The 288,358-nt window shown below is 44.6% G+C and overlaps 1 protein-coding gene and 1 pseudogene across 1 annotated transcript; both read right to left on the bottom strand.

Annotated features, from left to right (window-relative positions):
• Positions 1-75,866: 75,866 nt before the first annotated feature.
• LOC126204832 (5S ribosomal RNA) lies at positions 75,867-75,984 on the bottom strand (annotated as a pseudogene).
• Positions 75,985-157,217: 81,233 nt separating this feature from the next.
• LOC126204143 (uncharacterized) lies at positions 157,218-281,590 on the bottom strand (the record flags this gene model as incomplete). Its single annotated transcript, XM_049938553.1, has 4 exons — positions 280,877-281,590; positions 176,625-176,993; positions 165,703-165,877; positions 157,218-157,498 (listed from the first exon to the last, which is right to left on the bottom strand). Coding segments are annotated over exons 1-4 (966 nt in total), but the record flags the coding sequence as incomplete, so codon positions are not given.
• Between the last annotated feature and the right edge of the window lie 6,768 nt (positions 281,591-288,358).

The raw sequence follows: 288,358 nt of genomic DNA, 5'->3' as shown, positions 1-288,358 counted from the left end.
TTTTTCGTTTTATACTTATTTCGTGAGATATTTGGCCCGGTCACTATTAATGGACCACCCTGTATAGTAGAAGCCTAAATACTGATATATTAGAGAAAACACTGCCCTTCCAAATCCTCTTTGATAATAGAGCTACTGGTTACTGGAATTACGAGGTTTTCACACACAAACAGAGTTAGGAGAGTTTAATGGCTTACCATCGTTGTCACATTAAATTACTGATAACATTCTCGAAAAAATTGGGAATCTCTGAGACAGTTATCTTGCCAGTAACAATGTCGATAACCGGCCAAAATGGCAGAGATTCTCGATTCGCGGGAAGGATTAACAGTCTACATTGATCAACGAAGACATTATGAACACTGACCACCGCGCCGTTGGATGCCGCCTGGCGGCGTTGCGGGCACGTGACGTGGTAACAGAAGTATGTAAGCGAAACAAATGGTTCAAATGGCTCTGAGCACTATGGGACTTCACTGCTGAGGTCATCAGTCCCCTAGAACTTAGAACTACTTATACCTAACTAACCTAAGGACATCACACACATCCATGCCCGAGGCAGGATTCGAACCTGCGACCGTAGCGGTCGCGCGGTTCCAGACTGTAGCGCCTAGAACCGCTCGGCCACTCCGGACGGCGTAAGCGAAACAGACACTGACGGGGGATCACCCTAGCGAAGGTATGCGCTGCAAATTGGAAAATCCACTGAGATAAGCAACTTTGACAAAGGGCAGAGTGTTACTACTCAGAGCTTGAGAACAAGTACCTCGAAAGCGGGGAAGCTGATTGAATTTTCACGTGCTACTGTCGTGAGCATCTACAGAAAGGTAGAAGGACAGAGAAACTACCACTAGGCGCTAGGTGGTTGGACGTTCATGACTCTTCATAAAAAGTGGGGTTCGGAGGATTTTCTGTTGTGTTAAGCAGAATAGATGGTAAACTGCAGCATCTCTGTGGAAAGAGCGCAATGCTGGTGCCTGCACAAGTGTTTCGGAGCGCACCGTTCGTCGGTTCTCCGCAGCAGACCACCCCTACGTGTTCAGGTGTTGGCTAACGACATCACCTGTTACGACTGCAGTATGAACGGATCCATCGGGATTCGACCGTCGATCGATGGTAATGCGTCGGCTCTTCGAGTGAATCACGTTTTTGCTACAGTACGTGGATGGTCCTCTCCACAAACGCCATTATTGATGTGAACGGCGGCTTGAAACGTGCAGTCTGGTAGGAGCAGTATTATGTTATGGGAGACATTCTGCGCTTGCATGGGAACTGTCGTAGTAATCGAAAATACCATATTAGCTGAGGACCACCTGCATACCTCCATACTCGATATCTTTCAGCATTATAATTGTGCGGGTCTCGGAGCCAGAACCGTGCTACAGTGATCTCAGGAGCATTATAGTGAACTCACGTTGATGTCTCGGCTACCAAATTCGCCTGATGTAAATCCTATGGAACCCATCTGGGTCGCTATCGGGTCCCATCACCGCATACTCAAATCATCGGGCCCGTTATTTACGCGAATTACATGACCTGTGCATGGACATGTAATGCCACGTACCTCCACAAATCTACCAGCAACCTGTAGAATCCCTGCTACGCAGAATCCGTGATACATTTCGTTCCAAGGATAACAAACCAACTAACAAGCAGGTGGTCATAACGTTTTGGCTCTCATCATTGTAACACGATTAAGTTTGTACGAAACCCTCTGTGTGCGAGTCCTACTCGTACTTGGCTAATTTTTTATTCTAAAGAGTAAACTTGATTCCAAACGACTTTCTTAATAAAAGGAAGTGCTATAATAAAACTCTTTAGGTCACAGAGACAGCATTTAATAATAGGGATTTGTTGTGTTTACACTGTATCTTTACCTGAAGTTTTACGACGCCTGTAGATATTTAGTGCGTGATATGGTTTGGAATGTTGAAAGGTATGTGCTAAGGTCTGATCAGGGTAGCTCCAGAAAATAATCGGTAGTTGCCAACCGCAAGGTGGAACGAGTATTATATCTTTGAGACGCGCAGAAAAAAAAAAGAAAAAACCCAGAGAGTCGCAGGTAGGTGCCCGGAGGAAGCAGATGTGTGCAGACAGCTTTAAGGGAGGAGTCGCAGCTACGTGCCCGGAGGAAGCAGACGTGTGGTGACAGCGTTAAGGTAGGTTGCTGCCCCTTACCAAACTTTAGCACGTAAATGAGAGAAGATATATAATCATTTCAAATTGGTTTTTGTTAGATAATGTTCAGAGTTAGGATTTGTATGTCCAAGGTTTGACGCAGTAAGCGTTTTGTAAAATTTTTTGTAAGAGTGATTCGTGCTACGAAAATGTTTGAAATGGTAGGTTTTGTGTATGACTTAAAATTTTAACAATATATGTATTGAGAACAACATTGTGTTTAAACCTAACAGCCTGAATCATAATTCACATCCTTCGCTTGTATTGAATATGAAAATGAGTAGTAAACTAAAGTTACCCACCAATGAAAGAACGAAGCAAACATCAGCGCCAAAAGTTAATTTTCCAGTACCATCTTAATGCCATTGCACAAACGGCATTATTCTCTGAAACTTGATTGCTGAGTCAAATACATGTTGTATATCTGGCAAAATGGAGGAGTACAAGAAACAAGTTCACAGACACAGTCAGATGCACGTTTTCTGAATAATTAATTTAGAACAATCTTATCACTGATACTTTCACAGAATAAAAGGATACAATTTTGGTTAGATACTTTCACTTTTGTGTTTTCCCTCCGGGCACCTACCTGCGACTCTCCATTTTTTTTTATTTTTTATATATTTACTTTTTATGCGCGCGCCCGGCTCTCTTAACCATCAAAGATCCTCCTACTCAAAGATATTATACTCATTCCACCTTGCGGTTGGCAACTACCGATTATTTTCTGGAGCTACCCTGATCAGACCTTAGCACATACCTTTCAATGTCTTCTTTAAGGTGTGGTTATTTGACTATCACAAAACAGTGTTTGTGGCGTAGTGGAAATCCACATGCGAGTCGTGCACGGATATTTGCAGCATATTAATTAACCAGTTAAAATAACGTAACGTATGAAAACAGTACGTAGTGAACGCTTGGCGTGCAGGTATTGGACGCTGCTCTGCTGCATTTCTGCTGCCGCTCACGCGGAAAGACGTAAGGAGCAAGTCAGAATTTCCCATTCGTGAAAATATCCTTTGTTGAGACCGTAATTTGCAGCAGCGCAACACGATGTTCCTTAAGTGCTAGCACCAGGCCTCTAACTTTCTAGCGACGTATTGTCTGCCGGTAATCTGTTCATCCCAACGAGGAAGTCCCGTCCTAGCTGCACTCCGGAGAATGACGTGTAATTTCATGCTTGAAAACGGAAGTCAAACATTCGTAATGGCGCTGTTTATCCTCTGTGAGAGCACGCTGGTGCACTACTCTTTTAGCAAGCAACGGGTCGTTGTGCTGTAAAAGTGGTGCAACTGCGCAGTAGACCGGTACATACCTGTTCTCATTTGAAAATTATAACGTCTCTGGAAAGTTGAGCTTAGAAGACTCTATAGACAAGAGCTTTATACGTCTCCCCTCTGAGTTACTTTCTTTGCACGTTTTTCCTGCATCAAATGACAAAAAATAAAATGTTTTATTTGATGACCAATTACGATGCGCGTTTACAAATGGTTCAAATGGATCTAAGCACTATGGTACTTAACATCTGAGGTCATCAGTCCCCTAGAACTTAGAACTACTTAAACCTAACCAACCTCAGGACATCACACACATCCATGCCCGAGGCAGGATTCGAACCTGCGACCGTAGCAGTGGCGCTCTTCCGGACTGAAGCGCCTAGAACCGCTCGGCCGGCTGCGCATTTACGTCAACATCGGTGCTTAAAAAATTAAAAAAGATGTGCTACTGTGTGAAAAACCTTTTTGCAATTTTTTCTCATGCCTTTGGTTCCTACTGGAACACTGAAGCGTAAGTACTTAGTATTAGTGTTATATGTATCGATTGTATGTAATCGAAAGCGATCATGTCCCTTGTCTCCGGTGATATTCTTTCGTATTGTCAACTGACGTAGGTACGCCATTTATTTACTGTCAATGCATTCATGGCCACGCTCGCACTGTTTATTTATTTATTTTTTTTCCTGAAACAGTTATCATTATCTACCAGGCACCAGTGGTAAGAGCATTTTATGCCAAAGGCGAGGGCGCTAGTAGAGATAACATGTCCGGCACACAAATTTAATCTATCAGCGAGTTTCAGAACCGCGTACTCTCCGCTGCAAAGTCAAAGATTTTCTCTCCTAGGCTGCAGCTGCGTCATTTCTATGCAGTATACTTTTTTACACGAGTGCTATTCCAGCAAGACATGCAGATTTACTTTCCTCCTCGAAGACGTCTCAGTTTCTTCTTCGACTTTCTTTCAAGTCTGAACTGACTCAAGGTACCTATTCAGATCTATTTTAGTAATAGCAATCGCCTTACATGGTTGGTGGATTGATTTCCTTTTATAAATAATTTTTTTTATTAGAAGTATTGCGATGACAATCTTTCATCTCGTGCGTTCAAGCTTCCTATCGATCAAAATTGTTTTGTGAAAAATCATTACCTCACAGCGCAAAGTATAAAACTAATATCGTTCAACTACTGTTTTCAGATTCACATTTTTCTTTATCGATAATGCGGAGTATGTCACAATATATTTCATTATTTCGTCAAAAACTGATTACACGTGTTTCATGGCTTCATCGTCCAATGGAAATTTTCTTATCACTGCCTGAGATAATACGGTGTCGTATGGGTACTGGTTTCACATATCTTTTTATAACAATTCTTAAAGAAGAAAGTTTTCACCCTTGAGTCTCTCTGTGACAAATAAGATAGAACGCCTCCGTACCTTGGGCGCATCAGCGCAAGGTAAATGTAAATATCATGTGACTACGGCCTCCCGTCTGGTAGACCGACCGCCGGGTGCAAAGCGCAAGGTAATAACTTGACACACAATACGGAAGACGTCTATTCGTATCTATTCGTATCCTGACGACTGCCGAAGAACTTTGTATCACTGACATTTGCTCTTTACGGTGACAGGATGTGTCGCCTTACATATCCGCAGCATGTCACAGAGAGAATGTGTGTGGGAAACTGATGATGGAGACGCGTTGGTTGAATGGAAGCGTTAAGTGTTAAATCCCTCTATATCATTTGAAATGAAAGCAGTATTGGGGTGTCCCACCTTGTCGACGACGTCATTACAGATGGAACAGAAAGTCGGGTTGTACAAGCAGAGGGAAGTAAATCGGCTGTGTACTATTCGAAGGAATTTTCCCAGAATGTAAATGTGAATGACTGGTCTAAGATTTGAAACCTGCACCTTCTAGATGCATTGGCCATTTCACTCTGTCCGTATAAGGGCATGCTAAGCACTCGTAGCGAGTTTCATGCCCCCGTTATAATCAGTACAAAAACAATACTTTTTGCATGCATTCATCACTGTGATTGGGCGTGTTGAGTTGATGTTAGTCACGAATAGCTTTGAAGAGACAAAGGCGCCATTATCAACACCTCACTGTCCTTGAAAGAGATCGCATAACAGGGCTACGAGAAGCTGCATGTTCCTTCTGCGATACTGCAGAGAGACTTGGCAGGAATGTAGGCGGTTTACATGATTGCTGGCGGCGATGGTCACGGGAATATACGGTCGCAGGAAAACCGGGCTCAGGACTGCCACGTGGCACAACTGAGGGGGAACCATCGTGTCCGACGTATAACTCTGGCAAACCGTGCTGCATCTACAGCAGCAATGCGTGCAGCAATTGGCACCACAGTAACACAATGAAGTGTCACAAATCGGTTACTCGAAGGACAGCTCCGAGCCAGACACTCTGCAGCGTGCATTCCACCAAATCCAAACCACCGCCATTTGAGACTTCAGTCGTGTGAAGAAAGGACTCATTTGAGGGAAGAGTGTTTTCTGATGAAAGCTGATTCTGCCTCGGCGCCATTGATGGCCGTGTGTTGGTTAGAAGCAGGCCAGTCGAGGGCCTGCAAGAAACCTGTCTGCGAGCTAGACGCACTGGGTCTACATTTGGGGTTACAGCCTAGGGTGTGATTTCGCAGACAGTAGGAGCACTCTCGGGATTATCCCACGCAACCTGGCCGCAAAACTGTACGTTAGTCTAAAGAAAAGCCCTGCCAATGTGGAGGAAAACAAACCATGACACACCTGCTGACCTGTCCATCTTTGCTGGCCCCATGCACTTTCCAAGACCTGTGGTTGGCCAACGACGCTGCAGTGAAGTGTGCCGAACACTGGAGAGACATATGAGACTTGCTTTAGACAATAATGACGACTTACAATATGTGAAGATCATGAATGTATATATGAATGAATAACTATCATTTACTTGTATTTGTAATCTAGCATATATAGCGTATTAATTAATTACAGATGTAGCTCAGACACGATTAAATAAATAAATAAATAAATAAAAGTCTAATGATTCGACCTGTCACGGTGCCCTTCATAAACAACAATCTAGGAGAGGTTTTTCAACTGGATAAGGTTCGTCCACATACTGCTGTTGTAACCCAACATGCTCTACGGAGTGTCGACATGTTACTTGGTCTGCTAGATCATCAGATCTGTGTCCGGTCGAGGACATATGGAAAGACAACTCCAGCATCATCCACAAACACCAATAACCGTCTCTGTATCGAACGCCGGCCGGGGTGGCCGAGCGGTTCTAGGTGCTACAGTCTGGAACCGCACGACCACAACGGTCACAGGTTCGAATACTGCCTCGGGCATGGATGAGTGTGATGTCCTTAGGTTAGTTAGGTTTAAGTAGTTCTAAGCTCTAGGGGACTGATGACCTCAGAAGTTAAGTCCCATAGTGCTCAGAGCCATTTGAACCATTTTGTGTTGAACGACCATGTGCAACAGGCACGGATCTCCACGCGACCAACAAACATTCGGCACCTGTACAACATAATACATACTCGTCTGCATGCTTGCATTGAACATTCTGGCGGTTACACCTGTTATTGATGTACAGCATTTCACATTTGCAGTGACTTATCTGGCTCTTACATTAACCTGTGTTGTAGCAACCTTAATAACTTAAATATGCTACCTAGACAAATGTATTCCCGAAATTTCTTAATACATATTGCCATGCTTATATATTGCAGGAAAGCCGTTGCACTCAAGACAGTTTCCAATCGTCTGAAAATGGATAAATAAAGGTTCTACAGTATATTTGTTTTGTATATAAAATCACCTTTCCTTGCTGCACTGTAATTTATTTCTCGCAGACGCATTTCGCCGTTTTTTACTCTAAGGCATCTTTAGTGGTATCTAGAACAATACGATTTTGGTTTGGTGTGTGTTATTTTTAGATAATCAGGTAGTTCAAGTCTCGTTTTTTATGTAAATATCAAAACAAAACTAATCGTTCTAGAGTCAGCTGAAGATGACTTAGGGTAAAAAGTGGTGAAACGCGCCTGGAAAAAATAAATTACAGTGCAGCAAGGACAGGGGTTTTTATTTGCAAATCAAATATGTCTGTGCTTGCTGCGGAGGATGGCCATGCAAAAGAATTTGTTATACCCTTAACTCGCGAGGTGACTTTCTGTAACGTATACCACGAGGCGGGGTCTTTGGGAGTCCAATGTTTAAACTGAGATTTAAGGCGAACAATCATTTGAAATTTTCAATTTATGCTATATAACATTTATTTTTATAATTATTTAAGTATTGTTTAAATTCTTTTAGTTTATTTTATTGCTCTAAACAAAGCTTGCAGCAATTTACTATTTATCACACAAAAGCACATAATTTTGTGTGGTTCTTTTAAATAATACACATAAATAGACTGTTAGAGTTAGGAACTTTACGTTCTGAAAAATATTCAACCTCTGTAGCAAATAAATTTACAAAGAAAACTAAATTCAATGGTTTAAATTTGCGCATAAAAATACCACCCAATAGGTGTAAAAGAAAAGTCTGTCAACTGCTGGAAACTACATTTTTATCGCCACTGAGAACACATTCGATTTTAACTGACATTTTAAGTATTTCATTGAAGAAATCACAACTTCCTGAAGTTCTTCCTCTGAATGGTAACTCTTGTTCGATAGCAGAACTGTGATCACTGGCTAATGTAAAATTGTCGTCTTTTTAGTTTATTTCTTGATCTATGACAGTGACACCTTCCTCCATAGACCGACTAACAATTTCATCAAATTAGGGAAAGTTAAAAATGGCTCATTCAAAAAATGGTTCAAATGGCTCTGAGCACTATGGGACTCAACTGCTGTGGTCATAAGTCCCCTAGAACTTAGAACTACTTAAACCTAACTAACCTAAGGACAGCACACAATACACAGCCATCACCAGGCAGAGAAAATCCCTGACCCCGCCGGGAATCGAACCCGGGAACCCGGGCGTGGGAAGCGAGAACGCTACCGCACGACCACGAGATGCGGGCAATGGCTCATTCGTGCCAACACATTTTGAGCTTACGGTACTGTACTGAAGAAAACTGGTATGCAGTTCACAAGGCGCGGTCTAGGAGACTCCAACGCCTATCAATAACAATAAACACAGAAGGCGATAACGCAACCGACAACGAAACATCGTAGGCTTGGTAGTTTAAGGAGGGTAGCGGGAGTATAGAAGCATTCCACCACAACTGGTCATAGAGAGGGAGTTCGAAAATTTTCGCGTGGTCTGAAAGGCGACGCCTCGTGAGTTAAGGGTAAAAGATGTTATATTTTTTTCAGCGGAATGTTATACCATTCTAACGGCAAAATAGTGAGAAGTTTAGACAACGACGACGAGATGGGTAGCGGTCACGCGGCCTTCTCTCCAAAGTAGACAACGAAGACTCAATAATATTCAAACCTGGTGTCCGTGGCCGCCAGAGGAGATGAGAAAATTTTTCGTCGTGCTCACAAAACCAGTCCTGGACGATGTTTGCTGTGTGAATAGGACCCCTGTCTTCTTGGAACACAGCATCAATATTTGGGAACAAACATTGTACTATGAGATGAACCTGATTAGCCAGTACGGTCATGTAATCCTTCTCAGTAACACAACTATGCACGCTACCCTCGGAGCCCATGGAATACGACGATATGGCTGCCCAAATCATTATCGAAAGTCCGCCGTGTTTCACTCTTGAGACGTAAACTCCGCCAGAAGTTGGAAACATTATGAAACAAGACTCATTCTACCGAATTACTTTCTTCCATTGCTCGACAGATGAGGCTGTATGGTTTGGTTACCACGTTTCCCTGTTAAGAGCATTTACATCGTAGATGTGTGGTTTTGGGACTCCAGCTCGCCCTGCAATTTCCAGCTTATTTCCGTCGTGTAGTTTCACTGCTAACAAGGTTCACGGGTGCGACATTCAGTTTTGTAGTGACGTGCGCAGCTGCCGTTCTCTTATTTTTCGACACAATCCTCTTCAATGACCGCCGATCGTGGTCACTCAACACTTGCTTTTCTCCGTGTCGTGTCTTAGCGGGTGATGTTTTTCCTTCTTTTCTGTATGCGGTATATATCTTCGATACGGTGCCTCGAAAGAAACAGTTTTTCTTTGAGTGAAGGAGGAGCAAAAACTTCCTGCTTCATTGTATTGCCTTGCCGACAGATGTCCAGCCCAGCAGATGACTACCACCTGCTTCCTGCCATTTTTCCGGGAACTAAATTCCCCCGGAGCCCCACAAAATGGAATATCTGAGTCATCACTTCTCCTATGAGCTTTAAATTCGATGTCAACGACTATTTGACGAAGGAAGTTTAGAAATTTTACGACAAGTTCCAACTTCTTTTCTATTACACGTGATATAAGCCAGTACCATTTATTATTGTGCATGCCGAGTCTTCTTTTCGTAACTTGCTGTAATCTGTTGAAATGCCAACAGCAATCATTCTTGGACTGAACAAGTGGTGATACGAAACTGAGATGCCACATTTTAACCCGCTCAAACCCGAGAGCTATTTAAGGCGTAAAGGTTAACCTGGTAACATTACCTTCAGGAGAAATGTACTATGTTTCCACTTTACGTATTGATATGGTCATGCACTTCCAACGATATAGGACTGATTTGAAAAATCCGAGCTTCCTTTAGAAAGAACAGAAAAAATGATAGAAGGAAGTTAATGGTTGAACGTCCCATTGACAGTCAGACCGTCACAGAATATGCTTCCTTTAGGGTTATCGATAATTTCCTGAGCATAAGATTTCCAGCGCATAATTTTAGTAATAAACGTGATATCGATCCGTATGCCCAGTAAATGAATCTAGGTTGATAATTCGCTTACATGTATGACGTTTCTGGCTTTCCTTTCTTCTAACTTCGTCTTCTACCTCGACCATCCGCTTGCCAAAGTGTACAACGGTGGTTTGCTGCCATGTTTATCAGCTGCAATTATTTCGAACCCTGTACTGACAAAGAAAGGTTGACCACGCAATGAAAAAGCGGTTCCCAGTGTCCGAACCCGTAAAACAAAAGTTAAAATAATAGTGACGTATAACATCTAGATAAGAATAAGTATTATCATCTTCCGAGCCGAAATGTTATTACTATATTTACCAAACATGTTTCTTACAATCATATAAGAGATCATCAGTGGTCTAGAAAAAAATAAGAACGATAATTGTGTTCTTTAACTACAAATGTGTGAGGTATTTAGCCTTTCCCGGCAGCACATTTAGGTTATCTTAATACTTAACTATTTCCAATCATAGGACTGTAGTTTTCTTCTTACTGATATGACTCGTATGCCTTACGTGTGTCCACAGGCTCCTGTGTGAGCAATGAATGAAATACGCCATATTTCTTCAATCGACTGCAAGTCGCAATTTTTAATTTCATTGCACATAACCATGGTGGTACAACCTTCCTGCGCACCGAACTTACTCTTGCTGCTACGTAGGCGAGCTGAGACATTATGGGAAGGCACCATGGTGATATTCATGTATGTGTATGTGTGTATTTGTTCTCAATATTTTATTTATTTTTTCAACACAAAAGATTAACACCTATCCAGAGACCGCATTTTAAAAGAACATTGTATTAACCTTTCAATGACGACGTAGTTATTAACCAACACTTATTTCTGACAGCCATTGATGATCACGGAGAATCTTTATAATGCGTTTCTGCCGGCAGTTTTGGTCTCAGTCATCCATCAGTTGGCAATCCTTATATTTGCAGGGCGGTATTTTATCACCTGTTGGTGCAAATAAGGCCAGCTGATCGAGAACTGCGAGCTGCCACAAGGCAGGTACGTTTTATTTTTGATGGCTTGATGGTGGGTAAGAAACTATTTTGATGCAGACTTTGTCATTTTACATTTATAAAACATATTCAGTTACAATTACATTGAATTACACAAAAACAGTACAAAATTGGTTCCATTCCATCCTGGGCGCCTTGTACTGCAACCGTTTATGAATTTCTTGAAATAAGGCAGTACTGATTGCAAAATCTTTTTATTTACGGGAAATGACGCTTTTCGTCCTTTCGGGACATCATCAGACTGTACTAGGGATGAAAAATGACAATTATTTTTAACTCTGTCAGGCATCCAAGTTGGCTGCGCCAAGATTACGGAAATACAATTAAAATAAGTGTTACTTTTCATCTCTAGGCCAACCTGATGATGCATCAAAATGGAGAAAAGCGTCATTTCCTGTAAATAAAAAATGATTTTGCAACCGAGACTGCCTTATTTCAACAAAAACAATATGATAGTTTAGCCCCAGGAAGAGCTTAACTGCTCACCAGTAATACTTACTGTTCGTAAAGTTAACCATGCTATTTTGTATGAGTACTTCATTATCTTGAAGAGGCGGTAATCATGCAGAAAAAAACCACTGCAATAAGTTTCTTTAAAAATGTTAAGGCATTTCCAAATGAAATATCTTATTACGATAAAAATTCAAATTCTCAAAAGTCCAGGAAGTCTACAAGCAAGATGTCCTGAGACGGGCAATCCTAGTAAAACTGAATTGTGACTGAAGTTATATTATCAATGCGAAGAAAGGTAATGTAACCATTGTTGTATATGATGCACCTAACCTGTCTTGCAACTGAAGCACTCAAGTTAGGATAGCGTGTGTTGCCAAAAAACCTCAACATAATCACATAAATTCTTTGCTAAAGAGGGGCTAAATAAAAGACGAGCAATACACTATTGAACGTCAGTGCGTTACCTTCTGACCTACAGCGATAGGTCTCAACGAAATTTTTGAATTAATATTAACTAATAGAGAGTGAACGTTAAAAAAAACTGAGCATAATTCTATTCGAACCCGATGGTCTGATAAGAAATAACAACATATAAAGCAGCACGGTCACTCTAGGATACCAAAACTTCCGACTATGGAAGTGGTTGGTTTTGGGATAGAGAGAGAGAGAGAGAGAGACAGAGAGACAGAGAGAGGATGTAAGTGGAACAGAAACACAGGAGCCGCACAGGATTAGCCGTGCGGTCTAAGGCGCTGCAGTCATGGACTGTGCGGCTGGTCCCGGCGGAGGTTCGAGTCCTCCCTCGGGCATGGGCGTGTATGTTTGTCCTTAGGATAACGTAGGTTAAGTAGTTTGTAGGCTTAGGGGCTGATGACCTTAGCAGTTAAGTCCCATAAGATTTCACACACATTTGAACAGAAACACAGGAATCAGATGACAGGTGGGGAAGGAGAAGCATGTAGAAATTGATATCAGCGTTTACAATGCCATGACTGGTTACATTAATTTATCGTTTGAAAATGATACGTGATTTTAATGTTTCTTTCACGAGAATCGATAGTACTGGTTGTCATAAATGGATTACCGTAGCTCTTATTCGCTCAAAAAGTAATATTGCCATTGTTTGACTAATTTGGATATGTTTATTGAAGAAATATAGACTTTTAAATTAAATACAGATGCTGGTATTACAGCAGACAAACTTTTATCTGTTCATTCGTGCCATAGGTGCAACAGATCAAGACGCCTGCTGTACCGTATAAGCGTAACGATACGGTGTAATACAAATTTTATAAGATCCATATTTGGTACTAAGGGGCTAAAATAACAAGAGACTAACGAAAGAAGGTTATGAGACAGAGCTTTATATCTAAAAGAAATGAGAGGGGGAATTTTAGAGTCTGTAGTTCCGTTTGTGTTATTCTTTTTTAACTGCATTTACATTTTGATCATACCGCGAGTGTATCAGTGTTAGAATCACTCTCGTCTTACTGGTCATCTGGATTTCACGTCTGCAATAGACATATTTGCCAAAGGCCTTGCCGCAGTGGTAACACCGGTTCCCGCCAGATCACCGAAGTTAGTCGGGTTGGGCTAGCACTTGTATGGGTGATCATCCTGTCTGCCGAGCGCTGTTGGCAAGCGGGGTGCACTCAGCCCTTGTGAGGCAAACTGAGGAGCTACTTGATCGAGAAGTAGCGGCTCCGGTCTCGTAAGCTTGACATACGGCCGGGAGAGCGGTGTGCTGACCACGTGCCGCTCCATATCCGCATCCAGTGACGTCTGTGGGCCGAGGATGACACGGCGGCCGGTCAGTACGGTTGGGCCTTTGTGACCCGTTCGGACGGAGTTAAGTTTTTTTTTTTTTTTAATAGAAATATTTACACATTAACGTTTGTACGTTGTCCACATGGAGTAACGGAACGTTCAGAATCAATACCCGAGCAGGACACATGCCCACAAGCTCCACTTTATGAAGCACTGAGGCTGCACCGCAGGTCTTTCAGTTTAGCACCACATATTTGGGTCATAAGGCACTGGAGACGGCATTTCGAGGATGAAAAATCTGAAGAATAACACTGTAAGAGAAATTTCTGGAGCCAGCAACGCGATATTTCCTATAATAGAAGTAATACAGCTAGGAAGGTTGGATGACGACAGACGGTTTAAACTGTTGTGGGAATGGACTCTTGAAGGGAAAAGGAAAAGAGGAAGCCCACCTATAACGTGAGAGGAGGGGGCAATGAGGCGATGACCGCCAGTGGTCTCTGGAAGAGAGACTGGCTGAACAAAAAGAGGTAAAACCATAGGAAGTCTTGTCCAAGATGAGTTGATGGCACACTGCACTCTGCTATTTAGGAAACGAGTACCGTCTCGTAGCCACCGCATCACTTTGTTAAAGTGGAAACGTCACGTTGTCACTACAGCAAAAGTAGCACACAGTTAGGAGTTGCCCTTTGCTTTCATGTGTGCGAGAAAGCATTCGTACATCTCCGTCTAGAAAGCAGGCATGCAATGAATGCAACCAAGGAACTTCGCTGTTCCTTGAATACGAGGAAAGCGCGCACTCGGTGCTTGAAACAAAAACGATGCGTGGAAAAAAAATTAACGACCGTTGGGGGTAAACTGAATGGTGGAAGCACAGAGTATGGGAGACCTGAATACCAGCCAGGTGTTACACTGTCAAGCGCAAGAGGCTCTTGCTGCGGCGCGGTACACTGCAGAAGAATGGCCGATGCCCGGTGAAAACACGGAGGGCACGGGCTGAATGTGGGCTTCTAGGAGAGCGTAAATCAGAGGGGCCATCAGCGTCTGCTTACGAAACCGCCGCCCGGGGAACCGGTCTGCGCCGTCTGACCCACACTCATTCATTCCCTTCGGCAACCGACGGAATTCTGCAGGGAGAAAGGCTCGGTCAAAAACAGCTGTCCGGAGTTTAAGACACGTGGAAGTACTTCGTGGCTCCACTGAGGCAGATTACAGTCAGACGAGTGAAAACATTTGGGACAAATTTGACATAAAAGTTTTCTGCGTGTAGAGCTGCGTCATGTTGTAAAATAATTATCACTAAATGTTACAAAATCGATGTTTCTCCCACTATTACAGTGGTGTTCCCTGGATCTTCTAACAGTGAAACTGGTGCACATACCGTGTTTGCTAGGATTCGCCCTTATATTTCGCTCACGACCTTTCTACTGAGTAAGGTTCAAAATGGTTCAAATGGCTCGGAGCACTATGGGACTCAACTGCTGAGGTCATTAGTCCCCTAGAACTTAGAACTAGTTAAACCTAACTAACCTAAGGACATCACAAACATCCATGCCCGAGGCAGGATTCGAACCTGCGACCGTAGCGGTCTTGCGGTTCCAGACTGCAGCGCCTTTAACCGCACGGCCACTTCGGTCGGCTACTGAGTAAGGGATCACGTCGCATCTTCAAAAACGGTTGAATTTATTGGATTGCTGTGGGAGAACCGGAAAGCTTCATGTAATAGGTTATCTGTGGTGAAAGAGGTGCGGCATGAAGTTGCCTACTTATACTTTCAGTATGAGCGATGACTGACAGGCATCGGTCAATTCGAGAAGGAGGAGGAGATAGGTGTTTAACGCCCAGTCGACAACGAGGTCATTAGAGATGGAGTACAAGCTCAGATTAGGGAAGGATGGGGAAGCAAATCGGCCGTGCCCTTTGAAAGGAACGATCCCGGCGTTTGCCTGAAGCGATTTAGGGAAATCACGGAGAACCTAAATCGACATGGCCGGACTGTAAGTGATGAATCTGGGAATATACAGAGCGTCTAGAAATGATTCATTAGATGTATAAATGTGATTAATGCATGAACAGATCCATAAACTCTCCAAGTTTGGTGAGCAGAGGGACTCTCATAGCACACTTGTTTACAATTTCACTACTCATTTTTAACAAAAAATATTTTTATTTCTGTGTTATTAGTTATGATTTCAAATTGAAGTAATTACTGAATAAAATAAGTTTTTCTCATTGTTTAAGAGTTTCATTAATCTTCAAAATGAACAAAGGACCAGGATCCTCAAAGTGTTCCGTAAAAGGAATAGTTTGGGAACCCCCGAAGCAGATACTGAAGCGGACTGGGGAAGGGAGAAATTTGTGGCCGCACCTGACAGAAGAAAGGGATTAGTTGATAGGACGCATCCTCTGGCGCCAGGGAATCGTCAGTCTGGTAATGGTAGGAAGTGTGGGGGTAAAAGCTGTAGGCGGAGACCAAGGCTCGAAAACAGTATGAAGGTCCAAATGTCCAGTGTGGTTATAATTAAAGTGCAGTTACACCCAGAGTTCCAATGTGGGCCGTAAGTATCGTATGGCACTTGGTAGGTATGCTAATATGATAATGTGGAACCGATTTATGCTGGGAAAAAATTAGTTTTAATTTTGGCCAGCACGTGCAAACCTGTCGCTGTACAGCACCACATTCACGCCTCTGTTGCTAATATTGAACACTTTGTGTAAGCAGCAGTTAATAATAAAATCAGTATTAACAAGCCTTTCTCGCTTGTTTGAGCTTTTCTGCACACGTCCCGTTCCTAATCCATTGTACAGAGAGAAGCACATCAAAACCTACACCACAAGTATATCGGTAACGTAAGGTGCAACTGATATGCGGATTCCACAGATTGGAATGGTAGGCAGGGACCCGCCTGTGCAGCACAGACAGAGTCTTATGAGTTCCAAATGCGCACTTATTTAATAAAAAGGTGCAAATACACTCCTGGAAATTCAAATAAGAACACCGTGAATTCATTGTCCCAGGAAGGGGAAACTTTATTGACACATTCCCGGGGTCAGATACATCACATGATCACACTGACAGAACCACAGGCACATAGACACAGGCAACAGAGCATGCACAATGTCGGCACTAGTACAGTGTATATCCACGTTTCGCAGCAATGCAGGCTGCTATTCTCCCATGGAGACGATCGTAGAGATGCTGGATGTAGTCCTGTGGAACGGCTTGCCATGCCATTTCCACCTGGCGCCTCAGTTGGACCAGCGTTCGTGCTGGACGTGCAGACCGCGTGAGACGACGCTTCATCCAGTCCCAAACATGCTCAATGGGGGACAGATCCGGAGATCTTGCTGGCCAGGGTAGTTGACTTACACCTTCTAGAGCACGTTGGGTGGCACGGGATACATGCGGACGTGCATTGTCCTGTTGGAACAGCAAGTTCCCTTGCCGGTCTAGGAATGGTAGAACGATGGGTTCGATGACGGTTTGGATGTACCGTGCACTATTCAGTGTCCCCTCGACGATCACCAGTGGTGTACGGCCAGTGTAGGAGATCGCTCCCCACACCATGATGCCGGGTGTTGGCCCTGTGTGCCTCGGTCGTATGCAGTCCTGATTGTGGCGCTCACCTGCACGGCGCCAAACACGCATACGACCATCATTGGCACCAAGGCAGAAGCGACTCTCATCGCTGAAGACGACACGTCTCCATTCGTCCCTCCATTCACGCCTGTCGCGACACCACTGGAGGCGGGCTGCACGATGTTGGGGCGTGAGCGGAAGACGGCCTAACGGTGTGCGGGACCGTAGCCCAGCTTCAGGGAGACGGTTGCGAATGGTCCTCGCCGATACCCCAGGAGCAACAGTGTCCCTAATTTGCTGGGAAGTGGCGGTGCGGTCCCCTACGGCACTGCGTAGGATCCTACGGTCTTGGCGTGCATCCGTGCGTCGCTGCCGTCCGGTCCCAGGTCGACGGGCACGTGCACCTTCCGCCGACCACTGGCGACAACATCGATGTACTGTGGAGACCTCACGCCCCACGTGTTGAGCATTTCGGCGGTACGTCCACCCGACCTCCCGCATGCCCACTATACGCCCTCGCTCAAAGTCCGTCAACTGCACATATGGTTCACGTCCACGCTGTCGCGGCATGCTACCAGTGTTAAAGACTGCGATGGAGCTCCGTATGCCACGGCAAACTGGCTGACACTGACGGCGGCGGTGCACAAATGCTGCGCAGCTAGCGCCATTCGACGGCCAACACCGCGGTTCCTGGTGTGTCCGCTGTGCCGTGCGTGTGATCATTGCTTGTACAGCCCTCTCGCAGTGTCCGGAGCAAGTATGGTGGGTCTGACACACCGGTGTCAATGTGTTCTTTTTTCCATTTCCAGGAGTGTAGTTCAATGCAAGAATGTCTATTGACCGTATCACAATCCAAACAGACTCAATCAGAACGTCAGTGGTGTTTGTTACAGGAGTGTAGTGCAAGCAGTCCACGAGATATCGTAGTTTGAACATTGTAAACACTGACACTTGTTTCCTTCATGTTGTAGAAAAAACGAAGCTGAACTTCACATGGATATGTATGCACAGCCCTAAACGTATGTTAATAAGTTATTAAATGGAACATTGCTTAGGACAAAAGAAAGACAAAAAAAGGTCAATGCAGTATCTCTGTGGTGTCTGCCACGTAAAGAACCAATGTGTCCTCAATGCCTGTGCTCAGATTGACCACCACCAGCATCAGTTCAAGTTTACAGTCTGCCATGCAACGATTGCTGCACTTGTTCCAATATTTCAGCGCAAACTGCAGCTCAGACAGGAGTAATATGCCGTTTCGTTCATCGGTAATTGTATGGAGAGGTTGATGTCTGTTGGGACATCTTTCGGCGCACACGGCCCCCGAACGAGAGGCATACTACCCTTATTCACCACAAACCGTAAGCATATCCGCTTTTATCGCATTGGGAAATACCATCTTCCAAGCACGTCCGATTACGTCCACTATCATACAATAAGGGATAGGACCGTTGCATTGCAATTGCAATTTACACACAACACAACATAAACAAACATAACATCGTCGCCTAGCATCTAAGCAGTAGAATGGAAGAAACAATTGTAGGCGTTCTCAATGTTTACGATAACTCGTAAGCTACCTGCACTAGATTTCTGCAACGATCACAACTGACACTCTCATTCACGCTCCTTTTAGGATTTTACTGTCTATAGACGTTGTCTCATTCAAAAATTTCTAATCGTTGTAGAAAAAAACTCCACTTTCCTCACCGTCTCAAGATCTGTGTACCGCCTGAATATACGCACCCTTGCCTTCAATTCATTTCTGGGAAAATCGTGTATCGATACCACCTTCCATGTCCGAAATATCTGCGGAGAAAATGCTAGGTGATTCACACTGTACTTGGAAAAATTTCTTTACGTCTCTCTGCTTTCACAGAGCGAGATTTGCACCTGGTGGCCATTACTGGATTTTTTTTTCTTTTTCAAGCGTAGATCGGTTCCGTACATACGAATAGAATATCTAGCCACTAGACCACGAGCAGCCGAAATAGAGCGTTGAAAAGGAAGGAATCATTTATCGTAGCCCTGCTTTACAACACGCTACGCGTCGCTCCCATCGGGAAGACAGGCTTACAGTAATTACAGCATGGCTCTGAGCACTGTGGGACTTAACTTCCGAGGTCATCAGTCCCCTAGAACTTAGAACTACTTAAACCTAACTAACCTAAGGACATCACACACACCCATGCCCAAGGCAGGATTCGAACCCGCGACCGTAGCGGTCGCTCGGTTCCAGATTCTAGCGTCTAGAACCGCTCGGCCACAACGTCCGGCAATTACAGCATGCGAAGAGGTATTTAAGCAATGATTCATCCCGCGCTCTGTACTCGAATGGACTGGTAAAAAGCGCTAATAGCTGATACAATGGGACGTATCTTCTGATATGCAGTTCACGGTGGTTTGCTGAGTATCGATGTAGATCGGTGATCGATCGCGTGTCTGTCCCCCGTGGTCTGCCGCGCGACCTCCGGCAGGACAGCAGGCGTAGCAGCTCGGCTCAGCTCGGCTCGCGATGTTCCGATTACGGGAACCGGTTAGAGGATCGCCCGTGTCGCGAGGGGGGCAAGGGGGAGAGGGGAGGAGCAGCACGCAGAAACACGAAGGCCGACTGCGAGAGCGCGCCGGCAACCAGCCATCACCAGCGGCGCAGCGGCGGCTGCCTCAGATTACAGGACCCGAGCCGCCGCCGGGAATGCCTCTGCTCTGCTCTCCTGTCAGCGGCCTCTTCACAGACAGCGGACAATGTAATACTGCTGGCCTTGCAGCCCTCATATTCAGCTACGACAAGCCCTCCTTAGAGCAGCTGAGAAGGCAGAAGTGGGAAGATGACGTAATGTGGTGTGAGGTACCGCCGACAGGTGGTTATTTCGTTACGTTTACCGTGACAAAAACAGCTTAAATTAAAGTCCTCTGCAGTATGCTGCTATGTTCGGAAGTAGCACGCATAATTATAAACTTCTGTTACTGATCTTAGAAACACTATTGTTGTTGTGGTCTTCAGTCCAAAGACTGGTTTGATGCAACTCTCCATGCTACTCTATCCTCTGCAAGCCTCTTCATCTGCCGGCCGGTGTGGCCGTGCGGTTCTAGGCGCTTCAGTATGGAACCGCGTGACCGCTACGGTCGCAGGTTCGAATCCTGCCTCGGGCATCGGTGTGTGTGATGTCCTTAGGTTAGTTCTAAGTTCTAAGTTCTAGGGGACTGATGACCACAGATGTTAAGTCCCACAGTGCTCAGAGCCATTTGATCCTCTTCATCTCCGAGTAACTACTGTAACCTACATCCTTTGAATCTGCTTAGAGAATTCATCTCTTGGTCTCCCTCTACGATTTTTACCCTCCACGCCTCCCTCCAGTTCTAAATTGGTGATCCCTTGATGTATCAGGATACCTCCTGCCAACCGATCCCTTCTTCTAGTGAAGTTGTGCCACAAATTCCTCTTCTCCCCAATGCTATTCAGCACCTCCTCATTATGCGATCTACCCGTCCAATTTTCAGCATTCTTCTGTAGCACCACATTTCAAAAGTTTCTACTCTCTTCCTGTCGAAACTCTTTATCGTCCATGGTTCACTTTGATATATGTCGACACTCTATACAAATACTTTCAGGAAACTTTCTGACACTGAAATCTATGCTCGATGTTAACAGATTTTCTCCTCTTCAGAAACGCTTTTCTTGTCATTGCCAGTCTGCCTTTTATATCCTTTCTACTTCGACCATCATCAGTTATTTTTCTGCTTAAACAGCGAAACTCATATAATTGCGTAGGCTTCCGCGGCCTGAGTCAGTCGACATAAAATTTTTCTGGGAATGGTATCGCGTCATAATGTAAAAACTACTGCTGCTGGAGATAAACCAACGTTTCGGCCACGATTTCAGCAGCCTTCTTCTAATTTATTAGACCCAGAAGAAGGCCGCTGCAATCGTGGCCGCGTCATAATGAAAAAACTACTGCTGCTAGAGAAAAGCCAACGTTTCAGCCACGATTGCAGCAGCCTTCTTCTAGGTCTAATTTATTAGACGCAGAAGGAGACCGCTGCAATCGTGGCCGAAGCGTTGGTTTTTCTCCAGCAGCAGTAGTTTTTACATTATGACGCGCTACCATACCCAGAAAACTTTTATGTAGACCACCAAAACTCATCTATCACTTTAAGTGTCTCATTTCCTAAAATAGTTCCATCAGCATCACCGGATTTATCTCTACTACATTCCATTACCCTCGTTTTGCTTTTGTTATGTCCTCCTTTCAAGACACTGTCCATTCCGTTCAACTGCTCTTCCAAAACCTTTGCTGTTTCTGACAGAATTATAATGTCATCGGCAAACCTCAACCTTTTCATTTCTTCTCCTTGAATTTTAATTCCTCCTTCAAATTTTTCTTTTGTTTCCTTTATTGCTTGCTCAATATAACACGGATTGAATAACATTGGGGATAGGCTACAAACCTGTCTCACTCCCTTCTCAACCACTGTCTCCCTTTCATGCCCCTCGACTCTTATACCTGCCATCTGGTTTACGTGCAAATTGTAAATAGCTTTTTAAAAAAAAATGGTTCAAATGGCTCTAAGCACTATGGGACTTAACATCTGAGGTCATCAGTCCCTTAGACTTAGAACTACTTAAACCTAACTAACCTAAGGACATCACTTCAGTAACTTCTGAACTGTGTCACATTACTGTCACGAATCACAATACTATTTTGTTTCAGATCTGTTGCTATTACGTGGTAATTAGTTGTGTGAGCTGGTTCATTTTGCTGGCAATGGCAAGCATTCGATTTCTCGCCTGAAGGAAGTGGGCCCGGAGATCTCGGCGGTTCCGTCAGCCCAGCAAAAGGCTTCTCACGATTTCTCAATAACAGGGAACCAGCACCTCCGAGTTGGCAGCCAGTTTTTACGGAAACAGTGCTGTTTCCTGAAATGCTTATTGTGGACAGTTCCTGGCGCTACTCTGCTTGCCGCAGGCACGGTGCAGCAAGTCGCCACAGCTTTCCCCTGAGGGTCGCTGAGGGTGAAATTTGCTTTTCTGTAAACACATCAAAGATGAGTCCACCTATCTGTGCTCGCCTGGCGTTAGAAAGTTCGTAGCTTCCCTCCAAACATACGGACTGTCCAATTCAAAGTATCGCCCCTGCCATCTGACGTGGTGCCACAGCACCCACCAACTGAAGAGAGACTGTTCAAAACCAGTACCTACCTCATGAATCAAAATGATGCTTTCTGCAAGGTTTGACTGGGAAGTTTCTGTTGCTTTCCCGTATTTTTACTTAGGAAAGGGAATATGTTCATCGTCAGACTGGCATCAGCGTCCAGTCTCCCCTCCAAGTGGAGCTTCGGAATTGCCACACAACGTTCTAATGGTTAGGTGATCCTTAACTAAATATAACCAGCAGCATGTCCAGGGTGTTTGTTTCATTGTGACGAGTTTCCGTTGTCTGCAGTGGCCAAGCGCGTTTTCAAATGGTTCAAATGGCTCTGAGCACTATGGGACTCAACTGCTGAGGTCATTAGTCCCCTAGAACTTAGAACTAGTTAAACCTAACTAACCTAAGGACATCACAAACATCCATGCCCGAGGCAGGATTCGCATCTGCGACCGTAGCGGTCTTGCGGTTCCAGACTGCAGCGCCTTTAACCGCACGGCCACTTCGGCCGGCCGCGTTTTCTAAAGATGTAAGAGATGCAGAGGTGGTAACGAATGTCCAGTACTCACATGTTTTATCGCTACTGAACTCTGTGTCGACCTCTTCCAGGTCTGCTAATTGTGTCACTCTTCATGGTAACTGTGTCATGCATCGCGTTTAGAAACATTCTGCGTACTTTGCACTTAATTTCTGCAGTCACTAAAGACGCTAGTTCCCTAATTATACGTCTTCTTTATTACACAACACGGAAGTAATTTTCAACTGTTAGTCGTTCATGTTTCCGTTTCGTATAACGCTGTACGCCGGACAAATACCTTCGGGAAAGATCGTGTAACTGTTGAATTTAGATTCTATGTTAAAAAATTCCGGAAAATCTTTTCTTTCTGCTGGCAGTCTGCGTTTTATATCCTCTGTATTTCGGACATCATCATTTGTTTTCCTCCCCAATTAACATAACCCATCTGCTGCTTTATGTTTCTCGTTTCCAAATCTAATTATTTCAGCGTCTTCAAATTTAATTCTACAACATTCCATTACTCTCATTTTACTCTTGTTGACGTTCATCTTGTAATCTCTTTTCAAGACACTATTCATTCCGTTTAGCTATTCTTCAAAGTCTTTACCCGTCTCTGGCAGAATTACAATGTGATCAGCAAACTTGAAGTTTTTATTTTTGCTGCCTCAACCGTAATTCTTTCTCCAAATTTATCCCCGTCTTCCTTTAGTGTTGCTCAACGTACAGATAGAGTTAATCGCTGAGAAAAACGTTACTGATATACAGACACAAAAGGGAAAACTTTATTTTTTTTACATTTTTTTATAAACGTATTACCTGGTGCACTACCGTTGTGAACATTTCTCATTCATGTTCATGGGGTGTAATGAAATAATGCAGTAGGCTTCTTTCCTCACTCTAGAGTTTAAAATATGTTGTGCGTATATCGCTTTGGAAACGTATCGTGTTTATGTTATTATCCGTCATTATTGAAATGGAAATTTCAAAGAAGGTGAAGCCCTGTGTGCGATATCTCACTCTCTTTTTGGCCATTAGTCTTTTCCATATTTTATCAGTCTGCACACCTACTATGGTCATCATCCTTCACAAATTTGTTTGCGTGTTCTAGTCCTCCCTCGTCTATTCATGAAGTCCCACCTCACCCCCGCTCCCTCTCCTTCCGTTTCCGGTGTGACACACAAAATATTCCTGGATGGTTTGGTTATGGGCTCCTAACCTGCCATTTCTTCTGGAGAGGATCAATTACACACTTCTTTCCTCGTCTGTTTATTCTAGTAAATATTGATTTAATGCCTTCTTCAACTTTTTCTCTTCTTCTATTTCTTTTTCTTCTTCATTCTTTCAAATTCTTTCTCTTCTTTCTTTTTCGGATTTCCCATTATCCAAGTTAAGCTTTCATTTAATCCAGTTCTCCGGATTAACACTTTCAGGAATTTTTTCCGCAGTTCGATATCCATGTAATCACACTGTTTTCTGCAACAGTCTACTTTTTATATTTTTCTTACATAGGCCGTGGCGTATATACATATTCATACACAGAATTATTTTTAATTCTTCTAATGCTGTGTGTGATAGATACACTCTGCCTACTGTGCAGTGGGGCTAGTTGAAAAAAATGAATGAAATGCTGTCGCCAGACTAGCCTAACGTATTTCAACGATTCCTCTGAAACAGCAACCACTCGCATTAATCAAAACAGAAATTCACTGGATCGTTGAGCATGGCTTCTATCCTACTTGTAGGTTGGCTAGTAATAGGTTGACTATGGATCCATCCCATAGCTTAGCTGCAGTTCGGGTTGGGATAGCAACGCACAATTTATAAGTGGGCCAAGAATGAAACAAAAGGTATGAGCAGCACAATCTTCATGCAAACCGTATAAATCCTTGATGACTTTCGCTGCACAAGTTAAAATGTGAAGAGTGTACAGAATCCCACTGACCGTAGGATGAAATTGGAAGAGCAATTGCGCCAAAGTTTTGATAGGTACGAATAGTTGACCTACATACTACAACGTTGTTTCCTACAGCGACAGTGACCTTAGTGCTGCTTGGACTCGGTGTCGCAAACAACGGTACAAACTTCATGGAACCAGCTGTACGACACATCTCCTCTCTAATCGAAAAGCATTGGCCTTTATTGGGAGATTGTTTTCAGGGAATAAAACTGCACCGGCTAGTCCCAGGCCATCAACCCCGTTGCTGACCACGGTACGCTCGTCCCACAGAAACGACAGAAGAATGTATCTTTGATAAGTTCTCCGATAAAGTTGATTTTGCACGACTCCTGTAGCTGACCTTAGGCATAAATGTGTGCATAAATACCTAGTATTAAGACACAGAGGAATTAAAGATATTAGTTGCCAGTGGGCATTGATTTATATCAATGGGGAAGTTGAAAATTTGTGTCGTACCAGGATTCAAACCAGGGTCTACTGCTTACTAGGCAGCACGCGGTGACCACTACGCCATCCGGACACAGTGGTCTACGTAACTGCACGGACTACCCTAGCCCTCCTTCCGTTAGACCCAAATTCTCAAATAATTCACACACCACTGATGTAGTGCCCCTTGCCCATTATCCTCATTACTTGCGGCATTTCGCCGATTCCCGTGAGACACCACATAAAGACAATTAAGGCGAGGACGGCCGACAATCGCTTCAGTGCAGATGCACACCAATCTCAAAATTCTATGGAATCGACGAAATGCCAGGAGTAATGACGATAATGGGCATTACATTAATAGTGTGTGGATAAGTTGAGAATCTGGATCTGACGGGAAGCATGGTAGGATAGGCCATGCAGTTGTTATGACCTCTGTGACTGGATGGTTTGGTTGTCAGCGTATCTGCTTCGTAAGTTGCCGATCCGGGTTCGTATCCGGGTGCAACACAAATTTTCAACTTCCCCCATTGATACAAAGCAAGATCCAGTGGCACCTGAAGTATTTAATTCCTTTAGACCTTGATTCATATTAACTGCAAGATCAAAGAGGTGTCTGCTTTCTCGGACATGTCTAAAAGGATATCACACACACACACACACACACACACACACACACACATATATATATATATATATATATATATATATATATATATATATATATAGGGTGAGTCACCTAACATTACCGCTGGATATATTTCGTAAACCACATCAAATACTGACGAATCGATTCCACAGACCGAACGTGGGGAGAGGGGTTAGTGTAATTGGTTAATACAAACCATATAAAAATTCACGGAAGTATGTTTTTTAACACAAACCTACGTTTTTTTTTAAATAGAACCCCGTTAGTTTTGTTAGCACATCTGAACATACAAACAAATACGTAATCAGTGCCGTTTGTTGCATTGCAAAATGTTAATTACATCCGGAGATATTGTAACCTAAAGTTGACGCTTGAGTACCACTCCTCCGCTGTTCGATCGTGTGTATTGGAGAGCACCGAATTACGTAGGGATCCAAAGGGAACGGTGATGGACCTTAGGCACAGAAGAGACTGGAACAGCACATTACGTCCACATGCTAACACCTTTTTATTGGTGTTTTTCACTGACGCACATGTACATTACCATGAGGGGTGAGGTACACGTACACACGTGGTTTCCGTTTTCAATTACGGAGTGGAATAGAGTGTGTCCCGACATGTCAGGCCAATAGATGATCAATGTGGTGGCCATCATTTGCTACACACAATTGCAATCTCTGGCGTAATGAATGTCGTACACGCCGCAGTGCATCTGGCGTAATGTCGCCGCAGGCTGCCACAATACGTTGTTTCATATCCTCTGGGGTTGTAGGCACATCACGGTACACATTCTCATTTAACGTACCCCACAGAAAGAAGTCCAGGGGTGTAAGATCAGGAGAACGGGCTAGCCAGTTTATGCGTCCTCCACGTCCTATGAAACGCCCGTCGAACATCCTGTCAAGGGTCAGCCTAGTGTTAATTGCGGAATGTGCAGATGCACCATCATGCTGATACCACATACGTCGACGCGTTTCCAGTGGGACACTTTCGAGCAACGTTGGCAGATCATTCTGTAGAACCGCGATGTATGTTGCAGCTGTTTGGACCAATGAGGTGGTCGCCAATGATTCCGCACCATACATTTACAGTCCACGGTCGCTGTCGCTCTACCTGTCTGAGCCAGCGAGGATTGTCCACGGACCAGTAATGCATGTTCCGTAGGTTCACTGCCCCGTGGTTTGTGAAACCCGCTTCATCGGTAAACAGGTAGAACTGCAACGCATTCTCTGTTAATGCCCATTGACAGAATTGCACTCGATGATTAAAGTCATCACCATGTAATTGCTGATGTAGTGACACATGAAACGGGTGAAAGCGGTGACGATGCAGTATGCGCATGACACTACTTTGACTCAGTCCACCGGCTCTCGCAATGTCCCGTGTACTCATGTGTGGGTTCATGGCAACAGCAGCTAACACACAAACTGCACCCCTGTGACGGGCCTGTTACGGACCAGTTTGCGTGCTACGACCATACCTGTTGCATACAGTTGGCGGTAGATGTTTTGCAATGTGTGGCACGCTGGATGCTCTCTGTCCGGGTACCGTTCTGCATACATCCTGCAGGCTTCAGCTGCATTTCGTCGACACTCGCCATAGATGAGTATCATCTCCGCCTTTTCAGAGTTCGAATACACCATGGTCACAGTTCCTACAACACTACGCTATCACAGACGTCTGGTAACACGGTGTACTACAGTTGGTCTGCGTGCGGAGACGAATGCAGAGTAACAATAGCAGCAAGCGCGACATGCGGACACTGCGACAGCTAGACCAAAGCACAACAGTGCACTACAGCCACACTCGTAAACACGGTCGTCATCGTAAACATGTCCCTGCAGATGCTGCTCGCCGGCCGTGGCCCGTGTTTGTTACAACACGCAACTGAACGTCGGAGGTTTCAAGCGTCAACTTTAGGTTACAATATCTCCGGATGTAATTAACATTTTACAATGCAACAAACGGCACTGATTACGTATTTGTTTATATGTTCAGATGTGCTAACAAAATTAACGTGGTTCCATTTAAAAAAACGTAGGTTTGTGTTAAAAACATACTTCCGTGCATTTTTGTATGGTTTGTATTAAACAATTACACTAGTCCCTTTCCTCACGTTCGGTCTGTGGAATCGGTTCGTCAGTATTTGATGTGGTTTACGAAATATATCCAGCGGTAACGTTAGGTGACTCACCCTGTATATATCTGCATCGATGTGAAACATTCCTATTCGGTATCATTTATTGGCGGGCATGGATTAATTCTCTGCACTAGAATGCCTGTGAAAACACTCATAAAGGGTTGGCGTCCTCGCTTTGACCCGAAAAACAAGGTTGAGCTTCCACTTCTTGAAAGTCAAATTTCTTCTGCGTTTTTTTAGAAGAGAACAACAATATTAAATTCCTGAGAAATACTTCTTAGTGCTGACTTCTGTTTCTTACACAACTCCATTCTTGGGACCAAATGTTGCAAAGCTTACTGTAAAACTCCCTGTGCTGTTGAGGAAGAACTGGCAATATCTTCAACAGATCTTTCTATTTTGCAACTGATAAACGTTACTAGTCTTTCAGGTGAAGTACGGCATGGCATATGTCTGCCATGAACTTAACACTCTATACAGTTTTCAATTTTGCTGTCGCAGATAGGAATGATGAGTATGAGACACTTTGATCGAACTGCTTTCGGAGATCTTGTACTCCTGCATTGATACCAATGTTTCAGAAGCATTTTCAAACTAAATACGTCCGTTATATGCATTGGAATGCCATTAAGTGCTGCTGAAGGGAACACTGCTTGGGACGAAGACCACGCACTTTTCAGTAACGAAAGTTTGATATATTTTCTCAATGATTCAACAGTTGGAACAAGCTGAGGTTATAGCATCGTATATAAACAGGAGGAAGATAGCGCCTATTGGAAAATCAAAGAAGCTTTTGGAGGAAAGAGCAGCAGCCTTATAAATATCAAAAGCTCAGATGGTGGCCGTTCGGTTCTAGGCGCTACAGTCTGGAACCGCGTGACCGCTACGTTCGCAGGTTCGAATCCTGCCTCGGGCATGGATGTGTGTTATGTCCTTAGATTAGTTAGGTTTAAGTAGTTCTTAGTTCTAGGGGACTGATGACCTCAGATATTGAGTCCCATAGTGCTCAGAGCTATTTGAACCATTTGGTTAACCACCCCTTGGCAAAGAAGGGAAAGTTTGAAAGGTGGAAGGTATATTTAGAGGGGCTATACAAGGGAAACGAAGTTGCATGCAATATTATAGAACCAAAGGAAGATAAAGATGAGATGGGATATATGATACTGTGAGAAGAATCTGACAGAGTACTGAAAAACCTAAGTTGAAACAAAGCGTCTAGACTAGACGACGTTCCGTCAGAACTGCTGATAGTAAGGGGAGAGCCAATCAAGACAAAACTATTCCATTTGGTGTGCAAGACGTATGAGACTGGTGAAGTAACCTCAGACTTCAAGAACAATGTTATAATTGCAATTCCACAGAAATCAGTTGCTGACAAGTGTGAATATTGCCGGACTATCACTTTAATGAGTCATGGTTGCAAAATACTAACGCAATTTATTTAACGAAGAATGGAAAATCTGACTAAACCGACCTCGGGGAAGATCAATTTTGATTCCAGAGAAATGTAGGAACACGCGAGACAATACTGACCCTGGGATTTTTCTTTAAAGGTAGATTAACCAAGGGCAAATCTGCTTCTATAGGGTCTGTAGAGTTAGACAAAACTTTTGACAGCGTTAATTAAAATACACTCTTTGAATCACCGAAGGTAGGAGGGATGTAACACAGCGGTCGAAAGACTACCTACAACTTGTATTCATACCTGACTGCAGTAATAAGAGTAGAGGGGCATGAAAGAGAAGCAGTGGTTGAGAATGGAGTGTGATATGGTTATAGCCTTTTCACAACGATATTCGATCTGAACACGAAGCAAGCAGTAAAGGAAAACAAGCAAAATTTCTGAGAAATAATTAAATCTCAGGGCGAACAAATAAAAACTTTGAGGTTTGTCGATGACATTGTAATTCTATCAGAAAGAACAAAAGGTTTAGAAGAGTACTTGAACGTATTGGACAGTGTCTCGAAAGGAGGATATAAAATGGACGTTAATAAAAGCAAAACAAGGGTAATGGAATCTAGTCTAATCAAATTAGGTAGTGCTGAGTTAGTCGGATTAGGAAACGATACAATGACTTTCGCTATTTCTACGGTAAAATAACTGATGATGCTCGAAGTAGAGACAATAAAATGTAGATTGGCAACTGCAAGAAAGGCGTTTCTGAAGGAGAGAAATTTGTTGACACCGAATGTAGATTTCAGTGTTAGGAAGTATTCTACGCAGACGTTTCGTTTGGAGTGTAGCCTTGTAAGGAAATGAAACACAGACGTAACCAGTTCAGACAAGATGAGAATAAAAGGTTTTGAAATGTAGTGCTGCAGAAGAATGCTGAAGGTTAGATGGAAAGATCACATAACTAATGAGGAGGTACTGAACAGAAGTGGTCGGGAGGGGGAGGAGGGGGGGGGCAGGATAAGATTGTGTGACACATCTTGACTAAAATAAGGGATCAGCTGGCAGGACACATTCTCAGATATCAGGGGATCATTAATTTAGTACTTGAGTGAAGCATGGTGGGTAAGAATCATAGTCGGTGACCAAGAGATGAATTCAGTCAGCAGATTCAGAAGGATGTAGGTTACACTAGTTATTAGCAGAGGCTAGAGTAGCACGGAAAGCTGCTCCAAACCAGTCTTTCAACTGAAGACCACCACAACAACATAGTTTTGGTGGGTTGTTTTGGGGAGGAGGAGACCAAACAGCGAGGTCATCGGTTCATCGGATTAGGGAAGGGTAGGGAAGGAAGACTGCCATGCACTTTCGAAGGAACGATCCCAACATTTGCCCGGAGTGATTTAGGGAAACCTAAAGCAGGATGGCCGGACGCAGGATTGAACCGTCGTCCTCCCGAATGCGAGTCCAGTGTGCTAAACAACATAGTTTCCACTACTTATGTTACGATGTATCAATAAATAAATAAATAAAAGAAACTACACCTCAGCATAAAAATATGTTTTTACAGCACTACTTCCCAGCCTGTCCGGGACTGTTTCCTCTGTACCGCATTACATATAATCTTTCGGTGAACTGAAGAGCGAGTATGTGAGTCCCTACTCCCCTTTCATGTTGTTATGTCCATAGAGACGCTACACGCTGTTTTGCAACATTAAATGATCCTTCTATTCATCAGCGCTATTTTTAAATTAGTGGCAATACAATGCGCATATAAGCGCAAGGAGTTTTAACATTAAATGCTTTAATCCTATTGAGGTGGAGAATAAGATTACCTTTGTCAAATCATAATATTAGAGAGTAGTTACATAAGACTGAAAATCCGAAAACTGGCAGAAAATAAATAAGATTTATACCTGCACTATATACTTAACAGCGGTTGGACAAAAACACGGAGAAACTGCGAGATGTACGTGCTTGAACGTAAATGCAGATGCTAGCCAAGCCTGCTCGTTGCACTGCTATGCATGAGCAAGGAGGGAACCTGTACGGTAGCCTCAGTTACGTTGGAACTGTCAGTTGTGGCCAGAACAATGTTTAATAAAGTTGTTCAAAATGGTTCAAATGGCTCTAAGCACTATGGGACTTAACGTCTGAGGTCATCAGTACCCTAGAATTAGAACTACGTACACCTGACTAACCTAAGGACATCACACACATCCACGCCCGAGGCAGGATTCGAACCTGCGACCGTAGCAGCCGCGTAGTTCCGGACTGAAGCGCCTAGAACCGCTCGACCACAGCAACCGGCAGTGGAGATGTCAGTGGATTACTTCGGGGCTAAGTGTATACGAACGTGGGCAAATTTTTGGTGCTCGTATGGTGGGTTATTCCGTAAGCAAGGTAGCCGCAATGTTTGGAGTCTCAGTGTGGCCCGTTTCGAAGATTTATAGAGGATACACGGAAAGCAGAGAAAACGTGACTACATCACAACGCCGTCGAACGTGTTTACTGAGTGGCCGCGACGTTTTTGAAGAAAATGACACAGCATTTTTCATTTCCACGTTTCATATGAAGATGCAGTCCGCAGCTCGTGGTCTTGCGGTAGCGTTCTCGCTTCCGGCGCACGGGGTCCCTGATTCGATTCCCGGCGGGGTCGGGGATTTTCTCAGCCTCGTGATGACTGCGTGTTGTGTGTTCTTCATCATCATTGATTCGCAAGTCGTCGAAGTGGCGTCAACTAAAAAGGACTTGCAATACGGCGGCCGAACTCCCCCGCATGGGGCCTCCCGGCCAACAATGCCATAAAATCATTTCATTTTTCATATATAGATGTAGTAACAATAAGCCATCTTTTGTGAATAACAGTAAGTTGGGAGTACGACAGTAGGACGAGCCCAATTAAAGGCTGGCAGATAAACGTGCGGCAGGCTATATGACAGGCGCGGTCGCTGACCCCGGGTGTGTCCGCTTTCCATGGTCGGCAAGGCCAGCCCGGCACACCGGAAGGCCGGCCCACCTGCTGAGACGCGTGCCCGGCGGTGCCAGGGCGCGCACGTCGCCTCTCCGCTGGTTTCCGCATGTCTGCAGCGCCCCCGACTTCCTAAGAAGCCCCGGCCGTTTCCTCTGCAGGGACAGACGTGGCGGCACGCACATCGAGTACAGCTGTCTGCGAGGCACCTACGCGGCGCCTCTGGACGCCGTGTAAGTACTAAGAGTCCAACGATCGCAGGAGTGAGTCATAAGTGACATACGACGGAAACACAGAATTTGCACCAAGCGCGGACTTGGAACGTCAGAGACAAAAAAAAAAAAAAGTTCAAATGTGTGTGAAATCTTATGGGACTTACTGCTAAGCTCATCTGTCCCTAAGCTTACACACTACTTAACCTATATTATCTTGAGGGAGGACTCGAACCGCCGCCGGGATCAGCCGCGGAGGTTCGAGTCCTCCTTCGGGCATGGGTGTGTGTGATGTTCTTAGGTTAGTTAGGTTTAAGTACTTCTACGTCTAGAGGACTGATGACCTCAGATGTTAAGTCCCATAGTGCTCAGAGCCATTTGAACCATTTCGTGCCAAGCAGTGTTCCCTTCAGCAGCACTTAACTTTGAGATGACAAACGTATGGGACAGCGATATGCACATACACATATGACAGTAGTATCGCGTGCACAAGATATAAAAGGGCAGTGCCTTGGCGGAGCTGTCATTTTCGCTCAGATAATTCACGAGAAAAGGTTTCCGAAGTGACCACGGCCGCAAGACGGGAATTAATAGGCTTTTAAAGAGGGACGGCTGTTGTAACTAGACGCTCGGAACATTATATTACGGAAATCGTTGGGGAATTCAATATTCCGATATCCACAGTATCAAGAGTGTGCTGAGAATATCGTATTTCAGGCATTAACGCTCACCGCACGCAACGCAGTGGCGGAAAGCCTTCACTTAACGACCGACAGCAGCGGAGTTTACGTATAGTTGTCAACGTTAACAGGCAAGCAACACTGCGTGAAGTAACCGCAGAAATCAATGCGGGAAATACGACGAACCTAACCGTTAGGACAGTGCGGCGAAATTTGACGTTAGTGAGCTATGGCACCAGACGACCGACGCGAGTGATGTGTGTATTTCTAAGTCAGTGAAATCAAAAGACATGGCCATTTATATAATATATTTTGACACTCGCAAACTCACTCATCAAAATCTATAGTGTCCTTCCCGTTGTCGTAGAATCAGGAAATTTGGCAAGAAGCATGGTTTCGCAGTACAGATAAATGGAAAAAACAGAAAATTTTTAATTTGCCGTTGTATCACTGAAACAAATATTCCTTTTCTCGTGATGTTTAAAGCTTTCCCGTCGTACTGATTGTTCCATAATAACACGGGAGGATTGCCGGATGTCAGTAACGTCCTGCCACGATATTTCGGCGCAGAGTCTTCTGGCCATCTTCAGGTGAGTACCGCTGTAGTAGTACTGGTGAGCTCCGTAATTATAACTTTTATTAAATTAATTGGGTTAAATGTATTTTTTCTAATTTCTAATCCTTTGCCCCGTCGTTTTAATCATTATGTTAACTATTTCTTTTCCTTCAATTATATCTTCCAATCGTTGTTAGTGCATTTGGAACTTTGCACATGTTTTTAATTTTCTTTTTATGTATTAACTCCTTTTTAATTTCTTCCGTTTTATCACTCTGTATTTGCGTCCATGATTTCGAATTCATTATTTCTGTTCCTCATTTTATTTCAATAATACCTTCTTTCGTTTAAATTTTTGAATGAAGATTACGATCCGAAAATGTACATCTTCTAGCGAAAAGTACATTTTGACACCATTACACATTTAATATAAATAGATTATTACGACCTTTGCTTGCTAACCAATTAACTGAATAGAAACGTAATCAAAGTAATTACGGTAAAGATTAAAAAAATTAAAAAAATTTCACAACCTATGCACGCCAAGATCGTACCGAAACCTCAACGCCACAACACCGTTTCAAGTTAGGTGTAACCATTTTTCAGGCTCTAGAGTCTAAAGCGTCACGCAAAATTCCGTAATATTTTTTCCTCGATTACTCGTAAATGAGGGCCCACTAGGGAGACTCGCTTCAGGGTGTGATATCTGGGACTCTAACCTACTTCATAGTATAGATGGCTTCAAAAGGTCGATCTCACCCCTAGGGACTTATTCAGTTTCTTAACAATTGCGCAATTTAGCAGCAAGAAAGAAACCTGTGAAGGCAGGTTAGCTGTGGCCCTCGTCATCGGCGAATAATGGTTATTTACACCAGGCTCGTCCAAACTGCGCCCCTGGGGCGCCAGCGCCCGCGATCGCCCGCGCCCAGCGGCCAGCGCCCAGCGCCCCGGGCGAATTCGTACGTTGCTGCAGTGGCCGAGACGCGCCGCTTAGCTGGCCGTGCGGACCGCCCGAACGCCAGCCGATAGATACACTTGTTCGCCCGTTTTCCCTTCGGGCAGAGGACGTCTCACAAGTGCTTCAACTAGAGCTGATTGACCTACAGTGCCATTTCCGCCTGAAGGACCGCTTTCTTATGTGTAAAACTTTGGATGACTTTTACAGTTGTCTTCCACGAGAGAAACATCCTCTTTTGCACTAGCACGCGGCCAAAGTTCTCTCAATGTTTGGTTCCACGTATATTTGTGAGCGCTTTTTCTCTCTTTTAAAGGTTGCTAAGACTAAGAACCGTTCATTGCTTGGCGGTAAAAATTTGACCGATTCTTTGAGGTTAGCAGTCTCACAGAATATTGTACCAAGCCTAGACAAAATCGTTTCCTCGAAAAAGAAAAACGTGTAAAATGCTAACTGTCTTCTTTAACAATGTTGACTGTAAGAATTAAAGAGCTTTATAACCTTAATTCTATTTTAATAAGTTTTCAAACTTGGTCAATTAAAATTATTACGTACAAAACAGCAAACTAAGGATCCGATTTCTAAACTCTGAAAAGGGATACAAAAAATTGTAGCACGAAGTATAACAAAAAATACTTACTTGTAACTACTAACAGTAAGAATGAGACTCTATATCCCTTACATAAAATTAATTCTAAAATAGAATATTTTGTTACGTTAGATCTGACCGCGGGACAGCCCAGCGCAGAGCAGTGCTGTGCGGTCTCACTTGCTCTGCAGCTCTCTCTCTCTCTCTCTCTCTCGCTCCAATGGCGACCTACGGTCGTGGACGGGGCGCTGAACTACACTGTCTTGCGCCCACGGAGCGCGGGCGTGCCTTCCGGGCGCAATTCTTGGATGAGCCTGATTTACATCTACCGGCTTAGCGCCTAGCATCTTGCGGCCTTGGCAGCAAGTGCCTGCAGCAGTCTAGCGAAGTGCGGGCAGCCTAGCGAGCAGGCAGCGGGGCAAGACCAGTCTTGTGTACAACCGGCTCCGGGTAGCACGCCACGGCGCGAGCAACAGGCCCGCAGACAGCTTCCCACGCGGTGCTTTTCTCACGTTGCCTCTCAGCTGGCCGGCTGCCGCTCCGGCTCAGTCCGGAGTGGCCTCGTTACTGGCAAAGAAGTGGGAAACGCAGAGCCGGTACTATACTACGTACTGAAACAGCGTGCACGTCCGGTCTGGTGCACGCTTTTCGATTTTATGCTTGTCGGTGAGTTACGGATCGAACCTGTGACCTTCGTACCAGTAGTCAGAGACGCAAAGCACTTTTTTAAAAATGTTCTCATCCTTAATGTTCCCGCGAGACACTGTTACAGACCAGCTCACAGTTATAATCACACAACTGAGAGCGGTACCAGAGCGAGACACTAGATGATGCAGTACATGTCGCTCGTATCTCTTGGACTGACCATGTTTTATATATATAAGAACAGGTTTCAACCTAACATACAGATCATCTTCATATCTAGCACTCCAAAATGCAGTTAGACCATGATACAAGTTCAGTCGTACGCATGTAATTATAAACCTAAGTTCCGCACATTCGACTGCGATTTTTCCCTTGGACAAACTACTTCTTGTAAGACTTGATATGAAGATAATCTATCTCACAGATCGAAACCTGTTACAACTGCATCTATTGGTAATGCAGTGGGCGATTTTCTACAGTGAGTCTGTAGTGGTTACGCTTCAATAGCACAGCAAAATCTATAATTATATTGTGTTTATCGTGGATTTGTTTTGGAAATCGATGTTCCATAGCTACACTGTCTCTATTGTTTATCTGTCTTTTTCGTACTTGCTGCTAGTTTCGCTGGAGCAAACTTATCAGCTACCGACCAGCCTTTAGTAGCAATGCAGAACATCATGAATTATTATGAATGCTATTGGTACCGTCTCACAACCGCAGTATTTTGGATTATCGCTAAGGACTTCCCTACGCCTGGATTGCCCTTCGGCCTATTGGTGACTATGGTACAAGAAACGGTTCTACCGAGTGGTCCCGCTGGAACATTCCTAAGCTCGATTTCGCTTTGCTACTCTAGGCTTGTCTATAATCGTTCCTTCGGAGATACCATAAAGTTTTCATAAATTTGTGTCAGTACAAACTCAAAATCCTACTCCCTCACCTTACATTCTTCCTTGTATTTACCATCACCTTATTCATCCGTGTGGCTTCTTTTTCGTATGGATCGACCACTAGGCCATTCAGGATTGGTCAGTGGCAGCTCAATGGATATACTATCCAGTAGAAAACGCAAGCAATTATTTACTTTATAATACTCAAGAATGGAGCAGTTTTTTTCCATGTGCTAATTCTGCCACGTGTAACGAGCTTATCACAAGAATCGTGCATTTTTGAAGGTGAACTGAGGTAAGATAACAAGAAGAAAGATAAGGGTTTAACGTTCCATCGACGACGGTTTCATTACAGGACGGTGAAAAAAACGTGCCTACTGGGAAGTTCTGTTAGTTTCAATTCGTTTACAACATACGCGTCTTGCTTTATTTCAAAGCATACACCATAATATAATGTAACGACTGTTGTTGTTGTTGTCTTCAGTCCTGAGACTGGTTTGATGCAACTCTCCATGCTACTCTATCCTGTGCAAGCTTCTTCATCTCCCAGTACCTACTGCAACCTACATCCTTCTGAATCTGCTTAGTGTATTCATCTCTTGGTCTCCCTCTACGATTTTTACCCTCCACGCTGCCCTCCAATGCTAAATTTGTGATCCCTTGATACCTCAGAACATGCCTACCAACCGGTCCCTTCTTTTTGTCAAGTTGTGTCACAAACTCCTCTTCTCCCCACTTTTATTCAATACCTCCTCATTAGTTATGTGATCTACCCATCTAATCTTCAGCAATCTTCTGTAACACCTCATTTCGAAAGCTTCTATTCTCTTCTTGTCCAAACTATTTATCGTCCATGTTTCACTTCCATACATGGCTACACTCCATACAAATACTTTCAGAAACGACTTCCTGACACTAAATCTATACTTGATGTTAACAAATTTCTCTTCTTCAGAAACGCTTTCCTTGCCATTGCCAGCCTACATTTTATATCCTCTCTACTTCGACCATCATCAGTTATTTTGCTCCCCAAATAGCAAAACTCATTTACTACTTTAAGTGTCTCATTTCCTAATCTAATTCCCTCAGCATCACCCGACTTAATTCGACTACATTCCATTATCCTCGTTTTGCTTTTGTTGATGTTCATCTTATATCCTCCTTTCAAGACACTGTCCATTCCATTCAAGTGCTCTTCCAAGTCCTTTGCTGTCTCTGACAGAATTACAATGTCATCAGCGAACCTCAACGTTTTTATTTCTTCTCCATGGATTTTAATATCTACTCCGAATTTTTCTTTTGTTTGCTTTACTGCTTGCTCAATATACAGATTGAATAACATAGGGGACAGGCTACAACCCTGTCTCACTCCCTTCCCAACCACTGCTTCCCTTTCAGGCCCCTCGACTCTTATAACTGCCATCTGGTTTCTGTACAAATTGTAAATAACCTTTCGCTCCCTGTATTTTACCCCTGCCACCTTCAGAATTTGAAAGACAGTATTCCAGTCAACATTGTCAAAAGCTTTCTCTAAGTCTACAAATGCTAGAAATGTAGGTTTGCCTTTCCTTAATCTAGCTTCTAAGATAAGTCGTAAGGTCAGTATTGCCTCACGTGTTCCAACATTTCTGCGGAATCCAAACTGATCTTCCCCGAGGTCGGCTTCTACCAGTTTTTCCATTCGTCTGTAAAGAATTCGCGTTAGTATTTTGCAGCTGTGACTTATTAAACTGATAGTCCGGTGATTTTCACATCTGTCAACACCTGCTTTCTTTGGGATTGGAATTATTATATTCTTCTTGAAGTCCGAGGGTATTTCGCCTGTCTCATACATCTTGATCACCAGATGGTAGAGTTTTGTCAGGACTGGCTCTCCCAAGGCCGTCAGTAGTTCCAATGGAATGTTGTCTACTCCCGGGGCCTTGCTTCGACTCAGGTCTTTCAGTGCTCTGTCAAACTCTTCACGCAGTATCGTATCTCCGATTTCATCTTCATCTACACCCTCTTCCATTTCCATAATATTGTCCTCGAGAACATCGCCCCTGTATAGACCCTCTATATACTCCTTCAACCTTTCTGCTTTCCCTTCTTTGCTTAGAACTGGGTTTCCATCTGAGCTCTTGATATTCATGCAAGTGGTTCTCTTTTCTCCAAAGGTCTCTCTAATTTTCCTGTAGGCAGTATCTATCTTACCCCTCATGTGATAAGCCTCTACATCTTTACATTTGTCCTCTAGCTACTGTAGTAGCTAGTCCTGTAACTACTGAGTGGTTCCAATTGAAAAGCGTACGAAGTGGCGTAATATTACGCGTCTTCCTTTCTCGTAGGATATTACCAATGGTGTTCGAGGTCATCTAAATAACATTGTGTAGAGCATCAGATCAGACGGATAGGCAGATGTTTACAAAATAGATCAGGTACCTACATCTACGATATCAGCTGACGATTTAAAAAAAAATACTTTTTAGGAAAATGGTGTTCAGTTCAAATAAGTGTGAAAAACCTCGAAGAGGGACATTGTGCAAGATACAGAAATTCTATGAAAGGACTGTATTGGAACTTCGAATCACCAAGGGGTGACATGTGGAACTGAGTATTTCATCCGAAGAAGACGACGAAATGTGATTTGTTTATTGCTGCTATGAATGATCATTACGAATGCACTGTGAGACAACTGTTTCTTCAATATTGTAAACAGTACAAGCAACACCAAATTCGTAACTGCTCAACTTTCGAAGAAAGACTTTCGGGTTTCCCCCATGGCCACGTGTAATTCCGCAGAGCAACTTCGCAATGTTTTACAGAGGGTAGATGTAGAAGTAGGTGTAGATACAGAACGGAACTTTAACGCTACCGCCCGTACGGAAACTGAGAATTTATCATTCGTAGCTTCTGTGCGACAGAGCTGGGCCTTAAACGAAGTAAACAAGACCGAAAAACGTTTTTACGAGGACCATTCCTTTTTAAAGGTTAATACAAGAACTAAGTTACTACAGGGACGTACAACATACCAAGAAAACCAAAACACATAAACCATATTTGCAAAGGCCCCAATATGCTAATAATCCTTCCACATTTTCTAGGTGAAATTGTACACAATGAAGAGAAATATGTCAAAATAATAAAACCTATTAAATTTATTAATCAATGAAACACTTATCACACACGTGTAAATGTATACAAAGTGAAGTGCTTAAGGTAATTCCTAGTATATGCCAAGCATCGTACAAAGATAACAGTTGGCAAAGCTTAGAAGGAACCCTCTGAATGAGAGATCGCAAGTTCAATCTCTATTAAGGCTCATTTGGTTCGATGCAGCTCACCACGAATTCCTCTCTGCTGTGCCATCTCAGAGTAGCACTTGCAACCTATATCCTCATTTATTTTTTGGCGCCTAGTTGGTAGAATTCATTAACTTCACCTACTTTGTGACTATCAATCCTGATGTTAAATTCCTCGCTGCTTTCGTTTCTGCTACTTCTCGTTACTTTCGTCTTTCTTCAATTTATTCTCAGTCCATATTCTGTACTCATCAGGCAGTTCATTCCATTCAGCAAATCACGTAATTCTTCCTCACTTTCACTAAGGATAGTAACGTCACAGCGAATCGTATCGCTGATATCCTTTCACCTTGAATTTAAACTCCACATCTGAACCTTTCTTTTATTTCCATCATTGTTTCTTCGATGAACATTGAATATTGAAAAAACTACACACCTGTCTTACACCTTCTTTATTCCGAGCACTTGGTTCTTGGTCTTCTACGCTCATTATTCCCTCTTGGCTCTTGCACATGTATATTACCCGCCGCTCTGTATAGCTTACCCCTATTTTCCACAAAATTTCGAACACCTCGACCATTTTACATTGTCGAATGCTTTTTCGAGGTCGACTAATCCTGTGAACGTGTCTTGATTTTTCTTTAATCTTGATTATCAACCGCAACGTCAGAGTTGCCTCTCTGGTGCCTTTACCTTTCCTAAAGCCAAACTGATCGTCATCTAACACATCCTCAGTGTTCTTTCCCATTCTTCTGTATATTACTCTTGTCACTAGCTTGGATGCATGAGCTGTTGTTAACGTCGGGTGACTTTGGTGGCGAGCTGGAGCCACTCTGTAGCAATTCTGGACGTGTGGGGTGTCGCATTGTGGTGCAGGAATTGCCCCAGTCCGTCGGAATGCACAATGGACATGAATGGATGCAGGTAATCAGACAGGATGCTTACGTACGCGTCAGCAGTCAGTGTCGAATCTAGACGAATCAGGGTTCCAATATCACTCCAACTGCACACGCTCCACACCCATACAGTGCTTCCACCAGCTTGAACAGTTCCCTGCTGACATGCAAGGTCTATGGATTCATGAGTTTGTCTCCACACCCGTACACACCCATCCACTCGATACAATTTGAAACGAGGCTCGTCCGACCAGGCAGCATGTATCTAGCCATCAATAATCCAATGTCGGTGTTGCTGGGCCCAGGCGAGGCTCAAACGGCTCTGAGCACTATGCGACTTAACTTCTGAGGACATCAGTCGCCTAGAACTTAGAACTAATTAAACCTAACCAACCTAAGGACATCACACACATCCATGCCCGAGGCAGGATTCGAACCTGCGACCGTAGCGATCGCTCGGCTCCAGACTGTAGCGCCTAGAACCGCACGGCCACTCCGGCCGGCCGCCAGGCGAGGCGTAAAGCTTTGTTTCGTGCAGTCATCAAGGGTACACGAGTGGGCATTCGGCTCCAAAGGCCCATGTTGATGATGTTTAGTTGAATGGTTCGCACGCTGACACTTGTTGATGGCACAGTGTTGAAATCTGCAGCAATTTGCGGAAAGGATGAACTTCCGTCACGTTGAACGATTCCCTTCATTCGTCATTGGTCCCCTCCTTGCAGGATGTTTTTGCGGCCGCAGCGATGTTGAAGATTCATGATATTCACGCTACATTCGCGAAATGATCGTACGGAAAAATCCGCATTTCATGTCTACCTCGGAGGTGTTCTATCCCATTGCTAGTGCGCCGACTCTCACACCACTTTCAAACGTACTTAAATCTTAATAAGCTGCCGTTGTAGCAACAGTGACGGCTCTAACAATTGCGCCAGACAGTTTTTGTCTTATATAGGCGTTGCTGACCGCAGCGCCGTATTCTGACTGTTTACATGTCTCTGTATTTAAATACGCGTGCCTAAACCATGTTTCTTTGGAGCTTCAGTGTAGGTTTCACATTATATGCGAACTGCAAACAGAGGTGCCCAACTGGACTTGTATTATGAAAGGAAGCATCAGAGTCCAAGTGGCAAAGCGTTCCCTTAAATATGTGAATACACCTGTTGCACCGTCAAGTATGTCCTGTGGAAGGAACAATGTGCAGTCTTACTAGCAGACAACAGAGTAAATCAATGATCGATTCTTAAGCCTTCCTCGATGAATAAAAATACCATCAGTATCAAAAACAGAACGTATTTTCGAGAACCAATTTCAATCTGCCACACAGATCATCTTCATAACCGTACTTGTAAGAGCAGCTAGTCCAAGAAAGAAGTTCAGTCGTATTCCTGTAATGTTAAACACATACAACTGCATCTTTTTCCTTGGATGAACTTCTTCTTGTAAGAATAGATGCAAATATAATGTATGTGATAGACTGAAATCTGTCATCAGACGTAAAATCTGTTAGTGACAAAAACAGCCAATTCTAACACATTAAATGTTTAACTATCTTGCACTTTCCCCATATATCACCCAAACTGAAATCCATGTCTTGAAAACAATATACTGTATTCGCCGATCGGCTACCGCGTCTCCCTCACGGTTTAGAATAGATATGTCGTAATCGTTTACGATCGTAACATTACAGGAAATCGATGAAAATATTTAAAAGTGTTATAATTACTGCTGATAAATCCTTCGACAGATAATCAAATGTACTCAAGCGAAGAATCGTCCTTACCATTCACCACTGAATCTGTGGAAGTTAGCACCCCAGTTATAGATGACAAAGATTGTAAATTCTCGACAGAAAATAGTTACGTAGATTAAGCCAGCGAAACATGGTGACCTGCGCAGAAGCGAAATGCATCCTTTAGCAATCTGACAGCTACCTCAATGAAAGTTTACTCGAGTATCGGTTGACAGCGATACACCCGTAACTATCCCTCTCTTTCTCTCTCTGTCTCTCTTGTCATTCTGATGGAAAGAATTAGTTGCCTATGAGTAACGCAGTGTTCTTGGGCTTTGCATTTATTGCACTTGACTGTTTGTTATCCAAGTAGGACGTGTGAGGTGTGTTGTATGAGGTTATAATCCTTGTGAATAATACCACCGTATCTCTACTATTGGTCACCACAGAAACGAAGTGTTGTCAGCTAACGAGCATTCAAGTGTTTAACACAATTTTTGATGTAAATTCCTACATGAGGTGACAAAACTGAACAAGAAGACATCCTAATCTACTTGAAACTAGTACCAACGGAACATTCTATATTCGAAAGTATCAGCTTGATACTAATGTAGCTTAATGAACAAAACAGACCGAATAAATTTGTCATTCTCTCAAGCGGAAGTGAAAGACATCGTAAGAAATCACAGGTTTTTATTCCGACACTGTTTGTCAGACAAAGGATTTGGATCAGCTGATTTAAAAAAGTATGGATAGCTTCATTTACATGCATAGACAGAAGTTAATATGCAAGGACTCCAGAACAAGTGTTTTATGTTATGCCACTAACTTCTACAGTTTTAAACACTCAAGTGTTAAACTCTTTCTGATGTGTGAACACTTGGTGTTTGTATAACAGAGCGTTAGTTGTGCAAATCTGTTAGTGGCAACACGAACTGAGAGTTGCAACGTTACTAAACAATTATTTGTTACATTGTCCGTTTTATTTTCTGCGAAAAAGGAAGGTAAGAACTTTCAGAATGAGCATAATTAGTATCTTACTTGCAGTACAGCGGAATAGTTCTCTTGTGTAAGGAAAACAGAAAATATACTGTTTCAAGTAGTAAGCAGGGATGACGTTTCTTTGAAACTAAAATATTACTTACATCTCACTCCACGGAATCTAGAGAATGATGTCGGCAACTTACCTGAAACAAAAGGAAAGATCTTATTAGACTGAGAGTATGCATTTGAAAAAATAAACGCTATTGGAATCAATACTTTTCTCCAAACAAACCGATGTTGTTAACTCTGAATACTGCTACTGTTTTCAGAGCAGATATACGTGCTACCATGTGCAAACTCGCAGACATACGTTTGTACAAGCAATACTTCACCCAAGATCTGATTTACAATTTTTACGTGCAATAAATGACAACTATAGAAAAGTCTATTCCATTCAATAAAAAGTGTTACTGAATTTTATAGCATGCGTTACATGACAGGGATATTAGAGACAGAGATCTGATTTTAGTTAAACGAAACGAAAGCACTGAGGTTAACAAATTAAGACTGAAGGCAACTCGTGACTGCAAATGCAGGTTTTTCAAAAACTTTTCGGGTGCTGAACTGAATCTACGAATTAGTCAACCTCATAAGTAATTGTTATTGGAAATTTCGAAACCATATTGTACTTCAGAATATATTTCAATTACTCCCTTTGCAATGGTTATGAGAATTTTTTACGAATCTTATTTTCTTTTTTAGAGTGATATCTCTGGCGATGTTGAGGGTATTAGATTAGGAAATGAGACACTTAAAGTAGTAAAGGAGTTTTGCTATTTGGGGAGCAAAATAACTGATGATGGTCGAAGTAGAGAGGATATAAAATGTAGACTGGCAATGGCAAGGAAAGTGTTTCTGAAGAAGAGAAATTTGTTAACATCGAGTATAGATTTAAGTGTCAGGAAGTCGTTTCTGAAAGTATTTTTATGGAGTGTAGCCATGTATGGAAGTGAAACATGGACGGTAAATAGTTTGGACAAGAAGAGAATAGAAGCTTTCGAAATGTGGTGCTACAGAAGAATGCTGAAGATTAGATGGGTAGATCACATAACTAATGAGGAAGTATTGAATAGGATTGGGGAGAAGAGAAGTTTGTGGCACAACTTGACCAGAAGAAGGGATCGGTTGGTAGGACATGTTCTGAGGCATCAAGGGATCACCAATTTAGTATTGGAGGGCAGCGTGGAGGGTAAAAATCGTAGGGGGAGACCAAGAGATGAATACACTAAGCAGATTCAGAAGGATGTCGGTTGCAGTAGGTACTGGGAGATGAAGATGCTTGCACAGGATAGAGTAGCATGGAGAACTGCATCAAACCAGTCTCAGGACTGAAGACCGCCGGCCGCAGTGGTCTCGTGGTTCTAGGCGCGCAGTCCGGAACCGTGGGACTGCTACGGTCGCAGGTTCGAATCCTGCCCCGGGCATGGATGTGTGTGATGTCCTTAGGTTAGTTAGGTTTAAGTAGTTCTAAGTTCTAGGGCACTGATAACCACAGCAGTTGAGTCCCATAGTGCTCAGAGCCATTTGAACCATTTTTTGACTGAAGACCACAACAACAACAACATCTCTCACCTCTCTCAACGACAATCAGAACTCAAAACATCCACACTTTTATCATATGTGTTACAGACAACGGGGCCAGCTAGATAGCATGAAAAGGATGTAAGTTAAGCAACGAAAGATTCACTGGACACGAAGCCGATAGTGGTTTTCTACCAGACAGGAGTTATAAAAAGTAATTCTCATCTCTTTCCTCGTTTCAGATTTTTTTACTTGAAGAGACACCTTTTTAAGACTGAGGTACTGAATTCAAGCGTTTTAGCACATTGATATCTGGTTGCCATCAAACTAGTCACGCTGGTTTGGCTCTCCACGGAATACCGAAACAGTGAAGTGCGCTTTCGACAAGGCCACTCGGCGAGTTTCACCGCAATCTTGAGCTACTGAGCTAGTGCTCCGATTACAGCGACCTTGCTGGTCTGGCAGAAAAAAAGAAACAACAGAAAAAACAGCTGTGAAACTGCTTTACATTGGTGCAACAACTAGCCATACTCACAATTATTCTATCCACGAACTGAACTATTACCATCTCCTCTTGGGTTAAACATGTCTTAAATAAACATGTGACTTTTTTTTTCTTTCTTTGCTTAGGGAAATCGTAGCCTGACTCTACAGCTGTTACAGCATCTACTGAATGCAAACAAAATATGAGAACAGTAGAAAATGACAAACTGTTTAATGAGAAAAGCAGCCAACAGCACTAAGAGCTTGCCTGGCTTTCACAATGCCTTTTCTTCAAACCTTGAACCTACTCACCCAGTAAATTAGCACTGGCACAAAGAAAAAGCAATGCTAAACAACTGAAAAATCATAGAATCAAACAGACATTGGATCCAGAATCTGTATTTAACGTCGGGCTCTCATCAGCTGACACAGCAAATACTCCGTTCACCTCTATTATCTACAGCCTGTAGTGAACCGCACTTGCCTCGGCGCCGGTTTTAGATAGCACAGTTTTGCCGCGTTTTTTTTTTTTTTTTTTTTTTTTTTTTTTTTTTTTTTTTTTTGCATCAGTCTACTGACTGGTTTGATGCGGCCCGCCACGAATTCCTTTCCTGTGCTAACCTCTTCATCTCAAAGTAGCACTTCCAACCTATGTCCTCAATTATTTGCTTGACGTATTCCAATCTCTGTCTTCCTCTACAGTATTTGCCCTCTACAGCTCCCTCTAGTACCATGGAAGTCATTCCCTCATGTCTTAGCAGATGTCCTATCATCCTGTCCCTTCTCCTTATCAGTGTTTTCCACATATTCCTTTCCTCTCCGATTCTGCATAGAACCTCCTCATTCCTTACCTTATCAGTCCACCTAATTTTCAACATTCGTCTATAGCACCACATCTCAAATGCTTCGATTTTCTTCTGTTCCGGTTTTCCCACAGTCCATGTTTCACTACCATACAATGCTATACTCCAGACGTACATCCTCAGACATTTCTTCCTCAAATTAAAGCCGGTATTTGATATTAGTAGACTTCTCTTGGCCAGAAATGCCTTTTTTGCCATAGCGAGTCTGCTTTTGATGTCCTCCTTGCTCCGTCCGTCATTGGTTATTTTACTGCCTAGGTAGCAGAATTCCTTAACCTCATTGACTTCGTGACCATCAATCCTGATGTTAAATTTCTCGCTGTTCTCATTTCTACTACTTCTCATTACCTTCGTCTTTCTCCGATTTACTCTCAAACCATACTGTGTACTCATTAGACTGTTCATTCCGTTCAGCAGATCATTTAATTCTTCTTCACTTTCACTCAGGATACCAATGTCACAGCGAATCGTATCATTGATATCCTTTCACCTTGTATTTTAATTCCACTCCTGAACCTTTCTTTTATTTCCGTCATTGCTTCCTCGATGTACAGATTGAAGAGTAGGGGCGAAAGGCTACAGCCTTGTCTTACAACCTTCTTAATACGAGCACTTCGTTCTTGATCGTCCACTCTTATTATTCCCTCTTGGTTGTTGTACATATTGTATATGACCCGTCTCTCCCTATAGCTTACCCCTACTTTTTTCAGAATCTCGAACGCTTTTTCCAGGTCGACAAATCCTATGAAAGTGTCTTGATTTTTCTTTAGCCTTGCTTCCATTATTAGCCGTAACGTCAGAATTGCCTCTCTCGTCCCTTTACTTTTCCTAAAGCCAAACTGATCGTCACCTAGCGCATTCTCAATTTTCTTTTCCATTCTTTTGTATATTATTCTTGTAAGCAGCTTCGATGCATGAGCTGTTAAGCTGATTGTGCGATAATTCTCGCACTTGTCAGCTCTTGCCGTCTTCGGAATTGTGTGGATGATGCTTTTCCGAAATTCAGATGGTATGTCGCCAGACTCATATATTCTACACACCAACGTGAATAGTCGTTTTGTTGCCACTTCCCCCAATGATTTTAGAAATTCTGATGGAATGGTATCTATCCCTTCTGCCTTATTTGACCGTAAGTCCTCCAAAGCTCTTTTAAATTCCGATTCTAATACTAGATCCCCTATCTCTTCTAAATCGACTCCTGTTTCTTCTTCTATCACATCAGACAAATCTTCACGCTCATAGAGGCTTTCAATGTATTCTTTCCACCTATCTGCTCTCTCCTCTGCATTTAACAGTGGAATTCCTGTTGCACTCTTAATGTTACCACCGTTGCTTTTAATGTCACCAAAGGTTGTTTTGACTTTCCTGTCAGCTGAGTCTGTCCTTCCTACAATCATATCTTTTTCGATGTCTTCACATTTTTCCTGCAGCCATTTCGTCTTAGCTTCCCTGCACTTCCTACACTCCTGGAAATTGAAATAAGAACACCGTGAATTCATTGTCCCAGGAAGGGGAAACTTTATTGACACATTCCTGGGGTCAAATACATCACATGATCACACTGACAGAACCACAGGCACATAGACACAGGCAACAGAGCATGCACAATGTCGGCACTAGTACAGTGTATATTCACCTTTCGCAGCAATGCAGGCTGCTATTCTCCCATGGAGACGATCGTAGAGATGCTGGATGTAGTCCTGTGGAACGGCTTGCCATGCCATTTCCACCTGGCGCCTCAGTTGGACCAGCGTTCGTGCTGGACGTGCAGACCGCGTGAGACGACGCTTCATCCAGTCCCAAACATGCTCAATGGGGGCAGATCCGGAGATCTTGCTGGCCAGGGTAGTTGACTTACACCTTCTAGAGCACGTTGGGTGGCACGGGATACATGCGGACGTGCATTGTCCTGTTGGAACAGCAAGTTCCCTTGCCGGTCTAGGAATGGTAGAACGATGGGTTCGATGACGGTTTGGATGTACCGTGCACTATTCAGTGTCACCTCGACGATCACCAGTGGTGTACGGCCAGTGTAGGAGATCGCTCCCCACACCATGATGCCGGGTGTTGGCCCTGTGTGCCTCGGTCGTATGCAGTCCTGATTGTGGCGCTCACCTGCACGGCGCCAAACACGCATACGACCATCATTGGCACCAAGGCAGAAGCGACTCTCATCGCTGAAGACGACACGTCTCCATTCGTCCCTCCATTCACGCCTGTCGCGACACCACTGGAGGCGGGCTGCACGATGTTGGGGCGTGAGCGGAAGACGGCCTAACGGTGTGCGGGACCGTAGCCCAGCTTCATGGAGACGGTTGCGAATGGTCCTCGCCGATACCCCAGGAGCAACAGTGTCCCTAATTTGCTGGGAAGTGGCGGTGCGGTCCCCTACGGCACTGCGTAGGATCCTACGGTCTTGGCGTGCATCCGTGCGTCGCTGCGGTCCGGTCCCAGGTCGACAACACTGGACTCGCATTCGGGAGGACGACGGTTCAATCCCGCGTCCGGCCATCCTGATTTAGGTTTTCCGTGATTTCCCTAAATCGCTCCAGGCAAATGCCGGGATGGTTCCTCTCAAAGGGCACGGCCGACTTCCTTCCCCATCCTTCCCTAATCCGATGAGACCGATGACCTCGCTGTCTGGTCTCCTTCCCCAAACCAACCAACCAACCAGGTCGACGGGCACGTGCGCCTTCCGCCGACCACTGGCGACAACATCGATGTACTGTGGAGACCTCACGCCCCACGTGTTGAGCAATTCGGCGGTACGTCCACCCGGCCTCCCGCATGCCCACTATACGCCCTCGCTCAAAGTCCGTCAACTGCACATACGGTTCACGTCCACGCTGTCGCGGCATGCTACCAGTGTTAAAGACTGCGATGGAGCTCCGTATGCCACGGCAAACTGGCTGACACTGACGGCAGCGGTGCACAAATGCTGCGCAGCTAGCGCCATTCGACGGCCAACACCGCGGTTCCTGGTGTGTCCGCTGTGCCGTGCGTGTGATCATTGCTTGTACAGCCCTCTCGCAGTGTCCGGAGCAAGTATGGTGGGTCTGACACACCGGTGTCAATGTGTTCTTTTTTCCATTTCCAGGAGTGTATTTATTTCATTCCTGAGCGACTTGTGTTTCTGTATTCCTGATTTTCCCGGAACATGTTTGTACTTCCTCCTTTCATCAATCAACTGAAGTATTTCTTCTGTTACCCATGGTTTCTTCGCAGCTACCTACTTTGTACCTATGTTTTCCTTCCCAACTTCTGTGATGACCCTTTTTAGAGATGTCCATTCCTCTTCAATTGTACTGCCTACTGCGCTATTCCTTATTGCTGTATCTACAGCGTTAGAGAACTTCAAACGTATCTCGTCATTCCTTAGTACTTCCGCATCCCACTTCTTTGCGTATTGATTCTTCCTGACTAATGTCTTGAACTTCAGCCTACTCTTCATCACTACTATGTTGTGATCTGAGTCTATATCTGCTCCTGGGTACGCCTTACAGTCCAGTATCTGATTTCGGAATCTCTGTCTGACCATGATGTAATCTAATTGAAATCTTCCCGTATCTCCCGGCCTTTTCCAAGTATACCTCCTCCTCTTGTGAGTCTTGAACAGGGTATTCGCTATTACTAGCTGAAACTTGTTACAGAACTCAATTAGTGTTTCTCCTCTTTCATTCCTTGTCCCAAGCCCATATTCTCCTGTAACCTTTTCTCCTACTCCTTCCCCTACACAGCCGGCCGCGGTGGTCTCGCGGTTCTAGGCGCGCAGTCCGGAACCGTGCGACTGCTACGGTCGCAGGTTCGAATCCTGCCTCGGGCATGGATGTGTGTGATGTCCTTAGGTTAGTTAGGTTTAAGTAGTTCTTAGTTCTAGGGGACTGATGACCACAGCAGTTGAGTCCCATAGTGCTCATAGCCATTTGAACCATTTGAACCTTCCCCTACAACTGCATTCCAGTCGCCCATGACTATTAGATTTTCGTCGCCCTTTACATACTGCATTACCCTTTCAATATCCTCATACACTTTCTCTATCTGTTCATCTTCAGCTTGCGACGTCGGCATGTATACCTGAACTATCGTTGTCGGTGTTGGTCTGCTGTCGATTCTGATTAGAACAACCCGGTCACAGTAACACACCCTCTGCCCTACCTTCCTATTCATAACGAATCCTACACCTGTTATACCATTTTCTGCTGCTGTTGATATTACCCGATACTCATCTGACCAGAAATCCTTGTCTTCCTTACACTTCACTGACCCCCTACTATATCTAGATTGAGCCTTTGAATTTCCCTTTTCAGATTTTCTAGTTTCCCTACCACGTTCAAGCTTCTGACATTCCACGCCCCGACTCGTAGAACGTTATCCTTTCGTTGATTATTCAATCTTTTTCTCATGGTAACCTCCCCCTTGGCAGTCCCCTCCCGGAGATCCGAATGGGGGACTATTCCGGAATCTTTTGCCAATGGAGAGATCATCATGACAGTTCTTCAATTACAGGCCCCATGTCCTGTGGATACACGTTACGTGTCTTTAATGCAGTGGTTTCCATTGCCTTCTGCATTCTCATGTCGTTGATCATTGCTGATTCTTCCGCCGCGTGCGGTACTTTAACCAAGGCGGCTTGTGAACAGTTTGCAAACGAAGCCGTTTTGGGAATGCTTCTATCCTTGGTCCGAAAGCCAGTGACCATGCCCTTTTGGACGTCAGATAAATCACTCGGTTTCCGCATTACGACAACGACTGCATTGTTTACCATCCCCCCCCCCCCCCTCGTTCCATGCCCTCACCCGCGGACACGCTTTATGTCCTTCATTACTACAGCTGCCACCTGCAGTCTGTGAGCGGTTATTGAACATAGGCCGTGGTCGCTTTAATGTGACTAGACCGTGTATAATAGCATATTGGTCGAACTTTGCAACGCAATACACCAATGATTCTGCGTAGAATATTTTCGAAAAGTGGTTGGTAGTTTTCGGGAGGTGTGTGGCAACAGATGTCTACGCACCGGTCACGCAATATGCATACATTAGAGTGTAGTCGTTTGTGGGCACGGAACTGGTAACCGACAGCGTTCCATCGGGTAGAGATCTGACGAATCTGGTGGCAATGACATGAATATACTCCTATTTGCTGCCCTGCTCCTCGAACCACTAAAGCCTGATTCTAGCTCTGTGATATGGAATATTATCCTGCTGAAAGATGTTAATTGCTGTCGGGGAAGAAATCAGTCATTGAGTGGTGCAGGTGACCCGCAATAATGTCCATGTAATCCCCAGCGCTCATGGTGTCTTCGATTACTACCACAGGTTCCACGGAAGACCAGGGGAATGTCCCCCGTAGCATAGTACGGCCCCCAACGGCGTGCGTCCTTGGAGCAAAGCATGCTTTTAGCAGCTGTTTGCCTGAATGAAAGTGTATGTTCAAAAATGTTCAAATGTGTGTGGAATCTTATGGGACTTAACTGCTAAGGTCATCAGTCCCTAAGCTTACACACTACTTAACCTAAATTATCCTAAGGACAAACACCACACCCATGCCCGAGGGAGGACTCGAACCTCCGCCAGGACCAGCCCCACAGTCCATGACTGCAGCGCCTTGACAGTGTATCAAATGGTTCAAATGGCTCTGAGAACTATGGGACTTAACATCTGAGGTCATCACACACATCCATGCCCGAGGCAGGGACGGAGCGAGGTGGCGGAGTGGTTAGCACACTGGACTCGCATTCGGGAGGACGACGGTTCAATCCCGCGTCCGGCCATCCTGATTTAGGTTTTTCGTGAATTCCCTAGATCACTCCAGGCAAATGCCGGGATGGTTCCTTTGAAAGGGCACGGCCGACTTCCTTCCCCATCCTTCCCTAATCCGAGCTTGTGCTCCCTCGTTGTCGACGGGACGTTAAACACCAATATCCTCCTCCTCCCGAGGCAGGATTCGAACCTGGGACAGTAGCGGTCGCGCGGTTCCAGACTGTAGCGCCTAGAACCGCTCGGCCACCCTTGCCGGCGACAGTGCATCCAGAACATGGAACGTAATTCACCCGACCTGTCCCTATGTTTCGATGATTACGTGCCCTCTGCAGCTGTGATTGACGCTGTCATTGGGTCGACATGGGAACACGTAGAGTGGTCAGCTGCAAAGCCCCTTATTCAACAGAGTGCTGCGAAGCACTTTTGATTGCACCAACATTGAGCCTATTATCATATTTGGCACACATCGCAGCCTGTCCTGCTTTGGAGAGCGGGCAAGCCTCTGACCTCTACATTCTGTGATGTTTCGTGGAAATCCAACTCCTTGTCGCCTAGACGTGGTTTCAGCGTCCTTCAACTGCTCCCTACAGATGCCAACGCCAGGAGTACGCCAATACCCCACCAGAATCTTCTTTTGCGAGATCTTCGTTCCCTGTTGCTGAGCCACAACAACCTGCTGTTTGTCAAAGCCGCTTGTGTCTGAATGACGCTGCGCAGGAATTCAGTCAGACCTTTATAAGGTTTCAAACATAGTAAAACATTGGCAACTTGCTATAAATATTCATAAATGTAAAATTGTGCAAAAAAATGGTTCAAATGGCTCTGAGCACTATGGGACTCATCATCTGAGGTCATCGGTCCCCTATAACTTAGAACTTAGAACTACTTAAATCTAACTAACCTAAGCCACACACCGTTGGGTGGCTTGCGGAGTATGAATGTAGATGTAGATGAAGAAGGACATCACATACATCCATGCCCGAGGCAGGATTCTAACCTGCGACCGTAGCAGTCGCGCGGTTCTGGACTGAAGCGCCTAGAACCGTTCGGCCACCGTGGCCGGCCACAATTGTACACATTATAAAATGAAAAGTCTTAGAAGCCTGTTACTACAATATCAATTGGGCACAGTTAGAATCGGTAAGATTATGCAAATACTTGGTTGTAACAATCTACAGGGCTATGAAACGGAACGATGACGTAATCTCAATCGTGGGTAAAGCAGGTGTCGGACTGCGGTTCGTTGGTAGAATGCTACCAAGGAAACAGCTTACGAAACACTTGTGCGACCCATCCATGAATTTTGGTCAGTTGGGTGGGATTCATACCAAAGAGGACCAAAAGGGGACATTGAACAGATATATGGAAGATCAGCACGAATGGTCACAGGGATTTTAGACTCCGGCGAGAACGAAACGAAGATGCTGGAAGAGCTCAACTGGCAGATACTTGAAGATAGACGCGAAGTACATTGATGTCCAAAATTAAAGCAACAAACAGAAAGTTTGCAAAGTTGAGTTTATTTTGCCACACAGCAGTATAAAGAGGTGATATTGAATTAGAAACAACGTAAAGAATACGCAAGGTAAACAACTGCAACTTGCATAACGGTATACAAAAATGTTCTTCGTTTTTTTCCAACTTGACGGATTTGCACACAGATTCCGACAACTGGTTAATGTGCTCAATATGGGATGTCACCACCTCTGGCAGCAATACAGGCCTGACAACGACGGGGCATGCTGTGAATAACGTCATCAGTCTGACGTTGAGGCCATTCTTCCTGCAGAGCTGCTCGCAAGTCTTGGAGAGTGGTTGCTGGATGCTGATGTGATGCAAGCTGTCTCCCCAGTGCATCGCAGACATTCTCTGTGGGACTCAAATCGGGAGAGCGAGCAGACCACGCCATGCGTGCAATATCTTCCGTTTCCAGGAGAACATCAACCACATGTGCTCTATGAGGTAGAGCATTATCGCCCATCAGTATGGAGAGCGGGCCCACAGCATCTCGCAACAAACGCTAATGTCCCAAGATCCTGTTACGATTCCTGACAGCAGTTAAACCTTGCCGATTCACCCGTACGATTTCATGGGTACAGTAGAGAACCGTTAATCCAAGCTAATTGGGACCGGACTTCGTTCAGATTACCGATTTGTTCGGATTAGTCGGAATTACGCTGACAAGTTTCTAGATTGAAGTATACCAAAGAGGTAAGTAGGTACACTATGGTAACAAATGGGAACAAGTGTGGGAACAATGGCTCCCTCTCACTCCCTGCCCTTGTTGTTGTGCATTGTTCAGACCTTTTTAGTGTCTGAGGTCAGTGCACTGCCAGTTGGCTCGCAAAGCGCTTGTTATGTTAGTTATCAATCGCTGGCAAGCGTAACAGTTGTATTGTATTCGTTCAGGTGTAGTGGTGTACGTATTTTCGTCATGAGTAAACGGAAACACACAACATTAACTCTCAAAGAAAAACTGAATGCTTTTATTGGTTGTTGGTTGGGTTGTTTGGGGAAGGAGACGAGACAGCGAGGTCATCGGTCTCATCGGATTAGGGAAGGATGGGGAAGGAAGTCGGCCGTGCTCTTTCAGAGGAACCATCCCGGCATTTGCCTGGAGTGATTTAGGGAAATCACGGAAAACCTAAATCACGATGGCCGGACGCGGGATTGAACCGTCGTCCTCCCAAATGCGAGTCCAGTGTCTAACCACTGCGCCACCTCGCTCGGTGAATGCTTTGAAGCGGGTAGACAATGGTGAGAATGTATCTAAACTGGCAATGTAACTTGGTGTTGGTAAAGCAACTATTTGTGATTGGAAGAAGAACCGAGTGAAGCTTGAACAGTCCTGTGCAAAGTCTTCGGGAAAAACACTAGAAATTCGACAGACTTTGAAACAGTCCCAGTACGATAAAGTGGATGAAGCTCTTTCCCTTTGGTTTACGCAGGAAAGAGCAAGGAGAACTCCTTTGAGTGGAGCACTCGTTCAGGTGAAGGCTGCTTACCTGAACAAGTTAATGAGTCTTTTAGTGCCAGTACGGGTTGGTTGGACAATTCAAAAAACGTAACGGAATCTGTCAGCTAACAATTACTGGAGAGAAGCTTTCTTCTGACCGTGAGGCAGCGAAGGAATACTTGGGTGCGTTTGAAAAAATGATAAATTCCCCTCAACATATTTATAACGCTGAAGAGACTGGCCTTAATTTTAGGCCGTTACCAACAAAAAGCCTGGCATCAAAAGCAGAAGACCGTGCTGGTTTTAAAATGTGCAAAGACCGTGTGACTTTATTAGCGTGCAGCAACGCTGCTGGTAATCACAAGCTGCCTTCAATGCTGATCGACAGATCTGCTAGGCCCAGAGCTTTTAAAAACTGCAACATGAAGTCCCTGCCTGTATATTATCGCAACCAGGAAAAAGCATGGATGGATGGTAAGATGTTGAAAGAATGGTTTCACGGACAGTTTGTTCCCTCTGCTCGGCGGTTTTCTGAGGAAAATCATTTGTCTCCCCGTGCAATCCTTTTGGCTGATAACGCGCAATCTCACCCCGGCACTGAGGAATTACTGTATGTGATGGAGAAATTGTTGCGAAGTTTTTGCCGCCGACTGTTACACCACTTCTACAGCCGATGGACCAGGGAGTACTGCAAACATTAAAACTGATTTACAGAAAACAATTTTTAAGAATGGTGATCCAAGATGATAGCATTCCTTTAGTGGACAAAATAAATGTGAAGGATGTTGTTTATTGGGCCGCTGAGGCACGGCAGAAGATTTCAGAAAATACTCTGAGAAATTCGTGGAGAAAACCGTGGACATCTCTTGAACTTCAGGATAACCTAGTTGAAAATGAAGAGGAAAATCTACTACAAATGATACAGACAATCCCTGGATGTGAAGATGCTAGTGAAGGAGACGTAGATGGGTGGATGGCAGCGGAGGGGGAATGTGTGGAGAACCTTACCGTCGCTGATTTAGTTGCTATTGTGACTCAAGACCAGGAAGAAGTGGACTGATGTGACGGAAGTGGCAATGAGCCTGAAAGCAACACACAGTGACGCAGCGGGAGCCCTCGACCTCGCGCTACGTTATTTGGAGCAACAGCCCACTGCTACACCTGCTGATTTGACGTTTATAAGACGATGGCGCAACTGTGCGTCATATAACAGACTGCCTTCATTACGCCAATAAACAATGGCTGAGCTTCTGTCATCTAAAAAGTAGGGATAAAATGTCCGCTGTGTTTTAGTAAGTTTGACAGCTTTTCTTTCATTGTCATGCATTGTTTAAACCTAATGTTTTCTTGACAATTTTTCTAATACATGTTTACTGTACCGTGTTTAAACTAGTTTGTTTGCACAGCAGTTTACCGCACAATTTTCCATACTTAGACTATCTTTTTTCATGTTCGGATTAACCGAACGGGACTTTGCTGTAATGGTAAACATAATCCCTCCCCACACCTTTAAGGTTCCTCCTCGAAACTGGTCTCTTTCCACAGTATTTGGGTCCATAAATCGTGTTCCGCGTTCCCTCCAGATGTGAATCCATTGAGTATCACTCTCCAGATTAAATCGGGACTCATATGTGCATTGGCCAACTATTCGACCATCCAGGTGGAATGTTGATGACACAGCTCTAGATGTTTTCTTCTGTGAAGAAGCGTCAGAGGTGGACAGACAGTAGGTCTCGGACAGTAAAGGCCACTCTTCCGAAGCCTTCTGCACAGTTTGCCTCGATACAACTTGTCCAGTGGATGCTGCGAGTTCACATGTAAGTTGCCGTGCAGTACTAAAGCGGTAGCGTCGTGCCCTTATAGCCAAATAACAGTTCTCTCTTCTGAAGTCACACGCGGTCAGCGCTGCCCTGCTCTTCGGGATACAGTTTCGGTCTATATAAACAACTGAGAAACAACAGAACGATTACATAAGCCACCGGGCCAAATCAGTTTTCGAATGTTCTGCAAACTTTCTTTCTCTGCCTCCCCACCGCAGAGAGTCTGATAGGCATCTTCTCTGTGCCGTACTGCACCGCCTGTGACTATGTGCACAGTGATTGTGGATGTGGGACTACCCGGAAAACACTACCTCGTTTTATAGATACCCTGACGTCAGCGTTGGCATGGTTGTCCGTTGAGCGGAATGCCATATTTCGTGCAGGACACGATAGTTCGGACATCTGGTTGACATTTTGTATGATTACATCGTGAATTAGACACAGGAAAGATAAATAGAGGTTTGTTGCTTTAATTTTGGACACCAGTGTATGTCGCGAAAACATACTTAGAAAGTTTCTGGACCCAACTGTACGTGAAGAATTTAGGAATATATTAGAACGCCCTACTTATCACTCTCGGAGAGATAGCGAAGACTGAAGTAATTACAGAGTGTGCAGACGCATTTAAACAATCATTCTTCCCGCGCTCCATACGTGAATGGAACGGGAAAAAGGCTAAAATTGGTACAATGGGACGTACCCTCTGCCACGCACATCACAATAGTTTGCAGACTTTGGATGTAGATGTAGATGTGAGACGTCAGAGAAATTCCCCATTTGTGGCCTGTATGGTCGCTATAATGAGTCCCCATTAGTCTCTGCCCTGCTTACATACACTGGTGCGCAGAACTACAGGCCGGAATTGATGATTTGTGACGTGATACAGAGGGATGTTATAAGAAAAATAAAAAATCTTACAGATTTACCATATATCGCTAGAAAACGCAATTTTCTAAAAAAAGGTAAAATAAAAAACTGCAAAACAGAAAGATATCAAACATCGCTTGAAAACGTCGTCGAGCTTGCGTAAAACAAGTTTCTGTTATTCACAAAAGACTACTGCACTTATCAATAACAACAAGAAACTCCTGTCTTAGATTATGATGTAGAACGTTCCAGCTGGCCGATGTGGCCGAGCGGTTCTAGGAGCTTCAGTCGGGAACCGCTCTGCTGCTACGGTCGCAGGTTCGAATCCTGCCTCGAGCATGGATGTGTGTGATGTCCTTAGGTTAGTTAGGTTTAAGTAGTTCTAAGTCTGGGGGACTGATGACCTCAGATGTTAAGACCCATAGTGCTTAGAGCCATTTGAACCATTTTGAAGAACGTTCTATTCGGTACAAAATACAAATACCAACAATAACTATTTAGGTCTGTTTTTATTTATGTACGTAATCGTACTTGCATCAAAAGTAATTGTTTTGGTTACATAAAAAAGCAGACTTTACACTATCAACTAATTTCTATTCTTTATAAAATGCAATTTCTTCTTCTTCTTCGCGGATGGATCACTTAGGACCACGCGTAAGCAACATTTGTTGCCCTTCCTTTTCGCCCACTATTCCTTCATAAACAACGAATGGGCTAGCTTTCGTTGCGTAGACCACGTATGTCGGTTAGTTTTTCTCTCTTCTTCCTCAAAACTCCGTGTGTTTGTGATTTTTCTTATTTCATTTCTATCGTGTAGATCTGGAGACCCTAATTCTCTCAGGTCTTTTTCTGTCTGTTTGTACCAGTTCGGTCTTCTAGTTTTGTTCTTTAAAAATGTATGGATTTTGTGCGTTAACCTGTTTGAGTCCAGTCTTTCTAAATGCCCCATGAATTGGATTCTTCTCATGCGCATTGTCTGTTGTTTTGGAGATATTTTTATATATTTCTGCATTGGGCTTTGGATAATGCACACCATCTTTAGTTCTTGGTCCTAGGATATTCCTCATTATTTTACGTTCTTTCACTTCTGATGCCTCTTTTAGTGTTCTGTGTTGAAAGTTTAGTGTCTCAGATGCGTAGAGAGCTTCGGGTTTAATTACTGTTGTGTAGTGTCGTTCAAAAAATGGTTCAAATGGCTCTGAGCACTATGGGACTCAACATCTGTGGTCATCAGTCCCCGAGAACTTAAAACTACCTAAACCTAACTAAGGACATCACACACATCCATGCCCGAGGCAGGATTCGAACCTGCGACCGTAGCGGTCACGCGGTTCCAGACTGACGCGCCTAGAACCGCACGGCCACACTGGCCGGCTGTAGTGTCGTATTTTGCAGTTCCACGAGAGACTCTTTTTATTGTAAATGTTTTTTGTTAATTGAAACGCCGTCTCCATTTTCTGGACTCTTGATCTGACAGATTTCTTTTCATTACAATTTTCTGCAATCCATTCACCTAAATACTTAAATTCTTTTACCCGAGAGATGTCGTTATTACCAATTTTGAGATCAGAAGGTGCATCTTTGATGTCAGTCATAAATTTTGTTTTTTCAAATGAAATTTGTAATCCTATTTTTGCTGCCCGCTCTTGTAATAATACTAGCTGTTTCTGTGCATCGGTAATGTCTTGTGCGATCAGTGGCATGTCATCAGCAAATGCTAAACAGTCTAATTCTATGCCCTTACGTCTTGGTCCCAGTCTGTGTACTGGTGGACCTGCTTTTCTCCATTCTCTAACAATTTATATTTTGAATGGTACAAAATACTCAGTGGACTAACACTCACTATATGCGGTTCTAATTACATAAAAAACGAACAAACAATAAACAAAAAGAAATCGGTTTCTCACAGTTTCTGTTTCACACATTCATTTATGTTTCTTCCCTTACTAGCTATACTACCTGTAATCCTACCATCGTTTATACACGGTACCAAAACTACCGAACAGTAGTTCTGGTAGAACGCAACTCTTATGAACAGTAGTTTTGGTAGAATGCAACTCTTATCTATTAGAGGGGGGCAAGTTCCTTGTACGCTTTCATGTAGGTGTCCTACTAGATTCCGTTGCCTTCCCTTTAAAGGCGTTCGTTGGGAAAACTGAGGAGTGAGCATATAGGGTAGTGAAAGAGGAAGGACTGGTGGAACAGCTGCTGGGCGCCGGTGTTCCTCGAGCGGCGGCGCCTGTGGGCTGCGCGAGGCCAGGAAAGCGCGCGGGGAACCGGTCTGCCGGCGCCGCCATGTTGCAATATGGCCGGCGAGGGCGCGTGCGCCGAGCCGCCGCGCTCCTGTCGCAACGGCCGCAGCCTTGCGGAAAGCCGCGCCGTCCCAACAGCTGCGGGCCGGTCTCACATCTCTGCTCCACCGATCTCTGCCCCACTGTCTACCTATAGCCAACGTTTTCCACACCACTGGAGACGTATGCTTGTCTTTATTACTATGGCGTGGGGTTCTCATCCACTGTAGATGACGAACTGCGACATGAAACGTTTTTGACAGGTGACGGGTCAGTTCAGTAAGTAGTCCGGTCAGGTATCGAACACTGCATAACATGTTGCTCGGCATCGGATTTTTCAGTTGGTGTTTTCACGCTCTGTTTTCAGCGAATAATACTCGTAACTGAAATAACAAACATCTAAATACTATCTAAGATACCTACATTTAATACAAGACAATAATATTTGAGCCGGCCGCGGTGGCCGAGCGGTTCTAGGCGCTCAGTCCGGAACCGCGCGACTGCTACGGTCGCAGGTTCGAATCCTGCCTCGGGCATGGATGTGTGTGATGTCCTTAGGTTAGTTATAGGTTTAAGTAGTTCTAAGTTCTAGGGGACTGACGACCTCAGATGTTAAGTCCCATAGTGCTCAGAGCCATTTCAACCATTTTGAATAATATTTGACTTCTATTCTTACGGCTACCAATGATCTTTGTCAAGGCATGTTTATAACCGCGTCTGAAATTCATAAACATCGAAAACCAACAGACTGCGAAGTTAATTTAAATAACAGTAGCACTCAGTTTAACTTGATGGCTGCATTGTTTCCAAGAAACTAAAATGCCACGTGAATTATTATAGGATATTAACGAAACGTAAATTAATAATACACGTAATTGCAGATTTGCTTATTACAAAAGTAATTACCTTTTTAAGAATGTATAACTTATCTGGAAACTTAGGACATGAAGTGTCCGGAATGCAGTTCAAATCTTGTCAGTCATACCGGATTGAAGTTTTATCGAATAATGAAATACTGAAATTGCGTCTCAATTCAGAATAATTGGAAAACAGTTGATTTGTAGCTTTGTTTGCAGTTTTATACTTTTAATGTAATAAACAATACTTAAAAAGTCACGTCTTGAGGAAAATATACACCTGACGGGCAAGTTTCGAAACAACGAATAGGCCCTATATTAAGCCTACCTGTACTGTTACATGCAGAAACTAAAAAATGGTAATTCCACCAATAGGATTCACCACGTAAATACAAAATTTGTTAATGAAAATCATTAACATTTGATTGATTTTTATAGCTAATATTGTTCTCTGTCTATCGCTTGCGTTAGGAGGCCAAATGTAATCGATAACTTGAAACTGGAAGTAATTCCACGTTTTTCCCACGGTTTTGACAGGGAATGATAAACGATGTCTAGAAGTGATTGTATTTGTAAAGTATTCTTGTCTACCAAAGTCCTACGTAGTAGTTGCATCAATTGTGCAATGAGATGTTACGTTGTGTAGGAGTTAATCTACCACTGAAATAAACAGATCTCTGCTAATGAAATATACTGACAGTGTTTTTATTTCAGCTAGAATGGAGTCTGTTAGACACTGAAGGACCAAACAAACTGGTGAAGGCATGCGTATTCAAATACAGAGATATGTAAACGGGCAGAATACGGCGCTGCGATCGGAAACGCCTGTATAAGACAAGTGTCTGGCGCAGTTGTTAGATCCGTTACCGCTGCTACAGTGGCAGGTTATCAAGATTTAAGTGAGTTTGAACGTGATGTTATAGTCGACTCACGAGCAATGGGACACAGCATCTCCGAGGTAGCGATAAAGTGGGGATTTTCCCGTGCGACCATTTCACGAGTGTACCGTGAGTATCTGGAATCCGGTAAAATATCAAATCTCCGACACCGCTGCGGCTGGAAAAAGATCCTGCAAGACTGGGATCAATGTGACAGAAGTGCAGCCCTTCCGCAAATTGCTGCAGGTTTCAGTGTTGAGCTATCAGCAAGTGCCAGCGTGCGAGCCATTCAACGAAACATCATCGATATGGCCTTTCAGAGCCGAAGGCCCACTCGTGTACTCTTCATGATTGCACGACGAAAAGCCCGTCAGCACCGACATTGGACTGTTGATGACTGCAAACATGTTGCCTGGTCGGACGAGTCTCGTTTCACTTTGTATCGAGCGGATGGATGTCTACGGTTATGGAGACAACCTCTTGAACCCATCGAACCTGAAAGTCAGCAGGAGGCTGTTCAAGCTCAGTTCAAATAGCTCTGAGCACTGTGGGACTTAACATCTGAGGTCATCAGTCGCCTAGACTTAGACTTACGGAAACCTAACTAACCTAAGGACATAACACACATCCATGCCCGAGGCAGGATTCGAACCTGCGACCGTAGAAGCATCACGGTTCGATTGAAGCGCCTAGAACCGTTCGGCCGGCCGTTGTGGCCAGCGGTTCTATGCGTTTCAGTCTGGAACCGCGCGACCGCTACGGTCGCAGGTTAAAATCCTGCCTCGGGCATGGTGTGTGTGATGTCCTTAGGTTAGTTAGGTTTAAGTAGTTCTAAGTTCTAGGGGACTGATGACCTCAGTTGTTTAGTCCCATAGCGCTCAGAGCCATTTGAACCATTTGAAGAACCGCTCGCCCACAGCGGCCGGCGTTCAAGCTCGTGGAGGCTCTGTAATGGTGTAGGGCGTGTGCAGTTGGAGTGATATGGGACCCCTGATACGTCTAGATACGACTCTGGCAGGTGACACGTACGTAAGAATCCTATTTGATTATGTGCATCCATTGATGTCCATTGTTTGTTTCGAAGGACTTGGGCAATTCCAGCAGTCCAACACGACACCCCACACGTCCCGAATTGTTATAGAGTGTCACCAGGGACACTCTTCTGAATTTAAACACATCAGCTGGCCACCAAACTCCCTAGACATGAACATTATTGAGCAAATCTGGGATGCCTTGCAATGTGCTGTTCAGAAGAGATCTCCACCACCTCGCAGTCTTACAGACTTATGGGTAGCCCTACAGGATTCACGGTACCAATTCGCTCCAGCAATACTTCAGACATTAGTCGAGTCCATACCACGTCGTGTTGCGGCACTTCTGGGTGTTCGCGGGGGCCCTACACGATATTAGGCAGTTGTACCAGTTTCTTTGGCTCTTCAGTGTATAAGGACTGTACGCAAATGAAAATGATCCTGGGAGACTCAACAAAACATTTTCATCTCCTACGAAGTCGGTGTGATAGAAGATGAGTACATACTTCTTTGAAAGCACTTCGATTTTCTCACAGAGTTTTGAAGTTTGTTGTGCTAATATCACGTGATACATGATAGCAACTACGGATTCCAGTTGAGAACCGAGTGACATTTCAAACTGTGTTTCAGGCTGGCGGTTTATGTACACTCACCGGACAAAAAATTAGTCACGGCGGTGCACACGCAGATTAATTCTTAAGCGTTCATAAATAGAGCAGCGATCAAGTCATGTACTGAACCTCGCGGACGCTCTTTACGTGACAATAAGGCACTAGCGATCAGTCAGATTATTTCTGTTCCAAGCGGACATTGTACGTAAGCATGGGTACACGTAGAAAAGTGACAGAGTGGCAAAAAGGGGCAACCGTGTCTTGCAGTGCCCACGGCTATACTGTGTGTGAAGTTGGTGTTTCGCGCTGCGGACTCTTCATCGTGTCTACAAACAGTGCTGTAATACACGTGGCGAGGAAACACTATGTCAGAAGTGTTGTTGGAAAGAGATCCTGACTGAAAGGGGTCGCAGACGCGTTTCACAGTTTGTGAATCAAAACGGCTGGCAAATCTGACAGGAATTTCTGCAGGGAATGAATTAAGGTCCAGCACAACCTGATAGTGAGAGAAAATTGCGTCGAGAACTGCATGCAATGAACATTTTGAAGTCGGTCACCTCGCAATAGGCCATTGCTCATACAGGCACGTCAAGACGACAATAGCAAAGTCCATCAGGCTGGCAGAATATGTGACTGGTATTCTGAACCCTACTCCACCTTCTCACATGTCGATTGCCATGGAAAATCACCTGAATTGGACCCCATAGAAAATCTGCGGGACATTTTGGAATCGCGCGTAAAACGCCAGGCATCAGAATCCCCGCAGTTTAGTAGAAACGCGCGAACAGATCCTCAGAGTGGCTTTAACTTGTATGCGACGTACCAGCACAACCTTGTTGACAAACTTCCTAACCGAATCTAGGCGGTTATCAAGTCCAGGGGCGGAATTCTATGGTATTAAATGAAGTTTGTAATGGTTGGTCTAGGGGTGACTAGTTTTTTTGTCGGGTGAGCTCACGCTATGTTCGAAATCGATACATTTAATCTACCATTAAGTAGTTTTCGAGTCACTGCAGACTTATCATACTGAGGTGCTACAGAAACATTATTTTCTGGACCATGTGCACCTGGACGTAAGTTACGAAATAATTAAAATCTTTATGTTTTATGATGCGGTCGTGCATTATCCTGCTGAAATGTGGGGTTTCGCTGGGAAAGTAAAACGCAGGTTTCTCTACTACTGTGGGTAATTTTTCCTGTTTGCCACCCTTTGACCACTGATATGACAACTTTGAATTACTCATTCTAATGGCGAAGCAAACTGACAGAAATTCCATAAACATATCTGTTAGGATCAAGATATTATATTAAATTTTACGGCCGGTCCATGTGGCCGAGCGGTTCTAGGCGCTTCAGTCCGGAGCCGCGCTGCTGCTACGGTTGCAGGTCCGAATCCTGCCACGGGCCTGGATGTGTGTGATGTCCTGGGATCGAATGAAGAGTAGAGCCACGGGTCGTAACACATCTGAAATGTAACTTCCACTGTTCAAAGTGCCGTCAATGCGAACAAGAAGTGACCGAGACATGTAACCAATGGCACCCCATACCATCACGCCGGGTGATACGCCAGTATGGCGATGACGAACACACGCTTCCAACGTGCGATGTCGCCAAACACGGATGCGACGATCACGATGCTGTAAACAGAACCTGGATTCATCCGAAAAAATGAGTGTTGCCATTCGTGCACCCCATCTGTTGACTCAGGGATCGAGACGTGGTTGCACGATCCGTTACAGCCATGCAGATAAGATGCCTGCCATCTCGACTGGTAGTGATACGAGGCCGTTGGGATCCAGCACGGCGTTCCGTCTTACCCTCCTGAACCCACCGATTCCATATTCTGCTAACAGTCATTGGATCTCGACCAACGCGAGCAGCAACGTCACGATACGATAAACCGCAGTCGCGATAGGCTTCAATCCGACCTTTATCAAAGTCGGAAACGTGATGGTACGCATTTCTTCTCCTTACACGAGGCATCACAACGTTTCACCAGGCAACGCCGGTCAACTGCTGTTTGTGTATGAGAAATCGATTGGAAACTTTCCTCATGTCAGCACGTTGTAGGTGTCGCCAGCGGCGCCAACCTTGTGTGAATGATCTGAAAAGCTAATCATTTGCATATCACAGCATCTTCTTCCTGTCGGTTAAATTTCGCGTCATCTTCGTGGTGTAGCAATTTTAATGGCCGGTAGTGTATTACACGTGCAAACAAAGTTGACATTTGGCGCGGTGGCTGATGGGAGCGACCGTAAAGGTATTTCCCATTTACAGTCGCTCCCATCAGCCACCGCGCCTAGTGTCAACTTTCTTTGCGCGTTTAATAGTTTGGCGCTTCAGTGTAGATACGACATTTGTATGTTGCGTCGCTTCGGTTGGGAATCGCCGCAGAAAGTTTGCTGCCTATATCAGTGGAGCGGTGAACGACACAGTCACACAGTCAGTTGATACAGGGGACGCTGCGTGACTGAAACGCACGGGAAAGGTGTCTGGAATTGCTGGGCGCGGCCCGCGTGCCAGCAGGCAGCGTCAGGGAGGTTTCCGGCTGGGCGGCGGAGCGCGGCACCGAAACACACTTGCGGCTCCAGACACATGCAGGGGCCGATGCCGCGCCCGCTTTCCCTGCGGGCCCGGCCGGAACAGGTGTCACCCGCCACCTACCAGCTGCCAGCTCCCGGCTGCCTCCACCAACCCCAATGTCTTGTTGACACCGAGGGCGCCACGAGCCAAATGTTTCAATTCGGCTCAGGGGAAACGGACGAGGAGAAACTCGTAGGCCTGGCGAGGGAACAGCGTGGCTGTTTGAAACGACCAATTCAACCAGTGTGTGTCCAGTGACGAGAGCAGCCGAATGACAATAATCTATTCAGTTGGTTATTGCGCAGCAATAATCTCATTTGGTTGTAGTTTTAAAAATCGAATCAATCCTTCGATCATTCAGTTATTAATGGCTATCCGTCTTCAGCTGGTAGAAATTTAATTAAAGAGAATTACACCAGACGCGTTTCGCTTTTATTTATAAAGCATCTTCCGTGGTTATTCAAATGGTTCAAATGGCTCTGAGCACTACGGGACTTAACATCTGTGGTCATCAGTCCCCTAGAACTTAGAACTACTTAAACCTAACTAACCTAAGGACATCACACACATCCATGCCCGAGGCAGGATTCGAACCTGCGACCGTAGCAGTCGCGCGGTTCCGGACTGCGCGCCTAGAACCGCTAGACCACCGCGGCCGGCTCCGTGGTTATTCTGCAGATTGAATACGTAAGTTTATACATGTTTGGTTGTTTTGGGTTAATAACAGCATATTGTTTATAAAGTTGGTGTGCCAGTTGCTTATGCTGTTTCCTTATGTATTCTGCGTTTTCCCTCCTTGCTAGCAACGGTTGACGTCGAAAGACTTCGATTCTCATATGCACTTGGCAGTTTTTGCCATTTTGCAGTATTTCTTGCACTGCATTACTTACACATCACTTTTGTAAACTGTTTCTCGCTCTGCACAATAATAGTGTTTATGTCTGTTCGTTTATTTTCGTTCACGTTGTGAGTGTTGCCAGCCTTTGAAGCTACAGTTATTTGACATAGTGTAAATTACTGAAAATGTCTTGTATGCTAGGTAGAGATGTGAGAGGAGGGGGGGGGCGGTGTTGATTGGGGGGAGGAGGGGATGAGTCTCGATGGCGATTATACAGACAGGAGATGGTAGTGGTAAATGGAGCCTGTGGTTGCTTGTTTATAGTGTTATATTAAGTCGTCAGTCAGTTTAAAGACGGTGTGGTTTGCCAAGTTTGTCTGTTCATTTATGAGTTGCTTCTCTTTTGTTATGGTTTCTTGAATGAAGTAGGTTTCTTGTAAGATGAGCAGGTGTCTTTTGTTGTTGTTTATCCTACTGGTCTGCATCTTCTCCGAAATTTCAATATCAGTAACGACCAACAACGACATAAACACAGTTCCCTAAAGCGATTTATATACATTCTTCCACCCACATATTCAAATCTCTACGCTGAGGAAAGAGGACCGAAACCTAATTCATAATTTTATTATACCCTGTGAACGTCAATGAGAATGCTGATTAATTCATCTAGTGCCTGCATCCAGATGGCTGTGTCGGAATTTCACGACGTTTCGATACCGTTCTCATCATTTTCTGGCAACAAGGCACTCATTGCAGCGTCGCAAAATTTCGACGCAGCGATCCAGATGGAAGCCAGAGAGTGAAAGTCTGCATTCACATATCAGTTAGAATGGTTCACAATATTAGCATTCTAAGTAATACATTTGTCAAAAATGTAAATACAGCAGTCACCATCTGGTTTTGCAGCTCCTTCAGTAGCATTTTTGTAGACAAAATTACAGGGTTTCAGATCCACCTGTTATTCAGACACCTGAAACACATGTTTCAGCACTAGCTTTGTGACATCGTCAATGGGTTTTCTTTGTTCACTTCTTACGTTTCTCTATATTATTGGGCTACGTAGAACTCTCTGTATGTTAATGGATGTTAGTAGCTTGTCATTGTTAGTTTCGAAATATGCTTTTAAATCTGCATTCTCATCTGTTGTTGAAATGTACACACAAGCACTGTTCACACAGCAGCAACATTAACAATGTGTTTTGTATTTTGAAAAAGTATTATTTGCGAGTGAAATTAAGCAAAACATGTATTGTGTTTGTGTGTGCATTTCAAAAAAGAGTGAGAGTGCTGACGAGAGAGGATATCTCGAAATTAACTATGACAAGCTACCTATATCCAGTAATGTAGCCGGCCGCGGTGGTCTAGCGGTTCTGGCGCTGCAGTCCGGAACCGCGGGACTGCTACGGTCGCAGGTTCGAATCCTGCCTCGGGCATGGGTGTGTGTGATGTCATTAGGTTAGTTAGGTTTAAGTAGTTCTAAGTTCTAGGGGACTTATGACCTAAGATGTTGAGTCCCATAGTGCTCAGAGCCATTTGAGCCAAGCCAGTAATGTACAGAGGGTCTTACATAACCCAATAATGCAAAAAAAAAATAAGAATTGAACAAGAAATACCCTCTAACGGTGGCAAAAAGGTACTAAAACATGTTTTTGTTAGTTGTTTACATAACTACAATCGCGTCACGGTCTCACTCCTTCAGAGAATAACGTCTAATATCTTTCAACTACACATTTCATGCTTTTGACTGTCCATGAATTACCTTTTTGGAGGCGCAGTCTATCACCATAATTAGTTGTCGCCTTCCTTGAAGAAAAAGATGAAGGGCGAACGTTTAATCCTCTAGCCGCATCTAAGTACGCCAGCTTCTCATCTATTAGTGAATCCCAGGCATCAATGGCCACTCACCGCATTCATTGTCTGTGAGGTGAATAACAAAGTTGTCTCCAAATTTCCTCCAAATAATCTCGCAATTGGGGTCCCCCCACATGGCTTGATAAATATCAGCGTAGCAATAAACATGACCAATAAATAGCTGTAACCCTCTTGTTCATAAAGGGCATCCAGCATCCACACAAGCCCGAAAAGAGCCCTCCTTCCTTCCTAGCAGGAGATAATGAGGCGTTAAATAAAAGAAAACCAGCAGTCTCTTCTCATTCTCTCAACACCGTCGACCATTGTACCCCGTATGTCACATGCAGTTGTAGCGCAGGGTTGCTAGCTTACACTTAATAGTGAAAATTATTGTTGAAAAAATAAATTTAGCTGCGACGTTATTTGCTTTATGTTTACCAGAATTATTCTCAGGCTCTGTACTTCAGTCGGTGAAAACGGACCCTTTCGGATCACGTCGTTGTTCTTCTGTCTGTTCGTCTTAAAAAGGCGCTTTTTTTCTCAGAAACAGATAGAGGCATCACGATGAAATTTATGTCAATTACTAAGGACTATAGCTCCTTAGCAGAGTAAAAGAATTAAGCTTGTAAGTTAATGCAGTTAAAAGATATGGCCATTTATCTCACATATTTTCATACTTGCAAACTCATTCATCTAAACCTATAGATGCACGGAACCCGGAGAGATCGAGTCCTGTTTGCACTTTCCCGGTTTTTCTTGTTACTGCCTAATTTACGGATCGGGTGTTTGCAGAAGACGAAAATTTTGGGACGGTTATCGCTAGTTCCACATCATGGCGTGTCTTGTTTGTTTGAAGAGGGAAATGTCAGTAGGACATTCCGAGTGCCGCATTCCTAAGTCGGTGCTCTTGTAAACAGACGACTGTGAGTCCACACGCAAAAGTAGCCATGGAACAAGAATACACTCCATTTCTCTGGCAGTAAGCGTAACTGACGACTATACTGTACACAAATCGAAGATGTTCTAGATAGTGGCTCGGTTCCTCTGTTCTCGTCCTCAATTCCGGATTAAAATCACCATAAAATCGTCTTTACATGGAATCAGTCCAGCGCATGCTCTGTTGCACATATGCGGAATATCGATAAAGATGTCACACTGTTTGTACAGGGTTTATCAAACTAACACAAAAGAACTTCTAATCATTGTAGAGGGAGCCAGGAAAGGTAAATTCAGAATGGGAATACTTGTCAGAAATCTTCATTTAACGACGCTCTAGGTTATTGAAAATGTTCGGTGCAAGTTCTGTCTATACCGCATCAGAGAAGCAGTTTTCGTTGTCTTCACCTTTCCAAACTGCAGTTGTCATACAAGAAACATAAGCAATAACGCAGAATTAAGTAATCATTTTTTTCTTTAATGCAAAGGCAATGAAAAAATGAGAGCAAAACCAAATTACCTTTTCCAGTCGGTAATGCACAAAATTTCTTTTCGAAACTAGGCACTATTTATCAAGCTATCATTAAAAGCAAACGAAATTGTGGGAATTACTCCAAGTGCCCGCCTTAATGCATTGCTACGCTTTTGACATGACTGACGGCCATGGTCGAATAAGCGACCTTGTGTGAATTTCCTGTACGTGGTCCCTACTCTTAGTATTTTTATACAAGGCCTTCATTACACATGTTCCGCTATTTTCCTGAAACATTTATAATTCGAAATTTCGTGCAGAACGCAAGGATGAGCAGAAATAGTTACCAATACAGCTATGTATAGCGACATATGAGTAAAACACGTAACTGATTAAGACGCTCAAGAGGGGCGAACGAAAACAGTTTTGTTACAGCCATTCTATGTCGAACTTAAGAGGTCATGGAAATAAGACAAGTGCGATTAGGGAGTTTACCGACGAATGTAGACAAGTAGTCGCTAACATTGGTTATGAGTATTCTGTGCCAAGCACTGTACAGCTTATATCTACACTGCTGGCCACTAAAATACGAACACCAATCGACATATTGGCATAGAGTGTACTACATGCACGGATACGCAGATGACCGTATTTCACCGCAGCTGCGCACAGTGGGTGAGTTTAACAAACAGAGTTTGCATAGAGGGTTTCGCATTCAGAAATCACATTTAACTGTTCACTATTAGTGTGAAGATTGTGATATTCCTCGTGTAAGAAGGGAAATGGTCGACTAGCACGCGTCAGTTTCGACAATGGCGGGATAGACGCCTGTTGAAACTGTGCTTTATCATTTCTTGATACTGTTGCTCGTATTAATCTGGATCCCATGACTATCATGTGAATATGGTACTGCTGACTTCAGGAGGGCCAAACTTAACACGATACGGTCCCCTGTGTAAAGACCCCGAGAGGACAGACGTATTGTTCGCACTGCTGTGTCAAGGATCGTACAGCCACCTCACGTCCTTTATGTCAAGAAACGGATCGTTTGCAGCAAGACACGTATCCACATCGACAGTGCGTCGACATTTGGAGCGCTGTTGACTGTGAACGCGGAGACCATTGCTGCAGCATCCCTTGATGTGGCAGCTGAGAGAGGCGCCTTGACAGGGGTGTCCCCAGCAACAACACTCGTCCCTCGAGGGGCATCCCGTCGTCTTTCCACACTAGTCCCGGTTTTCGTTCCAGCTTCTCGATTGATACATCCTTGCGAGGAAGCTCTGTGGAGAACGAAAGTTGCCATCTGGCGTTCCTCGGCGTAATACGAGCCCATCATCTAGAATGGTGCTACAGTGGCGCAATGGTTTAAACAACAGATCACCTTTGGTTGACATAGCTGGTAATCTGAACAACAATCGTTACATTTCAGTCGTATTAAGGCTGGTATGTGTGCCTTATAGCCGGCCGCGGTGGCCGTGCGGTTCTAGGCGCTGCAGTCCGGAACCGCGGGACTGCTACGGTCGCAGGTTCGAATCCTGCCTCTGGCATGGATGTGTGTGATGTCCTTAGGTTAGTTAGGTTTAAGTAGTTCTAAGTTCTAGGGGACTGATGACCTAATTTGTTAAGTCCCATAGTGCTCAGAGCCATTTGAACCATTTTTTGTGCCTTATATTGGAGGTATCAGACACGTTACTTTTCACAAGATAACCGAAGACTGGCGGGTATCGTGTCAAATTCTATTCAACTGACACCTTAGGACGTCGAGAGTCCTGCCCATAATGCTCTAAAAACTTCCAACTGGGAAGAGATTCGACGTCCTTGCTGGGCAAGGCTGGATTTGACAAGCACGAAGACAAGCAGTAGAAATTCTCGCCAATGTGCGCACGGGCATTATCTTGCAGAAATGTCAGCCCAGGGTGGCCATTGTGACCGAGCGGTTCTAGCCGCTTCGGTCCGAAACCGCGCTGCTGCTACTGTCGCAGGTTCGAATCCTGCCTCGGGTAAGGAGGTGTGTGATGACCTTAGGTTAGTTATGTTTAAGTAGTTCTAAGTCTAGGGCACTGATGACCTCAGATGTTAAGTCTCATTGTGCTTAGAGCCATTTGAACCATTTGAACAAAATTCAGTCCAGCTTGAGCGTTCAGTTCTGTAAGTATGAATTTATGTATTTTCTTTCTACAATTATTTATTCTATGTAAACATGTATTTTAGCTGACTAAATAGAAAACAAACTCTGGAGGTCAATTAGAATAAACGAAGAAATCTTTGATGCACTGGAAATTTGCGGTCATGGACTGCCGGCAAACTGGCATTCCACTGGTCAACTGCCACTGAGTCGATGAACTTCGGCACAGCGGAAGTAATTTTTCGTCAGATGTACAGTCGTGTACATGATTAGGACGTGCACAACACTTGACTTGCAGGTCACTGGTTCCTATTTTCCTACATGGGCGTACAGTACGAGAGGACTCAGTGCCCTACTCTTACTTCCTGTCGGATTGTAATATAGAACACAAGGTGAAGTATCTATAAGATCGCTGTTCTCCATTCATGTTCATGTCAGGTATTACTAGAGCACAAAACTCAAGGTAGGCGCTTCCGAAAAAGCTGCAGAGTTCGCAACACAATTACAGAGTTCCCAACAGAGAGCACATTATACTGGATACGTTGATTTGTCTAGCTGCAAAATGCAGCACAAGAAGCCATTACATGAGGCTAAAGTGAGAGAGAGAGAGAGAGAGAGAGACGAAGTGGCCGTGCGGTTAATGGCGCTGCAGTCTGGAACCGCAAGACCGCTACGGTCGCAGGTTCGAATCCTGCCTCGGGCATGGATGTTTGTGATGTCCTTAGGTTAGTTCGGTTTAACTAGTTCTAAGTTCTAGGGGACTAATGACCTCAGCAGTTGAGTCCCATAGTGCTCAGAGCCATTTTGAACCTTTTTTTTTTTTTTTTTTTTTGGACAGAGAGGATAGAAAAAAAACTGAGACCAGGATTAAATAAAGTCCATGTCCGTACTTAACCCTACTATACTACTAGTAGTCGATCCGATGAACACATTCCCCTTCAACAAACTCCCCCCTCTCCCCACCCCTCCTCTTCTTCTCATGGACGGGAGAGGCGCGCTCTCCTCGCAGCAGCAACTTCGATCAGGTAAACCATATTTCGTCCCGGAATTACACCTTCGAATCCACCAAGTTATAGGTGTGCACGTCAATGCTGACTCGTCGAAACGAATAACGCATAGCACCAACGAACAAAATGGACTCGCCGATTCGACGAATATTTAGTAGTGAGTGACCAATTTGTTACAGGTATCTGATTGGATGTTTGTTGGAAAGAACATTTTGTTTTCAAGTGGGTTGAGGTAACTGTTACGTAACTTTCATTTTCTTTTCCAGATCATCATATGATGATTCTAACAAAGACCACAACGTCGAAGAAGAAGACATCGTTTCCAATGACAATATCCACTCTGTATCAGATTGGGATGAACAAACGGTGACCCAAATTGAGAAGGAAGCGTCTCTTGGGAAAAACAAGAAGAAGCCAAAACAGTCAACCATTCGCCCCAAAAATACGCGCGCGAAAACTTTGCAGAATGCAAGTAACGACAATGGTTCAAGGAAGAAGAGTTCCTCAGGAGCTTCCCAGGTGTCAGCCATAGCGCTGTCCTCTGGGCATGATTTCCATTACATCTTGGTGCCATCTGAAAGCGAGCTAATGTCTAAGACAGATGCGGCTGTAAAACGTAAGTTCAGCGTCAAACCACTGGCACAACACCAGCAGTGAACATAGTCCATATTCGCCAATGGATATACGTGTGACATTCTAAAAAGTTTTGAGTTACTCTTGTCACATGACTCTTTTTCTGTTATCTGAGTAACTATTGTTTGTAGTGTATACTCCTGGCCCGTGACGACATAAATTATCAGGTAAGAGTTGACGCAATTTTCTTCTGTGTGCTTCTTCCATACTATTCTCGGCGGGTGGAAAATACACTGAAGAGCCAAAGAAACTGGTACACCTGCCTAATATCGTGTAGGGCCCCCGCGAGCAGGCAGAAGTGTAGCAACACGACGTGACATGGACTCGACTAATGTCTGAAGTACTGCTGGAGAGAACTGATACCATGAGTACTGCAGGACTGTCCATAAATCCGCAAGGGTACAAGGAGTGGAGATCTCTCCTGAACAGCACGTTGCAAGGCATCTCAGATATGCTTTATAATGTTCGTATCTGGGGAGTTTGGTGGCCAGCGGAAGTGTTTCAATTCAGGAGTGTCTTCCTGCATTCACTCTGTAGCAATTCTGGACGTTTGGGGTGTCGCATTGTCCTGCTGGAATTGCCCTAGTCCGTCAGAGTGCACAATGGACATGAATGGATGCAGGCGATAAGACAGGATGCTTACGTCACCTATCAGAGTCGTACCTAGGCGTATCAGGGCTCCCATATCACTCCAACTGCATCACGCCCCACACCATTACAGAGCCTCCACCAGCTTGAACAGGCCTCTGCTGACATGCAGGGTCCAGGAATTCATAAGGTAGTCTCCATACCCGTACACGTCCATCGATACAATTTTAAGCGATAGATGTATGCAGTCATCAACAGTACAATGTCGATGTTGACGGGTCCAGGCGAGGTGTAAAGCTTTGTGTCGTGCAGTCATCAAGGGTACACGAGTTCGGCTTCGAAAGCCCATATCGATAACGTTTCGTTGAATGGTTCGCACGCTGACACTTTTTGATGGCAATAAAGGGTTTATAGTTGTACCGTTACATCGCTGTTACTCATTTTCCTGGTCGTCGAAACAATGAAGTGTTCGAAATGGGTATATTATTCTAGGGTTAATGTCGGTGTATGTTAAGCCCAAAGAGGCGACATTTAAGTAAAATTCGGAGAGCATTACTTTTGGACGTACCCGATAACTTCCGCTGCTCAGTCGGGTAACCAGTGTGCGCCCTGATCGGCTTTCACCCGGCATCTCGGCTGGGCTCCCCCTGACGGCCGGTAACTGTCAAGGCCCCGCCGCGTCGCTCGTGCGGCCACGGCTGACTTTCCCCTTTACGACAGCCGTTCTGGGCGACTCGTCGCCGAGCAGCGGAGCGTGCGCTGCGCGCTGCTCAGCTTCGACAGGCGCCCTGCATCCTGAGACCCCGCTACACAGGAGATTGGGCGAAAAACGCGCTCTTTGCCCGTCGGCGGCTACTTTTTGGTCTTCACAGCAGGCGCAGCTCACACGAAGACAATACGATGTACCATATGACATGCACTCCCACTCCAGGCCACAGGTGACCCATCGTGACCATCCGACCACCGTGTCATCATCAGCTGGATGCGGATAGGAGGGGCATTTGGTCAGGACACTGCTCTCCCGGTCGTTATGATGGTTTTCTTTGACCGGAGCCGCTACTGTTCGGTTGAGTAGCTCGTCAATTGGCACCACGAGGCTGAGTGCAACACGAATAATGGCAACAGCACATGTTGGCTCGGATGGTCACCCATTCAAGTGCCGACCACGCTTGACAATGCTTAACTTCGGTGATCTGACGGGAACCGGTGTATCCACTGCGGCAAGGCCGTCGCCAACCACACGACATCCTGCAACAGACGTCTCGCGACCCGCCGCTTATCAGTAGGATACTTGTGTTCCCACTGAAGCAACAAAGCACGAATCACGTTTCTGCCTCAGTTTCAAATGGTTCAAATGGCTCTGAGCTCTATGGGACTTAACATCTGAGGTCATCAGTCCCCGCCGTGCGGTTAAAGGCGCTGCAGTCTGGAACCGCAAGACCGCTACGGTCGCAGGTTCGAATCCTGCCTCGGGCATGGATGTTTGTGATGTCCTTAGGTTAGTTAGGTTTAACTAGTTCTCAGTTCTAGGGGACTAATAACCTCAGCAGTTGAGTCCCATAGTGCTCAGAGCCATTTGATCATCAGTCCTCTTGACTTAGAACTACTTAAACCTAACTAACCTAAGGACATCACACACATGCCCGAGGCAGGATTCGAACCTGCGACCTTAGTAGCAGCGTGGTTCCGGACTGGAGCGCCTAGAACCGCTCGGACACATCGGCCGGCACCTCACTTTCAATCATGAGCTGTTTTTTGAACAGGAATTTATTCTCGCTTATCTTAATTTAAAGCTCAGAAAACTGACATAGTAAATGACGTACTGGATGCTCTCGTACGATGCTATAAACATCAAACATACACTGAAGCGCCAAAGAAACTGGTATAGGCATGCGTATTCAAATACAGACACATGCTAACAGCCAGAATACGGGGCTGCGGTCGGCAATGCCTATATAAGACAACAAGTGTCTGGCGCAGTTGATAGATCGGTTACTGCTGCTACAGTGGCAGGTTATCAGTATTTAAATGGGTTTGAACGTGGTGTTACAGTCGGCGCACGAGCTGTGGGACACACCATCTCTGAGGTAGCGATAGAGTGAGAATTTTCCCTTACAGCCTTTCACTTGGATACGGTGAATATCAGGAATCCGATAAAACATCGAAGCTCCGACATCGCTGCAATTGGAAAAAGATCCAGCAAGAACGGGACCAACGACGACTGAAGAGAATAGTTCAATGTGACGGAAGTGCAACCCTTCTGCACATTCCTGCAGATTTCAATGCTGAGCCGTCAACAACTGTCAGCGTGGGAACAATTCAACGAAACATCATCGATATGGCCTTTCGGAGCCGAACGCCCACTGGTGTAGCCTTGATGACTGCACGACACAAAGCTTTGCGCCTCGCCTGGGCTTGTCAACAACGACATTGGACTGTCGATGACTGGAAACATGTTGCCTCGTCGTTCGAGTCTCGTTTCAAATTGTGTCTAGAAAAAAATGGTTCAAATGGCTCTGAGCACTATGGGACTCAACTGCTGTGGTTATCAGTCCCCTAGAACTTAGAACTACTTAAACCTAACTAACCTAAGGACATCACACACATCCATGCCCGAGGCAGGATTCGAACCTGCGACCGTAGCAGTCGCACGGCTCCGGACTGCGCGCCTAGAACCGCGAGACCACCGCGGCCGGCATGTGTCTAGAGGATGGAAGTGTACGGGTATGGCGACAACCTCATGAATCCATGGACCCTGCACGTCAGCACGGGACTGTTCACGCTGGTGGAGCCTCTATAATGGTGGGGGTCGTGTGCAGCTAGAGTGATAAGGGATCCCTCATACGTCTAGATACGACTCTGACAGTGGACACGTATGTAAGCATCATGCCTGGTCACCTGCATTCAATCATATCCATTGTGCATTCCGACGGACTTGGGCAGTTACAATAGGACAATGCGACACGCCACACGTTCAGAAAGATCCCCACCTCCTCGTACTCTTACGGATTTATGGACAGCCCCGCAGGATTCATGGTGTCAGATCCCTCCAGCACTACTTCTGACATTAGTCGAGGCTGTGCCACGTCGTGTTGCGGCACTCCTGCGTGCTCACGTGGGCTCTGTACGACATTAAGTAGGTGTTCCAGTTTCCTTGGCTCTTCAGTGTTGTTCGGCTATTGCTTCTCCTTAGTTCTCGCAACGTGAACATAAATTCCACGAATTCCACCAGACAATTTCTACCTTTTGGAGCAACTAGTAACAGCTACTCCGACAATGAAGGACAGAAAGATTCGGCTTGCTATTTCTGCTACTGAGAAAGTACTCTTTACATTAAGCGAAGATGGTGAAAGTGTTTGAGTGACGTGAAAAATGACACTATGAAAAAATTATTTGTAGTAAGACCACCTAGTATGATAGTTTATTCATTGTGGTACATGTATAAACAATGTTAGAAATTGATACAGATAGGATACAATTTCTGCATCGGTATGGTTTCGCGACGTGGTAGCCCTATGAGTTGCAGCCTGAGAAATTTTCAGAATACCGTTAACGTCCATATGCAGCAGTATTTTGGTACATATATAGTCTATTCGATCATTATGAATTACCTCAAAGAGAATGGTATATTGACACAGAGTCAACACGGATTTAGAAAACATCGTTCTTGTTGAACACGACTAGCTCTTTAATCACACGACGTGTTGAGTGCTATTTACGAGGGGTTTCATATTGATTCCGTACTTCTAGATTTCCAGAAGTCTTTTTGCACCACACAAGTGGCTTGTAGTGAAACTGCGTGCTTGAGGAATATCGTCTCAGTTACGTTGCTGGTTTCGTGATTTCCTGTCAGAGAGGCCACAGTTCGTAGTAATAGACGGAAAGTCATTGAGTGAAACAGAAGTGATTTCTGGTGTTCCCCGAGGTAGTGTTATAGGCCTTTTGCTGTTCCTTATCTATATAAACGATTTGGGAGACAATCTGAGCAGCCGTCTTCGGTTGTTTGCAGATGACGCTGCCGTTTATCGACTAATAAAGTCATGAGAAGATCAAAACAAGTTGCAAAACGATTTAGAAGAAATATCGGAATGGTGCGAAAAGTGGCATTTGACTCTGAATAACGAAAAGTGTGAGGCCATCCACATGAGTGCTAAAAGGAACTCGTTAAACTTCGGTTACACGATGAATCAATCTAATCTAAAAGCAGTAAATTCAACTAAATACCTAGGTATTACAGTTACGAATAACTTAAATTGGAAGGGACACACAGAAAATGTTGTGGGGAAGGCTAACCAAAGACTGCGTCTTATTGGCTGCACACTTAGAAAATGTAACAGACCTACTAAGGAGACTGCTGGTCGTTCTCTTTTAGAATACTTCAAAATGGTTCAAATGGCTCTGAGCACTATGGGACGTAACATCTACGGTCATCAGTCCCCTAGAACTTAGAACTACTTAAACCTAACTAACCTAAGGACAGCACACAACACCCAGCCATCACGAGGCAGAGAAAATCCCTGACCCCGCCGGGAATCGAACCCGGGAACCCGGGCGTGGGAAGCGAGAACGCTACCGCACGACCACGAGATGCGGGCTTTAGAATACTGCTGCGCGGTGTGGGATCCTTACCAAATAGGACTGACGGAGTGCATCGAAAAAAGTTCAAAGAAAGGCATCACATTTTGTATTATCGCGAAATATGGGAGAGAGAGTCACAGACATGTTACAGGATTTTGGCTGGAAATCATTAAAAGAAAGGCGATTTTCGTTGCGACGGAATCTTCTCACGAAATTCCAATCATCTACTTTCCTCTCAGAATGCGAGAATATTTTGTAGACACCGATCTACATAGGGAGGAACGATCACCATGATGAACTAAGGGAAATCAGAGCTCGTACGGAAAGACATAGGTGTTCATTCTTTCCGCGCGCTAAATGTGATTTGCAGAGTATCGATGTAGATGTAGATATAGATGTAGAGACTGTCTACGCTACTCTTGTCCGTCCTCTTCACAGCTGCGAGGTCTGGCATCCTTACCAGACAGGATTAACGGAATACTCGAGAAAGTTCAAAGAAGAGCAGCAAGTTGTATAACAGGGGAGAAAGTGTCAGTGATATGATACAGGATTTGGGGTGAACAAAGGCGTTTTTCCTGGTGGCGGAATCGTCTCACGAAATTTCAATCTCCAGCTTTTTCTACCGGATGCGAAAATATTTTGTTGACGCCGACCTGCATAGCGAGAAACGATCATCATAATAAAATAAGGAAAATCAGAATTCGCACGGAAGAACACAGGTGTTCGTTTTCTCCGCTCGCTCTTCGAGTTTGGAAATAGAGAATTATTGTGAAGGTGATGCGATGAACCCTCTGCCAGGCACTTAAATATGATTTGCAAAGTATCCACGTAGATGTAGATGTAGAAACGTTGCTGGATTTGAAGTCAAATGCACTCATGGTGCAGCAGTGAGTGGTTAACACAGGGCTAAGGAATACAATGATCTGCAGAAATAGAAGCAGCCCATGATCATAAGGAGAATCCCAACATGAACTCCTCGGCTTCGCGTAAGAGCTCATTCAAAAGTAACAGGAATTTAGTAGTAAGATCACTTTTGCCTCTTTCACGAAGTTTAATGAAATGAGGGAGTATAGACTGAAATACATGCAGATGGCATCATCGTCTGATGACTCTCGATGTATTATCATCTTAGTAAGTTGTTCACCTCCAGCTGTGGCTTGTATCGGCAGCAAACAAAAACGAGAAACACGAGGCAGCTCCGCAATCCGCGTAAAATGCAGTAGCAGGCGGCAGTAGCCTCGCGTTCGGCACGTATCTGCCAACCTCGTCTCGAAAAATCTCTGAAAAATTTCACGTATTTTCTCGAGAGCTAGAAAAACGTATGGCTCTCCTTCCATTGTTGAAAACAATTTCGATATGTTAGCTAAATTCTGTAGACATTAATGTAAGAACTTTTCAAAATAGGCTCGGTGTTTTCGAACTATGAAAATAGCTCTGAGCAATAGTGAGAAGAAAACCATTTCATTATTATGCTGTGATACGGGAGAATAAGATGCGAAAAGTCGTTTTTTTTTTCGATTAGCTTCTAAAGAAAAAGACGGTATAGCAGAGTCTACCTCATTCTCCACCGTTCTGTGAGGTGGGGTACAGGGTTGATGAAACGGAAGTGACTTAGTTGGAACTGTTAACAAAACCTTTTGTTACTGTGGTCAACCAAATTTGACATGGAATTAGTGTAATCCCATTTTAAATTTTATATATGGAAATAAAGAAAAACATGTTTTGGTCCAAATATTTGTGAAAACTTTATTAATAAACCTTGACAACATAATCAGTCGCAAGAAGGATTGCTTACTCCGTAACAATATTATTTCCTTTAAGTTTTGAAATGTTTTCAATCAGGATGCTTACATTGTCAAAACTGACAGAAATACTATGTAACCTTATATTGCCCAAATATGACTTGTGATGTATATAATGTGTAATTTGTTTATACGAAATATTTGGAGCATACAGTGTTGAATCAGTGTCTTCTTCGTTATCGAAACACATTTCACGCGTTGGAACAAAATGTTCTTAAAACAAAATTTTTAAAAAAATAGCATGTATGGCACCTATGTTTAGCTTTTCTCATCTTTGGATCTAGAACTACCATGCACCTGCTTCGTAATGGTGTTTTTAGAGCTAGTTCCATTCCCTTTTCAGTCTCAATTGAAGATTTTGATGAAGATTCTTTACGTCAGGTAATTTTCCTGCCACGGCTTTTCCGATATGTTAACGGTTAAAAACTAGTTACTGAACAAACGATATATAAATAATCAGCTCATAAACTACATATAACACAATTTCAAATTACCATATTTGTGAAAACAGAGATGCTCCACTACTATGGTGACGTTTGATAAACCTCAACGACGAAAAACGCGTCGTATTCCTCCACAGACGAGACTAAACTAACGTTAACTACAATAACTTCCAAAAGTAAGCTATCGAAGTGTTCCAAACACAAACTATGCGCCATCTCATGGCAACGTTGAAAAAAACATCCGCTGCGATTGAGTGAAGCCCCAGCGCAGTAACGAAGGGTTTAGGAAGCCGCAGATTTCAAAGGTGTGTCGCCGCATTATCTTACGTGCATACCAGAAACAGCGTACGTCCCTGTCTAACAGCAATCGAGGCCAGAATAGCAGCCAAAAGGGGATCCGGAGGGACCGGAACTGCCGAAATGTGTCGCACTTGTGACTAAACATTGTGCGTCAGTAAGAGTGATGTGGCTGGATTTGTGCAATTATCTGAGTACCAATTTCAGTGCTGTGTAAGGTCATGTTGACGCAGTAATTAGCTTTACCGAAACTTTGGAGGCTGATTACATCGTTGCTCTACATAACGCAAACAAGACCAAAATTTTGCGTTTACTCACCCTTATTAACTTCTTTGTAAGGTAATTAATTCTTATAATTATTAAATAGATGATTCTCAATTTTGACTACGTCATTTGACTTGTTTTCAGTATGGATGCTAACCATACTGAACTGACAGCTGTCTTCCTCTTCATCCTTTGACAACAAATGAAATCGCAACTGAATTCGTAACTTAACGCAAAATACGCGAAGGCGAAATGTTCAAACGCTGCTGTGAACTGCGGAAATAAATACATTAGTTTAGATCATAGATGGGGGGAGGTGTAATATGATAGCATATCTCCATAAACAGCTACGTTATAGATAGTAAGTGGTAGAAAGGTCTAGTGCAGATTGAATAAGTATAAATAAAAATAACGTAATGAATGCAGTGAGGCCTTCAAACTACCTATGCATATCTTTTGAAAAGAAAAAAAAAAGAAAGGAAGAGAGTACATGAAAGAGTGGAAGAAGGCTCCGAAATATATAGAAACTGATTTCGGAAGAATGAAAGACGTTACAAAACTTAAATATCTGGTTAAAACAACACAACCGAATTGTTTATGCGAAAAGGTTAACTTAGCAAGGCAAGGAAAATGAAAATGGCTTTTCAAGTAACGAAAAAAACTCTGCCGTTACGACACTGTTATTAGATCAGTATGACTTTCTTTACCACACAGCTAAACAGTTGAGTGAGGTAGAAGAGAAGGAAGGAAAATTACTCAGGAAAAATCTTGGGATCAAGATATTGCAACGGGAAATAGATATTAAGAAGTAATAAAGAAGTTTATGAAAGAACAGAACGGATATTAGACGCAATGAGTAAGAAAACAGTTACAGTCTTTGGAAACCTAAAAGGCTCGATGACAAAAGGAAACGAAAAGAATTTTTAACTTGTGATACAGTAAAGGCTTTCACGACCGGATGTTTAAGCTGCCGAGAATCCTTCCGTGTTGTATTTCCGTGGTCCATGGGACTCTCCTATCCCTGACGTTTCGTCCAAAGCTACGTTGGACATCTTCGACATCCGACTCATCAGTCGGCAAGACTCAGCACAACCAGGAGCACCTCCGAAGATGTCCAACGTAGGTTTGGACAAAACATCAGGGATAGAAGAGTTCCATGGACGACGGCCGTACAACCCGGAAGAAATCTCGGCAATTGGACAGAAACTGAAAAACACCAATGTCGTGGATGAAAAGAGTTAAAGCAGACCTAACGGAGAAAAAAATAGGAAAAAGAGAAAGTTCAGAGCCAAAGTAATGAGTTTCAAGAACTTCTAACAGAAAATAAGGAAAAAGGCAGGCACTATAGGGACGAAAGAAAGGACGTAGGGAAAGAATGAAAAAATACTGGAAAAAAACAAAGGAGAAAAGAAAGAAGTCATACAGTAAACTGCTTATGTGATCCTCAATAAGCCAATGCCGTCTTTAATAACTAAAATATAATTTAGACCAGACACGTTTCGCTTTATTTTAAAGCATCTTCAGTGGTCAGGTTTTTTGTTGTTTATTGCATTCTTCTTCGTCTTCCACGTGTATATGCTGAATTTCTGCACACAGCACGTTTCTCTCACTTAACACATTCCCATTTCTGTGCTGGGAAGTATCATTGTCCTCTCGCCATTTTCGCGTCTTTTGGCTTCCCCAAGTACCGTTTCTAGTTGACTGCACTCTGATGTTGATGGACGTATAGCTGCTGTCGGACCACGCCTGCTCCTCCGCGTGACAGGGTGGAAGTACCTTCTAAACCGGAGTCACAGCCGGCCGGTGCCTACCGTCCGTGTATGGGCGGCCATCGACCCACGTGGCAACGCCGCGGCAGCCCTGCCCCTGGCTCTGGCTGCGGTGGGGCCCGTTCTGCGGACGTCCACCTGCGCCTCGCCTTGCCTTGCCTCGCCACCACCACCACCTCACCTGTCGCTGCCGGACCAGACACCGCCGTTCCGCAGTGTCGCAGGCGGCCGCGCCCACACAGACGATGATCCAGAGGGAATGGCGGAATCGTGGGAACCAAGATCCCCTCCCACACACACACACATATATATATATATATATATATATATATATATATATATATATATATATATATATATATATATTTCACAGTTGACTTTCGAAAAATACGGTACCACGAGGGGGTCTAAATTGACAACGAATTCTATAAATTGCAAGGTACATGTAGCACTGGGTACTTTTCCATTACTCGTGTGAGGACGTGTTCATGCAATTCATCAGTAACAATCTAGTCAGGTACAGGTTTACATACTCAGACTGATCATAGCTGCTACCAGAAAACCTGACACGGTGCTTGAGTACAAAGGCAGAGCAAGCAAACCAATTGAGTAAGGAAAGACAGAAAAGGAGAGGCCTCCACTAACAAGGGAAACTCCGCATCGCACCCCCCTCAGATGTCGTGGTAAGTTGGCCCATTGGACAGTCCATCAAAAACTGAACACAGATCAGGCATGAAAAAACGCAGAAGGTGTACTGAACTGTGGAAGAAAGACGAAAAATAGGAACAGTACGGTCCATAGTTAATATATGCAATATCGAGTAATACGAACATTAGTTGTGTCGGTGTCGTGGGGTTTCCTACCGTGGGGTTTCCTACGAGCAGTGGCGCACTAAACCTGTCAGAGGCCCGGGCTGGCAAAACAAATTGAGGCTCCCCTTGCTGCCCCCTCCCAATCTCCTCACCACACAAGAGTTCTCCGAGAGTTTCAAATGCAAACGGAAGGAAGTGCCACATTACTTATCATCTTCATTTAATTTGGAATATATGCCAGTAATTCTAATCCTTTATCTTTCAAATCTTGAAATTCCTGCTTAAACATTTGGGCTACAGGAACTGTCTTTTCTTCACGAACTCCTGTTTTGTCAGGTGGACAAGAATGTTGCTGTTGAGCAACGATTTCACCATTTACAATTTTTAAACGGCTTTTGCACCTAATCCGTTCATAATTGACGCACATCCAGTTCGTATATTCTTCATTTTTCCTATAAATACGATAGCGATGACCATCCTTGATAAGACACGGCCTCCCTTTCGTTGTTGTTATCACTTCCATCATGTACACTGCGTAGAACAGAAGTCGTATAGGAAAACGCACGGAACTAAAGCTATAGACGACGACACTGTCTGAGAGACGGTGACAACACCTGCACTGAGGGAGAGCGACTGGGGTAGACAAGCAGTGGGGGAGGCTCAGTTCGCAATCACCTCGTTAGGGAACCGGTTGCTCGAGACAGCTTCGCTACCTGCTGCACCCTTGTAGGAAACCCCACGACAGGAAACCTCCACGTAGCCGTTGTGTCGTGGCTCTGTGGTCACGGTGTTATAATGCGACGCAGAAGATCCTGGTTCAAATCTCAAGTGGTGCCTTTTATTTTTCTTCACAAAATTACGAACTTTCCGTCTGGTCATTGACGTATCAGTTCGCTGTATTCAGATTTGTGTATGTGTCGTGGCTTTACGCCAGTTTGCAACAGCGACGTATAACGAAGGGACCTTCAGACGTACGTACCTCCTATTTATTCCACATCGGTACCACATGTTGTGCCTCTTGTGTTCTGTTTTGGAAGTTTTGACTCTTGAGTACTGTCGTTGTAACATAGTTCACACCCGTTTATTTGTTTTTTTTTCATTTCTTTGAGAAGTTTATGCGGCATCTCGTCTGCTATCACTAGTCAATCAGATCGCGGAGGATACCAGCTGTACCACCTACATCGCTCTCAAGAGGAAAGCTGAAGATGGAAATAAATGGCGAGCTGCTGCCGAACCGACTTGACTGCTGATGACCTAAGAAGAAGGAAAATATATACCTTAAGTCAATTTCGTGACCGGCCGCTGTGACCGAGCGGTTCTAGGCGCTTCAGTCCGGAACCGCGCTGCTACGTTCGCAGCTTCGAATCCTGCCTTGGGTATGGATGTGTGTGATGTCCTTAGGTTAGTTAGGTTTAAGTAGTTCTAAGTCTAGGGGACTGATGATCTCAGATGTTAAGTTCCATAGTGCTTAGAGCCACTTGAATCAATTTCGTAATACACGTATATTTCAGTTTTTCGAGTGAATGCTTTTCAAATCATACCGGTATATTTCTGTGAACTGCAATTTTATGGCAGCAATGTACTAAGCTCTTCAACTGATGAGACAGAACATTATTAACCCCGACCCACTAGCCATGTAAACCTGTCACCTGGCGAGGAATGACTGCTAGTCCGAAACACGGATGGTGCCTTTATTTACAGTGGGCGTGCTGTCTGTGTGTGGGGAAGCCTTGCAATCTATCCGAGTTTGACCCAGGGCAGATTGTGATGACCAGGAGGCTCGGCACGAGCATTTCGCAAACTGCATGACTCGTCGGATGTTCGAGGAGTGCTATAGTGAGTGTCTTCAACACGTAGCGAAACGAAACTAGGATGAAACCACGTCCAGACGTTTTGGGATTTGGCGGCCACCCCTCATTACAGACATCGGACGTAGTAGGCTGTGCAGACTTGTAAAAAGAGGACGGGTGGTGAACTGTGGCAGAACTATCATCAAACTGTAATGCTGGGAAGAGTACAAGTGTGTCTGAACACACAGTACACTGAACACACCTAGCGATGGGCCTCTGCAGCCGACGAATCATGCATGTGCCAATGTTAACACCACGACATCGGCAACTACGACTGAAATGTGCATGCGACCATCAGCTCTGGACGTTGGCGCAGTGGCAGTGTTGCATGGTCTGATGAATCCCGATACCCTCTTCACCATGCCAATGGGAGGACACGAATCCATCATCTTCCAGGAGAACAGCTCCTTGACACTGTACAGGTTGTCGGCTAGTTTATGCTATGGGAAACATTCACGTGGGCATCCATGGGTTCCGTCGAACTCGTGTAAGGCACCATCATGGCCAAGAAGTATCGTGCACTGGCTACAAACCACATCACCTCTTCACGGTGATCGTGTTTCCCGAAGCAGTGGCATTTTTCAACAAGATAATGTGCCTTGTCACAAGGCCAGAAGTGTGATGGAGTGGTTCAAGAAAAACAGAGTTCCAATTGATGTGCTGGCACCCTATCGCGCCAGATCTGAACCCGATCGACCTCATTTGGGATGTGACAACGTTGCGTCAGAGCTCATCGCCCCCTCCCCGGAATTTACGGGAATTACGTGACAGATGGGGCGCGAACTTCCTCAAACGGCATATCAAGACCTCATTGCTTCTATGCCACAATGTGTCACCACTGTTATCCGAGTCTATGGTGGAGATACCGCTATTAGGTAGGTGGTCGTAACGTTCTGACAGGTCAGTGTACACAGGTGGTCCCAGGACGAACGGTGAATATTCAGGAATTGACAGGAATGATCACTTGAAGGAAAGAATTTCATACGGGCGTATTCTCTATTCCAAATGGTTACCGAGATAAATGGTTCAAATGGCTCTGAGCACTATGGGACTTAACTTCTGAGGTCATCAGTCCCCTAGAACTTAGATCTACTTAAACTTAACTAACCTAAGGACATCACACACATCCAGGCCCGTGGCAGGATTCGAACCTGCAACCGTAGCAGCAGCGCGGCTCCGGACTGAAGCGCCTAGAACCGCTCGGCCACAGCGGCCGGCCGTAAAATTTAATATAACATCTTGATCCTAACAGATATGTTTATGGAATTTCTGTCAGTTTGCTACGCCATTAGAATGAGTAATTCAAAGTTGTCATATCAGTGGTCAAAGGGTGGCAAACAGGAAAAATTACGCACAGTAGTAGAGAAACCTGCGTTTTACTTTCTTAAAAATCTCGTCACATTCTTGAGAATCTTAAGATGTATCTAATCTTCGATATGAAGCGGAAAAGTTTTATGCGTGGCAACGTTACTGTCTAGTTTATGTAAGATGTTAAAGCATACTTGTTGACCTTGAGCGTGTACTTGTTCCGTTCATTATGTCTTAAAAGTTGAGCAGGATTCTAACCTGCGACCGTAGTGGTCGCGTGGTTTCAGACTGTAGCGCCTAGAACCGCTCGGCCACCCTGGCCGGCGGTTACCGAGATAAAATACGTTTAATGTACATTGTTATTATTTTCTGTATTATTTAATACCTCGTCAGGTTTACACATGTATAATAGCTAGCAAAAAACCTTAACAAGCAGTTTACAAGGTATCAATTGAAAAGTACTTATTTTTCAAACATTTACCTCTAAGCATTATCGTGTTGTAACATTACAGCTATTGTACAGTTAACAATAAGTGTCTGAATGTCCCAATGTCAACTTCATTGAACCTGTGCACTCTTGGGAGAACATGTTGTTTTGCTTGTGTGAGCGCATGTGCACATTGCACAACGAGGAGAGCAGCGTCCATGACGCTACAAAATATTTCATCTCTCGTATTCACTTTTCGTTTCCACAGGCTAGTTTAATGGCATAAAGACAGCACGAGCAAAGAGGCTGAAAGCGACGAGGTAGGTTGGGCTAGAATGACTCGTCAAAGAGGTTTGGGGGGGGGGGGGGCGTAAGCCACGTGCGTGTGCCACTGTGCCAAAAACAAATGTACATTAAATGTGTTCTAAATCGTAAAGCGTCCGGAGTAGAGGATACGTCCACATGAAGCATTTAGTTTGAAATGGATGTTCCTACCATGACCTAAACACTGACGATGCCTCAAGAGACACCCTTTACGAAAAAACTGTTATTATTATTTTAATTATAATTTTAATGAAGCACTATGTATATTTAACTGATATTATTATAAAAATCGTAAGGAAAGTGAATGTGATGGCAAGTTACATTTGCAGGGGAGAGGCGGGAGCAAGATGATCCCGACCCAAGAAAAGGAGCCTGAATCTGTGTCTGAAAGTGAATGTGATGGCAAGTTATATTTGCGGGGGAGAGGGGGGAGCAAGTTGATCCCGACCCAAGAAAACGAGTTTGGATCTGTGTCTGATACTAGAGCTGTCAAGGTGGTGGATTTGTGCTGTTGTCACGAGCAGCGGCAGCTCAGGACGTACAGTATACAAAGCCGCCAGCCAGCTCTCATTGCTTCCTTATGGTAGTATTTCGCCGGGGTACCCGCCCAGCCACTGCGCCGAGTGCTGGCAGACAACGTCGTGACTCGCCGTCCCGGCCGTGATCGCTTTCACACTTCCATTACTGCAGGGCGGCACCTACCTGCTGCCATCTATATTCATGTGAACCTCCGTAACACCTTGCAAACCGCTGCCGCCGCTGCAGTTTACCAACTCCAGCCGTCTCCCAAAATATTTCTCGTCCACAATGGAGTGAAAGCGTCTACCTCTGGGTACCAGGAAATAACAACCTTATTACGGAATAACGGACTGTGGGGCCGGTTCCGGCGGAGGTTCGAGTCCTCCTTCGGGCGTGGGCGAGAGTGTGTGTGTTTGGCCTTAGGATAATTTAGATTAAGTGTGTAAGCTTAGGGACTGATGACCTTAGCAGTTAAGTCCCATAAGATTTCACACACATTTGAACGTTTTTTGAACGGAATAGCGCATTAAATAAGTGATTAGACTAAATATTTCTTACAAAATTAAACTCTGTAGGTAATTCCGAATGCGAAAATATAGTAAGAAGCTATAGTGCAGTTGAGAATAACGCATGGAAATTTGATGGTACAGCTACAGCTCACTATAATGAAGTATTGTATGAACTCTGCACAAACATTCAGACGAATCTTGATAATATTTAAAAGGAGTGCAATTATTCGCAGCTTAATTTCAAATGTTCACAAACACAAAATTGTATACTTGTCCCTGGAATTGCAGGGTTGAATTTGTTAACAAAAAACTCATTGGTTCAGACTGGGGCGATTGCATTCAAAATTTTAAGTTCCAACGCAGCTCTGGTGAACAGACACCGACCGCATTACCGCTTCATCCTAGTCGGACGCGAAGTAGGTTTCGTTAAATGAAACGCCTCTTCTGCAAGATGCATTCTCTCCGCGTTCACTACCGTTGAGGTCTTCGCTGTCACCCTAGCAAGGAGACCCTGACAGGATTAATCGCCGGAATCAGGCGAACACAAAACACACTCAATTGCGACTCTACAACACAATCATCAAATAAGAGTGTCGTTATGGAGCTGAAACACTCATTTTAAACAGAAAGGGACATACGCAAGAAATACAACAGAGAGAATGATAATTAACCAAGAAAATTGTAGGTCTAAATTATACAGAAATAGGAACATAAATATGTACTGAGAGCAAATAAACAGAATGAAAAGTATACCAACATTTACTCGGATACGAAGAAGCACAGGCTAAAATTATTTGGGCATATTGAAAGAACGGAACCAACCAGATTAGCTAGAGGGGTGCTGGAGTTCTAAGAAGTTGCGTCAAAGGTGCAATTAAACAATAAAATGGAGCAGTTCAGTAACAGAAGACGTGAAGAAAGCAGAAACACTTTTAGGCACTATTGGCTTGGCAGAAAAATCCAAGAAGACCAAAAGGACTTGGCATTATCAGCGAAAAAGAGCTCATTCTGACAGAATGAAAGTAATGTGGGCACAAAGTAAAGCTAAAAGAAAACTCTGATAAAGTCCCTTGTTGTACATCGCGCTGCTCCGTAGGGCCCGAGCGTGAATAATAATAATTCTGTACTTGACGAAACGCGGTTGTAATCAACTCTAGCATACCAATACTAACGTGTGACAATTTGGGGCGGAGGGGGCGATATGAAACGGTATAATAACAGAGTCAGCCGCGCGGGATTAGCCGAGCGGTGTAAGGCGCTACAGTCATGGACTGTGCGCCTGGTCCCGGCGGAGGTTCGAGTCCTCCCTCGGGCATGGGTGTGTGTGTTTGTCCTTAGGATAATTTAGGTTAAGTAGTGTGTAAGCTTAGGGGCTGATGACCTTAGCAGTTAAGTCCCATAAGATTTCACACAAATTTATTAACAGAGTCACCCGTGGTGAAGCACGTGGCTGATTTCGGTTCATTAGAAGGATAGCCGGCCGCGGTGGTCTCGCGGTTCTAGGCGCTCAGTCCGGAACCGTGCGACTGCTACGGTCGCAGGTTCGAATCCTGCCTCGGGCATGGATATGTGTGATGTCCTTAGGTTAGTTAGGTTTAAGTAGTTCTAAGTTCTAGGGGACTGATGACCACAGATTTTAAGTCCCATAGTGCTCAGAGCCATTTGAACCATTAGAAGGATATTGGGGAAATGTAGTCAGTCTACAAAGCAGACTGCTTACAAAACATTCGTGTGGTGTATCCTAGAATACTACTCAAGTCAGTGCGATGCATACCAAACTAACACACAGCGCAAATGGTCTCATGGGTTTTTCTCCTTTTTTTTTTTTTTTTTTTTTTTTTTTCCTTGGAATAGTGTGACGGAGATGCAGAAAAGCCTGACGTGGTAGACGCTTGAAGATAGTCACCAGCTATCCCACGAAAACAAGGAACAAGGATTAAGTGAAGTATCTAGGAATACATTACAGCATTCTGCTTATCGCTTCAGTAGGGATCGCGAAGGCCATATTAAACTAATTATAGTGCGCTCAGACGCGTTTAAGCAATCATTCTCCGCGCGCTCCAGGTACCAGTGGAACGGGAAGAATCACAAATAACAGGTGCAGTGGGAAGTACCGTCTGCCATACCATTCATAGTGGTTAGTAGAGTAAACATTAGATATAATTTAATGAATTGGTTGACAACGTTTGGATCTCTCTGAAATTTTTCTCACAGAACTCGGCTAAATACCCTCTAAGACGAAAAATAAATAAATAAATAAAAATAAACGATGCACCACGAAGGAATTATCGGAACGGGACGGAAATCGGTAGATGTGATGTACATTTACAGTCAAACAAGTGATTACAATTTCAGGCAAATTGGATGATTTATTCAAGAAAAAGAGCTTCACAAACTGAGCAAGTCAGTATCGCGTGGGTCCACATCTGGCCCTTATGCTAGCAGTTCTTTGGCTTGGCGCTGATTTTCAGAGTCTCTGGATGTCCTCCGACGAATATCATGCCAAATTCTGTCCGATTGGCGTATTATATCGTCAGAATTTCAAGATGATTGGAAGGCCCTACCAGTGATCCTCCAAACGTTCTCAATTCGGTAGAGATCCGGCGACCTTCCAGACCAAGGTAGAACTTGGTAAGCACGAAGACAAACAGTAGTAACTCTCGCCGAGTGCGGGCGGACAATATCTTGCTCTAATGTAGGTCCAGGATGGCTTCCCATGAAAGGCAACAAAATGGGGCGTGGAATATCGTCGAGATGCCGCTGTAAGGGTTCCGCAGATGACAACCAAAGAAGTGCTGCTATGAAAAGGAACGGCATCCCTTATCATCACTCCTGATGTCGGGCTGTACGTTGGGTGACAGACAGGTCGGTAACCCACCGATGTCCGAGGCTCCTCCAAACACGTTCTCGGCCTGTAACGTTATTGATTGGAGTATGATTGTCTTCGTTGATGAGGCCCGCTTCTGACTGAGCCCCGATGACCAGCGAAAATGTGTCCGGAGACGCCCGGGACAGTGGTGGGATGCCAACCTTATTTTCCTACACCTTGTGTCGTGCTTGCCAAACCCTACTTCGGCCAGAAAACTCGCCAGATCTCTCCCAAACTGAGAATGTTTGGAGCATTATGGGTAGGGCTCTCCATCCATCTTGGTATTTTGACGATCTAACGCTCCCATTGGACAGATTTGGTACAATGTGCCTCAGGAGTACATCCTAAAACGCTGTCAATCAATGTCAAGCTGAATAACTGCATACACAAGAGCCAGAGGTGGGATACACGTTACTGACTTGCCCAATTTGCGAACGTGAACATTACCTCTACGATTTCCGTCCCATTCAGAAAATTGGTTGACAGTTCGTCTTTTTTTTCTTAGAGTGTTGTTCAAGGATTTCTCAGAGTAATAAATTTCAAGCAAAAATACAAGGAAATTTGCACATTTTGTAAGCAAGTTGATCCTCAACGTGATCATACTTTATTTAATGTACCTAGAGAGACGAAAAGGACCGATAATGTTTCGTTATACCATATTAAAGCAATCGCTGAAATCAGATACAATCGTGAAATACTCGTTTATATAACACTGACTCATCTGGAACGATTTAAGAAAGAACGATCACATAAATGGTTTTGCGGGTAAGGTAAGCGCTGGGCTGTCAGTTTATTTGAGTGTAATATACGAACGAGGTTGGCTGCAGATTATGTGTCTGAAAGCGTCTTGAGTGCTTTTCATCGAGCTGGGGGCCCTATCGGGTTGGATTAAAAGAAGAGACACAGAAAGCACAAGGAAGAAACATGCGATTCGTCACGGGTTTGTGTAGTGCTCAACGTAGACCGGATGGAAACGTCGGAAGAAAGAAGCTGTGGAGCAGGTAACATTGAACACTCCGCTCCAGATAAATTTCGCGTACGACTGTAAAATTAGACATTAGGGCTTACACGAAGACCTACCGACAATTGCTGTCTTTCTCAGCACCTACGACAGAAACAACGTGGTCAATGGTTCTCGAACCTTGCGTATCGCTCGACGAACGCTGTACAACTGCTCGTATAGGTCATATGTGGATGTACCGTCTAACACGTAGAACGCGAGCTCTAGAGACAGTGGAAGGGAAACAGGATCGGATAAAATCCGTGCGACATATCACCATCTATTTGTTTGGTACTTCTATCAACGTGAGAGTGGTACTTATCCGTTCTTCCCGCTCATAATGATAAATGCAGAGTTGGTTCCGCTTCTCACTCTCGGAAACGTAAAACACAAACTGAACACGAAACTACATCGAATAAACTTTAATTGATTTGAACATGACGGTTACGTCTTTTCTCTACATCGAAAGTAAAGCAAGAGCTGTGATGCAGCTTCACGAACCGCATCAGACTATAGAAATATAACAGAATTCTAAATCTGGGATATGACTTTCTCATGACATCCAGACTACAAAGGATGGGGAGCAATGCAAGAGAAAGGGAGGTAAAGAGAGGAAGGAGAAAATAGTATCAGTGTGCCTCACTAAGTATGCACCTAATGAACACAGCACTACTTATGCAGCTATGTTAACGACATGTAGCATTGTTTGTTCCTAGAGGCAGTAAATTCGCGACATCATTAGTCGCTAGACAACCCTGAATTGCATTTCACTGGAAGTTTTAATTCTGCCATCGTGTAGCTGCTCCGAAAGCGAGAGAAATCACGGTTTTGTTTGTGAGGAACGATATTACTGGGAACTATATAACTTGTTATCAAAATCGTTCCTGCCTTGTGCTCGGTATATTACTGCAGACACAAGAATCACAAGAACCACGCACAGATACTGAATTTAGGAATATAAATGTACACGTAAAGTTATTTTTCCAATTTTTAGGTCCATGTAATCAGCAAGTAAAGAACTGACCCACGAAAAACATATTTAAGATTGGTAGACAAAGTAGTGTCTTAGAACGACTTCAGGTAACTTACAATCAACTAAAAATTTCAGTTTGTATTGGACTGATCAGGCATTGTAAGTTGGAATGTAGCCGCCCCACGAATCCAACACTCCGATACTGATCTCTGCACCACGCACTATTTCTTCCACATTTTTTAAAAAAAATTATATGCACGTGAAACAAATATATTTCCACAGGGATTGATCTGTGAGAGGATATGGAAGAAAACTGGTCTACCGAACTTATGTCCCGAAATTCATGGTTTTCATGCTGGAGACCATTTATTCAGCCATACAATGTTACAGAGACTGCGGTCTAAAACGCGCTGTACCATGCAGCCACAGTTACAGTAAGTGTTGAAAATAGTTCCCATGTGCCTCAATGCACGCATGTACGCGCCGTAGCATATTCTGTTTCACACGTTCACAACGGCCAGCTTCATCCGAACAGTGTCAAAGGCAGCATGAGTACGCTGCGCCATTGTCTCACATCTGGAATGGGCTCTGCATATACGATACTTTTGAGATGCCCCCAGAACCAGAAATCGCACGGGTTGAGGTCCAGTGAACGAGCAGGCCACGCAACTGGACCTCCTCGTCTTTATTCATAGAGTAGGAAAGACACGATTGACATGCTTCCGAATGTTAACGGCGAAGTGGGCTGGAGCACCATCATGTAGCAGCCACATAACACTTCGAATCATCGATGGCACTTCTTCCAGCAGGCGAGGCAAAGTCACCCTCAAGAAACGCCAATAGTTCCGGCCTGTTAGGCAACTTGGAAGACAGACTGCTCCAAAAATACGGTCGCCAATTATCCTGGCCCACACATTCCGGCTTCACCGATGCTGGTGATTCACTATCGCCATACCACGAGGGTTCTGCATACTATCCCACAGATGACTGCTATGAAAGTTGAAGATACCACTCTGGTAAAGGTGGCCTCATCTGCGAATAGGATAGATGGCAGAAATCCCGGAATCGTGGTTGCCTGGTGAAGAAACCAGCGACAAAAGTGCTCCCAATATGGAAAGTCTGTCGCTAGTAAGCCTTGCACACGCTGTAAGTGATGAGGGTAGTAACAGTTGTCATGAAGAATGTCGTACACGGTCGTCCGGCTTATCCTGTACTGGCGGGTCAACTGCCTGACACGGCGGTCGCCTTCCACAGTGTTTCCCTCCAGGTCTGGTGTCCGAACATTTCGGTTATGCCCTATCCTGCTTGCTGAAACGATCCTGTCTCAGACCAACGGCGAAAAACTGTTCCAAACACTGAATGCTGTGGTTCTTGGTGGGATTACGTTTCCTGATACAACCGTGCTGCCCGCCGCCCGTTGCCATTTGCCTTTCCGTACGTAAACACCATATGGGCAAGCTCTCGATTCGAAGACGAAACCATTGTGTACAACGCTGGATCACATCCACTACAAGTTGAGCCAGCAAGAGCGATGAATCGGACATAACATGACGAATTACTACGGCATGAGAGGGCGCTATGGTGTCACGTATGAGGAACAGTACCACCCTCTAGGAGGTAACAATGCGTACTGTAACTGTGACTCCATGATACAGCACGTATTAGACCACAGTCTCTGTAACAAAGTATGACTGAATACGTGGTTTCTAGCATGGAACCCATACATTTCCGGACGTAAGTTCATTAGACCCTTTTTGTTTCATCTCCTCTCATCGATCAATCCCTAGAGTTTGTACACGATGGGGACAGGGTTTTATTAGTCTTCTGACTAGCTTGATGTGGCCCACGACGACCTGCTCTACTATGGTAACCTCTCCAGCATAGAGTAAAACTTGTTGCACCCTACGTCCTCAATTATTTGTTGCATATTTTCCTCTAGTGCCATAGAAGTGACTCCCAGACGCATTAGCACGCGTTCTACCATCCTTTCCCTCCTTCTTGTCCTTGTTCTCTATATGTTCCTTTCCTCGCCGATTCTGCGGAGAACCTCCTCATTTCTTAGCTTATCCGTCCACCTTGTCTTCACCGTTCTCCTACAGCATCACATCTCAAACGCTTCGGTTCTTTTCTTCTCCTGTTTGTCCACAGACCACTATAGACTTCCATATACTGCTGTGTTCCAAACGTACATTCATAGAAACTTATTCCTCAAATTATGATCGAAGTTTGATGCTAGTAGATTTCTTTTGATCAGCAAAGCCCTCTTCGCCTGTGCTAACCTATATTTTATTACCTCCTTGTTTTGTCCCTTGTATATTATTTTGCTTCCAAGGTAGGAATTTCTTTACGTCACCTATTTCTTATACAATTCGGTATTTCCTTACATTGGAAATACTGTACTTGACGAAAATACAGCCGTCAGTACAACTGTGTGCTCTTTACTTGCTCCGAAAGGAGAACGAGTGGAAACTAATTCACTTCATTACAAGAGATGTATGAAGATTTATTTAGCTTTGTATAATCCATGTCCACAGGAGTGTTCTGAGTATTTACAACTGTCTCTGAATATTAATAGAATCACTGGATACACACAGTTTTACAAGACTCTACACTTGAAGTATGTGGACATAACGCTCATAGTTAAAGCTTAGCGTAAGACTCAATATACTGTAGCTCTATCTGAGACGGTGCTGTCGTCTTAATCGTTGATCGTGACATGGACTGAGCCTCCCTTCCCACGGCTGTATATCGGCCTCCGTGCAGAGGCGCTGCGGTGCTGGAAGAGAGAGCGCTCGGCTTCGCCAGTGCCGCCCATTCGTCGTTGCAGAACCTCAGTGGAATCGAAGAGAGGTACCGACTTTGTTACTGCACTGCGATCTTTGGACAATATCACAGGAAATATATTGTGTAGAAAAGAGAACACTATTAAACTCGAAGATAGATCTAAAAATTAATTTTCGAGATCGTATCTTTCCCTTGCAAACTTGTAGCATCAGATCGCACGAGGCTGCGCTGCTTTTTACTGAAACGTCTGGGAGGTGAAGTGAGACAAGTGTTTGTTTACTACGGGATAATTTCTTTTCTTGCTGTGATTGCAAAAAATTAACTGTTGGGTGACAGATAGTCATCAATTTGCGCATTATTTCTTACAGTCGCCGACCAGGCCACATCGACTTGGCTAAATCAAATGCTTCATTCCCGCCACAATATAGCCTCTCAGTAGTATTCTATTTTGTACCAGTGGAAGAGTGGTTTAAAGTCCTGAGTACCAATGATGAAGGTTGCACGCCTGTTTATGCAAATGGTGAATAAGTGTTTGGACATAGTCTGCAAAATGTCATGTTATTTCTCGTATGAACAGTAGTATGCTGCACGAAAGACTTCAGAATTCTCGCAAGGAAATTACTTCTTGGCTCGTTGCGTTCGAGATGTTTTCAGTTTCTTCGTTAACTAGCTCCGTGAGAGAAGTGGGATCTGTAACTGGCGTGTAAGCGGCCCAAATAGCACTAATTGGGATTTCACTTACAGCGGAGAGTGATATGATAGCCGTGTTATTATTATTCAGCGTTATAACGAAGGTCATGTGAAAAGCCAGTTCCAACGAGATGTTGAGACTGATGCGCACAACATCAACACTGTTGTTCATTGTAAATGAGACAAGATCGATTTATAAATAAGAATATAAATTTGCCTCTGAACGTAAATTCGCAGCACGTCTCTTCACGTGAACAAGCCAATCAACTGACAACAGAAATGATAGCGCATGGAGGCCAAATTATATCTCGTCTCCTAACACCAAATTTGACTACAGGTTGATTAACTGATACATCTTATCTTCATTTCGCTTTCAGGACATACAGAAAATATTTCGTTGCCGTGAAAGATAGATGTCAAGATCAACAATCAATATAAAGTATGTACTTTTACATTTCATATTTTATGCGTCATAATCACATGTGCATTTCACAGCGCGGTAACCGGTTTCGGCTAGCCTGTGCTTATCTTCAGACTATTGATAGATAAAAAGAGGAGACAAATAATCAGCGTAGAATATATACAATCTCCCAAGTAACTGTTTACATACTGATGAAAAGAAAAGAAAAACGTAATACCTAAAGAACACAATGCGAGAGGTTCCAGTTGTGGATCAGTAACGTCAAAGCCAACAGCAGGTAGGGGTATAGGTATTGTATGCGGAGTGAAATCATATCTTTGTTCGCGAAACATTTTATAGTTACATCCATTTAATGTAACATTACCTTTTAATTGAAGAGTACTTGCCCGAGAAAGGCAAATGTTCCCAGTTCGAGTCTGTGTCCGGCACAGAGTTTCAATCTGCCAGGAACTTCCAAATCAGCACACACTCCGCTGCAGAGCGAAAATTTCATTCTGGAAACAATTCGCCCCCTCCCTCCTCCTCGTCCCCTCGCGGCTGTGGCTAAGCCATGTCTCCGCAATATCCTTTCTTCCAGGAGTCCTAGTTCTTCAAGGTTCGCAGGAGAGTTTCTGTGAAGTTTGGAAGGTAGGAGACGAGGTACTGGCAGAATTAAAGCTGTGACGACGGGTGCTGAATCGTACTTGGGTAGCTCAGTCGTCAGAGCACTTGTTTGCGAAAGGCAAAGGTCCCCATTGCGAATTTCGGTCCGACACACGATTGTAATCTACCAGGAAGTTTCATGACTTTTTTAGAAACTTACAGAACTTAAGACAATTTGTAAATTGCAGCATTTGAGCGAGGGGCAGGAGGGATGGTGGGATGAGAGGGGAGTAACAATCAAATACACTAAAAGAATATAGTAGTTATGTTTTGGCAGTCTACAAGACCGAACAGCAGGTTTCACTGTTAAACTAACCATCCCGCTGTGTTTAAACCATTCTCTCTGTTTATTTGTGCTAGTCATCGAGGATTAACAGCTGAGTGTTATAGAGTCCGCAACGGAAACTGAGAGACATTGAGGAGTCTTCTCTGATGCCTCAAATGGAAGAAACGTGTACTTGGGTTCGAGTACCGGTGCAGCTCTTCAGTGTTGCGTGCAGCGAGTACTGCTCTACATGTTACGGCTTTCAATCTAAAGCACACTGGCGTAACTTGGTGTATCTCTTTCTACTTTCTAGCTTGTGAGCTGTGTCACGCAGGTGTACTTCTGAAATACTACTGTGCTGGGATACCATTGTTTCATTTCTCGATATGATTGCCAAGGTTATTTTTATCGTAAAGCCAGCTTTTACTGCGTGACGGTAAAAAATTGAGTCATGATAAATAATTCAGTAGTTTTTCTTTTCAGTAATACATCTACGAAAACCAGCAGATGTTTATCCACTTTTAACTGTCACGTAAAATTACTCGTTTAGCGGATCTGGTCTATTTTTTGAGGTGTAGCAAATAAGTGCGTTCAATTTACTGTCATCTGTTCAAATTCGGCCTCCACCTAGAATATTAATATAATTCCGAAAATAAAGAAATATCCGTAGCCACGAAGTAAGAGGACACCGCATTTCGTGAAGCAAGGGTGTCTCAAGCTTATCCTTGAAAACATCAGCTTAGAAAGATGTGCTTATTACGTAGAAAATTACTAAAACGGACTTAATTTTCGACTTACTTACGTTGGAAATCTGGTGCAAAGTTCTATAATATTGTATTGTATTGTATGTTAACCGGGGACCTAGAAACGACGGAGCGGCTCCGTCTCCGCCGCAGCCGCAGTGGTCCACAACCCCACGACGACTGCCGCAGTCCACTTCACCCCTCCGCCGCCCCACACCGAACCCAGGGTTATTGTGCGGTTCGGCCCCCGGTGGACCCCCCAGGGAACGTCTCAAACCAGACGAGTGTAACTCCTATGTTCGCGTGGTAGAGTAATGGTGGTGTGCGCGTACGTGGAGAAGGTTCTATAATAACTTCACCGAGAAATGAAGAGACACTGTATTATCTAAGGTTTACATTGAGTTATTATCGTTATTTTATTATCAGGGAACTTCGAAGGCAGTGCGACCATACAACGAACAGCATGGTATATGGCTGAGAGTGCCTCTTACAGATTTCCATTTGATTCACCGTTATGAGCGAAAATCGGCTTTACGTATACCTTCCAACGATTATAAGCAGTGTGTTTTCAACGTGTCTCACACAGACAGGAATATTTTGTGTGCTCAATCAGTTTTTGTTTGTATTCTCACATGGTAAATGTCTTGGCGCAGTAAATGTTGGTGACCTGACGAAACTCAAATCTGATACCCGGAAACAGAGCAAACAAATTGTTGAGAGCTCTGATGTACACTACTGGCCATTAAAATTGCTACACCAAGAAGAAATGCAGATGATAAACGGGTATTCATTGGACGAATATATTATACCAGAACTGACATGTGATTACATTTTCACGCAATTTGGGTGCATAGATCCTGAGAAATCAGTACCCAGAACAACCAACACTGGCCGTAATAACGGTCGTAATACGCCTGGGCATTGAGTCAAACAGAGCTTGGATGGCGTATACGGGTACAGCTGCCCATGCAGCTTCAACACGATACCACGGTTCATCAAGAGTAGTGACTGGCGTATTGTGACGGGCCAGTTGTTCGGCCACCATTGACCAGACATTTTCAATTGGCGAGAGATCTGGAGAATTTGCTGGACACGGCAGCAGTCGAACATTTTCTGTATCCAGAAAGGCCCGTAGAGGACCTGCAACATGTGGCCGTGCATTATCCTGTTGAAATGTAGGGTTTCGCAGGGATCGAATGAAGGGTAGAGCCACGGGTCGTGACACATCTGAAATGTAACGTCCACTGTTCAAAGTGCCGTCAATGCGAACAAGAGGTGACCGAAACGTGTAACCAATGGCACCCCATACCATCACGCCGGGTGATACGCCAGTATGGCGATGACGAATACACGCTTCCAACGTGCGTTCACCGTGATGTCGCCAAACACGGATGCGACCATCGTGATGCTGTAAACAGAACCTGGATTCATCCGAAAAATGACATTTTGCCATTCGTCGTTGAATACACCATCGCAGGCTCTCCTGTCTGTGACGCAGTGTCAAGGGCAACCGCAGCCATGGTCTGCGAGCTGATAGTCCATGCTGCTGCAAACGTCGTCGAACTGTTCGTGCAGATGGTTGTTGTCTTGCAAACGTCCCCATCTGTTGACTCAAGGATCTAGACGTGGCTGCACGATCCGTTACAGCCATGCGGATAAGATGCCTGTCATCTCGACTGCTAGTGATACGAGGCTGTTGAAATCCAGCACGGCGTTCCGTATTACCCTCCTGAACCCACCGATTCCATATTCTGCTAACAGTCATTGGATCTCGACCAACGCGAGGAGCAATGTCGCGATACTATAAACCGCAATCGCGATAGGCTACAATCCGACCTTTATCAAAGTCGGAAACGTGATGGTACGCATTTCTCCACCTTACACGAGGCATCACAACAACGTTTCACCAGGCAACGCCGGTCAACTACTGTTTGTGTATGAGAAATCGGTTGGAAACTTTCCTCATGTCAGCGCGTTGCAGGTGTCGCCACCGGCGCCAACCTTGTATGAATGCTCTGAAAAGCTAATCATTTGCATATTACAGCATCTTCTTCCTGTCGGTTATATTTCGCGTCTGTAGCACGTCATCTTCGTGCTGTAGCAATTTTAATGGTCAGCAGTGTATGTTCGAGTCTTGTGTTAACGGATCTAATTTTGAGAGTATAAATCGAACATTTCGTGTGTGTTGAGATCGGCTGCACGAGGTTTGCTGCCGAAATTTAGTAGTGTCATACAGGGAGCACGAAATGCTGTGTCTCCACGTGCGCCTACCTTAACAAGCCACGTAGCCACACACAAAGTTTCTTGCGGCTCCGCTTTGATGCTTCCCTGCTCTTTTTCCACGGGGCACATTATGCCACACACAGTACGCACAGTGGCATCATCTGAAGAGAATTGCTAATGAGCGTCCTTCGCTGTCACGAAGAAATGACACGAACGTACGTTATGACCCGCGTGTGTGCCTTTCCCACCGGTGGTAATAAAAGAGCGTGACAAGGCGCTTCCATTAGCAGCTGAATTGCCGCGCATTATGACGTCAAGCTCCTAAAAACTGATGTTAGAAAGGGAGAGTGCGCTGTAGTTCTTTCACGAGAACGTAGCCAACCAAAGACACTAATGTCACTGCGGTAACGCGAAGCAGTCAGCTCAGTACGATGGCTAATATTTACAAGAATCTAAGCTAGTTCTGGGAGTGCAGCAGAAATTATTTAGGAGTGATAATAAAAAATCATTATAAAGAAGGACGATGACATAAAAACAGCGTTTTTCTTTATTTCAGAATCTGATCGATTCTAGGCCGCTCAGAACTGTGGTACGATCCTTTTCTTCTTATATTTCCATAACTTCTTCACGCGTTGGGTGAGGGCCTGCCTCTGTTCATTTGACATCATTCTCCTAGATCGTGGTTTTTGTTGCTGGATAGGAAATTTTGCAGTAGGGGAGAGTTTTGTGTCTTGGAACACTTATCTGACTTTCGCCTCTACCTTGGCTTCCAATATAAGTTTAAAACATTTTCTAATTCCCTTTTGAAAAAAATTGCATTTACTTTATGTGTGCTGCAATCTTTTTCTGTAATTGCAAAAATTCCTCCATAAAAGAAGATTTCTCCAAACTACAGATATTCCATTCAAATTTGAAAGTGTTTCAATAGAGAAAGTCCTTTCGGTACCGTATTTAGTCGTCTATCTGTTACATTACTACTGTACTACTCCAGTAATCAGTATGTTAATTAAAATTAAGAACAACTATTTTAAAATACTAGTTATAACTTAAAAATATTTTTGAACTCGGTACAAGCTGTTGGTAACCAACAAAAATTGTCTTTTCCAAGACAAGGGAAATTGTTAAGACATTAAAGAAACTCTGTCACCTTGTACTTTCCGTTTCAAGGTACAAGATGATGCACAGTTGATGAAGTATGGCTTATCTGTCCACAAGTTATGTAACTAGATTTACATCTATATCTACATGGATACTCTGCAAATCACATTTAAGTACCTGGTAGAGGGTTCATCGAACCACCTTCACAGTTCTCTATTATTCCAATCTCGATTTAAAAATTTATAGAATTTTACTCACTAAAAAACCCTGAACCAAAAGAATTAAGAGTATCCTCCAAATAGATTTAATGTATTATACCGCACCGAAATATGTACAACTTGTTATACTTAGAGACTGTGCACAAATCACAGCCTCATATTTCACAACAAGAAAAACAGTAAAAAATGCCAGAAACGGCTATTCTTCGTCTCTGGTGCGCGTTCCTTCTCGTGATTCTAAAATCAGTAAATAGATGGAAACATCGACCAGGGAACACCACGTGTCTTTGGGTACACTGTGCTGTAAGTACAACACTATCCGCTGTTGTAAGTAGCCTGAAATTTTTCTGGTCCTGCATCGTTTTTCCTGTCGCGTTCCCTCATTCTAAGGTGTTCCAGTTCGCCGTGTGGTTTCTTGAGTTGTCACAGCGGACAGGAAGAAAATGACAAATACAGACGGAAGGACATTTTTCTATCTTACACTGACGGAAATGGATAGTGTTACGCTAAAGACTACCGAACTGTTGCTTCAGGATTTCCAAGTCAGTGGGATATATTGACTAATATTTCATCCTTACGCTAATTTCTATTCAGTATTTTCAGAAAAAGTTATTCCTACAGATGAAGAATGCTGTGGGCTTCGAGAAAATTGGAATCATTGGCACGAGCGAGATGGAAGCTTCGCACCAACAGATCGCACACGCAGTTCGCTGTAGAACATAGATAGGAGAACGAGTGGTAGGACTGGAACCCCTGTCCTCCCGAATAAGATTCGTACAACTGCGCCACAACCCTCGGTGGCTGACGTATCAGCGACACTGATACCACAATGACACTTTGTTGGCATTTACTTGGCAGGAAATCTACTCTGAAAGAGAGTTATGTCCAACCAACACCTCTGGAAATGTATTAAATGTACTCACAGTTACGAATATGGACAACCATCAGCTGTAGAATGGCATGACGACAGTGAAAATTTGCACTGGACCGGGACTCGAACCCGGATCTCCCGCTTATCGCAAGAAGGCGCTATGCTATGTGGCTATCCGTGCACGACTCACGGCCACACCCAAACTCCCATATGTCGTCAAACCTGTGTCGACAACCCCGTACTCCTTCATCCATTATGTTTATTCCAGTACAAGCGAGGCATTTTACTTAGAAGTCGCTTGGATTAATACGGTGTTGCAGTGGCTGTGTTACTCCGAATTACGATGCCTCGCCCAGCACATGCATGTGCAAAGGAATAACGCATGCCGGCCGGAGTGGCCGAGCGGTTCTAGGCGCTACAGTCTGGAACCGCGCGACCGCTACCGCCGCAGGTTCGAATCCTGCCTGTGTGATATTCTTAGGTTAGTTATGCTTAAGTAGTTCTAAGTTCTAGGGGGCTGATGACCTCAGCAGTTAAGTCCCATAATGCTCAGAGCCATTTGAACCATTTTTTGAATAACGCAGGCACCGGAGTTTAGTATTTATCTGCCGGCACTGAGCAAGCGCTTTGAAGTAAAATGTCTCACATTTACGGGAATACTCATAATGGATGCGAGACTACAGGTTGTAGATTCGTGATTGACGACATACAGAAGTTTGGGTCTAGCCATGATAGCCAACTGGTAAGGCAACTGCTCCCGATGAACGAGACATTCCAGTTCGAGTCCCGGTCTGACATAAATTTTCATTGTCGTGATTCCATTCTACAAATGATGGTCGTTCATATTCACGATTATGAATACATTTAATGCATTTCATAACGGCTATAGTCGCCGAACTGTGTGATGACCTCAACCCACAGGAAAAATAATTATCAAAATCTGAACTGTGAAGTCATCCAAAATTCTAGTTGGAAAACCACACTCTTTGTTATACTTCTCAATTGGTCACGATCCCATCTTGTTTATGAACTGAAAACTCTAATATTCACGAGAAACTGCTCTGAAATTAACCTGAACCGACAAAATTGTGTATATATTCTCTGAAACTTCAAAGGAATTAGAAAAAGTGACAAAATTTCGTGAATCACACACAATACTGTTAACAATCGCATGAACACTGGGGGGTTTCACCATACATCTACCCACTTTTGAGTGTAACCAGTGTCTTAATACTACGACTCGTAGCAATACAATATCAATAAACTTTTATTACTGGGTAAAGAGTCACTACGTGATTTTACAGCTGACATTTATAATTCCCGCTCACGTCAGGAAAAGCACCAATACGGGAATAGCAGCTTTTACATTATTGGTCAGAACGCAAGCAATTATGGCAGTCGCCGTAATTTTCGCGCGAAGCCATATTTCGCGACAAAATACTCTTATTAGTTACTGTCATATATCTAGTCTCATAACAATACATAAAACCACATAAAATAACTACAATAATTTTGACATGCAAAGAGAATTAGTCCTAATGAGAGGAAGAAGTTTATATTTACTGGTGTTTCAACAATGACTACCAGGCAACTTTTAATTCACTGATTGTAATTTTATTTTCGTTAGCAGAAAGCAAACAAACTAAACAAAGAATTTAATTAAATAGAGTCTGTAATTCTTATACTTTTAATAGAGAAAGAAAGTTTCTAGGTCAGGGGATAGCGTTCAGCGAAATCCCTTAACTTTTTGTTGCATACGAAGCGTTGCGTTAGGCAGCACGATGTCGGCGGGTTACGATGATGAGAGCAGGATACAGACAGTTCCGCTGGTTAAACTTCTCCGGCGAAACGCAAATAAAGTTCCGGCACAGCTGTATCATTAACCCCGTGGTGATTAACAAACCACAAGACGCCAGTATACGAACGTTGTTGACATGGCCTCTCTTTCAAAGTGCATGACGTAGACATCGCTCGTTTTTACACTTATTGCACTGTCCGTGACGCTATCGTCCATAATTACACGATTCGTCACATTCATATACTCTTAGCCACAAATACACAGTTCATAGAATTGTTCATGTATGTGAAGCACACCGTAAACAATGTCCACTCTGTTCTCGCATTTCAAACTTCGACAACGTCACTGAAAGCCATTTATATTGCACAGTTAATTAGTCTTCAATTTCATGGCTTGATAGAATGTGATATACAACAGTTCCACCACCCAAAACCAATACCAGCAAAGTTCATTCGAATAAAGGCACAGTTCGTGTCGGCCACAACAAAGTAATGTTAGCGGCACTTTGACAGTCCGGTTTATTTGCTCTTAAAGCTCGCTGGCGATGGCATTACATACCGCAGTGGTAAAGAGAATTAACAATCTGATAGTTCGGTATCACTGTCCATACAATTACGTATGCTTTTCATGGAACACAATACTATTTTTCCCGCGCACGCTTCACAGACACGCCATCCACCATCCCCTCTACTACGCAAAAACCTTTCGACTCTCGATATCACTATCGCTGTCCCCTGTATATAGATGTTATATCGTTATCGTAAATTACATAAACCTTTATAAATGTTATTGACTGCATTTTTCACAATTAATAATATTCCAAAAGATAACTTCAGAAACTTTACCACAGGTACAAAGCAAGAAACATATTTATCCATTGGCAAACGAAATACTCACAATTACATCTTTACATTTAAAAACCACAGTAGAATGTTACATAATCACAATTAGAAATGCCCATATGAACAAAAGAAAAAGAATAGAAATCTAAAGAAAAGCCCGAAAAAAAATTTTATAGGCGTAATTAGCAATGCCTTCACAACTGCCTGTTCCTTTGGACTGCACGCATATCCAAAGGAACTTTGCATCGTAATTCGGAATAACACAGGCACTGCAATATAGCATCGTACCCACGGAAATGGGTCACATCTTTCGGGTTCGACTACGCTAGTACCACGCAGAACCTCAAGGAACACATGTGAATGAGGCACAGAGTCAGAGAACACAATAGATGGGTCTGACAAGCAACTGTATCGTTTGGTTGGCTGTAAGCGGCGGGTAGTCCCAGAAGGAGAGCGCCTCGCGTCAGCTGCGGCTGTTGACATGAGTCCCAGTGACCTGCGCCGCGGCCGTCGTGTTGACGTAGCGACGCGGAGCGGACAAAGACCGGCGCGGTACATAGAAGGCGGCGAAACGGGCCGGTCACGACTAGCAGGCGCTGTGGCGAAACCACCACTACCGACTGCGAAAGCCGGGCACAGCCTTATTACGCCCACGCTCCGAGAGGCCGCCTCCGTGACGCCGGGATAGCGTCGTCGCCTCGTACGAGGCGTGGGTTTGAGCTCGAACATGCAATTTCTGTTTACCCTACACAGATGAAGAACTTAATGGCTAGAGCAATGGACAAAAACTTTGTCAATCCCAGGAGACATCACGCTGATACCACCGCCCCTAGCCTTGCTAAAGCCGTCGGCACACGGACCGTGCTGTCGAACGTTAACGTTGAACGTGCCAAGTTCAACGTGCTGCTGAACGCTCAGGAACGATGCGACTTGTGCACACGGTACGTGGGCCCCAACGTGGTATACGCGATCGCAACGCACTCCGGTGGCTGTTGAGGGATGTTTCTAGTTCGTAAATCACACTGTTTACTCAAGGGGCGCGCGTAAAATTCCCACATTAGCTCTATTAAAACGCACGTTTCCTCCACCGTCCACGAAAAGGAAAGTATCAGGTCCAATCAATAAGGACACAGGCTTATAAAAGTTCCATTACAAACAGTGCGTTACAATCGATTAAATTTCGGGCATGCAGCCGAGCAAATAAAATTTCCTCCACTGATATTTCGGCCGCGTATCTTCCGGCCATCCTCAGAGTGAGTCACAAGCTTGTGACTCACTCTGAGGATGGCCGGACGATACGCGGCCGAAATGTCAGTCGAGGTAATTTTATTTTCTCGGCTGCATGCCCGAAATTTAACTAATTATCCAATACGCCGCGATAAGTTGAAAATGCACAGTGCGTTACAAATTTCGAATACTTCTGTGCATAAGATAAACATTATTTCATCATTCCCACATTGTAGTAAAACCCCAAAGTTTCTCAAGGTTACTTGATCACTGTTCCTGCCCAGTAGCAGAATCTTTGCAACATGTGAATTACGAAGCGTAAAAGAAAAAGGAGCAAAATATCTTTATACAAGTAGCGCAAGCTGTCCTGTAGATTAAGCCAATCGAACAAAGTCACCCCTCAAAAAAAGGTGAACTTATATTTTCATAACATCATATATTATATGGTATATACTTATATTAAACTAATAATAAAGTATCAGAACCTAATAAAAACGCGAATGTTAGGGAAAAAAAATTGAAAGTGTCAAGACACGAACCACCGCCCCCAACAAACAAGTCAGTACAGGAAAGTGACGCTAGTCATTACGCTAAACCAATATCAGACATTTCTCATGTAATCATACTATGTTACCCGTTGCTGGAAACCTTAATCGTAGATATATTACTAATTGAAATTTAATTATAACAAATTGTACCAAGAACAATGCGTTTTGGTTGGATCTTTAGTGTGTCGCTGCCTTCAAATAGCCTACTCTAGTAATACGCAAGTTACAATAATTCTTTTGCCACGAATATGATGTTACTCATTATTTTATTGGAATGAGTCACACAGTTTACAACAGTTTTTCCAGTGATTCTCAATTTGCTGGTGCTCAGAAACGGCATATATACATACAGGCTTGAAATGAATGCCAATATGGCGCCTCACAACTCCGTACTGAAGGGAGACGGCGTGCGTGTGACGTAGGTGGCGTTGTGCCATCTCATTGGTCAACGCCCAGACGCACGCTCAGAATATCTGACATGCCAGATATTGCTCTGCACGTTCGGAAAGACTCCCGAGCTTGCTATTCCACGCTATGACGTCAGAAACTCGGCACACTCAACGCTCAACGTTCGGATTCACGGTCCGTGTGCCGACGGCTTAATAGCATGGAACAGGGGCAACAACCTTCTTCCGGTACGCCATTTCCAGCTGAAACCACTCACTGATGAATATTAACTGTTCATTCTAACAAGGGGGCAGCGCCCACTCGTCATCACCTGTATCGTCCAAATTGGTGGCATAAGCAGGGCTGGCCAGAAATGAAAGTGGCTGAAGTGGAAGCTCCAGATGGCCAAGCTTATTTTTTTGGGGGGGAGGGGGGGGGGGGAGAAAACATTATTGACAAAGATCGAACGAGGCACGAGGCATTTACGTTATCGTAGTTCCGAGGCAGCGGTTGGCGTAGCGGAAACAGTATCGAACGGTAGTCAGAAGGTCGTGCGGTCAAGTTTTTATGTTACTTGCACCGCAAATAAACCTAAATAACGCCGCCTCAAAACACATTCCAAGGTACCCAGAATGAAATTTTCACTCTGCAGCGGAGTGTTCGCTGATTTTGAAACTTCCTGGAAGATTAAAACTGTGTGCCGGACCGAGACTCGAACTCGGCACCTATTGCCTTTCACCAGCAAGTGCTCTACCAACTGAGCTATCCAAGCTCAACTGACGACCTGTCCTCACAATTTTACTTCCACCAGTACCTCGTCTCCTACTTTCCAAACATCACAGAAGCTCTCCTGCGAAACTTGCAGGACTAGCACTACTGGAAGAAAGGATATTGCGAAAACTTGGCTTAGCCACAGCCTGGGGAATGTTTCCAGAGTGAAATTTTCGCTCTGCAGCGGAGTGTGAGCTGATTTTGAAACTTTCTGACAGATTAAAACTGTATGCCGGACCGAGACTCAAACTCGGGGCCTTTGCCTGTCGCGGGCGAGGTCCCGAGTTCGAGTCTCGGTCCGGCACACAGTTTCAATCTGCCAGGAGGTTTCACATCCCAAGGTACCTCACCAGTTATCTTTTTCATACATTTCCCGAAATGACGGGTTAGCGTGGTTTGCTGTCAAACTGCGAAATGGGAGAGAACCTTCCTTAAAGGTAAACTAAGTTTTTTTCTTTTTTTTTACAGAAACTTTAAAACAACTGTGTAATTATAAAAAAGCGGTGTTTATAACGTGTGCAAGACGCAGAGAAAATTACTGCTTCCTCCGTTCTTACAACGAATATACAAAGTTCTCGTCTACGCTTTGCTGATTGCAATCGCTACCTGCAAATTTATTTTCAGCCCAAATTTCCCTTGCCTTCCCTTTTTATGAAAACATTAATAAATGGAATATATTGAACACTATTTCGGTTTATTTACAATGAAAGCAACGTAAAAAACCGAAAGTAGCAGGTTCCCGCATATGGAGTCGACTTCACGATCCCCGTACCCCGTACCGCCTGGTTAGGACCTTTTTACGACCGGTCTAAATAAGCCGTGTTACATTGACTGTCAATGGTACTCTATTACTTCTTGACACATGTTGGACAGTCCGCACTGAGACACCAGCGGAAAAAGACGACTCCACTCATGGTGTTGCCACGAGCCGGCCGCTGGTGGCCGAGCGGTTCTGGCGCTACAGTCTGGAACCGCGCGACCGCTACGGTCGCAGGTTCGAATCCTGCCTCGGGCATGGATGTGTGTGTTGTCCTTAGGTTAGTTAGGTTTAAGTAGTTCTAAGTTCTAGGGGACTTATGACCTCGGCAGTTGAGTCCCATAGTGCTCAGAGCCATTTGAACCATTTTTTTGTTGCCATGAGCTTTCACAATAGCTCCTTTCTGCTAGTCATGTTTCCAAGTCGACCCATGTTACGTCGCTGATTCCACAAGACCGACTGCCACACAAATACCACTTCGCTGCCATGCCTGTCAGCAGCGGACGGTCACAACATGCCAGTTCTACATCCTTTACCACACTCTAAAGCGGCAACTGTGGTTTTTTAGTGGTGTATAATATTATATCCGCTGATATTACATCGAGTACATCTGCATGCGGTATTCAGTCTGGAACCGCGCGACCACTACGGTCGCAGGCTCGAATCCTGCCTCGGGCATAGATGTGTGTGATGTCCTTAGGTTAGTTAGGTTTAAGTAGTTCTAAGTTCTAGGAAACTGATGACCTCAGATGTTAAGTCCCACAGTGCTCAGAGTCATTTGCATGCGGTATTTCCCCAAAGGAAGAAAGTCTCTAAATTCTTTAGTACTGCATTTAATACGATACATTGGTAAAATGAAATGAATGACGTCCGGAGTTCTCTTTAAATGATAATTAATACTGTATATAAGGCAAGGATCGACACGACGAAACTGACATATCGCCATAACAATTTATCATTATCGATCAGTGTCATGGTCAAACATTACGACAGTGCCATTCGACCGGAAGTTCTGTTCGTTGTGTAATGACGAATAAGAAAAACCTGACAGACCAGCTTGAAACTAAAGGAAGGAAAATTCTGGGAAAGGTCTTGGGTTTGTTCAAAGAAAATGTCGAGAGCAGAACAACATGAGTATGAGTTTGATAGGTTGCATGTATAATTCTGGGATCTGAATTTTTGGTATCTAAATCGATTGTGAGCGAGCAACGATGTTGTAAAGTTGTATCGCAGAAGTCAAGTTAGTATCTCTGAGGTGCGCGAGAGCGCAGTGGAGCAGTCAAGGTTTAAGCTGTGTTAGAGTAAAGCAGATAATGTTAAGTAGTGTTGGAGTGAGGAAGCACGTGTAGACCATGTTTAGCCGTGCTAGAGTGAGGAAGCAATGACAATACTAGATTTCAAATTTAAAGTCTCAATTTATCAATGAATTTTTTTTTGTGAAGGAAGAAGTCTAACGAAATGTCAGGTAAATGTTATAATGATGTTAGTTTTTTCACTATCAAAAATGGTTCAAATGGCTCTGAGCACTATGGGACTCAACTGCTGAGGTCATTAGTCCCCTAGAACTTAGAACTAGTTAAACCTAACTAACCTAAGGACATCACAAACATCCATGCCCGAGGCAGGATTCGAACCTGCGACCGTAGCGGTCTTGCGGTTCCAGACTGCAGCGCCTTTAACCGCACGGCCACTTCGGCCGGCTTTTCACTATCGTTGCGCCATCGGACGAACTTGGTTAATGTACTGAGAGTTGCTAGATTTGAGAGGTAGAAAGTGTAGTGTTGGGATGTTAAGAAATTCATTAAATTTAAAATCTGCCTTGAGCATTTTTTCACAGTATATAAAAAAATTAGTATTGTCGTTTACGCGCATATTTCATTTTCTTACCAACCCTTCTCTTACATTTTTTAATGGATCATGCAACCAAGCTTGTTCGAAAAACAGTTCGATTTGTAATTAACAGAGAACTCAGTGCACCTCTCGAGTGTCTCTGTGTAGGTACAGTAATTTGCAGCTTTAGCAAAGCGGTGTGCAAGACAGAGCAGTACTGCAACGCGTTATCCCGATTTGCGCAGATTAGAGGAGGAGGAGGAGATTAGTGTTTAACGTCCCGTCGACAACGAGGTCATTAGAGACGGAGCACAAGCACGGGTGAGGGAAGGATGGGGAAGGAAATCGGCCGTGCCCTTTCAAAGGAACCATCCCGGCATTTGCCTGAAGCGATTTAGGGAAATCACGGAAAACCTAAATCAGGATGGCCGAAGACGGGATTGAACCGTCGTCCTCCCGAATGCGAGTCCAGTGTGCTAACCACTGCGCCACCTCGCTCGGTCGCAGATTAGAGGTAGGGAGAATTTTTTTTATTTATTTATTAAACCAGGGCCAACTTATGTTGTTCATAGAGAGTTTTTTGTGATAAATTTTGCAAAACCAGTTACTCTAGGTTTCATGGTTAAGTTTATACAGTTTATACAGTTAAAAATTCTTGCAGTCAGATTACTAACTTTTACAGTATGAAATACTTGCCTCTTCATTACGAAAATTGATCATTACTGTGAAGCTTTGCATTTTCATTACGACAGTGCTTGTTTCACATTACGACAGTTCATTTATTGTTACAGCTCAGAGCTTACAATCAGAAACAGAGTATTTCATACATATTTTTTATTATTTAAAGAAAACTTTCAAGTTCTTTTTGAATGGAGCAATCGGTCTAAACTCTAGGCCAGTTTCAAATTACAGAAGAATACTGAGAATGGTACTGCACGCTCTGATGTGCCAAAGACATTTAATTACTGATGCAAAATAATAAAGCAGATTGTAAAACAATGAATGCAGAAAAAGTCCATTCCTCCTCAAGAGCCGAAACCAGGTAAGATGGTGATGTTGTACTGTGGGGTCGACATTCTAACTCATTCCAAAAGTATTCCATTGGCATCAGGTGGGGACTCTGGGCAGGAGAGCCCTTTTGGGGAATGTTACTGCTCACAAACAATTCACTAAAATGTGTTGCTATCATTCTGCAATTAGCGACATTAAGAGGACGCACCCCAAGCACGAAAACACCCCCATATTGGAAGTTCATGACAGGTAAAAAGTTCTCCAGCCGTTCGCCAAACCCAGTCGATTCCATCCGTTTGAGCAGAGCGTAGTGTGAGCATCACTCCAGATCACTCGTTTCCCGTCAGCCAACGTTCAGTGGCATCGCTCTTTGACGCCACCTCAAGCGACACTTAGAACTGACTACAGAAATATGTGGATCAATAGGAGCTGCTACACCATCTTTTTTAACTCCCTATGCACAGTCACTGATAGAGCTTTGGAGTTCATGAGTGATTGCTTGCTCTTGTTTCATGCGAGTTTTAGAACCATCTTACACAATACCCGACGATCCCTGTCCGTCTGCCTGGTCTTGGTTTAGGGTTGTGGTTGTTGGTTTGCGTTTCCACTTCACAGTCGCAGCATTAGAAGACTTGAAATTTCGCTGATGGATTTGTTCCTCATATGGCATCCAATGACGATTCGAGGTTCTCTCACTGAGCGTTCCTGCCCGGCACATTTTGCTGTTACTACTTCTGTACTGTAGAAATTATGTGTCCTGTTTGGTTGGTTATTATTCAAATAGTCACACATTTACACTGTCTTTTACAACACTCGACATAGCTTTCTTAATTGTATAGTAACCTTTTGTTCTGGCGTAACCACAAGCGCCGGAACGAAGACGCGGAACGCAAGACCAGAGAAGGCGGTTGAGGAAACGTCAGCCAATGGTGTGCGGAATAGGACCGCGCCACGCCAAGAGCGACACCTGGAAGAAGTAAATACAAGCGCCGCTCCTTCAAGCCTCGGCCCAATACGACCACGTTTTTCGGTCCGTTTTTGTACAAACAGTGGCTTGTTATCGTCCAGCCACTTTTTTCTTTGACCATAGAGTTGTAGCATTACTGCACCCCTCCTCTGTACTTCCACCGTCGAAGGGCGGCACGACCAATCAGAAGCAAGTTCAGTACAACTGACAGGACTGGTACATACTGTACCATCTGCCGCTTGTATCTCACTACACATTTGTACTATATGATACTTCAGGTGTATCAAGCTGCATCAAGGCGAGCTTCTAGCAAAATAAAATACTGGCGGCCACAACCAGGAATATCACAACAGACAACACAATATTCCCCGCCCCTTCTATACTGTAGGGTCCATCTCTAGTGACATCTTTTGATGAATTCCACGTTACGTCCGGCGTATCATGATACCTTCGAGGCGATAAACTAGCTGCCTGAATGCAGCATCTAATATTGTAATTTGGTAACAACATGCTCACTTCAATTATGAGAAAATCTCCTTGAAGTTTTCTGGGAATGATATCTTGGATAAAATGTTATTCACTCAGGATTACCTGAGGAAAGATATTCTTGTGGGTGTAAATCTGAACCTCTTTCAGTAAGTCATTTGCGCTGCCCTTCTTTGTACGGTAGAAAATTTGGCGGCTGTTTCATACACCACTAACGCTTCGTTTATTCCCAGAGAGATGAACGGCAGTTACAGGTTTACTTGAGTTGTGAAGGCGTCGGTATTAGAATTTTGGTTACATCTCGTTTCAAAAGTTCTCTGTGTTTTGTATGAATGCATTGTTTCCCGGCGATATGAATTAATAAAATTTTCTCGGGCTTCCAGCCGCTTCATGTTAAAATCCCACGAGCTTTCGACCGAGCTCTACCCGGTCATTGTCATGTGGTACGAATGACTGCTGTGTCGCCATGGTCGCGTCGTTATATAGCCGAACTGCTGGCTGTGACGTCACTGGTGCTCTCTTCCCCGCCATATACGGCAATGTTTTCATGCCGCTTCCGTCGCGCCCGTTTTAACATCGAAATAGCCGGGTCCCAGGCTGTGCTGAGCTGCAAACCGCCGTCCTTGTTGATGGTGTTTTCAGAGGTTTTTATTTCAATAGCTTCTTTTATGACGCTATCCCAAAATCCCTTCGTCCTAATAACGACAGATGTTTCGTCGAATAGAATTCGGTATCCATTTTCTAAGGCGTGTTCTGCCACGGCTGTTTTTTTCTGGATAGCGTAGGCGTAAGCACCTCTTGTGTTCTGTCCGGCGTTGCCCCACAGTGCGTACTCTTTGGCCGATGTAGTAACAGCCACACTGACATGGTATCTTGTACTCTCCAGGCCTCATGAGCTGACTAATTTTTGCTGGTGGCCTGAACACCGATGAAATGTTATATCTCTTCAGGAGCCGGCTAATCTTTCCCGACACTGTACCACAGAAAGGCAAAAACACAAATTTCTTGCTTTCTTCTTCGGTTGTGTTCTCATGTCTGTTGGTGTGTTTTTTTTTTTTTTTTTTTTTTTTTTTGCGTGTCACACCAGATATAGCCTGTGACACCTGTCCGTGGCTGTACCTGTTTTCCCGGAAGACTTTTCGGAGGTGGCTCAGTTGTAGTGCAGACTTTCAGCGTCTGAAACGACTTTAGCACGATGGACGAGGGTATTCAGGACGCCACGTTTTTGTGCCGGATGGTGGGGGCTGAGAGCGTGCAGATACCGATCTGTAGACACTGTGGCTGAGGAGCCCATTGGTTTTCCGTCGAACGAGGAGTCAAGGAAGGGCAATACACCATCTGTCTGAACTTCCATCGTAAACTTGGACGTGGCCGTGAATGCTGTACAGGTGTTCTAAAAATTCTCCCAGTTTTTCACGACCGTGGGGCCAGATGATAAAAGTGTCATCGACGTAACGATAAAAGCAAGTTGGCTTAGCTGGAGCCGTGTCCAAGGCGACGTCTTCAAATTTTTCCATAAAAAGATTGGCTGTGGATGGAGCTAAAGGGCTTCACATAGTCGCGCCGTCCAAGTGGTCGAAATACTGGCCGGCATGTAGGAAGTGCGACGATGTCAACGTGTGATTAAACAGTCCCACAATTGTGCTATCAAATAACTGGGAGAGGAGATCTATACAGTCTTTGACCGGAACTCATGTAAATAGGGAGACCACATCAAAACTAACCATTATATCTCCTTGACTAAGACGCAGATTTTAACCACCTGAAGCGGCTAGAACCCCGAGAAAATTTTATTAATTCTCTGTGTTTGGTCAAAACATATAGGGCTCCACAGATCAAGATTTATTTCATATACTAAGATGGTACCATTGTGGTGTGCGTACTGTAAGACCTTCAGTACACACACCATCAGATTATTTGACTTGTCGCTCTAACGAAGTAGGCGAATGTCAGCAATATGTCTCGTGGTCTTATCGTGGAGTGTTTACCTTCTGCCGTTAGGTCAGACGATAGAAATGTCACTTGCACGCTTAGAGTAGCAGATTGACGGTGATCAACTTTAACCAGAACTTGATTAATTTTCACACACATTTATTAAAATAATAACAAGCATAAAAATTACTTAACTTGGTTCTGGATGCTATTTATAATTGACAATCTGAAGTTCCTTTGGTATTGGTACATTAATCTTATTCTCACATATATCTCTGATACTTGACAAAAGTGTCTATACATTTATCTTCATGGCTATGTACAGGAATAGGGTAATCTTATTAGGCACAGACTGAAACTTGACTATAGACCGGTACAGACTAATGCAGACTGGTACAGACTGGTTCAGACAAATGCAGACTGACTAATCGGAGGTCTGTACACTCGTTATAATACCTCGCGCGTTCATGTATCACTGCGTGAGTGTGATCCGCGAGGAGAAAAGGTTCTACGTTAGCAGCAATCTCATTGGCTGCGTTACATATTAATACGCGGATCGGCGGAATCAGAATCCGGTCCGTCTCTATGGCAGCGCCATCTCGTAGTGCGGAGACGGACGAGCGCTGTGCCTGCGCTGTTGTGCTTAGCGGAGCGCGCTCTAGTGGGAAAGTTGCGTACGCGCTGACTACGCGGAACTATGTACACAACAACCATCTTAGTATACATATATAGTTAAGGCTCACCGGCCACTTGACCTTCTTCTGTGCGAATGACCAACAGTGCCCGAACTCTTACGGGAATCGGCAACGCGCCGCGAGTAACGAGTATTATGGGCGGGGGCACTACGAATGTAGTGCGGGACAATACGTTGAGAATGTGGGTTTCGCGGGAGGCGTGCCAGAGATAAATCCCTGCAGTCGCGCTATCCTCTGTGTCCTCGGTGATTCAGATGGATAGCTGGCACGGTAGCTCAGCGTGTTCGGTCAGGGAGCCGATTAGCCTCAGTAATAAATAAACTGAGTGGAAGGATCAACAAACGAACTTGAACGGATGTCACTGTGACGTCCGCAACGATCAACAACGACACAAAAAAAATAAAAATAAAGATGGATAGAGCGTCTGCCATGTAAGCAGGAGATCCCGGGTTCGAGTCCCGGTCGGGGCACACATTTTCACCTGTCAGCGTTGACGTGTGTCAACGCCTGTAAGCAGCTAAGGGTGTTCATTTCATTGTAAGATTTATTTTGTCCGGTAAATCGTGGGGACATTGTAGCACAAGATCGTACCCTACTTTCTATCCGACAGTGGGTGCGAGGCTAAGGATTTCAATATGCAAGGCGGAGAGTCCACCTATTGGCCAGCAGCTGGTGCGCTGACTAAATTCTGGAATGTGCCGCTTCCAGCAGCACTCACGTCTGCCGGTGCATCAACTTTCTCGCGCCCGCGCGCCACCTGGCGGTGTGGCACCCCGGTGGACGTGCGAGACCCGCTGTCCGGTTATCTCGGTTTGTAGGGTGTGCGCGCGGCCAAGCGGGCTAGTGGCGCACGCGCTCAGCTCCGCCCGCGTCAGTTCCGGCCGCCGCGCCGCGCGACGCGACGCAGCGATCTGTCCGCGTAGAAAGCGGCGGCGGCCGCGGGTTGCTTTCTCCGGCTCACCTCTCCTCGGCGGGAAAGGTCGGATCAACTCGTCCTGCAGGGCGCAGACCGGCCGCTCTGCCAGGTCCAGGGAATGGCCGGCGGGCAGGTGCCGCCGCCACGCGCATGCGCGGCAGCTCTCTCGTCGTAATAGGCGTTTAGCGCTGAAGTCCACAACAAGTGTTCCCAGATCCTGGTGGCGAGTTCAGATAGCCGGCCGGAGTGACCGAGCGGTTCTAGGCGCTTCAGTCTGGAACCGCGCGACCGCTACGGTCGCAGGTTCGAATACTACTTCGGACATGGATGTGCGTGATATCCTTAGGTTTAAGTAGTTCTAAGTTGTAGGGGACTGATGACCTCCGATGTTAGGTCCCACAGTGCTCAGAGCCATTTGAACCATTTTTGAGTTCAGATACGGTAAAGATTAAGGTGACTGCTCACCGTAAGAAAAAGACCCAAGGTCGATTCCCAGTCTCACACAAATTAGCCTTTCTTAAGCTATCGAACGCATACTGCGATGTTGTATCTTGTCCTTGAAAAGACATCTTGAAAATGTATTCCGTAAAATAAGTTCGCGCTGTCAGGAAAATCTTGTAAACAAACCCACCGACAGCCGGACTAGAGACTCGCCGGACTGTGCCTCGGAAAGGAAGAACTACAAAGGCTAGGAACAGGTCTGAAGATGTAAAAACAAAAATATTATGAGAATTGGAACATGTAACATAAAACCCTTTAAAAAGAAAGATCAAGAGCCTATAGAAGAACTGAATGGTTCAAATGGCACTAAGCACTATGGGACTTAACATCTGAGGTCATCAGTCCCCTAGACTTAGAACTACTTAAACCTAACTAACCTACCGACATCACACACATCCATGCCGGAGGTAGGATTCGAACCTGCGACCGTAGCAGCAGCGCGATTCGAGACTGAAGCGCCTAGAACCGCTTGGCCACAGCGACCGGCAGAAGAACTAAAACATCATGAAATCTCGATACGTAGTTTTCAAGAGACAAAAAAAGGGCAAAGGGAGTAAGGAATATGATCAATACCTACCCATTTATAGCGGAGTTGGGAACGAAATAAGTAGGGATACTTATCCACAAGAAGTTCGATGATCTTATTGATGAATGCCAATATATCTACGAGAGAACAGTTTTATTAAAACTGAAACTGGCTCATCACAAATTTAAAATTATCTCCCTTCACAGCTCAGAGGATTGTAAACCTTGATCACAAGGAGAGTCCTTCTATGCGCAGTTACAAAAATTTATATCTGATATCTTCAAATGAACTTATAGTCATAACGGGGGATTTTAATGCTCGTATCTGAAACAGTGTCATACCTGGAGTTAAGCAACGATTTAATGAAGACTTTCTAACGACAGATTATGATCAACATATGTTCAGGCAACGAACTGAGAATAAATAATGGCTTATATGACCACAAAGAGCAGTACAAATACTCTTTTCACATCACAGGAAGTCATAAATCTTATGACAGATTACATTGTTACAAACAGGAACACCCATCCTCAGTCAGTGCTAGATGTTAGGACTTTAAACTCTGCCAACATATGGAGTCATCACAGTCAGCTCATGGCAAAAATCAGATTGCATGTAGGAAGGAACAAGACTGCTGAAGAATCAACCTTAATAGAAGAAAAATTTAATAGACAGTCATTATGGAATGAATGTACAGAAGTTTTATATCCGAAACGATCAGCAGAGAAAATAAAAAGAAATCCATTAATGCAGAGCATACCGTACATCAGGCTTGCGATTAAATCAAAGAAAGTATTGAATGAACAGCTCAGGAAGCATTAGGTACACGCGCTATAAGGCAAGAAAGGAAAACAAACGCAACACCAAGGTTTCGTGAAGAAGTTAAAGAAATGTGTAAAGATAGAGTTGTGTCTATTGGAAACATAATACACTCAAAACACAAGGGTTCTATGAAGATTACAAAAGCAGTCGTAATGAGACAAAACCACTAGTGAATCGTTTTAAACAGGAACTATGCGAAACCTTTTCTAAGTATTTAGAACATGACTCCACAGGACCGGCCGCTGTGGGCGAGCGGTTCTAGGCGCTTCAGTCTGGAACCGTGCTACTGCTACGGTCGCAGGTTCGAATCCTGCCTCGGTCATGGATGTGTGTGATGTCCTTAGGTTGGTTAGGTTTAAGTAGTTCTAAGTCTAGACGACTGATGACCTCAGATGTTAAGTCCCATAGTGCTTACAGCCATTTGAACCATTCGAATTTCCATAGGTTGCAGAAAGGAATCTGGAGAATGATGCGCCAGCAGAGGAAAGAATTAAACCAAATTTTGAAAATGACCGACATAAATGAGGAATCATGGGTTAAATATTTAACAAAGTTGTATAAAGGTAAAAAGTCACCAGCAAGCAAAGAGAGATCATATATCAGCATACCTTTAAATGATGATGTAACTATTTCACATGTAGAGGTAGAAGAACCGCAAGTCTGTTAAAAAATAGGAAGTCTCCAGGCAAAGATAGGATCCTCAATAGATTACTGAAGTGTGGAGGATGTCCACTAACTGAACAATTGACCATGTTGGTTAACAATATTACAACTGGTAATAAAATTCCAGACGAATGGAAAACTAGTGTTACAATCCTCATCCACAAGAAACGGAGTTAGAAAGATTCATCCAACTACAGAGGGATAAATCTACTGACTACAGTTCTTGAACTCATAAAAAAACAGGAAATAAAATTTAAAGCATTACAACCCCTAGAGAGGAGCAGTATGGTTTTAAATCTGGCGGGGGGGGGGGGGGGGGGCGCTCATGCACAGATGAAGTATACATTCTTAGACAGGTTGTGGTGAAGTCCACTGAAAACAAACCGGCTTATCTACGTTTTATTGATTTAGAGAAGTCTTTCGATATGATTCAATTAATAGATGTGGTAAACCTGCTCTAAAAATGGGAGGTTCCTTCCACGCAACAAAAACAACTGAAGACGTTTATTCCAACAGCTACATCTGGGCGGAAATTGGTTCCAGTTTAACTAGCTGCATAGCAAGTTCACAGTGGAATTAGACAAGGTGACTCTTCGAGGAGACTGATGACGTCAGATGTTAAGTTCCATAGTGCTCAGAGCCATTTTGACTCTTCGAGGCCACTACTTTTTACTATAGTTATGGACGATGCGATAAACAAGGTAATGGCTGATAGAACGGGGGACGAAGAAATAAAAATCATTTATTATGCTGACGATACAGTTCTGCTGATAAACTGTGAAGATAACCTGTAGAAACTTTTAGATATATTTAACGTGGCAGCCAAAAATCTAAATATGTTCATATCCGCTGAAAAATATTTATACATATATAAACCACAGCTGTAGAACCAATTAGATGCAAATTGGAAGAGGAGGGAAAAATTATTCAATGGATAATGACATTTAAATACCTTGCTATTGAAGTGTCCAACAGTGGAAATGTCGAAAAGGAAGTTAGAGAACAAGTAGCAAAATCAAATAGAGTGGCAGGGTGTTCAAATGATACTAACTGAAAAACAAGCATATAGGAAAGGCAAGAATATACAAAACAATACTGAGGGCAATTACGATATACACACCTGAGACAAGAGATAGAGGAGAAGTGAAAACATTAGAAGAGATGTAATGGGTACATAAGAGAAAACATGAATGGAACGAAATCATAGACAGGATGGAGAACAGAAGATTGCGCAAATCATAAGAAATAAATTACCAGCTGGTAAAATAAATGCTGGCCGTCCAAGGAAAAGATAGAGTGAAACCTCAGTGTAGACTGTATGGTAATGAAGGAAATAGGCTTTAGCCTAGGAAGAAAGGAGGAAGAAGAAGGGCATTATCAGCACTAACTGGGAAGTATCAGCCGATATACTAGGAACCTCTGTGCTCGCCTTAGTAGCAGCAGAGCACTGCGCACCAGTGTGGTTATCAGCAAGAATGTAAAGAAGGTGGATATCTAGCTCAAAGCTCCTATGAGGATTATAACTGGATGTATAAAGACTGTCCCATTACATTGGCTCCCAATACTTAGCCATACAGCCCCACCTTCCACGAGCAGACAGGAAGCTTTGGCGAGGCAACATACGAAGGTAACGTTCAAATATGTGTGAATTTCTAAGGACCAAACTGCTTAGGTCATCGGTCCCTAGACTTACCCACTGCTTAAACTAACTTAAGCTAAGAACAACTCGCACACCCGTGCCCGAGGGAGGACTCGAACCTCCGGCGGGAGGTGCCGCGCCGAAAGTAACGACCAATCGCCCACAGTGTCCCAACAACTGGTAGCTACTAACTGCAGCAGAACTACTAAACGACACGAGACGTGAAGTGATAGTCCCTGCCCCGAGGACAGTGACCATGTCAGTCCAATAGCAAAATCTGAGGGCTTGAAGAATTTGAACATCAACGGCAGTTATGAGAAAGCCTAAAGAGACTGCAAGCAGGACATGGAATACGTACACACAGTCTCCATAAGAAGGGAGAGCTACCCGGCCCTGGCTGTGATTGTGGGTCTGCAAATCAATCGCTACAACACATCGCCCAAGATTGTGAACTAAGAGCCTACCAGGGTAGCCTGCCTAATTTCTTCAACACCATCTGTTATGTTCTGTTTATTTCCTTATTGTGTTTTATATATCACCTCGTTTTATTACATTTTATATCCTCAACTGATGTATTTTATAGACGTTTTATCATTGACCATATACCCAGCTATATGATCAATGATGTTCGGCACTACCATGTGTGTAGTACCAAAAGCTAAGTAAATCAAAATATTTAATACAAAGACCTTGAAAAGAAATGAAACACTCCTAACATCCGTATAAAACCATAAACAAAAAAATCACACTGTCGAGTCACGTTACTATATCGTTCGCAGCACGCAGAGTGGCACCAGCTAGTCAATCATTCTCAAACTGCTAGCAACCGGCCACAACCTTGATTTAAATACTTATTTAAAAATATATATATATATACATTCTGCGTTTTACCCAACAGACTTGAAGTTGTACGCAGGACGTTATGTTTCTTGTGGGAACAACGTCTAAATTCCACACGCATTGACCGTGAAACCCTGGTGGTATTGGCACCAAATACGACAGCGCGCCGGAAAGCAACGCCTCCGGATTTTTTTTATGAAAAATCTTACAACTTTTTACATGAAACAAATATTATTAACATTCAACATCTTTATTTTTCGTGTCTACATGGTCGCAGCCCTCACCCGCTAGGAGGGTACCGAATTGCAGCTTGTAACATGGCGGTGTCTAACGTAACTATGTCGTTGCGTGAGAAGCAGTGTGCTGAAATAGCGTTTCGAATTCGAAGAGTTCGTTCACACATGGACCACACTCTTCTTCAGCATGACAATGCCAGACCACACACAGGAGTGCTGCAACCATCGATGTCTTGAGCTCACTGTTAGCCAACATTTTCATACACTGCCGACTTGGCACCATACGATTTTCATCTATTACCAAACCTTAAAGAGCACCTTCTAGGACTTCATTTCTTTGATAGGGATGAAGAGGAGCAAGCAGAGGTGATGTAGTGGCTCCGACAACAAAGTCAAACTTTCTGCAGCGACGGTGACAACAAACTGGTCTCTAGTTGGGAGAAAGGTGGTCGTCACCATGGCTACTACACACATCAAAAAAAGTTTTGCGTCACCTCTGCTCCGAGAGTTCCGGAACCTGTACGGAATCTTAGAATAGAGATCAACATAAACGTCATTTCCGCCCTTTTCTATTGCTCATCGAAACCACAAATTGCATGTTGTACCACCATACAGCGACACCTTCAGAGGTGGTGGCCCAGATTGCTGCACACTCTGGTACCTCTAATACCTAGTAACACGTCCTGTTGCATTGATGCATGCCTGTTCGTCGTAGCATACTATCCACAAAATCATCAAGCCACTATTGGCCCATATGTCCCACTCCTCAACGGCGATTCGGCGTAGATCGCTCAGAGTGGTTGGTGGGTCACGTCGTCCATAAACAGGACTTTTCCCTTCATCCCAGGCATGTTCGATAGGGTTCATGCCTGGAGAACATGCTGGCCATTCTAGTCGAGCGATGTCATTATCCTGAAGGAAGTCATTCACAAGATCTACACAATAGTGGCGCGAATTGTCGTCCATGAAGACTGATGCCTCGCCAATATGGTTGCGCTATCGGTAGCAGGATGGCATTCACGTATCATACAACCGTTACGGCGCCTTCCACGACCACCAGCACCGTATGTCAGCCCCACATAATGGCACCCCAAAACAGCAGGGTACCTCCACCTTGCTGCACTCGCTATACAGTTCAGCCTCTCCGAGTTGCCACCAAACATGTCTCCGACGATTGCTGGTTGAAGGTATATGCGTCACTCATCGGTGAAGAGAACGTGATGAAATCCTGAGCAGTCCATTCGCCATGTTGGTAGGGCCCATCTGTACCGCGCTGCATGGTGTCGTGGTAGCAAAGAAGGACATAGCCATGGACGTCGCGAGTGAAATTGCGCATCATGCAGCCTATTGAGCACAATTTGATTCGTAAAACGACGTCCTGTTGCTGCTAGAAGAGCACTATTCAACATGGCGGCGTTGCTGTCAGGGTTCCTCCGCGCCATAATCCGTAGGTAGCGGTCATCCACTGCAGTAGTAGCCCTTTGGCGTCCTGAGCGAGACATGTCATCGACAGTTCCTGTCTCCCTGTACCTCCTCCATCTCAACCTCGCTTTGGTTCACTCCGAGGCTCCTGGACACTTTCCTTGTGGAGAGCCCTTCCTGGCACAAAGTAACAATGCGGACGCGATCGAACCGCGGTACAGACCGTCTAGGCATTGTTGAATTACAGACAACACGAGCCGTGTAGTTCGGCTGTCTGACCCCCTTCGTCTAATAGACACTTCTCATGCGTGTTTGCTTACATTTTTGGACGGGTTTAGTGACATCTCTGAACAGTCAAAGGGACCGTGTCTGTGATACAATATCCACAGTCAACGTCTATCTTCAGGAATTCTGGGTACTGGGGTGATGCAAAATTTTTTTTTAATGTGTGTATATTAAGAAATAAATACGAAGACATGAAGAATGAAGATGCAGAATGTTATTAAAATTAGATTTTCGGAGGCACGCGCTCATACAGTGCCGTATCCTACCGCAGTGCCATGGCGCTAACAATGACGTGGGTGATGATAATCGGGAAGTCCACACCTTGCACCATGCGATTTCCGTCTTTACAGGAATCTGAAGCAATATCTTGGGGGAAATAGATTCTCCAATTCTCGAACGATGAGGACGATCACACAGAGGTTCTGGAATGGCTCCGTAACCAAGGTGAGAATATCTACCTTGGAGGAAATAAACGAACGTTAGTAATTTCCGACCGTTACTTACAGACACTTGGCGACTACTTTAAAAAAATAGTATCATTGATATATGTCACTCTGAAATATAGTGCAGCATTCAGTACATTTTGTGAATTCGCCTCTTATAGCTACCTACAGCGTCAACTCTCCCTCATACTTTCTAGTTTCAGAAGTTATCACACCTAAAAGAAATGTGACAAAACTGCCGTGACACTTCATATCCGCACATCGTATATTTACAAAGCTTTTTGGCCGAAACAATTGTATTCATATTCACGCATATGTGGTATATACCAAGACTGCTGTAGTTCGCAAAAAAAAAAAAAATAAATAAAATAAAATAAAATAAAATAAATAAAACAGGATTCTTCGTTATTATTTCTGTCTCGTCTACAAAAAATATATAAAAATGTCGTTCATTAAAGGGCTAAGTATGAAGAAACAAACACACAATACAGAATTACAAGGTTTGCGTTTCTTAAGAATACTAATGAAAGTCTGAAACGCAAGGTGGGCCGACGCTTAGGCTTGTTAGTGCAGTTACGTAATATACCTAAGTAGCATATATCTGCATTCAAATTGTTTGTATTTACCTGTGCGGTGTTTCGAAATGGATATGTTCGACAAATTACACCCTAAGACAAAAAAGCGAGGCATCACGAAGGAATTATCCTAACGGGACGGAAATCGGTTGATATGATGTACGTGTATACACGAACAAATTATTACAGTTACAGAAAATTGGATTATTTATCCAAAAAAAGATCTTCACGAACTGAGAAAGTCAATAACGCGCCGGCACGCCAGACGGAAACGAGAGACCAGAACAGGGCTGTGAAAAAGGCGTCAGCCAATTGCTCGCTGACCGATCCCTCTCCAGGACGACAACGCCACGGCCTCTGTGTGAAGAGAACATAAGCGCCGCGCCTCCTGGCCGTGGGCCAGTTCTACAGCAGCTTGAAGACTAGCAACTAGATAGAAGCGTCAAAGCTCATTACTTTCCTCGTGCATTCTATGTAGATCAAACTTGGAACTATTATTCTGAAGAATATTGACTCTTTGCATGTCGCCCATTGCTTGCGACATATTTGAATTTTTCAAAGTTGAGTATTGTCATTTATTTTTTTGTAATAAAAGTCATTAATACGATTTGTTTGAATTGTTTGTCCAACGATCCGAAAGCAGGTTTCCTAGACACCCCATATTTGGCGAGTAGACAGAATTCAATACTTATTCAGCATGGCCTTGATTGATAGAGTTGTTGGATGTCCTCCTGAGGGATATAGTGCCAAATATAGGATTTGGCAAGCACGACGACAAGCAGTTGACACCCTCGCTGAGTGTGGGCGGGTATTATCTTGCTGAAATGTAATGCCAAGATGGCTTACCATAAAGGCCATCAAAACGTGGGGTGGAATATAGTTTACGTACTTCGTGCTATAAAGGTAACACGGATGACAACCAAAGGGATCCTGCTATGAAATGAAATCGTGCCCAGACCCTGACTCCTGTTTGTCGGCCTGTATGGTGGTCGACAGTCAGGTTGTTAGAACACCGCTTTCCGGGGCTTTTCCGGACACATCTTCGCTGGTGATCGGGGCTCAGTTCGAAGCGGGACTCACCAACTTAGACAATTCTACTCCCAGTGAGATTACAGGCCGAAGACGTATTTCCATTAATCCACTGTCCAATCTCGATGAATCTCTGCGCATTGCAGTCGCAATTTTTTTGAAAACATACTGATTCTTAAGCATATTTTCTGTTTAGCAGTAAAACAGCAATAATGATGAACAACTATAGAATACATATAGTAATTTTAGAGCACCCATGCTGCTCACACTACAGCTAAAACGTATACGTACGTGAGCCTAAGCGGAAAGTTACTGCTTCATCAACTAATGCGGATGTCATTCTAGAACTAAAACTTCGCGAGCGTATTAAAGTCTTACTTACAAGCCCGTGAATCGTAAGAAAACTGCGTGTCTCCAACTTACCTGAAACAAAAGAAAAAAATTTATTAGCATGCAGCAACGTTCCCAAGAAAAAGAGGCAAAGGGTATCTAAGAAAATGAGAGTTGCGTCCTATCTTTTCCGCTGCAAATATTTTAACAGTTGCAAATATAAATATTTTTAAGTATGACGTCAACATGTTGTTACGATACCAAACAAAAAAAAAAAATGGTTCAAATGGCTCTCAGCACTGTGGGACTTAACTTCGGAGGTCATCAGTCCCCTATAACTTAGAAATACTTAAACCTAACTAACCTAAGGACATCACACACATCCATGCCCGAGGCAGGATTCGAACCTGCGACCGTAGCGGTCGCGCGCTTCCAGACTGAAGCGGCTAAAAACGCTCGGCCACAACGGCTGGCTGTGACGTTACCACTACACCTTACAAGTACAAAGCGCTGAAGATCTTTTTCAAATTTGATATTGTCAATTTAACAACATGATCTCCAGTAAGTTCTTTCCAGTGAAAAAATTTTTCCGATGGTGACATCACAGTGCAAGAGCATTACAGAACTTTAATTTTATTTAAGCAAAGCTCTAAATCTACGTTGAAAATTTTAGAAGTCAAGTTTGGGTATAACCATGTGTGCAGTAGAAGATATCTTCAGATATCTCTTGCGATGTTAAACACGGATCGTTACACAAATGAAGGTATTTACTAACCATTACCTCTTTTTGTCAAACATTTAACCTGCCTCAGTTCATGCTCAAATAGAGCATTACTTATCATCTCTCTCAATAAGAACTCAGTGAGTCAATTCTCATTGGACTCTTATAATCGCCTGTTACTAATCGAATGTCCCACCACTTTACCGAATTTGATACAAATAACAAGATTCACGCCCTTCACAAGGCAGCAAACGTGTATAGCGATGCTGAGGATTTCCTGAACACGATGTCCATTCAAGTATTATACGAGGGCTATCCACAAAGTACATTACGTTTTGGAATTAAAAATAAATAAAGTATTGGAAATTTTTTTAATTATATACAGATGAAAGCCACACTTAAATACTACTTTTCTACATAGTTGCCATTTAAATTAAGGCACTTATCGTAGCGATGGACGAGCTTGGAAATTCCTTCGTCGTAGAATTCAGCCGCCTGCGCCTTCAACCACGTGGTTAATCAGTAACCTGGTAGAAATACGATTTTTGTGGATTTCCTGGAAAGAGGCACTACAATAAACTCTCAAAGGTATTGCCAACCTCTGCACAACCTCAGAAGAGCAATACAAAACAAGCGCAGGGGAAAGTTGGGCTCAAAGATCTTGCTGATTCACGACAACGTCCGGGCCCACACGGCAAATGCCACTCGTGAACTTCTCGAATCTTTTAAGTGGGAGTTGTTTCCTCATCCGCCGTACAGTCCCGACCTGGCACCGAGCAACTTCCACTTATTCCCAGCAATGAAGAAGTGGTTGGCTATGCAGCGTTTTGATGACGACGCACAGCTTCAAGAAGAGGTAACCACGTGGCTGAAGGCGCAGGCGGCCGAATTTTACGACGAAGGAATTTCCAAGCTCGTCCATCGCTACGATAAGTGCCTTACTTTACATGGCAACTATGTAGAAAATTAGTATTGAAGTGTGGATTTCATCTGTATATAATAAAAAAAATTTCCAATACTTTATTTATTTTTAATTCCAAAACGTAATGTACTTTGTGGATAGCCCTTGTAGCACAGCGGTACCTAGCTGGTGCTAATCTAGCCGCAATGGTTAAATTTTCAGTGAATGCCTGCACAGTCAAATTAGCGCGAGAACGTTAGCTTCTTTCCCGCCACCCTATTGTGCAATTGGGAAAGTGCTCTGACTACAGAGCCTTTGTTGCTGTAACAGATTAAGTAAATGAATAATGTCACATTCAGCTAGGCTTATGGCAAGTGGAGATCCGTAGTTAATTTCTTTGGCAACGAATAAAGTAGAAACCTGGTTCAGATTTCTGCAAAAGCTTTGTAATTACTAATGAAACAGGCATCAGGCCTACAATACTGAAACGATAAGTTTGGTGCGAAATAGATCTTTGTAACTTTTGCGAAAAAAATAAAACGTGTTACCACCTTTGAAGGCAGATAAACGTATTTAATAGAATAATGTTTTGTAAATAGCTATTTTGAGAAAACAAACATTTGTTTCTACATACACTGTCCACTCAATTATTTTGAAAGCCATCTACGTTCGACGTCAACGTGCAATAACCACTCACAGACGGTATGTGCCAGTACTAGCAGTGAAGGGTATATAAAGCCTGTTGGCGAGGACACGGAAACAGTGCGGTAGTAATGCAGTGCAGTAACACGGAAACGAAGCGATTTATCTGACGTCCCAAAGGGCATGTTTACTGAATTTCGGGCCAAGGGTGAAAGCATTTCCGAATCGACTAAGTTTATAAACTGTTAGCGTGTCGTTGTGGTTAAAGTATACCGTGCATGGCAAAAAGGGGTCATTGAAAACTGGCGCTGAGGCAATTGTGGTGCACCACGGGCCGTAGATGACATGGGTGAACGACGGCTGAGGAGATGTGTGCGGGCAAATAGACGTACAACTTACCCGCCCAAATGAATGGGCCACCCACTTCTTCAGCATGACAGTGCCAGGCCAAACACACGAGTGCTGCGACGTCTGCAACAATCGATGTCTTGAGCTCACTGTCACCCGTCATTTTCATACACTGCCGACTTGGCACCATCCGATTTTCATCTATTACCAAACCTAAAAGGGCACCTTCGAGGACATCACTTTGATAGTGATTAAGAGGAGCAAGCAGAGGTGATGTAGTGGCTCCGACAACAAAGTCAAACTTTATGCAGCGACGGTGTCAACAAACTGGTCTCTGGTTGGGAGGAAGGTGGTCATCACCATGATTACTAGACACATCAAAAAAAGTTTTGCATCACCTCTGCTCCGAGAGTTCCGGAACCCGTACAGAAAATTGGAATAGAGATCAACATAAACATCATTTCAGCCCCTTTTACTGTTCATGAAAACCACACATTGCATGTTGTACCACCATACAACAAAACCTTCGAGAGGTGGTGGTCCAGACTGCTGTACACACCGCTACCTCCAATACCCAGTAGCATGTCCTCATGCGTTGATACATGCGTGTATTCTTCGTGGCATACTATCAACAAGTTCATCAAGGCATTGTTGGTCCAGATTCTCCCACTCCTCAATGGCGATTCGGTGTAGATCCCTCAGAGTGGTTGGTGGGTCATTCCATCTATAAACAGCCCTTTTCAATCAATCCCAGGCATGTTCGATACAGTTCATGTCTGGAGAACATGGTGGCCACTAGTCAAGCAATGTTGTTATTCTGAAGGAAGTCATTCACAAGATGTGCATGATGGGGATGCGGATTGTCATCCATGAAGACCAATGCCTCGCTATTATGCTGCTGACATGGTTGCACTATCGGTCGGAGGATGGAATTCACGTATCGTACAGCTGTTACGGTACCTTCCATGAACCCCAGTCTCATACATCGGCCACACATAATGCCACCCCAAAACAGCAGGGAACCTCCACCTTGCTGCACTCGCTGGACAGTGTGTCTAAGGCGTTCGGCCTGACCGCGTTGCCTCCAAACACGTCTACGACGATTGTCTGGTTGAAGGCATATGCGATACTCATCGGTGAAGAGAACGTGATGCCAATCCTGAGCGGTTCATTCGGCATGCTGTTAGGCCCATTTGAACCCCGTTGCATGGTGTCGTAGTTGCAAAGATGGACCTCACAGTGAAAGTCGGGAGTGAAGTTGCGCATCATGCAGCCTATTGTGCACAGTTTGAGTTGTAACACGACGTCCTGTGGATACACGAAAAACATTATTCAACATGGTGGCGTTGCTGTCAGGGTTCTTCCGAGCCATAATCCGTAGGTAGCGGTCATCAACTGCAGTAGTAGCCCTTGGGAGGCCTGAGCGAGACATGTCATCGACAGTTCCTGTCTCCCTGTATCTCCTCCATGTCCGAACAACATCGCTTTGGTTTACTCCGAGACGCCTGGACACTTCCCTTGTTGAGAGCCCTTCCTTGCACAAAGTAACAATGCGGACGTGATCGAACCGCGGTATTGGTTGAACTACAGACAACACGAGCCGTGTACCTCCTTCCTGGTGGAATGACTGGAACTGATCAGCTCTCGGACTCCCTCCGTCTAATAGGCGCTGCTCATGCATAGTTGTTTACACCTTTGGGCGGGTTTAGTGACGTCTCTGAACAGTCAAAGGCACTGTGTCTGTGATACAATATTCACAGCCATCATCTATCTTCAAGAGTTCTGGGAACCGGGGTGATGCAAAACTTTTTTTGGTGTGTGTAGAACCGACTGCTAAGCGAATAGGAACTGTCTGTGTAGTGATACCCTATTAAATCAATCGATGAAGGTCGTACGGCGTGGTGGGTGCAGATGTAAGTAGGAGAAGGTCGTACAGTGAAATAGGAAGAGAAAATTTTATAGTGGGTCCCACTTCAGATGTCGCGTCGATGAGAGATGCAATGAATGGCGCCAGCTGTAATGAACTGTGTGTCAGGAATACTGACAGTATATTATGCTTTGTTTTGCAATGAATTAAAGAGACATTACAGACGCAGGACAAAAATTTGGAAACACCATAAGCAAAATCATGCCCAATACGATGTAGGAAATCCGTTTGCGTTCAAAATAGCTTCCATTCGTCCCGGAATGGGTAAATATAGGCCCTTTCCGGTTTATAACGTAATCTTATACCATTATTCTTGCAAAACAGTGGCCAATTCAGATACGGATGAAGGAAGTGTATAGCGGTTACGCATCCTTATCCCCAAAGTAGGCCACAAAGGCACAGTAATACTGAAATCTGGTGACTGTGGTGCCAGGGGATGTGCGACAATTCATCCTCGTGCCCACGAAACCGGTTCTGGACGATACGAGTTGTGTGAACAGTGGTACTCTCGTCTTGGAACACAGCAAGACCATTGCTGAACAAACAGTGTACCATGGGATGAACCTTATCAGCTGAAATGGTCACATCGTCGTTGGAAGTAATATCAGCTTGCAGAGTAAACATGGGGCCCACGGAATACCATAATGTGTTTGTACAAATCATCGCCGAACACCCGCTTTGTTTCACCCTTGGCACGTAAACACGGCCAGAAGTTGAAAACAGCGTTGAACAAGACTCATTTGGCCAAACGAGTTTCTTCCATTGCTCCATACTCCAGGTTGTATGGCTTCGCCAACATGTTTTCCCGTTACGGGCATTTGCGTCACTGATGAGTTATTTTGAAATTCCAGTTTGTCATTCTCATGCACTTCCCTGCTTATGAAGCTCCCTTCACGTTATTTTCATGCTGAAAACGTTCGCGAGTGCGACATTCAGTTCTGCAGTGTCTTCTGCAGCTGTCGTCTTTCTCGTCACAATCCTCTTCAACGAGGATTGTGATGATCACTCAACACACACTTTCGTTAGCGTTGTGGCTTTGTGCATCATGTTTTCCAGTTTTCCCTGTATGTGGCGTAAATCTTCGACACGATACCACTTGAAACACCAAACAATTTGGCTCTCTTTGTTACGAAAGCACCCACGAGCGCCATCAATTAGCCCATGTTCAGAGTCTCTTAGCTCCGACGTAATGCTTTCACAACTAATATATCAAAAATTCGCCTCAGTTGCGAAATGTTACTGGTCTTTACCCAGGTTTCAGCTAGAGTACCCTAGCCTTCTTCAGAAGCATAAAATAAACCAATACGTGTCAGAAAAAGGCATAATCAAACATAAAAAGCTAAAGTACCATGATACCATGTAAAGCTACGTCACTTAGCTTAGTAACAGCCGCCGGCCGCGGTGGTCTAGCGGTTCTAGGCGCTCATTCCGGAATCGCGCGACTGCTACGGTCACAGGTTCGAATCCTGCCTCGGGCATGGGTGTGTGTGATGTCCTTAGGTTAGTTTGTTTTAAGTAGTTCTAAGTTCTAGGGGACTTATGACCGAAGATGTTGAGTCCCATAGTGCTCAGAGTCATTTGAACCATTTTGAGTAACAGCCCCGGCCCCACTTCGTGAAAAGTGGTCGGTTAGCCGCGGACGCTACTTTGGAACTCAAGTGGGGCCGGGGGCTGTTCCTCAGCTAAGTGACGTAGCTTTACATGGTACCATGGTACCATGGTACTTTAGCTTTTTATGTTTGACCGTGCCTTGTTGTGGCATGTAGTAGTTTATTTTATGTTTCTGAAGAAGGCTAGCTTACTCTAGCTGAAACCTGGGTAAAGACCAGTAACATTTCACAACTGAGGCGGGTTTTTGACATATTAATTTATTACAGCTGCTGACAGGGCTGCAAGACTTTAAAAATTCTTTCACAACTATACTGAATACTTTTCTTACCACGGCTGACACATGCAACGTACTGAGGACATTGCAAAGGTGCCATTCGAGGTCAAATACAACAGCGTAACCTGCTGGCTTAGCTAGCAAATGCATTTGTGTTCAAGCATGCAATGCCCTGCGGTGTTTCGATATTTTTGCCCAACACCTATAAGCATGTACGATTTAGCACTAGATTATAATTTGCCGATATCTTTTCCTCTTAAATCAAATTCTAAGAAAATGTAAATTGTTAAACGAAAAGCATCAGTTATAAATATCGTGTTTGGAGCTTAATACAAATATTAAGAATTATACTTTGCAAAGACAGACCCACATAAATATAATTTTTGAGTGGAGGGGCGCATCACGAAAATTTCAAGCAGATTTCAGCTTGTTGTGCAGCACAGTTTGAGTGTTCAAGGTAGTCGGGGTGCGTCCCGCTCAACGCCCGCCGAAGAAGGCGATACGTGACGGCGGTCCGCGAAACTCGAATCCGCTTGGCAGAGCCTGCAACAGCCCACTGGAGTACGTGACGCGGGAGAGATTTAGATCCGAATCTTTTCCTACAGGGTCGCAGGGAACGCAACCAGCCTGCGAAATCTTTCTGCTGATACCTTGGAGACATCCGATTACGTACCACAGTGTTACATCATGTGCTACTGGCGACACGACACCAGCTGTGTAATTACGTTCGAATACGATTGCGAAGTCATTGGTGTCTCCTTCTGCGCAGTAATGATGTTGCTTTTTGTGTCCTGACCATCCAAACGCTGTAAGAAACCGCAACTACGTCATACACGAGTTTTCCAGACCAATACTTTCGCTATAACCTTCGACTGCAAGAATTCGACGTGATGTTCGGAGATATTTCTAACATGATACTATGTAGGACAAGTATGTAGTAGCTCAAACTACATGCTGCCCGGACAGTGTATCTTTATTTCTTAGAATAATAACCTCTGCGATGTCTACTTTCACGCTCACCAGTCTCTCAGACCAGTGTTGGTTTGGGAAGGTGTTTTTATCCTGTCAGGTTGCAACTATCTCAATGTCTCCAGCGTCTGACATTGACATGGTGCACCTACGCGTCCCAGTTCCATTATTCCAAAACATCTGTATGTACTCGTATATTCACAACCATTACATTTAAATGACGATGTTCTCCGTTGATATTTATATACTCTCATACGGCCGACAGATGTGCATGTTCTGCGGCTTTTGTAAATTACTGAATAAACATCCAAATGACACACGAATCTGATAAGGGTGACTTTTTTCTTAACAGACCTTGGAATTATAATGTTGTTGGAGTAAAGTGCAACGCCCATTTTTATTCCACAAACAAGAGATGCAAATTCTCTGTAAATGTCCTGTCGTACAACGAAGAAGGTCTTCCTTTCCCAGTACAACAATGGCTACAGCAGTGACGATTGAACTATCCAGCGTCTCCAGTTGCCCTCCTGCTTCTCACCAAGCACGACCAACAATAACGACCCACGAATTGCTAGCGATTAAACGTTTTCGAAAAAAATGCGCTTTTTTTCTGAATACGAACGTTACAGAACAAGAATATCCGTAAGCTTCTATAACAACAGAAAACATAAATGTATAACGTCCGTTTTTCACCCTGCATTTCGGAATTAAATTCTTTATAGCATACTGTTTATGAAGTATCAAGCCACTAACCGACGCTTCGCGCCCTCTCAGTTATGTCTTCTTTTGACTCTTTCGTGCTCTCTATCTTTTCACACTTTTATTTACCACTTTCTGCTTCGTCTAATTTACTTTCACCCGTGTCAGATGTGTTACGTCACACGATGTATCCGATGACACTAAAAATACAAAAAAACAAAACAAGAAATCCCCTGTGCAATGGCATAGATTTCTCAGGCCGCAGGAAGACAGCCGGCCGCTGTGGCCGAGAGGTTCTAGGCGCTTCAGTCCGGAACCACGCGGCTGCTACGGTCGCAGGTTCGAATCTTGCCTCAGGCATGGATGTGTGTGCTATCCTAAGGTTAGTTAGGTTTAAGTAGTTCTAGGTCTATGGGACTGATGACCTCAGATGTTAAGTCCCATGGTGCTCAGAGCCATTTGAACCATTTGAACCAGGAAGACAACTAATAGTATGTCAACTGCGAAGGACTATAACTATTAAAGCACAACAGTCACGTTGAAGGCTGCTTTAACTCATGAAAAGGGTCATATCAGAGCACCTACGGCTCTTGCCCAGCTGTGTGTAAATGCATTTTCTATTATGTGGATGCATTGTAAGGTAAGCACCCATCTTCATATTAAAGGGAATACGAGAAATGCAAACGCTATTTGTAGCGCGACGAAGCAAGGGATGTGAGTGAGTTAGCAGAGGTATTCAAAAGTAATACAAATCTATAACCGAGTCCGAGTAGAGAGTTGCCCTCCCAACTGTTCGATTGTTCCATCGTCCACTAAATTTCGTTCGTACTTCAGTAGCTAGACCGTTTCATGTCAAGAGTGCCTTGTATAGCCGTTTATGGCTTCAAAAGAATTTTGCATTCGGTGAAGATCGCTGCATACTTCATAGCCGCATTTCCAGAAGCAGACACTGCTACAGAATACGATTATAAGATTAAGAATGAAATTCTGGAGCCCGCCACTTCGAGTAAACGTTTAGTAGGAAGATATAAAATGGAATGAGCGCATAAGGTCAGCAGTAAATTTATTAAGAGGGCGAAATGTAGTGTGTCACCCATTAAAACTGCATGCAGGAAGTTATTGAGCCTAATAATGGACTATCGGTCCAGCATTTGAAGCCCTTATCAAGAAGATCTGAAATCGGAGATCGAACCACTTCAGAGGGCATTTTTAAGATTGCAATAGCTCAGTATAGCGAAAACGACAGTGTAACAAAAAGCTATCAGAATTTAAATGGAAACGCCACGTTCATCTTTCTTCTGTACGATATCTAAGGATAAATATACAGAAGCGGCGTTCGAGGGGTCAATTCTGCTGCCAGCATCGCATATCTTGTGTATGGACTCTGAGAGAGATTTAGGGTACACTTATAACGGATTTCAGCAGCTAATATGCTTGTAAATAATGTAAAGGTATAATTGAAATGTCTAATTCCGTCAAGAGGTGTCTAGATCATCTGGTCAAAAACTTCCAGACACATGTTAGTGAGGATTAATATGGTACGTGCCCATACTTCGCCTGGTACACTTTCAGTGAGGGGTCTGATAATCCGTGGAGGAAACGTAGTCCATTCTTCCTCAAAAGCCGGAACGAGATATCATAGTGACAGCGGACGCAGGGGTCTGGAGCGAAGGCGATGTTATAAATTATCCCAAATGTGTTCCTTTAGGTTCAGCTCGGGGCTCTGGGAACGTCACTTCATTTCAGGAATGTTATTGTCCACAAGCTATTGTCTCACAGATACTGCTTAATAACTGGGTTAATTTCTCACGTTGATACATACAATTAACGTCTCCGATCTTTTCCTCTATTGTATGCAGTACAAAATGCAGTAAAATTTGTTAATACCTTTCTGCACTTTGCGTTTTCTTAAGCGCAGTAATGGCACGACAAACTAACCACGGTAAACGTTCCATACTGTGACACTGCCTCCTCCATTCTTCACTGTTGGCACCACACATGAGGTCAGGTGACGTTCTCTAGGCATCCCCAAACCCAAACACACCCATCAGATTGCCGCGGGGTGCAGCGTGATTCACCACTCTGAATGACTCGTTTCTACTCATTCACATTTCGGCGACGCCGTTCATTATCTCACGTCAAGCGTCGCTTAGCACTGAGTCCAGAGATGTGTAGCTCATGAGGAGCTGCTACATCGTTGTATCCCATTATTTTTAACTCCCTACTCACAGTCATTGTGTAGCTGGGCTACGGTAACCCTTCGGAACTCACTACTGATTCCTTCCGCTGGTTTCATGCGATTTTTTACAACCACTTTGCGCAATGCTCGACGGTCCCTGTCTATCAGTACATCAGATCTGACTGGTCTCGGTTTAGCTGTTGTTGCTCCTTCGCGTTTCCATTTCACAATCACTCCAACAGTCGCCCTGGGTAGCTTTAGAAGCACTGCAATGTTCCTGGAGGACTTTTTGATTGTGTGACGTCCAATGACAGATCCACGTTTGGTCATTGTGCCCTGATGACCTACCCATCCTGCTGTCACTGCTTCTCCACGGAAGACACAATACTCTACATCTCCTTTTATACTGATGGGTCCTTCTCTCGTGACGTCTAGTGGTCAATTCCGCGTTACACAAGGGCGTTCGGATACTTTTGGTCCGATAGTGTACAAGATGACTGCGTGTGAACACCAGATGTCATTCTTACTTCCTGCTGTTGTGGACTCAATACTTTCTTTTTAAGTGATGAGTTACGCCCAGACGACGACTACGCGATTAATCTGGCCTTGAAGAAGAAAAGAGCTGCCTGAGTGAAAGCAAAGTTCACGTTCTTCATGTTCTCATTGAAAGAAATGTTTCTAATCTCTATTTACTCAGCGGGATCAGGAACTATGATTATAATTAAAAGTTCTGAGTTCTAACGAATTCATATATTTAGCAAAAGTTCACACGCACAAGCACAGGTCGACGTTGGCACCGCGAACGCTTCTGAGCTCACGAAACGGCCGAATCTGCAGCTGTACCACAATTCTCTCCCACGCAACTTCACTGCACAAAGGTTGACTCAAGAGTGTTGTATCGACAATGCTGCGCGCCTCTCGCCGTGCTCCCTATGTATCAATGCGTGGGTTCTCCCGCCAACAAAGAGCTTGGTGCACACACTTCACTGTCACCATCGATATGCAACGAACTTAAATAAATTGTACAAAACATTTTTCTTAAAATTTTCCTTGCACTCTATAATTTGATTTTCTATTGACATATTTCAACGTAAATGCTAATAGAAATACAATTTTGTTTAAAAATTATAACTCATGCCCCATTCCCCTCCACATCAGGGAAACACTCTACCACATACCAATTCTGATTGCTGAAAGAACACCACCTTCGTTTAGCATATTACAATTGGTTGGCGAACTTTATAAAGTCGAATTTCTAGATTTTTTAGAGTTGCATCGAACTGTTCTGGGTGCGTATATTTGAGTTCTGAACTTCATGTACGATAAATATAAAGAACAACAAAAATCCGACTGCGGTGTTGTCCTCCTGTCAGATGAAAACTGTGTGCAAGACGGGGTTCGAGTCCGTGTCCGGCACGCAGTTCTAAGGCGGCAGAAAGTTTCGTGGCCGGCGTTGTTGTGTGGAGCTCAGCAGTAGCATTCGCCGTGGCCCGGGATAGTGGCTCGACAGACGGCGGTCTCCGGTGGCACCGTTTAGGCCGTGCCGGTATGTGAGCCAATGACATGCGCTTTCCCCACCGCACCTGCCGAGCGCCGCTTCCTGGAGACGCGAGCCACCACACGGAAGCCTAATCAGCCACTCTGTTTGAGCCTATAAACTTACGCACACTAGGACGAGAAATTCTTTCGGGAATTTTCTCCTTCTTCGTCACGGTTTCACCACGCGAACCGTGAGACCACACGGAGGTATTTAAAACTGCAACACCACGAAGGACTGCAAATAACCAAGTTTCACTTGTTCTGCGTAGGGGACGATGAGACAAAGTAGCCAATCTGAGGGAAATTAAATTTTCACCACACCATGGTTACTAATTCATTACTGGCCATTAAAATTGCTACAGCAAGAAGAAATGAAGATGATAAACGGGTATTCATTGGACAAATATAATATACCAGAACTGACATATGATTACATTTTCACGCAACTTAGGTGCATAGATCCTCAGAAATCAGTACCCAGAACAAACACCTCTGGCCGTAATAACGGCCTTGATACGTCTGGGCGTTGAGTCAAACAGAGCTTGGATGGTGTGTACAGGTACAGCTGCCCATGCAGCTTCAACACGATACCACAGTTCAACAAGAGTAATGACTGGCGTATTGTGACGAGCCAGTTGCTCGGCCACCATTGACCAGAGGTTTCCAATTGGAGAGGGATCTGGAGAATGTGCTGGCCAGGGCAGCAGTCGAACATTTTCTGTAACCAGAAAGGCCCGTACAGCACCTGCAACATGTGGTCGTGCATTATCCTGCTGAAATGTAGGGTTTCGCAGGGATCGAATGAAGGGTAGAGCCATGGGTCGTAACACATCTGAAATGTAATGTCCACTGTTCAAAGTGCCGTCAAATCGAACAAGAGGTGACCGAGACCTGTAACCAATGGCACCCCATACCATCACGCAAGGTGATACGCCAGTATGGCGATGACAAATACACGCTTCCAAAGAGCGTCATCGCGATGTCGCCAAACACGGATGCGACCATCATGATGCTTTAAACAGAACCTGGATTCATCCGAAAAAAAAGGCGTTTTGCCATTCGTGCAGCCAGGTTCGTCGTTGAGTACACCATCGCAGGCGCTCCTGTCTGTGATGCAGTGTCAAGGGTAACCGCAGCCATGGTCTCCGAGATGATAATCCATGCTGCTGCAAACGTCGTCGAACTGTTCGTGCAGATAGTTGTTTTCTTGCAAATGTCCCCATCTGTTGGCTCAGGGATCGAGACGTGGCTGCACGATCCGTTATAGCCATGCGGATAAGATTCCTGTCATCTCGACTGCTAGTGATACGAGGCCGTTGGGATCCAGCACGGCGTTCCATATTACCCTCCTGAAACCACCGATTCCATATTCTGCTAACAGTCATTGGATCTCGACCAACGCGAGCAGAAATGTCGGGATACGATAAACCGCAATCGTGATAGGCTACAATCCGACCTTTATCAATGTCGGAAACGTGATGGTACGCATTTCTCCTCCTTACACGAGGCATCGCAACAACGTTTCACCAGGCAACGCCGGTCAACTGCTGTTTGTGTATGAGAAATCGGTTGGAAACTTTCCTCATGTCAGCACGTTGTAGGTGTCGCCACTGGCGCCAACCTTGTGTGAATGCTCTGACAAGCTTATCATTTGCATATCACAGCATCTTCTTCCTGTCGGTTAAATTTCGCATCTGTAGCACGTCATCTTCGTGATGTAGCAATTTCAATGGCCAGTAGTGTATAATGGGCGCTCAACAAGTAAAGCAAAATGTGTAAAGCAACACATTTTGCTCGGTACGCTGTTATTGAAAAAAATGTGAAATTTTTTGTGGGACAAGGTGGAATATTCCCGCTACAGCCCCTATAGTTTCACGAAGTTCCGATAGGTGGTGGCGCTGCACTAACCTTCAAAATAGCGTCATTAATGGTGGTGCGTTCCAAGCAGAGAGCTGTCATTTAGTTTCTTTTGGAGGAAAACCAGAGTATCACAGATATTCATAAGCCCTTGCAGAATGTCGGCGGAGACATGGCTTCGAACAAAAGCACAGTGAGACGTCGTGCGAGGCGCCTGTCATCATCGCAGCAAGATCGTGCAAACCCGTCCCATCTCCCGCGTACCGACCGTCCGTACACAGCTGTGACTCCCGCAGTGTTGTAACTTGCGAAAACTCACATTCGAGGTGATCGATGCCTCACAATGAAACACCTCGGCGGACATCTGGATGCCTCCACAGGTAGCGCCGAAACAATCGTCCACGGGTTGGAGTACTCAAATGGTTCAAATGGCTCTGAGCACTATGGGACTCAACTGCTGAGGTCATTAGTCCCCTAGAACTTAGAACTAGTTAAACCTAACTAACCTAAGGACATCACAAACATCCATGCCCGAGGCAGGATTCGAACCTGCGACCGTAGCGGTCTTGCGGTTCCAGGCTGCAGCGCCTTTAACCGCACGGCCACTTCGGCCGGCGTTGGAGTACTCACAGGTGTATGCCCGCTGGGTTCATCACCGGCTAACAGACGACCAGAACGAGCAACAAAGGACCATTAGTGCAAAACAGCTTGCGCGTTATGAGGTTGATGTGGCAATTTTGTTGATGAAGCAAGAAACTGGCTTCGACGTCGACCAGTAGAGTGACACCATGATGGCATACATGCTCTTACAGCAAGGTCATTTAAGGTCGTCGCACTGAACAAAGATTACACTCAAAATATGGTTTTTTAGCCAAGAAAACTGGGGTATAACATGATGCATTGGAATCCTGAAAGAAAACCAGCCTGCTTTCAGAAAAAAAATCCGCTGCATCACTTACTGAATGCCAATCGTAGAAGCTTGCCTCTGACACATTTTGAATCTAAATCTTGCACGATACCACACCAAACATTTTTAACTGAATAAGAAAATAATATGTATATGAACTATGTGGATTTTTCTGAAGGCTCAGATAGTGGCCACTTTGTCCCGCCGAGGGGGCAATGTGGCCAGCGCCATCACAACAGCATCCCAAGTTTGTTGTTCTGATTTTCGGACAACTGTTCTAGGCAGCTTGATGCCATAGTATCTGAACCGATACGAAGATGCTGCAGGAGATCGTTTTCAATCGGATTTTTGGTTCAAATGGTTCAAAAGGCTCTGAGCACTATGGGACTTAACATCTGAGGTCATCAGTCCCCTAGAACTTAGAACTACTTCAAACCTAACTAACCTTAGGACATCACACACATCCATGCCCGAGGCAGGATTCGAACCTGCGACCGTAGCGGTCGCGCGGTTCCAGACTGAAGCGCCTAGAACCGCTCGGCCACCCCGGCCGGCAGTGCTAATTAACTCCGAAACCGCGAATCGAATCTTTTTCTTAATAGTTATCTCTCTGCACAAACTGTTGTGCAACAGCCTCAGAAGCTTTTAAGACTCTTTCTGACCATCCTGTATAAGTAGAGATATATGCATGATGTATGAACCATGGACCATGGACCTTGCCGTTGGCGGGGACGCTTGCGTGCCTCAGCGATACAGATAGCCGTACCGTAGGTACAACCACAACGGAGGGGTATCTGTTGAGAGGCCATACAAACGTGTGGTTCCTGAAGAGGGGCAGCAGCCTTTTCAGTAGTTGCAAGGGCAACAGTCTGCATGATTGACTGATGTGGCCTTGTAACAATAACCAAAACGGCCTTGCTGTGCTGGTACTGCGAACGGCTGAAAGCAAGGGGAAACTACGGCCGTAATTTTTCCCGAGGGCATGCAGCTTTACTGTATGATTAAATGATGATGGCGTCCTCTTGGGTAAAATATTCCGGAGGTAAAATAGTCCCCCATTCGGATTTCCGGGCGGGGACTACTCAAGAGGATGTCGTTATCAGGAGAAAGAAAACTGGCTTTCTACGGATCGGAGCGTGGAATGTCAGGTCCCTTAATCGGGCAGGTAGGTTAGAAAATTTGAAAAGGGAAATGGATAGGTTAAAGTTAGATATAGTGGGAATTAGTGAAGTTCGGTGGCAGGAGGAACAAGACTTCTGGTCAGGTGACTACAGGGTTATAAACACAAAGTCAAATAGGGGTAATGCAGGAGTAGGTTTAATAATGAATAGGAAAATAGGAACGCGGGTAAGCTACTACAAACAGCTTAGTGAACGCATTATTGTGGCCAAGATAGATACGAAGCCCACACCTACTACAGTAGTACAAGTTTATATGCCAACTAGCTCTGCAGATGACGAAGAAATTGAAGAAATGCATGATGAAATAAAAGAAATTATTCAGATAGTGAAGGGAGACGAAAATTTAATAGTCATGGGTGACTGGAATTCGAGTGTAGGAAAAGGGAGGGAAGGAAACGTAGTACGTGAATATGGATTGGGGCTAAGAAATGAAAGAGGAAGCCGCCTGGTAGAATTTTGCACAGAGCACAACTTAATCATAGCTAACACTTGGTTTAAGAATCATGATAGAAGGTTGTATGCATGGAAGAACCCTGGAGATACTAAAAGGTATCAGATAGATTATATAATGGTAAGACAGAGATTTAGGAACCAGGTTTTAAATTGTAAGACATTTCCAGGGGCAGATGTGAACTCTGACCACAATCTATTGGTTATGACCTGTAGATTAAAACTGAAGAAACTGCAAAAAGGTGGGAATTTAAGGAGATGGGACCTGGATAAACTGAAAGAACCAGAGGTTGTAGAGAGTTTCAGGGAGAGTATAAGGGAACAATTGACAGGAATGGGGGAAAGAAATACAGTAGAAGAAGAATGGGTAGCTTTGAGGGATGAAGTACTGAAGGCAGCAGAGGATCAAGTAGGTAAAAAGACGAGGGCTAGTAGAAATCCTTGGGTAACAGAAGAAATATTGAATTTAATTGATGAAAGGAGAAAATATAAAAATGCAGTAAATGAAGCAGGCAAAAAGGAATACAAACGTCTCAAAAATGAGATCGACAGGAAGTGCAAAATGGCTAAGCAGGAATGGCTAGAGGACAAATGTAAGGATGTACAGGCTTATCTCACTAGGGGTAAGACAGATACTGCCTACAGGAAAATTAAAGAGACCTTTGGAGATAAGAGAACCACTTGTATGAACATCAAGAGCTCAGATGAAAACCCAGTTCTAAGCAAATAAGGGAAAGCAGAAAGGTGGAAGGAGTATACAGAGGGTCTATACAAGGGCGATGCACTTGAGGACAGTATTATGGAAATGGAAGAGGATGTAGATGAAGATGAAATGGGAGATACGATACTGCGTGAAGAGTTTGACAGAGCACTGAAAGACCTGTCGAAACAAGGCCCCCGGAGTAGACAACATTCCATTGGAACTACTGACGGCCTTGGGAGAGCCAGTCTTGACAAAACTCTACCATCTGGTGAGCAAGATGTATGAAACAGGCGAAATACCCTCAGACTTCAAAAAGAATATAATAATTCCAATCCCAAAGAAAGCAGGTGTTGACAAATGTGAAAATTACCGAACAATCAGTTTAATAAGCCACAGCTGCAAAATACTAACACGAATTCTTTACAGACGAATGGAAAAACTAGTAGAAGCCGACCTCGGGGAAGATCAGATTGGATTCCGTAGAAATACTGGAACACGTGAGGCAATACTGACCTTACGACTTATCTTAGAAGAAAGATTAAGGAAAGGCAAACCTACGTTTCTAGCATTTGTAGATTTAGAGAAAGCTTTTGACAATGTTGACTGGAATACTCTCTTTCAAATTCTAAAGGTGGCAGGGGTAAAATACAGGGAGCGAAAGGCTATTTACAATTTGTACAGAAACCAGATGGCAGTTATAAGAGTCGAGGGACATGAAAGGGAAGCAGTGGTTGGGAAGGGAGTAAGACAGGGTTGTAGCTTCTCCCCGATGTTATTCAATCTGTATATTGAGCAAGCAGTAAAGTAAACAAAAGAAAAATTCGGAATAGGTATTAAAATCCAGGGAGAAGAAATAAAAACCTTGAGGTTCGCCGATGACATTGTAATTCTGTCAGAGACAGCAAAGGACTTGGAAGAGCAGTTGAACGGAATGGATGGTGTCTTGAAGGGAGGATATAAGATGAACATCAACAAAAGCAAAACGAGGATAATGGAATGTAGTCGAATTAAGTCGGGTGATGTTGAGGGTATTAGATTAGGAAATGAGACACTTAAAGTAGTAAAGGAGTTTTGCTATTTGGGGAGCAAAATAACTGATGATGGTAGAAGTAGAGAGGATATAAAACGTAGACTGGCAATGGCAAGGAAAGCGTTTCTGAAGAAGAGAAATTTGTTAACATCGAATATAGATTTAAGTGTCAGGAAGTCATTTCTGAAAGTATTTGTATGGAGTGTAGCCATGTATGGAAGTGAAACATGGACGGTAAATAGTTTGGACAAGAAGAGAATAGAAGCTTTCGAAATGTGGTGCTACAGAAGAATGCTGAAGATTAGATGGGTAGATCACATAACTAATGAGGAGTTACTGAATAGGATTGGGGAGAAGAGGAGTTTGTGGCACAACTTGACCAGAAGAAGGGATCGGTTGGTAGGACATGTTCTGAGGCATCAAGGGATCACCAATTTAGTATTGGAGGGCAGCGTGGAGGGTAAAAATCGTAGGGGGACACCAAGAGATGAATACACTAAGCAGATTCAGAAGGATGTAGGTTGCAGTAGGTACTGGGAGATGAAGAAGCTTGCACAGGATAGAGTAGCATGGAGAGCTGCATCAAACCAGTTTCAGGACTGAAGACCACAACAACAACAACATGAAACTAACTAGTTGCTATTCAGGGAACCACTTTGGCCGCTTTTCTCGACAAGTAGTGTGGCCACTTTTCACGATCTGGCACAATGTCGGCGTTAGTGGATCACAAATGGAACTATCAAACCGAAATAAACAACAAGGAACTACATTTGGACGCCATAAGACTTTGTTGAAACCCTTTTATGGTAAAAATGTATTGCTCTAGCAATAATACAAATGACTTACATTAGACGACTGAAAAATATTATTTACTAAGAAATAATGGAACGAGGTTCCAATGTCAAAATTATTGACGACAGTGATGGTGTGTATTAGAATAGTTTTAGCACTTCTTGCCAGGCAGCAGTACAGTCGAGGACAAAAAAGACGCGTCTACATATTATGCGCCCATCATGGTACCAAAGGCAGAAAGGACTCATCTGAAAAGAGGCGGTGTTGTACGTTTCCTGTACCCAATGTTGTTGGGCGGGCCACACTGAACTCGTGCGTCTCTCAGTTGTCACGTAAAAGATTGGCGTACCAATAGTTGCCTTGTCCGTAGTGTTACAAACGTTGTGGTGTTGTCCGTGTGGACACTTGTCTTGCACGACACAAAGCAGTTGCTAACTCAAGGTTCGTGACGTCGCTGTACGATCCTGCACAACGAGCAAACATTGTCTCTATCCTATCGGGCTCTAGTCGCGTAGGGCCGATGAGATCCTGCATGGCTTTGGCCGTGACTTTCCTGGATCCACCGGTTCCATATCTGCATGGCAGTCGTAGCTTCACGAGCAACGTGAGCACCAGTATCGCCGAATGATAAACTGCAAGTTTGATAGGACACAATCTTACCACTGTCGGATTCCGTCACGTACTGCTAGACCTTTCTCATTCTTATACGAGGCAGTACACGATCTCCTCACAGCCGGCCGTCGTGGCCGAGCGGTTCTAGGCGCTTCAGTCTGGAACCGCGAGACCGCTACGGTCGCAGGTTCTCTCTCTCTCTCTCTCCCTCTGAGTACTATGGGACTAAACATCTATGGTCATCAGTCCCCTAGAATTTAGAACTACTTAAACCTAACCAACCTAAGGACATCACGCAACACCCAGTCATCACGAGGCAGAGAAAATCCCTGACCCCGCCGGGAATCGAACCCGGGAACCCGGGCCCGGGAAGCGAGAACGCTACCGCACGACCACGAGCTCGCAGGTTCGAATCCTGCCTCGGGCATGGATGTGTGTGATGTCCTTAGGTTAGTTAGGTTTAAGTAGTTCTAAGTTCTAGGGGACTGATGACCTCAGATGTTAAGTCCCATAGTGCTCAGAGCCATTTGAACCATTTTTTTTTATCTTCTCGCAGACAAACAACATTCATAAGCAACTTTTGACTGAGAAACCTGCAGCATGACTTTCCTTAAATACATGAGGTAGATAGCGTTACTCTTACATGCTTTGTGTGATTGCACTGAAATACGTATCATATACACATCTAAGCACGTGATACACAGTTTGTCGTCTGTTGCTCGCAATCTATATGGTGTACCAACTTTAACTGCCACCAGTATACATCCCGAACGTTACTATGTATTGGCCGTGCCTGCCACAGACAAACGACTCTCTAAGACAGTTCAAGAAGAGAATAGTCGCAGACCTTCAGCTTTGCATTCTCATCTCACATTAGATACTGTCTCTCGTTAGAAACTCTAAATCTAATTTGTTGACATGCTCCGGGTGAGCACATTGGACTGACATTCGGAAGGACGATAGTTGAAATCCTCGTCCGAACATGCCGATTCAAGTTCTCACTGATTTCCCTAAATCACTCCATGCAAATGCCGATATGGATTCCTTGAAAGTGCACGGACGATTTCCTTGCCTATCCTTGAAATAATTAGAGCTTGTGCTCCGTATCTAACGACCTCGATATCGAAGGCACAACACAGCCTAATAATCCTTCCTTCGTTAATGTGCGTTTAGTCTTCTTAAGTGATCTATGGCTATCTTTAATACCTCGAGTGAAATACAAATGTTTCCTACTCTCATGTCCTTAAGAATGTCAGAATTTGAAGAAACAACATGAAGCCCGGCGATACTGTGTCCTTTAAACTCTGTAGATGTGAAACCGCACAAATAGCCACAGGCTGACGGTGACACTTGCTTTGTGCGGTTGTCCTAGGCGTGCCACATGAGGATGTCAATATGGATCAGACGCGGTTTGAGTGTTCCATTAGCCGGCCGCGGTGGCCGTGCGGTTCTGGCGCTGCAGTCCGGAACCGCAGGACTGCTACGGTCGCAGGTTCGAATCCTGCCTCGGGCATGGTTGTGTGTGATGTCCTTAGGTTAGTTAGGTTTAAGTAGTTCTAAGTTCTAGGGGACTTATGACCTAAGATGTTAAGTCCCATAGTGCTCAGAGCCATTTGAACCATTTTGAGTGTTCCATTCGGGAGAACACAATGGCAGTCCTCCATCATCTACTAAAATCTCGTCGTAGAACTGTGGATTTCTTTGTCCTCCCAAAGAGTCAATTAACGCAAGAAATTTGTTCTCCTGTACACAGGGCTTCATCACATCAGATACAATACACTGAACATTAACTCGGTTTATCTGCGGTGTACGTAACGCAAAAAATGAAAATTAAGAAAAAGTTTCTCTAGAGTGAATCGATCGCACGACCTCTGGGTTACTGTTCTATACCATTTCCGCTGAGCCAGCCACTGCCCGTTAAGTGCGTTAATGGCTCATGCCTCCCTGGAAATGCTAGTTTTTCTAAACGTCTGGCCATGTGAATCTCCTACTTCAGTCACTTTCATTTCTGGCCAAGCCCCGGATATACCACAAATTTCGAGGAAATCGATGCTGAGTAGTAGGTGCGGTGACTTTGTTAGCCTGCAAGAGTTCGTCCTGGTGTTGTACATGTATGGTGAACGTAAAAGTCACTTTTCGCATTAATGGCACCGTCTCACGAAGACGAGAGCAGTACAGTTCGTCAGAATTAGACGCGACGCTCGGGGTGCTACAACCCGTACAATAATAAACGGATAGCGACTGGTGTGCGTGCGGACTGGCGTGGGACTGGCCATTACGCAAACAGTCGCCCGGCGCGCGCGTTGCAACAGTCCACCAGGGTCCGACTTCCCCTGGTCCCTCTGCCCGCGGCTCATTACCGGCGTTTATCTCGCTTCGTGACTGCGGCAGCCGCCGCTGGGCTGGGAAAGAGAAACCAAACCAAAGGTGAAGGATGCGCCCGCCGCTTTCTCGGCGCCCCCGCTCTGGGAGCGGATCCACAGGGGCCAGGGGCCAGCCGCGAGGGCGCCGCCTTCTAAAGGTGCTGGCAGATCGTTCTGGGCACCACCGCCCCGTTGCCTAGCCCACGAGTAGCGGTCGCTGCTGCAGAGCGCGATGAACAAGATGCGCGTTCAACACGTGATACCATCTGGACGACCCCAAAACAGAAACTGCCTAGAACTTTCCTTTTAATTTTCGTCAAAACTAACGAGAGAACTGCTTACATAAAGACAAATCAAAGTGGTCCTGTGATAACATAAAATATCAGGGAGGCGGAGAAGGGCAAATGAATCAATTTGAGATAAGAGACCCTAGTCCGGAAACGACCGATTCGAAACTTATAAGCGAAAATTTACTCAAGTTAATCTGCATCTAGATAAAGAGTACACACACAGTCCAAAGCCAGCGTACAGCGCTCTGTAGAGGGAACCCTGTACCACCACTACTAATATCCTTTACTGTTCCAGTCGTAAATAGAGTCTTATCTTTGCGGTCCTTCCGCGAAAAATGCGCTGGTGGCAGTAGAAACATCCAAAAAAAAGCTTCAAATGCTGGTTCTCGTGTTCCTCGAAAAAAATATCACCTTCCCTTTACGGATTCCAATTTGAGTTCCCGAAGCATCTCTATGATACTTGCGTGTTGCTCAGACCTACAGGTAAATAATCTAGCAGCCTGTTACGGTGTCTTCCTTTAATCCGACCTGGTGGAGATCCCTAACACTCGAGCAGTATTCAAGAATAGGTCGCACTAGCGTCCTATATGCGTTGTCCCTTACAGCTGTACAACACTTTCCCAAAATTTACCCTATAAACCAAAGTCGATCATTCGCCTTTCCTACCATAACCCTCACATGCTCATTTTACCTCTTAACTCTTTGCAGCGTTAGGGCCAGGTATTTTAAGCGACGTGACTGTTTCAAGCAGGACACTACTAACACTTTGTTTTTCGTACTCATCTGTATCAACTGACATTTCTCTACATTAAGAGCTAACTGCCATTCATTACACCAACTAGAAATTCATCCTGTATCCTCCTACGGACAATCCCCTTCGACATCATCTCGCACACCACAGCATTATCGACAAACGACTGGAAATTGCTGCCCACTCTGTCCGCCAGATCATTTAAATACATAGAAAATAATAATAGTCCTATCACGCTTCCCTGGGGCAGAGATTCGCGATAAATGCAAGCTAATAAGTGGCTAATGTCGTAGATAATTCTTTGTAAAACCGAACTGGGATTCCATGGAGACCTGGCGACTTATTTGTTTTCAACTCTCAGTTTCTATTATCTACTACAAGAATGACTATTACTAAGTCGTCCATACGGAAATCCGTTCGATGGTTAAAGGACAGTATGTTTGTACAATTCTCCAGCATGAACGATTTCTTATACGCAAAATTTAGAAATTCGATTTTTGTTTTTCTGTCTTCAAGTGCCACACCAGAGTGGTCAACGACTGACTGGATCGAAGCCTTAGACCAGAAGCGATAGGTAGTGGTAGTTGTATGCTTCGCGTACAGATCTTTTCATAGACGCATTGTAAGGAACAGTTCAGCAATTTCATAACATATTATAATAGTCTCAACGCTAACTTTAAATTTATTATACAGTCTTAGCCTCGCGAGCGCTTAATCGGGCCCCAACTTCCGAGCCGGCCGTTGTGGCCGAACGGTTCTAGGAGCTACAGTCTGGAACCGCGCGGCCGCTAGGGTCGCAGGTTCGAATTCTGCCTAGGGCATGGATGTGTGTGATGTCCTTAGGTTGGTTAGTTTTAACTAGTTCTAAGTTCTAGGGGACTGATGACCTCAGATGTTAAGTCCCATAGTGCTCAGAGCCATTTGAACCCAACTTCCGCACCCTGATCATGGCGTACAGAATTGCCGCTGAATACTCCCCAGTACCCTCACATAACTTCCGCTGTTGATGTACTAGTAAGTCGCACGTAACTTGAAGTCACAGGGTACAGTAGTGTACAGTTATAATGAATTCCATGTACCAGCCCAAGTTTCACAAGTTGCTACTTTTACAACAGTTGTTCGAAATGGCATCAGCACAGGTATGGCGTCGTCTCACAGAACTCTGTCGTATCCGTTATAAAATCGGCGGTGTCGTTTGAACAGTGTCACGGGCAGCGAGAATTCTTTGCAGAAGGTCCTTTTCAGTCTAGACAGGCGCCACGTAGACAAGTTTTTTCACATGGTCCCACAAGAAGAAACCAAGTTGGGTGCGAAAAGGTGCACGTTCTGTCGACGAACAGTACCTCCTCTGGCTATCCACTTTTAAGGGAATGGCTGATCCAGGTGTTCATGAACCTCCAGTTCAAAGTGAAGTGGGGTTCCATCATGGTGAAACAATATCCGCTGACGAATAACTAGTGGGATATGTTCCTAGAACCTGGGTAGTATGTTCCGGTACATGTATCCACTGTCAGAGGTATGAGAACGCTTATAACTTCAGACTCCGTCGCTTGTGGACCAGGGTCCCTTACCTCCAACTGATTTACTATTCTCAACCATCAGTGAAAGCTTGTAACATCGTCAGGGAATCACCGTGTATAATGTTTTATCTACGAAGCAAAGCATCGTAACCACTCATGGTTTTCATCATTTCAGGCCCACAATGCGTTTCGCAGAATAAGTTTCAGTTTCAGATCGCGCACTGGCTCATTTCACGTGTGTTCCCGTAGCCACATTTTTCTGGTATAAATAAATAAAGGCCTGGACGATAATTACTCTTCTCTTGGCTAGTGGACTGTCAACACGATAAAACATTCTTTGGCAGACACCAGTAACAGATAAACTAATTATAAAAGCAATAGTTAGCGCAAATTACAATATAATCATCATCTTCTTCACTTCATGGAGTAGACTGCACAGCCTGTCCCGGAAACCATTTCGTCCACAGACGTCCGAGACTTCGCTATCCAGTGGGCTTAACGATTCTAGGCAAACGACGTTGCGGCATTCTTTCTAAATAGACACACCAGTTAATTTTATATACATAATTTTGCTTTCCACATCAAAAAACTGTACCTCTTACCTTGTTTCTGTGTTTCGTATTTTGTCTGTCTGTGCGCAACGTTTGATAGCCCTCGTGAGTTTCTACTAAGCTGACGCAGTTTTCCTTCTGTGCTTCTTTGAAAGTACCTACTTCTCTCTTACATATACTACCTGTACTGCCATTGTTTCGTAAAGCTTCAGTTTACTTTCATTTTTATATTTCAGATGTATATGACTTGTTTCACATCTTTAAATTTTCAAAGCTTCATTTCTATGTCGATTTCTATTGTTGGGCGTACATCACAACAAAAGTAGTTAAAATTGCATCAATATTTTGCCATTTATCTCGGTTTTCGATGTTATAGCGTTATCACAAGAAATGCCTTTCCTTTTTTGTGGGCAGATACTATCACTCCATATTGGTCTGCTATTTTCCTTAAGATGTGTAACCCCTCTTGTAAATTATCTTCTGTCTGTTGCACTGCATATAAAATATTACCTAATCTATGCTGAGGTGACAGCACCCCACCACTCTTAAAAATTTGTTTACATCTTACTGTGACCTAGTCCACATATATATTGGCAAGTGTGGGAAGGGACAGCAACCTTGTCCTTAATTTGTTTTTAGTAGTGCTGATCATGTTCAACAGTATTGGTGTGTGTGTGTGTGTGTGTGTGTGTGTGTGTGTGTGTGTGTGTGTGTGTGCGTGTCCGTGCGTGCGTGTGGTTGAGTGAGTTAGTTAGCTCAACATCGAAGTTATCAGGGTCCATACGAAGATCAATTGCAACGAATGTGGTTAAAACGTAGAAAATGCGTTAAACGAACTAAAAGACAACTTGAGATAATGTGGTTAATGAGATAATGTGGTAAAAACGTAGAAAATGCGATAAACGAACTAAAAGACAAATTGAGATAAAATTACACACTCTCTCTCTCCCAATCTCCCCCATAATCAACAGCTCAGTCTACAACCCTGGAAGTTCATAAGGCGAGAGGTAGGAACATATTATGCATCCAGTACATTGCCGAACATGATCGTTTTGGTGTCTAGGTGTTACAGTGGGGAGAGGCACAATGTTGTACGGGGGTATTAACCTCCAAATCTTCGAACGCTGTATGCTCACCGGTCAAAGTTACTCTCACACTGTACTCCATACCGAAGTGCGTTTTTCAGTAGCGCGTTCTGCTCTGACAGTGTTATTATAGATGACAATGCGCGATCACATCGAACAGCGCAATTAGAGGAGCTCTTGGAACGAGACGATATTCGACGAATGGTCTCGCCTGCCCGTTTCCCCAGCTTAAATCCCTTCGAGCAAGTGATGGATGCGTTGAGAGGGCGTATTGCAGCACGTCCATATGCACCAACGACCGCCCTTCAGTTGTGAACAGCGCAGGTGGAGGAATGGAATGCTCTACCGGAATAACTCCTTACCAACTTCTGGTCAGCATTTGAGCACTTAGCACAATATGAGTTTCCGTCCGCGATGATCACACACCCACAGTTTGTAATGTCCAGCATGAATCACCGTCACTTCATCGTAATTACTGTCCTTGAAAAAAATGTCATTTCTGTTCGTCTTATTGTGCATTTCTTACAGTTAGAGTACTATAGTGAGGCAGTTCTTTTAATATATGTTCCAAGCTGCATCGAGCTATGTACACTACTGCCCATTAAAATTGCTACACCAAGAAGAAATGCAGATGATAAACAGGTATTCATTGGACAAATATATTATACTAGAACTGACATGTGATTACATTTTCATGCAATTATGATGCATAGATCCTGAGTAATGAGTACCCAGAACAACCACCTCTGGCCGTAATAACGGCCTTGATACGTCTGGGCATTGAGTCAAACAGAGCATGGATGGCGTGTACAGGTACAGCTGCCCATGCAGCTTCAACACGAGACCACAGTTCATCAAGAGTAGTGACTGGCGTATTGTAACGAGCCAGTTGCTCGGCCACCATTGACCAGACTTTTCCAATTGGTGAGGGATCTGGAGAATGTGCTGGCCAGGGCAGCAGTCGAACATTTTCTGTATCCAGAAAGGCCCGTACAGCACCTGCAACATGTGGTCGTGCATTATCCTGCTGAAATGTAGGGTTTCGCAGGGATCGAATGAAGGGTAAAGCCACGGGTCGTGATACATCTGAAACGTAACGTCCACTGTTCGAAGTGCCGTCAAATCGAACAAGAGGTGCCCGAGACGTGTAACCAATGGAACCCCATACCATCACACCGGGTGATACGGCAGTATCGCGATGACGAATACACGCTTGCAATGTGCATTCACCGCGATGTCGCCAAACACGGATGCGACCATCACGATGCTATAAACAGAACCTGGATTCATCCGAAAACATGACGTTTTGCCCTTCGTGCAGCCAGGTTCGTCGTTGAGTACACCATCGCAGGCGCTCCTGTCTGTGATGCAGCGTCAAGGGTAACCGCAGCCATGGTCTCCGAGATGATAGTCCATGCTGCTGCAACGTCGTCGAACTGTTCGTGCAGATGGTTGTTTTCTTGCAAACGTCCCCATCTGTTGACTCAGGGATCGAGACGTGGCTGCACGATCCGTTACAGCCATGCGGATAAGATGCCTGTCATATCGACTGCTAATGATACGAGGCCGTTGGGATCCAGCACGGCGATCCGTATTACCCTCCTGAACCCACTGATTCCTTATTCTGCTAACAGTCATTGGATCTCGACCAACGCGGCCAGCAATGTCGCGATACAATAAACCGCAATCGCGATGGGATACAATCCGACCTTTATCAAAGTCGGAAACGTGATGGTACGCATTTCTCCTCCTTACACGAGGCATCACAACAACGTTTCACCAAGCAACTCCGGTCAACTGCTGTTTGTGTATGAGAAATCGGTTGGAAACTTTCCTCGATTTCAGCACCTTGTAGGTGTCGCCACCGGCGCCAACCTTGCGAGAATGCTCTGAAAAGCTAATCAATTGCATATCACAGCATCTTCTTCCTGTCGGTTAAGTTTCGCGTCTGTAGCACGTCATCTTCGTGGTGTATAAATTTTAATGGCCAGTAGTGTATATTTCGAGATAGTTTTGTTGTGGACATTGCTCAATACATCCTACGTTGAAGTACGTACTAAATTTCAAGATTTATAAGTCGTTGCCCATCTTGTCGATTTTGCATTCTTTTAAACCTGTCAATCTTTACTCAGTACTTCTGCAATAGTTTCCTGCAAGTTTTGTCTAATACGGATGTTGTAGCCATTGGTTTTCCGTGGACAGACACAGGCCGTAGTGAAGCCAATCATTCTGTCCTTGCTAATACCAGAAAACACAGTGAGAAATTGAAATAAAATGAAACCAGAAAATCTAATTACAAATTCATGATACTGACGAGATGGTGAATTTTCGGTGCTTAGCCTGAACCAATTAATTGCATAACTAGAAGCGAACTGAAGATTGCGTTCTATTAGCAGAACACTTGGAGATGCAACAGATACACTGAAGAAGCTGCCTACACTACACTTGTCCGTCCTCTTTTGGAGTATTGCTGCGCTGTATAGGATCCTTACCAGATAGAATCGACGGAGGGCATCAGAAACGTTCAAAGAAGAGCAGCTCGTTTAGTATGCTCGTGAAATAGGGACGAGAGTGTCACGGACATGATCCGCAAGTAATCATTAAAACAAAGGCGTTTTTCGTTGCAGCGAGATCTTTTCACAAAATTTTAATAACCAACGTTCTCCTCACATCATCGTGACAAAATAACAGAAATCGAAGACCGCATGGAAATATTTAAGTATTCACTTTTTCCGCGCGCTGTTCTAGAGGGGGAAGGTAGAGAAATGGTTTAATGAACCCTCTACCAGACACTCGAGTGTGAATTGTAGAGAAGGCATATATATGTAGACAATAAATTCATGGACATGGTGGGGGGGGTCACACCGCATACTCATGTTTAAGATGGGCATCAGTTCCAAATGGAAAGAAAATTTGATCTTTTGATACACGTAATGTGAGGGACTTCTTCTTATGTGATGGGCATCTTCTGAAAGAGGGATAAATATCGGACAGGTGCTTTATGGAGTAACACTTAACATGTACTTGACTGTATTTCGTATAAATCAAGGTTTCCGATTAGATTATTATGAAAAGCCTTCGAAGAAGGGTGCTTGTTAAAAGAATAAGAAAAACGGTAAATGACTTTAAACAGATTTTGAGCGAAGCTCACTTTCGTTTCGTTAACAGAGAAAGCCAGCAATTTCTATGCTTTTATTTGGTCCCTCATGAGCACTCTACGCCGTGGAGCTACATAGTGTACAAGTGTGTGCTCACCGGAGCTGTCGCCGTTGTCCAGGAATCGGGGATCGGACTGCCGGTCCGGCGAGGGCGCGTGGTCGGAGCCGATGCCGCTGCTGGGGCCCGAAGAGCCGCCTCCGGCGTCGGCCGACGCCGCCCCCGTGGCCGTGGCGTCCTTGCCCGGCGTCGCGGCGGAGGCGGCGGCGGAGCGGCGCAGGTCGACAGCGGCCATGTTGCCGCGCGCGCGGTGCACCGTGTCGTAGTCTCGCGGTGGCAGCAGCAGCGGGGCGCGGGGAGCGCCGCCGCCCCCGACGCCGCCGCCGGCGCCGCCCCCGGAGCCCAGCTTGGCACGCAGCTCCGCCGCCAGCGAGTCGTACAGCGACGCTATGCGGTCCTGGCCCTGGCCCGACGACCCGGAGCTGTCCGATTCGCGAGTGCTGCTGCTGCGACCTGAGGCACACACGTAACATATGCAATGGTTGTTTGTTACACACAGTAATCAAAATTTCAGATTACTCACACTGTTTATTGATTGCAACTGCCTTACGCGTTTCATTATACATTAATTTCAAACAAATGGTTACACTGAATTCACAACAGAACTGAAACATATACAGAGAAATCTTATCCGATATAAAAGCCTTCATATTAAAAATACTGCATATACGGCACATTTGGGTAGATAGTACCTACTCATCTGCTGTGAGCAACAAACAAATGTAAACTGTTAGATGATTCACTTAAGATCACACGGAGTATCAGCTTGGCTAGCCGTGTTGTCTAACGCGCTGCTTCCCGAGCGGGAAGGCGTGCCGGCCCCCGGCATGAATCCGCCCGGCGGATTAGTGTCGAGGTCCGGTGTGCCGGCCAGCCTGTGGATGGTTTTTAAGGTGGATTTTCATCTACCTCGGCGAATGAGGGCTGGTTCCCCTTATTCCGTCTCAGTTACACTATGTCGGCGATTGCTGAGCAAACACTGTCTCCACGTACGAGTACATCATTGTTACTCTACCACGCAAATATCTGTGGTTACACTCTTCCGGTACGAGACGTTCCTCGGGGGTCCACTGGGGGCCGATCCGCACCCTGGATTCGGTGTGGGGCGGCGGTGGGGTGGGTGGACTGCTGTGGCCTGTTGTGGGGTTGTGAACCACTGAGGGCTACGGCGGGACGAAACCTGTCCGTCGTTTCTAGGTCCCCGGTTTAATGCACAATACACACACACACACACACAGACACACACACACACACACACACACACACACACACACACACACACACAAAATCATGAACCAGTCTGCACTTGTCTGTTGCTGACAATAGATGACAAGGTACTATGTACTCATACGTTCAGTATAAGCAGCGTTTCTACTACGAAAACATTTATGTGTGGGAAGACTTCTCCACAGATGTTTCAGTTCTGTTATGGCCGCGATATAACCATTCGTTGACTAATGACAATACTTAAATATTTTCCATTTAACGTTTGAATATTATGTATAATCGAAACGCGTAAGGCAGTTTCAATCAATAAACAGTGTGACCAAGACAATCAGAAAGTTTGAATGCAACATGGCCGCTACGTCTCATATTGCATTTTTGTAGATCATTAAAATACTGTGCTCATTATACATCACACACGTACATAAGCTGACCGAACAAAATATTAGTCACCCATGGTACAAAGGGTACACTGTTCGATTTGCAACGCTGTAAACAGTGTAGGAGCACAGTCTAATATAAGCAGTCGCGTCACTCGCTGTATAGAAGTTGTACAGTCTGACAGTTGGAACAACACGAGCGTCCCTAGCGGCGAGAAAGCGAACTGTGCGATTAATGTTCGTTTTTAATTATTATTACCGAAATAGCTATATTATATATTGCTTTGCGCCCATTCGTGAATTATCAAGTGACGTGAATGATCGTGAAATAAACAGCCGAATCTCACTGATTCAGTGACATAAGCAACAACTTATTCATAAAGAAATGCTTTCGAATATGTGCATAATCGCATCTTACTCCGCTGAAGGCAACAGAATGTAAACATATAGTTCATGCGTGCGAAATATTTAATTTTGTCGATTACTTTCGCTTCAAAAGTGAATGTGTTGAAGATTCTCGCCGTTTGTGGCTCAGCTGTAGCAGCGATTGTGGAAGTGGTTTCCTCTGTGAGGGAAAGACTTTTATTGCTGTCACGTTTAATTATCACGTCTGCATGGTTTCCTCTTCGGCTACAGCTGTGGTGGCTTACTTGGCAGGTTAAATAATGTAGGTACTATATACCACACAAATTTCCTCTGTTCCACATTCATTGATTTGACTGGAAGTGTAGTGAAGAAAAACTTCTCGTTTTTGAGTCGATGTACGACTTCTTCTGCTGTTCACTAGGCATTTCTTTTTTGTTCTTAAAAGAAAACAACGTTCTTCAGTAAATATCTATAGCTTACAAGAAAATCGTAAATGAACTGTCCTGCAATACACAGTTTCATACCCTCCACGGTTCTTAGGAAACTAAAGAAAGACAAATGAGATGTCATTTTTCAGCTATTGCCGATTTTTATGGAGGCAAACATGCTTCTTTTTGTAAAACTTATATTGTATTTCAGTATAAACGATACTATTCGCACTCATCCGATTTCGTATTCGAGATTGTAGCTTACTGTCCGCTTGGAGCGCTGCTGACGCAGTGTAGAACAAAGACGAGCAAGAGGGTTGTGTGTTAAACTGTGGTAGAACTGGCACCAGGCGTCCACGTGATACTCCAGTTGGCGCATGTCATGGCTGTGAAGTAGAGCCAATCAGTTGTACAGAATCATCGCAGTAAGATGGGCCGACACGGAAACGTGACAGTGGCAGAAAGGAACTACCGTCTTTGGATGGGCCTGTGACCACACCGTGAATATAGCAGTCCGACTTGTTGGTATATCGCCACAGACTGTCCAACGTTTCTACAAGGTACGATGTACCACTCAAGGCCGCAAAACACAACATAACCGCCCAGGGAAAAGTGTCACGTCTTATCAGTGACAGTAGGTTTCAACGCGAACATTGTCAAGGGATGTGCATGCAATGGATATTACTGGTGCCGGGAACCTCTTTATTGCCTTAAGCAACACAAAGGGTGGAGGCTATACTGTGGCCCGACGAATAATGACTTTATCTCCTTTCAAATGATGCAAGTTGTCAATTAAGTGTTTAACCTGAAATGTATTTAGGGTGGAGTTCATGTGAGAAGTCATTCTGTGATGTTTTGGGGGCGTTTTTCGACCTATGACTTGGTACCTCTCATCCAGGTTGCCGTGAACATGATCTAGAATGTTTACTTCAGCATTCTCGGCGACCAGGAATTGCTCTTTCTTCTACTTCTTCAGGATGAGACTGTGTGATGATGTTGGTGATGATAGCTCTACAGTTAAGGAATATCTTGTCGATGAATTTAAGGCAAAGTTTCTTCGGGACCACAACAGACTAAAAGGAATTGCAGTGTCTAAGGATAGCCTGCCGTGGAGAAAAATAAATGCAATGTTACGTGCATTCCATCCAATAATACCACAAATTTATCCCCTATCCCGGTCTGAGTGGAAAGCAAGAAACGCTGTAATGGAGCTGAAGTAATATACGATCTCTTAAGAAGCAGATTAAAAGCATACAGAGCTGCTAAGTTACTGTTTGGTTCAAATGGCTCTGAGCACTATGGGACTTAACATCTTAGGTCATCAGTCCCCTAGAACTTAGAACTACTTAAACCTAACTAACCTAAGGACATCACACACATCCATGCCCGAGGCAGGATTCGAACCTGTGACCGTAGCACTCCCGCGGTTCCGGACTGCAGCGCCTAGAACTGCACGGCCACCGTGGCCGGCAAAGTTACTGTTTATTACATATAACTTCCTAGTTTAGACTCTTCTTTAAATTCTACTGGTTTCCATTACACAGGGTGAGCATCTATCAGACCGCCGCATATACATCCAGAACAAACAAGTTTATGGAGGTGGGGTTTTCATTAAGTTACAGCGGAAAACGTGGGGGGCGCTTTGACTGCGAGAAATAATTTTTAAAGTTTACGACCGCTGAATTATGATACCAATTTTTTTTAACTATAAACATATTTGTGTGGCAGAGGAAGGTGTATTCGATAGGACTTGAACGACATAACAGGTCTGGAGTTTGATCAAATAATCACAACATAGCAGAGACGGAAACCAACTTCCCGCCATCAAATGAAGTTCCACAGACCTCTCCCCTACAACTTAGAACTACTTAAACCTAACTAACCTAAGGACATCATAGACATCCATGCCCGAGGCAGGATTCGAACCTGCGACCGTCGCGGTCGCGCGGTTCCAGACTGAAGCGCCTAGAACCGCTCGGCCACTACCGCCGGTGCGCAGTCCAAAAACCGGATGTGGTTTCCGTCTACGGTGGATGTCGCTATACTATTAGAGCATCGGTGCGGCTGTATGCTGAAAGGTATACTCATCACGCCAAGCTCTCACTTTGTGTCTTTACAAACATTATAAAAAAGAAATTTCATGAAACTGCAGGTCTACAGACAAAAATGCACTATGTGATAAAAAGTATTCGAACATGCCTATGTAGTTCGGAATGGAGCCCTAGTGTCACGGCAGTCGGACCCACAAGCATAAAAGAAGGCGCAAAAAATTTTGCAGTGGTCAGGACAGCTCAGGGAATTCGAACGTGGACTAATCATTAGATGACACCTGACTAGCAAATGCGCCAGGGACATTTCAGCCAATCTAAAGTTGCCCAAGTCGACGTATGGCGATGTGACTATGAAGTAGAAACGCGAAGGAACAACCACAACTAAACGAAGATGACGTAGACATCATATAATGACCGACAGGGGCCGTCGACCATTGGGAGGGTGGCTGTAAAAATTTTCATGAGATGAACGCAAGGGTTCACTTGTGAGTTCCCAAGTGCTATCAGCTGTGCAGCTAGCACATCGAGTTTGCATAGTTTTGTAACCACTCGTCGTCAATTTTGTAAACGCCTCGTCGCTACTGCTGTGGAGGCCGAGTTGGTGAGTTCATAAAACGGTCTCTGGCGCAGTACACAGCTAAAACAGTTTCTCTCTGTCACTGTTACACCATCTATGCCACAGGGTGAGGGGAGGGGGGGGGGGGAGGACTGGATGGGCGACCGAAGGTACTACAACACTCCAGCGAATTAGAAACAAAGTCACACAAATGAGTTAAGGTTGACTTATCTTTGCGACTACTTGAATGATTAAGTATGCAACACTGCTTGTAATATAACAGAAAATGCCCTCAATGGCTAAGAGCAAATAATCGTAGGTAAACTTTACAGCACATAGCAAATGCAATTTACTACAACTGTCTGTTCATTTCTAAGAGTTCACTAACGACGTTCCCTGTCTAAGTCTGCTCTGGACGATGATCTATAATCAAGTGGGCGACAGCTGCTCTTCTCTATTGCGAATATGTTTCTGTCCGTTATCGTCCGGTTATTTGCGGATTGTATTCGGCAGGCAGCTGACCGAGGTGAAGTCGATATCTACATCCACAGCGCCGCCCGTGGCGCCGGTGGGCCTCGCGCACGTGGCGAGTCTCTGTGGCACTGGCACCATCTCGCATGTTTGGCCTGGCTCTGTCTTGTTACAATAACGAACAGCTCCTCGTAAGCCACATCTTTCTGTAGTCAGTGGTAAACGACCCATGAGGTGCTGTAAAGAGCAATACCATTGGACACTGGATGACTGGATCGAGTGATGTGGCTTGAAGAATCACGCTGTAGCCTGTGGCAATCCAATGGAAGAGTTTGGGTTTGGGGAATGCCTGACTTGCTAACTACAGTGACATATGGAGGAGATTGTGTTACGGTATGTTGGTGCTTCTCGGGGAATTGGTCGTGGTCCCCTTATTATGCTTAAGGAAACGTTAAACGTGGAACGATACGAACACGTTTCACAGCACAGTGTACTGCGTAAAGTAGAGAAACAGTTCTGAGCCGATGATTGTTTGTATCAGCATGACAAGGCATCCTGTCATAAAATAGCATCTGCGACCACATATCATGTGGACAATAACATTTCTGAAATGGATTAACCTGCCCAGAGTCCAGACGTGAACCGCAGCAGCTTTGGGATGAGTTAGTACGTCGACTTCACTCCAGATCGCAGTGTCCATCATCACTACCTACAGTCTCTGGTTTCGGCGCTTGAGGAAGTATGAATGACTGCCATTGATCAACAGACAGAAGGACGCATCACTAAATGTGTGTCCAGCAGAGCTCAAGCCGCCATAGAGAGAAGGGAAAACATTAATGTCCACCAATAGGTGCCCGGATACTTTTGATCATTAGTGTATACCCGTAAAAAACTATTGCAAGTGACAGTCTGACGTATTTATTAAAAGATCTCAATAACAAGCACAATGGATAAATTACTGTTAGCACTTCAACATTATACACTATAGCGCCAAAGAAACTTGTATAGGCAAGCGTATTCAGTTAAAGAGATAAGTAAACAGGCAGTGGTCGGCAACACCTATATAAGACAACAAGTGTCTCGCGCAGCTGTTGGATCAGTTACTGCTGCTACAATGGCAAGTTATCGAGATTTAAGTCAGTTTGAAGGTCGTGTTACAGTCGACGCACGATCGATGGGATACAGCATCTCCGAGGTAGCGATGAAGTGGGGATTTTCCTTACGACCATTTCACGAGTGTACCGTGAATACCAGGAATCCGGTAAAACATCGCTGCCCCCGCAAAAAGATCCTGCAAGAACGGAACCAGCGACGACTGAAGAGAATCGTTCAATGTGGCAGAAGTGCAACCCTTCCGCAAATCGCTGCAGATATCAATGCTGGGCCGTCAACATGTGTCAGCGTGCGAACCATTCAACGAAACATCATCGATACGGGCTTTCGGAGCCGAAGACCGTGTATCCTTGATGACTGTATGACACGAAGCTTCACGCCTCGCCTGGGCCCTTCAATGCCGATATTGGACTGTTGATGACTGGAAACATGTTGCCTGGTCGGATGAGTCTCTTTTCAAATTGTATCTAGCGGACGGACGTTACAGGTATGGAGACAACCTCATGAATCCATGGACCCTCGATGTCAGCAGGGGACTGTTGAAGCTGGTGGAGGATCTGTAATGGTGTGGGGGGTGTGCAGTTGGAGGAATATGGGACCCCTGATACGTCCAGATACGACTCTGATAGGTGACACGTATGTAGGCATCTTGTCTGTTCATCTACGTCCATTCATGTACATTGTGCATTCCGATGGACTTGTGCAATTTCATCAGGACAGTGCGACAGTCCACACGTTCAGAATTGCTATGGAGTGGCTCCAGGAACACTCTTTTGTTTTTAAACACTTCCGCTGGCCACAAAACTCCCCATACATGAACATTACTGAGCATATCTGAGATGCCTTGCAACCCCTCGGAGTGGTACTGATTTATGGACAGCCTTGCAGGATTCATGGTGCTGCACTAATTTCAGACATTAGTCGAGTCCATGCCACGTCGTGTTGCGGCACTTCTGCGTGTTCGCGGGGGCTATACACGATATTAGGCAGGTGTATCAGTTTCTTTGGCTCTTCAGTGTAAGTTGCTGTTCTGGATGTATTTGAGGTGACCTTAGTTATGTCATCTTAAATGACGGAATCCACAGCTGTAAGAACAGCCCCGTAAGTAATTTCCTGTAAAATTAATTTTATTCCTTAAATATATAAACTAAAAATTTCTCCAGAATGAGATTTTCACTCTGCAGCGGAGTGTGCGCTGATATGAAACTTCCTGGCAGATTAAAACTGTGTTCCTTTCTTTCAGGAGTGCTAGTTCTGTAGGTTCGCAGGAGAGCTTCTGTGAAGTTTGGAAGGTAGGAGACGAGGTATTGGCAGAAGTAAAGCTGTGAGGACGGGGCGTGAGTCGTGCTTGGGTAGCTCAGTTGGTAGAGCAAAAAAATTCAAATGGCTCCGAGCACTATGGGACTCAACTGCTGAGGTCATTAGTCCCCTAGAACTTAGAACTAGTTAAACCTAACTAACCTAAGGACATCACAAACATCCATGCCCGAGGCAGGATTCGAACCTGCGACCGTAGCGGTCTTGCGGTTCCAGACTGCAGCGCCTTTAACCGCACGGCCATTTCGGCCGGCTTGGTAGAGCAATTGCCCGCGAAAGGCAAAGGTCCCGAGTTCGAGTCTCGGTCCGGCGCACAGTTTTAATCTGCCAGGAAGTTTTAAAAATTTCTCATTGCTTTTCTTATTTAGAAATGATAATTAAATAAATACCGCCTCCAACTTCGAGAAAACAACTGCGCCACGTCTTACTCCAATTCCGGTTACGATAAAGCCACCTCCGATACATCCTTAGTTGGCAGTAAATGACAGGGCGTGAATCAGAATTGACAATCATGTCCGTGTAGCAGTTTCTCAGCCACGTAACGGTCGATCACGGCAGTCCGCCTCCTACGCGAAGCCCGGCGGACGTGGGACTGAATGGCGAGCGCTTATCTGCGGGGCGTGCCCCGTGAAACGGAAAGCGCTGCCCGAGCAGGCGGTAGGTAGACAGCAGGCCGGCCTTATCTCCCCGCGCCTTCCGCCTAGGCGGCCGCCTTTAATGGAAACGACCACGCTCTGCTGTCGCCTCGCACGTAATGCGTCCGGGCGGAAACCCGCCTCCGGCCTGTGGCCACTGCAGCGCAACGCAGACACCGGCGGTCCGGCTGAGCGCTTTCCAGCCCGTGGCGAGGGCGTCAGCTGCTCCCGTAACACCCGTGTCACACCTCCAGGTTCAGTACTCGGACCCTGAGTGGCTGCCTGAAATGCCTGTAAGGGCGTTGCAGTGTAGGTTGTGCTGACAAATAATTGTTAACAAAAACATTCGATACGTTTACCACTGAAGTTAGCCTATCGGGGCGTTGCACGCGTGAATTCAAGCCACCCTCAAGACACTGTGCCGCCGAACGTGTTCTGCATTTGATTTCCTAAAACTGAACAACAGAGCGGCGGTAATAAGGATCGAACACGAGCGAAAGGCTAAGCAGTCTCGTGCGCTATCAATCAACGCTGTGAGAACAGCTAGCACTAATCATATCTGGCGGACTGATTGAATCTGCGTGCGCTAGGGCCTGATTGGCTAACTTCAGTGCCAAATAACTCGCAAACGGCACAACGTATCGAATTTTTTCTCAACAATTATTTGTCAGCGCTGCCTACCGTGCTACATCCTCATAAGCTTTTTAAACTGTTTCTGATCACCCTGTATATTTCATAAACAGATTTTTCTCTTGTACATGCTTACGATTTAAGGTTATATCAACTTAAGTAACGGCAGTGACGCACAGAAGAAAATCAGTTAATTTCAGCACGTATCTGGAATTATAAATGAGGCTCTAAAGAGCAAGATCTGGAAGGTCAAGAATCAGTTTTACGAAACAATGGCTGTGCCTATCTTCCTGTACGGCAGTGAATTTTGGGTTTAAGAGAAGAAAGACAAAAGCAGCATACAGTCGCCTGACATGAGGTTTTTAATATGTGTCAAACATTGTTCAAGGGGGTGGGGGTGGGGTTGGGGGAACCTTAAAAGAAATTACAATATACGAGAAGAACTCCCGGGTGCTTACAATTGCACTACTCACAGAGATCCAGTGTCAGTTGTAATTACCGTATGGCAGCAAAACTTAGTAGATATGCTAATGCGTTAATCCAGAACCAATTAACCCTGGCGAAAAAGTACTACAAATTTTACCCACCAGCTGCAAATCAGGCGCTGCGCAGTATGTCGTCGACTTCTCCGGTGCTCATATTTCTCCTCCGATTGCGAAACAATTCTGTTGGCACCCACTTACACAGGGAGAAATGATCATCACGATAAAATAGGATAAATCAGGGCTAGCACAGAAAAATTTACGTGCTCGTTTTTCCCGCGTGCCGTTCGAGAGTGGAACGGTAGAGAGACAGCTTGAAGGTGGTTCAATGAATCGTATGCCAGGCACTTTATTGTGAATAGCAGAGTAATCACGTAGATGTAGATAAATTGTTTAAGCGGCGTTTTATAATAACGTCAACTTTATCTGTTTGTCATTTGTTTCATCTTTTCTGCTCACGTCTCGTTCCTAATCCATTCCAAATGGACATATTTCTATACATCTTTCTTGCATTCACAGCGCCAGATTTGGACCTAATGACCAAAGTTTGAACCATTTTTTTCCAGTTTAAATCTGTTCCGCATTAACGCATTAGCAAATGTACCAAGTTTCGCTGCCACACGATAGTCACAGCCTTACTGGACCTCTGTATGTAGCTACAAATTAATTACAACCACACGGTAAACATACTTACGTAAGTGGAAGAATATAGGGGGAAATGCAGGCAACATCGAAAAGGTACAGAAGGACGACAGTCACTGTAAAGAAGTAAAAGGCCTAACGAAAACCAGACGTTCGGGAAAAGGCGGCCTTAAATGAAAAGTCGGAACAGCCGTATTGTCTAAACCTGTAAATGGAGAAGAGGACATGATTAGTCACCATGGCTGTACTGCCATTAATGGTAACAGCATTGCAAGAGTTGATCTAGATCTACCCCGTGGGTTCGGCATTGTTATATATTGATTTTGGCAGTCTTAGTACCATTGGTGGCCACACATCCTTCCTAACAACACAACACCGCCCCGCTCTGCCCCTCCCCCTCCCCTTTTGGGGTAGGAATTCTGTATCCCACTGTTTGCGTTTAGTGTAGATCTCACATTCGAATGTGATAACGTTTTCTAAGTGTTTGCGTACTGTGTATCCGTGGCGGGACGTGGGTACCAGCCCGGCATTTATATAGCTGAATGTGGAAAACCGCCAAAAAACCATATCCAGTATGGTCGGCTCACCAGTCCTCATCGTTAATCTGCGAGACTGATTCGATCCGTAGCAGACATGCCTCGTCGTATCCCGCGTTAGTGCTCTCGCGTATCTGGAACGGTAGGAGCATCAGACACTTCCAGATTCAATCGCCACTGCCTCACGTAAGCCACTAAAGGCAGAGAGGGCGTCGCTGCCCTACGGCAGCGCCTCGCTGCAAAGCAAGTCACGGCCACACGAGTCGCCAGACGGCAGTAGCTGAATCCCGACCACTTGCCGAAGACCTCTTAAAAATCAACGTTTGACGTTATGGGGTACCAAAAAGACGGCGATCATCTGTACAGAGGAAACAGTAGCGTTCAACTGAAGGCATTGGAAGATTAGAAATACCGTCAACTCCACCCTAGCAGGACAGGAATTTCATGCAGGGAAAGAAAACATGGCGAGTCACTAATGCCTTGCTCCGCTGAGTTGAAGGAACTGGAGGTTCAAAAATGGCTCAAGTGGCTCTAAGCACTATGGGACTTAACATCTGAGGTCATCAGTCCCATAGACTTAGAACTACTTAAACCTAACTAATCTTAGGATATCACACACATCCATGCCCGAGGCAGGATTCGAACCTGGGACCGCAGGAAAGAAGGGGGGCAGGAAACGAAACGTTTACTTTAATCTGGGTCAGCTGAGGATAACAAATTGAAGGAATTCGAAACCTGCACACTCGGTCCGAGCCGGGTACGAAAAGCATACGGGGAAGAAAACATGTGAGTGACGAAGCGTTTCAGACAGAGCGCTACTGTGAGCCTCGAGTGGAGTGCTGTTTGTTAGCAACGAATAAAAACGATGTACAAGAGCCCCAGCGGGAACAGCCACCGAGCGAGTTTGTGCAGTGGTTATCACAATGGACGTGGTTAGTACACTAGACTCTCATTCGGGAGGACGACGGTTCAAACCTGCGTCCGGCCATCTCTGATTTAGGCTTCCATTATTTCACTAAATTGCTTCAGGCAAATGCTGGGGTGGGTCGTTTGAAAGATCTCGGCCGATTTCCGTCCCCATCCTTCCCTAATCTGAGCTTGTGCTCCGTCTGTAATGACCTCGTTGTCGACGGGACGTTAATCACTAATCTCCTCCAGGAACAACTCTCCTAGAGGTGAAGAAAAGTTCTTGGCGTGACGGTTATCTATGACGAAAACTGATTTTTTATTCGATGATCATTCTGTTCATAGTGAAGCCAGTTTTGTACTGGTATCGACATCATGGACTCTTATACACGGTACTGTAAGTATTTTATGAATCTGATGCTTTTGAATTTATTTTCAGTTCTTTAATGGAAAGTTGCATTGCATATCCATCCAGCGTACAGTAATTTTTTTTCTTTTTGTCTGAGAAGACGGTTTCTACGACTGACATCGGTGGAAAATAAATAGTAAATTTGTACCTATCTGACAAAATCATACAGGGTGGTTGTAATTAAACCGACAGTGTTTCGAGTGTTGCAGTGCGGGCTTTCTACATCGCAGGGCGGTGAAACATCTTAGGTATGTTGATTAATCGGTGTACTCAACGTATATGCTGAAAAAGGATAAGAGTTTGACTTTCCGCCACCAGATGAAAATATGGCGCTATCAACAGTAAAAATGTGAAATGTTATCTGTTTTTATGTCAGTATACTGTATGTCGCATGGCGACATGTGTTGATTTCTTTCGTGAGGTGACTGTTAGTGTAAAGGGTCAAAATGGTTGAAGTTTTCTGTATGAAATGCAATGGCTGTTTAGAAGAAAGACAGTACACTGCTGGTAAAGTTGTTCGATCAGAACGGTAGTAATAGCAGCGCTACACTGCGAGAATCTCGCCGACAGAAACAGCTGTGAAGAGGTCCCATGTCAATAAATGGGCTAAAGAATATGATAAAGTTATTTGAAGAAACAGGTGAGTTAGATGGTACAGCAGGGAGAGGGAGGCGGCCCGTTCCTGCGACAGGTGTTGATGAATTTACTGTAGCTTCAGCCGACTGTGCCGCATATGCCACAAATTCCGCAGCCAGTGCTCGAGCTATATCACGGGATTCTCTTTCCCTCGGCCAACATTTCAAAAGATTTTACTCTGGTATCCCTACAAGATACAGAATGTGAACGAAATAAATCCCCAATGGAGGTTGCTCCGCACTAACTTTGCCCTTCGTTTATTGGCAAGCAAGGAAATGTATGATATGTGGACAGGAATATTCTTTGGACCCTTTACTCTGGACGACGCCGCGAATACACAGAACTGTTGCATGTAGCGTTCTACTCCGCGACATGTTGTGCAGGAACGTCCATTGCACTCAGCTTAGGTGGTGTGGTTTCACAATCTCCATTCTCTGTCCGTTTTTCACCATGGAGATGGTACCTCCCGAGGCTGTTAGGTGTACAGTGACATCAGCACGTTATAAGGACCTCCTTGTTCAACACGGGATTCTACCTTTGCAAGAACGCAACTGTATCCACACTACCATTTTTATTTGGCCGGGAAACCTTCCTTAACGACCGTATCATTTCTACGCAGTTTCAATATCTGTGCCCCTTCTATGTGCCCCGACCTAAATCCATGTGACTTCTGGGTGTGCGGATATCTGAAAGATTGATTCAATCAGGGATGTATGAGGACTCTTCTTCATCTGAGGGGTAGCATACGACGACACATCACTCTCATTACACCCGATAGGCTGTGAGCAAACTGTCGGCCATGTCATGCTACAGATGCAACATGTTGTTGGATCAGGAACCATACTGAACGTGCGTTATAACTTGTGAGTATAAGCTGAACATACGTGCCAGCACCACCGTTTTCATTATTTTGATCGTTCCTCCCCTTTTCCATCACCCACGCCACATTTTAAGTGCCTACAGTGACATATTTTCGCCTGGTGGCCAAAAGTGGAACTATTGTTTTTTCACCATGGTCTGTGTCCGCCCCTTGTAGCTGAGTGTTCAGCGCGACAGAATGTCAATCCTAAGGGCCCGGGTTCGATTCCCGGCTGGGTCGGAGATTTTCTCCGCTCAGGGACTGGGTCGTGTGTTGTCTCTCAACCAACAGAACCATTGTACGTCGAGGCCAAAGAAGTGTCCAACTTCGACTAACAGGGGCATTCAACACAACATCAAATGACGCACTATGTGTCGTCATGGGAATTTTCCCCATAGATATCACCATCAGGTACCGCGCAGCAATGTACTGGCTTAGGATGGGGAGAATAGACCAGGTTCGGCAGATCACTGGTGTACCGATTGAGACAACACGCCAACTCAGAACATGGCGAGTGGATACCTGGCAGAGCGAGTGGGCCAACAGCGATAAGGGCCGCCGTGTATACAACTTCTTCCCTGACATCCGGGAAAGACTAAAACTAAAACATATTGATCCCAGCCGCGGTATGGTACATTTCATCACAGGACATGGCCCTTATCCCACGCACCTATACCGCGTGAGTCTGCAGCAGACTAATAGATGCACATGCGGGGAAGAAGGTTCCCCTGAACATACTATCTTCTTCTGCGGACAACGCACGAACATAAGACACACAGTACACATAAATCGCCTGAACACACAGAACGAACTACATGCCATAATACGCGACCCGGAAAGGTGGACTGAACTCAACAAACTAACGGACGAAATCTGGAAGATCCAACAAATAGAATACTTGCGCAACAGACCCTACCGAAGGCAAGTCGGTCCAAACAGACGTCACGATGTCCAGGGGGACACAGATATGATTAGCACCACGAGTGATGAAGAAGAAACAGATACAGACCAGGGCACCAAAACAGATATTGAAGCGTCCAGCGCGGATGATCCATAGTGTCAACCAAGTCAAATTCAAAGAACAGAGTGGAACAACCGACAAGAGGTGCACAAGTCACACACAATCCTAAAAACAGATTGCACCTTATATATAAATAGTTAACAGCATCTCCATGTCCAATAAGAGCTTAAAGCTAGGTACCTCTTCAAGGGACCTACGCCTTCCGTTAAGAGGCAGCGCACAGTCTGTATGGAAGGATCTTAATTGTGGTCCCTCTCTTTTGAGCCCAACCCGACGGATACCTATGGTAGATCGGGGAAAACCACCGCTCAGGCTGCGTTGCTGGCGGGGCCGGAAGGTGCTAACTCCCACACCACGTATCATTGTAAGTCTCATTGGCTCAGTGTGAACTGTTTGTACAACCAACCTACACAGCCTATACCTCAACCTCCACTATACCAAGAACTTCTCATCTGAAGCTTAAAGTTGGGCACCTCTTCAAGGGACCTACGCCCCCCTGGTAAGAGGCGGCGCACGTCCTGGATGGAAGGATCTTAATTGTGGTTCCTCTCTTTTGAGCCCAACCCGACGGATACCTATGGTAGATCGGGGAAAACCACCGTTCAGGTCGTGTTGTCGGCGGGGCCGGGAGGTGCTTGCGCCTGATGTACTCTACTAGGAGCCTTGTAGGCTCAACACAAACCGTTAGCGTCATTACCTTATTATTTTTACCACGAGTACCCTTTCATTAGCAACTTTGAGCCAAGCACAAAATCAGTTACCTCTCTATTGTATATCGTAAATAGTTTAGCAGGCTGGACATGGAGGTCTTAGTCTTAGTTTCTAGCTTTAACGTACCCTAATCTCTTCTAGTTAAGGTAGTTTTTAGGATGGTAGATGTTAAAGGCATGGTGAGCAACGGCCAGCGTCTTGAGGGTCATTCCAAGACCCGGGCCGCCGCCCACAACCAGGTGACGGGCAATATTATACCTATAACTTCTCTATTCAGTTCTCTTCCTTCCTTCTTTCTAAATATTTAATTTCGTTTTGTTTATTAATATCTTACTTGATTTTGTATTAGTTATAAGTTTTTCTAATGCTGCACAAAAAAAAAGATATCAAATGGATCTAAACAGAGCCCGCCTCTACGTGGCGGGACACGGGCAACGGTGTGAGTGGGGACGGGAGCCGATGTGGTGTTACTTTCAGCCACTGCGGACCCCGGACCCAGTCACAGCGGCTAAGTGGCAATATACGACCCATCATAAGAAATTAGACGGTGGGTCATAAAATATAAGCAGCTAGTGAAAAAAAAAGTGTCCTTACCATCACCATTTCATCCCCATCGACACGCAAATAGCCGGCCGCAGTGGCCGAGCGGTTCTAGGCGCTTCAGTCTGGAACCGTGCGACCGCTACGGTCGCAGGTTCGAATCCTGCCTCGGGCATGGATGTGTGTGATATCCTTAGGTTAGTTAGCTTTAAGTAGTTCTAAGTTCTAAGGGACTGATGACCTCAGAAGTTAAGCCCCTTGTGCTCAGAGCCATTTGAACCGTCTTCAGCGTCCTGAGATGTACACAGATCGAATAACAATAGTAACACTTTTTTTCTAGTATCTGTTTTCGCAGAAACCTAATACCTGTGGGCACTGGAACCGCTACACTCTGACTAAAATTGAAGCCGCCCCTCCTCTCTTCCGGAAAGAAAAGCAACGCTGTGTCTGACCTCACCTGCGGACAACGGCGCTTTGGCGAATCTGGGCCGCGCCTGTCGTGGCGAGTGACAGCTAGCGGAACTTCGGCCACCGAAAAACGACAGACGATAACTGCCCAGGGCCGGGCTTCCCCCCTGCCCGGCTAATCCGAAAAAACTGTTCGTGACACAGAGATCCGCTGCAGGCGAGCCGCAAGGGTAGGTGGCACCGCAGAGCGCGAAAGGAGGGTGAGCTAAGGCGGCGCTGCAAGAAGCCACGCTAGCTTCTTCCCGCCAGAGGCGGAGCATTAATGGCAAGGCGCAAGAAGGCCGTCTGGAAGATTGCGTGCGGGGGCGGCCATGCGAGACCGAAGGGAATGGGCTGTCAGGGAGGGGGGAGAGGGGGGGGGCTGACAATCAGCGGGGCGCACTGCCGGAAGCAGCGGCCCGTCCTAAACTAACGCGTGACTGCCAGAGACCGTCATTCCTCTATACACTGAGGCGACAACAGTCACGGGATAGCGATAGTCTCGCCGCTGTGGTTTGGGGCAATGCTGCAGAGACCCACGTCGGACGACTACAACGGCTCCAGAACCGGACTGTGCGGCTGGCACTTCACCTGCCTCGGGACTTCCCGTCAGACGACCTCAACCGCGTCTCAAACGTACCTACTGTCGTGATAGGTTCCGCCAGGCTGCACGGCTCTTCTATGAGAAGTCCGCTCAGTCCACAAATCCGCTCCTCCGAGCACTGGGTCACCTGGTGCAACGACTTAAGGCAACCGTATGGCCCCACCTGCTTCGCGACCAATAGGTCAAGAAGACACCGTCCCAGCCGACTACAAGGACATCATCATGAAGACAGGACAACGTACGAACTCTCGCCACTTTGGAGGTATAGCTCTCCCGCTTGGACTACATCGAACAGCAGGGGCCGATGTGTCCCTGTCATGCAACAGCAGCAATAGAACTATCATTTGTACTCAGGTGATTCATGTGAAAAAGTTTCCGTCGTGATTATGACTTTGAGCACGGAGTGGTAGTTGGAGCTAGGCGCATGGGATTTCCATTTTGGAAATCGTTAGGGAATTCAATATTCCGAGATCCACAGTGTCGACAGTGTGGCGAGAATACCAAATTTCAGGCATTGCCTCTCACCACGCACAGCGCAGCGGCCTGTGGCCTTCACTGAACGACCGAGAGTAGCGATGTTTGCGTAGAGTTGTCAGTGCTAAAAGACAATCAACACTGCTTGAAATAATCACAGAAATCATTGTGGGACGTGCGATGATCATATCCGTTGGGACAGTACGGCGAGATTTGGCGTTAATGGGCTGTGGCAATAGACGACCGACGCGAGTGCCTTTCTGGACTCGCATTCGGGGGGACGACGGTTCAATCCCGCGTCCGGCCATCCTGATTTAGGTTTTCCGTGATTTCCCTAAATCGCTCTAGGCAAATGCCGGGATGGTTCCTTTGAAAGGGCACGGCCGACTTCCTTCCTCGTCCTTCCTTAATCCGATGAGACCGATGACATAGTAGTTTGATCTCTTCCCCCAAACAACCCAACCCAACCGAGTGCCATTGCTAATACCACGACATCGCCTGCAGTGCCTCTCCTGGGCTCGTGACCATGTTGGATGGACCGCAGACGACTGGAAAACCATGGATTGATCAGCTGAGTCCCGATTTCAGAGAGTAAGACCTGATGGCAGTGTTGAGTGTGGCAAGACCGCACAAAGCCATGGACTCAAGTTGCCAACAAGGCGCTGTGCAAGCCAGTAGTGGCTCCATAGTGGTGTGGGCTGTGTTTACATGGAATGGATTGGGTTCTATGGTCCAGGTGAACCGATCATTGACTGGCAAGGTTTATGTTCGGCTACCTGGAGACCTCTTGCAGCCATAAATGGAGTCTATGTTCCCAAACAGCTATGGAATTACGATGGATGACAATGTACTAAGTCACCGGGCCACAATTGTTCGCCAGTGGTTTGAAGAACATTCTAGAAAATTGGAGCGAACGATTTGGCTACACACTGAACACTTATGAGACATAATCGAGAGGTCAGTTCGTGAGGCGGTCGGAGTGGCCGAACGGTTCTAGGCGCTACAGTCTGGAACGGCGCTACCGGTACTGTTGCAGGTTCGAATCCTGCCTCAGGCATGGATGTGTGTGATGTCCTTAGTTTATGTCCATTATAATTATCCGGGCTGTTATGCCGTTCTCGGTTGGTGAATTCTTTGTCAAATCCCAGCGTTTCGTCCCCGTCTGCTGGAGACATCTTCAAGGGGGTCTGTAGCCCGATGGACCTTCCATCCGGCTACAGACCCCCTTGAAGATGTCTCCCGCAGACGGGGACGAAACGATGGGATTTGACAAAGAATTCACCAACCGACCACGGCATAACAGCCCGGATAATTATAATGGACATGACATTTCCGGCCGTGAAAGTCTACATTTTAGTGTCCTTGGGTCAGTTAGGTTTAAGTAGTTCTCAGTTCTAAGGGGACTGATGACCTCAGATGTTGAGTTCCATAGTGCTCAGAGCCATTTGAACCATTTCAGTTCGTGAACAAAATCATGCATCAGCAACATTTTTGCCATTACGGGCGGCTATAGAGGCATTATAACTCAACGTGTCTGTAGGGGACTTCCAACGACTTGATTCCGTGCCATGTCGAGTTGCTGTACTACGCCGGGCAAAAGGAGGTGCCACATGATATTAGGACGAATCCCATGACTTTTGTCACTTCACTGTAGTACTTGCTACAGGTGTAAGTTTTGAGATGTGGTGCTAGCAGGAACACTGTAACTGGAGCTGAAGCTTTGACACAACAGAAATACAGGTTATTGAAACTCCCTTCCAGCTCATCTGCATTCTACTGGCATCGCCTTTTTGGCTAACATTTATTGTGCTTGCCTCAAACAGTCCTTTTCGAGTGGACATTTCGACGTACTATAAACACCAAAAAAAAATTAAAAATCAGATTGCCGTGTGGTGCACGACAGTATTGGCGTCCTCGCGGGAGAGGCCGCTTCCCCGTTTCGAGCGCGGCTCGCTCTTCAGTTTGCAGACAGCAGAGTGCAGCTGGCGACAGCGCGGCCACTCACCGTCGGATCCGCCGCCGGCGCTGAGCGGCCTCCTGGCGCGCGGCGGCCGCCCCAGCGGCGGCGACCGGCCGGCGGGCGGCGGCTGCGCGTGCGCGGCCGGCTGGCCGTGGTGGGCGTGGCCGGGCGCGGGGGCGGCGCCGGGCGCGGGCGGCAGCAGGCCCTGCGAGCGCAGGCGCGCCTCCAGCTCGGCGATGCGGCGCAGCGTGTCGGGCCGCTCAGCGAGCGCCGCCAGCTGCGCGCGCAGCAGGCTCGCCGTCTCGACGCTGTCGCAGCGGTAGGCGTGCACGTGCACCGGGCAGCGCGTCGCCGGGTTCACCAGCAGCAGGATGGCCGCCACCACGTCGGCCTGCTGCAGCGCGCACGTCACCGCCTCGGCCGGCACCAGATGCTTCACCGTCTCCCACTTGACGGCGCCGCCCCCGCCGCCCGCCCCCGACTTGCCGCCCGACGCCTTCGGCACGTTCTGGATGATCTTCAGCCCCTTGTGGCTCACTTGCAGCGTCACCTGCGCAATCGAGCACACACACTCCCGTCACTCCACCTGTCTATTGTGCTCCTCCGAACAAACAAGGGTCAATCCGCCAAACTCGATATGAATTATTAAAAAAGCTGGCATATTCCCACCTGGAAGTATGCGACCATTTCGATGTTTATATAATAATTTATTACGCTTAGCTAAATAAATAATAATCACATTACCAGTTTCGGCAAGTAGTTACCACCTTCAGATGCACGTAATTCACAAAAATCTTTGTACAGACAAACAAATATATTTACTGACTTCGAACATCATAAGATCGTTTAGCGTTTCAATGAATAGACATCATATAACGATATGTAGTACATTCATTGAAATGTTAAGTGACCTTATCACGTTCAGACTGCCTAACTATGTTTGTATGTACAAAGCTTTTTGTGGATCAAGCACATATGAAGATGATAAATATTTGCCGAAACTGGTAATGTAATAATTTTTTATATATCTCAGCGATCGTTGACGTAATAAATTATTATACGCATTTCACGTACCTTTGCGATACACTTGTTTATGTTTGTTTAACTGAAAATCTTATGAAACTTACAGTAATTAGAAATTATTACTCCTTGCGTCTGATGAAGCTCTGGCCCACAGACGCAGGGGACTCAACCTGGCGAGAAGCTACGTACATGAACCCCAAAATTTATGCTACGTCTCCAGAAAAGTAAATGACATAATAAAAACAATTTGCTGAATATTTTCCAGTCCCTTAGTAGGCAGGACGCTCACAATACATTACTCGTACGTTAAACCCTTGTCAATACCTACCTACTTTCACACAAACGATAATAGCGTTTTATTTTTTACACATGTTAGGCTTTTAAAATGTAAATTATACCACAACGTAACCGGTCTGCAAACTAAAGTTCTCCTTCCTTTATTTATTTATTTTTATTTTTTGCGACGCCTCTGTTATTAGGTGCAAGATCAGGTGTTTAGTTCAGGTGTACTGCTCGCGGAAAACAAACGACTTAAAATTTCATATCATTGCATTATCATGCAGTATTCTTATTCCATTAAATGGCTGATTCGTTGTTGGTAGAAAATTTTGCTCATTACGAATGAGAAAGCACACAACACTAGTGTGATATTATAAATACGTGTGGCCCTATTTTTTCTTTTTTTTTTGTGGGATCGAAGACTTTAAAGTAGTACATCTGCAAAGTACCTCAATTCGTTTCCAATGTTCTTTAAATGTGTCATTTAAGACTATTTAGAGAACTCAGTTGAATATTCGAAAACCAGTTGATAAAAAATAAATATTGTAAAATTACACCAGTGTCGTCTGTTATTTCCGTCATAATGCAGTTCTTAGCCCAGTCTAACATAACAGTGGCGACACTTCGACTCTTCATCGTTATCCACTACGACTGCAACGCTACAGGCGGCCAGGAAGTTATACTGATGAGTTCAAAAGCAATAAAACTGTTTCCCAACACAGAAGAAACCAGTTCCACAGTTGTTGCAGAGTCTGAACAAAGAACGGCAAGAATCCTCAAAATTCCCACTTTTGAAGCGAACGCAATTACATTTACGATAATATATATTATTAGAGAGTCGAGAGAAGCATAGAACTGTGCGAAATATTAGGCCCCCTACAATGTTGTTACCTGTCAAGGAAAATGCCTCTCATAATAAGAACATGCATTCTGATGCATGAAATATATGTTCATGTTCTCTTGTTTTCACCGGATAAAACTGCAATTATACACATATTCGAAGGTATTTCTTCGTCATTAATATGTGGCTTATGTCACCGAACCAAGGAGATTCGGTGTTTGGACATGTATTTCATAATCATTCACGTCTCTCAATAAGTTACTAATGCTTGGAACGCAAAACTGTAATAACTATTTCGATAATTAACTTGAAAAATAATGAAAAACGAACTTGAGTATTACGGCTGCTTTCTCGTATAGGAAGACCCGTTTGGTTGTCATCCGCGGCACCCTTAGGATATCCTACGCCCCTTTTATTGCCGTTCATGGCAAGCCATTGCATTTCAGCAAGATGTCCGCCCCCAGTAGCGTGGTCAGCGTGACGGATTGTCAATCCTCTGGGCCCGGGTTCGATTCCCGGCTGGGTCGGGGAATTTTCTCCGCCCAGGGACTGGGTGTTGTGCTGTCCTCTTCATCATTCTCTCATCCTCATCGACTGCAGGACGTCCAAGTGGCGTCAAATTGAAAGACCGGCACCCGGCGTACGGCCTGCCCGACGGGGGTCCCTAGCCATACGATAAAATAAATTTCAGCAAGATGACGACCGCCTGCACACGGCGAGACGGCGAGAGTTTCTACTGCTCGACTTCGTGCTTTCCAAACCCTGCCGTGACTGGCAAAGTCGCCAGATCTCTCCCCGATTGAGAACGTTGGGAGCACTATGAGCAGGGCGCTCCAGCCAGCTCGGGATTTTGAGGATCTAACGCGCTAATTGGAGAGAATTTGACACACTGTCCCTCAGGAGGACATCTCACTACTCTATCAATCAATGCCAAGCCGAATAACTGCTTGCATAAGGGACAGAGGGGACCACCGCGTCATTGACTTGCTCAGTTTGTGAAACTCTTTCTCTTGAATAAATAATCCCCTTTTTCTGAAATTGTGAACATTTGTTTGTCTGTACATGTACATCACATATACCAAATTTCCGTCCCTGGATTCGAATTATTCCTTTGTGATGCGTCGTTTTTTTCTTTCTTAGAGTGGCATTTCGAAGGTGCGGCGAACGAATGATGACTGCGAAGAGCGGTGAGGGGGAGACGAAAAACGGCAGGCAGAAATGCAGCGGCGGAACTGAGAGCTGCTGCACAGTTACCGTCACGGCTGAAGAGTCGGGGGCAGCGATGGGGCCGAACGGCCGTTACCGGCCAGCCGGACCAGGAATGCTCTCTGTCCGGGTACTGTCTGTCCGTGAACGGCAGGACCCCGCTGTCTCTGAGCGGTACACAGGAGGCAAGTCAAACGCAGCGTGTTTCTGAAGGAACGTTGTAAGAAACACAATGAGGTAACGCTGACGAAGGTAATATATGAGTATGTAACACGGAGACTTCTTGAAGGCATACAACTTGTATGGCGCGGTCGCAACGGCTGTTCAAATGGTTCAAATGGCTCTGAGCACCATGGGACTCAACATCTTAGGTCATAAGTCCCCTAGAACTTAGAACTACTTAAACCTAACTAACCTAAGGACATCACACACACCCATGCCCGAGGCAGGATTCGAACCTGCGACCGTAGCAGCCTCGCGGTTCCGGACTGCAGCGCCAGAACCGCACGGCCACCGCGGCCGGCCCGCAACGGCTGTCCACACTCGTTCATATCACAACGAAAGAGAGCCGAATAAAGTTAATTTAGTAATATCAGTTGCAGATTCGGGTTGCCTGCAAAATTCTGACGTCACAGATCATTAATTACAAAAATCATAAAACTAAATCAATCAGTTCATCTACTTGGTTCAATTTTCAGTAAAGGTTGCTGAGGCGTATTTGTCAATTTCACTCACCTCAGTAGCGGCATTGCTAACTAAATTAAAACCTGTACGAGAATGGACGTAAAGAAAGTCATCTTTTTTTAATTAATAACAGCTTTACTTGCAATTTATTTTAAAAAAAATTGCAACCTGGACTGTTTCTAATTCCAACATTCTACATACGTCTTGTGTACTAGATGGCCTAATGGAGTGCAGAATATTTTATGAAAGTCATCATCATCTAAGAAGAAGATGGAATAAAGACCAACAATTAGTTTACAATACTTACTAAATCGAACAGAAATAACATGAATGAAAAATCAGCAGAGAGGACTACTGCCATTTTAAAGAAACAACGAACGATGTGAAAGAAAATCAAACGATAGGAATAAGGCCATGGGCTTCACTTACACGCGCAATTGGCCACTGCAGGATTCAGTGTCACATATTAGTAAAGACCAAAGTTGAACCCAAGTGGTTAAACGACAGCAGCGATTGTTGGCTGAACTCATTCCTGGTTTTCCATGGTTTCCAGTTGAGGATTTGCCCAGATGGGGAGGCCCGAAATCTAAAAAGGCCACGGCCCTACCAATTACATGTTAAAAATGGACCAGTTTGCAGGCACTGTAAGAATAATGTGACGCTACTCGCATAGAGCGCTGTACATTTTATCTTGTAAGTAGACTAGGTTTTTATGTTGGTAATGCCACGTAGTGCTCTGTATGAAAATCGCTGACTGCGTTGTGCAGTCTATGGCTGGTTGGACTTACTGTTGGAATATTCGCTTGTGCAGTGTTGGGCAGTTGCATGTGAACATCGCGTAGCTTTGGGCAGTAGGGGGTGAGCTGCCAGCAGTGGTGGATGTGGAGAGAGAAATGCCAGAATTTTGAGAGGTTTCTATAAGCGGACGATCTGGTCGTGTGTCCGCCAGAAACAGGAAATTTATTAAGATGGATGTCATGAATTGACAGATATATATGATGACTTTTGAACATTGTTTGTTCTCTATTAAAATCTTTCATTTGCTAACTATGCCTACCAGCAGTTAGTGCCTTCAGTAGCTAGAATCTTTTATTTAGCTGGTAGTATTGGCGTTCGCTGTATTGCAGTAGTTCGAGTAGCGAAGATTTTTGTGAGCTAAGTGATTCATGAAAGGTATAGATTATTGTTAGTCAGGGCCATTCTTTTGTAGGGATTATTGAAAGTCAGATTGCGTTGCGCTAAAAATATTGTGTGTCAGTTTAGTGGTGATCAGAATAACTAAAGAGAAAAATGTCTGAGTACGTTCAGTTTTGCTCAGCTGTTTGAAAATCAAATAACATAACAGTTTTTTCAGCAGTGTCATTCATAAATTTTCAAAGAGGACATTTCAATCTGATGAATGGCGGCTCTGTTATTCTTTTTTTTACGCAACAACCTTTAAAACCGCCTGAAGCTGACAATCTGTTTCTTTTTTCGCAGTCTTTCAAGACAGATGCTTATCACCATACCTTTTTTTGTCGTGTTAATCTTTTCGTCTGTGTCCACTGAGGAAACCCAATGCTCTTTACGACAGATGAACGTCTACCACAAAGGCGAACATGTCGTGGAAGAGTGTAACAAAACTGAAAAATCTCAATTGCCACACATTCAAAGACACACATACAGTATTCCAAGAAAATCCACTTAGGAGACTTTGGCCAGTCGTTGTCTAATACATATAGCTTCATAGTGCCCGTGATCATAAAAGTGTAGAAGAACAAAGTTTGGAAATTTGTGGTAAGTGCCTATGGGACCAAACTGCTAAGGCCATCGGTCCCTAAGCGTACACACTACTTGATCTAACTTGAACTACTAACTTACGCTGAGGACGACACACTCACTAATATCCTCAAATCCGAGGGAGGAGGGAGGACTCGAACCTTCGAACCTCTGACGGGGGAGGGGGGGTGGAGGGGGGGAGGGTAGCCGCGAACCGTGCAAGGCGCCTTAGACTGCGAGCTAACCCGTGCCGCTGTACGAGAACAGTTGGCAGAGTAATATATAAATAAGGATCTTCTCATACTTCTTGCCCGAATGGAACTGGAGGAAAACTTTATATACAAATCAATAACAAGTATCTTGTGCATCACAAAAAAATGGTTCAAATGGTTCTGAGCACTATGGGACTTAACTGCTGAGGTCATCAGTCCCCTAGAACTTAGAACTACTTAAACCTAACTAACCTATGGACATCACACACATCCATGCCCGAGGCAGGATTCGAACCTGTGCATCACAACTCGATCTCATACGCAGAGGGTAGATGTTATGAACCTGATGAGCTACAAGAGCCGGCCGGTGTGGCCGAGTGGTTCTAGGCGCTACAGTCTGGAACTGCGCGACCGCTACGGTCGCAGGTTCGAATCCTGCCTCGGGCATGGATGTGTGTGATGTCCGCAGGTTAGTTAGGTTTGAGTAGTTCTAAGTTCTAGGGGACTGATGGTCTCAGAACTTAAGTCCCATAGTGCTCAGAGCCATTTGAACTATTTTTTGAAGCAACAAGATACAACGTCATATGCATACTTTACCCCTAATAGCGTGAAACGAATGTCCCAACAGAGGAGGCGTGTTCTTCCCCGCCGTCCTCTCATCCTCTCCCTGCCAAATCCAAGTGACGTCACCACAGAAGAAGCCGGACCCCTACCGGGGGCAGGCGGCCGACGTGGCGGCCTCGGCTGGACCTGCTGCGGTTTCGGGGCTGGACCTCGCCTGACCGCAAGCGCCTCCCACGCGGAGCCGGGGCAGTCGGCGTGAAGCGCGGCCGCAGGAAACGATTATGTCACCGCACCATCTCTAGTGTTCGCACAGGCCGAGGGCAATCTTGTGGTTTACAGTAATTCGTGGTCTGTTTACGTGTCTCTTTCATCCGCGATTCTCAGTCGCCGCTTCTAAAATCACCGTTATGCTCGTATTGCGGATCGCACGGGATTTGCCGAGCGGTCTAGGGCGCTGCAGTCATGGACTGTGCGGCTGGTCCCGGCGGAGGTTCAAGTCCTCCCTCGGGCATGGGTGTGTGTGTTTGTCCTTAGGATAATTTAGTTTAAGTAGTGCGTAAGCTTAGGGACTGATGACTTTAGCAGTTAAGTCCCATAAGATTTCACACACATTTGAACATTTTTCGTATGGCGGTAAGCTCGAGAATGTGTTCTCCCATTGGGACACATAAATCACTCTACTATTCCGTGTCATTCACTCCTCTTCCATAAGGCAGAGGATGTAACTCCTGATGGATTTCTTCCACGGAAACAGCATAGTCAGTCGTGATTAAAAAAATGTATTCGCGGTTGTGAATATGGACAACCATCAGCTGTAGATTGGAATGACGACAATGAAAATTTGTGCCGGACCTGGACTCGAACGGCGATTTCCGGCTTATTGCGAGCGGTCGTCTTACCATTTGGCTATCCGTGCACGACTCACGACCAGACCCAGGCTTCCGTATGTCGGCAAGCATACGTCTACCACCTGTACTCGTACATTCATTACGTATCTTCCCGTACAGGTGACACATTTTACTTGAAAGTCATTTGCACCGTGTCGGCGGATAGTTACGATATTGCAGTGCCTGCGTTATTTTGAAATACGACGCTAAGTTCTCTCGGATAAGTGAGCACGTCCAAAGGAACTTTGCATTTTAATTCAGAATAGCACAGGCATTGCAATATCGTATCGCATCGTAAGTACGTAAATAGTTTCTAAAACGTGTTCCGTCACATTCAATGACGATTGGTCAACTAGTCTTGTCCGTCATTATTAGCGGAAAATGCAAAAGGCCATTTGACAAACACGTCTCTCTTCGCATAAAAAAAGGAGATTAGTAACAAAAACAGACCAATGACCGAACAAGAGAATTATGCCGAAGGAAACCATTCGTGACGCTGGCAGGGTATTTGTGCACCGGCAGTGTACGTGTGCAGTGGTGAATAGGTTAATTCGGAATGACTGGATATGGAGCTGAAACTTCCTCCTCTCGCGTACCAGGTTATCGTTAGGTCACTGTCTGATCAAAAGTATCCTGACACCAATTAGTCGGCCGGCCGGAGTGGTCGAGCGTTTCTAGGTGCTACAGTCTGGAACCGCGCGACCGCTACGGCCGCAGGTTCGAATCCTGCCTCGGGCATGGATGTTTGTGATGTCCTTAGGTTACTTAGGTTTAAGTAGTTCTAAGTTCTAGGGGACTGATGACCTCAGATGTTAAGTCCCATAGGCTCAGAGCCATTTGAACCATTTTTGAACCAATTAGTCGACATAAATATGGGACGTGTCCTCCCTTTGCCTTCGTGACGACTTGAACTCCACTTGACACGCTTCCAGTGACGTATCTGAATGTGTCTGTAAAGGAATGGCTGCCATTCTTCTTCAGGAGCGGGAATCAAAGAAAATAAGGATGTTAGTCGCTGGTGTCCGGGCGAAGCCGACGTTCTGACTCATGCGAAAGGTGTTTCATTGGGTTCAGGTCAGCGCTTTGAGCAAGCCACCCAATGCAAGAATGTCACCGTCCTCAAACCACTGCCTCACAGATGCTGCTTTATAACAGGGTGCATTGTCATGCTGATAAAGCAGTCATTATATCCGAATTGATCCTCTACTGTACGCAGTACCATATCGTAACCATCAAGAACATCTCCTCCGTATTTCATTGTTGATGCTACACATGATGGCAAGTAACGCTCTGCACGCATGCGCCTAACCCAAATCCTTACATCGGGTTGCCACAGGGTACAGCGTGATTCATAAATACACTAAAGAGCCAAAAAAAAACGTGGTACACCTGCTTCTAGAGGGAACTGACACCATGAATTCATCGGGGCTGTCCATAAATCGGTAAGAGTACGAAGCGGTGGAGATCTCTTCTGAACAGCACGTTGCAAGACATCCCAGATATGCCAATAATGTTCATTTCTGAGGTGTCCGGTGGCCAGCGGAAGTGTTTAAATTCACAAGAGTGTTCCTGAAGCCACTCTGTAGCAATTCTGGAAGTGTGAGGTGCCACATTGTCTTGTTGGAGGTGCCCAAGTCCGTCGGAATGCACAACGGACATGAATGGATGCAGGCAATGAGACAGGACGCTTACGTAAGTGTCACCTATCACAGTCGTATCTAGACATATCAGTGATCCCCCATCATTCCAACTACACCATGCGCCACACCATTACAGAGCCTCCACCAGCTTGAACAGTCCCATGCTGACATGAAGCGTCCATGGATTCATATGGTTGTCTCCGTACCCGTAAACGTTCATCCGCTCGATACAATTTGAAACGAGACTCGTCCGACCAGGCAACAGGTTTCCATTCATCAAGAGTCCAATGCCGGTGTTGACAAGCCCAGGCGAGTTGTGAAGTTTTGTGTTGTGCAGTCATCAAGTGTAGACGAGCGAGCCTTCGGCTCCCAGACCCCATGTTGATGATGTTTCATTGAATGGTTCGCACGCTGACACTTGTTGATGGCCCAGTATGGAGTTCTGCAGCAATTTGCGGAGGGGTTGCGCTTCTGTCACGTTGAACAATTCTCTTAAGTCGTCGTTGGTCCCGTTCTTGCAGGGTCTTTATCCCGCCGCAGCGATGTCGGAGATTTGATGTTGTATCGTATTCCAGATATTCCGGTACACTTGTGAAATGGTCGTGCGAGAAAATCCCCACTTTATCGCTACGTCGGAGATGCTGTGTCCCATTGCTCGTGCGCCGATTGTAACACCACGTTCAAACTCACTTAAATCTTGGTTACCTGTCATTGTAGCAGCAGCAGTAGCCGATCTAAGAACTGCGCGCCGGCCGGAGTGGCCCAGCGGTTCTAGGCGCTACAGTCGCAGGTTCGAATCCTGCCTCGGGCATGGATGTGTGTGATGTCCTTAGGTTAGTTAGGTTTCAGTAGTTCTAAGTTGATGCAATTGACCAAAAATGTCAATTTTCGATTTATTTTTTATTTGTTAGTACAACTGATGGACAATAAGCTCCCAGAGTTTCAATGTTGAAATCGCATCTGAAGTGTCTGAAAATTAAATAAAAGTGTGACGCGGCCTCCTTGCCACGCCCACGTTTTGAAGCAGCACTTCAATACCAGCTCAGTGAACAGCGATTCTATGTGTTACTTTCAACCAAACGTTAGCGGGATTCATCTAGAAGGCCCTGATACATACTCTTTGATTTCATAGATCTTCTTTGATGCTGTTCCGTATCTTATAAACAATAACAAACTAGCTGCAACGTTTATGACGAAACATTTCTTTTTTTGCCTTGTGATACTGACGGAGATTTATACAAGTGTTCGATTCTTTCTTCATTCAGTTATGCCACGATCACAAAGAGTGTATAAAAAACGGGATAACTGTTGGGAGGATGAAGGTATTAGAAAGAATGGACTTCAAGGTAGGAAATTTTACTCAAGACATCCTGAGAAAAATAGATTTACAGCGCGTCTCTGCAGCCGAAAAGTGAGTTAAAGACCTGGTAAAGGAAAGAAGACAGATAACAAGAAACCAGAAGAGAAGCCTTGAAGGAAAAGACGACCCAGAGTTCTAATGTGGTGCCTTCTGAAGAAGTTACATAAGGAAAAAAGTTAAGTTGAACTTTAAATTGCGTTTCCTGAAAAGTTTGTATTTTAAAGTTTATGTACCTTTTCCTCAAATTCTATGAATGCTAGAATTATGAAATTTAGTACACATATTTCTGTAAACCTAATAAACGTTGTCTCAAGAACAAATTTTGAAATTCTGATTGCAAGCTGGGATATGGCGCAAAGTGCTTGGAATTTTGCATGAATTTAAAATTGTACTTGTGGAATTATAGTTAAAAAATTATGAAAATTCTCCAATTTAACCTATTCCAAAAACTTCATGAGATAAGATTACAACATATAAAGAGATGAAACAGAGATATTTTTGTAGAAATCTCTTGAATGCTTTCTGAGAAAAAGGAACATACATTATTTTTTGAAAATAAAACTTCAAATTTCATACAAAAAAAGTTGAATAATAATCAAAGGATTTTATATGTAAATATGTTGCTTTCATGCAAAGTGTGGTACAAAATTTCATTGCCATATCTCCAAAACTGTGGATTTGGTGCATTTTTGAAGTAGAGTATGAAAACATCAATGTCCCCCCTTAAACCCAATCTTCCTTGTTTCGTTTGCGTTATCTTGCCCTGCTCTCCATTAGACCGCTTTTGTCACATGCTGTGATAGCCTACATAGGTGTCTCTTTGCAACGCTTGGTCGTAAAGCGCACTCGTCTACCGCTCAGAACGCGGGGTAAGTGAGAGGCGACACGGGCTGATAACCTCTGGCGCTCGGCACAGGCAGTGTCAGGGACCACCTGCGCTCTGTGCGGGCGCCCGCATGCCAGCGCGGAAACGTCTGGGACCTCCCTGCAGCTCGCCCACCCCTGCGAGATCAAGTAGCATACCGTGCCACTTCCGCTGCCCGCCATTCGCGTAGACAACGCGTGAAATGCACGTTTTGGTCAAATGACGCCTTTCTCCATAAAAAGTATAAAAGATCTCTAAAAATTTCTGGCATTGTCGTGAATGAAACATCAGAGGCGATGAAGATCTTCAGTCTGGTTCAAAATAAGTAAGAGATGTTTTTCTGAACTCCCGATATTTACATTTTTCGTGCAATTGGTTACACATGCTCTAAAAAATACCACTAAATATCTTTGCCCACACACCATCTTTGAATCACTGACGCAGCTGGTTGCGAGCCGTTGTAAATCAGATAGTATGTCTCAAGTTTTAAACTTCGCTTTTAAAAAATCATTCACCCAGGACAGTAATGTTCTCAGCCCTTGTGTGGCAAACTGAGGAGCTGCTTGATTGAGAAGTAGCGGCTCCGGTCTCGTAAACTGACGTACGGCCATATCCGCATCCAGTGAGGCCTGCGAACTGAGGATGACATGGCGACCGGTCGGTACCGTTGGGCCTTCATGGCTTGTTCGGGCGGAGTTTAGTTTGACATTCGCACAGACTTCCTCATGGAGCACAGAAATAGGCGTCGATGGCGTTGAGAGGCAACTGGAAAACAGTTGAAAACAAATAAGTCGCCAGATCCCGGAGGAAATCCAAAATGATTATACAAGGAGTACTCTACGGAACTGTCCCCTTTCTTAGATTGTATTCTGGCAGCATCCACATACGCAGAGGTGTGTTGGTGCATGTCAGAGTACGGTGCAGCGAGTAACTGTGCAGACGTTTTCAGACGTGCTAATGGTGACTGTTTGTTAAAAAAGGTTCAAAGAACACATACTGATGACACTATGAGAGAATACTAGGTCGACTGGGGGCTCGTCAAACACAGCAGATCGTAGTACGGACCCTTCGTGTGCCACAAAGTGTGATCCCAAGATTATGGCAACGATTCCAGCAGACAGGAAACGTGTCCAGGCGCTACAGTATGGGAAGTCCAAAGTGTACAACACCACAAGAAGACCGATATCTCACCAACAATGCCTGCAGACGGCCACGGATTACTGCAGGTAGCCATGCTCGGGACCTCACTGCAGCCACTGGAACAGTTGTCTCCAGACACACTGTCCACAGACGACTAAACAGACAGGGTTTATTCGCCCGGAGACCTGCAAAGTGCATTCCACTGACCCACTGGTCACAGGAGAGCCCGTAAAGCCTGTGTCAAGAACACAGCACATGGTCATTGGAACAGTGGTCCCAGGTTACGTTCACGGACGAGTCCAGGTATAGTCTGAACAGTGATTCTCGCCGGGTTTTCATCTGGTGTGAACCAGAAACGAAATACCAGCCCCTTAATGTCCTTGAAAGTGACCTGTACGGAGGTCGTGGTTTTATGGTGCGGGGTAGGATTATGAGTGGTGCACGTACACCCCTGCATGTCTTTGACAGAGGAACTGTAACAGGTCAGGTACATAGGGACGTCAGTTTGCACCAGTATGTCCGCCTTTTCTGGAGTGCAGTGGGACCCAACTTCCTCCTAATGGGTGATAACGCACGGCCCCACCGAGTTGTCATCGTGGCGGAGTACCTTGAAACAGAAGATATCATGCGAATGGAGTGGCCTGCCTGTTCTCCAGACCTAAACCCCATCGAACCCGTCTGGGATGCTCTCAGTCGACGTATCGCTGCACATCTTCCAACTCCTACGACACTTGAGGAGCTCCGACAGGCACTGGTGCAAGAATGGGAGGCTATACCCCAGCAGCTGCCCGACCAGATTATGCCAACCTTGGTGTGATGAATGGGAGCTTGCTCTAAATGTAGAAAAATGTGACTTGATGCAGTTGAGTAGGAAAACTATCCTGTAATTTTTATTGGTGTTGTGTTGCTTGAGACAATCACGTCGATTAAATATCTACGCGAAACCCTGCACAGCGATAGTAAATGGAAATAGCACGTAAGGACGGTAGTAGGAAGGCGAATGGTAGACTACGGTTTGATGGAACAGTTTTATTATCAAGTGTGGTTGATCTGTAAAGGAGAGCGCGCACAGAACACCTGTGCGACACATTCTTGAGTACTGCTCGAGAGTTTGGGACCCCGGCCAGGTCGGATTAAAAGAAGACATCGAAGCGTGTGCTGAAGCGTGATGCTAGATGCTGATGATGATGCTGATAGATGTTAAACTTAGGCTTCCGCGGCCGTTGTCACAGTCAATAAAATTCTTCTGTGTTTGACGCCGCATTGTCATCTGTAAAATTCCGACGTTTCGGCGACTGTTGCAAGGCGCCTTCCTCAGGGTGTAATGCTAACTGCAGTTAGAAATTTTACAGATGACAATGCGGCCTCAAACCCAGAAGAATTTTATTGACTATAATGCTGATAGATTCGGTCAACACGCGAACCTTACAGAGATGCTTCCTGAACTCACATGGGAACCTCTGGAGAAAAGACGACGTTCCTTTCGCAAAATACTGTTGAGAAAATTTGGAATACAGGTATTTGCAGCTGACAGCACAACGATTTTACTGCTTCCAACGTACATTTGGTGTAAGGGCCACGAAGAAAAGGTAAGGAAAATTAGGGACCGGACGGAGACATATAAGCAGATCTGCGAGTGGAATAGGAAAGGAAATGACTAGCATTGGTACATGGTACCCTCTGCCATATACCATACGGTAGCTTGCGTATTATGTATGTAGATGTAGATAGAATAGTGGTAACTGCTTCTGAAGAAGGAAAAGTTTAAGGTCATCCACTTGAGTACTAAAAGAAATCAGTTAAATTTCGGTAACACGATAAATCATGCAAACCTAAAGGCTGTCAATTCAACTAAATACAGGGTGACAGTTATATGAAATAAAATCGCCGTTTGCGTTAGGACATTCAAACCGCACGACTGGCCGCGGAGCATGATGGAAATCACTATGCGCATGCGCACGAGGTTTAGCAACGGAGCCCACTTTCATTTGAATGTATTCATCACTAAGGAAAATAGGCGCATTTGGGGGCCTGACAATCCGCACTTCGCGATCGAGAAGTCTCTTCACCCTCAACGGATGACTATGTGGTGTGCAGTGTCCACTCACGGAATAATCGGTGCGATATTCCTTGATCGCACGGTGACTACCGAACGGTACGTGAAGATTTTGGAAGATTATTTCAACCATATTATCTAAAGTGACGCTGATCTCGACAATATATGGTTCATGAAAGACGGATCTCGACCCCATAGAAGCAAGGGAGTGTTCGATGTCTTGGAAGAGCACTTGTGGAGACCGCATTCCGGCCCTGGGGTATCCAGAGGCCACTGGCAGGGGCCTTGACTGGCCGCCATTTCTCCAGTCCTGAACACATGAGACTTCTTTTTGTGGGGCTATATTGAAGACAAGGTGTACAGCAATAGCCTCAAAACCATTGCTAAGCTGGAAACAGCCATACAGGAAGTTATCGACAGCATCGATGATCCAACACTTCAGCGGGTCATGCAGAATTTCGCTATTCGTCTGCGACACATCATCGCCAATGATGGCAGGCATATCGAACATGTCATAACCTAAATCCGAATATCTGTAGTGAAGATTACATGTTGAATAAGCTGTGTGACTGCCTTAGTTTGTAACTAATTTACGTTTGTTTTCATATAGTTCAACAATTAGCATCCTGCACTAGGAATTATAATTACGAGCAACGAATGGTTCAAATGGCTCTAAGCACTATGGGACTTAACATCTGAAGTCATCAGTCCCCTAAACTTAGAACTACTTAAGCCTAACTAACCTAAGGACATTACACACATCCATGCCCGAGGCAGGATTCGAACCTGCAACCGTAGCAGCAGCGCGGTTCCGGAGTGAAGCGCCTAGAACCGCTCGGCCACAGCGGCCGGCACCTTAAATTGGAACGATCACATAGCTAATGTTGTGGTAAGGCTAAACCAGAGACTGCGTTTTATTGGAAGAGGACGTAGAAGATTCAACACGTCTGTTAAAGTAAGTGCCTGTACTACGATTGTCCGACCTCTGCGAAAATAACGCTGTGCGGTATGGGATCCATTTGATAGAATTGACGGAGGATATCTAAAAAGTTCAAAGAAGGGCAGCGTGTTTTGTATTATCGTGAAATAGGGGAGAGGGTCTTACGGATATGATAAGCGAGTTGGGATAGCAATCAGTAAAACAATGGCGTTCTTCGTTGCGGCAAGAGCTTTTCACGAAATGTCAGTCATCGACTTTCTCCTCTGAACGAGAAAATATTTTAGTGTTGCCAGCCTACTTGGAGATAAATGGTCATGGTAATAAAGTAAGAGAAATCTGAGTATGCACGGGAAGATTTAAGTGTTCATGTTTCCCACGCGCTGTTAGAGAGTGGAAAGGTAGATAAACAGTCTGAAGATGGTTCGAAGAAACCTCTGCCAGGCATTTTAGTGTAAATTTCAGATACAAATATGAATGTAGCTGAGTGGTTTTGCTCGTTGTTAGTGAGAAAACTTTCACTGTCGTATTTCAGTCAGTTTGCTGTTTTGTGATGGCTGTCCTGAATGAGTAGCGTGTCTGTATAAAGCTTGGTTTTACACCACGGTAAACCGCTATAGAAACACCCCAAATGTTTCGGAGAGAACGCATTAGATGAGACCCATTCCACTCCGATCAGAGTTCCAAAACGGGCGAACCTCCGACTGATGATGACGTCCGTTTTCATCGGACGTTAATTGGCATCACATCAGAAGATGCTTGAAAGACAGCGGTCTGCAAGACCGCAGACATACCAAGACATCTGCCAAACTTGGAAAATAATTATGGTATTTGTGAAGTTGATTCAGTTAAAGCATCTTGACATATTTTATTTGTTAGTATTAGCACCTAGGTTATACTATATAGTGCATCGTCAAGTAAAGTAATACAATACATGATGTCATCCTCCAGAAACAAACCCACCTCCCGAAAGTTTCAGTTTCGCCTCCCTCCCCCCCCCCCCCCGGAAAAACTTTATTATGCTCTTCAGTGCTCTTCAGCCATATGACAAAACATATTGTTTACTATGGCTGGCGAATCTACTGGCTCGGGATCAGGCACTTCAGCCAATAAATTGCAAGATGCAGATGTGCAAACACATTGCAGCTAAGAGAGATCACTGGCATGGGAAAGTAGGGTTCACTCGTAAAAAAAAAGTGAATGTGTCAAGATGGTTTGATTTAAATGTCCTTGAAGCTGCCACATAAGTCTTTCTTTTACATCCCTAATTCGGCTCGGGACATATTCGTCTTTTTTGTGCTATGATAGGAGCATTTTTCATTCTGGTTTCCAACTTTACCATAATTTTGACATTAGCCGACGTAGATTTTTGTGGACTCGAGCGACGACTGACTCGGTATAGGTTTCGTTATTGTCTTTCGAACCATTTTGTTTATACCTTGGCAATGGATAAAGCTTTCACAAAACAACCGCACGGCCATTAATTACATATATTTGTTTACCTTCTCACAAAATCTGAACCGTTTCAAGCAAGTCCGAAAGTGAAGTGGCGCACGTAAATGAAACCGGTTTTTTACACGTATAATCCGTATAAAACTAGATTTTTGAAAGCGAGTTTTCAATTTTATCGTAAGAATGCGTTTTTTACTTATTCTAATCAGTTTATACCGTTTCCGTGCATTAAATTCATGCAATAACAAATTTTACTTGCTACATTCAGCTCGACTTTAAACCATCGTATCTCGACATCGCTTAAATACTACTGGATAAAAAAAAATTCGTTCTGACTTAATCCATTTATCTACCTTCGTGTACAATTTGAACCGACTCACACAAGTTTAAAGTACAGAAGATACTCCCTTCAAAAAACTTGCAGAAAAATATCCGAAGGAAGCAATATTTTTTTAAAGCGGTTAAAACTTTCGTGGACCAATTCTGAACCATCAGTCTCGCTCCAGTCCACAGTTATTTAAGGGTGACTGTTTCCGCACGTAAAACCCGAACGAGGGTGACTGGTTTTGGACATAAAACACGAGCGGTGCACATACAAATGTTGCCACTAGCTGAGCATTTATTTCAATCCAGTTACAATCTTTCGCAAAAGGAATTAATCGATTCGAACAATCTGCCTGGGCGCCACCTCCGGTTCATCGTTCAAATATTGCTTAATGTAGCGTATTGAACTGGAGACCTAGAAACGACGGAGAGGCTTCGTCCCCGCCGTTGCCCTCATTGGTTCACAACCCAACAACAGGCTACAGCAGTCCACTCACCCCACCGCCGCCCCACATCGAACCCAGGGTTATTGTGCGTTTCGGCCCCAAGTGGATCCCCCCGGGGAAATTTTCACACCAGAAGAGTGTAACCCCAATGTTTGCGTGGTAGAGTAAGTACGGCGTACGCGTACGTGGAGAAAGTGTTAGCGCAGCAAACACTGACATAGTGTAACTGAGGCGGAATAAGGTGAACCACCCCGCATTCGCCGAGACAGATGGAAAACCGCCTTAAAAACCATCCACAGACTGGCCGGCACACCGGACCTCGACACTAATCCGCCGGGAGGATTCGTGCCGGGGACCGGCACGCCTTCCCGCCCGGAAAGCAGTGCGGTAGACCGCACGGCTAACTAAGCGGACTTGCTTAATGTACTATGGACTTTTGAAGCGTTGTGTCTATTTATTTCCACTTTAAAGTAACCCTTAACTCGCGAGGTGACTTTTCTGTAACGTATACACGAGGTGGGGTCTCTGGGACCCCTATTTTTAAACCGAGATTTAAGGCAAAAATTGTTAAGAATTTTTAATTTACGCTAATTAACATTTATTTTTACCATTATTTAAGTGTTGTTTAAATGATTTTAGTTTATTTTATTGCTCTAAACAAAGCCTGCAGCATTTTACTATTTATCACACAAAAGCACATAATTTTGTGTGGTTCTTTTAAATAATTCACATAAATAGGCTGTTAGAGTACTGAATTTTACATTCTGAAAAATTATACAATCTCTGTAGCACAAAATTTCCAAGTAAAACTAAATATGAGGGTTTAAATTTGGGCTTAGAAGTTCCAACCGATAGGTATAAAAAGAAAGTCTGTCAAATTGAGGTTCATTGATGGGAACTACATTTTTATCACCACTCAGAACACATTCGACCTTAACAGACACCAAGTATTTCATTGAAGAAACAGATAGATCCCCATCAAAACTTTCCTGAAGTTCTTCCTCTGAATGATACTCTACTTCAACGTTACTTATAATCCGTCTTGATTGCAATTACGTTTATTCACATGACCGGTTTCGGTTCCTCTAGAACCACCTTGAGATCTGTAGTTTCGGGGCCGGATGGAATGGCCGAACGGGGACTGATGACCACAGATGTTAAGTCCCATAGTGCTCAGAGTCATTTTGTAATTTCCGTTACAGGAGTAACCCGTCCACACACAGCAACCTCCACATGATGTGTCACATGACTGTGAAATTGTAGATCTGAAGATGGTTCTAGAGGAAACGAAACCGGTCATGTGAATAAAACATTATTGTAATCAAGACGGATTATAAGTAACATTGCATAACCAGTGATTGCGTTATCCCATCAGATATTATGCCTGTTTTTGCATATTCTTATTCGATAGAAGAACTGTGATCACTGGCTAATGTAAAATCGTCCTTTTTTTTGTTTATTTATTGATCTATATCACTGACACCTTCCTCCATAGAACGACTAACAATTTCATCAAACTCGGGAAAGTTAAGAATTACACATTCGTGGCAACACATTTTGAGCTATATGGTACCTACTGAAGAAAACGCGAACATAGTTCACGAGGCGCGGTCTAGGAGACTCCAACACCTATCAGTAACACGAGTCAACAACAAACAAAAAAGGTGATAAAGCAACCGACAGCAAAACATCGTAGGCTTGGCAATGTAAAGAGGGTAGGGGGAGTATAGAAGCATTCCACCACAACTGGCGTTGGAGAGCGAGTTCGAAAATTTTCACGTGGTCTGAGAAACCACATCTCGTGAGTTAAGGGTTAATATTTGATTTATTGGTATAAACTTCATTTCTTGCGTCAGTTATCAGGTTTTACTCGCCCAAGGGCCTCGATCTGTGAGCTGAAAGAACGCCAGTTTGCACGTCAGCAAGCGAATGGAGCGGGTAGAGTAGCGCGCCGTCGACGGAGCTGCGCAGGTCATTCACTCGCGGCGACAGCCGCAGCGGCAGCGGCAGCGGCAGCGGCAGCGACCGGACTGGACAACTTGTGTCGCCTGCAGGCCGGCAGGTGTCGGCGGGGGCAGACGCAGACCGTGGCAGCGTGCCAAACCGTGTGCGGAAAACGCGCTATCTGCTCAAAAATATCCGGACACCTAGTAGTAGACATTAGTATAGGATGTGTCCACCCTTCGCCTTTATGACGGCTTAAAATCTGCTGAAGACACTTTAAATGAGGTGTCTGAATGTCTGGGGAGGAATACAGCCCACTCTTCCTGAACACCCGGAACCAGAAAAGGTGCTGATGGTGGACGATGGGGGGGGGGGGGGAGGGGGGGTCTAGAGCGAAGACGGTCCAACTCATCCCAAGGGTGTTCCATTGGGTTCAGGTCGGGAGTCCGGGTAGGCCGGTCTGGTGTGCGGACATTTGCCACGCCGGACATTTGCCACGCCGGACATTTGCCATGATTTTACCTGCTCCGAAAGGTTGGGTCCCTTGTCTCCCCTCCTCCTCCTCCCCATCGCATACTGAGCCTTTCCGCTGGTTTACTTACCACAGAAACAGAATCTCTTTGGATTTTCCGCCACAGGTCTAGAGAGAGTTTCGTTGTGGAAACTATTATATGCATCTCGCATTGAAATCCGCACCAAATTTCGAGCCTTAGTAAAACTTCGCCAATCTTGGAGATTTTGCGTTCGTCTAAATTATACTTGCCTTTTTCGGTGCTCCTGCAGCAGCTTTCTGTCGTGTTTTGTGTACCATGGGAGATCAGTTCCATCTCTTATTAATTTACACTCCTGGAAATGGAAAAAAGAACACATTGACACCGGTGTGTCAGACCCACCATACTTGCTCCGGACACTGCGAGAGGGCTGTACAAGCAATGATCACACGCACGGCACAGCGGACACACCAGGAACCGCGGTGTTGGCCGTCGAATGGCACTAGCTGCGCAGCATTTGTGCACCGCCGCCGTCAGTGTCAGCCAGTTTGCCGTGGCATACGGAGCTCCATCGCAGTCTTTAACACTGGTAGCATGCCGCGACAGCGTGGACGTGAACCGTATGTGCAGTTGACGGACTTTGAGCGAGGGCGTATAGTGGGCATGCGGGAGGCCGGGTGGACGTACCGCCGAATTGCTCAACACGTGGGGCGTGAGGTCTCCACAGTACATCGATGTTGTCGCCAGTGGTCGGCGGAAGGTGCACGTGCCCGTCGACCTGGGACCGGACCGCAGCGACGCACGGATGCACGCCAAGACCGTAGGATCCTACGCAGTGCCGTAGGGGACCGCACCGCCACTTCCCAGCAAATTAGGGACACTGTTGCTCCTGGGGTATCGGCGAGGACCATTCGCAACCGTCTCCATGAAGCTGGGCTACGGTCCCGCACACCGTTAGGCCGTCTTCCGCTCACGCCCCAACATCGTGCAGCCCGCCTCCAGTGGTGTCGCGACAGGCGTGAATGGAGGGACGAATGGAGACGTGTCGTCTTCAGCGATGAGAGTCGCTTCTGCCTTGGTGCCAATGATGGTCGTATGCGTGTTTGGCGCCGTGCAGGTGAGCGCCACAATCAGGACTGCATACGACCGAGGCACACAGGGCCAACACCCGGCATCATGGTGTGGGGAGCGATCTCCTACACTGGCCGTACACCACTGGTGATCGTCGAGGGGACACTGAATAGTGCACGGTACATCCAAACCGTCATCGAACCCATCGTTCTACCATTCCTAGACCGGCAAGGGAACTTGCTGTTCCAACAGGACAATGCACGTCCGCATGTATCCCGTGCCACCCAACGTGCTCTAGAAGGTGTAAGTCAACTACCCTGGCCAGCAAGATCTCCGGATCTGTCCCCCATTGAGCATGTTTGGGACTGGATGAAGCGTCGTCTCACGCGGTCTGCACGTCCAGCACGAACGCTGGTCCAACTGAGGCGCCAGGTGGAAATGGCATGGCAAGCCGTTCCACAGGACTACATCCAGCATCTCTACGATCGTCTCCATGGGAGAATAGCAGCCTGCATTGCTGCGAAAGGTGGATATACACTGTACTAGTGCCGACATTGTGCATGCTCTGTTGCCTGTGTCTATGTGCCTGTGGTTCTGTCAGTGTGATCATGTGATGTATCTGACCCCAGGAATGTGTCAATAAAGTTTCCCCTTCCTGGGACAATGAATTCACGGTGTTCTTATTTCAATTTCCAGGAGTGTATTTGGTATGAATCTCTCGAGTGCTGTTGATACTATTTCTTTGGACTTAAGCCACATATGATCTTCACTTAAATAGTTTGGAAGGATTGGAGACTGTCTCTTAGAAAGACGTCAACCGAACTTTTAGTTGCTTTTATAAATAGATATATTTCGCGTTTAGTTTTGGTGAATTTCTTTGTTACGGAATTGATCCTGGCTACGGCTGTGTGTTCACTGATCCCTGTATGTCGTGATGCTCAGGATTATTTGTGGCTAAGAGGTCAAGTGTGTTTTCGTAACCATTTACAATCTGAATGGCCTCTTGAACTAATTCTTCAAAATAATTTTAAAAAGAGCATTTAGAACAATTACGGAAGTTGATATCTATCTACAATTGGGTCTGAAAATGTATTTTTGTCAACATACGGAAGGTAGATTGAAGTTACTGCCAACTATAATTGTATGAGTAGGGTACCTATTTGTGAGGGGACTCAAGTTTTCTTTGAACTGTTCAGCAACTGTTACATCTGAGACCGGGGATCGGTAAAAGGAGCCAGTTACTAATTTATTCTAGTTGTCGAATATAACCTCTGCCCATACTAAGTCACAGGAACCATCTGCTTCAATGTCGCTTTTTCCTTAAGTTGTGCTTCTTGCTTTTGTTGTAGTGCAGATCATTACAATTACGGTTTTTCCCTCCAAAACCTAGGATGTCTCCTCTGTGACCCTGTAAATACCGGAGCTAAACAATGTAGAACAACAACGTATGATACAAGCATAGCATTCTGTATTACTTCATTTCCTTATTTCTAACATTTTAAAATTGTACGTCGACTTTAGATGACATGTCAATCATAGATGTTCTTCTCTCTGTTTAGTGAATGTATTTTCAGTCATGTTTTGAACTTTGTACCGCTACACTTTGTTAACAAATGTTTCTCCGCAAGGGATATAGCATTTTAGAGGGTAAATTAATATGGAGTATGTCGTTCTTCTTTTGAAAAATTCACATACTCTTTTCTTCTTTCCTTGTTTTCTTTTCGGAATGCAGTTGTAGTAATTAAAGTAGGCACAAATGCAGTGATCAAAAAGAAATGATTAGCGTACATTCGCATTCTCTTTACATCGTTGCTCCCATGGCGATGGACTGTTTCTATCGCAATCAGTAAGCGTGAAAGGAAGCTACCGTACAGACAGAGGAATCTATACTTACACTTGGCAGAACTAATTACATACTGACATAATCATCGGTATTGCTTTTGTTTCCCAAAAGTTATAAATATTTCGATTTCGGAAAAGAAGCTCTGTATTTGGCCAAGATGTCGAAGAAGAAAGTCCCTTGCGTACTGGTTGTATCGAGTAAGATGTGGAGACGGCGGTTTGAAAGCGGACAGAAGTAGTACGAGGAAGGGCGTCGCTAATCTGAGGGATCGCTACCTGGTGAAGGGGCAAGTGTGGCAAATTTCCGGCGTGGCAATTGTCCGGCATTCGGCCGGTCCAAATCAGAAATTGTAGGTGTCCACAAACCCCCTTTTCAGAGACGCTTCTTTTTGACAGTGTGTACTGTCACGCTGATATAATCACTGTCTTTGAAATGGCACTCTACTGTACACAGCACACAATGCTGTAAAATTTATTCATAGCCTCCCACATTTAGCGTTTTCATCGGCGCAACGAGGGGACCATCACGAAAACACCCCCTAACCGCAACAACATCTCATTCGTACCTGTTGACACAATAGATGATGGAAGCTAAAGTTCTCCAGGCATCACTAACCCAAACCGTTCCATGGGATTGCCACAGGGTATCAGAACGCTCGTTTCCAGTCATCCACTGTCGCTATTTACACCAACCGTCGCTTAGAACTGTCTATAGAAATGTGCGGCTTATGAGGAGCTGATCGACCACGGTATACCATTCCTTTTAACTCCCTATGTGCCAGCTGGAGTGATGGTGGCACTTTGGAATTCACGAGTAGTTACCTCCACTCATTCCACGCGAATTTTTACAAACATCACCTCCAATGTCTGACCACCCCAGTCCACCAGTACATGAGATATGCTTGGTCTCGGTTTAGCTGTGGTCGTTCGTGGTCGCACTTCACAGTCACATCAACAACAGTCGACTTGACAGTTTTCGGTCTGAAGGTCCCTGATGGATTTGTTATTCAGACAACATACAGTTACCAGCCGTCGTACGAGGTCACTGAGCTCTTGTAACCGACCCATTCTGCTGTTACATCGCCTCTAATCACAACACAATACATCCCGCCTCTTTTTATAATGACAGTCCCGCCTCTCCTGAACCTACTGGTTAATTCCGTGTTCCATGCAATACTCAACAGAATCATGATTGGAAAAGAGCACAGGTAGTGACGTCGATCTGTTGTAGAATTTTAGAACATGTTTTTTGCTCTAGTATCATGTCGTTTCTGGGAACCCAGAATCTACTCTGTAGGAATCAACATGGATTCCGGAAACAGCGATCGTGTGAGACCCAACTCGCTTTATTTGTTCATGACACCCAGAAAATATTAGATACAGGCTCCCAGGTAGATGCCATTTTCCTTGACTTCCAGAAGGCGTTCGATACAGACCCGCACTGTCACCTGATAAACTAAGTAAGAGCCTACGGAATATCAGACCAGCTGTGTGGCTGGATTGAAGAGTTTTTAGCAAACAGAACACAGCATGTTGTTCTCAATGGCGAGACGTCTACAGACATTAAAGTAACCTCTGGCGTGCCACAGGGGAGTGTTATGGGACCATTGCTTTTCACAATATTATATAAATGAGCTAGTAGATACTGTCGGAAGTTCCATGCGGCTTTTCGTGAATGATGCTGTAGTATACAGAGAAGTTGCAGCATTAGAAAATTGCAGCGAAATGCAGGAAGATCTGCAGCGGATAGTCACTTGGTACAGGGAGTGGCAACTTACCCTTAACATAGACAAATGTAATGTATTACGAATACATAGAAAGAAGGATCATTTACTGTATGATTATATGATAGCGGAACAAACACTGGTAGCAGTTACTTCTTTAAAATATCTGGGAGTATGTGGGCGGAACGATTTGAAGTGGAATGATCATATAAAATTAATTATTGGTAAGGCGGGTACCAGGTCAGATTCATTGGTAGAGTCCTTAGAAAATATAGTACATCAACAAAGGAGGTGACTTACAAAACACTCGTTCGACCTACACTTGAGTATTGCTCATCAGTGTGGGATCCGTACAAGGTCGGGTGACGGAGGAGATAGAGAAGATCCAAAGAAGAGCGGCGCGTTTCGTCACAGGGTTATTTGGTAAGTGTGATAGCGTTACGGAGATGTTTAGCAAACTCAAATGGCAGACTCTGCAAGAGAGGCGCTCTGCATCGCGGTGTAGCTTGCTGTCCAGGTTTCGAGAGGGTGCGTTTCTGGATGAGGTATCGAATATATTGCTTCCCCCTACTTATTCCTCCCGACGAGATCACGAATGTAAAATTAGAGAGATTCGAGCGCACGCGGAGGCTTTCCGGTAGTCGTTCTTCCCGCGAACCATACGCGACTGGAACAGGAAAGGGAGGTAATGACAGTGGCACGTAAAGTGCCCTCTGCCACACACCGTTGGGTGACTTGCGGAGTATAAATATAGATGTAGATGTAGATATGTCACAAAATAGTTTCTGTATTCTGTTGTCATGCGTCCGTCCCTTAAAGGGCTACGTCATCAAAGTCCAGGTGCGCAGCTACTATGCGAAGGTAACAGTTTCTGGGAAAGATGTGTATTATGTGATCACTGTGGCTTTTCATAGTGGGTATTCTCCGGGAAATAATGTAATATGTCCACGTGGTGCCCTTGTCATATGCGCGTACTGTGTGCGCAGTGTTTTAATCATTTAGTTGAAATCCTACAATCGCACTCAGATGGAAGCTACGTAGGGACTTCATAAAGTGAGTTACACATTTCAAAGCATGCTAAGACAATTGAGCAATCTGAATGACCGACTATCAGATGAAAGTACATACGCCTGGTTTCCTGCACACATTTAGCTGCTATAGGAATAACCGGTGCACGACATGGAGCGAGACACTGTGCGAGTGAAATGGAGTGGCAACTGGAAACGAACTCCAAAGTTGAAGTACGCGGAACACTACGATTCTTGTGGGCAAAAGATGTAAACTGCACATAGATTCACTACGAAATTCTGGCGATACACGGGCCAAATGCAGTGTCGCTTCCAGCCGTAATGAAAAAAAATTGTAAGTAGGCTGTTTAGGTTTTTATATTGGTAACGCCACGTAGCGCTCTGTATGAAAATCACTGGCTGTGCTGTGTGCAGTCTGTGGCTGGTTTGCATTGTTGTTGGCTATTGTAGTGTTGGGCAGCTGGATGTTAACAGCGCGTAGCATTGCGCAGTTGGAGGTGAGCCGCCAGCAGTGGTGGATGTGGGGAGAGAAATGGCGGAGTTTCGAAATTTGTAAGACTGGATGTCATGAACTGCTATGTATATTATGATTTTTCAACACTATTAAGGTAAATACATTGTTTGTTCGCTATTAAAATCTTTCATTTGCTAACTATGCCTATCAGTAGTTAGTGCCTTCCGTAGTTTGAATCTTTCATTTAGCTGGCAGTAGTGGCGCTCGCTGTATTGCAGTAGCTTGAGTAACAAAGATTTTTGTGAGGTAAGTGATTTGTGAAAGGTATAGGTTAATGTTAGTCAGGGACATTCTTTTGTAGGGATTTCTGAAAGTCAGATTGCGTTGCGCTAAAAAAATATTGTGAGTCAGTTTAAGTACAGTCATGTATAATTTTTCTAAGGGGACGTTTCATATGTCGACCCTTAGCCAAGGATACCTCACTGGAATCTTCTAATTTTTTCTTGTAGTTTGTGTAATTAGTGTAGCTATTGTTTATTGCTAGCACGTAATTATAGAGAGAATTTCCTTTGTAGTTGTAGTTTTTCATTGTTGTACAGTGTACAGTAAAACAGTTGTGACATGCATGTAGATTTGCACCAAGTATTTCGCAGCTGCGCTTGCAATTAACTAGATATTATTTTCAGTACTATGTTAATGTGTTCTCTTATTTTTGCTCTTCAAATTGTGTTTTTCTTTGTTGTCGTCTGAAATATTGTGACAATAATGGCGCGTGAAAAACGTAATACTAGGCTCCAAAGTAAACTGAGAAATGACTGTGAAGACGAAAGCAGTGTGTTAGCGCCACCATGTAATGAATTAACTAATGTTCAAAGTAGTAATTTGGTAATTGTGCATAGGGAAATGGAGCGGGCTGCAAATAATGGCGTAGGCAGTGAAACAATTAGTGAACAGGGAAGCATTATCGATCGATCGGTCGGCAACAGCTCGCCTCAGGATTCCGAAATGACAGGACATAATCTTGCAAATACTGTAGATTCAGGTTTTGCGTCCTCACCGTTTTCTCAAATAAATCAAGACACATTTTCTGCTTTTCAAAATGCGAATATTGCCGGTTCAAATGCACTGCCGAATAGCACTGAGGAACATGTTTCAGACACCAGTGCACTGTTATTACAGTTAATGCAACAAATGGGACAAAGGCTACAAAAGTTAGACACAACGGTTGAACAAAATCAGAAACAAATGCGACAAAATCTTCAAAATTTAGACACAATGGAACAACACCAGAGACAAACACAGCAAAAGCTTCAAAAGTTAGACACAATGGAACAAAATCTTCGGAAGTTAGACACCACGCTTGAACAAACACGTGAAGATTTAACTAATGAGTTAGATAACATTTTATCGAAACGTCAAACAGTCTGTAATGACGTAAAAACACAAATTTGTGAGCATTTCCAACCTATTTTTTCGCGTCATGAAAATGCATTACAGAATCACGAAGCAGCCATATAAGAACTGCAAACTATAGTTCATGAAAATCACGACACCTTGTAAGCTAAAATTGGCTCAGTTGCATCTACCGATTCGGTTACGCAACTTGCAAAAACTCAGGAAACCTTAAAGGACACAGTAGATACGATTTCAACACAAATGGACACTCTGAAACTTGGTTCAGAAAAACACACAGAGGAAATAATTTCACTATCGGATAAAGTAGCCGAACTTTCAGATCAGTTCACTAACTTATCTATAAAGGTAGATGATGATCTGAATGACACAAGACCTGTAGCCTTCACGGACACTGAAGAGTATGAACAAATTAGAAAATTCAAACAAAATCAAAATCAAATCAATACACTGTACAAAAGAGAAATCCGGGAAGTACAAGATCAGTTGGCACAAGTAATACTAGAATTACATATTTCAGAGGACACTCGCACTCCAGTACGGGAAGAGGGACATAGAAATACGGAACAACCTCAAAATAATAACACAGGACCTTTTTGAGATTTTACAAGCACATTCCACAGTTTTTACTCACAAAACAGGAACAATCAAGGGGTTTCAATACCAATTTCGTGTTCGTGAGCATACTAAATTTTGTGTTAGACCATACGTAATTCCAGCACATTATAGGGACCATGTTAGAACAGAAATACAATCTATGCTTGACGAGGGCATTATTGAGCCTGCAGTAAGTTCATACAACAATCCATTACATGTTGCGGAGAAGAAAAATGGATCGATCAGGCTTGTCTTAGATTCGAGACAAATCAATACTATCATTATTCCTGAAACAGACAGGCCGCAAACGTTGGAAGAACTTCAAAATTTTAATGGTGTAAAAGTGTTGTCTTCCATTGATCTCAGATCCAGCTTTTATCAGATCGAACTTCATCTAGAATGTAGAAAATACACAGCTTTCCTTTGTTTCGGCGTTTGTTATCAGTTTCGGAAACTTCCTTTTGGTTTGAACATTTCTTCGGCAGCATTCATTCGTGGGCTAAATTCCATATTACCTGAGTTCTTAAAACGTCACATCACCTTATATGTGGACGATATTCTAATAGCAGAAGCTTCATGGGAACAATATAATCGCATCCTCAACAGTTTGTTACGTATTTTTGCAGAATCTGGAATTACAGTTAACTTGGAAAAGTCTGAATTCGGTAGGTCAAAGGTGAGGTTTTTGGGACATATTATTTCTTCTGAAGGCATTCAGCCTGATCCTGAAAAGTTAGAAGCAATCAGAGCCATTCCAGTTCCATCCACAAAAAAACAAGTCCGTAGTTTTCTGGGTCTCATAAATTTTTACCGTCGTTTTCTGAATATGCAAATTCTTGTTACACCAAAACTTTGTTCTCTCACTGAAAAAAATATTATTTGGAACTGGGACGAACAATTCTTTGAAAGAATCGCTACTTAACGCGCCAATACTAGCTCATCCAGATCTGTCACAAGATTTCTGCCTTAGCACGGATTCTTCTAAAGTCGGTCTTGGTGCCCATTTATTTCAAGAAGCCATAGAAAATGATACTACCGTTCAGAAAACCATTGCTTTTGCTAGCCGAGTGCTAACAAAATCTGAAAAAAATTATTCCGTTACTGAATTAGAAGCTTTAGCTATCGTTTGGGCATTTAACAAGTTCCCTTTCTTTCTTTCTGGTAAGCACGTAAAAGTATACAGTGATCATCGTGCATTACAATTTCTTATGTCTTCAAAATTAAATAATGACAGGTTAAAACGTTGGGCATTTTTTCTGCAAGAATTCCACTTCACAATAGAACATTGTTGCGGACGCACTGTCACGCGCATCGGCTGGGCTTGAGAAAAGTAACACAGAAGGCAACCTCGAAAAAAATTTCAGTATTCTTTACATTCAGAAAGTCGCCTTTGAAAACTTCATCACCACATCTTTAAAGGACATTGCTCATGAACAAGATAAAGATCCGATTTGGAAAGACATCAAGAGCAAATGGCATGAAAAGACACACACACAGATTCGGCATTATTATCTGGATGGAAACAACATACTGTTCAAACGCTGCACTGTTGATGACAAGCTATGGGTACTTTGCTTTCCTGACGATTTAGTTAATAAGCTCATTTGGTACATTCATTTCAGCTATGCACATTTTGGCCCACGAAAATGTTATCATATTCTTCTAACGACTTGTTATTTTAACAATATGGAAAAGAAAATTCGAAGAGTCTTGTCTATTTGTAAACTTTGTCAAAAGGCGAAACCATCTACTATCTCACATCGTGCTCCGTTGTTTCCTATCATTCCTTCTAAATTAAAAGAATTTGCTGCTGTTGATCTCTTGGGACCGCTTGTCAGAACATCTAATGGATTTTCGTACGTTCTAGTCGCTGTTGAACTTACTTCAAAATTTGTTTCTTTCAACCGTTACGTAAAGCCACTGGACGGTCTGTATGTAACGCCTTTGTTAAAAATTTCTTACGTGAAGTTGGACACGTTAGTAAAGTCATTTCTGATAACGGACCGCAATTCAGATCTGCTGTTTGGTCACGCATGCTTCGGAATCATAAAATTAAACCTGTTTTTATTTCATTGTACTCACCACATTGTAACCCCTCTGAACGGATTATGAAAGAAATCAATAAGTTTTGCAGACTTTATTGTTACAGAAAGCATCAGCATTGGGACAGATATTTACACTTATTTCAAAACGTGCTGAATGAAATGCCTCATGACTCCACTGCTTTACCACCTACTCTTGTACTGAAGAATGAAGAACCACCGAACAGAATCAGAGAGCTTGTACCTTTCCAGAATACACGTAAACTTCGACACAAAGACATAATTGATTTGGCTATTAAAAATATAAAATCTGCAGCAGACAAAAGGAGAAAACTACACAGTAAAGCAAATGCAAAGAAATTATATGTTGGTCAGAAAGTTCTCATTAAAGCTCATTCGTTGTCACATAAGAAGAAACACTTGAGTCACAAATTATTTCAAGTTTACAATGGACCTTACAGCATCCGACGTATACCACATGATAATTGCGTTGAAGTTGAAACTCTGCGTACTAGAAAGAGTAAAGGCTTGCACCAAATTTCACATGTAAAACCGTTTCTTGAAAGATAATCTGCTTTTTAACTTTGTCTTTGCCATATAACTTTTCACTTTACATTACTAGTATGCTTTGTCAGACTTAGAATCTGTTAACATGCAACAATGTTTGAAGTTAAATATCGAGTCAAGAACCAAGAGAACTTATTTAAACAGAAATTACGAATGCATTGTTATTGTGAACAGACAAGACAGGGTTATTGTGTGTGTACATTCTTGCTTGTTAGTTGCACGATTGCGTAACGACTATAATGCTCACATACTTAGAACATTTACCAGTACTGCTAATGAGATTTTAACGCAACACTTTGGTTTACTTGAAAATACATTCTGGATTTGAAGTACATTCTGTGATATTAAAGATGACTTAGCATTTGGTTTCTTTGACAGCTACACGATTATATCACGACGCTACTAATATGTGACACAATGTACAATATTGCTTTTGCGCTGTATCTGTTTTATATCTGCACAGTTTTTCTGAATTCTAAGGACATTTCAAAAAAATTTTTGTGAGTGCACAAGTGGTGGTTCATGGGCTTGCTATATTGTCCACAAGACTCTTCGAGGGTGATTGTGCACCTGCACATTTGCAACAGATGGCTGCTGGCCATCTCTACAAGGACTACAGTGGGTCTGCATCTTTGATGACCCACCAGTACCATCATCTCTACAAGGACTACAGTGGGTCTGCATCTTTGATGACCCACCAGTACCATTATCTCTACAAGGACTACAGTTGGTCTGCATCTTTGATGACTCACTACTACCATTATCTCTACCAGGACTACAGTGGGTCTACACCTTTGATGATCCATCAATACCATTATTTCTACAAGGACTGCAGTGGGTCTGCACCTCTGGTGGCCCACCAATACCGTAATCTCTACCAGGACTACAGTGGGTCTGCTCTGTGATGACCTACCCACCAATACTCTTCAAAACTTCTACTGACTCCGCTGTGGGTTTGCTCTGTTGTGGCCCATTACCTGTCTGCATGTCAAGAGTCAGCACTGTCTTTCCGTTGGAAGGACAACACTACTTCTTCAAGACTGCATGGAAATCCACTACTTCCGTGTGCATTCTCTTTTACTGCCCAGACTTTGAGAAAAAAAAAACAACACTGCAATTTGACTATGATGAATGATCAGGACTGTCTTTATGGACTGTGAGAAAATTTTAGCTTTTGACCAACATTGTATCAATAAGTGCGTGCATTTGATATCTTTGTTATTGCAATTATGAAAAATTTTATCAAATAATTATTGGCCACTGCCCAAAACAATTTGTAAAATTTTTTGTGGGGAGCATGGGGGCTATCTAAGTAGGCTGCTTATGTTTTCTTATTGGCAACGTTATGTAGCGCTCTGTATGAAAATCACTAGCTGTGCTGTGTGCAGTCTGTGGCTAGTTTGCATTGTTGTCTGCCATTGTAGTGTTGGGCAGCTGGATGTTAACAGCGCGTAGCGTTGCGCAGTTGGAGGTGAGCCGCCAGCAGTGGTGGATGTGGGGAGAGAGATGGCGGAGTTTTGAAATTTGACTGGTTGTCATGAACTGCTATATATATTATGACTTTTGAACACTAGTAAGGTAAATACATTGTTTGTTCTCTATCAAAATCTTTCATTTGCTAACTATGCATATCAGTAGTTAGTGCTATCGGTAGTTTGAATCTTTTATTTAGCTGGCAGTAGTGTCGCTCGCTTTATTGCAGTAGTTCGAGTAACGAAGATTTTTGGTGAGGTAAGTGATTTGTGAAAGGTATAGGTTAATGTTAGTCAGGGTCATTCTTTTGTAGAGATTTTTGAAAGTCAGATTGCGTTGCGCTAAAAAATATTGTGTGTCAGTTTAAGCACAGTCATGTATAATTTTTCAAAAGGGACGTTTCAAAATGCCAAGAATTTGATCAAGGTCACACAGACGTGGGTGATGCTGAACGGGAAGTCAAGATCCCGCACGAAGCTGAAAGAACATCTGACCTGCGGCGAGAGGAGGGGGGGGGGGGGGGAGAGTTTATAACGACGAGGACGTTCATACATTAGTTCTCGAATGACTACTGAAGGAGAGGACCTCTACATTCGAGGAACTGAACGGCTGGTACAAACTTCGTACCGTTCTTTACAGAGACTAGATGACAATGTTCTGGATCTACACTCACACCTACACCTATCATCCGCAAGCTACTTTGCGGTGTGTGGCGCAGGTTAGGCTGCATATCAATTTTTCCTGTTCCAGTCGCATAAGGTTCGCGAGAGGTAAGCCTCCACGTGAGCTCGTATCTCTCTATCTTTATCTTCGCGGCCTTTTCTCGAGATTTACACTACTGGCCATTAAAATTCCTGCACCACGAAGATGACGTGCTACAGACGAGAAATTTAACCGACAGGAAGAAGATGATATGATATGCAAATAATTAGCTTTTCAGAGCATTCACACAAGGTTGGCGCCGATGGCGACACCTACAACGTGCTGACATGAGGAAAGTATTCAACCGATTTCTCATACACAAACGGCAGTTGATCGGCATTGCCAGGTGAAACGTTGTTCTGATGCCTCGTGTAAGGAGGAGAAATGCGTACCATCACGTTTCCGACTTTGATAAAGGTCGGATTGTAGCCTATCGCGATTGCGGTTTATCGTATCGCGACATTGCTGCTCGCGTTGGTCGAGATCCAATGACTGTTAGCAGAATATGGAATCGATGGGTTCAGGAGGGTAATATGGAACGCCGTGCTGGATCCCAACGGCCTCGTATCACTAGCTGTCGAGATGACAGGCATCTTATCCGCATGGCTGTAACGGATCGTGCACCCAGGTCTCGATCCCTGAGCCAACAGATGGGGACATTTGCAAGAAAACAACTATCTGCACGAACAGTTCGACAACGTTTGCAGCAGCAGCACTATCAGCTCGGAGACCATGGCTGCGGCTACCCTTGACGCTGCATCACAGACAGGAGCGCCTGCGATGGTGTACTCAACGACGAACCTGGGTGCACGAATGGAAAAACGTCATTTTTTCGGATGAATCCAGGTTCTGTTTACAGCATCATGATGGTCGCATCCGCGTTTGGCGACATCGCGGTGAACGCACATTGGAGGCGTGTATACGTCATCGCCATACTGGAGTATCACAGGGCGTGATGGTATGGGGTGCCATTGGTTACACGTCTCGGTCACCTCTTGTTCGTACTGGCGGCACTTTGAACAGTGGACGTTACATTTAAGATGTGTTACGACCCGTGGCTCTACCCTTCATTCGATCCCTGCCAAACCCTACATTTCATCAGGATAATGCACGACCGCATGTTGCAGGTCCTGTACGGGCCTTTCTGGATACAGAAAATGTTCGACTACTGCCCTAGCCAGCACATTCTCCATATATCTCACCAACTGAAAACGTCTGGTCAATGGTGGCCGAGCAACTGGCTCGTCACAATAAGCCAGTCACTACTCATGATGAACTGTGGTATCGTGTTGAAGCTGCATGGGCAGCTATACCTGTACATGCCATCCAAGCTCTGTTTGACTCAATGCCTAGGCGTATCAAGACCGTTATTACGGCCAGAGGTGGTTGTTCTGGGTACTGATTTCTCAGGATCTATGCACCCAAATGGTGTGAAAATGTAATCACATGTTCCCGGCGGGGTCAGGGATTTTCTCTGCCTCGTGATGACTGGGTGTTGTGTGATGTCCTTAGGTTAGTTAGGTTTAAGTGGTTCTAAGTTCTCGGGGACTGATGACCATAGATGTTAAGTCCCATAGTGCTCAGAGCCATTTTTGTAATCACATGTCAGTTCTAGTATAATATATTTGTCCAATGAATACCCGTTTATCATCTGCATATCTTCTTGGTGTAGCAATTTTAATGGCCAGTAATGTACTTAGGAGAGGCACTCTTGGTTAACTCTTCTGCGAAAGTAAGTTCTCGAAATCTTAACAGTAAACTACACCGTGATGAGAACTCCTTTCTTACAGTGGCTGCCACTGTAGTTGATGCTTACTAAGTGGAACTGTAACCAAAAGTGCTGTTCTTCTTTTGATCTTCTCTATCTCATCTGTCCCTGACTGCCGAGAAATATTCAAGCACTTGTCGAACGAACTATTTGTAAGGTACGTCCTCCGATTTCGAGAGAGGCGAGGTAGAGAAATGCCTTGAAGATGGTTCAATGAACCCTCCGCCAGATAGTTGAAAATTGCAGAGTAGTAATGTAGACAAAAATAAAGATGTACCTCCTACATTTCCAGAGCACAATTCCAATGAATCTCAGCCTGGCGTCTAAATTACGCGTGACTAAATTTACGTGGTCGAACCACTTTAAATCACAGTGTATGCATCTTCATAGATATTTTAGATGTTGATGCTGAAAAATTCTTTCTTTTTTTTTTTTTTTTGCTTTTGCCATTTTTCCCTCTGATACGCAGGGTCGGCATGGTTAATCGGATGTGGCAATGTTAGTTGAAGGGGTGGCCGGATGCCCTTCCTGCCACCACCCCGCACCCCCCAGGAAGGAATTAATGTACCCCAACTGTCTGCGACTAGCGTAATCCATGGAATACTGCGAAAGTATTCAGATGTCTGCGAGCCGTGGAACTGAGGCGGGACGTGGGGACCCGCCCGTTATTCACCTAGGGGGATGTGGAAAACCGTCTAAAAACCACATCCAGGCTGGCCGGCACACCGGCCCTCGTCGTCAGTCCACCGGGTAAATTCGGTCTGGTGCCGGCGTGCCTACTCGCGACCAGGAAGCAGCGCATTAGCGTGCTCGGCTAACCTGGCGGGTCATGTTGCTGCGAAAAAATACTGCCATTTATTTGTGTCGCTTTGAAGTGTAGAGCTGCAATCAACATAAGTGACTTGGTTTGCCATAACGATGTGTAACTTACGGTTTGAAATCCCCTCGTATTATTCTTGCTGCGACGTGGTTGTAGCAGCTAAGTGGTGGAGGGGGGGGGGGGGGGGGAGGAGCCATCGCAGAAGTGTCTTATCGACCCTGCTCAAACATGAATCACGAGTGTAGAGGAGCAAAGAGATGATGCGAGCCCACCGATTAAACTTCTCTTCGCCGACGGCGGTGTAATTAAGTCCCTTCGCTTGGAGTTTATGGACAACAGCGAAGATCATCGTATCGCAATTTTCTACATAAGGAATTTCTCTTCTTCCTTGTTGGGCAAAACACGTGGACGGGGAGAAACGTCGCGCAATTGTTTGAGGGGACTTGTAGCAACTGTACGACGCACGAAAAGAGACGCGTGCGAACGGCGGCAGACGCCTGGTAAGGTGATCCACCCCGCAGAAGGAAAGCGATCCCAGCCGCGGGCCGGCGCCGGCGGCCGGTGCCCCGTCTTGGGGACCCGTGTGAACGGAAGCTGGGGGCTCGCAGACATGCGAGGCACTCCGCGCGGGACTTTCGCCACATACGCCGTCGCCCTGAGGTCGCGCAGAGGTTACTCAACCGCTCTCTCCGCGCACCCGCCGGACCCGTGTCCGCTGCTGAGGATATGCGCCTGTGCGCACATCTTGTACTTGCCCCTGCAACTTTCACATTGGTAATAAAAATACACCAACTCGAGAGAGTCCGCAGGAATAACAAGTTTGAAGAGTAATGGATACGATTAAGGAATAATTATTTCCGGAGAAAATTAACACTAGCTTTGTAAAAGAGTTGTGTGCTGTCATTGTAAGCGAAAGCGAGGGATTCGGCACCAATGCCAGGAAAGTGCACTGTTTCCATTTGATTTTAAAAAATTGTGGCTCCTGCGCGAAATGAAGCTCCAGGCAAGAAATTGGGCTCTTTTTAAGGAGATGTGTTGTTTATATCCTCCTTTATTGCAGATCCCTGAGTTTCCTGTGAATTAGTGAAGCTTATCCTCGACGGCGAGCGTTCATCAGAGACAAAGATGTCGTCAGGAGTGACCCAGGGAAGTGTGATAAGACTTCTATTATTTCATATACAGGGTGATTCAAAAAGAATACCACAACTTTAAAAATGTGTATTTAATGAAAGAAACATAATATAACCTTCTGTTATACATCATTACAAAGAGTATTTAAAAAGGTTTTTTTTCACTCAAAAACAAGTTCAGAGATGTTCAATATGGCCCCCTCCAGACACACGAGCAATATCAACCCGATACTCCAACTCGTTCCACACTCTCTGTAGCATATCAGGCGTAACAGTTTGGATAGCTGCTGTTATTTCTCGTTTCAAATCATCAATGGTGGCTGGGAGAGGTGGCCGAAACACCATATCCTTAACATACCCCCATAAGAAAAAATCGCAGGGGTAAGATCAGGGCTTCTTGGAGGCCAGTGATAAAGTGCTCTGTCACGGGCTGCCTGGCGGCCGATCCATCGCCTCGGGTAGTCGACGTTCAGGTAGTTATGGACAGATAAGTGCCAATGTGGTGGCGCTCCATCCTGCTGAAATATGAATTGTTGTGCTTCTTGTTCGAGCTGAGGGAACAGCCAATTCTCTAACATCTCCAGATACTGTAGTCCAGTTACAGTAGCACCTTCGAAGAAAAAGGGACCAAAAACTTTATTGGCTGAAATGGCACAGAAAACGTTCACCTTAGGCGAGTCACGTTCATACTGAGTTGTTTCCCGCGGATTCTCAGTGCCCCATATACAGACATTGTGACGGTTGACTTTCCCGTTAGTGTGGAAAGTTGCTTCATCACTAAACACAATCTTTGAAACGAAAGATTCATCTGTTTCCATTTGAGCAAGGGTAAAATCACAGAAATCGATTCTTTTAATCTTATCAGCTGCAGACAGTGCTTGAACCAATTTCAGACGATAAGGTTTCATAACTAACCTTTTTCGTAGGACTCTCCATACAGTTGATTGCGGAATTTGCAGCTCTCTGCTAGCTCTGCGAGTCGATTTTCCTGGGCTGCGAACAAATGCTTGCTGGATGCGTGCTACATTTTCATCACTCGTTCTCGGCCGTCCAGAACTTTTCGCTTTGCACAAACACCCATTCTCTGTAAACTGTTTATACCAACGTTTAATACACCACCTATCAGGAGGTTTAACACCATACTTCGTTCGAAATGCACGCTGAACAACTGTCGTCGATTCACTTCTGCCGTACTCAATAACACAAAAAGCTTTCTGTTGAGCGGTCGCCATCTTAGCATCAACTGACGCTGACGCCTAGTCAACAGCGCCTCAAGCGAACAAATGTACAACTAAATGAAACTTTATAGCTCCCTTAATTCGCCGACAGATAGTGCTTAGCTCTGCCTTTTGTCGTTGAAGAGTTTTAAATTCCTAAAGTTGTGGTATTCTTTTTGAATCACCCTGTATTTATAAATGATCTTGCGGACAGGGTGGGCAGCAATCTGCAGCTGCTTGCTGATGATGCTATGGTGTACGGGAAGATGTCGAAGTTAAATCCTTGTAAGAGGAGAGATGACTTAGACAAAATTTCTATATGGTAAGATGGATGGCAGAAATGTGAAAAAAATGTAAGTTAATGCAGATGAGTAGGAAAAACAAGCCCGTAATGTTCGGATACAGTATTAATAGTGTCCTGCTTGATACTGTCACGTCGTTTAATTATCTGGTCGTAACACTATAACGCGATATGAAATGGAACGAGCATGTGTGTATCGTGGTAAGGAAGGCGCATGGTCGTCATCGGTTTATTGGGAGAACTTTAGGAAAGTGTGGTTCATCTGTGAAGGAGACCGCATAAGGGATGTTAGTGCGACCTATTCTTGAATACCGCTTGAGTGTTTGAAATTCGTACAAGTCAGATTAAAGGGAGACATAGAAGCAGTTCAGAGGCGGGCTGATAGATTTTTTACCTGTAAGTTAGAATAATATACAAGTGTTACGGAGATGCTTCGGGAACTCAGATGGGAATCCCGGAGCGAGGGCGAAGTTCTTATCGAGGAACACTACTGAGAAAATATGCAGAACCTGCGTATGAAGCTGACTGCAGAAAGTTTTTGCTGCCACCAGCGTTCATATCGCGTAAGGATCACGAGAAAAGGTGCGAGAAATCAGGGGTCAAATGGAGGAGTGTAGACAGTTTTGTTTTTCCCGCGCACTGTGTACTAGTGGAACAGGAAAGGAAATTACTACTAGTGGTACACGGTACACTCCGCAACGCACCGTGCGGTGGCTTTCGGAGTTTGTATGTAGATTTAGATGTAGAAGTATACTTTGGAACAGTTTCTCAGGTTTATAAAAATATAACTTTTTCGGGGTAATTTTTGGAATTTCATAAAAAGACCGCAACACACATATAATCAATGGTACCATTTAAAAATGGACTAAAAAAATATATTTTACTTCTATTACAGGACTAGAGCCGGAAGTCTGAGAAGTGTTCCATGGTGCAACTCTCTCCCCTACATTAAAAGTCACTGGGTGGCACTACGAAGCGATGTGAAATAGCAAGAACACACTACGGTTCGATTGGAAGATTTCGATGTCTTTTATGACCTTCATCACGAAGTTCGACGGGAAGCGCGTGTAAGTCTGTGTACAGAATTCTCAACAAATGATCACGACTGTAACGGGCTCGACACCGATGTCAGACATTCATCCTTTCATCAAGTCGTTCCGACGTAGAGATTTGAGTAATTCAGTATTAATATAGCAGTAACTGATCCGCTTGGTGGATCTGAAAGTTCTATGGAGATGAGCTGAGAACTTACACGTGAATTGATCAAGCAGTGGCATCATTCTATTGTCCAAGACCAACATTGATAAAACCGATGTTTCGTATGTACTCTGAAACAGTTGAGCTAAATCGGTACAAAGAATACAAAAGAGATTTGGAAGCATACGAATACGTGCACACATTTTTCCTCACTTCATATATATTTGTAACAGAAGAGGGTGTGCCCACTACTGACGGGTTGTGTTCTCCTTCTGAGGTTAACAGATTATTAAATAGTTAAACAATGGAAAGTCCAGGGCGTATAGCAACAATATTATGAAAGGAGTAGATTGCTATTCACCAAATAGAGGAGACGCTGAGTCGCAGAAATCGGCCAGAGACAGTGATCATATGTGTATGAGCTATACTTGCGTGAACGTGTGTGACTTCAGAAGAAGGCTTTTCGGCCAAAAATATGTAGCAATCTTTTTGTTGCGGCTGTCTGCGACTCTACGTCTCCTCTACATGGTGAGCAGGAATCTACCCTTTTCATCGCACTATCAAATAGTTAAGTATTCGTTGGCGTGTCCATTACTGATGCCCCTCCCACGTCCTTTTCGTCCCCACATGCTGTAGAGCATATTTATCTCTCCCCAACATGTGTTTCGACGTCGTCGAGCAGCATAAATTAACTACATTTACTATTATCAATGCACAGATAACGGGCCGCAGGTTGTTTGCTAAATGGTTCAAACGACTCTGAGCACTATGGGACTTAACATCTGAGGTCATCAGTCCCCTAGAACGTAGAACTACTTTAACCTAACTAACCTATGAACATCACACACATCCATGCCCGAGGCAGGATTCGAACCTGCGACCGTAGCGGTAGCGCGGTTTCAGACTGTAGCGCCTAGAACCGTTCGGCCACAGCTGCCGGCGGTCGTTTACTATTAGATTTATTACTATTTTTTCACCAGATTACCATTGTCCTAAAGGTGTTGAGGGGAGCTATAAGCCGTTAAAATTTCGTTATCGGGACACTGAAAGTCTGAAGATGCTCGCATTTGGTGAGCGAAACTTCTAATGAGCCAAATAGCAGACGACCTCTGACTGTTTATCTGTACATTGATTCCAGTGGTCGCCGTGTCTCCTACAGGGAGTATCCGTGTTATCTAAATTTATTACTATTATTATTTGGCTACGACCAGCTAGGACCACGTTAAGTCCTGTTACATTTGACAGTGAACTTTGATTTCTGTGAAGCCCAGATTTTCACTATTCTTTGTGAGTGGGCTTCGTTATGCCTCTCCGTCCATGGGACGTCACGTCTTCTCCTTGGTTGTATGCCTCGGTGTAGCCCGTCCGTCACTGTCATCTTGTGGAAGATTTTCCTGACATAGGGGTGTTCGGGTTTGCTTTGCAGCAGTTGGAGATCTTCGTTGGTATTTATAAAGAGTGATATTTTGGTTTTAGGGTTTGAATAAAGAAAGGGAGATCTTCCTGGCCAACCTGTCCCCGTCGATTCGTTTGAGGTGATCGTAAAATCGTAGCGCAGCATTCGCCTTAATCAAGATTGGCCGAACGAGTATTTGTATCTCTGTCCTCCAGAATAAGAGTACACTGTTCTACCATCGCGTCACCTCGTTCGATTTGCGGAAAATAGATGTACTTGGAATTCATATCATGTGATTGTTCAGTCCAATGGCTCATACTTTTTACAAAATAGGTACCACAAAGAACAAAATCACTCTGTGTGATGTGGCAGCTATGATTACAGAAAACACTGCAATAAAGCATAAAGAGTATCGCAGTAGATCGGAAACTACACTGAAGAGCCAAAAAAACTGCTACACGTGCCTAATATAGTGTAGCTCCCCCGCGAGCACGCATATGTGCCGCAACACGTCGCAGCATGGACTCGACTAATGTCTGAAGTAGTGCTGGAGGGAACTGACACATCAGTCCTGCAGCGCTGTCCATAGATCCATAACAGTACGAGAGGGTGGAGATCTCTTCCAAACAGCATTTTGCAAGGCATCCCAGATGTGCTGAATAATGTTCAAATCTGGGGAATTTGGTGGCCAGCGGCAGTGTCAGACTCAGAAGAGTGTTCCTGGAGTCACTATGTAACAATTCTGGACGTTTGGGGTGTCGCATTGTCCTGCTGGAATTGCCGGAGTCCGTCGAAATGCACAATGGACATCAATGGATGCAGGTAAAATTGAAATGATCGTATGGCGTCAGTGACTGGTAGTTCCCAGGCGGGAAGTTCGGCCGCCAAGTGCAAATCTTATATAGTGCGACGCCACATTGGGTGACTTGTGAGTCGACTGTGGGGATGAAATGCTGATGTGGACAGCACAACACCTAGTCCCTGAGGGGAGAAAAACTCCCACCCCAGCCGGGAATCGAACCCGGGCCCCCATGCGTGGATGGATGCAGGTGATCAGACAGGATGCTTATGTATACGTCACCTGTCAGAGTCGTATCTAGACGTATGAAGGGTCCCACATCACTCCAACTGCACACGCCCCACACCATTACAGAGTATGTACCAGCTTGAACTTCCCCTGCTAATATGAAGGGTCCATGGATTCATGAGGTTGTCTCCATACCCGTACAAGTCCATCCACTCGATACAATTTGAAACGAGACTCGTCCGACCAGGCAAAATGTTTCCAGTCATCAACAGTCCAACGACGGTGTTGACGGGCCCAGGAGAGGCGTAAAGCTTTGTCTTCTGCAGTCATCAAGGTTACACGAGTAGGCCTTCGGCTCCAAAGGTTGAATGGTTCGCACGCTCAAAAATGGTTCAAATGGCTCTATGCACTATGGGACTTAACATCTGAGGTCATCAGTCCCCTAGACTTAAAACTATTTAAACCTAACTAACCTAAGGACATCACACACATCCATGCCCGAGGCAGGATTCGAACCTGCGACCGTAGCAGCCCCTTGGTACCAGACTGAAGCGCCTAGAACCGCTCGGCCACAGCTGCCGGCGGTTCGCACGCTGACATTTGTTGATGGCCCAGCATCGGATTCTGCAGCAATCTGTGGAAGGGTTGCACTTCCGTCACGTTGAACGATTCTCTTCAGTCGCCGCTCTTGCAGGATCTTTTTCTGGCCGTAGCGATGTCGGAGAATTGATGTTTTACCGGATTCCTGATATTCCGTAAACTCGTGAAATGGTCGTACGTGAAAATCCCTACTTCATCGCCACGTCGGAGATACTGTGTCCCATCGCTCGTGCACCGACTATAACACCACGTTCAAACTCATTTAAATCTTGATAACTTGCCATTGTAGCAGCAGTAACCGATCTAACAACTGCGCCAGACACTTGTGTTATATAGGTTTCGCCGACCGCAGCGCCGTTTTCTACCCATTTACATACGGGGTGATGAGAAAGTCAGTATAAATTTGAAAACTGAATAAATCTCGGAATAATGTAGATAGAGAGGTACAAATTGACACACATGCTTGGAATGACATGAGGTTTTATTAGAACCCAAAAAATACAAAAGTTAAAAAAATGTCCGACAGATGGCGCTTCATCTCATCAGAATAGCAATAATTAGGATAACAAAGTACGACAAAGCAAAGATGATGCTCTTTACAGGAAATGCTCAATATGTCCACCATAATTCCTCATCAATAGCTGTAGTCGAGGAATAATGTTGTGAACAGCACTGTAAAGCATGTCCGGAGTTATGGTGAGGCATTGGTGTCGGATGTTGTGTTTCAGCATCCCTAGAGATGTCGGTCGATCACGATACACTTGCGACTTCAGGTAACCCCAAAGCCAATAATCACACGGACTGAGGTCTAAGGACCTGGGAGGCCAAGCATGACCAAAGTGGCGGCTGAGCACACGATCATCACCAAACGACGCGCGCAAGAGATCTTTCACGCGTCTAGCAATATGGGATGGAGCGCCATCCTGCATAAGCATCGTACGTTCCAGCAGGTGTTAATCAGCCAGGCTGGCGATGATGCGATTCTGTAACATATCGGCGTACCTCTCACCCGTCACGGTAGCAGTTACAAAACCAGAATCACGCATTTCCTCGAAGAAAAAAGGCCCGATAACGGTAGATGTGATAAATCCAACCCATACCGTGACTTTCTTGTCGTGCAGTGGAGTTTCCACGACAGTTTTATGATTTTCGGTAGCCCAAATTCTGCAGCTATGGGTGTTGACAGACCTTCGGAGCGTGAAATGAGTTTCGTCGGTCCACAACACGTTACTCAACGAATCGTCATCTTCCACCATCTTTTGAAACGCCCACACCGCAAATGCCCTCCACTTCATTAAATCGCCAGGTAACAGTTCATGATGCCGATGGATTTTGTACGGATAGCATCGGAGGGTACGCCTAAGTGCCAACCAAACAGTAGTGTATGGAATGCTGCTGCGACGTGCGACTGCACAAGCGCTGACTTTCCCGTGCATAGACGAACCCGCTATAGTCTCCATTTCTTCCTGAACAGTCTCAGCAGCATTACGCCTTGTGCTCGGTCGGCCACTACGGGGTCTATCGTCTAAACAACCCGTGGCTTCGAACTTCTAAATCATTCTCGCCAGAGTTGCATTTGTCAACGGATCTTTACCCGTTCGAATACCCTTCCTATGGCGATAGGATCGTAACGCTGAACTAGCACATTCCCCATTCCGATAATACAGCTTCACTAAAAGCGCCTTTTCAGGTAGCGTCAACATGCTGGCGCATCTGATTCTCTCTCTCATTACAGCTCCTTTTATACACGATTGTCATGCACAGTCACTGACGTTTTGCTGTCCAGCGCCATCTGACGGACATTTTGTGAACTTTTTTTTTTAATAAAACCCCATATCATTCAAAGCATGTGTGTCAATTTTTACCTCTCTGTCTACAATCTACATTATTCCGTGGTTTATTAAGTTTTCAAATTTATACTGACTTTTTGATCACCCGGTATATTTGTAGTTGAATACGCATGCCTATACCAGTTTCTTTGGCGCTTCAGTGTATTTGACTGAGACTACAGAGCACACACTTAGTGAATGGTATCACTTCAAAATGGAGTAAGTAAATGCATTAAATTTTTGTTACAGAGCTGGCTAGAAGTGAAAGTCTGTGAAGTGCTCCAATATGCAACACTCTTCCCTACGAGTCGTCTGCCCGATGTTCGAAAGATCACACTCGCAGGGGATCTTTCAGATCTCGTCCTTGCGAGAATGGCCTGTCGCAAAGCGAGCAGGCGTCTCGTGCAGTCCATGAAGATGCATGGAACATCGTAGATGAACCCGACTCTTCCATAAAAAGAAATCGGCTGTTGCTGAAGCACTACATCGAACCGGTCACTCTATGCCGAAATTACATAGTCGACTTCAACCTTTTCTGACTCGGTGGTGAAAGAAGTAGATGAAATTTGTTGATCAAGAATTCAGTTGAGAGAGATAGCGATTTAAACCTGGTCAATTCATGAAATCTAGCGCTTCCTCTAAGAAAGCCACAAAGATGTCGCTATAGTGCACTTAATAACGGTTCGGAGAGACCAGACCCCGGATTGAACAGCGTAGTCACAGATTCAGTTTCCGCATACTGTTTGCTACCGATGTTCGTCTCTGGCGCTTGTGTATCCGTGGTTAAAAAGGGCGGAAAGAGCACTATAGCTACACTACTGTCCATTAAAATTGCTACACCAAGAAGAAATGCAGATAATAAATGGGTATTCATTGGACAAATATATTATACTACAACTGACATGTTATTAAATTTTCACGCAATTTGGGTACATAGATCCTGAGAAATCAGTACCCAGAACAACAACCTCTGGCCGTAATAACGACCTTGATACGCCTAGGCATTGAGTCAAACAGAGCTTGGATGGCGAGTACAGGTACAGCTGCCCATGCAGCTTCAACCCGATACCACAGTTCATCAAGAGTAGTGACTGGCGTATTGTGACGAGCCGGTTGCTCGGCCACCATTGACCAGACGTTTTCAATTGCCGAGAGATCTGGAGAATGTGCTGGCTAGTGCAGCAGTCGAACATTTTCTGTATCCAGAAAGGCCCGTACAGGAACTGTAACATGCGGTCGTGCATTATCCTGCTGAAATGCAGGGTTTGGCAGGGATCGAATGAAGGGTAGAGCCACGGGTCGTAACACATCTGAAATGTAACGACCACTGTTCAAAGTGCCGTCAAATCTAACAAGAGGTGACCGAGACGTGTAACCAATGGCACGCCGTACCATCACGGAAGGTGATACGCCAGTATGGCGATGACGAAAACACGCTTCCAATGTGCGTTCACTGTGATGCCGCCAAATACGGATGCGACCATCATGATGCTCTAAACAGAACCTGGATTCATCCGAAAATAAGGCGTTTTGCCATTCGTTCACCCAGGTTCGTCGTTGAGTACACCATCGCAGGCGCTCCTGTCTGTGGTGCAACGTCAAGGGTAATCGCAGCCATGGTCTCCGAGCTGATAGTCCATGCTGCTGCAAACGTCGTCGAACTGTTCGTGCAAATGGTTGTTGTCTTGTAAACGTGCCCATCTGTTGACTCAGGGATCGAGAGGTGGCTGCACGATCCGTTTCAGCCATGCGGATAAGATGCCTGTCATCTCGACAGCTAGTGATACGAGGCCGTTGGCATCCAGCATGGCGTTCCGTATTACCCTCCTGAACCCAACGATTCCATATTCTGCTAAGTCATTGGATTTCGACCAACGCGAGCAGCAATGTTGAGATACGATAAACCGCAATTGCGATAGGCTACAATCCGACCTTTATCAAAGTCGGAAACGTGATGGTACGCATTTCTCCTCCTTACACGATGCATCACAACAACGTTTCACCAGGCAACGCCGGTCAACTGCTGTTTGTGTATGAGAAATCGGGTGGAAACTTTCCTCATGTCAGCACGTTGTAGGTGTCGCCACCGGCGCCAACCTTGTGTGAATGCTCTGAAAATCTAATCATTTGCATATCACAGCATCTTCTTCCTGTCGGTTAAATTTCGCGTCTGTAGCACGTCATCTTCGTGGTGTAGCAATTTTAATAGCCAGTAGTTTACAATCTCTCAAGTCAGTCAGATGACCAGAAGCAATACGGCCGAAATGTTAAAAGAAGGAAACAATATACTGCTGCTGTACTAACAGAATTTCATTGATCAGTTATGGCATCTCAAAAGTACGAAGATGTACATAAAGTAAGTCATGTTGCTGCTTCTCGGCGGCCGTGTCTTAGTTTTCAAACACTTCGAAGCTGTGGAGCACTGGCTTCTCTAAATTTGTATAGCTTCTCGTCAGGTGTAGACTGAATTCGGTCAAGTGCAACACTTGGACAACCAACCGTGTCACTAGTGATCAGATTACATTAATTTTAGGAATTTTTAGTACTAATGAGTTATCGTATCGTTCGGAGACTTTTCTAGCGTTTGTGGGCTGGGATGGATGGCACTTTCGCTTTATGACGGAAAAGAGTTGCTGGATCCTGGGATCCCCACGGATCTCGGGAGAGGCGCTGTTCCCCCGTGTCGGCGGCTGCTGGAGCAGAAACACTTTCACTGCCGCTGGAAAGTGTGGGGCCCAACGGAGCAGGGACGGTGCGGAAACAGTGGCTAAGAGCGGCGCGCTACTATAGCCTGGTCTGGCCGGCCAGGGGGCCTCCGTGTCGCGGTTCGCGTTGACAGTGAAAATAAGCGGCCTCGCGTCATGCGAAGACTTCATCTGCTCGAAGATGTGGCGCATCTGATGTCCGAATGTTCTATACCCCGCAAGACACCTTAAGATGGTTCAAATGGTTCAAATGGCTCTAAGCACTATCGGACTTAACATCTGAGGTCATCAGTCCCCTAGACTTAGAACTACTTAAACCGAACTAACCTAAGGACATACACACATCGATGCCCGAGGCAGGATTCGAACCTGCGACCGTAGCAGCCGCGTGGTTCCTGACTGAAGTGCCTAGAGCCACTCGGACACCGCGGCCGGCTCCTTGAGATGTATAGCGGAAGTTAGTCTGTGCTCCTGTGACTTCCCCCAAATGTTCAAATGTGTGTGAATTCCTAAGGCGCCAAACTGCTGAGGTCATCGTTCCCTAGACTTACACACTGCTTAAGCTAACTTATGCTAAGAACAACACACACACATCCATGCCTGAGGGAGGATTCGGACCTCCGGCCGGAGGGGCCGCGAAATCCGTGACATGGAGCTTCTAACCGCATGGCCACTGCACGCGGCCTTACTTCCCCCTTTTCCTGTTCCAGTCGCGTATAGTTTGCAGGAAGATGTAAAGCCTCCAGGTGGGCTCTCATCTCTTCAGTTTTATTTTCGTTGTCTTTTCGCGTGATATACCAAGAGGAAGCACTATTTTGATTGACTCTTCTGGGAATGAACACCCTCGGAACTTTAACAGTAGACTATAAAGTGATGCAAAACGCTTCTCCTGTAGCATCTGCCAATGGAATTGTCTGTACTGCTCTTCTTCCGACCTTCTCTATTTACCCTATCAGTCCTCTCTGGTACGGCTCCCATACTGACAAGCAATATTCCTGTCTTTATATCTTTACGAGGTGTGGCTAGAAAAAAACCGGACTAGTACTGGTGAAACAATAAAACGAATGCAATAAGGCTGAAAGTCGCGTGGCCTGTCACGTGACTCTCGCTCCGCCTACTGCTCGAGTTTCATCTGCCTCCTGCACTCAGTCTGCCGATGGCGTCTGTTTTAAGTAGTTGACGTTTTGTCTGTGCGTCGGAAAATGTTGAGTGTACAGAAAGAAAACATTGAAAGTGATCCCACCATCTTACAAAATGTTATTACTTGCGATGAATTGTGGTTTTTTACTTACGATCCCGAAACTAAACACCAATCGATGCATTGGAAAACTCCTGGTTCTCCACGACAAAAAAAAGCACGAATGTCAAAATCGAAATTCAAGGCAATGATGATTGTTTTTTTTGACATCAAATGGATTGTGCACATTGATTGGGTACCAGAGGGACAAACAGTGAATCAGCATTACTACATTAGCGTCCTGGCTACCCTACGTGAGCGAGTACGGAGAAAACGGAACGATTTGTGGAGAAAAAAGTCATGGATCCTTCACCAAGACAATGCCCCAGCTCACAGTGCGTTGTCAGTGAAGACGTTTTTAGCAAAACACAACATTCCCAACTTAGATCATCCACCCTACTCACGTGATTTGGCCCCCTGTGACTTTTTTCTTTTCCCTAAAGTCAAGTCAGCTTTGAAAGGAACTAGATTTGAGACTGTTGAAGCAGTAAAAGAAAAAGCGATGGAAGTAATGTATGGACTTACCGAAAATGATCTGCAGCATTGCTATGAACAGTGGAAAATTCGTATGGAGCGGTGTAGAGACCGAGGAGGAGAGTACATCGAAGGAGATAACATGAAATTGTAAATAATTGTAAATAAATGTTTTTTCCAGCATCAGTCCGGTTATTTTCTAGCCGCACCTCGTATATACAGGATGGAAAACCCTCGAAGCAACAATTGCAAATAAATTTTTGTTATGAATACTAGGGTAAGGTGGGGTAAATCCGACAGGGTGGGTAAACCTGACCGCCCTCTATTTGTGAGAAACTGCAAAGCGGAGCGATTTCGCATTAGTGTTACCATATAGAGCATTCGAAATAACGAAAATGTCACCTTGACAGCTTTGTCACATTTGACATTTAGACCCCCAAAAGACAACAAGTGTGTTTTCGATTGTTTCAATTTAATTTTTGTGCCAATTGCGTCATTAGATTTACCTTGCTAAATATAACGATCACAAAACGAACGGTAAGTGATTTTTGTAGTGCATTTAGTGAACTATTCAGAGTATGTACCGTTTTTGTTGCAAATGTGTAAATTGTCTCTATGTGTGTTAAATGAAACATGGCATGGTGTGGCAAATCCGACCGCTAAATGGTGAGGTAAATCTGACCGCCTATTTTTATCGTTTATGCGTATGGAATTATTTATTTATGTAAACAAAGTGAACTTTTGTTTATTTTTAGGGAAATGGTACGAAATTACAAACGAAAAACGATAAAACGCAATCAAAACGATATTCGCCGAGCAGTTGCTGCATGCAAATGGGAATATCTTTACGAGCTGTCGCTCGTGATTTTAACATTCAGAGGTTCAAATGGCTCTGAGCACTATGGGACTCAACTGCTGTGGTTATCAGTCCCCTAGAACTTAGAACTACTTAAACCTAACTAACCTAAGGACATCACACACATCCATGCCCGAGGCAGGATTCGAACCTGCGACCGTAGCAGTCGCACGGCTCCGGACTGCGCGCCTAGAACCGCGAGACCACCGCGGCCGGCAACATTCAGAGATCGACATTGCTGTTGCACCGCCGTGCAATGAAATCATCTTTTTTCAATTAAAATTTACATTCATTTAACTTTCAGTACATTTAGTACTCTAAACATTGTTATTTTTTTAACAAATTTTGTTCATTTATGTAAAAAAACATAATTTCTTATAATTATTTGCCAAAAAAAAACGTTCATTTAGAACTATTTCTGTGCAAAATCAACCAGACAAATAGGGGGCCGGATTTACCCCACCATTTTTGCAAATGGCAAAAATGGACGGATATCTCAAAAACTATTGATGGTATAGCAAATAATATTTTGCAAACAGTTACTCCTTTTTATTACCTATAATTTAACGTATGTAACGTTAAGATCCGACCTCGGATATGCGTTTTATAGCCACTAAAACGTACTAGGTCGGATTTACCCCACCTTACCCGACTTTCAGCTACACATGAACTATCTTCAAATCATAAAAACATTCTTGACTTGTGTAATTCCCATAACAGTTCAACACATTATTAATATTTTTTTCTGAAAGCGACAACATCCAAACATAATGTATAGGTAAAATACTGTAACTTTTCATCGTTCATGACCAATCATGTAGAACGGACGTCAAAAAACTAAGGCGTTACGCTGTTAAAACTTAGTAACTGAGACAATTCAATCTTTACTTGTATTATCTCATAGCAGTTACTAAGTCTCGAGCTTCCTGCCGATGAATCTCAGTCTGGTATCTGTCTTTCCTACGATTAGTTTTATGTGGTCGTCCTGCCTCAAATCCAGCCGTACACATACGATGCTTTATGGTAGTAACTGCATCCAGTGACTGTTCTACAATGGCGTAATTATATAGTAAACGGTCTTTCTGTCTATGTATTTGCAATACGTTACATTGGATTATGTTGAGGGCTAATTGTCACTCCCCACAACAAGCATCAATCCAATGTAGCTCTTCCTACATTTCGCTACAATTCTCTAGCGTTACGACTTCTCTACATACAACAGCATCATCCGAGAAAAGCCTCATGGAACTACCGAAGTTATCTACTATATAATTTGTATATAATGTGAAAATTAATGGTCCTATAACACTCCCCTGGGCCGCGCGGGATTAGCCGAGCGGTCTTAGGCGCTGCAGTCATGGACTGTGCGGCTGGTCCCGGCGGAGGTTCGAGTCCTCCCTCGGGCATGGGTGTGTGTGTGTGTTTGTCCATAGGATAATTTAGGTTAAGTAGTGTGTACGCTTAGGGACTAATGACCTTAGCAGTTAAGTATCATAAGATTTCACACACATTTTTGAACACTCCCCTGGGACACGGTCGTAGTTGCGTTTACGTATGAAGGCTTCTCTGCATTCAGAATGGAATGCTGTGTTCTGTTTGCCAGAAACTCTTCAATCCAGTCACACATTTGCTCTGATATTGCACACGCTCGTATTTTGTTCATTAGGCGGTAGTGCGGAACTGCATCGAATGCCTTTCGGAAGTCAAGGAACACGGTTATCCACCTGAGCGCCTATATCTACTGCTTTCTGTGTCTTGTGGACGAACAGAGTGAGGTAGATTTCCCAACGTCGTTGTTTCCGGGACACGTATTGGTTACTATAGAGAAGACTGCTGCTGGACGAGGCGTATGGCGCGACCGTAGCCACGATGTCTGAGCACTCCGCTAGAGACATGTTTTTAGTGAACATGACAGCACGCCGTGGTATGGTAATCAGTGCAAGACGCGTGGGTCATCATAGGATGTCGGAAGTTACTCAAGACCTCAGATCTGAGAGACCGACAGCATCTAATGTGGATGTTTAAGAGGAGACAATGTTACCACACACACACAAGTTGCCGCAAAGGACAACCTAAATTGTTTGAAAAACAAACAACACTTCGTCTGCATAGAGCCATAGGGACGATTAGCGATCGACTGAATTTTTACCAGTACTATAAGTAGACAAAGACACCTCATAGGCTTCAGCAGCCGATCACCAACTGCTGTCATATCGCCACAAAGCTCAACGACTGGCATGGGCTCAAGAACTTCCTCACTGGGCCATGGGACGGTTGATTCGTTGATTTGGGGGAGGGGACCAAACAGCGAGGTCATCGGTCCCATCGGATTAGGGAAGATGGGAAAGGAAGTCGGCCGTCTCCTTTCAAAGGAACCACCCCAGCGCATCATGGGACAGTGGCGACGGGAAGCATGGTGCAATGAATCTCTATTTCAATTGTATCGATCGGATGTGGAAGTGGAATATGTTACATATCAATATGTTACATATCCTGCATGTTAACAGCGTTCTGATCACGCAGGAGGCGAGGTTTTTACGGTCTGGGCAGCGTTCAGGTGGTTGCAATTATGACCATTGTCTGGCTGCATGGACAAGTAACAGGTCCATGTTATGTGAACAGTCTTGCAGACAGTGTGAATCTCTTTTTGGAATAGAGTACACTTATGGAGTAGCCACCTTTCCAAAAGGCATTGTAACATGTTCTTCGGTTGCATGAAAGTAGCTTGATGAACACTCCACCTTGACCATTGCTTGGCAGCTTTTATCACCCGATCTTAGTTCAGTCGGGCGTTTATGGGATGCTGACAATGCCCATGTACGCTCGATGAACCCAGCATCGACAACACAAGTACAACTGTTGGTAACCCTGCAATTTGCGTGGATCAGTATCTTTCCACAACGCTTCCAACACCTCAAAGATCCCACGACAGTTTTGAAGGTAACTCCGTCAGTCCTAAAAGTTTCGAATCTCCTTCTTCTTCCATTTCGTGGTCTTCATTCCATATCTTCAAGGGGTTGGCATGTTAATTATAGGATTTGACAGTGTGTTAGAGGGTGACCAGATGTTCTTCTTGTCGGCGCCCCACTCGACTTGAACACAACTGGCGAACTCCAGAGGCGCTAATGGCTGACAGTAAAAGTTAGAAAACCTAGCCTCCTTCCGAATAGCACTCCGAGCTTCATATGTTCCATAATTTTATATGTTTATTGTTTTTTATATACGTGAACAATAACTTCACTATTTTAGTCTTTCCCCTCGGTCCTCGTTGCTTACTGTCAATGATCTTTTGTAAACTTTTAGTAACGAATGATCTGATTGTATCTAGTATTGCGGCCCTCCTCTCGTTATGCCTTGAAAGCCTGGTTCTTTTCGTGAAGTGCACACTCCTACCCAGTTGAAACATGACCTGTCGCAGAATTCCCTACGCAACATGGCTCTGACTACTAGCCCACACAATAAAGCTTCCTCGCTTGTGGCGAGAAGGAACGATCTCCTCAAAGCACAGTCCACCATGCTGGCACTGTTTTTATTGCTTTTTACTTTTTCACAATTTTCTGTTGACCTCTTAGTACTGTTCTTTAGCAGTAGAGGACCTACATGCTTATGATCCTCAGTAAATATGTATCCAACTCTTCCGGAGGTTAGACCACTTGGTAATGACTTCACTTATCGAAGTCTGTTCTGCGCCGCTCCCATTCCTATGAGCGCTGTCAATTGCTACAGTAAATGTCGTGTCACTAGGGCCTCCCGTCAGGTAAACCGTTCGCCGGGTGCAAGTCTTTCGATTTGGCACCACTTCGGCGACTTGCGCGTCGATTGGGATGAAATGATGATGATTAGAACAACACAACACCCAGTCCGTGAGGGGAGAAAATCTCCGATACAGCCGGGAATCGAACCCGGGCCCTTAGGATTGTCATTTTGTCTCGCTGACCACTTAGCTACCGAGGGTGGACAATTGCTAGCGTGAATGTGGTCAATTAAGCGGTACGCACTCCCGAAATGGCTGAATTTTTCATTCTTCATTTTAGCTGGCAAGTGACGGAAAAATGTTGACATACTATTCCTGACAGTCATATTCTGCACCACGCATATGTTAGATTCGCTGGACTAAGTGCAAAATGTGTCCATGGAGCATTAAAGAATAAAACTTTGTTGGTTTGTTGATGATCATGCATCCGTCTATTGGCAGAGTTGGCAAAATTATCTCGGTAGTACCTTCGATCCTTTTTAAGCGGATGAGTGTTTATCCGATATGGCGCCGTATCTATCTTTCGTTCCATAATCCTCCGTGATTACATGACCATTACATTGCTTTGCACAAGTAATCACATTTGTAGACAGTTACTGAAAGGTAGTGCACTAGTCATGCCGCAGAAATCGAGAGTAAGGGCGACGTTCATAATTCCTGCGGCAGCTATAAACAGACAAAATTTCATGTTCCACTAGGAACGTTTTTATAAGCATTGAAACTGTCATTGTACAGCCTGAAAATCTATGGAGCATTGAATCGACGTGCTTTATCAAATTCAATGTCATTCCTGTACTTTTAGTCAGTGTTAATGTAACATACACGTGCACACAGAATGACAAAAAGGGTGGTACAAACATCACAAAAAATAGCAAATGAAGTATAATTTTAGAAGGTCGGTTAAAAGTATTTCCGTGGATATTAATAAAGGGCCCCTAGTCAATTCTTTGTCATAATACTTTGAAAAGAAACACTGTACACAGTTCAGAAATTGTAACAGATTTTCACCCGATGTACACTGACGGAAAAAATCACCACACCAAAACATAATCAATGTGAAGTAATGAAACTTCAAGAATGCATTTGTCTAGTTAATATATTTAAGTGATTAACATCGAAAGATCACAGGTTAATGTAAGTTCGAGAAAGTCATAGCAAATGTGAAATTCTTTGCCATTAATATCAGGTGGGACCGCCAGAATGTTAAATGCAAGCCTGCAAACGTGCATTCATTGAGTGTTACTGGTGACAGATGTCAGTTTGTGGGATGCAGTTCCATGCCTGGCGCATTTGGTCGGTCAATACAGGGACGGTTAACGCTGTTTGTGGACGAGGTTGGATATGTCGTCCGATGATGTCCTATATGTGATTGACTGCAGACGGATCTGGTGATCGAGCAGGCCAAGTAACAGGTCGACACTCCCTAGAGCATGCTGTGTTACAACAGTGGTATGTGGGTGAGCGTTACGTTACAAAACGCTGTTAATAAATGACAGCACAACATATCGAATCACCAGATTGACGTACAAATCTGCAGTCAGGGTGCGTGGGATAGCCACGAGAGTGCTCCTACTGTCATACGAAATCGCACCCCAGACCATAACTCCAGGTGTAGATCCAGTGTGTCTAGCACGCAAACAGGTTGTTTGCAGGCCTTCAGCTGGCCTCTATCTAAGCAACACGTGGCCGTCACTGGCACCGAGGCAGAACCACCTTTCATCTAAAAGCGCAATAGACATCCACCCTCTCCTCCAATAAGCACCCGTTCGACATCACTGAAGTCGCAGATGGCGATGGTTTGGGATCAGTGGAATACACGCTAAATGGCTTGACCAATTTCGACTCACCACGTCCTGTCTCAAAGGCAACATACGCTCACGAAGTGTATTTAAAGCAAACCTGATTTGCATCTTCATCATTCATCACTAACTATTGTCACCTCGAATAACTCCGAAAGTATGATAGTAGCTGAAAAGTTTCTGGGACAAATGTTACATGGAACAACGGGGGGGCGATAATATGACGTTGGTTTTTTGTTGCTAGGTGAGGTCGCGTCAGAGATATGTTCAACTTTGCTTTTTTAAATGGAATGCTATCGTTTGTATACTTATTTTCTGCTGGCGCCACTCTTATACGACTGGCGCGAAATTTCATCTTCCAGATGTAGAAACACGACTACCCACTTTTACGTCGCACAACACCTTCTTGGTGTAGCGATTGTTTCTCCGTGAGTGTATGTCTAAAATCAGATAATAAGTAGATATAAGGAGTGAACAACATTAAGTTCTTGGGAATACAGGCCGGCCGCGGTGGCCGTGCGGTTCTAGGCACTTCAGTCCGGAACCGCGTGACTGCTACGGTCGCAGGTTCGAATCCTGCCTCGGGCATGGATGTGTGTGATGTCCTTAGGTTAGATAGGTTTAAGTAGTTCTAAGTTCTAGGGGACTGATGACCTCAGATGTTGAGTCCCATAGTGCTCAGAGCCATTTGAACCTTGGGAATACAACTCGATAAAAACTCGTGAAATGCAATGTGAATCCCGCTAGACATAGGTGATGTAAAAATAAGAAAAAAACAGAGTTCGTAGGTTACATTCAATCCGTAACGTCACATGGGATAATTTTTTCGGATGATTCGGCATGCCAAGCAAATTTTTACCGAGTTCAGAAGCGTCTAATACGAATTATTTGCAGTATGAACTCTAATTTATAGAGTTAATATACATATAAGAATAGCCATCGTAACGGTTTAAAGTCATTTACTTGAGTCCAAAAAGATGACCACTGTTCAGAAACAGACATTTTCAGAACTTTACCAGTAGCCACCAAAAGTTTAAGTTTTAATAAATTTGAGTTTAAGAGGAGCCTAAAGGATTTATTGACGGCCAACTGTGTAAATTCCACTGACGAATTTCTTAGTAGAACCAACTGATATCTGTGTAATTAATAATATCATATAACGTGCGTATTACGTAATATCTGACTGCTGCACCTCTCTGGAGCAGTAATGTGATCAGTGTAAACAAGTGCTGGAAACTGATTTTCTGTCTGATGATTCGTGGCTATAGTTACGAGGGAATTATCACATGCACCCCACTGTGTTGTATATTCACATGTTTTGTGACAAAGTTGTTATCACTTCTTTAATGAAAATATATTCCAGATATTTTCACTTAGTTCATTCCCATAAGGAAAATTTCACTTCCGATCTGTGGAAGGCATATTAACATCTCTCTTTGTTGTTGGGTTTCTAAAAACATAATAAGTATTCTATTTTTATCACATGTTCTGCGTCATTGAGGATCTACTCACTATAGATCTACGGAACAGAACGATACCTGACCTAATGTAAAGCACGCAGGCGGTACAGGCGGCGCGGTTTCCTCTGACAGGCGGCGTTACGGCTGGACTGACACACAGCGGCCTCAGTGCTGTCCGCCAAGCGTGCCCGAAGGCTCCACGCTCCCATGCGTGCCTAACGACCACCTATGCTGCGCATTCACGCAGTTGCTGGTCCGCAGCAGAATACGCTGCCCGTCGCACTTCGTACAAACAACTCATTACGTATCACTTCCTTGCATATCCAGCCGCTGCATCAGTACTGTCTTGAAGAAAGTCATAAATCTCATGTATCACAGTGACGGAAACGCCGAGAAACCCTCAACTGTGATGCTATGCTCTTCCCCACGATTGTAAATATATTAATATTTAATCTTACATAATATCCTATATATGTCTTACATAATCTCATATATATATATATATATATATATATATATATATATATATATATATATATATATATATATATATATATGGTGGTCCATTGATCGTGACCGTGCCAAATATCTCACGAAAAAAGCACCAAACGAAAAAACTACAAAGAACGAAACTTGTCTAGCTTGAAGGGCGAAACCAGATGGAGCTATGGTTGGCCCGCTAGATGGCGCTGCCACAGGTCAAACGGATATCAACTGCGTTTTTTTTAAATAGGAACCCCCATTTTTTATTACATAATCGTGTAGTACGTAAAGAAATATGAATGTTTTAGTTGGACCACTTTTTTCGCTTTGTGATAGATGGTGCTGTAATAGTCACAAACATATGGCTCTCAATTTTAGACGAACAGTTGGTAACAGCTAGATTTTTAAAATTAAAATACACGTTTGAACATTTTATTTCGGTTGTTCCAATGTGATACATGTACCTTTGTGAACTTATCATTTCTGAGAACGCAAGCTGTTACAGCGTGATTACCTGTAAATACCACATTAATGCAATAAATGCTCAAAATGATGTCCGTCAATCTCAATGCTTTTGGCAATACATGTAAACATTCCTCTCAACAGCGAGTAGTTCGCCTTCCGTAATGTTCGCACATGCATTGACAATGCGCTGACACATGTTGTCAGGCGTTGTCGGTGGATCACGATAGCAAATATCCTTCAACTTTCCCCACAGAAAGAAATCCGGGGACGTCAGATCCGGTGAACGTGCGGGCCATGGTATGGTGCATCGACGACCAATCCACCTTGTCATGAAATATGCTATTCAATACCGCTTCAACCGCACGCGAGCTATGTGCTGGACACTCATCATGTTGGAAGTACATCGCCATTCTGTCATGCAGTTAAACAATCTGTAGTAACATCGGTAGAACATTATGTACGTAATCAGCATACATTGCACCATTTAGATTGCCATCGATAAAATGGGGGCCAATTATCCTTCCTCCCATAATGCCGCATCATACATTAACTCGCCAAGGTCGCTGATGTTCCACTTGTCGCAACCATCGTGGATTTTTCGTCGCCCAATAGTGCATATTACGCCGGTTTACGTTACCGCTGTTGGTGAATGACGCTTCGTCGCTAAATAGAACGCGTGCAAAATATCTGTCATCATCCCGTAATTTCTCTTGCGCCCAGTGGTAGAACTGTACACGACGTTCAAAGTCGTCGCTATGCAATTCCTGGTGCATAGAAATATGGTACAGGTGCAATCGATGTTGATGTAGCATTCTCAACACCGACGTTTTTGAGATTCCAGATTCTCGCGGAATTTGTCTGCTACTGATATGCGGATTAGCCGCGACAGCAGCAGGTCGTGGATGACGCTTCACACGTGGCTGAACAATTCCTTTTTCAAAAAAATGGCTCAAATGGCTCTGAGCACTATGGGACTCAACTACTGTGGTCATAAGTCCCCTAGAACTTAGAACTACTTAAACCTAACTAACCTAAGGACATCACACACATCCATGCCCGAGGCAGGATTCGAACCTGCGACCGTAGCAGTCGCACGGTTCCGGACTGCGCGCCTAGAACCGCGAGACCACCGCGGCCGGCTCCTTTTTCCTTAAATAACATAACTATCCGGCGAACGGTCCGGATACTTGGATGATGTCATCCAGGAATCCCAGCAGCATACATAGCACACGCCCGCTGGGCATTTTGATCACAACAGCCATACATCAACACAATATCGACCTTTTCCGCAATTGGCAAACGGTCCATTTTAACACGAGTAATGTATCACGAAGCAAATACCTTCCGCACTGACGGAATGTTACATGATACCACGTTTGTGACTATTACAGCGCCATCTATCACAAATCGAAAAAAGTGGTCCAACCAAAACATTCATATTTCTTTACGTACTACACAAATATGTAATAAAAAATGGGGGTTCCTATTTTAAAAATCGCAGTTGATATCCGTTTGAGGAATTGGAGCGCCATCTAACGGGCCAACCATAGCGCCATTTGGTTTCCCCCCTCAAGCTAGACGAGTTTCGTTCTTTGTAGTTTTTTCGTTTCATTCTTATTTGGCCCAATCACTATCAATGGATCAACTTTTTTTTTTTTAATGAGATGCTGTAGTTTGGTACTTATTTTCTGATAGCGGCTTTCGAGACGAATTCAATGATGTGTAACAGTAAGGTCTTTGAAGGTCAACGAAGTCACAAAGGTGGCATGAACGTCCATTTACAGAAGGTGTTCGAAGTGATGGTCATTGGTATCAATGCAGAACTGCAATCTTCTTATCATGGATTGAGTGGTGTGCCTTATCACATCGGTACTTATCGAAGTGCATGCTCTGGCAATTCTCTCTCCCATATCTTCAGGTGTAGTTGGAACGTCTTTATAAACAATAAGAAGATGGTATCTGTTCTTGTGGACATGTCCGAAAGAACAGATACCATCTTCATATAGATAAGGCTACTGGCCAATGATCTTCTTCAGTGCGGATGCACTCACATTGCTCAAACTCCTACGGGAATCGGTAGATTGACTGCCGCGGGTAATGAATATAGTGGGCAGGGGCATTACAAGTGTAGTGCGTGGACAGTAAGTTGGAAATGTGGGTCTCACGGGGAGCGCGTCAGAGATAAGTCCCCATGTTATCATCAGGTAGAAAGATAAATATGTGGTGCAGTGAAACTTTTTGGATCAAAGGTTTTAAACTACTGCATGTACAGAGTGTCTCCGTTTCCAGAGATGAAAAATGTTAATGTTGGAATTAGGAATAAAACAAGAGGTATTATTTCAGTGTAAATGCAATGTAACACTATTTAACTAAGGCAAAATACGTGACGCATTAACTATTGAACTACAGACAAATTACAATAGTTGTACATAGCAAAAAAGTTGAGCAATACACTTTCATGACATATTCCAAAGATGTGACTCATTAAAAAAACTTCTATTTATTATGTAGTAATTTCAAAAAGATGACATGTAATAGAGACATTAAGCACATGAGTGAAGGAGCTGTGATCATACAAAGTACAAACTTTTTAACATAACGAGTGAAATTCTAGTAACAGAAATAAAGGAAATGCGGCATTTGAGTAAGAGGGGTAATTTACAACACGGCCTGGATGGGATTAGGAGTGGCATCTGCAGTTAGACGAGGCGAGTAATGTAACTGTGTCCTGTCATTCAGTACTAAGCTTGGGTTGATGTTTTCCGAAGTATGGAACTGTGCACTATTTAGTGCATTCTTGAGGCGGTTTGTCAAGGACATGGCTAAGATCAAAATCAAGTTCTAACATAGTCACTGTATCCCTCATTTCCTCCAGCTGCAAGATGATCAGTTTTGGCACGATTTATTGAAAGAACCATTACTCATACTGTTCTCTGAGTTTCCATAACATATGTTCCACATCTGTTCCAATGACCACGTGTTCGTCTGCAAAAAGTAACGAATACAACGTTTCTGTTCCCAATGTAATTCTCATGTCCCAATATTTACGTTTCCGTTCTTGTAAAGCTTCCTCTAAATAGATTTTAAACAGAGAAGGAGCTAAAGTATACCCTTGTTGGAGTCCTTTCGTGATTCTAAATTCAGAGGATAGCTGTTTACCCGTCTTTCATAGCTAACACGTAAGTCTTACAGACACAATTCTTGAACATGCTCCCCCACGACTTGCTAAACGTACTGGACCTTTTTCTTCGTTCATTTATTCAGACTACTGCAGGTATTTCTTCAATGCTAGTTCCCCAAGAGCTGCAGTAGTGGATGGCGAAACCCGATCATTCTCCCTGCCAGCTCTGTTTTTCCGGAAGAATTTTGAAGATGTGAATTCCAGACATTGAGCCGCAAACACATTAAGGGGAGGAATGCCTGGCGTCTAGCCGCCATTCCGTATCGCTAGTGGCATCTTGTGCTGGCGGAGATGGCACAATATCGGAGCACATGTTGAAATCCTGAATATGTAGTGACGATGTTTAGAAAATTTGGAACGCAGTTTCGCTTAAGATACATGCACTAAATTCTTCATATCTGATATTTTGTCTGTATTTGTGCCTCTCTGCTGGACAATGGAAGCTACCTTATAAACTTTAACAGTACTTACTTCTATATTGTTCACAAAATAGGTATATAATGTAACTACTGGTTCGTCAAACAACAAGTAATTACCGTGAAGCAGATTCTGCTAAGGTACTGCTGACTATTATAACATCACAAAGTAAGATTCGGATTCTAGTAATCTTCCTGCGTACAATATCATAGGCCGGTACATACAAAGAAAATTAGACTGAGAAATATTACAGGTAACCTTCTAAGATTAACGGCAGCTAGTATCTAAGAACAGCAGCTTCACCCAGATCGTCCTTGCGCACTAGAAACAAATATATAGGTCACAATTTAACTACCCACACAGATAATGACTTCGGTTTATACTGAACAGCACCTGAAGCGCAAAGCAAGGTAGGAAACAAGGATAAAATTCCGCAAATGACCCATACAACTTAGCTATAGAGAAAGAAATTTCTAATACCTACGAAAACAGCTCAATATGCGCATAATTGCAGTTCCACCTCACTGACGTTTGCGTATTGAAGAATTGTGCTACTCAGTTTTTATTCGTGTTTGATGACTTATGTAGACCAAACAACTCCTACGTGGGCATCATCATAGTTTCAGCAAGCTACTGTCGGTTGGAGCCCAACGTGATCTGTTCGTCCATAATTTACAGAACACCGCAGACAGTAGAGCATTGGTTACTGCCGCGTCTCTTGACTTCCCAAGTTCTCCATCGTCATCTACAAACAAAGGGCCGTGCATACAGAATACCTTAAATACCAGAGCTGACATGATATCCATTTTCTTCGTGTTTTTTGGACATGTTGTTGTACGAAACACATCCTAGCAGTCAGAACTAAGAAATGAGCAGCTTCATCTCGCCAATGGCGAAGTATGATGCCGTTATTCAAACATCTGTGGACAAATTCACTGAACTTTGCTCAACACAAGTCAGCTCTCAAGTTGCAATAAATTATTAGCCACGAGATAGCACTTTCGCGAGGGATGCTGTTTTCTAAAAACATATTTCTATTCACACAGTTTGGACAGTACCAACGAAAATATTTACTGACGAGATGTGAAATATAGCTCATTTATAACGAAAACTGTCTGCAGAACACTTGTGCTGTCCCTTCTTGGGTACTACTCGAGTATTTGGGATTCCCAACAGGTCGGACTGAAGAAAGGCCTCTATGCAGTTCAGACGGATGCTGCTACATTTCTTACCGGGCCGGCCGCGGTGGTCTCGCGGTTCTAGGCGCGCAGTCCGGAACCGTGCGACTGCTACGGTCGCAGGTTCGAATCCTGCCTCGGGCATGGATGTGTGTGCTGTCGTTAGGTTTAAGTAGTTCTAAGTTCTAGGGGACTGATGACCACAGCAGTTGAGTCCCATAGTGCTCAGAGCCATTTGAACCATTTTTTTTTTTTCTTACCGGAAGGTTCGATCAGTATGCGAATGATACGGAAATGTTCCGTGAACTCAAATTAGAATCTCTGGAGGGAAGAAGACCTTGATTTCGCGAAACGCTACACAGGATGTTTAGAAAACCGGTATTGGCGACAGACTGCAGAACGAATCTACTGCCACCATCTTGGGTGAAGACCACGAAGACAAGATAAGAAAAATCAGGTCTCTTACGCAAGCATAGAGACAGTCGTCTTTCCCTGGCTCCATTTGACTAACAGTAATATAGCGCATCCTTCGCCATACACTGTATGGTGGGTCGTGGAATATGTTTTTATATATGAGTAATGATGGAGTAACAATATGTATGATTACAAACGTTACCAAAGTTATTATCCCAGTTGTTACAAACTTCTTTAATTTCTCAATCGTTGTCGGTACATATCCTGGTGCGTGGAAACAAAGCTTAATTGGACTAATACCCACGAATAGTAACCCATGATATAGGCTGATCAACATGTTTCTAACACTATCTGAAACACTGAAATACATTGTTAATGAACAGCTGACATACTACCTTGAAATTTATAACATCCACGCTAAACGTCTGTCAGACTTCCGAAAAGGCCATAACGCAGCAACAGCATTAACCAAAGTGACTGATGACATCAGACGCGTCACAGATATGCACGAAGCAATCATTTTACTACTACTTGCGCTCAGCAAGGCTGATGGAACTTTTAGTTTCGTCATACTACTTATGGCAAAGAAATTGCTGAATTTCTGAAACAGAACAAAGACTGAGATTCGACACAAAAAAATAAAAAAATAAAATTACCTAGTCGTCTGCAGATAAACATAATTATACGGAGAATGGTAGGGTTTTGAGAGAAAATTAGGTTTCTGGGCAAAAGAAGGTTGTAGACAAAAGTAGGTCTGTAGATAAAAGTAGGTATCTAGGCATAAGTAGATTTCTCGACAAAAGATTTCTGCTGCTGTATCATGTATATATGACGACCTTCATTCATTATCACGCATAGGCGCAAAACCTGGGTCAGAAAATAAATTCTAACCAGTCACAGGTCATCCTCGTACCATGTTAAACGTTTATTAACGAACATTTTCCTGAAAAAGTTCTTCCTTACTTCTTCATAGCAGGCAATTACCCTGCCAAGGTACACGGGAAAATCTTGGATGAACATTTAACCCTTTCAGACCCAAGGCTACAATTATGCACGTTAAATTTTACTGTCTCTTAAATGGAGCAGAAATACTTCTCCCCAGTGGAAACCTCATGTACACATTTGTGAATGTTCAATCTTTTCATGACGTACAAGTGCTGACGAGTGTTGGGCTTCACTGTAAGAATACCGGTTTCGGGCTTCCATCCACCTTTAACTGGCCTAATGGATCGTCTGTTCGGCAGTATAACGTTTTCATCGAGTGCATTCTGAACGCTGCCGCTGCTTTTTATTCTGGAATATGTAGTTCCTTCTTCCGCCTTTATATGCATACCAAAAATCATATTATTGTGACAGAAAAACGTACTATGCCTGGCGATGACTAATTTAAAAGAATAACAATAATAAAGGTATGCCTGGTGATGACTAATTGAAAATAATAACGATAATAAAGGTTTTTCGTAACAGCTGATACTGTTTCAATGAGATTTTCGATAAATAACTACAAGCTGTGGGACACCATCCAGTCAAAAAGCTGGCTTTGACTTCTCTGACTCACTTTGCTCGCAGGTGTTATAACAAAACTTCGCAGCCTGCCGCGGCGGACATGACACGGCGGACAGGCTACCTGCTCGCGAGTGTGGGAGCGCACCGTTAGCCGGCGACACCAGAGACGCCGAGCCGACACCGTTACACACGCAACCCACTGGGAGCCGCCTAGCCTCGTGACGTGCCGTGACGCTCCTGTTACGTCCAGTTTACCGCAGCTCAGCTGCGAAGGACGCTGCCGCCGCCGCCCCCGCCGCCGCCGCCACCGCCGCTGCCGGCTCGGACGCGCTACATCTCGTGTTCTGATCTCGGATGTGTTTCTGCATGAAATGTATCATTGCTCTGAACCGCAATTGTACATTTCTTAGCCGGACACTGTGACCGAGCGATTATAGGCGCTTCAGTCCAGAACCGCGCTGCTACTACGGTCGCAGGTTCGAATCTTGCCTCGGCCATGGATGTCTGTGATGTCCTTAGGTCAGTTAGGTTTAAGTAGTTCTAAGTCTAGGAGACTGTGCTTAGAGCCATTTGAACCATTTGCACATTTCTTCGTGACCAATTTCGGGTAAGAATAGCCGTCATTATATCTTTGTAATTCTGCCGTATTGCCTATTGGCTTCTACCTATCTTCGGAAGACGTTTAACGGTTTTACTCAGGTTTCATCTGTAAGTTCATTGGCATTGCAAAGGTTCACCCTCGACTTCTGGGGAGAGGCCAGCAATGAAGGCTAAACCTCTGCAAAGGTCTGTGACTCGAACAGTGGAGCAGGAGGAGATTAGGTCATTACAGGCAGAGCACAAACTCGAATTAGGGAAGGATGGGGAATGAAATAGGCCGTGCCCTTTCAAAGGGACCATCCCGGCAGTCGCCCGAATTGATTTAGGAAACTCACGGAAAACATAAGTCAGGATGACCCGAAACGTGTGTAAGGTGTCAGGTAAATCCAACACCTTCGATGAAAACCCTGACATGATAAGCAAATCCAGTAGTATGTCACATAGCTCCGAATAAACCGTGACATTAAATTAACCAAAGTAATACGAGTAACGAGTGAGCAAAGAATACCACAGACTAACACAAGAATGCCTAAATGCATGTCATACCTTCCCACCGTGAGACAGACGCAGTTCTGAGGGGAGAAACGAGAACAGAAGCCGAGAGCAGAACCGTGTTAAGCTAGAAGTCCCTACGATAAGGGACGGACACCCACGTCTCCAGCTAACCGACAGGACCACCCCCCAGCCCATATTAAAATCTAGAGCCCTGCAGAAGAACAGTATAGATCTTACGATAACACTAAAAGGGCCACACCAGCCGCAAGTTTTAGCGTGAGACTTTTTCGCGTCTCTGTTATGTTGCAAACGTTAAAAACATTGCCCCACCACGAAAAGTATAACGTTTCTCATTGGATAGACAGAATTTTTGTAGGCGGAGCTTAAGGTTAACATTGAGACCCTGATTGGTCAGATGAAAACACAGCCAGACAGTTTTTTTTTTTAACCAACTTCGGTAAATTGTAGTATGGAGAAGTTAGGGGAGAGTTTCTTCCGAGACGGCGAGATGTGCGGAGCTGCGCCGCCCTGACGCTGCCTAAACACCGACAAGGTAATGAACGCACGCGATGCCGAATTTTTGAGCGCATAAGGCTTCACTCAGAACTGCAGAAGTCTCATCTGTTACATCCCCTTTTCGCGTAATACTAGTGTCAATCGTCAATTAAAGCTCATGGTATTCACATTTGCTACGTAAGTTAAAATCTGAAACGCGATGATTTTTCTGTTATATAATTATTGACAAGCCACATCGGCCACTGTAATTTACGACAAGTTAGATAAGTAATTAAAGATAATTGAGGGTCACTGTAGACCATTTTGATAGTTTTCTCATTTGTGAAACTTAATTTAAACCTAGATTATAGATGTGATATGGCTTAGGTCATCCTTCGATCCATTGTAGAACTTGGAAACTACTCAGGGAATATTCGTTCACATTTTTGTTGAACGCAGTTGGTTTTTATCATCCTGTATTAAAACATTTCCTTTTATCAATAGTGCAATTTATAAACAATATTTTGTGAGTAGAATAAAATTTTCAATGGTAAACTTGACTGCTTTTTCGACGTTATTTTACCAGCTAACAAAAAATAGGAAAGCCTTGAACCCCTTCGGCCCGCATCTCGTGGTCGTGCGGTAGCGTTCTCGCTTCCCACGCCCGGGTTCCCGGGTTCGATTCCCGGCGGGGTCAGGGATTTTCTCTGCCTCGTGATGGCTGGGTGTTGTGTGCTGTCCTTAGGTTAGTTAGGTTTAATTAGTTCTAAGTTCTAGGGGACTGATGACCATAGATGTTAAGTCCCATAGTGCTCAGAGCCATTTGAACCCCTTCCACTAAATTTAGTTAGTATTAAGATTCTTTTACAGGGAGTGCAGTGGAGCTGACGCTGAAATCATTAAGTATTTGGTTATATCATCGCTAGTCTCACTGAACTCTTCTGAACTCTACATGTCATGTGTGGTCTGGCGTCTCCTTACCAGCAACAGGTCCCAGGTTCAAACTAGTCAATTCCCTGAAAAACACGCTCAGAGCGTCGTTGCGCGAAAGTGGTATGGAGACACGACTTAGAACAAACAGACACCACGCAGAATGTTAGACGTGTTTGAACCATCGTCCTTCCCGAATACGAGTCCAGTGTGTTAACCACTGCGCCACCTCGCTCGGTGACTCATACAGCTGAAACCTCAAGAAAATCGTCAAACGTCGGCCGAAGACCCCGATAAAACGCCCAACGCGGCCACAAGGATCTCAACATTTTTGTACTTTATATCTGTATCTCGTAGTGTAGTGGTTAGCATCGCTGCCTCTAGATCCTGGATCCGATTTCCGGTAGGGCCGGCGATTTCCTTCGCTTGCGGACTGAGTGTTTGTGTCGTCCCAGTCATTTCAAATCATCTTCATCACAAAAACGTGCAAGTTGCCCGTGTGGCGCAAAACAAAAAGCTTTGCACCAGTCGACCAAACAACCCAAGGCGGGGTCCCCCAACCAAAATTGCCAGTCCATCATTTCGTCTATAGCAATACTAAATCTGTGAAACTATAGAGTCTGTTAGTCTGTCTATCTGTCTGTTTGAACAGGCTTGTTCAAAACTACCAGATGAATTTTGATGGGATTGTCTCAGGTAACTTGTGCATAGCATGGGGCACCGTATACGCATTATTTCATCAAAATCGGATCACGGAAATAAGGGTGTCGTAATTGAAAGTTTGATACATAGGCTACTAATATTGTAAATGCTGCAGTAGCTCTGTTACGTTTACGCGATTAACCCGCTGATCCAATTTCGATGAAATCTGGCGCTTGAACCCTGAGGAAGGACATAGGTTACTTTAGAATGTGTGTGGTACAAGATACTTATTGATTTGAAGAATATTAATCGACTTAGGGTCAAATATTTTCTCTTTCGAAAAGCTATTTACTATTTGACTTTCGATCTTTATCATATTTGTCGAAATGCTTTTATTGGTTGATATGTGCTACATGATACGATTGAAAGTAATGAATACAATGCTCATACAATCTTCAATGTGTTTAATCCATACTTGTACGCTATTTGCGCGCCAGCTACGTTAGCTAGACCTGGCGATGCATTGTGCTTTGGGGCAGCTTGGGAGGGGGGAGGGCGTGGGGGCATATCACGAGTTATGCTTACCCGAACAGGCAGACACGTGAGGGTAGCTGATATTATTGCGTACACAGTAGCTTACCATCACTCATCACAGCAAATGTGCTGATATGCGAGCACAGCTGTGGGTTCAAATGGTTCAAATGGCTCTGAGCACTATGGGACTCAACTGCTGTGGTCATCAGTCCCCTAGAACTTAGAACTAGTTAAACATAACTAACCTAAGGACATCACACACATCCATGCCCGAGGCAGGATTCGAACCTGCGACCGTAGCAGTCGCACGGTTCCGAACTGCGCGCCTAGAACAGCGAGACCACCGCGGCCGGCTCAGCTGCGGGTAACAGCTAGATTCTTAATGAGACCTGATAATATCAGGTGATGCAGAAAAGCGATCTTGTATATTTTTAAAACTTATAAAAATTTCTTACACTATCTTTTAATTGTCTTGATCACAAAAATATTGCATTTCAATTGGATTTCCTGTTTTTCTGATCGGAAAAACCAATGTGAAACAAAAAACTACCCTCATGCTAAAGATACTGTGTGTATGTAAACTGCACGCTAGGCTGCCAACGTCAAATATTATATCTTGGTACATGCCGATTAATATGTTAAGTGTCAATACACTGCTAGTTATACCAACGAAGTTAGAGACTGCGTTACAGAACCATGCTGATTAAAAACTGTACCTGAGCGCAAAGTTTACACATCCTTATTAGAAAACGTGACTCGTCAAAATCGAGCACGTCAAACAGAAAAGCATGCGAAGTTGGTCAGACTGGAATCCATTATCTGTTATAAGATCGTTGTTGCCTTTTCCAGATAGTCTCACACATTTTCTATCGGAGTGTGGCAGGATGCTTGACTGTTCATGGAACCATAAACGTATGCGTGCAACCCGGTGAGCACAGCTCTTGTCATAGTGGATGATGGGAGAGTCGACAGCACACTTTTGACGACGATGTTGAAGAAAAGAGTACACTTCATCATCGAGAATGTTGAAAGAAAGATTTTATTTCAAGTTCAGGATAGCCTGAATGAGCAGGCCCAAGTCGTGAAAAGAAAAAAGCCCCTAAATCGTCATGAAACCACCTCTGGTTCGAACTACACCTTCCACATACTGCAGATTAAACTCTTGACTCGGCCGTCGTTGTACTCTACGCTTTGAATTTTTGAATAGAGGAGCATTACGCGCCTGCAGTCAGCTACTGTCCTGTTTCTATGTTATCTGGGCCATTGAAAGCGTCAAGCCTTATGTTCCTGTGTGAGCAATCCTCTTTTGGGAGGTACTCGACTCCGAAAGTCGACTTCATGCATGTAGGTGACAGCAGCAACTGCTGTCTGCTTTGAAATGTTTATTGACAAGGCGTGGTACTCGACTCTGGTCCATGTCACGTACGATCGTTTTACGACCACTGTTCTTAAGCTTTGTTACGTGGCTGCCAGTGGCACACTTAACCCTGTGGACACCTTGAACAATCCGCGTTGAAACACTAACAAGTTGGACACATCCGTTGACTGTTTGATCACGGGAACGTCCGAACATGAGAGCTCCTTTCTACCGTTCTGTCATACCTCCATGCTGACCTGTCGTATTGCACTGATTCCACACATCCTAGTTCTACGCCATCTACAACGCTCCAAAGAAGGCCTCAGTAGCTGAGTGGTTAGCGCAGCGGACTTCATTGTGGAGGACCGTGACTGATTCCCGGTACTGCCACGATTATTCGTAAGTTATGTTAGTACGCCGTTTTAAGACAACGACACGCTACAGATTCATCAAAAGCGCGTCGTTCTTGATAGGATTTGTTGTCATTAATCCTTGGTCGAAGGACTGAGACTGGGTACACTTAGTTATACCAATTGAGCAGCTACTTGACCGAGTAGTGGCGGTTCCAGGACACAAAACTGACGACGACCGGGAGAGCAGTGTGTTGAGCCCACGCCCTTCTACACAGCATGCAGTGACGCCATTGGCGGAGAATGACACGGCGGTCGGTCGGTCGGCCACATCACAGTGCGCCAAAGGGATCCGTGTATTGCTTGAAGGGAGTGACTTCTATGTCGTGGAACAATCGTATTCTTGATAATCGTAAGTTTATCGTGTCATATCCAGATAGCCAATAATCGCCGACTAAGCACTTGCTACCGCCAGTGCTTTAATATCTTAATTTTGGAGGGACACCTCACGGCGGCGTCCAGAGGCGCTGGTTCAGATGGCAGCATCGGAAAGCGGCGCACCCGGCGCGCGGGGTGAAAGTGCGCCTAGGCGAGCTTTCCGGCAGCCCGGCGGCCTGGTTCGCGGGCGAAACCGCCGAAAGGCGTACTCTGTTTCACTTGCGCCTTCCTCAGCCGCTTCACACTTCCACTTCATCACCGGACCAGGGAAACGCTACCGAGACCCTTTGTCGCCTCAGGGAAGCGTAAAATTGCGTGCTTCAGGTCGTGGAACTAATACGCAATAAGAGCCACGCGCAGCTGATACAAGAAGAAAAATGTGACTGTCAAATTTCCCGCAGACGTAGATTTGGAACGTCCGAGAAAATGCAGTGATAACTAACAGGAGCTTGAAAGAAGAACACGGGTTCATATTATGGTGCTACATTCCTAGTAAAACTAAATTCCGTCCGAACAGGTCTCAGAAGAATGAGATTTTCACTCTGCAGCGGAGTGTGTGCTGATATGAAACTTCCTGGCAGATTAAAACGGTGTGCCGGACCGAGACTCGAACTCGGGACCTTTGCGTTTCGCGTGCAAGTGCTCTACGAACTGAGTCATCCAAGCACGACTCACGTCCCCTCCTCACAGCTTCTGGCGGAAGTGAAGCTGTGAGGACGGGGCGTGAGTCGTGATTGGGTAGCTCAGTTGCTAGAGCACTTGCCCGCGAAAGGCAAAGGTCCCGAGTTCGAGTCTCGGTCCGGCACACAGTTTTAATCTGCCAGAAAGTTTCAGAAGACCCAACGGTACCGATCGGCCGCCGTGTTACCCTCAGCCGACAGGCGTCACTGGATGTGAAGATGGAGTGGCGTGAGGCCAGCACACTGCACTCACGGCCATTGTCAGTTTTCGTGACCGGAGACACTACCTCTCAGTCAAGTAACCTGAACTGACCTCGCAGGGGCTGAGTACACCCCGCTTGCAAACAGCGCTCGGTACACCGGACGGTGACCCATCCAAGTTCTAGCCAAACTCGACAGCTCTTAACTTCAGTAATCTATCGGGAACCGATGTTACCACTATGGAAAGGCCGTTGGAACATTCTTTAAACTGTGCGGTTTTTGCTACGATTTCTTCTAAAAAAATTCTGCGACAGGTTCCAAAACAAAACTTCCATCTCTCAGAGTAAATGAAGTGTTATGCTCACGTTTAAAAATAACGAGTCCTGTTGGTAATTAGAGTACATCATTTTTGTTGCTGTCCTAGATCACCCCAGACTCCAGGATCATGGTGCCCGCAAATGTATCTTACGAAATTCAGCTCGCTCTCTTGGTCCGTGAAATCCAGAGCGTCGTAAAGGAAGGTGCTCAGTTTGACTCTGTGTTCCTAGATTTCCGGAAGGCATTAGATACTCCGGGAGTACCCCAAGTGATAAGTGATTGCAATACACTGAATAGCCAATGAAACTAGTACACCGGCCCTATATCGTGTAGGGCCCCCTCGAACACACGGAAGTGCTGCAACACTACGTGGCATGAATTCGTCTGATGTCTTACGTAGTGCTGGAGGGAACTGACATCATGAATTCTGCAGGACTGTCCATAAATCCGTAAGAGTACAAGGGGTATAGAACTCTTCTAAACAGCAAGATTCAAGGCATCCCAGATATGCTCAATAAAGTTCATGGCTGGGGAGTTTGGTGGCCAACGGAAGTGTTTAAGCTCAGCAGAGTGTCCCCGGAGATATTCTGTAGTAATTCAGGACGTGTGGAATGTCGTATTGTCCTGCTGGAATTGCGCAAGTCCGTCGGAATGCACAATGGACATGAAAGGATACAGGTGATCAGACAGGATACTTACGTACCTGTCATCTGTCAGAGTCGTACCTACAATTATCAGGGGTCCCATATCACTCCAACTGCACACGCCCACACCATTCCAACGCCTGCACCAGATTCAACAGTACCCTGCTGACATGCAGGGTCCATGGATTAATGAGGTTGTCTCCATACCCGTACACGTCCGTTCGCTCGATACAATTTGAAATGAGACTCGTCAGACCAGGCAACATGTTTCCGGTACGTCAACAGCCTAATGTCGGTGTTGACGGGCCCAGGTGAGGCGTAAAGCTTTGTGTCTTGCAGTCACCAATGGTACACGAGATGGCCTTCCTCTCCGAAAGGACATACCGATGATGTTTCGTTGAATGGTTCGCACGCTGACACTTGTTGATAGCCCAGTATGGAAATCTGCAGCAATTTGCGGAAAAGTTGCCCTTCTGTCGGGTTAAAGGTTTCTCCTCAGTCGTCGTTGGTCCCTTTCTTGTACGGTTATAATTAAAGTGTAGCTACCGAGCGAGGTGGCGCAGTGGTTAGCACACTGGACTCGCATTCGGGAGGACAACGGTTCAATCCCGCGTCCGGCCATCCTGATTTAGGTTTTCCGTGATTTCCCTAAATCGCTCCAGGCAAATGCCGGGATGGTTCCTTTGAAAGGGCACGGCCGACATCCTTCCCCAATGCGATGAGACCGATGACCTCGCAGTTTGGTCTCTTCCCCCGAGCAACCCAACAACCCAAAGTGTAGCTGCTGATAGGGGTCCAGTGTAGGCAGTAGTTATCGTATGGCAGCGAAACTAATGAGTTAATCGGTACTGATGTAAGCTGGAAAAAAAATTAGTCCCAATTTTGGCCACCAGGTGCAAATCTGACGCTGTTCACTGTTTTTACGGTATGAGATCCACCCTATCATTTGACAAGCCATAACGTGAGTGAACAATACAGCTGTCGACGAGAGAGATCGTCGTCTGTTGGTGAAACCGTTTTATGTGAACAGCAGCAATTGAAGTGCTGCACTGAGAGTGTTTCACCGACTGAAAGGTTTGAGTACAGCCCTGATGTTATTAAATGGTTTAAAGAATATGATAATGAAATTCGAAAACGCGGGGTGAGCTTGGTGTGGCACCTGGAAGGGGAAGGTGCCCTGTCCCGTTGGAAGTTAATGGCGAGATTGCTGTTGCAGTAACTGACCATGCAGCATGTGGCCTGTATACCGCTAGTGTTCGCGCAGTGTCACGAGAATTGTCCATCTTATAGTCATCAGTAAGGAAAGCTTTGCAGTCTGTTTTACACTGGGGCCCGTACATCCAGACGGTGCGGCAACAGAAACCTTATGATCCGGAGCAACTTCCTGAATTTGCTTTTCGGTTTCTAGTACGGCCAGGCAATATTCTATGGAGTGACGAGGTACATTTTACACTACAGAGTGCACTAATAACACAAAAATGCCGACTTTGCGATACTGCTAAACCACGTGTTGAGCACGAAGCACCATTGCACTCGCCGTATTTGACTGTGTGATGTCGATTCACAAGCATCTTTATTCTCTGTCTCTTCTTCTCTGAATAGCATACACCCAGAGAGCCTCTCAGATGTACCGCCATGTCTGCCTGTTACCGAAATCTCCTTGTGCAGCATGTGATTCCTGCTTTGGAGGAGCGCAACTGTGTGGAAACCACTGCTTTCATGCAAGACGGGGCAACACTTCACGTCCCTCACTCAGTGAAAGATATCTGATTAATGCAACCTTCCACGAACGTGCTATCTCCGTAGGTTTTCTAGTAGCATGGCCTGCAAGATCACTTGACTTGTGTCCGTGTTACTTTTGGTTCTGGGAATATCTAAAACAACACGTTTCGCAGAGACACGTTCGATTTATGCCTGATCTGAAATCCAGTATACAGAAATACATTGCACAGATTCAACTGGAACTGCTGCGAGATTCTGTTGATCACGTCGTTTTCCGGATGCAGTAGTAACGGGTCGACATATGTTGTGCTCCTATTGAACAAATTATATAAACAGCAATTAATAACAAATCTGCGTTATGCCTTTCTTACTTGCTTGATCTTTTCTGTCCATGTCCCGTTCCTAACCCATAACATATGGAAACATTTCCATACGTCTTTCTTGAATTCGCAGCGCTGGGTTTGCACCATGTGGCCAAAAACAGGAACTAATTTTTTCCCGCAGCGTAGATCAGTCTTGTATTAACGCATCATCGTATCTACCAAATTTACGCCATACGTTAGGTGCAGCGCACACTGGACCTCAGTGAGTAGCTGTACTTTAATTACAACCATCCGGTGCCTAGGAATAACGATCTTGAAAAACCTAAAGTGGAACTACCACATAAAAGCAGCGATATGAAAAGCAGATGTCAGCAGGCTGACATTCACTGGGAGCGTCTTAAAGTAATCCATCTACGAAAGAATTGTATTACAAAAAACTCGTTCGACCTGTTCTCGAGTACTGTTCATCAACATGAGACCCTTGCCCTTATCAGAATTAATAACAGAGATAGAGAAGATCCAAAGGAGAGCAGCGCGCTCCGTCACGGTGTGGTTTACTCGATTGGAGAGCGTTACGCTGATGTGCAACAAACTCAGCTGACACATTCTACAAGAGAGGCGTCGTGCGTCACTGAGTGGGATAGTGTTGAAATTTCAAGAACTTCCAAGACGATCGCTCAACATACTTCATCCTCCCACATAGGATTCGCGAAATGACCACTACGATAAAATGAGATAAACTAGAATTCAACGGAGCTATTAGCGACATTCTTCGCACGCGCCGTTTCTGAATGGAACAGAAAAGGGTACGAAAGATAGTGGCACAAAAACCACTCTCAGACACACACCGTAAGGCGGCTTGTGTGTTCTATGACGCCTGCAAACTAAAGACCACATTCCGCAGTATCCCCCGTGTTGAGAAACCCAGTATGCTGCCGCGCCTTTATCACCGCGTCCCACCTTCCTTACGGCTCTATACATTCCACGTCTTTCCCAAGGTACAGTGAAAACGAACCGGTAATTCTCTGTTCAAATGCAAATAGTGGGTCGTCTCCGCACAAGTACATAGTTGGCATCATGGTGGACATCAGTGGCGCCTTCGACAACCTGTGGTGGCCATTGCTCTTCTCCTGCCTGTGGGAGAAGGAGTGTCCAGGGCCGCTATACGGCTGTCTTAGGAGCTATTGCATGGAAAGAGAGGTCTGGCTATCGTCCCCTAGCGGGCGAATTGGTAAGAATATTACGAAGGGGTGTCCACAGGGCTCTGTCCTGGGGCCACTATTTTGGGATATAAATATGGAGCCTCTCCTGGAGAGCTTGGAGAACAGTGTGGATGTGCTAGAGGCGATAGCTTACGCAGACGACCTCCTTCTGCTGGTTGGCGGCCGGAGTCGCGAAGACCTTGAACCCAAAATCATTAGGACACTAACAGTTCTCACACAATGGTGCCAGAACACGAGAATGACCATTGCGCCTAACAATTCGACATATCTATTACTGAAAGGCCAATTGGCCAGGAATCCAACTGTAAGAATCGAGGGCTCACCGGTGATTCGGCGTCGCGAGGCCCGGTATCTAGGAGTGATAATTGATGAAAGGTGGAACTTCGCAAAACATATTGAAACTGCAACACAAAGATCATTAGAAGCCCTAAACAGTTTGATCATGATAGGACATAGCAGATTTCATCTTCCACCAGAACTCATAAAGTTGTACCATAATACCATTGTTGTTTCCATCGTGGGTTACGGATCTGGAGTGTGGGCACACAGGCTCACGAGGGTCGTGCCCGCTACGGCTGTGAGGAGGGTGCAACGCAACATGCTTCTACGCTCCATTGGAGCATACAGAACATCTCCGGGAGGGGCACTACTAACACTCATGGGGGTGTGTCCCCTGGACATTAAAATCCGGGAACGGGCAGCCTGGTATTGGGTGAAAAGGGGAGATGTAGAAAAGACTGAGAGCATCTTGGGAGTGCGGGTGGGGGACAAGTTTGCAATTAAGAGGAGAAGAGCTATGGCAAGAACTCTGGGACGCAGAGGCAACAGGCCGAAGGACTTACCAACTGCTCCCAAACATCAAAGAACGTCTCCAACTTTCGCATTTCCAACCGAGCAAGTGACTGTTGCACTTCCTCACAGGTCATGGACCGTATCCGGCATATCTTTGCCGATTCGGGAAAAGGGCTACCCCCTCGTGTGACTGCGGAGCCGAACAGGGTATTCCGGACCACGTGATCTACGAATGCCCTATCTTCGATGGCGTAGCCAGTGATCTAAGAAACCAGCTACGAAACAACGACACATATCAGTTAACCAGAGACCCTCCCACATTCGACATAATAAACCGCCTTGCCAGCGAGGTATCAGCAAAGGTCCTGCGAGAATATCGAAGGGAAAATACATGAACCAGCTGATATGACACGACCTAAGGCGACCCATCCCATTCCGCCGGGGCGTGGACTGGCCAATCGCCGTGACGGTAGGAATCCGCCACGCTCTGGAACAGGGGGAGGGAGCGCCAACATCCGAATTTGACAACTGCGCACAGATAGTGACCTAGTAGTTATTTAACCTTTCAAGTAAATAGTAGAAAGAACACCCCAAACAGAACCTGCAGCGATCTTCTAAAAGGCCAGCCCGGTGCCAGGGCATGCCCACTGGGATTAGCTCAGTGGGCACGGCCACATAATAGGTTTATATGTAACAACTGGCACGCCTGTAACGCTGCAGGAAGTAGCCCTTATATTAGTTAGTTAATACTAGACATTAGATCTTACCCAGTAAGAAACTAACTCATCATTTCCTGTTGCAAGTAAGCTCACTAACACCTAGAAATAGAAGTAAAAATGCTGCTAACATTAATAAAATGTAATGTAGATTTAAGACCCACTAATGTATAAGGTGGTGGGTTATGATGTATGAAATAATTGGATAGAATAAAGAATTTAAAAAAAAATGGTGGTTACCTAAGATGTCAGACACGGCGGCTTGGAGGTGGGACGGGAGGAAAGAGGCATGAATTATCGTCCTGCTCCTCCCATACATGTCAGGTTTCGAAATGAAGCCACTATTTTCAGAATCACAGTTAAAAATCACAGTTAAAAACTGAAGCCAACTGCACTTTGATTTGAATGACACACTGCCTAACTGGGCATAGCCGCACTGTTACTGGTCCATCGACCGAAGTACCGACCCATACATTATAGGAGATAGTTCAGTGTAACGTGGAATCACAATCACAATCACGATGCGACTTGACATTTTCGCACACACTCCCTTGAGCTAAAGTTAAGGTGAACATGTCCGGTATGAACGAGGCTACAAAGGCTGCAATTTCTGATTTCTTGTTTGTGGAAAACCACGTTCACTTCAGGTGCGGTCTGTTAGTGGACACGTATACTGTGATTAATGTAGACGAAATACCCACTTTTTGACGTGAAAACGTCTGTCGATCGTCGGTCGAACTTCGTTGTGTGACGAAATACCGCCGGCCTTTATGACCGAGCGGTTCTAGGCGCTTCAGTCTGACACCGTGCGACCGCTACGGTCGCAGGTTCGAATCCTGCGTGCGGCATGGGTGTGTGTGATGTCCTTAGGTTAGTTAGGTTTAAGTAGTTCTAAGTTCTAGGTGACGGATGACCTCAGATGTTAAGTCCCATAGTGCTCAGAGCAATTTTAACCATTTGACGAAATACCGTCAAATGTAAATCGCTAATAACTACAAGACTAATAAAGTGCAAACGGATGTTGAGCCCGCAGTGGATGGATAGTGCGTGCACGTGTTATTCGAGCAGTATGTGCTCCGCCTGTGACGTCCTCGGACCAGATTTGTCGCATGCGCATGATTGTTATGAATTCGCTTCGTGTAAAGCTAATAACTGGTGAAGTGTGGAAATGCGTTTACCTGGAACATCGTTTCGGATGCCAGTATGGCGAACTTGTAGAGCACTACTAAGGACCCAAAATAAAGCAATAAAAATATTCGACGGAGTATAAGTATTGAACTGAAAGTTACGAAATAATGGAAGATGTCGTCTCAAGTTACTCAAAATGACAGAAAAAGTAACTCAGAGGAAAGCTCGCGTCGGAAGGTATCCAAAAAGCCTAATGTGTACAATGCCAAGCGAATGTAAGGGCTGCGGCAGTGTCAAAAAGGAAACGAAAAAAATGGCGCAAAGTGATTATATAGGTGAGCCATTGGGTATACAGCGCCAGTTCAAACATGTGATTTATCTGTTCTGTAATATTATACACTTTGAAGTACAGATAAGCAAATGATTACAGTTTTTTTAAGAGAGATTTATTCAAGAGATAGAGTTCATCAAATTGAGCAGGTCAATAACGGTTTGGGTTGTTTTGGGGGAAGAGACCAAACAGCGAGGTCATCGGTCTTACCGGGTTAGGGAAGGACGGGGAAGGAAGTCGGCCGTGCCCTTTCAAAGGAACCATCCCGGCATTTGCCTGGAGCGATTTAGGGAAATCACGGAAAACCTAAATCAGGATGGCCGGACGCGGGATTGTACTGTCGTTCTCCCGAATGCGAGTCCAGTGTGCTAACCACTGCGTCACCTCTCTCGGTGGTCAATAACGCGTTGATCCACTTCTGGCTCTTATGCAAGCAGTAAGTCTGCTTGGCTTTGATTGTCAGAGTTGTTGGCCATCCTCCTGAGGCATATCGTGCCAAACTGTGTCCAGTTCACGAAAGAGATCGTCAAAATCATGGCAAGTCACCGTACGCTTACATTTCAACAAGATAATGACCTCCCGCACACGGCGAGAGTTTGTATTGCTTGCCTTCGTGCTTGCCAAAACCTACCTGGCCAGCAAGGTTACGTCTGCACAGAGGGAGCACCTTCCACGATGGGCGTTCACTCTGAATCTCTCACAATGGTGATAGAAATTGCTCCAAATGCAGCATCTAGCCAATGCACTATGCACCATTATGCTTTGGCAATGAAAACACTTCCACCTGATTTTGTTGCATTTTATCACGCAGGTAGTGAAGAATGTAAACCGCATCCCAGGTAGTGCAACAAAAACTTCTCAAAGAGTTGTGCAAATAGATTAGAACCAAATTTTCTGTGCTATTATTCCAGACAGAAGTACGATGGCTACCACATGGCAACATGTTGCATACAATGGTAAAGATTCGACAACAAATTGCTTTGTCACTGGAAAGGGCGAGGATAGAGAAGAACGAAGACCTACATGCCAAACAACAGATATATTTATTTACAAAGTGGTATAGCTTGCGAATTTCTATCTAGAAATATATGGGCTTAACCTTGTCCTGCAAGGAAATATTGTGAATATTTCGGCCGCAGAAGACAAAATTGATAGTTTTCTTCGTGGATTAGAGATTTACCATCACAGGACGGAAATTCAAGACATTTCCATGTTTCACAGGTGCACGACACCATCAGTGAAAGATGCACATTCATACAAGAAGTGATTCAGCTCTTATCAGTAGAAATAAATTCTATCAGTAACTGTTTTTATTGAGACTCGACAAGTAGATGGCTGGGCATTAAGACCGTTTTCAGTGAATGAAGGAATATTTTAGGATAGTGAAGTTGAAGTCGGTGCAGTATTTCTTGGACCAGCTGAGGACAGCAGACTGAAACAGATTTCTCGAAACTAGCAGTAAGTGGAAGAAAGATTGACTAAGAGTATCCATTATTTTCAGGAAACCTCTTCAGAATACTGATGGCCATAACGTGTAGGTTGAGCACGTTTGGATCATTATGGGCAGGGCCCTCCATTCAACTCTAAATTCTGACGACCTGATGCGCCAGCTGGACAAAATTTGTCACGATTTCCCTTAGAAGGATATCCAAGAGCCCAATCATTGCCAAGCCAAATAATTGCTTGCGTAAGGGACAGAAGTGCACCAACGCGTTATCGACATGCCTAACGTGTGAAGCTCTTTCTCATTAATAAATCGTCCAAATGTTTTTTGAAATTGTAATTAATTGTTTGTCTGTACATACACGTCACATATACCGATTTCCCTCCCATTCGTGGTGCGTCGTTTATGTTCTCTCTTCTCTCCCTCCCTCTCTCTCTCTCTCTCTCTCTCTCTCTCTCTCTCTCTCTCTCTCTCTCTACCTCGTCGTATTCACGAAAAATATACGGCCCAGACCCGAACTGGCAAACAGAGTGTCGTCGGTGGCATGGCGCTGACGCTGCGCAATGTCGACAGCCGGGCGCTGCGGCCAGGAGGAAAGGAATCGCATCCTCTGGGTCGACCGTGGGAGGAACAGACGGGGGCCCCGGCTGCTGCGACCCTGGCCGCGATAGGCTTTCGTCACTGGGCCGCGGGGAACGGTGGACCTCCTGCCCGATGTACCGACTCCTTGCGCAAACCCCGGAGGCCGTTCCCAGTGTTCCCCTCTGCTCAGTCGTAAAGAACAGCAGCGCTCGCCTCGTGTAATCCACGACGGACTTCTGCCCGTAACACCAGCACAGTTAGTTAAAAGGGAGCGATGTGTAATACTTCGGTTGATTGGAGCTTTTGGTACTGTGTCAGTTGAGGTTTAGCACACTGGACTCGCATTCGGGAGGACGACGGTTCAATCCCGCGTCCGGCCATCCTGATTTGGTTTTTCCGTGATTTCCCTAAATCGCTCCAGGCAAATTCCGGGATGGTTCCTTTGAAAGGGCACGGCCGATGTCGTTCCCCGTCCTTCCCTAATCCGATGAGACCGATGGCCTCGCTGTTTGGTCTCTTTCCTCCAAACAATCCAATCCAATCAGTTGAGGCCTTGTAGCTAATAGTTGGGTTATGTCCACTCGATCTTCAGATACTAAAAAAAGCCGCGATATCTTGGCTGAAGAGAGAAGAACATCACAAAGTTCAAAATTTAATAGGATTACGGCCACAAAGAAGTACTAAATATAATCAGGTCCTTCTCCTATGGCAGAAAAAAATTTGCTCCCCTTCTAGCGCGGATTGCTGGAACAACGAAGGATACCTAGCTACTGCTGAAAAGCAAGGTCATTCCCGTTTTCAAGAACACCAGTGTGACAGACGCACACAATTGACGTCGATCTTTTGTAGAATTATAGAAGTTTTATGGTCAAGAATTATGTCGTTTTTGGAAGACGAAAATCTTCTCCACAAAATTAACATGTATCCCGCAACGATCTCGCGAAACTCGGCTCGTTCTGTTCCTCCATGACATCCATAGCGCTGTTAATGCCGTGTTCCTCGACTTCAGGAAAGCATTCGACGTCGTCCCACATTGGCGGTTAATAGATATGCGAGCTTATCGAGTATCGGACCAGATTTGCGGCTGGATCAAAAAGTTCTTTGCGGGCAGTTCTCAACAAGCCACTGTTAATGGAACAAAATCGGCAGATGTAAGGGTAATGATATAAATTAACACTGTTTGCATTTGATGTGGTTCTCTATAAGAAATTAGTAACGCCAGAAGACAGCTTCGATGTGTATAATGACCTGCAGACGACTGATGAATGGTACAGACTCTGGCAGTTGACCCTGAAGTGTAACATATAGGGCATAAACAGGAAGAGAAAACTGCTACCAGTAAAACTACAGTATTGAAGAGAAACCGCTGCAAACAATATTTACCGTAAACTATCTAGCTCTCACTATGCAGAGCGACCTCAAGTGGAATGACCAGATAAAAACAAATAGTAGGAAAACTGCGCGGGATTAGCCGAGCGGTCTGAGGCGTTGCAGTCATGGATTGTGCGGCTGGTCCCGGCGGAGGTTCGAGTCCTCCCTCGGGCATGGGTGTGTGTGTTTGTCCTTAGGAAAATTTAGGTTAAGTAGTGTTTAACCTTCGGGACTGATGAACTTAGCAGTTAAGTCCGATAAGATTTCACACATTTTTTGAAAACTAATAAGGAACTGAGATTCAAAGGAAGAATCTTAAGGAAATGTAACTTATCCACGAAGAAAATGTCTTGTAAGGCGTATGTTAGACCGATTCTATAGTTCTGCTCATCAAATCGGGGGCCTTATCAGATAGGACTGATAAAAGAGATAGAGAAGATCCAACAGAGTGACGCGTTTCGTCACGGGATCGTTTAATTGGCTCTAGAGCGTTACCGAGGTGCTCAACTGACGCCATTGGCAGACGTTACCACAGAGATGTGCATCACGGAGAGATTTGCTACTGAAATTTCGGGAGACCATTTTCCGGGAAGAGTAGGACAACATATTTCTTCCTCCGACATACATCTCGGCTAATAACCACGACGAGCAAATTCGATAAATTAGAGCCAGCCATTACAGAGGCTTACCGCCAATCAGTTACTGTTACTGAAGTACCCTCTGCCGCATACCCTTAGGTGGACTGCGGAGTGTTGTGTAGATGTAAACGACGAGATAATGCCCTAGCAGCGGGACGCACCTATGGTTTTCTCCCAAACACTCAAGAGACTGGAAATGAGACGTGATTCCCTACAGAGGCGCCGGCCGTTGTGACCGAGTGGTTCTAGGCGCTTCAGTCCGGAACCGCGCGGCTGCTCCGGTTGCAAGGACGAATTCTGCCTCGGTTGGTTCAAATGCCTCTGAGCACTATGGGACTTAACATCTGAGGTCATCAGTCCCGTAGAACTTAGAACTACTTCAACCTAACTAACCTAAGGACATCACACACATCCATGCCCGAGGCAGAATTCGAACCTGCGACCGTAGCGGTAGCGCGGTTCCACACTTAAGCGCCTAGAACCGCTCGGCCACACCGGCCGGCTGGACTGATGACCTCAGATGTTAAGTCCCATAGTGCTTAGAGACATTTGAACCATTTTGAATTTGCAACGTCAAAATGTGTTACTAATTTAACAGGTTATCTGATGATGGGCTACGTCCGAATCGAGTTATGGAAATTAAGGAGTTCCATTAACATCTAGCAACCACTTTTTACAACCTTTTTTTTTAGGATTATAATAAAAACCATTAGAAATTGTCGCACGTCTCACTGATGACTTTTAATCGTACTTACAAGAAAAAAATCAGTTGAAACTGATAGTTTTGCTTGGATATGGAAATACATCGGAGTTCGAACGAGTGTTGTTAGATCTGTAGTTGTACTCACCCCCATGCCACATGAGTAGTGCCGCGCGAATAATAAAGTGTCGACGACGCTATAAACGAGGGAAATACACTCTGACGAGGAAAAACCTGTCTATCAGCGTCCTGGCTCACCTTTGGTACGTAGTACGTAGCGACACTGCGTGGTATGGACTTGGTAGGCCGCAGGAGATACTATGTGGTGTGTTGTCGTCAGTCATATGACCACACCGCCGCCTGAGAGATCGATCCGCCGGAGGCGATTCTCTCGATAAATGGAACAGAAGACCGGCTGTGTTAGCCAAAGAGTACACCGCCAGTCGTAGTACTTTTGCTCGCCGCAAGGTGCCGCTAGGCCACTTCATGTGGAGCAGGAGAGTAGTGCAGTTGTGCCAGTCTACAGTTCGTAGCCGCGCTCAATGGTCAGCCAGCGCCGTGTTAGTCATCGTCTGTAGCTCAGTCATTGCTGCCATCAAGTCTTTGTAGCTCCGTTCCAAGTTAGTCTTCAAATTCACCGGATTCGACATTCAAGAGTACGAGAGATTAATTCGTCACTGCAAGATTTGGGACTTGTAAATTATGCCATTCTACAGACGCTTAGTCCAGTCGCGTCTTCTATAATTGTCAACCAAGTGACCATGGACTACAGCAAAGTTAAGTAATAAATGCTTTCCTGCTAATTAATTGTGTCTTCCTGTTGTAGCTTCCAAGCAATCTTGGCATAGTGGAACCCACGTTTCCACTTCCTTGGCTACCTCATATTTGCCACCTCATGTTGATGGACTCGATTATGGTGGAAGATCGAGAGCCATCAAGTGGCACCAGAGGCCTACGCACAGCTCACGCATTTCACGCACATACGGGTAGGCAGTTTGTGAGCGTGGAGCTGTCGCCCAGTAGCGCCCACACCTGTTCTATCGGATCCAGATCAGCCGAATCTGGCGGCCAAAACATTGAGGTGAATTCACTGTCATGCTCCTCGAATCACTACAGCACTATTCTCGCTCTGTGACACTGACAGGTTTCCTGTTGGAAGATGACATCGCATTCGGGGGAGAGCTCAAGTGTGATGCACGTAATCTGCAATAGCATTCACGTAGTCCATAACGGTCATGGCGCCTTCGGTTAGTACAACAAGTCCAGTGGAAGCCCAAAGGAAAATTCCACATAGAATTGCGCTACCCCAATCCTCTTGCGACTGTGGCGCTGCGCATGTTTCGATCAGCCGCTCCCTGGATGACGGCGTACCCGAACACGGCCATCGTCCTGGTTTAACAGGAATCGTGATACATCCGACCTGGTGACATGTTTTCACTCATCTACGGTCTACGACGACTCAGTGCTCACAGCAACCGTCATTGGGTCAACACGGATACACGTAGGGCTCTTCTACTGCTGAGTCACATGTTCAACAGTGTTTAACAGTGTCCTCCGAAATATTAGTTCCTGCACCAGCCTCGTGTCCTGCCGTCATATCTGTCGAAGATCGCCTCCATTCGTACTTCACAGAGCGGGCGAGCCTCCGATCTCCAGGTTCTATTGTGAGACGTCCAACACATTGTCGCAACTTCACCGTCTCCGAGACGCTCGTCACCAGGCGTTGGGCCATAGCAATCGGCCCTGTGTCCAAGTCGCTTATGTCAGCGCATTTCCTCACTTCCGGCCCGTATCGTCTTTGGAACGATCCCTATTCGTTTCTGTTCCGCCTATATATTAGACTGGTGCATATGGTCGTAGTGTTTTTCCATAAGTTCAATAAACACAACGGATACACATAACAGAGATTTTAGTCACCAATAATATTTTAAACATAGCTGCACAACAGCAACGGTTTCACGCAATAAAATTATAAACAGCCGACCAGTTGCAATTTGTCTTCTTCAGAAGGTAACAATTTTACATTAGTAAGGACTAATGTACCATCGCCGTTTTTACGATTGTCGGCATAGATCCATGTGTCAAAAATAAAATATAGCCCTAGAATTAGGGTTTGTCACGGTAGCTCATGGATCTTGCAGAGCTCACAACCGACTCATATTAACGTGACAAACCCTAATTCTAGGGCTATATTTCACTTTTGACACATGGGTCTATGCCGACAACTGTAAAAACGGCGATGGTACATTAGTCCTTGTTGTTGTTGTGGTCTTCAGTCCTGAGACTGGTTTGATGCAGCTCTCCATGCTACTCTATCCTGTGCAAGCCTCTTCATCTCTCAGTACCTACTGCAACCTACATCCTTCTGAATCTGCTTAGTGTATTCATCTCTTGGTCTCCCTCTACGATTTTTATCCTCCACGCTGACCTCCAATACTAAATTGGTGATCCATTGATGCCTCAGAACATGTCCTGCCAACCGATCCCTTCTTCTGGTCAAGTTGTGCCACAAACTTCTCTTCTCCCCAATCCTATTCAATACTTCCTCATGAGTTATGTGGTCTACCCATCTAATCTTCAGCATTCTTCTGTAGCACCACATTTCGAAAGCTTCTATTCTCTTCTTGTCCAAACTATTTATCGTCCACGTTTCACTTCCATACATGGCTACACTCCATACAAATACTTCCAGAAACGACTTCCTGACACTTGAATCTATACTTGATGTTAACAATGTCCTCTTCTTCAGAAACGCTTTCCTTGCCATTGCCAGTCTACATTTTATATCCTCTCTACTTCGACCATCATCAGTTATTTTGCTCCCCAAATAGCAAAACTCCTTTACTACTTTAAGTGTCTCATTTCCTAACCCAATTCCCTCAGCATCACCCGACTTAATTCGACTACATTACATGATCCTCGTTTTGCTTTTGTTGATGTTCATCTTATATCCTCCTTTCAAGACACTGTCCATTCCATTCAACTGCTCTTCCAAGTCCTTTGCTGTCTCTGACAGAATCACAATGTCATCGGCGAACCTCAAAGTTTTTATTTCTTCTCCATGGATTTTAATACCTACTCCGAATTTTTCTTTTGTTTCCTTTACTGCTTGCTCAATATACAGATTGAATAACATCGGGGAGAGGCTACAACCCTGTCTTACTCCCTTCCCAACCACAGCTTCCCTTTCATGTCCCTCGACTCTTATAACTGCCATCTGGTTTCTGTACAAATTGTAAATAACCTTTCGCTCCCTGTATTTTACCCCTGCCACCTTTAGAGTTTGAAAGAGAGTATTCCAGTCAACATTGTCAAAAGCTTTCTCTAAGTCTACAAATGCTAGAAACAATGTAAAATTGTTAGCTTCTGAAGAAAACTAATTTATATTTGTCGAAACCTAGGTAAAGAATTTCTTTATCCATTGCAACTGGTCGGCTGTTTATAATTTTATCACCAATAATAGGTTCTCCTTCATTATTTACAACATTCTGCCAACGCTGGGGTAGTGTTCGATTTCGCAACCGTAGAAATCACGTGATTTTGAGGCCAAGAACTCGTTGAGCTTTGTTCGGTGCGCATTTTCATCCAGAAAGGAAGTTCCTTGAAGATCGACCGACAGAGAACCGAAAGGAGAAAATCTGAGGGCGCAATAACAGGTAAATAATGTCGATGCGGGATGACTTCCAAACCCAATTGCTGCACAGTGTTTTTTGGCAGTCTAGCGGAACGCGGGCCGGCGTTATCGAGGAGTGGCATCACTTCGCGCAACCTTCTGGTCGTTGTTGTTGGATTGCATCTGCAAGACGTCTCAGTTATTGAGAATAAATGTCATCACTGGTCGTTACACCTCGGGGGCAGCAGATCATAGTATACCACACCGTTGCTCTTCCACCAGTTGCACAACATTGTATTTTGTGGATACGAGAAGTGCTTTGTAAGGTCAGTTGTTGCTTGTTTGTGCTCAATCATTCCTTTCTTTTTCTTTATGTTAGCGTAAAGACATCGTTTCTTGTCCCCATAACGACACAGGAAAGGAACTGTCGGTTTCGCTCACAAACCAGATTACAGATGACGAGCAAACAGAGTGCACGTGTGAACCTGCTGATTTTTTTAGAACATGCAGTACCCATACACCTGATTTCCGAACGTTCCCCATTGCGTGCAAATGTCGCACGCTGGTGGATGATCACAGTTCATCAGATTTGCCAGTTCTCGAGTACACTCACGTGGATCATTGTGGGTTAATGCGTTTAAGCGATCTTCATTGAACTCCAAAGGTCTTCCTGAACGTGAGAGTAGCTATGGTCTAATCGATATTCCTTAAAACGAGGAAACCATTTTCATGCCCTGCTTTGTCAAATGGCATTATCCCCATACACGGTGCTAATATTACTGTCTGCCTCCGCTTCTGTCACCCCTGTACTGAACTCAAGCAGAAGAATATGTCGGAAATGTACTGGTTTCTCCACTTGGCACTACATTTTCTAGCGTTCACAAGTTCACTCACTCTCCCCAGATGACCAAGTGGCAGTATGTTAGCCCATATAGCAACAGTGAACTACAGATAAGAATGACAATCGATAAATAAACCCATACCAACAGAAATACCAACTCGCAAAATAAAAACGATAGGAATTTATGTACCACGCTCTGTTACCGTACTGCAGAAGACGGTCAACCTAGCGTTAATCAGTCGTTATTTTGTTTAGGCTGTTGGAGTCATACATCAAAACCGATGAACACACTTACTGCATACTTTCTTTTTCAGACACATAGGAAACTTAGTTTACCTTAAAACACCTGTTATTTTACCTGTTTTTCTTTTTTCGACCAGTCATTCATAGCATGAAATACAATTATATCTAGACTACGTGGAATAATATATGGCATCCTCTCCCCTGCCAATTCTTTCAGTTATGATCTGTTGAATGTGTTGACGCAATCCACAGGGCATTGGTTCATATAGGGGGTGGACAAAAAATGGCAAGCAGTAGAGCTTCCAGTCGTTTCGGAAAGGAAACTGCAGGCCCCGTTTGGTTTTCAAGGAACTCAGATACCATTCTTCCTGAAAAATATTGGTAAGTTCAGGTGTTGGAGGTGTATAGTGATCACGCATCTTTCTCCCCAAAATAGTACCCAAAGGAGCAATAATATTGAGATCTGGTGAATAGGGTGGCCAGGAGAGATTCAACAGTTTATCCACGTGCTCACAAAACCAATCCTGAAAGATGCGAACTGTGTGAACAAGGAACACAGCATCACCGCTGCGGGAAAAAATTGTATCATAGGATGGGCGTGATGGGCCGATATGGTCACATAGTCCTTGGCAGTAATACGTCCACCCAGAGTAACCAGGGATCTCGTGGAATTCCACGATATGGCTGACCTAATGATCACTAAACCTCCGCGATGTTTCACTGTTCGGAAATAAAGTCGGCCAGAAGTTGGAAACAGTGTGAAACAAGACTTCCGAAAAACTGATTTGCTTCCATTGTTCCATAGTCCAGGTTTCATGGCTTTGGCGCCACATTCTCCCGTTACGAGCATTTGCATCACTGACAAGTCTCTTTGGAATTCCATCTCGTCTTGCAGTTACCTCCTTCTGGAGCTCCTTTCGTCTTGTTTTGGTGCAGACATGGTTGGCGAGTGTGACATTGACTTCTGCAGCTGTCACCCCTTATCTGCCGTTAGAGCTTCTTACTTTTCGTCACAATTTCTTCATTGACCGTTCGTTATGATCACACAAACACACTTTCGTTGACGTTGTGAGTTGACAGATGATGTTTTTCCGCTTTCCCTGTACGCGGTATAGACGTCTGCGATACGTTGCCTCTTGAAACATCAAACATTCCGGCTATCTTCGCTTCGGGAACATCCACCATTGGAACACCAGCAGTTTGTCCACGTTAGATTTCGCGTAGCTCCGACATAATGCACTCGAAGCTAGACAGAACACTGTTATGACCACGATTGACACTTCCAAATAGTTGAGGACATCGCACAGAACAGACACCGTTCGTGGCCAAATACAGATGCTTGGCTAGCATCCGCATTTATGTACAGGTATTCACTTTTCGAGATGTTTCCATATTTTTCTCCAAGCCCTGTACATTCGTCAGTTTACTAAAATTCGAGGAGCGTTTGAAAAGTCCGTGCAAAAATCAAACTATTTACGTGTTTGGAGTAAATCTTTTTCTATTTTTCGACATAGTCTCCTTCTAGACTTACACACTTTGTCCAACGCTGTTGTTTGTTGATCTCTTCCGAATAACTCTTCCAGGTCTGCAAAATAGCTATTAGTTGCTGCAATCACCTCCACGTTTGAATAAAATGTTTTTCCCTCCAGCCATTTCTTCAAATTGGAGAACAAATAGTAGTCCTAGTCCGAGGGAGCCAAATCTGAAGAACAGGGGGGATGTGAAACGAGTTGGAATCCTATTTCCAATAATTTTGCGATCACAACTGCTGAGGTGTGTACTGGTGCATTGTCGTGATGGAAAAGGACTTTTTTGCCGTCCAATCGTCGGCGTTTTTTCTTGCAGCACGGTTTTCAAACGGTCCAATAACGATGAATAATCTGCACCGGTAATAGTTTTACCCTTTTCCAGTTAATCGATGAGGATTATCCCTTGCGAATCCCAAACGACAGTCGCCATAACCTTTCCGGCCGAAGGACTGGTCTTCGCCTTTTTTGGTGGAGATTCTCCCTTGGTAACCCATTGTTTAGATTGTTGTTTGGTCTCAGCAGTATAGTAATGTACCCATGCTTCATCCACAGTGACGAAACGACGCCTAAAGTCCTGCGGATTCTTCCTGAAAAGCTGCATACCATCCTTGCAACACTCCACACGATTCCGTTTTTGGTCAAGCGTGTGCAATCGCGGAACCCATCTTGCGGACAGCTTTCTCATGTCCAAATGTTTATGCAAAATGTTATGCACCCGTTCATTCGAGATGCCCACAGCACTAGCAGTCTCACGCACCTTAACTCTTCTGTCATCCGTCACCATATCATGGATGTTTTCAATGATTTCTGGAGTCGTAACCTCCCAGGGCGTCCAGAAAGTTTAGCATCACTTGTGCCCATATCGCCACTCCGAAAATTTTGAACCCACTTATAAACTGTTCTAATCGAAGGCGCATAGTCACCGTAATGTTGACCAAGCTTCTCTTTAGTCTCCTGAGGCGTTTTTCCTTTCATAAAGTAAAGTTTAATCACCACACGAAATTCTCCTTCCTCCATTTATTGACAATCATTCGACTTTCTTGATTCACTCGAATGCCAAACACAAATAAATATACCAATATGGTGAAACTTTGTGTACACTCTTTCCAAAGATGCTACTAACTAAACATGACCTCGATACGCGCCGGTGGTGCCGTCCCTCGAACTTTGCACGGACTTTTCAAACGCCCCTCGAAGGTCAATAAATTCTCAGCAACAAAACATTATGTGACTGTTATTATGCATTTTCATAGCGTAGGACATTCTCTGCGCAACACAGACGGTGTCTGTGACGTAATCAACTGCCGAAACCATGAGGACGCAAGCTCTGTTACAGATATTGCACAGCATACTGGCAGCCTTACCACAAGGAGTAAGTTCACTGCAAATGTGAGTCTTTGTGAAAATACGAGTAGGTGCATCTCACGTAGCAGTAGTTCTGCGCACGTCTTCCCCCCCCCCCCCCCTCCCCCACCTCCATCCCCACCACCCTCACACACACACACACACTTGGTTGGAATTCGGACAGACTTCATTGCCTTGTGCTGAGTAAAAAACCAACTACCAGTATTGATGTCAGTAAAGGAATCTCTAAGCGCGGCCTTGACATTCAGCAACAGTAACCGCTTAACTGGGAGGCGTATCGAAGTACGGTGGAAAGACTATTTAACGCGACACGGTCGTTGGGCAACGAGAAGCGTTTTCTCCGCTGGATGCGAGCGGCAGGCGTCATGCTTCCAGACAATGAATGCTGCGGTCTCTCACTTAGAGAGGCGCTTAGCCACGCAAGTGGCATTCTGACAACACTGCGAACGCGTGTGGAACGAAACTGAAAACGAGGTTTAAAATCAAGACGCGCCGCTGCATCCAAGTGCATTACGTACACCGTAATCATGTAAACAGCCCCTTCTTCTGCGCGTTGTATGCAGGACTGCATTTTTCGTGCAACGGTAGAGAACTCAAATGCCTTGTAATAGATAAGAACAGTATTTTCGATTTTACAATTCAGATTAATCAGAACCATTAATTCTCCGGATGTTGCATAATGCATATCGATTTAGGTAGAAATCAAGACTTGGTGCGGTTCCACAAAGGGCACACTTGGCAACTCGTAAATAGGTTTCAACGCCGCTGCACACTTGCCCAACACAACATTGAATTAGTTCCAGTCTGTGCCGTAGATAAAATAACACAAATACGCAGATCAGGGCAATTCAGCAACTTGGAGCCATACTTCTTTCTACTGTTTTGACAATCAACTTCTCAGTATACCCTTCTTGTCTGTGTCCAATGAACTACATGAAGAAATACACGAGATTTTAACAATTAACAAAAAAAGGCGAGCAGAATTCTCTCATCGAGAAGGACATCAGTAATCTGCCAGGGACAAATGGTTCAAATGGCTCTCAGCACTATGGGACTTAACATCTGAGGTCATCAATCCCCTAGACTTAGAGCTACTTAAACCTAACTAACCTAAGGACATCACACACATCCATGCCCAAGGCAGGATTCGAACCTGCCAGGGACAACTGGAAAACTTTTCAGGCCTTTTAATATGCGAACTGTATTTGCAGACAAAAACAGAACACGAAAAATTCTTTTGCTCAACGTAGCTACTAAAAGACAGACACAGGCACAGCGGCAGTGATGTTTATGAAGTAACTTGTTCAACACGCCGAGCGAGGTGGGAGACAGTGGTTTTAACGCTAGCTGGACCAGTGTTCGGGGAAGTCGAGCTTAAGTCTCCGTCCGGACATTCAGACCACAGATCTTCCTCCGTTTCCCTAAATCGATTAAGACGAATTGGGGGGTGGTTACTTTGGAAAGTTTACGGCTGATTTTGTTCCCTGTCCTTATCGAGACCCAACTTGTGCTCCGCCTTTAACGACTTCGTTTTTGACTGGACATTAAACCTAACTGTTTTTTTTCCTACGTGTAAATAACTGCACACACCACAGATAGGAAAAGACTCTAAAACAACATGCAACTAACTAGTTCTGTATTTAACCGCATTTCCTGTAAAGAACATCTTTGCTTTGTCTTACTTTGTTTTGCTAATTATTGCTATTGTGATGAGATGAAGCGCCATCTGTCGGACATTTTTTTATCTTTTGTATTTTTTTGTTTCTAATAAAACCCCATGTCATTCCAAGCATGTGTGTGGATTTGTACCTCTCTGTCTACATTATTCCGTGATTTATTCAGTTTTCAAATTTATACTGACTTTTTGATCACCCGGTAGATTAAACTGAAGTAAAATCATCGCTGACAGTTGGTTATAGTAAGAGAAAGTGTTTTGTTATCGCAATATGATCTCTCACATCTTTCTGCTCTATACTGTTTCGGCAAAGGACTGGCATTGTACCAACCATCTAAATGAAATGTGCTATACAGGCTTTCGTCAGGCACTTCTACGATTTTTCACATTACTGTGTGCATTGGCTTTAAACAGTTGCCATATGCGACAGATCGTTCATGTTTCCGTGGTCGGGGTGCTCGGATATTCGCTAGAGCACTGGCCGCGGCAGGTTGGGGGTAGAGTCCTAGCTGCGGTCGAGTATAAAGGTTATCCAGAATTCAATGTACAAATTTTCAGATGTGGCACTGTGGACGAACACGAGAAAAAAAGATCTTCGGTAAACATGGGATCTAAAATGCATTCCTAAAGAACTATGAGCACTTATTTCTCTTCGGTACCGTGAAACAATTCTCTTCTACCGAACAAGTGCTCATAGCTCTTAAGGAGTGCATTTTAGAGCTCATGTTTACCGGAATTTGTTTCTTGTTTCGATGCATACTACCACCTCCGAAACTTTGGAAAGCAACGAGCCTTCAGTAGAAGAGCTGTGTCTCTCAGTATCGAAGATGAACAAGTGCTCATATATCTTAAGGAATGCATTTCAGAGCATATGTTTACTAGACTTTTTTTTTCTTGTGTTAGTCCACACTGTCACATCTGCCAGTTTGTCGGTGAAATCCTGGTTCAGTCTGTTCAATTTTAAAGTGCTACAAAGTTGAATCACCGTTTATGTCTTGAAATACACATTCATGTTGCTCACTTCTCTCCTACTTTCTCACCTATCAGACGTACAAAGACGGTACAATGTACCTCCCGACATCTTTTTTATTTTTATTTTTATGTACTTTTTGTTGCATGGATTCACAGTGAGTATATCCTCAAGAATGTGAAACATGCCACAAAACAGGGATACGAAATTTCCAAAAAAACGTGATATTCCAGGTGGATGTCGAATAAGTAAAAGAAATTCTTATACATACCTTCGTTTAACAGGTAACAACAAAAATAAACAAGTAAGTGTACAATACACTGGGGTTCATGGGTTACTTTTCAGGCTACTGTAATCCCGGATTATCAAGCAGAAAATAAGTTTGCAGGTTACTAAAAGAAGAATAAGGAATAATTTTTAATGTCTTGTAGAGAACGAGATCGTTAGAGACGGATCACAGACTCGGATTGCCCCGTTAAGGATGGGGAAGGAAATCGGCCGTACATTTTGAAAGAATCCATCCCGGCATTTGCCTGGAGCGATCTAGGTAGTCAGGTTATTTACACTGATCACATTACTCCACTGAAGATGTGCAAGTGTAGCATTTTTTCGTATAATCTCATATCATTGATGACATAAGCATCTGTCGGTTCTGCTAAGAATTTCGTCAGTGGTTTCGAAAGAGTTGACCACCAATAAATGTTTTAGGCTTCTCTTAAAAACACTTCATCAATCCATAAATGCTTTTGTTTGCTGACAAGCTACAGAAAATACGTTTTTCTGAGTATTGGGAACGTTTCTGGACTAAAGTTTGCGACTTTGAATCTACATCTACGTGATTACTCTGCTATTCACAATAAAGTTCCTGGCAGAGGGTTCAATGAACCACCTTCAAGCTATCTCTCTACCATTCCACTCTCGAACGAGGCGCGGGAAAAACTAGGACTTAAATTTTTCTGTACGAGCCCTGATTCCTCATATTTTATCGTGCTGATCATTTGTCCCTAGGTAGGTGGGTGCCAACAGAATGTTTTCGTAGTCGGAAGAGAAAGCTAGCGATTAAAATGTCATGGGGAGATCCCGTCTCAACAAAGAACACCTTTGTTTTAATGATTGCCACTCCAATTCACCTATCATGTCTGTGGCACTATCTCCCTTATTTCGGGATAATACAAAACGAGCCTCCCTTCTTTGTACTTTTTCGATGTCATCCGTCAGTGCCACCTGATGCCGATCCTACACCTCACAGCAATACTCCAGAATAGGACGGACAAGCGTGGTGTAAGCAATCTAATTACTAGACCTGTTGCACCTTCTAAGTATTCTGCCAATGAATCGCAGTCCGGTTTGCTCTACCCACAGCATTATCTATGTGATCGTTCCAAGTTAAGTTATTTGTAATTGTAATCCCTAAGTATTTAGTTGAATTTACAGACTTCATATTTGTGTGACTTATAGCGTAATCGAAATTTAGCTGATTTCTTTTGGTACTCACGTGAATAACTTCACACTGTTTTTTATTTAGGGTCAATTGTCACTTTTCGCACCATACAGATATCTTACCTAAATCATTTTGTAATTCGTTTAGGTCATCTGATGATTTTACAAGACTGTAAATGACAGCATCATCTGCAAATAATCTAAGACATCTACTGAGATGTCTGCTATGTCGTTAATATAGATCAGGAACAGTAGACGACCTATAACACTTCCTTGGGGAACACCGGATAGTATTTCTCTTTTACTCGATGACTTTCCGTCTATTACTACGAACTGTGACCTTTCTGATAGGAAATCACGAATCCAGTCGCACAACTGATTACATATCCCATAGGCAAGAAGTTTGGTTAGGAGGCGCTTGTGAGGAACGGTGTCGAAAGCCTTCTGGAAATCTAAAAATGTGGAATAAATTTGATATACCCTGTCGATAGCACTTATTACTTCATGAGTATAAAGAGCTGGTTGTGTCTCACAAGAACGATATTTTCTTAATCCGTACTGACTGTGTGTCAATAAATCGGTTTCTTTGAGGTATTTCATTACGTTCGAATACATTATATGTTCCAAAACCCTGCAGCAAATCGGCGTTAGTGATATGGGCCTGTAATTCAGCGAATTACTTCTACTTCCCTTCTCGAGTATTGCTGCGACTTGAGCAATTTTTCACTCTTTAGGTACGGATCTTTCTGTGAGCGAGCGGCTGTATATGATTGCTAAATATGGAGCTATTGTATCAGCATGCTCTGAAAGGAATCTGACTGGTACACAATCTGGACCGGAGGCCTTGCCTTTATTAAGTGATTTAAGCTGCTTTGCTACACCGAGAATATCTACTTCTATGTTTCTCATGGGCCGGCCGCGGTGGTCTAGCGGTTCTGGCGCTGCAATCCGGAACCGCGGGACTGCTCCGGTCGCAGGTTCGAATCCTGCCTCGGGCATGGGTGTGTGTGATGTCCTTAGGTTAGTTAGGTTTAAGTAGTTCTAAGTTCTAGGGGACTTATGACCTCAGATGTTGAGTCCCATAGTGCTCAGAGCCATTTGAACCATATTTATGTTTCTCATCTTTGAAGTTGTTTTTGATTGAAATGCAGGAATGTTTACTTCGTCTACTTTGGTGAAGGAATTTCGGAAAGCCTTGTTTAATAACTCTGCTTTAGTGGCACTGTCATCAGTGACTTCACCGTTGTTACCGCGCAGTGAAGGTATTGATTTCGTCTTCAAACTGATGTGCTTTATGTATGACCAGAATCTCTTTGGGTTCTGTGCCAGATTTCCAGACACTGTTTCGTTGTGTAAATTATTAAAATCTTCTCGCATTGAAGTACGCACTATATTGCTAACTTCTACAAAACTTTGCCCATCTTGGGAATTTTGCGTTCTTTTAAATTTGGAATGCTTTTTTCGTTGCTGATCCGTTCTGTGTACCATGGGGAATCAGTACCAGAATCTTCATGAAACAAACAAAAACAACAGAAGTAAAATACAGCAAGAAAGCCATCGCACACATGAAGATGATTATTTACACTATACAATGTTTACATATTACAACGCTGTAATAAATAAGTGTACCACTTGTGAATATGGGTGAAAAAATGTTAAGTGGATTTGAAAACACATCAGTAACATTGATTCCAGTGATGGTGTTAGGTGTCCCAGTATGGAGAAAATCGCGAGGTCCTGTATCGCTTGCGTGGCCGTGGACAACTGCTTTGCGCATGCGGTCAGCATAGAACACAGCGTTAACTGCTTCCTGCCGCTTAACAAGGATACGCGGAAATGGCAGCAGGATACAATACTAGCACACCTGCGAGTTGTCCTCAGGAGCGATGCGAGAGGATCGTTATTTTACGGACAGAGAGAACGGTTCCTCTTCCAGATCCACAAGACCCCAGCACAGGAGGCCACTTCCCTGAGTGTGTTGTCACAGTTTCCATTACCAAACAGAGTCCACTGAGTGTAACTGCCCTTGTAGTGCGCCGAGTTACTCCGACGGCATTTCCGCTGAGCGAGGCTATGAGCACCGTTCCCTTGTACTGCTGCAGTACTTGTTAAAATATAGCACGAGAAGACGTCTTTTAAACATAATAAAATAACATGACCAGTTACGAAAGTAGATGGTTATTATGTGTCACAAGGCGTTTCAGATATTCATCCACTGCTTGCAGTCCACATGATACTACTCTTCAGCACTTTGTATGGTACGCACACAGAAGTTTATCTTTCTGTACACACTTCTGTAGTCATTGGTGGTCCAAATACAACATATTCCTACTGAGATAATAATCAGATGAGGCTTGGGGCTTTCTTGGCTGGAGTATCGCATCGTCTTCGGTAAAATTTTCTCCAACATTTCGTCGCCGTGACTGGTGCTTCATGAGTGTTTGTCTACGCACTCACGTAACGCCTTCGAAATCAAATATACTTAGGTACAGGGAATGTTCTTTAGTCAAAGCTCGGTCGCAGGTTCGAATCCTGCCTCGGGCATGGATGTGTGTGATGTCCTTAGGTTAGCTAGGTTTCAGTAGTTCTAAGTTCTAGGGGACTGATGACCTGAGATGTTAAGTCCCATAGTGCTCAGAGCCATTTGAACCATTTCTTTAGTCAAAGCTACCAATGATTTGCTTCCCCATGGTTCTAAGATAGTTTCCTTCACGTGTCGATAGGTACACAAACCTCAGCCTTCATCTCTTCCTTCCTTCCCCCTTCTACAATTATCGAGGGACACTGGACTCGCATTCGGGAGGACGACGGTTCAAACCCGAGTCCGGCCATCCTGATGTAGGTTTTCCGTGGTTCCTCTAAATCGTTTCAGACATTTTATACACAGGAAAGAAGCCTTAATCCTACCCCAACTAGCCGCCTGCTGCCTACAAGGCAGTACGAGGAGGGATCTGTGCTCGTGGGACGTATCATCACCGAGTCACCAGTCTGTCCAGTCGTTATCGCCAGCAGAGAACTCCGATTGGTTGCGTGACTACTTTATTCAAGCAGCATCTCATTTGGCCTCACGAGGCTGAGGGATCCCCTACGAAACCTCCCTCAGAAAAAAATCTGAAGAGCTGTCGAGAATCGAAACCGGCTATTTCTGCATCGAAGGCAGAATCGCCGACCTTTCGGCTACGGAGACATCCCCGTGACAAAGAAATCGTCATGTCCCGAGGTACTTAGGACATCATCCTATTAATGTTATTTAATAGCGTGTGGCTACATAGGAGTTCTGTGTGTCCCGCCTACAAGAAAAACGACTGAACTGGAGTTTAGACTACAGTCCCGACATCCGCTGCAACCATGCGTCAGTAAAACGTGGTCATATATTCGGTGTTCTCCTCCGTTTAGTGAAACAAGCAATGTACTTTTTTTCAGTAACTGTGTATAGTCCCTGTGTGAAATGGCGCACTGGCTATGACACTGTACAGGCATTCAGGAGCCGCAGGTTTCAAATCTCCATTGAGCCATCCAGATTTCTGTTTTTCATAGCTGCGCCACATCGTTGAAGCGAACATTAGGATGACTTCTTTGACAAAGCCACTGTCATTGTGCCACTTCATCCTTATTCGAGTTCAAATGGTTCAAATGGCTCTGAGCACTATGGGACTTAACAGCTATGGTCATCAGTCCCCTAGAACTTAGAACTACTTAAACCTAACTAACCTAAGGACATCACACAACACCCAGCCATAACGAGGCAGAGAAAATCCCTGACCCCGCCGGGAATCGAACCCGGGAACCCTGGCGTGGGAAGCGAGAACGCTACCGCACGACCACGAGATGCGGGCCTTATTCGAGTAAACTAGTTCTCCGCCTCTAATAACGACGTCGACGACATGACGTTAAACTGTGACCTTTGGTCAATTTACGTCCCTTATAGCTCCTTTACTAAGAAAAGTTTACCCTGAGGTGACAAAAATCATGGGATAGCGATATGAAGATGAAGGTAGTATTGCGTACACAAAGTATAAAGGGGCAGTACATTGGTGGAGCTATCATGGCCCCACAACGGGAAATAACAGTCTTTCTACGCAGAATGGTAGTTGGAGCTGACACATGAGACATTCCATTTCGGATATCACTAGGGAATGCAATGTTCCAAGATCCAACAGCTTCAAGAGTGTGCCTAGAATATTAGGCCTTCACTTAGCGAACGAGAGCAGCGGCTTTTTCTTAGAGTTGTCTGTGCTAACAGACAACCAACACTGCGCGGAATAACAGCGCTAATCAATGTGGGACGTACGACGATCGTATCCGTTAGGACAGTGAAGTGAAATTTGGCGTTAACTCTTTGATGCACAGATTTTATGTTTAATTAATTTTTTAATAAAACATGCATTTTCTATGTCTGGTGGGGTTGCTAATAAAGGAAAACATGAATTAAAATTTTTTATTGTATTGATTTTGGTTTTAGATGGTGGTATATATAATATACCACCATGCCACTTAGGGCCGTACCTAAAGTTTTTGAGATATCTTGGTTTGTGCTTGTAACTCACCTTTAAATTCTACTCTAAGCAGTAATAATTAGTATAATTAATGTAAAATAATTTTATTTCTGGCAATTGGTCATTTACAATACAAAATCAAATTACAAACCTTACAAATAAAATATGTTTCTTATTCCTTTTTGTGAAAATCTTGAAAGCACCTTTTTGTTTTGCTAAGGCACAAAGGCACTTTGCATTCAGCGCACATCCAGAAAGTGCGCACTTGCTTCTTTTTTGTACTGCATTTCGCACAACGTCTGGCGGTAGTACGCTCTGGCTGGTGGGATGAATTGTCGAGACGCTGGCGTGAGGAAACATATGGCTTGTTTTTCTTTACGTGGACTTGACTCTCATGAAGTCTAGATGGCCTCAATGGTGTTTTCTGGGTTACTAAGCTTTGCAGGATACTCATCCTGAAGACTTTGGCAGTCATTTTTTCTCTATCGCCTAGTTCCTTCCAAATTATATAGCTGTTGACGATACTGACATCAAGCAGGTGAAAGAATATTCGGTGCCACCACTTTTTACTTCTCCGGCTTATTTCATATGATTTTTTCAGTTGGTCGAACTTGTCGACATTGTTCATGTGTGCATTGTAATCCATCACTGCTTGAGGACAAGGTAGCTCTATGCGTGAACCATCTCTTTCACGGCGAGTCACTGTAGTAACTTCAGGACTGTGAAAATTTGAAAGGAGATGAACAGCTCTCTTATCTTTCCACTTCAAGTAGAGGATGCCACAGTTGCTGACCCTCCAGTCAAATTCACCTCTGCTTAATTCTTTGTCTGTTTTTAATTTGGGTAAATGTTTCCTTGTTGGTTGAACTGTCCCACAGGCATATATGTTTCTCTGCTGTAAACCAGCCAACAAGTTATAGCTATTGAAATAGTTGTCGAAATAAAGATAATGGCCTTTATTTACGAGTTCAGAGGACAAACTCAGCACTACATGCTCCCCAAGGCCTGTTTGCACTGTGTCACCTACTTTTCCGGTGTAAATATCAAATTTCAAGTTGTAAGAGGTCTTGTCACACAGCATCCACACTTTGTAACCACGCTTTATGGGTTTATCTCTCATGTATTGTTTCATACTGTTGCGGCCTTTGAATTTGATCATTGACTCATCAATTGCTAGGTGTTTGCTGGGTTGGTAACACTTGGAAAAAGATTCAGATAGTATCTTGATCACTGGTCGCAGCTTGTACAGTTTGTCATAACCTGGGTGTCCTTTTTCTGGATGCAATGTGTTATCATTCAGATGAATGTTCCTCAGTAACCATCCAAACCGATTTACTGCCATCAGAGATGCAATATAACGATCATGAAGTTCTGGGGCACTAGACCAGTAGTCTCTGTATGCTGGCATACGCTTTATACCCATCAAAATGTTGATTCCCAGGAAAGTTCGTATTTCATTGTCAGTTGTTGGAGTGAAAGACTTGCCAGATTGCGTCGCATATAAATTTGTTTGGAAAACGATTAGCTCAACTAGCTCTTTTGGAAATATTTTTTCGAATATATCGATAGGTTCTGGATCATCAATGTCCCTAATAAAAGCACTTGGTCCTGATTCACTGTCGAACTGCATTCCTGAGGTAGCATTGAATTGTTGTCCCCAAGTTGGCGCTGTGTCAGCAGCGCGTTTTGGCGGAGTGGACTCACTTTCTTCCTCGCTCTCTGAAACTTCGCCTTCAGACGACACAATAGCCTCCGCAACAATGCTTGCTTCATAATCAGATTCGTCATCTGTGGTGTCAACAGTGGAATCCTCGTCTGATGGAATTTCACACAATAATCGTTCGATTTCTTCATCTCGTAAGCCTCTTCTTGACATTTTCATTTTCAAACAACAGCCTGAATCCAAGTAAAGAATACGTAAGCAAAACAAAATGGAGAAAGAGCTAAAATAAGTCACAACACAATTAAAAACTAAACTTTGTAGCGGAGGATTTCGAATTTTATACTAGGAAACGAAATGCAATAGAATACTGCTACATGCACGGTGGTACAAATAATATACCACCAAAATAAATTGTATATAAATAACGGAAGATTGTGCATATGAATGTATACATGGGTTCATACCGTAGCTGTGACGTCCAAGATATGGAAAAAACACAGGCGCAACAAGAAATTCGTTATAAACCACTATTCACACGCAAAAACCATGCACAACTCAGCACGCAGCTTTCACAGTTGTAATCTATGCAATTCTTGGCGGGAACTGATTCCTTATAGGCAGTGAGTGCCATCTGTCTGATAAGTAGAGAACTAGGTGAGCATATTAGAGTGGTGGTCGTGCAGTTAAACCACTGTGCAAAGAGCCAAGAAAATTTTCAAAAGGTGGTATACTATGTATACCACCGTGCTCCAAAGAGTTAATGGGCTATGTCAGCAGACGACCGATGCGAGTGCTTTTGCTAACAGCACGACATAGCCTACGGCGCCTCTCCTGGGCTCGCGACCATATCGGTTGGATCCTAGACGAGTGGAGAACCGTGGCCTGGTCATATGAGTCACTTTTTCATTTGGTTAGAGCTGATGATTGGGTACAAGAGTGGCGCAGACTCCACGATGCCATATACCCAACTTGTCAACAAGACTCTGTGAAAGCTTATGGTGGCTCGATAATGGCGTTGCCTGTGTTTACATAGAATCGACTGGGTCCTCTGTTCCAACTGAACCGAACTGTTAACTGGAAAAGGTTGTGTTCGGCTACTTGAAGACCATTTTCATCCATTCATGAACTCCATGTTCAAAAACAACGATGGAATTTTTATGGATGACAATGCGCTATGTCACTGGGCTACAGTTGCGCACCACTGGTTTGAAGAACATTCTCGACAGTTCGAGCGAATGATTCGCCTCCCAGATCGCCAGACATGATCCTGTCGAACGTTTGTGGGACATAATCGAGAGGTCATTTCGTGAACAAAATCCTGCACCGGCAACAATTTCGCAGTTATGGATGGCTGTAGAGGCAGTTCGGCCCAACATTTCTGCAGCGAATTTCGAACGACTTGTTGAGTCCATGCTACTTTGAGTTGTTGCGGTAAGCTGGGAAAAGATCCGACACGACAGTAGGAGTTATCCAGTGATTTTTGTCACCTTACAAGGGAACCTCCCCATCGCACCCCCCTCAGATTTAGTTATAAGTTGGCACAGTGGATGGGCCTTGAAAAACTGAACACAGATCAATCGAGAAATCAGGAAGAAGTTGTGTGGAACTATGAAAAAAATAAGCAAAATATACAAACTGAGTAGTCCATGCGCAAGATAGGCAACATCAAGGACAGTGTGAGCTCAGGAGCGCCGTGGTCCTGTGGTTAGCGTGAGCAGCTGCGGAAGGAGAGGTCCTTGGTTCAAGTTTTCCTTCGAGTGACAAGTTTACTTTCTTTATTTTCGCAAATTTATGCTCTGTCCGTTCGTTCGTTGACGTCTCTGTTCACTGTAATAAGTTTAGTGTCTGTGTTTTGCAACCGCATCGCAAAACCATGAGATTTGTAGACGAAAGGACGTGCCTTTCCAATGGGAATCGAAAACATTTGATCGCAAGGTCATAGGTCAACCGATTTCTCCACAGGAAATCACGTCTGATATATTCTATACGACACTGGTGACGGCATGTGCGTCACATCACAGGAATATGTTGTCGACCCACCTAACTTGTACACTTGGCGAATGGGTAAAAAGATTCTTCTACTGTGCCCGATTTAGGTTTTCTTGTGGATGTGATAATCATAAATTAAATTAAATAAATTAAACTTCTCACTCGAGGGACGACTGGAACAAAGGTCCTCTCGTTCCGCAGCTGCTCACGCTAACCACGGGACCACGGCGCTCCTGAGCACACATTCTCCTTGATATTGCCTATCTTGCACATGGACTACTCAGTTTGTATATTTTGCTTATTTTTTTCATAGTTCCACACAACTTCTTCCTGTTTTCTCGATTGAACTGTGTTCAGTTTTTCAAGGCCCATCCACTGTGCCAACTTATAACTAAATCTGAGGGGGGTGCGATGGGGAGGTTCCCTTGTTAGTGTGGAAGCCAGACATCTGCAGCAAGGAAAGGTCACCGATACATAGTCGTAGATTCGGGCTTGTCTTCCCTTTAGTGCAGCCAGCGACGTACTTCTGGTAAGCTAATGTGTGTAGTGCCTTTGTGAACTGGTGCACTGGCTATGAAACTGGAATGGTGTTCAGGAGTCACAGGTTTCAAATGTCCTTTGAGCCATCCCAGATTTGTGTGTTGCATGGATCCCCCATACTATTACTTCTTCAACAAACCGACTGTCATTGTGCTTCTTCTTGCTTATTCGACTAAATGGTTGCTTTCATCTCACACTAGGTGAGGAGAACCCTACGTCATAGTGACGTAACAGTACGTCATCGTGACGTAAATAACCTAAATCGACTACATGAGTGCGTAAATCGATCTTTGCGGTTGTACCGATAACGTCAAAGCTAAATGTAAATTGTAAATACATGTGTACAAACGAAGTGACAGGAGTTATCTGTTACGCTCATCCCAGTTGAATTAATTTTTAAGCTGTAATCCCAACAATTTGGGATGGTATTGTGTGTTTCACGAACATAATGAATGTCTGGACAAAGGAACCATAATGAAAGTAAAAAAAAAAGCTTTTAGTCAATTTTTTTTTAAAATCCGATGAATCGTGCGTAAATCGTATGGATAGAAACGTGAAATAATTAATTATTAAGCTGCAATCCAAAGAATGTGGGATATTATTGTGTGTTTCATGTACATAACGAATATCTGAATGAAGGAATCGTAACCATAACGAAAGTGTCTAGCCATTTTTTAGTCCGATTAATCGTGCATAAATCATGTGGATAAAAACGTGAAATAGGGAGAAATTAAATTGTTTCGTATTTTTATAAAAGCCAATGAATTGTACATAATTCATGTGGACAGAAACGTTAAACTGAGAAACTGAAGTTCGAAGTAATTCCGAATGTTGCTGGAAATATTAAACCATCTAGGTCGATTTAATTTTGCCTCCATGTTGTAAATCAACTAAGGACAATGAACAGATTCAAGACGCACACAACAGTCGATAGGACAACTCGTGAAACTCATGATGACGCCTGACGCGTGCCTGCGTCACGTTGACGTAGGGCTCTCCTCACCTAGCGTGAAATGAATGCTACCCGTCGTTGAACAGTGACCTTTGTTTATGTTACGTCTTGTGTGGCCACTTTACCGAGGAAAGTTTAGGTGTGGTAGAAAATTAGAACCGTGGTATCGCGCAACACATGTACTTCCTGTCCCACAGCTACCCTAATTTCGTGGGCTGGGCTCTCACCTTGAAGGGCTCCACTTCCCTCTCGCGGGCGATGAGAGTGCTGAGCGCGGGCAGGATGTACTCCGGGCCTCGCAGGCCCTTGGCCTCCTGCGCGCCCAGGAACCACACGTAGTAGGAGGACTTCTTCATGTCCTTCCTCATCGCGGCGGCCGGCAGCTGTCGCGTCGCTCGTGGCAGGTACGGCTGTGCAGTGTGGGTCGCCGCGCTGCTAGGCGCTGCGCATAGCTCCCACCGCGGACACTGTTCCAGGCGAAGCGTCCGCCGCAGTCGCGGGACAACGAGAAACCACGCTGCGGCAACACACGTAGCACAAGCGACGTAAATCGAGCACGGTACAGGCCAGAAGTTTCAGGGAGAGAGTAACACGCGATACACAACTCACTTGTTCCGAAAGAAAGAGTCAACGAAGGTAGTTTTGGGAAGAGCTGAGTCTTCGGGTTTTATTTGGACACGGACGGTAACGTTACTTGAGGCAACGGAGGGGTAGTTTGGAAATCACTGACCGGTCGACTGTCGTCCTCGTACAGGGGTGTCGGCGCAAGGAAAGACGCCCGGTCGCGTTCGAGACGCGCAGCCGTGCCGTGAGGACGGCGATCAAGGGACGGGACGCGTGGAGGACAGGGTCCGCGAGCTCCAGAAGGGCGGCAGCGGCAACGTGTGAGCGCGCATTCCAGGGCAGGCGGGTCGCGGCTCGCGCGCGCTGGGACTCGTCCTCTGCGGGGGCTGGCTGCACACTGCGGGCCGCGCTACCTGCGACCTGGATCCTCGGCGCGCTGCCCCCTCCACCGGCGCGGCCGGGGGAGCGACCGCCGCAGAGGCTGGTCGTGACGTAGACAACCTGCCGCTCACCTCGGCGCGCCCTCGACAGCCCCGCCGGCCGCCGCTGACCTCCATCGGCCGGGAACGCCGCCCGCGGCGACGCGCCGCCCAAACATACGGGTACCGCTCCCGCCAGCAACAGGTGGTCAGCTGCGCTGTGAAGTCCGGATGGTCTACACTGTGACTTCCCGGCGCCGGTGATTTCTGTGAATGCTGCTTTAAAAAACAGCAAGGATCCACACATGAAATAAGCTTGACTAGCTGTAGTGCCCGGCATTGCCTGGGATGTGTAATAACTGCCACACAACGAAATTGCCCTTGTGCCTTGATGACACACTCAAGCGCCAAAGAAACCGGTGTGGGTACGCGTATTCAAATACAGTGATTCTTTTCTATCTACACTACTGGCCATTAAAATTGCTGCACCACGAAGATGACGTGCTACAGACGCGAACTTTAACCGACAGGAAGAAGATGCTGTGATGTCCTTTTCAGAGCATTCACACAAGGTTGGCGCCAGTGGCGACACCTACAACGTGCTGACATGACGAAAGTTTCCAACCGATTTTTCATACACAGACAGCAGTTGACTGGCGTTGCATGGTGAAACGTTGTTGTGATGCCTCGTGTAAGGAGGAGAAATGCGTACCATCACGTTTTCGACTTTGATAAAGGTCGGATTGTAGCCTATCGCGATTGCGGTTTATCGTATCGCGACATTGTTGCTCGCGTTCGTAGAGATCCAATGACTGTTGGCAGAATATGGAATCGGTAGGTTCAGGAGGGTAATACGGAACGTCGTGCTGAAGCCCAACAGCCTCGAATCACTAGCAGTCCAGATGACAGGCATCTTATCCGCATGGCTGTAACGGATCGTGCAGCCACGTCTCGATCCCTGAGTCAACAGATGGGGACGTTTGCAAGACAACAACCATCTGCACCAACACCTCAAGGACGTTTGCAGCAGCATGGACTTACAGTTCGGACACCATGACTGCGGTTTCCCTTGACGCTGCATCACAGACAGGAGCGCCTGCGATAGTGTACTCAACGACGAACCTGGGTGCACGAATGTCAAAACGTCATTTTTTCGGATGAATCCAGGTTCTGTTTACAGCATCATGATGGTCACATCCGTGTTTGGCGACATCGCGGTGAACGCACATTGGAAGCTTGTATTCGTCATCGCCATACTGGCGTATCACGGGCGTGATGGTATGGGGTGCCATTGGTTACACGTCTCGCGCACCTCTTGTTCGCATTGACGGCACTTTGAACAGTGGACGTTACATTTCAGATGTGTTACGATCCGTGGCTCTACCCTTCATTCGATACCTGCGAAAGCCTACATTTCAGCAGGATAATGTACGACCGCATGAAGCAGGTCCTGTACGGGCCTTTCTGGATAGAGAAAAAGTTCGACTGCTGCGCTGGCCAGCACTTTCTCCAGATCTCTCACCAACTGAAAACGTCTGGTCAATGGTGGCCGAGCAACTGGCTCGTCACAATACGCCAGTCACTACTCTTGATGAACTGTGGTATCGTGTTGAAGGTGCATGGGCAGCTGTACCTGTACACGCTCTGTTTGACTCAATGCCCAGGCGTACCATGGCTGTTATTATGGCCAGAGGTGGATGTTTGGGTTCTGATTTCTCAGGATCTATGCACCCAAACTGCATGAAAATGTAATCAAATGTCAGTTCTAGTACAATACTTTTGTCCAATGAATACCCGTTTATCATCTGCATTTCTTCTTGGTGTAGCAATTTTAATGACCAGTAGTGTACATAAATGATCTTTTGGATAGGGTGGATAGCAATGTGCGGCTGTTTGCTGATAATGCTGTGGTGTACGGGAACGTGTCGTCGGTGAGTGACTGTAGGAGGATACAAGATGACTTGGACAGGACTTGTGACTGGTGTAAAGAATGGCAGCTAACTCTAAATATAGATAAATGTAAATTAATGCAGATGAATAGGAAAAATAATCCTGTAATGTTTGAATACTCCATTAGCGCTTGACACAGTCACGTCGATTAAATATTTGGCGTAACATTGCAAAGCGATATGAAGTGGGACAAGCACGTAATGGCAGTTGTGGGGAAGGCGGATAGTCGTCTTCGGTTCACTGGTAGAATTTTGGGAAGATGTAGATGTCGACCTCGGGGAAGATCAGTTTGGATTCCGTAGAAATGTTGGAACACGTGAGGCAATACTGACTTTACGCCTTATCTCAGAAGAAAGATTAAGGAAAGGCAAACCTACGTTTCTAGCATTTGTAGACTTAGAAAAAGCTTTTGACAATGTTGACTGGAATACTCTCTTTCAAATTCTAAAGGTGGCAGGGATAAAATACAGGGAGCGAAAGGCTATTTACAATTTGTATGGAAACCAGATGGCAGTTATAAGAGTCGAGGGGCACGAAACGGAAGCCGTGGTTGGGAAGGGAGTGAGACAGCGTTGTAGCCTCTCCCCGATGTTATTCAAACTGTATATTGAGCAAGCAGTAAAGGAAATGAAAGAAAAATTCGGAGTAGGTATTAAAATCCATGGAGAAGAAATAAAAACTTTGAGGTTCGCCGATGACATTGTAATTCTGTCAGAGACAGCAAAGTACTTGGAAGAGCAGTTGAACGGAATGGACAGTGTCTTGAAAGGAGGATATAAGATGAACATCAACAAAAGCAAAACGAGGATCATGGAATGTAGTCGAATTAAGTCGGGTGATGCTGAGGGAATTAGATTAGGAAATGAGACATTTAAAGTAGTAAAGGAGTTTTGCTATTTGGGGAGCAAAATAACTGATGATGGTCGAAGTAGAGAGGATATAAAATGTAGACTGGCAATGGCAAGGAAAGCGTTTCTGAAAAAGAGGACTTTGTTAACATCAAGTATAGATTCAAGTGTCAGGAAGCCGTTTCTGGAAGTATTTGTATGGAGTGTAGCCATGTATGGAAGTGAAACATGAACGATAAATAGTTTGGACAAGAAGAGAATAGAAGCTTTCAAAATGTGGTGCTACAGAAGAATGCTGAATATTAGATTGGTAGATCACGTAACTAATGAGGAGGTATTGAATAGAATAGGGGAACCAAAATGGTTCAAATGGCTCTGAGCACTATGGGACTTAACTGCTGTGGTCATCAGTCCACTAGAACTAAGAACTACGTAAACCTAACTAACCTAAGGACATCCACACATCAATGCCGGAAGCAGGATTTGAACCTGCGACCGTAGCGGTCGCGTGGGTCCAGACTGTAGCGCCTAGAACCGTTCGGCCATTTCGGCCGGCAGAATAGGGGAGAAGAGGAGTTTGTGGCACAACTTGAAAAGAAGAAGGGATCGGTTGGTAGGGCATGTTCTGAGGCATCAAGGGATCACAAATTTAGCATTGGAGGGCAGTCTGGAGGGTAAAAATCGTAGAGGGAGACCAAAAGATTAATACACTGAGCAGATTCAGAAGGATGTAGGTTGCAGTAAGTACTGGGAGGTCCCAGGACTGAAGACCACAACAACAACAACGTGGCTCATCTGTAAAGGAGACCGCTTATAAAACACTAATACGACCTATTCTTGAGTACTGCTCGAGCGTTTGGGATCCCTATCAGGTCGGATTGAGGGAAGACATGGAAGCGTTTCAGACTCGGGCTGTTAGATTTGTTACTGATAGGTTTGATCATCACGCGAGTGTTACGGAAATGCTTCAGGAACTCGAGTGGGAGTCTCTTGAGGAAAGTAGGCGTTCTTTCCGTGAATCGCTACTGAGGAAATTTAGAGAACCAGCATTTGAGGCTGACTGCAGTACAATTTTACTGCCGCCGACTTACATTTCGCGGAAAGACCACAAAGATAAGATAAGAGAGATTAGTGCTCGTACAGAGGCATATAGGCAGTCAATTTTCCCTCGTTCTGTTTGGGAGTGGAACTGGGAGAGAAGATGCTAGTTGTGGTACGAGGTACCCTCCGCCACGCACCGTATGGTGGATTGCGGAGCATGTATGTAGATGTAGATGTAAACAGGCAGAATACGGCGCTGCGGTCGGCAAAGTTTATGTAAGGAAACAAGTGTCTGGCGCACTTGTTTGGTTCGTTACGGCTGCTAAAATGACAGGTTATTAAGATTTAAGTGAGTCTGAACAAGGTGTTATAGTTGGCGTCCGAGGTAGCGGTGAAGTGGAGATTTTCCCGTGCGACCATCTCACGAGTGTACCGTGAATATCAGTAATCTGGCAAAACATCAGATCTGCGAGATCGCTGGGACCGAAGAAAGATCCTGCAAGAACGGGACCAATGCCGGCTGAAGAGAATCGTTCAACGTGACAGAAGTGCAACTCTTCCGCAGATTGCTGCAGATTTCAGTGCTGGGCCATCAACAACCGTCAGCGAGCGAACCATTCAACGAAACATCATTGATATGGTCGTTTGGAGCTGAAAGGCCACTCGTACACCCTAAATGACCGCACGACACAAAGCATTACGCCTCGCCTGTGCCCGTCTACACAGACATTGGGCAGTTGATGACTGGAAACATGTACGGGCATGGAGACAACCTCCGTGAGGACCCTGCATGTCGGCAGGGGATTCTTCAAGCTGGTGCAGACTATGTAATAGTTTGGGGCGTGTGATGTTAGAGTGATATGTGACTTCTAATACGCCTAGATACGACTCTGACAGGTGACACGGACGAAAGCATCCTGTCTTATAACATACATCCACTCGTCTCCATTGTGCATTCCAACGGACTTTGGCAATTCCAGCAGAACAATGCGACAGCCCATTCACCCAGAATTGCTATAAAGTCGCTCCAGGAACACTCTTATGATGTTTAAACACTTCCGCTGACCACCAAACCCCACAGACATGAATGATGCTTAAACGGCTTTAAGCACTATGGGACTTTAACATATGACAGGTCATCAGTCCCTAGACTTAGAACTGCTTAAACCTAAATAACCTAAGGACATCACACACATCCATGCCCGAGGCAGGATTCGAACCTGCGACCGTAGCAGCAGCGCAGTTCCGGTCTGAAGCGCCTAGAAACTCTCGGGCACAGCGGCCGGCGGATATGAACACTATTGAGCATATCTGGAATATCTTGCAACGTGTTGTTCAGAAGAGATCTCTACCCCCTCATACGCTTACAGATTTATGGAAAGCCCTTCAGGATTCATATTGTCAGTTCCATCCTACACTACTTCAGGCATTAGTTGAGTCCATTCCACGTCGTGCTGCGGCCCTTCTGCGTGTTCGCGGGGGCCCTACAAGATATAAGGTGGGTGTACCAGTTTCTTTGGCTCTTCAGTGTAGTGTACTTACAGCAAATCCAAGCTTCATCGGAAACTCCACTCGCTTTAAGCCGCAGAGCATTTTTTAATCACAGTGTGTCAACTGAAAACGACGAATCAGTACATCTTCTGCTTTATGGATGCAGTATTATTACTGCTCCATCTGGTACTGCATTTTGTGATAGGTTTCTCACTGTGTTTTCGAAGCAATTGTGGCTCAAATGGTTCAAATGGCTCTGAGCACTATGGGACTTAACAGCTATGGTCATCAGTCCCCTAGAACTTAGAACTACTTAAACCTAACTAACCTAAGGACATCACACAACACCCAGCCATCACGAGGCAGAGAAAATCCCTGACCCCGCCGGGAATCGAACCCGGGAACCCGGGCGTGGGAAGCGAGAACGCTACCGCACGACCACGAGATGCGGGCGAAGCAATTGTCTTTTATTGTTTCAGTTCAGGTTTCACTGTTTCATGTAGGGCTATGTTTGAGCACGACTCGACCTGTCCGAACAGCTTATCACACTATTCGGAAATCTCGGGCTGCGTTAGATCATCTGATCGGTCGGTGATCTAGTGGCGTCTGTTGGTGCTACGCATAACCACAACCTGCCTTAGCGTTCCTATGGTGCTGTGGATTTTAACAGTTAAAACTCTCCGTCCGAACAGGGTTCGGAAGGTGCAACGGTAGCGACCAACCGCCGTGTCATCCTCAGCCGATATGCTCCCTGGTTGCGGACGTGGAGGGGCATGTGGTCAGCACATCGCACTCCCTGCTGCTGCCAGATTTCGTGATCGTAGCCGCTACTTCTCAATCAAGTAGCTACTCAGTTGGTCTCACAGCGGCCGAGTGCACCCCGCTTGCCAACAGCATTTGGCAAACCCAGACGGTCACCCTTCCCAGTGCTAGCCAAGCCCGAAAGCGCTTATCTTCTGTAGTCTGACGGGAAATGATGCTGTCACAGCGTCAAGGCCGTTGGACACTTTAATAATTAAAATAACCGTAAAATATGGGCTGCAATATCTTCTAGGGCTTATTTCATATGTAACAACAGCAAGTGATCAATAAATAACAGTTTGCAATAATATTTTTGTCATATTTTCGAGCTTTCGCTCTTCCCTCGATCTACTGACGTCTAATAGTACTATGTCCAAGACGGGTATTTCCTCTGTAATTTGTTCTCTCGGTAGAAATTACAGTCAGTTTACCGCGATATATTTCGTTTGTTAGGTATTTAATTTTTCACTAACTTTCTTCGTTGTTTCATCTGAATGTAGACATTTGAAGTAAATCAGCCAAGAAGATGTATGCCCAAATCTTCATTATGGGATCATATAGAAATTTGAGGTAAGGAACTTTCAGAGATTTTCAG

Source organism: Schistocerca nitens, chromosome 9 (assembly GCF_023898315.1).
Source record: "Schistocerca nitens isolate TAMUIC-IGC-003100 chromosome 9, iqSchNite1.1, whole genome shotgun sequence".
NCBI classification, from domain to species: Eukaryota; Metazoa; Arthropoda; class Insecta; order Orthoptera; family Acrididae; genus Schistocerca; species Schistocerca nitens.
This window is presented reverse-complemented; position numbering and strand designations above follow the sequence as displayed.